At 44.6% G+C, this 288,358-nt stretch overlaps 3 protein-coding genes and 1 long non-coding RNA gene across 8 annotated transcripts; 3 read left to right on the top strand and 1 right to left on the bottom strand.

Moving 5' to 3' along the window:
- The first annotated feature begins 90,644 nt into the window (after nt 1-90,644).
- LOC113028943 (uncharacterized) lies at nt 90,645-92,430 on the top strand. Its single transcript, XR_003273312.1, has 3 exons — nt 90,645-91,071; nt 91,269-91,421; nt 91,823-92,430. It is a non-coding gene; the product is annotated as an uncharacterized LOC113028943 (long non-coding RNA).
- Nucleotides 92,431-155,263: 62,833 nt separating this feature from the next.
- On the top strand, nt 155,264-214,273 carry ppargc1b (peroxisome proliferator-activated receptor gamma, coactivator 1 beta). Of its 4 annotated transcripts, none has more exons than XM_026185389.1 (12): nt 155,264-155,610; nt 196,062-196,247; nt 200,938-201,132; nt 205,368-205,493; nt 206,758-207,721; nt 207,850-207,895; nt 208,617-208,681; nt 208,777-209,380; nt 209,574-209,631; nt 209,801-209,919; nt 210,246-210,373; nt 210,569-214,273. In XM_026185389.1, exons 1-12 carry the CDS (start codon nt 155,530-155,532, stop codon nt 210,658-210,660), a joined length of 2,664 nt encoding a protein of 887 aa, XP_026041174.1. In that variant the 5' UTR covers nt 155,264-155,529; the 3' UTR covers nt 210,661-214,273. The 4 variants fall into 4 exon arrangements, with proteins under 4 accessions (XP_026041174.1, XP_026041182.1, XP_026041165.1 ...); XM_026185397.1 differs by lacking the exon at nt 155,264-155,610 and adding an exon at nt 177,061-177,145; XM_026185380.1 differs by lacking the exon at nt 155,264-155,610 and adding an exon at nt 181,052-181,427.
- Nucleotides 214,274-237,510: 23,237 nt separating this feature from the next.
- Nucleotides 237,511-262,864, bottom strand: pde6a (phosphodiesterase 6A, cGMP-specific, rod, alpha). Its single transcript, XM_026185361.1, has 24 exons — nt 262,779-262,864; nt 262,115-262,485; nt 261,714-261,855; nt 257,117-257,269; nt 254,341-254,430; nt 254,060-254,200; nt 253,336-253,410; nt 252,894-252,958; nt 251,947-252,013; nt 250,060-250,107; nt 249,139-249,288; nt 248,550-248,693; nt 248,022-248,087; nt 247,701-247,847; nt 245,939-246,046; nt 245,450-245,559; nt 243,700-243,787; nt 243,377-243,477; nt 242,559-242,666; nt 242,389-242,452; nt 240,701-240,775; nt 238,585-238,668; nt 238,243-238,411; nt 237,511-238,165 (listed from the first exon to the last, which is right to left on the bottom strand). The coding sequence occupies exons 2-24, from the start codon at nt 262,441-262,443 to the stop codon at nt 238,122-238,124; spliced, it is 2,568 nt and encodes an 855-aa protein (XP_026041146.1). The 5' UTR covers nt 262,444-262,485; nt 262,779-262,864; the 3' UTR covers nt 237,511-238,121.
- A 706-nt stretch (nt 262,865-263,570) lies between these two features.
- slc26a2 (solute carrier family 26 member 2) lies at nt 263,571-277,674 on the top strand. Of its 2 annotated transcripts, none has more exons than XM_026185345.1 (5): nt 263,571-264,850; nt 272,262-272,878; nt 272,958-273,248; nt 273,537-273,985; nt 274,246-277,674. In XM_026185345.1, the coding sequence occupies exons 1-5, from the start codon at nt 264,817-264,819 to the stop codon at nt 275,048-275,050; spliced, it is 2,196 nt and encodes a 731-aa protein (XP_026041130.1). In that variant the 5' UTR covers nt 263,571-264,816; the 3' UTR covers nt 275,051-277,674. The 2 variants fall into 2 exon arrangements, with proteins under 2 accessions (XP_026041130.1, XP_026041136.1); XM_026185351.1 differs by lacking the exon at nt 263,571-264,850 and adding an exon at nt 264,863-265,456.
- The last annotated feature ends 10,684 nt before the right edge of the window (nt 277,675-288,358 follow it).

The following is a 288,358-nucleotide window of genomic DNA, read 5'->3' as shown; positions in this document are numbered from 1 at the left end:
TTTCCAAAATAAAAGCTATACTATACGCTTCTTCTGGGGTATATTCTCAGCAGCATATTAAACATATCAGGGCCCCATGAGGAGAATCATGTGCTAACGGCTGTCTAAATGACTCGGGTAAAGTTTGTAGCATGCGTGCTTGTTGTTTTTTGTCTGCTTCCACTTGTCTTTGCACTAGGATGATGTCGGCGTAAATGTGCAGTAACATTCGTTGTGTTCCCACTAGTGCTGTCAGCGTTAATCTCGTTGAAATGACGTTAACGCCACAACACGGCAAATCTCCGTTAACGAGCTACCGCGGATCGCCCCGTGCGTGGTGCTGGACGGCGTCAACACGTTAACGAGCAAACTGCGCTAACGCACTAGTTCCCACCCATGTAATTGAGCATTGCGTGGCACATCCGACATACTGTTTTACTTTTGTCCATGATGCCTTACCTTCAGGGTCATACGTCACATGAAAACCAAAATAGTTCCAAAGGCCAGATCTGAATGAGGGTGGGGGAGGTTCAATTTGCCATGTTTACAACGAGCTTAGCTTCTGTCTTGCGCTGCGCTCAGTGGATCTGCGCTCGACAGTGCAGCCTAGGCGGAGTAGCTGAACGCAGATCCACTGAGCTCTCAACACAGACAGCATGGTCAGAAGAAAAGTTGATAAAATAAATTAAAAATTTTGTATCGTTCGAATCGAAAGCACTGTATCGAACGGTTCAATATTGATACGGGTATCGTTGCACCCCTAATACATATATATATATATATATATATATATATATATATATATATATATTTATATATATTTATATATATATATATATATATATATATATATATATATTTATATATAGTGGCTTGCAAAAGTATTTGGCCCCCATAAACTTTCCCACATTTTGTCACATTACAGCCACAAACATGAATCAATTTTATATATTGGAATTCCACGTGAAAGACCAATACAAAGTGGTGTACACTTGAGAAGTGGAACGAAAATCATACATGATTCCAAACATTTTTTACAAATAAATAACTGCAAATGGAAGGAGTATGGCACAACTGTAAACCTACCAAGACAAGGCCGTCCACCTAAACTCACATGCCGAACAAGGAGAGCACTGATCAGAAATGTAGCAAAGAGGCCCATGGTGACTCTGGATGAGCTGCAGAGATCTACAGCTCAGGTGGGGGAATCTGTGCATAGGACAACTATGAGTCGCACACTGCACAAAGTTGGCCTTTATGGAAGAGTGGCAAGAAGAAAGCCATTGTTAACAGAAAACCATAAGAAGTCCCGTTTGCAGTTTGCCACAAGCCATGTGGGGGACACAGCAAACATGTGTCCAAAATGAAACCTTTTGGACAAAATGCAAAAAGCTATGTGTGGCAGAAAACTAACACTGCACATCACTCTGAACACACCATCCCCACTGTCGAATATGGTGGTGGCAGCATCATGCTCTGGGGGTGCTTCTCTTCAGCAGGGACAGGGAAGCTGGTCAGAGCTGATGGGGAGATAGATGGAGCCAAATACAGGGCAATCTTGGAAGAAAACCTCTTGGAGTCTGCAAAAGACTTGAGATTGGGGCGGAGGTTCACATTCCAGCAGGACAACAACCCTAAACATAAAGCCAGGGCAACAATGGAATGGATTAAAACAAAACATATCCATGTGTTAGAATGGCCCAGTCAAAGTCCAGATCTAAATCCAATCGAGAATCTGTGGCAAGATCTGAAAACTGCTGTTCACAAATGCTGTCCATCTAATCTGACTGAGCTGGAGTTGTTTTACAAAGAAGAATGGGCAAGGATTTCAGTCTCTAGATGTGCAGAGCTGGTAGAGACATACCCTAAAAGACTGGCAGCTGTAATTGCAGCAAAAGGTGGTTCTACAAAATATTGACTCAGGGGGCTGAATAATTACACACACCCCACTTTTCAGTTATTTATTTGTAAAAAAATGTTTGGAATCATGTATGATCTTCGTTCCACTTCTCATATTTGTGTGACCTGCTCCATATCACCACTGTTTCCCGCCCTCTCAGATCATCATCTGCTATTCATTTTACAGTTCCGTCCTCACACCTTATTACGATGGGGAACAGAGCTTTCAGTTGCTCTGCTCCCCCGGCTCTGGAACTCTCTTCCTCCTGCACTAAGAGATATTGACTCCCTCTCCGTATTTAAGACACAGCTCAAAACACATCTGTTTAAACTGGCTTATTCGCTTTAATGCTGATTTTATCTGTTGTCACGCTCTGTTTTGTAATTTTAACTTATTTTATGTATTTTATGACTACTGTTCCTTTTATTAATTGTGTTTTTTGTAAGGTGACCTTGGGTTTCTGAAAGGCGCCCTCAAATAAAATGTATTATTATTATTATTATTATTATTATTATTTAAGTATGATAAACATATAAAAAAACATAGGCAATGAGGAAGTGGTAAACACTTTTCACACTACTATATGGTAATGTACAGCTGCACACATAAGTAATAAATGTGGCCTACCTCAGCTGTTGTATATAGCCAGCAATTACTCACTGTCAACGATGTAAGTCAAGGTCCATCTCATATGATGCAGGGGATCCGCATGACCTGACATTTGGATCTCATTAGTTGTACAAAATATCTGCTGCAACAAGTCCACCTGATGAGTAACTGAGAAGTAAGTGTCAAAAGTAGCATGGATTAGGCCCAAATGTCTCTATCACATGTGTGAATAACCATATATTTATACATTATTTGCGTTCATCTTTTAGCAATTTCATACTAGCAAAATGGAGAGGATGTTATTTGTAACATATGCTTTTGTAACTTATACATAATGACTGAGGACTTTACAGTTATAAGCTATGAGAAGCTGTTTTATTCTTTTTTTCAGTTATTTTCTTGTGAAATGTTTCTTGCGAGGCAAAGGCACAGTGATAGTCAAGTAGAGAAGACAATGCAATGATTTTTTTCTAGAAGTTTTGGACAGCTTTGCAGTGCAAAAAAGTGCAAATATGGTTGTCTAATGTATCTAGAATGAATTACTATTGAAATCGGTGTCAAAATTAATAATTCTTGTATTAGAATCTATCGCTCATATGAAAATTACTATTATTCTTGTTTTGTGGATAATGAGATTAAAATATCAAATTGGTTTATTATTTTCTACATATTGTTAATTTGCGATTTATTATATCCGTAATTTGAGGGTTGAGGGTTGAGTTCAAGAATGATAGTTTTAAAATTGTAAATATTCAAAAAAGTGATTGTTGTCTGTGCCATATTTCAAACAGTCATTCATCAAAAGCAAGATCAAAGTAGCAATAATAGGGTATTATTGGATGTGATATGAGACAGGTGATTCTTTTTGATATCCAAGACCTGAAGTGTAGTGGTTCCCTGTCAAGTAAGAAGTCAGGATAATTGCAGATGAGAAATGCTGAACCAACATTTCTCATCTGCAATTAACTATCTAGACATCCAGATCTGAACCCGAGCTGTGTTTTGTTTTTGGACTTCTGTACTAACCACAGTTTGGCCATAACGACCACCATGTTCGAACATAAGAGTGTCCATAAGTGCACGTGGCACCAGGACACTCTAGGCTGCAGGTCGATGATCGATTTTGTATTCGTATCACCAGACCTGCGGCCATATGTTCTGGACACCGGGGTAAAGAAAGGGGCTGAGCTATCGACTGATCACCACCTGGTGGTGAATTGGATCAGATGGCAGGGGAGGATGCTGGACAGACCTGGCGTGCTCAAACGTATAGTGAGGGTGTGCTGGGAACATCTAGCAGAGGCCCCAGTCCACAAGATCTTCAATGCACACCTTCAGCAGAGCTTCAACAGCATTCCGAGGGAGACTGGGGACATTGAGTCAGAATGGACCATGTTCAGCATCTCCATTGCACTGAGCTGCGGCTGCAAGGTGGTTGGTGCCTGTCCTGGTGGTAACCCCTGAACCAAATGGTGGACACCAGAGGTGAGGGGAACCACCAAGCTGAAGGAGGAGTCCTGTTGGGCTTGGTTAGTCTGTGGGACTTTGGAGGCAGCTGATAGGTACCAACAGGCCAAGCGGAACGCGGCGCAGGCAGTGGCTGAAACTCGGGGGTGTTAGGAGTTCGGAGAGGCCATGGAAAAAGACTTTTGGACTGCCTCAAAGAGATTCTGGCAAATCGTCAGGTGACTCAGGAGGGGAAAGCAGCGTTCTACCTGCACTGTGTATAGTGCGAGTGGAGCACTGCTGACTTCAACTGAGAAAATTGTCGGGCGATGGAAGGAATACTTTGAGGACCTCCTTAATCCCACTGGCACGTCTTCCGTGGAGGAAGCAGGGTCTGGGACGAAGGGGATGACCCGACAATCTCCGGGGGCGAGGTCACTGAGGCAGTTAAACGACTCCTTGGTGGCAGAGCTCTCTTAGTTATGCTGCAATAGGTGTAGGTTCCTGAAGGCTCTGGATGTTGTAGGGCTGTCTTTGTTGACACGCCGTGGAGATCAGGAGTAGTATCTCTGGATTGGCTTTGAGTGCTCAGACAGAGTAGAAAAGCGCTATATAAGAACCAGTCCATTTACCATTTACCATTGGCAGACCGGGCTGGTGGATCCCATCTGTAAGAAAGGGGACCGGAGGGTGAGTTCCACCTATAGGGGGATTGCACTCCTCAGACTCCCTGGAAAAGTCTACGCCAGGGTGCTGGAAAGGAGAGGCCGTCTGTTAGTCGACCCTCGGATACAGGACGAACAATGCGGTTTTTGTCCACATCTTGGAACACTGGACCAGCTCTTCATCCTCTCAAGGATACTTGAGGGTGCATGGGAGTTTCCCCAACTAGTCTACATGTGTTTTGTGGAGTTGGAGTAAGCATTTGACCGTGTTCCTCAGGGTGTCCTGTCAGGGATGCTCCAGGAGTATGGGGTGTCTGGCCAATTGCTACGGGCCATTCGATCCCTACACAACCGTTGCAAGCGCTTGTTCTGCATAGCCGGCAATGCGGCTATGGGCTCCGCTAGGGCTATCTCTATTTTTAAGATTAGGTTTCAAACTTTCCTTTTTGATAAAGCATCTAATTAAGGCTGCATCAGGTGACCCTGAATCCTCCATTAGGTTCAAGGTTCAAGGTTCAAGGTTCTTTATTATTTGTGTGTTATACAAGTATAACACACAGTGAAATGTAGCCTGACACGCTCCTCGATGTGCAAAAAATATATATATATAAGCAGGTGAATTCTGTACATTAATATGAATAGACATCTGACTATTTTACAGGATAGACAATATAAACATATTTAAAATTAAAGGAATTGAAATGTACATTGTGCCTTGGTTTAGTATCTGGAAGAGTCCTGTCTCAGTCAATTATAGATGATGTGAGAGGGCGGGTGTGTGTGTTTAGGGCACGGATGGCTTGGGGATAGAAGCTCCTCTTGAGTCGCTCTCTGTCCTTGCCCGGAAGATGCGGAACCTTCTACCAGATTGCAGAAGTTGGAACAGTTTGTTGCCAGGATGGAACGGGTCCTTCAGTATCTGCGCTGCTCTAGTCCGGCATCTCCTGGTGTAGGTGTCCTGAAGCGGGGGGAGAGCAATCCTGCAGCAGCGTTCTGCTGTACGGATCACTCTCTGGAGAGCTTTTTGGTCCTTCACACAGTTGTTCCCGAACCACGATGTCATGTTCTGTGTGAGGATGCTCTCCACAGCGCCTGTATAGAAAATCCTGAGGATCTTTGGAGAGACCCTGAACTTCCTCAGTTGTCGTAGGTGATACAGGCGCTGCCTAGCCTTTTTGGTCTGGACCTGAATGTGGGCAGCCCATGTCAGGTCTGAGGAGATGTGGACACCAAGATACTTGAAGGACTGCACCCTCTCCACTGGAGCTCCATTGATGATAATGGGCTTGTAGTCTCTGTGCTGACCCCTTCTGAAGTCCACCACCAGCTCCTTGGTCTTGCTGACGTTCAGCTGGAGGTGGTTGTCCTGGCACTACGATGCCAGATTCTTCACTTCATCCATTTAGGCCGCCTCATCGTTGTTGGAGATGGCACCCAACACCACTGTGTCGTCAGCAAACTTCACAATGGTGTTGGAGCCATGGGTGGCCACACAGTCTGAAGTGTAGAGGGAGTAGAGCAGTGGCGAGAGGACACATCCCTGAGGTGCTCCTGTGTTGATGGTGATGCTGTTGGAGAAGCACCTGCCCACCCTCACCACCTGAGTTCTGCCAGTGAGGAAGTCCAACACCCATGCACACAGACGGCTGTTAAGTCCCAGATCCCTGAGCTTTGTGAACAGTCTGCAGGGCACTATTGTGTTAAACGCTGAACTGTAATCAACAAACAGCATTCGCACATAGTTACCCTGTTTCTTGTCCACGTGGCTGAGAGTGGTGTGTAGGACGTGGGCGATGGCATCCTCTGTGGATCTGTTGGATCTGTAGGCGAACTGCAGCGGATCTGTGGTGTCTGGGATGGAGGAGGAGATGATGTTCTTCAGCAGCCTCTCAAACACCTTCATTACTACCAAGGTCAGTGCAACTGGCCGGTAATCGTTCAGGGATGAGGGTTTGCTGTTCTTGGGCACAGGGATGATGGTGGATCTTTTGAAGCATGTGGGGACCACAGACTTCGCCAGGGACTCGTTGAAGATGTAAGTGAACACACCTGCTAGCTGGTCAGCACAGCAGCGCAGCAGACGGCCAGTGATGCCGTCTGGCCCCGCCGCTTTCCTTGTGTTCACTCTCCTCAGTGCCGCTCGGACGTCATGCTCCGCGATGCTGGTCACCGGTCTCTCGCTGATGACGTCACTGTCCTCGGTAGTCAGGCGGTAGATAGCATTAGCCGCCTGGCTAACCTCGAAACGGGCGTAGAACCGATTCAGCTCGTTGGTGAATGCAGAGTCGGCGTTGATCGGCGCAGTGTCCCTGGCTTTGTAGTCCGTAATGGTGCGTAGTCCATGCCACATACTCCGTGTGTCGCCCTGGTGGAAGCGGGACTCCACACGTTCCCGGTACCAGCGTTTGGCATCTCTCACCGCGCGCTGCACGCCGTATGAGGCCGCTTTGTAGGCGCTCATATCGCCAGTGGCGAGACCCGCGTTGTAGGAGGCGTTCCTGGCGTTTAGTTAGTTATTAGTTATGCTCCAATAGGTGTAGGCTGCTGGGGGATTCCCATGATACATTGAGTATTTCTTCTTCAGTCACTTTTCTTACTTACTATGTAATGTCTCTGCATACTTGTTATAAATTTCAGAACAAAAGATATGATGTGGAAGAGAGCCAGTCCCCCTCCCCTCCCCTCAAGCCAGATGGTGGCCCCTCCCTGAGCCTGGTTCTGCCGGAGGTTTCTTCCTGTTAAAAGGGAGTTTTTCCTTCACACTGTCACCAAAATGCTTGTTCATAGGGGGTCATATGATTGATTGGTTTCTCTGCGTATTTATTATTGTAGAGTCTACCATACCAATATAAAGCACCTTGAGGCGACTATTGTTGTGATTTGGCACTGTATAAATAAAACTGAATTAATTAGAATTGAATAGTTGGTTCAACAGAGCTTTGACTCTTGGTCAGCCTGGCTACAGTGCTGAAAAGAAAACCGGGTGTTTTTTCTCAATCATTGGCAGATGGTATGTCCTAGCTTTATGTTTTTTTTTCCTTTTTTAATAAAGGAAAAAGCTATTTTTCCAGGCTGAAGAGCTTCTAAATTAGCGCAATGTCGTTTCATCCCCATCTTACAAGTTATCTGCTAGAACTGCCTAGGGAATCATTTTGACTCTTTGGTATTTTAAAAATCATGTCAATTCAATCAAATAAAACCCCATAATCTCATATTTTATTACTTTTCCTAAAATGCAAAAACAGCAGCCCTAGTGACAAAAAAATCAACAACTCATCTGATGTCGACATCAACAAAAAGTGAACTGATGATGCTAATGTTTCAACCCGCATCGGCCTTTTTTGAAAATCTCAACTCATTGTTAAGTTTTAAGTGATACTATCCATATACATTAAAATATCATTTGTATAAAAAAATATAGATACAATAGTAGAAACTTGCCAGCTGGCCAGAGTTACCACGGGGTATGAATGATTGATAAATAAGCTAGTGATTCATTACAACTGTTGTATATAATTTTATAGCTTTCATTTAATTATTTATATATATATGCAAATTGGCAGTTAATGTAAATGATATCCCTGACATTTTCCAGTGTGATGAATTTACATATCTCTCAAACGTGAACTTTTCTAGCTCAACACACAATACCAAAATATTTTTGTTAAATTGGAACCTCCTGGTTAGAAAACCTGGTATGGACAGGGACAGGCTTAGGGCGTCGGGGGGTTCCCCGGAGGCATATTCCTTGGGGGGCTCAACCCGGGGTAGCGGTCATGTCCGGTTAGGGGCTCTGTTGGCTCTCAGGTGACTGTTTCCTCGCGGCTGCGTGCAGCGGGACTAGGGGAGGGTCTGTGCTGACGGACGTGGGTTACTGACCTGGTAGCCTGGCTGCCCCTGGGTGGGTCCGGGATGGGCGTGAGGTTCTGGGGGCGCTCCGTCTCTGGGCTGGGGCCCAGGCCTCGGGGGCTTGGGTCCTGGTTGGTGTGTTGCCGGGGTTGTGGGCGGGTGGGTGCATGGGGGCCCAGCCCTGGAGCAGGGTGCCGCCGGTGCATCGAGCCACCTGGGGGGCTCTTCAACTGGTGGGGAAGATTGTCACATCTTGCAGGAGCTTTCCTCTCCTCAGGGGCTCTCTCTACAGGAGGGGGAGATACAGGAGAGGTGGAGGAAGATCTCAGCCTGGGTGTTTATTGTCTTATGTAGTCTGGAAGAAGAGTGGATGGTGGGGTGGGTGCAGTTTTCTCTGTGGTGGGGTTGGGTGGACTGTCCTGGGCTCTGTGGGGCCGGGAGGCGCTGCTGCGCTGGGCCCCGGTCTGGATGGGCCTGGGCCCCCTTTCCCTGGTGGGTCGCGGAGTATGGGCGTGCCTACCGGGGTTAGCGGGGGGAGCTGGCCCCAGGGAGGGGTCACTTGCCCCTCCCTTCCTTCCCTCCCCATCTCCAGCTGCCTCCCTCTTCCCGCTCCATCACAACCACCCACACATGCAGGACCTTGGAGTAGGGGTATGTCACCAGGGTGCAGAGGAGGCCACCCCCCCCCCCCCCGTCCCCTTCTGGCTGCCCCTGCCTCAATTTTATCCCACAACTTAGACATTCACATTACTCACACTCTCATTACACATACAGTGGGGCAAAAAAGTATTTAGTCAGCCACCGATTGTGCAAGTTCCCCCACCTAAAATGATGACAGAGGTCAGTAATTTGCACCAGAGGTACACTTCAACTGTGAGAGACAGAATGTGAAAAAAAAAATCCATGAATCCACATGGTAGGATTTGTAAAGAATTTATTCGTAAATCAGGGTGGAAAATAAGTATTTGGTCAATAACAAAAATACAACTCAATACTTTGTAACATAACCTTTGTTGGCAATAACAGAGGTCAAATGTTTACTATAGGTCTTTACCAGGTTTGCACACACAGTAGCTGGTATTTTGGCCCATTCCTCCATGCAGATCTTCTCGAGAGCAGTGATGTTTTGGGGCTGTCGCCGAGCAACACGGACTTTCAACTCCCGCCACAGATTTTCTATGGGGTTGAGGTCTGGAGACTGGCTAGGCCACTCCAGGACTTTCAAATGCTTCTTACGGAGCCACTCCTTTGTTGCCCGGGCGGTGTGTTTTGGATCATTGTCATGTTGGAAGACCCAGCCTCGTTTCATCTTCTCACTGATGGAAGGAGGTTTTGGCTCAAAATCTCACGATACATGGCCCCATTCATTCTGTCCTTAACACGGATCAGTCGTCCTGTCCCCTTGGCAGAAAAACAGCCCCATAGCATGATGTTTCCACCCCCATGCTACACAGTAGGTATGGTGTTCTTGGGATGCAACTCAGTATTCTTCTTCCTCCAAACACGACGAGTTGAGTTTATACCAAAAAGTTCTACTTTGGTTTCATCTGACCACATGACATTCTCCCAATCCTCTGCTGTATCATCCATGTGCTCTCTGGCAAACTTCAGACGGGCCTGGACATGCACTGGCTTCAGCAGCGAAACACGTCTGGCACTGCGGGATTTGATTCCCTGCCGTTGTAGTGTGTTACTGATGGTGACCTTTGTTACTTTGGTCCCAGCTCTCTGCAGGTCATTCACCAGGTCCCCCCGTGTGGTTCTGGGATCTTTGCTCACCGTTCTCATGATCATTTTGACCCCACGGGATGAGATCTTGCGTGGAGCCCCAGATCGAGGGAGATTATCAGTGGTCTTGTATGTCTTCCATTTTCTGATGATTGCTCCCACAGTTGATTTTTTCACACCAAGCTGCTTGCCTATTGTAGATTCACTCTTCCCAGTCTGGTGCAGGTCTACAATACTTTTCCTGGTGTCCTTCGAAAGCTCTTTGGTCTTGGCCATGGCGGAGTTTGGAGTCTGACTGTTTGAGGCTGTGGACAGGTGTCTTTTATACAGATGATGAGTTCAAACAGGTGCCATTCATACAGGTAACGAGTGGGGGACAGAAAAGCGTCTTACAGAAGACGTTACAGGTCTGTGAGAGCCAGAAATTTTCCTTGTTTGAGGTGACCAAATACTTATTTTCCACCCTGATTTACGAATAAATTCTTTACAAATCCTACCATGTGAATTCATGGATTTTTTTTTCACATTCTGTCTCTCACAGTTGAAGTGTACCTCTGGTGCAAATTACTGACCTCTGTCATCATTTTAAGTGGGGGAACTTGCACAATCGGTGGCTGACTAAATACTTTTTTGCCCCACTGTACATATAGGATCTTGGGGGTGGGCACGATACACGGAATCCAAAGTACCACCATCAGGGTGTACACCCCACCCCTGGCGTCGTTGCCCACCTCTCAAGGTTAAATACACGTAGACATTGAGGGCCAGCAGGAGGGACCATGCGCTTACCTGCTGCTCTCTGGCAGGTAGCTCCATGCCCTCCTGGGTTTTAAATGCACCTTAGAACACACATGCATCAACACTACAATGAGCGGGTGGAGGGAGGTTTGGAGTCTTCTCTCACCCCCATTCTCTGCGACCTGCTGGAGCGGGGGGGCTAGGAGGAGGAGTTGGCCATCCAACTGCGGTCTGGAGTGTGGGGCCTCCCTGCTGCTGCGGAGTCGGGGCGGTCTGCCTCCCCCCACCGCAGGGAAAAGGGTAACACCACCTGGGTCTGGGTGCAGTTCCCCCCCCTCCAGGGGCAAGGGTACCTAGACCCGGGGCTTAGAGTACGCTTGGGGAGTGTGATCGTGTGTGCAGCGTCTCTTTATGTCTGTCTCCATGTTGGTTGAGTGTGGAGTAAGTGTATATGAGAGCATGAGGGTTGGAATGGATGTTTGTATATGTGTGTGCCTGTATTTCTGTGTCTATATGTCAGGTTGGGTGTCAGGCGCCACCTCTCTGGGGACATCTTAGGCCCTCCAAGGTATGGAGGCCTATCTCCCCCTACCACCACTTCCCCTGCCAGTGGCGGACTCCCTCAGACGTCGGTGCGTTGGTGGTTCTTTGTGTCCGGGGATGGGCGTCCAGGTACACACCGGCTCACTCCTTGGCGGCCGCTTATCGGGGCCTGGAGCCTGGGGCTTGCTCGGGCCACTTCGGAGGTGGGGTGCCCCCGGCCTCTCGGCCTGGGGCTCGGTCACTCAGGCACGGCTGGCTGCCGGCGGAGCTCACGGGCGCGTCACTGCAACTCCCCCTGGCTTCTGCTCCGCGGCTGCTGAGTGAGCCCTCATCTGGGACTGTCCCAGAAAGAGCTGAGGAGAGTCCCATCTTTCTTTGCCTTTAGACAACAATTCTGATGGCAAAAGAGTCAAACGGGACAGGCAAAAAAAAAAAAAAAAAAAAAAAAAAAAAAAAGAAAACCTGGTTTGGTAATTGCTACAAACTTAGCTTGAACACAAAACAACAAATTAATGGTCATTCAAGAAAAATGTGTCCATTTTTTGTTTTCCTAAAGCCATGTATGGGAACATCCCTCATTTTAATCAAAGAAAGAAGACAGTTTTGCTGTTTTCCCCTGTGTGCACTTCTGTAGTCTGCAATGGTTTGAGGCAAAGTTATTTGAGTTTGTGTGTCCCTAATCATTCAATGCAATGTGTGTACGTGACTGTGTGTGTGTGTGTGTGTGTGTGTGTGTGTGTGTGTGTGTGTGTGTGTGTGTGTAAAACTGCAAAAGCTCTGTTGACTTGGTGTACTGAATGTGGGTTTTGATGATTAGAGACACAAAACAGTTTTGTTGTCTCTGTGGCGCAGGTATTTTGCCTGCTAGATGTAGCTCTAATATGCCCAATGGGTAGCAAAGGCTTATCATTGTAAATACTGGCCTTTCACAGAAACACACTCTCACACACACACAGACACATTCACATGTGTATACTATATATGCAACCAGAAAACATGACTTTATCAGATAGGCGTCCCACAACAGCTTTGGAAGTTCACACACATGCTGTTATTGCGATGAAATTTAGAGTAAGTTCTGAAAGTACCTGAGGTCAAATAGATGTACAATTAAGCTGATGGGATGTCAGAAGCTGCATTTGTCAAACTAAAGAAGCACGCGCTCATCTTATCATCAGTATGCATTTAACAGTGAGAGGACAGCACTGCGAGGAAACCACCACCAGCTCTGAAGAACGCTTTTTGACAGGGGACTGTCACCAGGCACCATGGCAGACATGACTTATTTTACTTATTTTAATATTGAAGAATATCTACTTCTTTTCTACTTCTATAAGAAGTTGGAAATATTTTGCATTTATATTTTAAAGGAGTGTCTGCTTTTTCAAATGTATAAAAGTGAAAATCTTTGCACTTGGTGTTGGGTCGGCGCTTCCACGGGCCCCGCTGATTTAGAGACTTATTCCCGTTAACGAAGCAAGACGAACAGCTCAACCGGTTTTTCACATGCTAGCACAGGAAGCATCTCAGAGCAGCCCTTCTGCCCTCAGTCTCAGACCACTTCGAAGAAAGAGCTTCCCCTGCAGCCTTTTATACTGTGACACAGTTTACACAAACACCTATTGTAAAAAAAAACCCTATGGTGCATCATAAACCCTAAGGCATCGAGTGTGTATGTGTATTCATGTGCAAGCATGTGTGTGTGTGTGTATTCATGTGCGAGCATGTGTGTGTGTGTGTGTGTGTGTGTGTGTGTGTGTGTGTGTGTGTGTGTGTGTGTGTGTGTGTATGCATGTGCACTCAGATTAGTGTCAAGCCATGTTTTGGCCATTTTTCACTCACAGCAAATGGGAAAATATAAAGACTTTTTCATTGTAACAGGGAACCAGTACTCATTATTTTAATAGCTTTATGGAAATAAGTGTGTGTCAGCCTTGAAAGTGGATAGTGGAAAATATGCTCCAAAAGAATGAGAGACTATCATGGTTCTAGGTGTTTGACAGTTTTTACTTTGTTTGGGACTTTTGGTTCACTTGGATTTGAGTTTAAGGTTTGTATTAGTTAATCATAAATTCAGTATTTCATTAGCGTTCTTGTTGTATGTGTTTGTTCCCCTTTGTGTCTAGACTAACTGTCTTGTGTCCATGTCCTGTAATCAGTGTCCCCATGTTTGTTTACCTTCGGGCTCCCTTGTGTCCCCATGTGTGTGTTAATTCCTGTTTTATTTTTATAGTCCCCTGTCTCATGTGAATGTTCTTGAGTTTGACTTCCTTTGTCTCGTTAGTTATGATTCACTTGAGCTGTGCTTCCATGTGTCTCCACTCACTTTAATTCCCCTTATGGGTATACAATGTCTGCATCTTTCTCTGTTGTTCATCGCAACCGCCCTCATGGTGTGTGTAATCTCCTTCTGTCTGGCCATTCCTGCAATGTTTAGTTTTGTATTTGCCAAAAAACTAACACCATTTCATAAAAAGAACAAACCAAGAATCAAACATGGAGGTTGTAGTGTGATGGTCTGGGGCCCCTTTGCTCCTTCAGGACCTAGATGACTTGATTGAAATGATGGAACCATGAATTCTGCTCTTTACCAAAAGTCTACAAGGAGAATGTCCAGCCAACAGTTCCTTCCCTGAAGCTCAAGCACACTTGAGTTATGCAGCAGGGTAATGATCTGAAACACACCAGCAAGTCCACTTCTGAATGGCTAAAAGAAAAAAGCAAAACAAAATGAAGGTTTGGGAGTGGCCTGGTCAAGGTGTAGACTCAAATCAGACAGGTATTGTTTGGTATGACCTTAATCCGACTGTTAATGCTGGAAAACATGGCTAAATTCTGCAACAATTCTGCAGAGAAGAGTGGGCCAAAATTCCTCCACAGGGATATGAAAGACTCATTACCCATTATCACAAACGCTTGACTGCAGTTCTTGCTGCCAAGGGTGGCACAACCAGTTATTACGTTTAGGAGGCAATTACTTTTTCACATAGTACATTGCAACATCAGTTTTATTCTTATTAACAAATAGCACATTATGTGATATCCTTCCAATGCTATCAATCTGGATTTAGCTGTGTTTTGTAATCTTGTGCTAAGCCCACGTAAGCAATTTCTTTTTAACCCTTGTATGGTGTTCGGGTCTGTGAGACCCGTTTTCAGTTTTTCTCAAAAGAAAAATTAAACAATTAATTATTTTTTCAACCTGAAATTCATTGGCTTTGGCTTATTTTCTGTGAAGAACATGAATCCGAACTAATTTTCAATGACCTCATACTGTACCTGGTGTTTTCTTCCCCTCCTGCTCCCGCACAAAGTTGCAACATTGTTGAAAATTCAACTATCAACACCGTCTGCTCTTACATTCCCACACATTTTACCCTCTTTCTTGAGGGATCCAAATTTTCTCATCCCCTGTCCCACCTGCAAATTAGGGGCATAATACTATAAATAAGACTTTGCCAGTGTGGTTCTTTATCACAACTGATCAAGATGGCAAAAGATTATCTGCTGCGAGGGCCATCCAATTGATTTTGGAAGAGAGAGTGGCTTCGGATGATGATGTTGATAAAGAGGTTTCAGAATATTTCACATTTCTGAAAATTTAGAGTCTGACAGTGACTTTGAAGAAGAGGATGAGGTTGAGCACCATTTAGTAACAAAACGAAGACGAGCACCCCATCTGCAGCCAGCTCCAGGACCAGAACAAGCCCACCAGACAGCAAGTGAAGAAATATGGATGTCAATAACTGGTGAAATTGAATGGTCTTCTTGCCCAAGAAATGAGCCACCCTGCAGAGCTGTTACTGTGATAAGCCAGGGCCAACACGGCTGACAGTTACTCATGTGCAGGACATCAAGTCTTCATTTGAGCTTTTCATCCCAGATTACATCCAGAAAATTATTCTGGATTGCAGTAATCTAGAAGGAAGGTGTGTTTTTGGAGAGAGGTGGAAGGAGATGGACCAAATTGATCTCCAGGCCTACTTTGGGGTTCTTATCCTTGCAGGAGTTTTCAGGTCCAAAGGGGAATCCACAGAATCCTGTGGGATGCAGAAACTGGCAAGAACCTTTCCGTGCATCAATGTCTCTGGAAAACTTCCACAAAATTTCCAGGATTATCCGTTTTGATAGCCGAGACGACAGACCAGCTCGACGGCAGAGAGACAAGCTAGCTGCCATCAGGACAGTGTGGGATAAGTGTGTGCACCACCTACCCCTGTTTTACAACCCTGGGCCTAATGTCACCATTGATGAGCAGCTGATCCCATTTAGTTGTGAAACATATTGCTTCACGTGTAAATGTGTTGTCTTTCCACTCACTCCACTTGATTATAACTGATTTATGTTTTTATAACATTTTATAAAAAAAAAACAAAAAAAAAAAAAACGAGAAGCACATTAATTCATAAATGTGATCTAACAAAGGTAAAGGGAAAAAAATTAACCATGTTTGCTGTTCATATGGCTTGTAATTGGGATGAAGTAAACATCTGTTGAGTAATTTAACATAAAATTGTTTGATAGTGTTAATTTGGAAAGCCAAAACTCTAGCGGGTCCACCAGACCCATGAACACTGGCTGAGTAACAAAAATATGAACACCACACAAGGGTTAAGGCAGACGTTTAATGTCTTTTTAATTACTTTGTGATGAATAACCTGGCTTCAAGAAGGGAAAAAAACAACATTCTGCGGTAATAATGGTTTAGATTTTGACATCCATGTGCTTTTCCCCAACAGCCACTAAATAGCCAGATATCTTAGTTCACTTATTTTGTCCTCTTCTTTGAGTGAAATGCAGAGTTAAAGTTGGTTAAGATGATTAGGAAAGTAAAAAAAATTGGCCGGCTAATTTGCAGCAGTCAAGGTGAGAAAAGTTGTGAAATGAGAGAAAGTTTACTCTACAGAGACACACAAAGAACAGAAGGGCAGGAAGGAAACCAAAGATGCCACTAAAGAAGCAAAATCTAAAGCAGACAGAGAGAAAGTTCAAAAACAACAACACAGAAAAAAGCAGACAGGGGAGCAGGCAGTGACAAAGATGAAAACAACAACCAGAAAACAAGACAAGGCACTTTGACATCTGCCAGCTGTCCTCACTTCCACCTCCCAAAACTCAACTTGAGCTGAGAAACATGTAGTTAAATGCTAAGGTCTCAGCTGGATAGGTAACCTTGATGCGCAATATATTTATCACCAAGGCCTATGTAAGTCAGCATCACATCAGGGATCAAAGTAGTATAAATTAATGGCTGCCAACTTTGTGATGTAGAGGTTATGTGGCCTTAGTTTCACTGACTTTCTATAGCTACTTGTTGCAATGTAGCAACAAGTGGCTGTAGAAAACCATTTACTTAGACTCATTGAAAATGAATTCAACATTGGCTAGTAATGGTTCTTCTTTTAGAATGAGACCCTGTATTAGGAAGTAGCTGTGAAGTGGTTATACATTTTTATAATTTTCAACAAATGGCTTGCTCTCAGCCCACCTTTTGACACGTCTTAAGGGTAAAAAAAAAATAAGCATCATTCTTCACATGGATTCTTTGGATCAATAAACTGCATTTTCATGCTTTTCCATTAATAACTTATTTTATTTTTACAGGAGCCAACTTGAGAGTAATCACGGCTCATCAGAGGTTTCACCTGAAAAGTAGACAATATCTGGTAAACAACAGAGGATTAGAAATCTTGTTGCTCTGAATAAGGTCACAGGAATGCCACCCAAATTCAAGGAGTCCCCGATTGATGTCACTGCCAACATGACTCTGAAAAAGTTTTGCAGAGAAATCACTGGCTGTATTCTTCCATTGCATCAACCTCCTGTCTCCGTGAAGCTGGTTTATGAACTATTCAGCTGAGACTAAAATACTTCTTGCATTTTTGTCCTCCCAGCACCTGCAAGTACAACTGAATGAGATGTGATGTTTTAGAAAAATATATTCTATTCTTTTTATGTAACTTGTTTGTCTTCTATCATCAAGCTTCTTATTTTTATAAAACTTGAACTTTCTTGGAGGTTAAAATTACATCTGGTGATACTACATCACATACAGCATAAGTCTTCTGTTACATATAAGTTATATATATATATATATAAACTTCCCTCCATCCTTATCATTATCCTGGGGCTTGAATCTGCCCTTTCATCTCGGAACAATTGTTCTGTTTTGACAGACTGGAAAGAGCTGAAGGCTCAGACCTCCAGCTTAAATTAGTTTCCTCTGACATCCAAGATGAGGGGAGGAAGACAGAGAGAGAGCATCTTAGCAAGGAGACTGTTGAAACTAAGGGAGAAAGATCACGGCTTCAGATTGGTGCTCTCTGAGATCTACTTTTGTGGGCAGGAGGGAGAAATAAGAAAAATGAGTGAAGAGGATGGTATGCATGTGGGACAAAGTAAGGAAGGATAGGCATATATATTGATTGAAAGAGCAAAATGAAAGAAAGGAAATGAAGAAGAAAAGAGGATAAGTCTAACTACTGATGTGTACACCTAAATAGCAAATGTGGAGAAGGAGACAGAGGATAGTGGGATAACTTTGATCTGAATGACCTTGCTCAACATGAACATTGTGCTCATGGGGAAGGATCCTAAGAAAAAAGGTTTTAAATGATTGCTGTACCTGAAAATAGGTTATGTTTTGCTCACTATCTTCAGTGTTGCAACTTCTCCCAAAGATAGGAGATTTCTACCTGTGATGACCTCAAGACCGTTCTTCTGCCCTCAGCTGAATGTCTCTATCCAGCTTATGCAGTGAGCTAAACATAAAATGGCTTCAGTAAACACTCAGGAGACCGCATGCCATTCTTCGGAGCTTTACTGATCCTTATTTTCCTTTTTTGTAAAACTGTAATAACAGAAACAGAATACAGTGTATTCACTCTCCATACAAATACACAAAGATTACATTAAATATTGTTGACTTATGTAAACAGTCACTACACAATCAAGAGATACAGAGATGGTAAGAGATACGGCTAACACCACATGCTGGTATGCTTCATGTTAGCAGGCTAAACAAAGGGCTAACAGCTAGCTTGTGCTAGTAATGTAACAAACTCGCTAAACACACAAGAAGCTCATTACTTTGCTGAACAAGGTACTAATAAGTGGGAACAATAAACCGTTTTGCCACACTTACAGATTATGCCTTTTCAAGGGCGTCAGACGCAGGAATTTACAGAGACACAGCCAAATGGACCTTCCCTGTCGAGCGCTGGGAGAAAACCACTGCTTGCGCTCTAACATGGTGCTACCCTGTCAACCCACTAGATGGCAGGCTTTGCCCAGACAAGATCAGGAATAAACATATTTTCTGACATGTTGCAACAGTTAATTACAGAACGAATGATTATGACCCGCCATATAACAAACTTATAAAAAACATGCCTTAGAAATAACAGGAGGGACAGAATACTCCCCGCCTGACGTCTGCAGGACGTCACACCAACTAAAGCTGAATCCCACTATTACAAAGGATATTAAGAGTCTTTCAGACTTAGCTCTTAGGTACCAACAAGATGACTTCACTGATGGGTCTCAGGTACACTCTACATTCGCCACTGCGGATGATCTTGACTTCAATCTTCCTTACTCTGCCATCTTGACTGGGGAAGGTCTTTGTGACTAGCCCTAGTGGCCAGTCAATCCTGTTTTCTTGTCCCTCTTTGAGCAGGACCACATCTCCAATTTGTAGATTGGGCTTTGATGCCCTCCACTTGCGACGACCCTGTAGTCCGCTGAGGTACTCTCTCCTCCATCGTCCCCAGAAGATGTTGGCTAGGTACTGTACACGTCTCCATTGCGCTCTAAACAGGTCCTGATCGTGGAACTGACCTGGTGGTACTGGGGGCGCACCAACCTTTTGTGTGAGTAGCATGGCAGGAGTGAGAATCTCAGGATGCTCTGAGTCAGCAGAAACTGTGGTAAGTGGCCTTGAGTTGACTATTGCAGTGACCTCCGACATGAATGTCACTAACACCTCATGTGTGAGCTTTGCATTTCCGTGCTGCAGCAGCATTACGTCAAGGATCCGCCGACTGACGCCAATCATGCGCTCCCAAGATCCAGCCATGTGCGATGCATGTGGAGGGTTAAATTGCCACTCACAGCTTCTGTCTCCAAGATACTTGTTGATTTTGTCATTATGACAACCCTTCTTGTCGATTTGGAGTTCTCTGCAAGCACTCACAAAGTTTGTGCCGCAGTCGGATCTGAGTAGTTTAACAGCACCTCGCATGGCAACGAAACGGCGCAGAGCATTAATGAAAGATGAAGTGTCCATTGCTTCTATCACTTCGATATGTATGGCACGAGTGCTCATACACGTAAAGATCACTGCCCATCTCTTGGCCTCTGCTTGACCTCCTCGTGTCTTTCTGACTGTAACAGGCCACGGACCAAAAACATCTAGGCCCACACACGTGAAAGGAGGGTCTGTACACATTCTGTCTTCTGGTAGATCTGACATGATCTGCTCTTGTTGCTTGCCCCTTAATCTGCGGCATATGACACAGTTGAAGATGACACTACTGACGGCTCTTTTCCCACCCACAATCCAAAAACCTGCAGCTCTGATTGCACCTTCGGTGAAGTGTCTGCCCTGATGACATACTTGTGCGTGAAAGTGTCTGATTATGAGCTGGGTTATGTGGTGTTTACTGGGAATGAGCATGGGGTGTGTCTCATCTGTTGACAGTTGAGCTCTTGCGAGCCGGCCACCGACCCTAAGGACTGCATCAGCGTCTATGTAAGGACTCAGCTTGCTAAGTGGACTTTGTGTGCGAATGGACTCACTCTGCTCCATGCGCTTGATGTCATCCGCATACACCTCTTTTTGAACTGCACGAATGATAGTAACCTTGGCCTGCTGGAGCTGTTCTTCTGTAGCATAGTTGTTGCACTTGTGCCATCCACGACATGTGCTCTCTGTTTCACCTTTAAACGACTCGGCAATGTGCAGCAGTCTGGCAATAGTTTTTAGCAGACGACTCCAATTTGAGAATCTCTCGAACCTTGTGGTCCCGAGCTCTTTTTTTGACAGAAAGGTGGCACAGGATACGATATCTGGGCGCAGCTCAGTGTCGTTTTCAGGGCAAACAAGGTCAAAAGGTTCTTTCTGTATTTGTCGTTGGCCTGAATCTGTAAGGAAGGCAGGTCCGCTAAGCCATGTAGAGTGAGACAGATGCTCAGCGGGCAGTGCTCGTGTGGCATGGTCAGCTGGGTTTAGCTGTGTGGGTACGTAATGCCATTGGTGGGTCTGGGTAGAACGCCTAATGCGCTCCACACGGTTATGCACATACACATAAAAGCGTCTTTTTTCATTGAAAATATATCCAAGGACCACCTTCGAGTCGGTGTAGAAGTTCACCTCATCGATAGTAGTGTGAAGCTCCTGCTGGACCATTTCCGCCACTTCTACAGCCAGCACAGCAGCACAAAGTTCCAGTCTTGGAATTGTGATGTCTGGTTTTGGAGCCAGCCTGGCCTTTCCAAGAAGAAACCCAACTTCACTGAGCCCATTGCCTGCTGTGAGTTTCAGGTAAGCGACGGCTCCAACAGCTTTTGTGGATGCATCACAAAAAACATGCATTTCTTTTCTCTGAGATTCAGATAGTGAGATGGATGTATACATGCGGGAGATCTTGAGCTGTTGTAAGTGCTTTAGGGAATCTTTCCATTGTTGCCACTTGTCCTGTTTCTCCCTCGGCAGCGGTGCATCCCATTCGCTAATGTCCATAGAGATCTCTCTCAGAATGGAGCGGCCTTCGATGCTGACTGGCACAGCAAAGCCGAGTGGGTCATACAAACTGTTGATGACTGACAATACACCACGTTTGGTGAAAGGCCTGTCATTGATTTCAACTTGAAATGACAATTGGTCTGTCGACAGGTCCCAGCCTAACCCAAGGCTGCGTTGCATGAGTGGGGCGTGTTGTCCACGTTGGAGTTCCTGCGGGCCTGTGGCTAGATCTTCACTTGGGAAGGCACTGACGACTACAGGGCTGTTGGATGAGATCTTGTGAAGGCGGATGTTAGACTGAGCCAGCATCCTTTGTGTTCTGTGAAGGACGTCAATCGCCTGGGTCTCAGAGGGAAATGACTTTAGCCCATCATCTACATAAAAATGGCGCTCAATAAATTCCCTTACATCACTGCCATATTCTTTCTCTCCTTCCACAGCAGTCTTCTTGAGTCCATAGATGGCAACTGAGGGGGACGGGCAATTCCCAAAAACATGGACTGTCATGTGAAACTCGTCCACTTCTCCATCGAGGTCGTGATCGCGGAACCACAGGAAACGCAGATAATCACGATGGTCCTCTCTGACCGTGAAGTTGTGAAACATCTGCTCCACGTCAGCCATCACAGCATGTGGGTCACCTCGGAATCTGAGAAGCACGCCCACAAGGCTGTTATTGAGATCTGGGCCTTTACACAGTACTTGATTCAGAGACACATTTTCGAACTGGGCGCTTGAATCGAAGACTATTCTGATTTTTGCTGGCTTTTGGGGGTGGTAAACACCAAAGTGTGGGAGATACCAGCATTCTTGGTGGGGTTTGAGAGGGGGTGCCCTTTCTGCATGACCTTTGTCGAAGATCCTTTTCATAAACTCCATATAATGATCTTTCATCTCCGTCTTTCTCTTTAATGTCTTCCGTAGGGACATGAGGCGGTTGAGAGCCTGCTCTCTGTTGTTGGGTAAGCGACGTCGGGGATGACGAAAGGGCAGGGGGGCGACCCAGTTATTTGCATCATCTTTAGCAAACTCTTTGTGCATAATGTTCAGAAACGTCTTATCTTCTGCAGAGAGTGCCATTTTGTCATCATCAGTAGTTTGTTGAAAGATGTGTTTGCCCAGTTCATCTTTGACCTGTGTGCTCTCAAAAAGGGGGCATTCTTCTGTGATCTTCACTTTTGTGTAGATTCTGTTGCCACAGGGAGAGAGAAAACTGGGGCGGCCATTATCCAGTATGTTAGTCTTGTAGGAGTTCAATGTGGGTCTGTGAGCTCCCGAGAGGCAAACATCCCCAACAATTACCCATCCAAGATCAAGCTTTTGGGCATAAGGTGCTTCATTGGGCCCATTTGCCTGGCGTCGAACCTTGTGAGCCTGAATTACATCACGGCCTAAGAGGAGGAGAATATCTGCCTCTGGATCAAGAGGGGGTATTTGTGCAGCTATGTGAGCTAGGTGATGATGAGCAGCTGCAGCTTCTGGGGTGGGTATCTCACTCCTGTTGTCAGGAATCTGATTACACTCTGTCAGTGTTGGTAGTGGTATGGACACTTTTCCGTCCACACCCTCAATGACAAAGCCGTGAGCTCTACGGCCTGTTTTGTTCGTTGTGCCAGAGCATGTTTTCATTGTGTATGGAAAGGCTTCACCATGTACATTAAACATGTCAAAAAAGGGAGAACGAGCCAGTGACACATTACTTTGGTCGTCTAAAATTGCGTACATTTTCGTTTTCATTTGAGGGGCTGTGCTGTGATATACTTTCACCATGCAAATTTTAGAACAAGACCGTCCTTGTTGTCCCTGTCCACATACCTCAGTGCAGTTAGATGTAGTCACTGTGGAGCTCGGGATGTCTGGCTCCCCGCCGTGTGCCTCTGGTGTAGAATCAAAGCTCCCACTTCTCCAAGGGGGTGGCCCGGCATGCATGGCGGAGATGTGGGTATCGCTTTTGCACTCCAGACAACGAATATCAGCTTTACAGTCTTTGGCCCTGTGTTCTGTTGATGAGAGACACTTGTAACAGATCGAAAGCCCTTTGAGCAGACTTTTCCGCTCATCCAGTGTTTTCATCCTAAACCCTCTACATTTTGCAAGTGAATGGGGCTTCATGTGTACTGGACACCGTTTGTCGGGATCAAGAGAGTGAGTGTTAGATTTGTTGCTGGGTGTGCCAACCTGTGTTTTGTTTGCTGTTAGCGGGGCTCTAAAATGTGATTGTCTCACCAGCGGCCTTTCTATCCTCATGTGCCCAGTGCTGTAATTTTGTAGGATAAAGCTGGGGTCAGTTTTCATTTCAGCATTGCTATTTACGAACTGGACAAAGTAGGAGAAAGGCGGATAGTGCACTCTGTGTTCTTTCTTATACTTGGACCCCTGTTTGATCCATGACTCTTGCAGGGTATGTGGGAGTTTTTCCACAATTGGGTTTATGCCTCTTGGAGTGTCAAGAAAGCTGAGGCCTGGCAGATATCCTTCGTTTTTTGCTGCTTCAAGTTCCAGGAGGAGATCTGCAAGTTCCTGTAGAAGGTGATTGTCTCTCGGAGTAACTCTGGGAAAGCTCTCTAGGCGTTTGAACAGAGAAGCTTCAATAACTTCTGATGAGCCATAAATCCTGTCTAGCCTTTGCCATAAACGCTGAAGACCTGTTTCTGGATTGTTAACATGGACAGCCCTGATTCTCAGAGCATGCTGGAGAGACTCCCCACTAAGCCACTTAGTGAGCAGATCGAGTTCTTCACTGCACTTTAGGTTTAAATCTTCAGTGGCATTGTGAAACGTAGATCTCCATGCTAGATAAGTCTCTGGCTTGTTATCAAACACTGTCAGTCCTGCTGTCAGTAGGTCACGACGCGAGAGGAGGGCAGCGAGGTCTGATACATCTGCTTGTCGTTGTGGTTTGGCTGCTCCAACATAGTTGGACCAATGGGGAGGTGGAAGTTTGGGCTGCCAAACAGGTGGAGAACTGGGGGGGTACCCACGCGCAGCTGCTGCTGATATGTCCGGCCCTGTAGTGTGGGTGTTGTCTAAGTCACATTTTTGCTCTCTACTGTGTTTTGACTCACCTTCCATATTAGTGTTATTGTGGAAGTGGGTATCTACATACTCTTGAGTGCGGCTGACAGCCGCAGCTATTGTGGCAGGAATGTCTGGTGGCTTCACAGACTCTGCTTGGTCCAGAACTGCAGCCTCTAGGACCCTTGCAGCTGCAAGTGCTGCTTCTGCTTCTCCCTCCTGCTTCAGAGCATTTAGCGCTGCCTCCATCCGGGCCTTTTCGACCTCCATGTCTATTTGGCGTTTGGCATATTCTGCTCTTGCTCGAGCAGCTTCGGCTTCAGCTCGTGCTCGTGCTGCAGCAAGGCTTGCTGCTGAGCTGTTTGACCGGCGTGAAGCTGCTGAGCTGTTTGACCGGCGTGAAGCTGCTGATCTGCATTCCGACCTGACTTCCAGCTGTGAAAGCTGCGAGGTGTCCCCGTGGTTGGACATGATTGCTGTCGCTGGAGTGTCTCAGGATCCTGGCAGTGCACTTGATGCGTGGACAATCTTTTTACTCTTCTGCCCTCAGCTGAATGTCTCTATCCAGCTTATGCAGTGAGCTAAACATAAAATGGCTTCAGTAAACACTCAGGAGACCGCATGCCATTCTTCGGAGCTTTACTGATCCTTATTTTCCTTTTTTGTAAAACTGTAATAACAGAAACAGAATACAGTGTATTCACTCTCCATACAAATACACAAAGATTACATTAAATATTGTTGACTTATGTAAACAGTCACTACACAATCAAGAGATACAGAGATGGTAAGAGATACGGCTAACACCACATGCTGGTATGCTTCATGTTAGCAGGCTAAACAAAGGGCTAACAGCTAGCTTGTGCTAGTAATGTAACAAACTCGCTAAACACACAAGAAGCTCATTACTTTGCTGAACAAGGTACTAATAAGTGGGAACAATAAACCGTTTTGCCACACTTACAGATTATGCCTTTTCAAGGGCGTCAGACGCAGGAATTTACAGAGACACAGCCAAATGGACCTTCCCTGTCGAGCGCTGGGAGAAAACCACTGCTTGCGCTCTAACATGGTGCTACCCTGTCAACCCACTAGATGGCAGGCTTTGCCCAGACAAGATCAGGAATAAACATATTTTCTGACATGTTGCAACAGTTAATTACAGAACGAATGATTATGACCCGCCATATAACAAACTTATAAAAAACATGCCTTAGAAATAACAGGAGGGACAGAATAACCGTTTTGCAGTGAGGCAACAGCACTAACCCCTCAGCCACCACCTCTATAATGATTATAAAGGCCAAAAACAAATCAAAACTCCATCAGGGAGACACCAGAGATGATTGGCAATAGAAGCTGCAGGACTAAAGGATTTCCTTGAAAACTCAGAAACCCCAAAAAAATGATTTAAAAAGAGTTATTGAAAAAACTTCTATTGAAGGTTTTTTGTGTGAGGTAAGTTTTAAATGAACTGGTTCTTATACAGCGCTTTTTTACTCTAACTGAGCACTCAACGTGCTTTATGCAACCTGCATCATTCACCCACTCAGTGGGTGCTTTTTTATGCTTAAGTGTTTTTTAACATTCACACTCCAATGGATGTATTTTACCCAATGATATTTGGCATGATATCTGGCAAACCACCAACCTTCCAATAAGTAGATATCCTGCTCTACTACTTGAGCTACAGACACTCAGGACATTTTTGAGAGTTCTCCTTCTGGATCAATCCAAGATTTTCTCACCAGTGATGGAACTGGATTTTTGTACTGTACATGGCTACAGAATGTCCTTTTATCACCTATCCGATCTCTGTTTAAGATATTATTTCCACCTAACAGAAAGTTGGCAGTTTGAAAACAAACTTTCTACAAATCTTGTAGGTTAGGTACCTCACCAGCCTAGACCTCTAAAGATGTGTTTACTATAAGCAGCTTTAGCTTTATATGAATTTAAACTTTCATTTAGCACACAGGTATGACCAAAATTCCAGAAAAGTCTCATAAAATCAGGACAGCGGCCATCATGAGAAAAGTTTATAACATAGCTTAAATGGGAAAGCTGGTTTACATTAATTTTAATAGGTGATGTGTGTATTGTTTTGTGCTTGTAGAGCTGTCTGACTAGAAAACCAGGAAAGTATGAACACAATAAAATCTGTGAGAGAAAGTCCAATCTTGCAGGATCAATGCAACTTTTCTCTTTGTTCTTTTCAGTTTTTTATGTGATATTGTGGCGGACCACCAGGTGGCTCCACTCACACCCAAGTTGAACGGAAGTGTTGGGGTGGAGATTTTGGCGCTCAATATATGTGAAGTTCTGAGAGTCAGTTAATAAAGTTGGAGTGAGACACAGAGACCTCTCCTGTCGTTATTACATACCTCCACAATATCGGTTTTTATATTCACAAAAGCGTTATTGTATTCGCAAACACAGGGATCATGGATATGTTGCTTTAACCATGAGAAATGCATAGGGGTCATTAAAAAACTTTAGTGTATGTTGTCTGTTGGTGTTAGACCTGCAATAAAATAACAACCTGCAGGGTGTACTCTCCCTCTCAACCTATGAAAACTGGGATAGGCTCCAGCCCCCTGTGACTGTGGTTGTGCTGAATTGGGTTGGATGGATGGATGGAATTCAATCAGCAATAGGCTAAGGCATATGCAGACTAAGCACCTGATTAGGGCCCTCACGAGCCCGGGGATTCCTCAAGAGCACTTGAAAGTTCCACAAGGCAGGCTAACAGATAAGCTTTAGACTTGTTGTGCTACATCAGTAACAGCCACAGAGACCAAAGCAAAATATTTTGCTACATTTTAACAGTCTGACAACCTAATTCTACTGACTTAATTATTTCTGTCGCTTGTGTCACAGAAGGGTCATGTTCATCGACACTGTAATACTGTAAGTAGATCCAGATAAGTATGCTCCAGGAAATGATGTATTCCTCTGGGGAGGAAAGGGAAAAAAAATAAAGATCCCAGCTGCCATAGGACAAGAGGCAGGGTAGACCCTGGACAGGTCGCCAATCTATCACAGACAGACAATCATTTACACCTACGGGCAATTTAGAATCACAAATGAAGCTAACCCCACTTTTTTTCCTTTGGACTGTGGGGGAAAGTCGGAGAGCCCACTGACAGTTTATTAATATTTATCACTCCTTTTTCTGAAACACAGTGAGCAAGTAAGTGAGAAAGTAAACTCAGCTTTGATAATCGTATTAATAAGGTAACCACTACTATTTTCTGTCACTTAAACAATATATCAAATGTTAGAAAATTCTTATCTCAAACTGTCTCTGAGAAACTGGTCCACACGATCATATGAAGCGGATTAGAAAATGGCAAGGCTGTATTTGCATGATTATACAGTCTATTACAACTTCACCTCAAGAATCCCTACATGTGCTTGGAGATTTGGCCATATTACTCCAGTGCTGAAGCCATTCATTCATTGGATCCTAGTTCAATACAGAATCACCTTTAAAATGATTTTATTAGTTCATAAAGCTTTCAGTGGTTTGACGGCTACATACATCTTTGACTTGCTTAGTGTCTAATCAAGCAAGACCTCTCGGGACCTAAGTATACCAAAAGTGTTTTCAGTTACTGCGGCAGGACTTGGTGAGAATGGGACAATCTGGTTGTTACATCCTGGGAGGCTGTGGGAGTGTGTGGGCGTGGTGTTGTCTTCTCTCTCTCCTCCTCCTTCGTTCTGGCCCCTCCCCTTGTCTCTCTCTGCCCCTGCCCTCTCCTTTAGGTCACACCTGCTGCTCATCTGCTCTCGTTACAACCAATTACCCTCAGGGGTGATATAAGCTGGAGAAGAGCAGTGTGGAAGAGGAAGGGAGAGGTTTCTGGTGGTTTTCCTCTGTGCTGGTCAGAGTGTGCTACTGACTTAGGTGTGGAACAGCCTGCTGCGTGTGACCAGCCTTCTGGTGTGTGGCTCTGGTGTGTGGCTCTGGTGTGTGGCTCTGGTGTGTGGCTCTGGTGTGTGGCTCTGGTGTGTGGCTCTGGTGTGTGGCTCTGGTGTGTGGCTCTGGTGTGGCTGGTGTGTGGCTCTGGTGTGTGGCTCTGGTGTGTGGCTCTGGTGTGTGGCTCTGGTGTGTGGCTCTGGTGTGTGAGTAGTGCTTAACTGAGCAGTGATTGCCCATGAGTGACAGCGGCCTTCCTTAGTTTGTGTGGCCTGCCTGGATATTGTTTGTTAGCAGCGTTGCTGTCTCTTTCTGTTGAAACCTTATTGTTGTTTTCTTTGTTGAAGTGGTCATTACCACTTTGGGTTGACCTCCCTGATTTCTTATTAAAGCAGCGGTGCTGTCTCCTTTTGTTGTTGCCATTTATAGTTATTGAGGTGTTTGACTACAATAAAGATCTATTTTATATTAAATACCTCTGCCTGGCGTTCTTTTCATTCCACCTGGATCTAACTGTTACTGTCCCCCACCCTCATCGCCTAGCATTTAAGAGGGGACGTAACAAAGTGGGGGCTCGTCCGGGATCGGAATGAAAGGAATTGGGTTGATTACAAGTGTGAACAGGTGTTTGTGTGTTGTGTGAAGGTCATTTGGCTAGCTGCTGCTCTCCCCGGCTAGCACAGGGGAGTGTCTAGCTGAGCATTTGCTCTTCCTTCGGACACTCGTTTTTTGTTTTGCCTTTTTTATTTTCGGAGCAAACCCGGGTGGGGATTAATTCTCTGTTGGGGGTAGGCTTGTCGGTGCCTGTGGCACTTGATGATTTGCCTTTAAAGTGGCCTCGAGCCTGGTACGCTCCAGAAGCTAGGACAGGCTAGAGTCTGAGTAGGCAGGACTGGGGGGAGTGTGGGTAGAATTTTTAATTAATGGTTGACTTGACACAACACATTTCTCTTTCGCCTGTGTGTGTAGTTCTATAGTGAAGGCGTTGTGTGTGGCCCTTTAGTGGTTTGCTTGTGTTTTGCAGGCCGTTTTGAGTTTTCATGGCTACTTTTGATATTGCTGGGTTTACGGCAGAGCCGTCGCTTGCCCTGCTGGATGTTTGTAGGAAGAGGGATCTGCATGAGCTGGCTACATATTACGGGATCAGTGTCTCCACTGGTCTACGCAAAGCCGAGCTGAAAGCCGCTCTGGTGTCCGGGTTGTTGGAGAAGAGGGTGGTTGTAATGCAGGAACCCCCGAGCACACCCGGTCCGGCTGGACCAAGTGCGGCGCCTCACGTTCCAGGCCAGGTTGTAGAACCATCAGTGTTTACACCTATGGACCAGGGGTTGCCCGAGGGGGGGCTAGTGACGCTGCCCCGTTTTGATCCACTCTCCACCCAGTCATCAGAGGGTTCTAAGCAGGATGCTAGGCTCAAAATCCGTCTGGCTCGTCTCCAGCTGGAGAAGGAGCAGCGTGAGAGAGAGTTCCAGCTGAAAAGGGAGATAGAGCTTAGGCATTTGGACGCGGAACTGGCTAGGGCTAGGGAGGTTGAGCTGATGAAGGTGGAGGCAGAGACGAAGGTCAAGCTGCGACAGCTAGAACTCCAGCAGGCCTCCTCCCCTCCTGTGGTGGCTTCGCTGTCACAGACAGACGTACAGTTTGATGTAGGACGGAATAGTCGTCTGGTCCCTGCATTTCGTGACACTGAGGTGGAGATTTATTTTGAATCATTTGAGCGGATAGCGACAGCCTTGCGTTGGCCGCGAGATGCGTGGGCCATCCTGCTACAGTGCAAGCTGGTGGGCAAGGCACAGGAAGTTTGTTCCTCGTTGTCCGCTGAATGCAGCTTGGACTACGACAAACTGAAAAGTGCAATCCTGTTGGCCTATGAGCTAGTCCCCGAGGCTTACAGGCAGCGATTTCGGGGGCTGAAAAAGGTGCAGGGTCAATCCTTCCTGGATTTCGCAAGAGAAAAGAGTGTCCTCTTTGATCGGTGGTGTATGGCCTGTTAAGCTGCAGACCTAGCTTCGGTACGGGAATTAATTCTCATTGAGGAATTCAAAAACTGCGTCACAGAGTGGATGGCGGTATATCTGAACGAGCAGAAGGTCTCTACGTTGCAGCAGACCGCGACCCTGGCTGACGAGTTCGCACTCGTCCATAAAACCAGTGTTGTTAAGTATGAGAGACGCGATACACTAGAAAAGGCTAGCGGTGCTAGTGGTGAGCAAGACACAAGGAGAGAGGTGCCTGTGCCTCGTCGCAGGTCAGACCGGAAATGTTTCTACTGTTTTAAATCCGGCCATTTAATAGCGGACTGCGAGGCCTACAGGCGGAGACAGCCAGTTTCAACACCACGTAAACCAAAAGGGATAGGGCTGATTAAAAACGCTTCTCCTGGTAGCAGACCACTTAGCACTGAAACGCCTGACGAATGTTTTAAACCTTTCATTTTCAAAGGAGCGGTGTCACTCTCTGGTAAGCCTGGAGATGGGCGTACTGTGACCATTCTACGCGACACAGGTGGTTCACAGTCCCTCATACTGGCTAGTGCACTTGCCTTTGATGAAAAGACTGCCAGCGGCACTGACGTTATTGTTAGGGGCGTTGGAATGACTTATGTGCCAGCCCCCCTCCATCGAATTTGGGTGCAGAGTGACCTAATAAGTGGTGCTTTTCCTGTAGCTGTGTGTCCTTGCTTCCCGATTGATGGTGTAGACTTCATAATGGGCAATGACATTGCAGGCGGGAAGGTTTATCCTACCCCAGAGGTCATAAAGACCCCTGACCCAAGCCCCTTGCCAGATGTTTTAAACCGGCAGCACCCGGATGTATTTCCCGTAGGTGTTCTTACCCGGTCACAGGCCCATCGGCAGGGAGAAGTGGTTGACTTGTCAGGGTCAGTGGTCGGCTCTATGCTGGGGATGGATGTGATGCCCTCGGAGGGGGAGGTGGGTCCTGATGCCAAGGAACTGGCTCAAGAAGTGGCTGAGCCTAATCCTGAACCCGCAGCCCCCCCTCTCCTCACACGGGAGGCCCTTATTATCACTCAGAAAGCAGACCCATCGTTAACCAAATGTTTTGCTGCCGTAGATGAGAGTGATCATCTGACAGGAGACAGGAAGCAGACATTTGTTGTATGTGATGGATTGCTAATGCGCAGGTGGACTTCAAAGCCAGGGGAGGACTGGAGTGTAGTCCAACAGATAGTGGTCCCGGCTAGTTTACGTCAGCACGTGCTACAGTTAGCCCATGACCATTCATGGTCAGGACATTTGGGGATAACTAAAACATATGACCGTATTCTGCAGCACTTCTTCTGGCCGGCAATGAAGACAGATGTTGCGAAGTACTGTAATACTTGTCATACGTGTCAACTGGTGGGCAAACCAAACCAAACTGTGCCCCCCGCCCCACTATGTCCAATACCTGCTGTTGGTGAGCCATTCGAGCATGTTTTGGTCGATTGTGTTGGTCCGTTGCCAAGAACACGAGCAGGCAATCAGTTTTTGTTGACCATAATGTGTTTGTCCACGCGGTTCCCTGAAGCAATTCCTCTGCGGAGGGTCACCACTGCAAACATTACTAAGGCGCTAATCAAGTTTTTCACCACCTTTGGTCTTCCAAAAACAGTGCAAACAGACCAGGGAACTAATTTCTTATCTCGAGCATTTAAACAGACTTTAGCCTCCCTGGGCGTCTCTCATTCTGTGTCTAGTGCTTATCACCCAGAGTCGCAAGGTGCACTTGAGCGTTGGCACCAAACACTTAAGGCCATGCTAAAAAAGTACTGCCATGACACGGGCAGAAGCTGGGATGAGGGTGTCCCCTTTGTACTGTTTGCAATACGCAATGTTAAGCAAGAGTCCTTAGGATTCAGCCCAGCTACACTTGTGTTTGGCCGCGAGGTGCGGGGCCCGCTAAAGATGTTGAAAGAGAGGTTCCTTAGTGGGGGTGTTCCAAAAACTAACGTGGCAGATTTTGTGAAGACATGTAAGGATCGTTGGCAACGTGCTACCTCATTAGCGAAAGAGGCCCTGTGTACTGCCCAGGCGTGCATGAAGACGTGGCATGACAGAAAGGCTGTGAAAAGGCATTTTCAGGCTGGGGACAAGGTCTTAGTGTTGCTACCGGTGCCTGGTTCTGCTCTTACAGTCCGTTTTGCGGGACCGTACGTCATAGTGAGGAAAGTGTCTGAGACGGATTATGTTCTCAGTACCCCAGAGCGCAGGAGGAAAACACTCCTGTGCCACATCAACATGTTAAAACCCTACAATGATAGGGAAACCCATGAGACTGTTGCCAGTGCGGCAACCTCCGGCTCTGTCTCTGCCACCGTGCTGAGTGTAGAGACCAGTGCTGATGACGGTCTGCATATACTTTCTGAGGGACAACAGTGTGGACGGTTGGCGAATTCAGCTTACTTAGCCGAAGTAACAGCCCACTTGTCTCATCTGTCCCCTTCACAATGCGAAGATGTGCTTAATCTACTGCACTCCTACCCCTCTCTCTTTGGTGATGTGCCCTCGCGTACAAATGTTTGTGAACATGATATCGATGTTGGTGACGCAACCCCAATCAATGGTTTGGTGAAACCGAGTCACAGCCCTTGGAGCTCTCCATGTTTACTTACGCCCCAATCTGGTGGCTGATGCACTCTCACGCAGTGCATAGTGATGAGTTTCTTCTGTGTTTTGTATAGTGTGGATATAGGGTGGGGGGGATGTTACATCCTGGGAGGCTGTGGGAGTGTGTGGGCGTGGTGTTGTCTTCTCTCTCTCCTCCTCCTTCGTTCTGGCCCCTCCCCTTGTCTCTCTTTGCCCCTGCCCTCTCCTTTAGGTCACACCTGCTGCTCATCTGCTCTCGTTACAACCAATTACCCTCAGGGGTGATATAAGCTGGAGAAGAGCAGTGTGGAAGAGGAAGGGAGAGGTTTCTGGTGGTTTTCCTCTGTGCTGGTCAGAGTGTGCTACTGACTTAGGTGTGGAACAGCCTGCTGCGTGTGACCAGCCTTCTGGTGTGTGGCTCTGGTGTGTGAGTAGTGCTTAACTGAGCAGTGATTGCCCATGAGTGACAGCGGCCTTCCTTAGTTTGTGTGGCCTGCCTGGATATTGTTTGTTAGCAGCGTTGCTGTCTCTTTCTGTTGAAGCCTTATTGTTGTTTTCTTTGTTGAAGTGGTCATTACCACTTTGGGTTGACCTCCCTGATTTCTTATTAAAGCAGCGGTGCTGTCTCCTTTTGTTGTTGCCATTTATAATTATTGAGGTGCTTGCCTACAATAAAGATCTATTTTATATTAAATACCTCTGCCTGGCGTTCTTTTCATTCCACCTGGATCTAACTGTTACTGTCCCCCACCCTCATCGCCTAGCATTTAAGAGGGGACGTAACACTGGTTGTTCAGTGATCCTACTTCCGGGCCTAAAGTAGTCTGCGTTTAATATGGCTTTTGTCTTGTTAACATGTTTAATGTTATGTATTTTCTTATATTTGATCTCAAAAAGCTCCTAAAACAGTCAGTGATCATTTATTTAAGCTCAGTTTTTAAAACCTTAGGATGTAACTACAGCCCAGCCCATGCAGCAGTATATGAATGACTAACCTCGTATTGTGGATGGATTATCTCAGTTGTTCTCCTGGCTGAAGTTTGGTCCTTTTACAGCATCTTGCCATGCGATTACATTTGTTCCTGACCACCGAGAACACTCACGCTAAATTTATTGAGTGGGAAAAAAAGTTAGCTTGTTTATATCATGCTAACATAGCTGTGTCACTAGCGGTCACGTAGCACATCATTATATACCAGCTAGCTCAACTTCAGTAACCCTACAAACGTCACTGCTGTTTAGTTTTCTGTCTTCATTTATGCTGGAAGTGATAACAGAGCTGTACGTTTTAATTTGTTTCCAAAACCCCGCAGTCAGGACATGCTATATTGTATTTAGATAGAAGCTAGCGAGCTAACTCCCAACTCCGTTAAATGTCATAAATTCCGTTTTCATGGATGCCTGGATGTTAAACTCAATTGTTACACCTGGTAGAGCAGAACTCTGATAATTTTATTAAAGATGAAAGACTTTAGACAGTTTTTCAACTCTCAGTAATGCCATAGTGATCGTTTGATATATGGACCTGCAGCGGAGTTCAGGTCCAGACACGGCTAGTGACGTCAGACTGAACAATCGGATAAGCACTATGACTGCTAAGGGGAAAGAGCTGACTGATATGATAGAAAGAAGGAAGGTAGACGATAAGTACATTGTATGAGTAGAGGAGGATGAGCAGGAGGCCAAATGGAAGGAAAGTAAGGATGAAAGGATGGAAATGGTGAACACATAATTCAAAAACAGGAAGGAATATAGGGTGATGTAAAGGAATGGAGGTACATGCAAACATGCAAAAGGTGCAATCTGAAAGAGATAGGAAACTAGAAGGTAATGTCTGGGGAGAGTCAGGTAGGTTTCGCTTGCTGTTTTGCCCTTAATAACTAAAATAATTATTAAAAAAATAATTCATCAAATAAGAAGTGAAAGAAATAACTTTAAGTCATAATGTCTTGGAGCAATGCACAGTAAGTCTATTCACCACCATGCTCCAAGAATCACCCATTATCATAAATTTCCCCTGACGCTTAATGTTCTGTTATCAAAATATAAATAACTAAATAAATAAATACATTTTTGGGTTTCATACAAACGGTAATTGGTTTCATCTAGTACAACATACAATGTTTAAAAGTAATCATCCATACATTTTGTTCCACGTTTTCAGTTCAGGGTCGCAGGAGCATACCTCAGCTATCTTAGGGCAAGAGGCAGAGTACACCACGGTAAACTGTCCAGAGATACAAAGAGCCATTCATGCTCACACTGATTGGTGATGATCATTTTCAAGCTACTTTCAGCTTCAGCTTCTGTTATGGGATGGCTTATTTTAGAATTATGTGCAGTACCTGGATTAGAGGATTAATACAGAGAAGTATTCTTGAGAAGTAGTGGTACACAGAGGGTTGTGAACAGCTCTGAAAATGAAAAAGAAAGTACCTAAAGCTGCTGCCAGTGAGGAATTCAAGTCACACAGCACTTTATTTTACATAGGTTTTAGTACTGAAACTACTTGTCAAGGCTAAAATATGCACTTCCAGCCCATCAGTTTTTTTTGCCATAACACAGTACATAACAGACTGCCAAAGGACACCTTGTGTATACATGTGACATGCCAGCAGCTTTGACAAAACAGCATTATCTTGGGAATGAGAACAGCACCAGAGCTTCTGATTATTGGATGACTCGCATTACCTCCTGAGCCAGAGCCACAGCCACCCCAGAGCAATGCCAGCATGAATATGGGATAAAAGCTCCAATTAGTGTCCCTGGAGAAGTTAGTGCAGCTAATGGAATCTCAGTCGCTGCAACTTGATCTTAAAAATGCAAAACTAGCTTTCCAGGTCAGATATCCGCCTTGGGAAAACAGAACAGCTCACAAATGTTTAGCCTCATGGAAAACATTGGCCCTCATCTGCAGTGGACATGGCGTGAGGAAAGGTAAGTGATGCAACAACTTCCAATAACCGTTGGGGGCTTAAAAAATTCTCAGAAATGTACAACATCAGCTAAAAGTGGTTGAGATACCTCATCTATCCATCTATTATTATGACTATGATGAGTTTGTGATATGGACTACTTTGGGTTTCATATGTTAGACTGGTTTTGATTGTTGTGACTTGATGGACGGATTTTTTTTTTATATATTACATTATTATTATTATTATTATTATTATTATTATAAGCCCAAAAGATTCCCTCCTGCTACTTGTCTCCAGGTGCAATTTATTACCTCTTTACCTACTGCCTGACAATACTTGAGGCCCACACATTTAAAGCGTTAGAATTACTGTCACAGGTAGAACTCTGCTGGGTGCACTTGCTCCACCCGAAGGCCATCTGCTGATCAGCACCTTCACCAGACCCATGACTGCCCACCCACAAAGCCATTATGGGTTTTTCCAGTGAGTAACAACCCCATTGGGGAATACTGACACAGGCCCCTACACAGCAAGCAACACCCTGACCCATTGTTCAGATGTCTTTTTTATTCTCTCTTTTCTTTCCTCAGAGAAGGTGTTATAAAGCCAATTTTCTCCTTTCCCAGGTCCCTCACAGATCATAAAAGCCAAGCACAACTCAATCCCATTGTGCCACTTTACAACAGCTACAGTAAAAAAGAAATGGAAAGACCACATAACTACCATTTATCAGACCCACTGATAAGAAAGTACAGTTGTTAGCAAATGCTCTAAGGAGTCCAGCAGAGGGGAAATTAGGTTCTACTGTATCGAGCACATACAATGAAAGGCAGACACTGGAAAACAAGGCTCCCTAGAGAAACTGTGACTCCTGACCAGTGTGAGACGATCAAAATGTACCTTAACCTCGAGATAAATTTGTATATGGGGCTGAAAGCTTACGCAACAAGTTTCAAGAACTTCTCAGTGGGAGACAGCAGGGGAAGATACTGGCAGCCTGTCAGAATTTGAGCAGCGTATTATGACAGGCCCAAACCGCAAGTGCCTGTCAATCAATGTCACTTCCCTTGTTAGTAAGTCATTATTTCATGATAGCACTGACGTTATTCTATAATATCATAATCACCGAAGTGAAATATTGCAAACATACTCTGCAGTGGCCTCTTTTGTTAGCAGAAATTATTTCCAATAATCTCCAATAAATTTAGGAAGGACTAATGCTCCTTTTAGAGGTCACCACAGCAGATCATCTGCCTACAGCTAACCCTTTTTCCAGCATCTTCTTCTGTCACACTGACCTTCTTCATGCCCTCCTTCACTGTATCCATCAATTTATTTTCTTTCTCTTTTTCTCCTGCTTGTCGTGTCGTGTTCCTTGCCTCTCTAACTTTGCCTAAAAAACCAAATAACCTGAGCTGTGCCTCTGATGTACTAATTTCTAATCGTATCAATCCTGGTCACTCCTGATGGAAATCTTAATATATTTAACTCTGCCTCCACTTGATTTTTTATTATTGCTACTGTCTCCAAAATATACATTGCAGCGCGGCTTGCTATTATCTCATAAACCTTCCCTTTAACTCTTGTGCCATCTTTTTTTGTCACAAATCACAGCTGACACTTGTCTCGAAACACTCTAGCATGCCTATAATCTCTTCTTCACCTCTCTTCTCAGCCTAGCTTCAGTCCGTCTGCATATCACCCTCATTCTTCTCTATTGCTCAGGGTTCTTCTCACTCTCTAAGATTCCTTTAAACAAAAGTCTACTTCCCTGTGTCCTACACATGTACTTTCGTGTACTTCCTTATTCCACTTTGAAGTGTCCTTGTTCTTCGTCCTCTGTCCAGATGCTGCACCAAACACCTTATTGGCAGTTTGCCTTGGTACTACAGCTGTAGTGCTGTTTTTTAGTCATTTTATAATTCTTCCCTACCACCCAGAGCCTGTCTCAACTTCTCCCTCAGTAAAAGAATTCTTCCTTTTTCAATTTCTACCATTTAATCCTTGCCTTTGACTTCACTCACTTCCTCATCTTAATCTTCAAAGTCATCCTACAGACTACCATCCAATGCTGCCTAGCTACATTTTCCACTACCACCCATGCCTTGCATGCCTCTCTTAACCCCAACAACACTATTCATATACTTCCTTCAAGATTACACCCACTCCCTTTCTCATCCTATCTAAACCATCTAAACTGTGGTAGAACATTTAGAATCCACCTCCAATGCTCCTGGCCTTGATTCGTTTCTACCTGGTCCCTACCTTGCCCTTATCAGCCAACCAGCTAATACAAAAAACAGAAAAACAAGGCGAGGTGAAACAAGGGAAAAACTAAACTGAAACCTAAACTGGGAAAAATTACGACTAACTATGAAAACAATGACGAGAGACAAGAACATAAAACTGAACAGGAACATGCAACAACGCAACTCTGAAATACAGTGGTCCCTCACTATAATGCAGTTCAAAGTGGCTCAAATGTCTGTGTCTCAATCTCGCGTCTCATAATGACGTGAAGAAATAGTTTTAAAAATTATTGAATATGAAAACAATAAGAGAGTGTTACAGACATCGCCCTAAAGAATGTAGCCTCATGGGCAGTGTAGTCCGTGCTGCAGAGAGAATGGACCGCCATACCCGTGATGTGTCTGTGAGCGCGAGGAGGGAGAAAAAGGAGAGTGGAAAAGTAGGCGTTGTCATTGAGCAGAAACGGGAGCTGGAAGCATGTAAATATAATAATAACCACTGCAGCCAAGAAGAGTGCCTGACGAGCCCAGTTGTAAGTAAGCTATTAAGACTCGACTGTACACTGTGTTCTTGTTTTCCTCCGAAACAATAAGTTCTGTTGGAGCAGTCTTTCAACGCCTCTCTCTGTCTCTCGCTAGCAAAGTTGACCCAGACAACAAAGTAAAGCTAGTTTTCGGCTTCCAACACAGAACCTGACGTATTAGCCAGAGGTCCCTTTACTGGCTCGGAGCCACGGACCTGTTTTATATACGCGCAGAATAGTTTTCTATACGAGATCGCTGCAAAAAGTGCAGCCTTACTAATGTCCACCCTACTGTTCCTCATTTTATATTAAGATTGAAAAATCTAGTCGGTATTGGTAGGGTGAGTAACCTTCAGTAATAGTAATAAATCACATTCATGTAGTTGTAAAAAGCTTGATAATATATTAAGTAATCCAAAGTATTCAGAATACGTTACTCTCATTGAGTAACGTAACGGAATACGTTACCAAATACATTTTGGGGCATGTATTCTGTAATGTGTAGTGGAATACATTTTAAAAGTAACCTTCCCAACACTGACCAAAAAGTTGGAAAAGTGTGAAAATGTTCATGCTTGTTTGAGAAAAGTGTATAAAGTGTGTAGTGAGGGGTTTTACAGCCTTAAAACATCTATAATAATTGTAAAAAAGAAATAAATGAGCGACCACTGTAATCCAAACATGAACCTGAACAGTGAAAAGCAAAAACTCTGTGACTTGACATACATGCATACAGACAACCCGACAAAGAACAGGAGACAGAGGACTTAAATACATAGGAGGGAACAGACTGATTACAGACTTACTCTTTTTGGCATTCAGTGCAGTCTTTTCCCATCTACAGCAAATTATTTTCTTTGGCTTGGCTTTGGTGTGGGACCAAAATTTCAAACAATTTCAAGCCATTATTAGTGACTGAGGCTTGGGATTTGTGAATTGAGCTTTTTACTTGGGATTCTTTTACCAAATAGTTTGTTCTTTTAGAAGGACATCAAGTCCAGATCGTTTTTCAAAATGGAAAACCTGGATCAGACTGATTGCTCTTAAGTTTGGCATGCAGTTGAAACCAGCCTCAAATATGTTGTGTATGTTTCTGTTCTGTGTCCTGTTCTGTTTGTATATGTGCTTTTATTCTGCTGCTGTTACAACCAAATTTCCCCTTGTGGGACAATTAAAGGATTATTCTATGCTTCTGTTGTAAATAACCAATAGAGGAACTGCAGTTTTTTAAATGCAATGTTCTAATTCAGCTGGCAAATATTGGTGCTTGTCCAGTCTCTTACAAAACACTAAGCATATATTTCCTGTGACTGGTCATCGACATCCAGCAGGGCCAGATTTATTTGACTAATGAACACAGTATATTATCGAATCATTTTTGTGGTTCGTGTTTTCGTTTTTTTTTTTTTCAATATTCATATTTGAAAAGTCCAAAAATAGCTGCTCACTTCTTCATAATTGGTCACCATAGTAGATAGATTTCTTTATTAGCAGCCTAGGCTCCACAGTTTTCAAGATATGTTCAAATGTTGTGTGATGGTAGATACCACTGATAATGTCTGATAAGAGGAGATGAGCAGATGTGAACACTGCTCTAGAATCCATTACCACAACCAGTAACACTGAAACCAGTCAGCTGATGTAGGTTATTATGACTGTATTCCTGGAGGCGCTTGGTTATAAGATCTAGGATACATGTAGAGGAACCCATGCAGAAGAAATTCAGGGAAGCCTGGATAATATTAGTCGGTTAACTTTTTTTTTTATGCTATTGTTCACGTGCTATTGTAAGGTAACCTTGAGGGTCTGAAAGGTCCCTATAAATAAAATGTATTATTATTATTATTATTATTATTATTATTATTAACTGAGAAGCAGAAGAGTTTCGTGAGTCGTTGATGGTACAATAAAATGTTCTGGAGTTTCTAGACCTTCAGTTACAGACAACGGCTCACAGCTGTAGCTACCAGGACTTCTTGAATCATGTTTGGCATCATTCTTGGGTGTGGTCCAGTTAATTTCAGTTAATTCATGATTTAACATATGATAAATATGCAGTTGATCTCAGTAAATCACATGATAACATGGGGCTAGGTTTCACAATGGGTTCACCTGAAATCTTGGCTGATTGTGACCCACATCCGTTTTCACACCTTGACTCGTGTGATTAGGTAGAGGATCAATAGGGGGTCCATGACCCTCTTGGGGACACTCCACCAATTGCTCATAGAACTGAAGAAGCTTCTTGGATGAGAGGTGAAATGTTTTACATTAAACTTAAAGAAGTCCAGACGCTTTTCTTTCAAAGCCCCTTAGACTACGTGGATGACTGAGAACCTTCACAGACATAAATATGAAAAAGCAAATGACAAATCAGGAAGGGGCAAATACTTTCTGATCAGACTATACATGTACCTATTCTACAACGTACTTGGTTCACTTATTATATCCTGCAAATCTTTCTTATATGTCCCATAAATCATGCACTTCCTTCTCACATGTGGCTGCAATAGCAGGTTAATTAGCATTTCTGAAAGCAGTCCATCTGGTCTGTCAGAGAGTATCATCACCAAAGGATGTAATAGAGGAATGGTGTCCCTAAGCATACCATATGTTCTCGTTTCCCAGTGTGAACAACCAGGGAACCAGTCACTAAAAACACTTACTGTTTATTAAAATCGGCATTTATAGATATTTAGAGTCTATTAACAGCGGTTTTTCATGCCAAACCGGTAGAAAACAAACCCATCTGTTGGTCTATTGCCATCAATAACCACCTGAGAAAAGAGTGGAGAGTGTTTGTTGGTTTCATAACCCTCCAGAGTATCTCTGGTCAGTCACACTTTATGGTTCCTAGTATCACAGGCTCCAGAGAAAAGTAAATGGGCAATAGTCGACAGCCTCTTTTTTAGGGGCGTAAAGGTTGATTATTTTATGTTAGGTTGCTTTTCCTTTCCTTTCCTTTTATTATGGATTAAGGGCTTAAAATCTATACAGAACAACTCTAACATAAACATTAGAGATTAGCGACTGCTGTTTCCAGGATGAGTGATACACCTGCTGCTGTCAGACCTGCAGTTATCAGGCTGTGATGTTCTCCTTCATAGTGGACAGAAATTATTTTTTTGGAGTGGCACAATTAATTTGTGTGGCATCTTATTGAATGCAGAACAGCTGACTGTTATGTAAATAGTTTGAAATGGTTATTTAAAAAAGGAAAAAGTCAAATGGCTGCAAATAACTTTCTTATTTGCCAGTTTGTGCATAGGATTTTAAAATTGACAATTTATATTTGCATTTAAAGTTATTAAAGTTATGAAATATGATTCAATAAACATGTTTGTGGTTGTTACAGTAGAAAATATAACTTTTTCTACTCGGATTTTATGTTTTCTGTCTGACTTTAGATCAATTGTGTTAATACAGTATGTCAAAATGAAAACATAACTGTAAATTCAGGCGCATGAGGTTGTGCTGAAAAGAATGATACGAAACAAGGCAAAGTAAATAGTTTTTAAAGGTGAAATGTAGAGGAAACATCAAAAGTAGTAAAAAATGGCCAATTATACCCTGGACCCCAGAGGGTTAAACTTTTTTTTAAAGTAACGCAATAGTTACTTTTCAAGTAATTAATTACTTTTAGAATCTTGTAACTCAGTTCCTAACTCAGTTACTTTTGGAAGAAGTAACTAGTAACTATAATTAATTACTTTTTCAAAGTAACTTGCCCAATACTGGTCATTTGCAAACATCATAGTCCACAGAGACTCTTGCACCACTTCATTTGTCAACCTATTCATCACTAATGGGCTCAGAAGCAAGGGCTCAGAACTGGTCTGTGATGTAATCCAGTCCCTATTTTACTCATCTGCCACTCCTACTGAACACCTCACCACTATCTCACTGTCCCTATACATGTCCTGCACCACCCTCACATACTTGTCTGCCACTCCCGACTTCCTCATGCAGTACCAATGTTCCTTCCCTATACTTCTCCATCAGCACTCCCACAGCAAACATTGTAGTGCTGTTTCTCGGCCATAAGCCATACTGCTGCTCACTGATTGTTGCCTCTCTTTTCAGTCTGTGTTAAATATCTCTTTTCTATGGCTTGATGGTATGGTTCATCTTTATCCCTCTGTCATTACTACAGCTCTGTTAATCATTTTGTTCTTTAAAATTGGTAGAATTACACTTCTCCATTCCTCAGGCATTCTCTCAGTCTCTAAGACTTTGTTAAAAAGTGTGGTTAGAAAGTCCACTGCACTCTCAGGCATGTCAATACCTCCAATGGTATGTCATCTGGACCAAGCACCCTTCCACGAACCTTCCTCCATTTGTCCTCCTCCCTCTTATTTTCTTCATTCATTAGCTCCTCAGAGCACTGTTTCCACCACCTTAGCACACTCTCTTCAGTCATTAGTACATTGGTGTCAGTATCCTTAATTACCTGTATCCTTAATTAAAATTTTCCTTTACCAGCTCTCTCTTTGCTGTGAGCCTTGTGTCATGACTTCTGTCCATTTTCTCCATATCCCTGCCTATCCCATTTTTCTTTTATTAGTCTCTTCCTTTGAATGCTTTCCTGTACTTCCTCATTCCACCTTATCCCCTTACCTCTGTACAGAGCACCCCCCAGGCACCTTCTTGGCAGTTTTCCTCATCGCTTCAGCTATAAACAGCACCACATTAACATGCAGCTGCAAAATCAGATCTCATATTTACAATAGGGTTTATTACACCAGGGCTAGAAGTGCCAGAAGTGGCAGGTAAATTATACCTTTCATATTTTCATTACTTCCTTCTTTCTCTATCTCGGATTAGGAACATACAGCATTGTGCACACTAATGAGAGATAATGTAATGGATGGGGTAAACCCTCTATTTGGCAAGGTTTCAGTATATGGGGAGGCTTGAACCAAGGTTAGTCTCAGTTGAGCCTTTTAAAATTATGGTGAACTACTGATGTTTGGTGTTTTGGCTCTACAGTAGGGCCCAAGGACAGCCCACCTCTTTGCTGATGATGTAGAGGTGACATAAGAGAGCATTTATGAAACTGAAATTAGAACTTCCAAAGTGGATTATCTTGCCTGCTGTAATGTTTTATTTACCATACCAAAAAAAAATAAAAAATCCATGTATCTATTGTTTTGTACTATTTGTCTGCATCTCATGAACAAGTTTCTGCATGAAAACAAACAGGGATAGCTCAGTAGGTAGAGTGTTTGTCCCATGATCGGAAGATCGGGGGTTCCACTGAACGGCTACCCTGAGGTACCCCTGAGCAAGGTACCGTCCCTACACACTGCTCCCCGGGCGCTGCATTGGTGGCTGCCCACTGGTTGAATGGGTTAAATGCAGATCCACGTAATTTCCCTACGTAGACTAACACATACACATTATTTATTATTATTACATGGTCTCTTCCCCTCTACAATAATGGAGAGAAACCCCAACAATCAAATGACTCCCTTTAAGAAGCACTTGGGGAAAGTAGGAAGAAAAAAATTCCCTTTAAACAGCAAGAAACCTCCAGTGGAACCAGGCTCATCTCCTGAGACAGGTTTAGGGCTGAGGGGAGGAAGGCAAGACAAAAGTCACACTGTGGAAGAGACCAAGAGATTAATAATAACTAATGAGGAGCCTGAAACCTGAAGGCTCTGCTTCCCATTCTACTTTTAAATATGGAACTTGCAGGAACTACAAGCAAGCAAGCAGTCTGAGAGCAAAGTGCTCTATTGGGTGATATGGTACTATGAGGTCTTTAAGATGAGATGGCGCTTGATTATTCTTGTATGTGAGGAGGAGGATTTTAAGTTTGATTCTGAATTTAACAGGGAGCTAGTGAGGAGAAGCAAATGTAGGAGAATGCTCTATTTTTCTAGCCCCTGTCAATACTGTCGCATCTAGCATTTTAATCAACAAAACGGGTACCTAGCACATGCAAAAATAAAGTTTACAAAGCTTGGATTTTGGGGGTTGTTAAACCATAAAAGTTATCTAAAATATATTGAATTTTGTACATAAGAAATTAAATAAATAATTTAATTTTTTCTGACAAGAACAAAGCTTAGAAGCATTTTTCGATGTGATGTCCCAACTCATTAGTTCATGCCTTCCAAATTCAAAGCACATTTTCAAGTCATTCATGTAATCTTATATCTGTTTGCTGAAAGTTTAAAAAAATATGCAAACTCTCCTAGCATAAATTACTAAAGATGGCTAGTTAGAACAATTTATTCATTGTAAGCAAACAGTACTAAGAAAAGCTTGATTGAGTGAGCAATACTAAATGTTTATCCACCGATATTAACATTTTAAGTCCAACTACAGAAAAAAAATAGTGGTACCTTACTATTTTTAATTTTGCTTAATTTTTCTTGCTTAAATTGAATGCAGCTAAATCACAGTATGGATTATCATCCTTGAAGAAATTCCTAGTACAACAACATTTATATAAACACTGTATGTAAGTACGATTTAAAAGTAAGAATTTAAAAAACTTCTTGTGCTGGAGTGAAGATCAATCAAAACTTTTAAAAAAAAGAATTAATAAAAGTATACTTGCCAAAATATTGCACATTGTTCTGCTGAACAACTAAGAAGTATATTGCCACTATTACCACTAATTTAAGAAAAATTTATAACTTACTAATAACCTTACAATGAAACAAAGTATCAGATTTAATTATTGTGTTACTAAGGTTTTTTTTGTTTGTCTGTGAAGGTTCTCAGTCATCCAGGTCATCGTAGTCAAAGGAGCTTTTTTTTGTTTGTTTGGGGGTTTTTTTGTTTTTGTTTGTTTTTTCTTTCTTTTCTTTTTTTTACTTTTTCTTTTTTTCTAAAAAAAAGTAAATAAAACAGTCCAGGTGTTGCGATGTGAATTATGGGAACATTTGTCCATTGAGGTGCACCTCTACAACAGCTCGTGAGGAGAGAATTGTTCATTTGACTCTTATAAATGCTAGATCTCTAATAAACAATACTTTTCAGTTAAATTAATCCTTCACTTTATGTTTCTGACAGAGACTTTGTGTTGGTGATTTCACCCCATTCTCAGAACTTTTTCCCCTTGACTGTATGTTTTCCAGTTCCCCTCGAACTACAGGCAGAGGTCTGGGCCTAACAACTGTATTAAAATCCAGTTGTGTTACTAAGTTTAAGTTTTCCATAACTTTGTATTTCAAATTAATATGATATAATTAAAATAATATGTATTTATTGTACAGCCACAACTGCAGTCTGAGGCTCAAACAACATATTTGTTTTGCATTCAAACACAGAAGCTTAGTATGTTGTTATGTTTTAAGGATGTTTTGCTTCCCATTGAAAATTACAACATCTTTAACATTGTCTCAACTTACCTTTATTACACTGGCAGTGATGTGAGTTGGAAATGCAATGACCTTGAACCTGGAAGTGAATCTGCAAATCTTCACCGACCACACCATCTGTGACGGAGTCCTCATCTCTCCTGGTGTCCTGCAAGGAAACAATAATTTTCTTTAGAATAATTGAAATATTTGCTCTTCTTAAAACATTTTTTTCTGCATTTGCTACAGAACAGACTTTAAGATAGACAATTAAGCTGCATTATTACACTGTTACCAAAAAATACTGTAAATGTGATATAAACAATTATCCCATCCATCCACCAACCACCTTGGGGCCGCAGCTCCTAGCAGCAGTCTCAGCTATGGCAGTGCAGAACATTGTCCATTCTGACTCATAGTTCCCAGCCTCCTTTGTTTGTTTACGTTTTGACAGAGATGGAAGCGGAAGCCCTCCCCCACTGAAGCCTTCCACACCTAATCGGACCTGACCGGCTGCCAGTAATTATCTGCCATCCTAGTGCTGTCTATTTAACAGTGTGCTCGGGCGTCAGCCAGCGCTGGAGCATTAAGCAAAGCTTGGTAATACAGTCGTGGCAGTATTTTGGATAGACGTGTTTTCTCGGGATTGCCTAGTCATCGCTCTGTGTGCTTGTGTCACTAGAGATCAGGATGGAGAGGAGTTCACGGGAGCTGTACTACTGACCACAGATAACATTTTGGAGTCGCTGTATATTCACTTCACCTTTTATTGTGTACAGAACTGTTGTTGTTTTACTTCACTGTAAATAAACTCACTGTTCTTCCCGAAGGAGCTCTGTTCAAGTATTGTATCATCTGGGATAAGACCAAACCATGAACAATGTGTCATAAACAACAAATTATTATTTTAATCTAAAAGGGTGAGCTATTTTACACATGTAGATTAAAACAGCGGTCCCCAAGCCCCGGGCCTCAGACCGGTACCGGTCCGCGGGAGTTGAGGCTCAGGTGTGAAATGTATGGTTTTCAGGGTTTTTAATCGGTTTTCAGCGTTCTTTTGTTATCATTTTTATCGTTAGCTCGGTTTTCCTGGGTCTTTTCACCTGTGTTATGAATAAATCTTACTAGTTTTATTTTGTTGTATTTATCCAGGACACCTTAAAGGCCGGTTTGTGAAAATAATGTCGGGCATAAACCGGTCCGTGGTGCAAAAAAGGTTGGGGACCGCTGGATTAAAACACAGTGAAGGAGTTAGCTCAAATTAGGTAGGCATCTTTCAGAGGCCCTGGTCTATGAGATCTTCGATTCCTACCTTCAACAGTACTTTGACAGCATTCTGAGGGAGGCTGGGGACACTGAGTCTGAGTGTTCTGCAAGTCAATTGCCAAAGCTGCTGCATAGAGCTGTGGGGGCAAGTTGATTGGTCCCTATCTTGGCAGTGACCCCAAAACCAGATGCCTATCATCTGGTTTTGGGGAAGTGATGGTAGCTGTCAAGGTGAAGAAGGAATCCTATCATGCTTGTTTGACTTATGGGGCTCTGGAGACAGCTGACGGGTACCAACAGGCTAAATGGACTGCAGTCCTAGCAGTAGCTGAAGCAAACATTTGGGTGTGGATAGAATTCAGTGAGGCCATGGATCAAGCGTGTTGGAGGACCTTGAGACAATACTGTCAAACTGTCTGGTGATTCAGGTTTCATAATGCGGAAAATACTGGACCCAAAGAGGAGACTGTCAATAAACATCTTAAACATGCCAAATATTTACTCCAAACGGTGAACTGTGAAAAACTAGTAAGTTGGAGGTGCCAACAGTGTCTTCCCTGCCACAGAAGAGATAGGAAGCGATAAGAAGTCCAGAAGAGGAATATTGTTTACAGAGAGGAGTTTGATAAAGTGTGTCAGTGTTGCAGCAGAATGGAGTCATAGAGAGGGTCTGTGGGTGGGTGGTGGCAAACTAGAAGTAAGAGCAACATGCACAGAGTGGGCAGGCTGGTGCAGATGAGTCTTTCCTTTGACAGGCTCCAGTGAACGGGGATGAAGTGGGAAAGCTTTGCTGGAGGTTTCCACAGCCAGAAGGTGATTGTGTTTCAAAGGCAGCAAAGTTTCCAAGAGAGGTGGAAGCAGGCAACTAGTGTGTAAAAACAGGCAGCAAAAGTAGCTTAACATTCATAATGGTGATGATGATTTGGCAAAGAACTCCTGCGACCTTGATATACCCATCGCTGGATTACTAAATGTGAAGCACATGCAGGAAGGAAGGAACTGTGGGGAAACTCCTCTCAAGGATGGATCCAGCAAGAGGAGCCCAGCAACTCTACCTGACGCCTACAAAAAAAAGGTTAGAGGAACAAAGAAAAACAGGCAACACTTAACACCTAACCAGCCACACTACAACATCAGTAAGGGGAACCAGCATGCTGCTCACACTGTATACAGGTGGGGACAGAGTGCTGCTGCCTACAGCTGAGGAAATAATTCCACCATGTGGTAGAAGTAATACTTCAAGGAACTACTCAACCCCAATGACACACCTTCTACAGTGAAAACAGAGTCTGGCAATTAATTGCCCACTGTGACTGATGTCAGTGAAGTAGTGAAAAAGCCACTCTCCACTGGCCAGGCCCTTGGGGTGTATGAGATTCTCATTGAGTTCCATAAGACTGGTTGCTGTAGTGTTGTCTTCTCAAAGAAAATATATGTCTTAAAAATGTAAAGGCATCCTAAATTCAGACAAAACTCAGATCTCTGTATATTGTTCCCTAAAGATCTTACATTAAATCTGGATGTCTAAAGTAACGGGATGGCATTTCTTTGGTCCCCAGTGAGGAACCTGGGAGTTATTTGTTGTTTTCATACATTAAAGGACATATCTTGATCAAAAATATGCAGGAATGCTGTTTTCATCTGTACAATATCACTGAAATTAGAAACATTCTGTCTCAGAGTTCATGCATTCATTTCTTCTGAGCTGGACTGTTCCATGATATTCTGCTACTCAGATGTTCTCAGAGGTGTAGAACAGCCACTGATTTAAACAAGTACTGCACCCCACTTAGACACAGTTGATAAAACAGAAAGGACTTTAATACACTATTAAAATAACTTTCTGTATAATGTGAGTTGTGAATGGCAGAATCCTTAACCCCAAGCTGTTGCAGGTAAAGTCCTTGACACTGATCAATAATTCAGACCTGTGAAAACGCTGTATATTATTGACATTTTGTGCTACGGGGCAGCAGAACTCTTTCTTTCAGTCTTCTAACTTTCCATTAGAAAGGGTGTCTTGTTGTTACAGATCATTTCTGGAAAGCTCTGACTCAGTGTCCTCTATTTTGGTCTAATTGAATGATGTGTCAGCATAAATGAATTCAACTCTGTGGTGTGCAAATAGGCAGACAGGTTTGTGTGTAGGTCTGTGTGTGTGTTGGGGGGGGGGGGGGGCATTTGGGGGCGATTTTGGAAAAGTGGTAGCTACACTAAAAGGTGATTATTGCTGATTGGCATCAAACACCTGCATGCTCACATCATCAGCAGCTTAATTTGTGATTGTTGAACTTTCCCATGAGTCATTCTGGTTGTAAAAACTTTAAAAGTGGCACAAATGTCACCTTTGAAAAGAATGAATTATAGTGAAAAGATATTATTGTCTGAAACATATTACAAGTATATATATATATATATATATATATATATATATATATATATATATATATATATATATATATATATATATATAAGTATAATCTGTTTGATGCCTGAATGATTATCAAAATCAACACAACACTCAGAAATAAATTCTACTTTCTTTTGGTCTTAAAGTCTTTCAACTGAGCAACACTGGATAAGAGAAGTGGAACAATAAAACTAGAGCACAATACATCATAAAAATTTACCAACTTTTCAAAGAATGGAAAACAAAGACTTACTGTTAACATGCTCATATCTTATACTGGATTACGTCCAGTAACTCTTTTTGAATTAGGTGAATGAAATTAGTTTTTGAGAAACAGGATTACTGTGTGTTAGGTCTTCCACTACTGTGACGAGCAAATGCATTGTCTTTATTTCAATGCCAGTTTTTTTGCAACTTGTAACTGAAGGCCCTGCCTCCCATTGTCTTTAAACTATGTACATGTAAAACTGTAGCTGAGGCCTCTCAAGTGCTAGTGTTTATAGCAGTGACTATAAATGAATATTATGTCCTTGCATCATGTTTAAAAGTACTTGTAAAGTACTTGTAACTGAACCTTGCCAATTTTAACAATACATAAAATACATAAACGGCACATTGTTTCACTGCACCATCTTGTGGAATATTCATATTACAGGAAAGTACAGCCAGGCCCTGTTTTAATATTGGGGGGTACTGTCTCTCTTTAACACAATGTGTAGATGTTTTGGACAATGTCATAGAACTTGTTTCTTCATAATTGTGATAGCATTGGTCAATTTGGGGAACTTTGAATCTCTTTTTTTAATTAACAACATTTTACACTAATGTATGTTTAGTACTGCAGAGTGTACTTTGGGTAAATTGATTCCCTTTCCCATGATTGTTTTAGTAAAGTCTTCATATAGCATGAGGTTGTAAAGCTGCTTGCTAACAGATGGTCTTTATACTCTACTTTAGTAGATTCTGCTTCTTGTAAAAAGGATGTAGACATAATATATGGGTACAGACACAGTTGGAAATGCTGTCTAAGTAGTGGGGAAAGGGAACGAATGGGTGGGTGTGAAACTGCACACATTGTGCTGGCATCATGCAGCATACGCTGTGCTGCTAAGCACTGCCCTGACTGTTTACTTAATAGAGTATACAGTGGGGCAAAAAAGTATTTAGTCAGCCACCGATTGTGCAAGTTCGCCCACTTAAAATGATGACAGAGGTCAGTAATTTGCACCAGAGGTACACTTCAACTGTGAGAGACAGAATGTGAAAAAAAATCCATGAATTCACATGGTAGGATTTGTAAAGAATTTATTCGTAAATTAGGGTGGAAAATAAGTATTTGGTCACCTCAAACATGGAAAATCTCTGGCTCTCACAGACCTGTAACGTCTTCTGTAAGAAGCTTTTCTGTCCCCCACTCGTTACCTGTATGAATGGCACCTGTTTGAACTCATCATCTGTATAAAAGACACCTGTCCACAGCCTCAAACAGTCAGACTCCAAACTCCGCCATGGCCAAGACCAAAGAGCTTTCGAAGGACACCAGGAAAAGTATTGTAGACCTGCACCAGACTGGGAAGAGTGAATCTACAATAGGCAAGCAGCTTGGTGTGAAAAAATCAACTGTGGGAGCAATCATCAGAAAATGGAAGACATACAAGACCACTGATAATCTCGCTCGATCTGGGGCTCCACGCAAGATCTCATCCCGTGGGGTCAAAATGATCATGAGAACGGTGAGCAAAGATCCCAGAACCACACGGGGGGACCTGGTGAATGACCTGCAGAGAGCTGGGACCAAAGTAACAAAGGTCACCATCAGTAACACACTACAACGGCAGGGAATCAAATCCCGCAGTGCCAGAAGTGTTCCGCTGCTGAACGCCAGTGCATGTCCAGGCCCGTCTGAAGTTTGCCAGAGAGCACATGGATGATACAGCAGAGGATTGGGAGAATGTCATGTGGTCAGATGAAACCAAAGTAGAACTTTTTGGTATAAACTCAACTCGTCGTGTTTGGAGGAAGAAGAATACTGAGTTGCATCCCAAGAACACCATACCTACTGTGAAGCATGGGGGTGGAAACATCATGCTATGGGGCTGTTTTTCTGCCAAGGGGACAGGACGACTGATCCGTGTTAAGGACAGAATGAATGGGGCCATGTATCGTGGGATTTTGAGCCAAAACCTCCTTCCATCAGTGAGAACTTTGAAGATGAAACGAGGCTGGGTCTTCCAACATGACAATGATCCAAAACACACCGCCCGGGCAACAAAGGAGTGGCTCCGTAAGAAGCATTTGAAAGTCCTGGAGTGGCCTAGCCAGTCTCCAGACCTCAACCCCATAGAAAATCTGTGGCGGGAGTTGAAAGTCCGTGTTGCTCGGCGACAGCCCCAAAACATCACTGCTCTCGAGAAGATCTGCATGGAGGAATGGGCCAAAATACCAGCTACTGTGTGTGCAAACCTGGTAAAGACCTATAGTAAACGTTTGACCTCTGTTATTGCCAACAAAGGTTATGTTACAAAGTATTGAGTTGTATTTTTGTTACTGACCAAATACTTATTTTCCACCCTGATTTACGAATAAATTCTTTACAAATCCTACCATGTGGATTCATGGATTTTTTTTTTTTTTTCACATTCTGTCTCTCACAGTTGAAGTGTACCTCTGGTGCAAATTACTGACCTCTGTCATCATTTTAAGTGGGGGAACTTGCACAATCGGTGGCTGACTAAATACTTTTTTGCCCCACTGTAGATACTGCAATGGCTAGGAGCCAGGCTGGACATGATATATGACAAGGAGGAAACTGCAGCAGGAAGAGTGAGATAGAGCATGTTACAACACACACACACACACACACACACACACACACACACACACACACACACACACACAGTCATACAGTACACGCCATCTATATTCAAATGCCACTCCATATTAAAGTTGCAGACTACTGTGGCATCTAAGTGCTGGTGACCAGATAGCTATGTTGTATATAAAGTGGTTTGCTCCAGAGAGGAAGATGTATTGTATGTGGTCAACATGAGAAACAAGTAAGAAGAAAGTAGCAAAGACACAAAGAGGGAGAGAGAAGAGAGACTGGGAGAGGGCGCGAATGCAGGTTAGACTGCAATGCTGCAAAATGTATTGGAGATGGTTTTATAGCTTTACTTCATGTTTAGACAATTTAACAAACCTCTACTGCCACTCTGTGGTCTGAAAAGGTAGTAAAGTGTGAGAAATAAATAAAGCAAACTGAGTGAAAAAATTGGCTTCTCCTCCAACCCTTTGCCCAGTATATGGCAATAATGTACCTTTAGACTAGAAGAGAAGAAATCTTTGCTCACCTACACTTATGGATCAAATGATCCAAAAGGTTGGCATTGATACGTAATTCAGAAAAGAATATGTATAGGAAGGTTTCGGAGAAGCAATAGCATCTTCACATCAATCAGGTGACCAATCAGGTGTCCATTGGTGACCATGGATAGGATAAAATATGTCCTGTTACGCAACCTTGAGCGGAGCATTTTCAGTTGCACCTGACTGTGAAACTGGATGCTCTTTGGCTAATGATTCTTCAAGCCTGAGTCAATGCCCTGGGTAGTCTCTCCTCCTGACTCTGAGTTTGATATCATTTAAGATAAATGGACTTAACGTGCTTTTCAGTGTGACCTGAATCTAGTGACTGAGCCCTGAAACTGAAGAAACAAATCACGTCATTTTGGCATTCCACTTTTTCTGTAAAGCATTTCCATTTGCAAGTTTGATATAGGCAAAAAGCAGATGTTAACCAAAACCTGAGCATATGCCTAACCATGGATAAGTCACAGTTAACCTGACATTTGCTGCCAACGATGTCTTTCTAAGGAAATTAGATTTTTAATCTCAATGAGATTTTTACATACATATATATATATATATATATATATATATATATATATATATATATATAGATAGATAGATAGATAGATATATATATATATATATATATATATATATATATATATATATATATATATATATATATATATAAAGGACTGCTAATAATAATAATAATTTTAAAAAAGTATAACCTAGTGGTTGACTATACCTGAGACATCCACCTCAATCACCCATCTAGGCTAAGCCTAAGCTAGATACTGTAGGTTCCTAATCAGCTTTAATATGTTAAGAAGGTAAAAATAAGGAAGGTGTCATGAAACTGTTAAGAATAAGTCACAGCAGTGTGAACATTCCTCTCCTTATGATCAAAAAATCCCACTTGGTGTATGTGATTTTTGACACCACAATGAAACAGTGCATGTCCTCATTATTTGTAGAAAACATGTAGCAGAAAGATGACATAATGCCAGGGCTGCAGCGAAAAGGACTAACAGGAGAGTGACTCGAAAAGTGCACTGAAAACTGGAAAATGTCACCCAGGCGAAAACATCAATGTGATTTTCTTGTAAGATCTACTCTGTTAAGGAAATATGTGAAGACTCATGTCATTTTTTATTTTTTTGCACGATTTTGTGTTTTTTCTAAAGAGTTTCAATGTACCTCAGCAATAACAATGAACCTGATCGTGACACTTTGATCTAAAATGTGCATATGTTCAAAAAAAAGTTTTTTATAGTGTACTCACTCAAAAAGTGAGACAGTTTAAATTGTGTAACAGAATTAAACAAATCAAGAAAATCTGCTGACTGTGACATCAAATAAAACACTAACACAAAGCTCACAGGCACGATAATATGATTTTAGAGTGCTGGAGCAGCACTTTGTTTCAGTGACAGTAAAAGTATAAATGAAGATATGCCTGAGGCATACATGTGCAGGGTTTCCCTAGGAAATTGGTTTGCTGCTTCCTTCAGACTCTATTGGCTAAAATATTGTGATTCTCTTACATCAGCCAGATATTCGAGCTGCACTGCAGAAAGTTGTTCTTCTCAACTGAGCCTGCAATGTGATCAATCAAACAATCTCCAGCTTCACCTGCTGAGTTGAATCTGATCCTGGTGCTTCTTGTGTCATAACATCCTCTGATATTGTGTATTTCAGGTTAGGAAATTCAGCAGGAAACCTCAGTATAACAATAGCAGCTATGTGTGTAGTGCACTAAAACCCTTAATGAACCATTGATCTACAGTATAATTACAAGATTCTACTGTAATTAGAATTTGCCGAATGAGTCTGCAATGATGTTAGAGAAAAAAAAACGATTATGCCAAAGGAGATTGCAAAATATTTTTATTTTTGGGCACTGCTAGTACAATTTTGTTATCCTATTTTACTTGAGAGCCATTAAATTCCAATAACTGATATTAGGGCATGTATAAAAATAATATCTTTTATTTTGTCAGTCATCACTAATTACATCCATTATTGGATTTTTCAACAATATAAAATTAGAGTATGTTATATGTTAATCACAGGCTTTGTGCAATCCATAATGGCTTTTTGCAAATTATAGAGTGTAGAGTTGATGGGCTGTGGTAAGAAATGGTAACCACAATAGTTAATAACAAGTGAGTACAAAACTATCACAATAAAAATAATAAAAACAAAAATCTCCATTACTCTTAAGTAACAAAACAATAACCATGCCTGCATAAGTAGCATAACCTTTTTATGTAGTGTACACCCTGGACAAGTTGACAGCCTTTATCAATCCAGAATATGACAAATGAAGGGAAAAAGCATAGCAAGGGTCCAACATAAACTTGGGTGGACTCATCACTGAAATAGCTAAGCTGGATAAACATTAAACAATAAATCATAATGATCTTAATGAGAGGACACAAAGTGTTTTGTCTTACAGTTTTTCCAAAGGTCCCTTCCAAATAAATTAAATACAACTGAGCTATGAGTTGATCAAAATTTCACAGGGCTCTCTCAAAAAACAAATATTTTCTGTCGCAAAACATAATTTCTAATAAAAACACTAAAGATAAAACAGTCTGAAAGCCATAAAATTAATTTTCCACAATAGTACGCAGTGTGCCCTTAAAAAAATAAGAAGTAGAACATACGAAGAACTAAAAACTATCTACACCAGATGAACAGTATCCTTAAGTAATTCCCTTAAGATAAGAAAAGACCTGATATAGGACTTCACTTCCATCTACTGTTGAAAATCATTGGTTTTGGTTCAAATCATCCTCAGTATATATGCAGAAAATCATAAAAAGAGGTACATTGCGTTTTACTGTGTCTACAACATGACAGAACATGACAGTAGAAGTATACCTGGATACTGAAACACACAATGGTACAGTATTGGTCATAGATTGGAGTCCCCAAAACATAAACTTCGGTATTATTGTAGAAGTGCGAGACCATATTGACAGAGAAGAGAACAAAAGACAGGTTATTGAAATGTCCTTTAAGAAGCTCTGGGATCTATTTCTGAAGACTAGCTTAAAAACATACAAGAAACCCTGCCTGAGAGAGGCTACATTGTTGAAAGTGTCTCTTCATTGTCAGCTTTCCCTCCACTTTGGCTAAAGCCCCAGTTCCAGTTCCAGAACAGTTCACCTTGCCCGTGATAGGGTTACCAGTAACACTGTGAGGAACCTTGGTGTGATTTTTGACCAGGACATGTCCTTCAACACACATATTAAACAAATACGTAAGACTGCTTTCTTCCGTTTGAGCAACATCTCTAAAATTAGAAATATCCTGTCTCAGAGTGACGCTGAAAAACTAGTTCATGCATTTATTACTTCCAGGCTGGACTACTGCAATTCATTATTATCAGGAAGTCCAAAAAACTCGCTGGAAAGCCTTCAGCTAATCCAAAATGCTGCAGCAAGAGTACTGACAGGTAGGGCTGCTCAATTAATCGAATTTTAATCATGATTACGATCTGGGCTTTCAACGATCATTAAAAATGACTGAGCCGATTATTAGCCCCTCCCTCGTGCTTTACTCTCGCGCTGCTCCGTGTGGCAAATCGAGCGCACCTCTCTGCATTTCGAACACGTGTCACAACGATTAAGAGGACCCGAGGGAAGCTCGGAAAGCTCAGCAGAAGTTATTTGGAGAGGAGAGTGACTGCCGTTGGTTGAAAAGAGAGGTAAAAAAAAAAACTTCAGTGGTGTGGAAACATTATGGGTTCGCGGAGTCAGACGTGGATCAAGTAGACATAGTGTGTAAACTTTGCTACGGTGTCATAGCTGCACCACAGAGCAACACTGCAAAGTTCACTAAACATAGATGTTTACATTTTTCATTTATTTTTTATATTGCAAACATTTGCACTGTTATCAGTATTTGCACACTATTTTATATTATTTTTTAAAGTCATTATTCAATACATTGTTATTGTTAACCCTTTAAATCCCCGTAGAACCGGAACCACGTAAGCTAGCGCAATAATTTGTTTTGCATATGAAACCGGAGGAGTTGTGCTTACTTCTTATGCCACCAGCTTGTCCTCGGTCACGGTTTCCTTCCACATATAGCTTTGCAAAAATTGCATAAAAAGCGCTTGCAGGAACAAAAACATAATATTCCAGAAACACGCTTTGCCGATCCGATCAGCTGTTTGTAACACTTCCCACAGTGAAACAGACAGACGTTTCACTGTGGGAAAACAACAGTTCAAAAAAGCGCCCCTCCGACAGCCAAACCCATCTGTTCTCTGATTGGATTGTTACATTTGTGATTGACATGACATTGACCAATCAGATGAAAGGAAGAAAAATAGGGTCAAAATTCGTACTTGTAACTTGCAGGGTTTTTTTTGGCTAAGTCCACACACAAATCTTTTTTACGCACACACACATTTTTTTACACATACAAATCTTTTTTACGTACACACACATTTTTTCTACACATACAAATCTTTTTTACGCACACACAAATTTTTTTTACACATACAAATCCTGATTTACAAGTACAAAACCGATTTACAAGTACAAAATATTTATGACCACATTTTGAGCCCATAGTCCCGGATCAAAATGCGGTACAATCGTCGTCGTCGTCGTTTTTTTTTTGTTTTTTTTTAATCGTTGTCATTTGGAAATGAGATCGCACATAAGTATGAATCGAGATCGCGATTTTCTAACGATTAATCGTGCAGCCCTACAATCATGTGTGAAAAAGATTTTTTCTTCTTATCTCAGAAGCTGTAAAAGTGTCAGGATTGTCCAGATTAATGCTAGTCAAGTCAAATGGTCATTGATACAATCAAATGTTTAAGTAAATAAATAAATAATAATAATAAAAACAAGTTATTATTTTATTTAATCTGGCATTTTTACAAATTTGTGAAAATTATAAAGTGGAGTGAAATGTATCCTAACAGAAAAGGTAACATTCAGACAAACAGGTAAATAAAACACAGATCTCATGGCCATCATTAAACAGAGTATCAGCCGAGTTATTAGTAGGCAGAGCTAGCTAACAAAAAAGATTGTATGCCATATTATGGTCCAAGTAAAAATTTACTTAACTATAACTTTGGATGTACATTTTGGAAGGTTAATGAAATCAGGCTGGGTGAAACCCTCTGCCTAGAATATATCCGGAAGTATCAGAATATTTGAATAATTGATGCAGCTTCATGTAGACTGAAGCACGTTTTAAATTAACTGCTGTACACATGGGTTTACATATTCTCTGTAATGGCTATAGGTATCTAATAACTAAACAGCAACTAAATATAAACTTCGAGTGAGGTAGTGGTGTTTTCTGTTCCTCGTTTACTTCTACCTCAAAGTAGATGTGGGACCTGGTTTAGATCGGGTTTATTTTTTAGAGTTTTCTGTTTCACAAAGAACACTTACTTATAATGTGTCACTTAACAGGGTAACATACATTGTGATCCTATCCTGCTTGCTAGTAGGTTTTTAGCATAGTGGGTGCACATGTACAAAGGACAGAGGAGTGGTATAGCCTGGGCTAAGGCAGACCTTATTGTGCAGATGACTGTCTAAATCCATAACATAGTCAGCAGGGGTCAAAGGACACATGGCTTCTCAGGAAGTTAAGGGAACACTTGATCATGGCTTATTTTTTCCCTAGTTTAGCTTTTTAGATTCAGAATGGTTTATGCTTCCTACCTGGACAGACTAATCCATGAAATTTACAGTGTTGTGTTACAGTGTGATGATAGAGAGAACCCTTTATTTTTCTGACAAGCTTTCTTCTGCTGCCAGCCATTTGTTTTTACCCTTCAATTCTTCATTCTCAATCGTACCCTACTGTCAGTGGAATATCACTTAAACTGGAATTTAGTGAGAAGTTCTAAGTTTCTTAGAAGTTACCTTAGTGAATCTAAGGTAACTTCTAAGAAACTTTTCTCACTCAAAAACAAAGATGTACACATCAGGGCATCAGGGAGAAAGCTTTGCTCTTCAAAAGGAAAATTACTGTCCACAGTCTGCAGTTTGCTAAAGATCACAATGACAACCAGGATGAAAACAAATTACAGCTTTGTTGCTTTATATGAGAAGCATTATAGGGCAGCAAAATGCTGCTTTCTAGGGTAACAATCTTATACAATCTGTGGAACACGGTGGTGGTGATATAATTGCAGCACAGATAGGTCAAAATATGAACAAAGGATACAATCACACAAGGTGTAGCAGACACACAAGGAGGATCATCTGTCTTGCTCTTTTGATCTGTCTCTTACTTATTCTGTTTTATCCTCATCCTTGTACCTTTCATTTATTTTTTCTTTGCTCATTTTCCCATCTCTTCCTCCATTTTATTTGCACTGCAGGGCAGTCCAGTTACAAATCTTAACAGTATTAGATGTGAATGTATTTAATTCAATTCAATTTTATTTGTATAGTGCCCTACAATAAAACAGAAATAAACTCAACAATCTGACAGTACCCTATGACCAAGCACTTGGTGACAATGGGAAGAAACCTGCAGCAGAACCAGGGTCACCTGATCCAGCCCTAATTAAATGATTCATCAAAATGAACATTGTCTGTGAAGGTTCCCAGTCATCCAGGTCATCGTAGTCAAAGGAGCTTGCAAAGAAAAGCGTCTGAACTTCTTTGAGTTACTTGAAGACGTTTCACCTCTCATCCGAGAAGCTTCTTCAGTTCTAAGGTCAAATGGTGGAGAGTCCCAGATATAAACCTAGTGGGAGTAACCCCCCAAAATGAACATTGTTAAGCTTAATCTTAAACACAGAGAGGGTGTCATCTCCCAAATCCAAACTGAGAGCTGGTTCCAGAAGAAGAGCTTCAGATTTGAAGGCTCTGACCCCAGTTCTATATCTTATGACAAAAAGTAAACTAGCAGTCTATGGTTTACTTTTACCAGCAGTCAAAGACTACGAAGTCTTTAAGATAAGATGGGGCCTGATTATTCAAGATCTTGTATGTGAAGAGAAGGATTTTAAATTTGATTCTGGGTTTAACAGGGAGCCAATGAACAGAAGTTAATATGGAAGAATTATGCACTCTAGTGCCTGTCAGTACTTACGCTGCTGCAATGTCATTCAACTGAAGGCTTTTCAATATTTTTTTAGGGTAGCCTGATAATAATGAATTAGAATTGTCCAGCCTAGAAATTATGAATGCATGAACTAGTTTTTCAGCATCATTCTGAGACAGGATGCTTCTAATTTTAGAGATATTGTGCAAATGTAAGAAAGCAGTCCCATATATTTCATTAACATATCATATCCTGGTCAAATACAGCTAACCTCAGTTTTATCTGAATTTAGAACCAGGAAATTAAAGGTCATCCAGGTCTTAATGTCTATAAGAAATTCCTGAATGTATGAAGAAAGTATTAAGTGACATTTTCTTTACTTTTTAAATGTTATGACATATATAATTAAAAGAATGCTAAAAAAAAATCGAGCAAAACCTGGGATACCTAACATGAGGGCTTTTGACAGTAGAAGCAAGCTTCAGTTTCAGAGATATTCTTGATACACCACTTGAGACACATGATGGCACTGCTGCACTACTGCTAAAACACTAAAGCACACTGCAGCAAGAGTGAGCAAGATGTAATACCCCACCACCCGTCACCCAGGTTGTCCATCATCTCCTGAATCCTAAACCCTGCCCCCACTCTCCTTTTCATTCTCCGTATCCTTCCATTATCATATTCTCTCTGTTTCACACTGTCACCTCTCACCTTGGCCCTTTTGCCCTCTATCCTTTAAGCCACCAGAGTCATGCATAGATATGATCGCAACAGTGACACATGAATAACAAACAGTGTTTTCTCATGGGAACTAAGGAAGGTAGAAGGGATAGATGGACTTTTCATCACTTTTGATCACATCCAGACAGTGATTCAGGATGAATTCTCATCAGGACATGAGTAAAAAAGGGGGTAAAAGTTCAAGGGGAAAAGTAGGAAGGAGAGGTCTTAAGGAATGGAGCACTTGAATGTCAATTCTTGGACAGAAAAGTGTCATTCGAGATGGAATGCTTGGGTGAGGGTGTTGAGGCTGTATAGGAGGAGTGGCTGTTGCACTTTGCAGAATGTCACAGCTCCAGTAAGTATTAATCTTTCATTGCTCTCTTTTCCTAATGTTTGAAGCTTTCATCTTTGTCCCTACGTTTTCCATGGCACGCTCTCTCTTCTTTTCGTTTGACAGACTGCAGTTTGACAGCTTTAGCTACAGATAATATTCTGCCTCAGACTGCACATAGAATTTGCTCGCCAGGATAAACCACATTACAACACATTGCAGGCTCAAGATCATTAATTTTCAGGCTACTTTTAGGAAAGTAACACAGATGGCATAATAAAATGTCAAATACATTTAGTGGAGATTTGTGCTAACCAATATCATCTAAGAGTGTGAAGAAGTTTGTTCGGCTTATGGTAAATAAAAGTACACCTCTGAGCAGAGATGGGCAGTAACGCGTTACTTACTTTTTTCAGGTAACGAGTAAAGTAAGGGATTACTATTGCAAAAACGGTAATTAGATTACCGTTAGTTTCCCGTAGGAACACTGCGTTACTGCGTTACTAAAACCGTGATTTTTTTGCCAGAATGTCTCATGACAGTGACGTAAGCAAGTGCGACGTTCGTGACAACAGCTGTGTGCAGATCAACAATGGATCATATATCGAATGCAGGAGAGAGTATGAGCATGCAGCATTTAAAGCGTGGAACTACTGACCTTATTTTCAGTTTAATTCCATAAAAAGTGACAAAAACATTAGCGTCCGTTGTGCGTGGGAAGAAAACTTCTCTTTACAGTGAAAAAAACCCCTAAACTTCCAAGCAAGCCCGCGGATTCTTCAACTGACCGCCGCGGCACACCTGCACCAGGGCAAACCTCCGCCTATGCTACTCCTGCTTTACAGGTGAAAATAGAGCAACAGGACCGCTAGTCTTTGATGTTATTTATTTTCTGCTGTGTTTTACTTGCATCTATTTGAAAGAGTGAGTGTAAACACAAAAAATAAATATTTTATGTGCTGGAATGTGCAGAAAATAAGTTTAAATGTTAAGCAAATTTCTTCCAGTCAGAGAATGTTGCATATAATAAAATTTTTGCTTGATGCATAAAATTAAAAGATTAAAACTAATAAAACAAGTTTTAAAAAGGGACTTTTCCATTTGATTACATTTTGTATGATGGATTATGCAGAAAAAGTAGAATTGGGCTGAAAGATCTATCGCTTCATCACCTATTCAGGTTGTAAGTTGTGTTTTTAAAATGTAACTAAGTAATTAATTACTTTTGAAAATCAGTTATCAGTAAAGTAACGAGATTACTTTTTGGGGAAGTAATCAGTAATTAGCTACTGATTACTTTTTTCAAGTAACTTGACCAACACTGATCAGCACCATAAATCAAAAGGGAGGCAGGGATGAACTGAGCCTCCACCAGCCTGGGGACTGAAGCAGGGACCAGCTGGGCCCCAGCCACCCTCACCAGAGGAACTGTAACAGGTGCAGGAGAGGGCTGGACCCGAGCCGCCCTGGGCCCAGGAACGGGAAGAGGAGAGAGAAGCTCAGGAGCAGTCACAGATGCAGGAGTGTTAACACTGGCCATGTCTGAATAAACTGGCTGTGGAGCCACACAGTCTAGGGGTGAAACAACACTAAAAACAGTCTCAAAATTCACAGGCTGAGGAGTGATACAGTCCAGGGGGGAAACAAAGCCAGGCGCCGCCTGAAGATAGAAAAACTGCTCGGAGACTCTCGTCTCAGGACAGTTTCCCAGAGGAGAGCATGTTTATCACGTGGCCATCCAGAAATTCGTGGAGTCTGAGAAGAGCTAGCTGCGCCTGCTGCAACTCAGCATTGTAAGCATTGTAAGCTAAAGACCTCACAATAATACAGGAAAAACCTGCTTGTTCATAGAGGTCATCCAACTGTGGAGGAAGAAGAGAAGGAAAAACTCCCTTTTAACAGGAAGAAAGGCTGGGCGGGGAGGGGACAGAGACACGCTGGGGCAGAGAGCCAGACATTAATAATAAGCAGTGTAGGGGTAGGGACAGGCTTGGGGCGTCGGGGGATTCCCCAGGAGCATCTTGCTTGGAGAGCTCAACCCGGTAGTGATGGGTCGTTCGCGAACGAAATGGCTCTTAGAGCCAGATCTTTGACGTGAACGACGCGAGCCGGCTCCTTATCGCGAGCCGTCACGTGGGTTTTTTTTTTTTTTCTTTCTCTCAGCCTCTCTCTCGCACTTTTTTTCCACTTCACTCCGCATGCGAGCCTTGTGCTTTACGCTGGGCAGAGGGGGGAGGGGCGGTAGTTACACTCAGTAGTAGGGGTGGGTTTTTATAATCGATTTATCTATTAAAATCGATTCTGGCTTGGATAACATAAAATCGATTCATTAAAATCCTGAATCGATTTTTTAATATTAATTTATTTTTCCTGAAATGCCAGAATCTCTGGCGAAATCTCACAAAATTTCAACAACCACCAAACAGCTAAGACAGTAAATGAGAGCAGGAACACGGATTCTGCACATAGACTTAAACACACAGCGCAACCCGCGGATCAGAATCAGTTAGATGTCGCCTTTCTCACGGTCGGGGCTGAAAGTCGACAGCTCGCTGATTCTGATCTGTCGGCGGGTCCACGCTTTGTGTTCACGCCCTTTATGCGCCGATTCTAAAGCTGCTAGTTTTATCTCTCTCCAACCAATATTGACAGAACCAGCAGCAAAAGAAGATCCAAACTACCCTTCACATGGTAAATGGCCTGCATTTGTATAGCGCTTTTCTAGTCCTTAAGTAGGCAGCACGGTGGCACAGTGGTTAGCACTGTTGCCGCATAGCAAGAAGGTCCTGAGTTCAATTCCACCATCATGCCAGGGTCTTTCTGTGTGGAGTTTGCGTGTTCTCCCCGTGTTTGCGTGGGTTCTCTCCGGGTACTCTGGCTTCCTCCCACCGTCCAAAGATATGCAGCTTGTGGGGATAGGTTAATTGGATAATCCTAATTGCCACTAGGTGTGAATGTGCAAGTGAATGTGAGTCCGAATGGTTGTTTGTCCCTGTGTGTTGGCCCTGCGACAGACTGGCGACCTGTCCAGGGTGTACCCCGCCTCTCGCCCTATGACAGCTGGGATAGGCTCCAGCGCCCCCTGCGACCCTGAAAAGGAGAAGCGGAAGCGAATGGATGGATGGATAGTCCTTAAGCGCTTTACACATTCAGTCATTCAGTCATCCACCCATTCACACACACATTCACACACTGGCGATGGCAAGCTACATTGTAGCCACAGCTGCCCTAGGGCGCACTGACAGAGGCGAGGCTGCCGGACACTGGCGCCACCGGGCCCTCTCTCTCTCTGTACTTCAAGAACAGTTTCACGTCTAAAAATCAATTTTCTGCATTATTCGCTTGCTTGTTACGCACAAGTCTACCGTTGTTTACAGCGCTGTCGGCCGCTGTTTTTTTTCCCTTTTACATTCTTCCGAAAAGAAAACCTCATTTCTGCTGTTTAATACTGAACAAATTTAAACTTTTTAAAATTATTCAAAAGGCAAAATGCTTAACCGTGTCTCTAATAAAACCGCTGTAACGTCAGACGTAATGTTCATATGTTGATTAATGATTTTCTTTCGTTTTTGATGTACTGCAGAATATTTTTTTATAAAATCCCAGGCCAGGAAAATCACCTTTATGTTTTTCTGTGTTTTATCTTCAGCTACTTTGACACAAAGGCATCTGATGTGACGCTTACACCTGTGATAAAGTCTTGCGTGTGTCAGCTTCCTTTTTATTGATACAAAAATATGTAAATGTACTGATCTGATTTATAATATTTCTGACTGTCAAAATTTCCCAGATTTAAATCGAATCGAATTAAATCGAATCGTTGATCGAATCGATTCGGGACCTTGTGAATCGGAATTGAATCAATTCTAGAAATCAGTGACGATACCCAGCCCTACTCAGTAGCACAGGAACAGAGCCAGAGGAAGAGAGAGAGAAAGAGAGCCAGGGATAACAATGTGACATTAGAAAGGTATAGTAATCATCCACAACTATTTTCGGTTGCAGATGATAAAGGATTCAGAAAGTTTATTCATGCGGGCCCATATGACAGAGAATATGCATCTTCTTTTTGTTTTCATATTTTAATTTATATTTAATTGTGTTGTGGTTTGCAGTGTTTTGTGTTGTTTCACTTTAAATTTGTAAAAGGAAAAAGCTGAAAATTTAAATAGTTAAAAGTTGAAATGTGAATAGTTGATTTTTGTATTATATGATTTATTTATTACATTTTATGTGGAGTGAATAAATAAAAGTATATTTACGGTGGCCCCTACAGACAAAGCACATACAAACTTCAAATCATGTACGAACTCTGAAGCATGTACAAACTCCAAAACACATAAAAACACATACTAACTCCAAAACACGTAAAAACACGTACAAACTCAGAAGCACATAAAAACTCAAAACACGTAAAAAAGACAACAGAAGTGCTCCAGGATGCTAGGCGCAGTGTTGAGCCTTTGTTACCTACACAAGCCAGCAAGTACCAATGACCGGATTTGGTGTGTGGTAGTAACAGGTAAATGAACTTTTTTTAAAATTATTTGAATATATATGAGTGCGTGTGTATAAATACACAAACAATACACACATGCTTTCAATTGTGTAATTTAAGTGATCTAGTAGCTCTGCTTTGGAAGTTCAGTTAAAACTAGAAATGTGTTTTGGAGTTTGTACGTGTTTTGTCTCTAGGGGCCACCGCATATATTTATATATAAACATATATAAATAAAACCACTTTTTTTTACATTAGTAATTCCTTTTGTGCATAATTTTATATTATTGTTAATAATAAATTTATTAAAGCAACAAAACAACCCGAAGAGCCGGTTCGGAGCTGAAAGAGCCGGCTCTTTTTAGTGAGCCGAACCGAAAGAGCCGGATCTCTAAAAAGAGACGGAAATCCAATCACTACAACCCGGGGTAGCGGTCATGGCCTATTAAGGGCTCTGTTGGCTCTTAGGTGATGGTTTCCTCGTGGCTGCGTGCAGCGGGGCTAGGGGAGGGACTGTGCTGACGGACGTGGGTTACTGACCTGGTAGCCTGGCTGCCCCTGGGTGCTCCGTCTCTGGGCTGGGTCCCTGGCTGGGCCTTGGGGGCTTGGGACCTGGTTGGTGTGTCGCCGGGGTTGTGGGCGGGTGGGTGTATGGGGGCCCAGCCCTGGCACAGGGTGCCGCCAGTGCATCGAGCCACCTGGGGGACTCTTCAACTGGTGGGGGAGGCTGTTATATCTTGCAGGAGGGGGAGATATAGGAGAGGTGGAGGAAGATCTCAGCCTGGGCGTCTATTGTCTTGTGTAGTCTAGAAGATGAGTGGATGATGGGGTGGGTGGAGTTTTCTCTGTGGTGGGGTCGGGTGGGCTGTCCTGGGCTCTTTGGGGCTGGGCGGCTCTGCTGAACTGGGCTCCAGTCCGGATGGGCCTGGGCCCCCTTTCCCTGGTGGGTTGCAGAGTATGGGGGTGCCTACTGGGGTCAGCTGGCTCCAGGGAGGGGTCACTTGCCCCTCCCTTCCTTCCCTTCCCATCTCCAGCTGCCTCCCTCTTCCCGCTCCACCACAATCACCCACACATGGAGGGCCTTGGGGTAAAGGTGTGTCACCAGGGTGCAGGGGAGGCATCCCCTTCCTCTGTCCCTTTCTGGCTGCCTGTGCCTCAATTTTATATATCCGACATTCACATTACTCACACTCTCATAACACATTCATATAGGACCTTGGGGGTGGGCACGCTACACGGAATCCAAAAGACCATCAGGGTGTACAACCTCACACCTGGCATCGTTGCCCACCTCTCAATTTTAAATACACGTATACATTGAGGGCTATCAGGAGGGGCTATGCGCTTACCTGCTGCTCTCTGGCAGGTAGCTCCATGCCCTCCTGGGTTTTAAATGCACCTTAGAACACACATGCATCAACACTACATATGAGCGGGCGGGGGGAGGTTTGGAGTCTTCACACACACCCCCGTTTGTATATGTGCGTGCCTGAATGTCTGTGTCTATATGTCAGGTTGGGTGTCAGATGCCACCTCTCTGGGGACATCTAAGGCCCTCCAAGGTTTGGAGGCCTATCTCCCCCCACCACCACTTCCCCTGCCAGTGGCGGACTCCCTCAGACATTGGTGCATTAGTGGTTCTTTGTGTCCGGGGATGGGCGTCCAGGTACACACCGGCTCACTCCTGGTGGCTGCTTGTCGGGCCTGGAGCCTGGGGTTCGCTCGGGGCACTTTGGGGGTTGGGTGCCCCCAGTCTCTCGGCCTGGGGCTCGGTCACCCTGGCACAGCTGGCTGCCGGCGAAGCTCATGGGCACGTCACTGCAATCCTCCCTGACTTCTGCCCCGCGTTTGCTGAGTGACCCCTCATCTGGGGCTCTCCTCAGCTCTTTCTGGGATAGTGGCGCGACTGCCCCTCTGTTGGTCTTCATTGGTCTCTTGTGCTCTGAGGGCCTCTAGATGTCTGGAGTCTTGATCTCCTCCATGCCTGCTTCATGCCCTGGAGGACGGGGCTGTGGCACCCCACACCCTCTAGCAGATCATTACATGAAGGAACCTTTTAAATACAAGCGCGCTCATGCTACAGTGAGGCGGGAGGAGGTAGATTGTCTGGCTGAGTGGTGCGACACAAACAACCTGCTGCTTAACACCGAGAAGACAAAGGAGCTCATCATGGACTACAGGAGGAATGCTGACCCACATCCACCCATCTACATTAAGGGGACAGCTGTGGAGCATGTGAGTAGCTTCAAGTTCCTGGGAGTCCACATCTCCGAGGATCTCATCTGGACGACGAACTGCTCCAAGCTGGTCAAGGAGGCTCACCAGCGCCTCTTCTTCTTGAGGACTGTGAGGAAGAATCACCTGTCCTCAGACATCCTGGTGAGCATCCTGACCAACTGTATAACAGTCTGGTACGGGAACTGCTCTGCCTTGGACCGGAAGGCGTTACAGAGGGTCGTGAAAACTGCCCAGCGCATCGCCGGAGCACCACTTCCTGCCATAAAGGACATCTACAGGAAGCGGTGTCTGAAAAGGGCTGGGAAAATCATCAAAGACCCCAGTCACCCATCACATGGACTCTTCACCCTCCTGCCCTCTGGGAGGCGCTACAGGAGCCTCCGGACTAAGACCACCTGGTACCGGAACAGCTTTTTCCCCACAGCTGTCAGACTCCTGAACTCTGCCTTCTGACATCTGACCCACGTTAACACATGGACTGGACATACACACACCCACAACCACCTACACACACAGACAATGGACAACTGTACCCTCAAACACACAATAATAACATGGACTGAACCACCACTCACAACCACTAGCACTTAATAAAGGCTCTTAACTGCACTACTGTATAGTTCTGTGTAAATAATCATACGATAATTTTTAATTCTACAACTGTTTACAACTTGCATAGTTCCCATTTCTGTATAGCTGTATATCTCATATTTCTGTATAGTTCTTTCTTTCTTTCATATTCTGTACAGATTTTTTCTTATTTATATCCTGTTCATAGCCTGTACATAGCTTGTACTCACTACAGCCTGTACATACTTATAGTTATAGCATATTCATAACATACTTCATACCGTGTACATATTACATACCATAATAGACCCATTTCTGTAATATACTTACATATCTATATTATTGCTAATATATATTTTGTAATATATCTATATCATGGCTAAAGCACTTCTGGATGGATGCAAACTGCATTTCGTTGCCCTGTACCTGTGATATGTGCAATGACAATAAAGTTGAATTCTATTCTATTCTATGCTCACAGGTGTACACACGGGTGCTCACACACACAAACTACACCCTTTTTGGCTGCTACCTCAAAGCACACTGTGCGCTGTCGATCTTACGTGCTGCACAATAATGTTTAATATTTAGTATTTACTGTTATATTCCCATAGATCATCGTGATGTTGTTTATTAAATTGCTCTTTTTTCTTCTTCTGCTTGATTCCCCTTTTTTCTTTCTCAACAGGTGATCCAGGTAATTGATACATGTATTTTTTGTCTGCTTATTTTGTTGTTGTGTTGTTTTGGGGTTGTCTTTTTTTTTATACCCGTCCCTCTTCCCCGCTGTTTTTCTTTCTCCCCTTTCTTTTCCCCAGTCAAGTCTGTCCCGTATTTAGCAAGTGAAAAAAAATAATATAAACAATAAAAGGTGTATCAAATAGACCATTACGGCAAGGCTGGGATGGTCCATTTGGTAAAGTAAATCCGTTGGGCATCTTTCTTCACCTTTAGACAATAATTCTGATGGCAAAAGAGCCGAACAGGACAGGAAAAAAATAAAATATATAAATTAATAATAACAATAATAATAATAATGATAAGCAGTGAATAAATGCAGAGAGGTGTATACAGTCACAGTGACAACACAAAGAAGCAAAAAGAAAAAGGCTGAACGTAAAGCTGCAGCAGGTACTGTAAGTGTTTTAGCATCCTGCACCCTCTCAGTGGCTTCTTATCACCTGCTTTTCATTATGCCTGTTCTGTTGCTTAGAACTGCTAAATAACGGCTTATTGTCACTGTCCTAATGAAATGAGGGCTCATAAAACATAATGAAATCAGGCTTTATGGGCGAGCAGAGCTGAGCTGTGGAACCACAACAAGGGAGCAGGAGAGATATGAACTGTGTTCCATAAGAGATGAATGTAGAGCATGCAAAAGGGGAGGTGAAACACGACACGGGGAGGAGGAGGAGCAGGGTGAAGGCATGGGTGAATGGTGGCTCTGTGAGGCCGATGAGCTGCTGGATTGTGCATTGTTCAGCCTCCCAGCAACCAGCGCAACCACTGCTCAGTCATTCAGCACGAGCGCAGATCCACCTTTATAATCAGAGGTCAGAAGTCAGCCATGCCCTGATGCTGCTGCAGCACATCACTATCACTTTTTCAGCGTTCCTCCCGCTCTGATGTTTTTATATACTCAAAATAAATGAAAACAATGCGTTATAATGGGAGTATGTGTGTTATAATGGGAGTATATGGGTTATAATGGGAGTATGTGTGTTATAATGGGAGTATATGGGTTATAATGGGAGTACATGGTTTATAATGGGAGCATATGGGTTTTAATGGGGAACCAGGAGAACCCTCAGACTTTGCGGTTAAAGAAACATCTGATAGCAGGTGTAAAACCCTAATTTAATGTCTTCCCTCCACCTGTTCTGACCGAAGCCGTCTCCAGCCGGCCTGGACAGCATGTTTCTGCACATCGAAGAGGTGATTGACGTATCGAGCCGTCTCCTGTGCCTGCCGGACCAGAAGCAGCTTCAGCCTGGAAAACCTGACTTCCTGCAGAGTCTCTGTAAGTGACCTGAAACCAGACCTTTACTTTGACGTGTCACCCTCACAGTTTCAGTCTTTCTGTCGTTCTAAACAGGAAGTCAAACAGGAAGTGGTTGTTGTTTGTTCTATTTGTTTAAAGCGCATTTATAAATTCATAAATTTACAGATGAAGTAGTGTGATTAAGCTCAGGTGAGCTCCTGAATCACACAGGTATCACTTCCTTGTTCCTGGGAAGCTCCAGACTCTTCTTCACAGACCAGCTCAGCATGTAAAGTCTACCTTAAAAAATCTCATCTGTCATGAGATGGTCAGAATAAATGATCGACTTTCAATCATCGATTTTTCTCTGATCCTCACAGTGTCAACTGTGTCAAACAAGTCCACCAACATTTGGGTTGATGTCTCGCAGCAAGTTACTTTCACATTTGCTGGCGTTGAACTCTGAACTGTGTTATCAAACAAGTGGGTTTATTTACAACACCGCTGATTTCTACATACAGTGAATCAGGAAGAAGAGGGGTCCAGGGCTGGGAAAAAGGGGAGCGTATGCTCAGTCCAAATCCAGAGTCCACACCGTGCTCAATCTCACTCACACTCAACACTCAACGCTCAGAACATTATCATAGGTCAGAAACAGGCCGCCACGTCTCTGAGCGCATGTAGAGGTGGACATGCATATTTTGCCCCCCGTGAAAGGATGATGCAGTGGACGACGGTCTGCTGATGTCGGTCTGTTCTTTATTCCTTCTTCCAGAAGAAGAGGATGAGGTGATCCACCAGTTGCCCTGTGCTCTCTGGGACCTCTGGATGGGCCCGAGGAATCTGATCAGAAAGAGACTCGACAAGCTTCTCAGCTACAAAGTGATCGAAGGAAAACCCAACCTGAGCTACAAGGAGCAGGCTGTGGCCAATGCGTACAGGTGGGAGCTGGTTTCTGATGGTTGGAGCTGTGACTGGTGTGACCTCCTTTACTCCCCCTCTCCTCCTGACAGGATGTTGAACACGCTGCTCCTGAAAGAGCTCCTTCATTTTAATGGGCTGGCTCTGCAGATCAGGAGCATGTTCGGGTCGTTCAGCTGTCTGCACAGAGATCTCGCCGCAGACATGGAGCAGCTGTTTCACTGCTTCGCTCAGCAGGTGACGTCCTTACAGATAGGCTAATGAACAAAAACATGTTGGCTATCTGTGCTCATCTTCCACATGTCTCCCTGCAGCTTACTCACAGCAGCCTCTCTCCTGGTGCATTCTGGGAGTGGGCAGAGTCTTCAGTGCTGGAAGGAGCAAGAAGGCTGAGAGAATTTATGTGATTTACAGAATCACCTCAGGGCGCTTTATACTGTAAGCTACAGACCACTATGGGCAAGTACTTGGCGACAGTGGAAAGGAAAAACTCCCTTTGAACAGCGAGAAACCTCGAGGTTCAGGGAGGGGCAGCAAACTCTGTGACATGTTGGAGGTGAGGAAGACAGGACAAAAATACGCTGTGGGAGAGAGTCAGAGATTATCAACTAATGATGTGATGCAGAGAGGTCTATTAATATATTTAGCTTTAGCAAAAAGGAAAGTTTGAAGCCTAATCTTAAAAGTACAGGGTGGGCCATTTATATGGATACACCGTAATAACATGGGAATGGTTGGTGATATTAAAGTCCTGTTTGTGGCACATTAGTATATGTGAGGGGGCAAACTCCTCAAGATGGGTGGTGACCATGGTGGCCATTTAGAAGTCAGCCAACTTGGATACAACTTTTGTTTTTTCAATAGGAAGAGGGCCATGTGACACATCAAACCTATTGGTAAAGTCACAAGAAAATCAATGGTGTGCTTGGTTTCAACGTAACTTTATTCTTTCATGAGTTATTTACAAGTTTCTGACCACTTATAAAATGTGTTCAATGTGCTGCGCATTGTGTTGGATTGTCAATGCAACCCTCTTCTCCCACTCTTCACACACTGATAGCAACACCGCAGGAGAAATGCCAGCACAGGCATCCAGTATCTGTAGTTTCAGGTGCTGCACATCTCTTATCCTCACACCATAGACAATTGCCTTCAGATGACCCCAAAGATAAAAGTCTAAGGGGGTCAGATCGGGAGACCTTGGGGGCCATTTAACTGGCCCACGACGACCAATCCACTTTCCAGGAAACTGTTCATCTAGGAATGCTCGGACCTAGCACCCATAATGTGGTGGTGCACCATCTTGCTGGAAAAACTCAGGGAACGTGCCAGCTTCAGTGTATACAGAGGGAAACACATCATCATGTAGCAATTTCAAATATCCAGTGGCCTTGAGGTTTCCATTGATGAAGAATGGACCCACTATCGTTGTACCCCATATACCACACCAAACCATCACTTTTGTTGTTCCAACAGTCTTGGAGGGATCCATCCAATGTGGGTTAGTAAATGGTAAATGGACTGGTTCTTATATAGCGCTTTTCTACTCTGTCCGAGCACTCAAAGCGCTTTATACATCTAATTCATTCACCCAATCACATCCATTCACACAAGCACTTCTAAGCTTAAGTGCTAAGTATCTAACATTCATACGCATTCACACTCCGATGGATGCATCGGAGAGCAACATAGGGTTAGTATCTTGCCCAAGGATATTTGGCATGCAGACTGGAGCAGCCTGGGATCAAACCACCGACCTTCTGGTTAGTGGCTGATCCGCTCTGCCACCTGAGCTACAGCCACCCCGTTAGTGTCAGACCAATAGCGGTGGTTTTGTTTGTTAACTTCACCATTCACATAAAAGTTTGCCACATCACTGAACAAATTCTTCTGTGTGAACTGAGGGTCCTGCTCCAATTTTTGTTTTGCCCATTCTGCAAATTCTGTGCGCTGATCTGGGTCATCCTCGTTGAGATGCTGCAGCAGCTGGAGTTTGTAAGGGTGCCATTTGTGAGTAGCTAATATCCGCCGAAGGGATGTTCGACTAATGCCACTCTCCAGTGATATGCGACGAGTGCTACGCTGTGGGCTCTTGCTGAATGAAGCTAGGACAGCCACTGATGTTTCTTCATTAGTGACAGTTTTCTTACGTCCACATTTTGGCAAATCCAACACTGAACAAGTTTCACGAAACTTAGCAAGCAGTTTGCTAACTGTAGCATGGGAGATGGGTGGTCTCGTAGGGTGTCTTGCATTGAAATCTGCTGCAATGACACCAGATATCAACACAATTTCTATCCGCTCCTCACGTGTTAACCTCTTCGAACATGTCAATGGCTGTGAACAAAGAGAAACTTGTAAATAACTCATGAAAGAATAAAGTTACGTTGAAACCAAGCACACCATTGTTTTTCTTGTGACATTACCAATAAGTTTGATGTGTCACATGGCCCTCTTCCTATTGAAAAAAACAAAAGTTGTATCCAAGATGGCCGACTTCTAAATGGCCACCATGGTCACCACCCATCTTGAGGAGTTTGCCCCCTCACATATACTAATGTGCCACAAACAGGACTTTAATATCACCAACCATTCCCATTTTATTACGGTGTATCCATATAAATGGCCCACCCTGTAGAGATAGTGTCTGTCTCCTGAATCCAAACTGGAAGCCTCAGGCCCCGCAGAAGAGGGGCCTTAAAACTGAAGGCTCTGCCTCCCATTCTACTTTTAAATACTCTAGGAATAACAAGTAAGTCTGCAGTGTGAGAGCAAAGTGCTCTAATTGGGTGATATGCAGAGATGGGCAGTTACTTGTAACGCGTTACTGTAATCTGATTACTTTTTTCAAGTAACGAGTAAAGTAAGGGATTACTATTGCAAAAACGGTAATTAGATTACCGTTACTTTCCCGTAGGAACGCTGCGTTACTGCGTTACTAAAACCGTGATTTCTTGCGAGAATGTCTCACGACAGTGACGTAAGCGAGTGCGCCGTTCATGACAACAGCTGTGTGCAGATCAACAATGGATCACATATCGACTGTGGGAGAGAGTATGAGCGTGCAGCGTTTAAAGCGTGGAAGTACTGACCTTACTTTGAGTTTGATTCCATAAAAAGTGACAAAAACATTAGCGTCCATCGTGCGTGGGAAGAAAACTTCTTTTTACAGCGAAAAAAACACCTAAACTTCCAAGCAAGCACCGAGTGCGCTACAACGTAATTGGAAATTCACAGAGAAACTCGCGGATTCTTCAACTGACCGCGGCACACCTGCACCAGGGTAAACCTCCGCCTACGGCAGTCCTGCTTTCCAGGTGAAAATAGAGCAACAGGACCGCTGAGTCTTTGACTTTATTTATTTTCTGCTGTGTTTTACTTGCATCTATTTGAAAGAGTGAGTGTAAACATAAAAAATATTTTATTTTATGTGCTGGAATGTGCAGAAAATAGGTTTAAATGTTAAACAAATTTCTTCCAGTCAGAGAATGTTGCATATAATAAAATTTTTGCTTGATGCATAAAGTTAAAAGATTAAAACTAATAAAACAAGTTTTAAAAAGGGACCTTTCAATTTGATTACATTTTGTATGATGGATTATGTAGAAAAAGTAGAATTGGGCTGAAAGATCTATCGCTTCATCACCTATTCAGGTTGTAAATCGTGTTTTTAAAAAGTACACAGCAAAATCTCCAGTGTTAAATTAACACTAGAGAGTGTCTATATGGGTCCACACCTCTGAGTGTTAAATACAACACTGTTGAGTGTTAAATTAACACTTTTGACAGTGTTATATGTTTAAAAGTAACCTAGTCAGTTTTGAAGATTAACAATGGCTAACACTGAGCAGTGCTGATTTTCTAACACTGGAAAATAACTCAAAATGTTAGAAATATTCCAGACGACTCACAAAGCGGTACCGGTCCGTGGCCCAGGGGTTGGGAACCGCTGTTGTAAGGCATAAAACTGAAGACCCCAAACAAAAGACTGTAAATTAACAGCATCGTGAGGACAACTCTGCTAACCTGAGGTGACTAAGGTCAGAATAATAAATATAACAGTGATTATATTATCCAGCAAACATCTTTCTCTGAATATCAAACAACACAGATGCCGATGATGTCACATCGACTTTCCCAGTCTGAACTTCAATTTCCTGAGATTGTAGGTGTTCGGGTCCCATTATATACTCTGCAGCTGCAGAACCAGAAGTGGCCCTTTCTGAGTCATTGTTTTCATTTCTGAACACCTTCCAGGTAAATTTGACCGTGTGTGAGTAATTCAGCAGCCCGGGCCCTAGTTAGCAGCTGTTTCATTGTGTTCTGCCTGCTCTGAGATTTGACATCTGCTCGTGTGTTTCAGTCTCTTAGCCTGTCCTCTCAGCGCCGTCTGAAGCAGCTAACGGATAAGCATGTCATCTTCCATCATCTTCCAGGTGATAATCTTCCAGGCGACAGCCATGGAAACAGAAGGAGGTGGCTGGTCGAAGCAGGAGGTGAGACTAAGGTTTTATGAAGTCTACACTGAAACATTTAGAGGAAGAACAATGGTGCCATCTGCTGGCGAAACACTGTTATTGAAACAGAAACAGACGTGCAGCCAATGGGATCGCTCTGTGAGGGAGTAACGGGCTGGTCTGACACTGAACAAATGAATGTTAAACTATTTAAATGTTATGTCTTCACGCAGGGAAGCGAGGCTATGACGCTGCCTTGAAACTCATTCGCTATCACAAGCCAACAGAAGACCCGCCCACTTCACCACACCTGACCCTGACAGAAGGTGTGACCGCAGGCAAAAGACAGTCCTACAGCCCAGCAGGCCACACCCCACTGCCCATGAGCTGCTTCTAGGTAACTGAATTCCTCTCGATTAGACTGTCCAGGAGAAGGAGACTGCGTGCTGTCCACCAGAGCAGGACTGCAGGTGTTCACTAACGATTATCCAGCTGCTATCAGAATACGTTTTCTTAAATCCCTGAGGACATTATGTGCTGACAGTTGCTCCAAGACAATAAGAACAGAGTGAACCTATTAAATAATACAACATTTACAAAGTTCGCTCTGATATGGAATCGCACAGAGATGTCCACGAACAGAAATGACTTCCTGTGTCGTTCAGTGGTGCATTATGGGTAATCTCAGTCTCTGACTAAGGCTGTGTCCCAATTCAGGGTCTGCACGCTTGAAGTACACATTTTAAGTGCGATTACATCACCGCCACGCGACGACGGCTGTCCCAGTTCAAAGTGTGCTTCAAATGCATACTCCAAATGCGCCGTCGATTTCCCCAAATATCAAGCGTGGTCCGGTGCACGCTTCATGGTCCTATATATCCCACAATTCATAGCGCGGCGGTGGGTGTGGATAATTTTGCCGCAAAATACGGCAGAAGGGAGTGGCCGAAGAGTGAACTGTCAAAAGTAAGTACTGGATATGACGTCACTTATTTATGTGCGAATGTTTAATAACGAAGAACATTAAAACACTAGAAAGTGCATTTTCTGAAGAAACTGCAGTGTGAATGCTTGAATCTGAATGTATGCATTGAAATGAAATAATTACTGAATTTAAGTTAAAAATTTTGAATGAGATTAAAAAAAAAAACCCGAATTTAACCTGAAAACAAAAGTGCTGAACTGCTAAAAGCTGAAGGTTACACAGAAGAAGAAGTTGGAAAAAAGCTGAAAATGTTTTAATTGTAAATTAGAAAAACCTAAGAAATGAGAAAAGAACATTTAGAGTCAGAAAACATCTGAAAGAATATTAAAAGGTCATATTCTTTGAATCACTGAATGACTAAAATGTGATCCCTCCACTTGGACCCACACAGTTTAAAAAGTTTACATCTCTGAGCTTTGAAAGACACGGTGTTGGAAAGAGAACAACGATGGTGACGTTTTGAGGGTAAAATGATGGCTTTAACACTGTGGACACAGCAGCAGTTGAAAGAGAAGTGCTTAAGCTGAATCTTGGTACAGTGGCAGGCAGAGCTCGTTAAGCAGGCAGGTGTGAGCCTGGTTGCTATAGTGACCGCACCCAATGGCTCCATACACACGTACACAGACATGCGCCTCACTTTTGCTGCTTAAAATGAACAGAAAAGTCAGGCCGAAACAAATCGTTCCCAAATGAAAAGTAAAAGTCGTATTGACAAAATTATTTCACTGTGAGCGACAGCAATGTCTAGTCTACCAAATTCTCAGTTTTCATGTCTGTGGAGTTTATTATATGGACGTGGTGACAGTGGAAAGACACCATGCTCTTCTGATTTTCAAACGAACCTTCTGAGCCATTTTAACATTAGAGTCTATGGAAGAGTTGGAGGGAGGAGGCTGTGCATTGGTGACATTTATGAAAGAACCATAACACCTAGTACAATAGTAAACACATTGGATGAAAGAGGACAGCCATGGCTACGTTTTGAGGGTAAAATCATACCTGTAGAGCAAACGCTGCGGACACAGCAGCAGTTTTAAAAAAGATTTTAAGATTAATTTTTTTGCTCCTCTCACTCTAGCAGTTGAGCTCTCTCACTCTAGCCCCAACATTCCGTCCCATACACACCCATTATAAACTCTGAAACGGGTGAAAAAACATCATGAAACTTAAACTGGAACTGAAGAAAAAGTATAATAGATATTGAAAAGATAAATACAAGTTGAATAGTTGAATGTCTTGTCTTCGTTTTAAAGTTTGAATGGTGGCTCTATGTCAATATATGTGGAAGTAGTAAGAGTTTAAAAATGAGTAAGTTGAATGAGGATTTGAAGGGTCTCCCCATTGAAATACATTATAAATTTTTGTTGAATAAAGTTGAATAAAATTAAAAATATAAATGTTAAAAATATGAAAAATAGAAGCAGTGTTGTCCAAAAGAATAGGAATCTAACGGTGTTTGAATGGTTTTTCTAAGTTGAACGGTTTTGAAGGAGTAGGCTTTCAAAAAACGTACGGAATAGATAATAATAATAAAATAGAACTAGAAAGTGCATTTTCTGAAGAAACTGCAGTGTGAATGCTTGAATCTGAATGTATGCACTGAAATGAAATAATTACTGAATTTAAGTTAAAAATCTTGAATGAGATAAAAAAAAAACGAATTTAACCTGAAAACAAAAGTGCTGAACTGCTAAAAGCTGAAGGTTACACAGAAGAAGAAGTTGGAAAAAAGCTGAAAATGTTTTAATTGTAAATTAGAAAAACCTAAGAAATGAGAAAAGAACATTTAGAGTCAGAAAACATCTGAAAGAATATTAAAAGGTCATATTCTTTGAATCACTGAATGACTAAAATGTGATCCCTCCACTTGGATCCACACAGTTTAAAAAGTTTAAATGTCTGAGCTTTGAAAGACAAGATGTTGGAAAGAGAACAACGATGGCGACGTTTTGAGGGTAAAATGATGGCTTTAACACTGTGGAGATAGCAGCAGTTGAAAGAGAAGTGTTTAAGATGAATCTTGGCAGAGGGAGAGAGAGAGCTCGTTAAGCAGGCAGGTGTGAGCCTGGTTGCTATAGTGACCGCACCCAAGGGCTCCATACACACGTACACAGACATGCACCTCACTTTTGCTGCTTAAAATGAACAGAAAAGTCAGGCCGAAACAAATCGCTCCCAAATGAAAAGTAAAAGTCGTATTGACAAAATTCTTTCACCGTGAGCGACAGCAATGTCTAGTCTACCTAATTCTCAGTTTTCATGCCTGTGGAGCTTATTATATGGACGTGGTGACAGTGGAAAGACACCATGCTCTTCTGATTTTCAAACGAACCTTCTGAGCCATTTTAACATTAGAGTCTATGGAAGAGTTGGAGGGAGGAGGCTGTGCATTGGTGACATTTATGAAAGAACCATAACACCTAGTACAATAGTAAGCACATTGGATGAAAGAGGACAGCCATGGCTACGTTTTGAGGGTAAAATCATACCTGTAGAGCAAACGCTGTGGACACAGCAGCAGTTTTAAAAAAGATTTTAAGATTAATTTTTTTGCTCCTCTCACTCTAGCAGTTGAGCTGCCTCACTCTAGCCCCAACATTCCGTCCCATACACACCCATTATAAACTCTGAAACGGGTGAAAAAACATCATGAAACTTAAACTGGAACTGAAGAAAAAGTATAATAGATATTGAAAAGATAAATACAAGTTGAATAGCTGAATGTCTTGTCTTCGTTTTAAAGTTTGAATGGTGGCTCTATGTCAATGTATGTGGAAGTAGTAAGAGTTTAAAAATGAGTAAGTTGAATGAGGATTTGAAGGGTCTCCCCATTGAAATACATTATAAATTTTTGTTGAATAAAGTTGAATAAAATTAAAAATATAAATGTTAAAAATGAGAAAAATAGAAGCAATGTTGTCCAAAATAATAGGAATCTAACGGTGTTTGAATGGTTTTTCTAAGTTGAACGGTTTTGAAGGAGTAGGCTTTCAAAAAACGTACGGAAAAATAAAATATAATAATAATAAAGATTAGAATAACAATACTGTGAATGCTTTTCAAGCATTCACACTAACTAGAAAGTGCATTTTCTGAAGAAACTGCAGTGTGAATGCTTGAATCTGAATGTATGGACTGAAATGAATTAATTGCTGAATTTTGAGTTAAAAATATTGAATGAGATTTAAAAAAAACAACAACAAAAAAACGAATTTAACCTGAAAACAAAGGTGCTGAACTGCTAAAAGCTGAAGGTTACACAGAAGAAGAAGTTGGAAAAAAGCTGAAAATGTTTTAATTGTAAATTAGAAAAACCTAAGAAATGAGAAAAGAACATTTAGAGTCAGAAAACATCTGAAAGAATATTAAAAGGTCATATTCTTTGAATCACTGAATGACTAAAATGTGATCCCTCCACTTGGATCCACACAGTTTAAAAAGTTTACATCTCTGAGCTTTGAAAGACAAGATGTTGGAAAGAGAACAACGATGGCGACGTTTTGAGGGTAAAATGATGGCTGTAACACTGTGGACACAGCAGCAGTTGAAAGAGAAGTGTTTCAGATGAATCTTGGCAGAGTGAGAGAGAGAGCTCGTTAAGCAGGCAGGTGTGAGCCTGGTTGCTATAGTGACCGCACCCAATGGCTCCATACACACGTACACAGACATGCGCCTCACTTTTGCTGCTTAAAATGAACAGAAAAGTCAGGCCGAAACAAATCGTTCCCAAATGAAAAGTAAAAGTCGTATTGACAAAATTCTTTCACTGTGAGCGACAGCAATGTCTAGTCTACCAAATTCTCAGTTTTCATGTCTGTGGAGTTTATTATATGGACGTGGTGACAGTGGAAAGACACCATGCTCTTCTGATTTTCAAACGAACCTTCTGAGCCATTTTAACATTAGAGTCTATGGAAGAGTTGGAGGGAGGAGACTGTGCATTGGTGACATTTATGAAAGAACCATAACACCTAGTACAATAGTAAACACATTGGATGAAAGAGGACAGCGATGGCTACGTTTTGAGGGTAAAATCATACATGTAGAGCAAACGCTGCGGACACAGCAGCAGTTTTAAAAAAGATTTTAAGATTAATTTTTTTGCTCCTCTCACTCTAGCAGTTGAGCTGTCTCACTCTAGCCCCAACATTCCGTCCCATACACACCCATTATAAATTTTGAAACGGGTGAAAAAACATCATGAAACTTAAACTGGAACTGAAGAAAAAGTATAATAGATATTGAAAAGATAAATACAAGTTGAATAGTTGAATGTCTTGTCTTCGTTTTAAAGTTTGAATGGTGGCTCTATGTCAATGTATGTGGAAGTACTAAGAGTTTAAAAATGAATAAGTTGAATGAGAATTTGAAGGGTCTCCCCATTGAAATACATGGGAAATTTTGGGAAATTTTTGTTGAATAAAGTTGAATAAAATTAAAAATATAAATGTTAAAAATGAGAAAAATAGAAGCAGTCATGTCCAAAAGAAGAGGAATCTAATGGTGTTTGAATGGTTTTTCTAAGTTGAACGGTTTTGAAGGAGTAGGAGTACAAAAAACGTACGGAATACAGAATAAAATAGAACTAGAAAGTGCATTTTCTGAAGAAACTGCAGTGTGAATGCTTGAATCTGAATGTATGCACTGAAATGAATTAATTGCTGAATTTTGAGTTAAAAATTATGAATGAGATAAAAAAAAAAAATCCGAATTTAACGTGAAAACAAAAGTGCTGAACTGCTAAAAGCTGAAGGTTACACAGAAGAAGAAGTTGGAAAAAAGCTGAAAATGTTTTAATTGTAAATTAGAAAAACCTCAGAACTGAGAAAAGAAAATTCAGAGTCAGAAAACATCTGAAAGAGCATTAAAAGTTCATATTCTTTGAATCACTGAATGACTAAAATGTGATCCCTCCACTTGGATCCACACAGTTTAAAAAGTTTACATCTCTGAGCTTTGAAAGACAAGATGTTGGAAAAAGAACAACGATGGCGACGTTTTGAGGGTAAAATGATGGCTGTAACACTGTGGACACAGCAGCAGTTGAAAGAGAAGTGCTTAAGATGAATCTTGGCAGAGTGAGAGAGAGAGCTCGTTAAGCAGGCAGGTGTGAGCCTGGTTGCTATAGTGACCGCACCCAATGGCTCCATACACACGTACACAGACATGCACCTCACTTTTGCTGCTTAAAATGAACAGAAACGTCAGCCCTAAACAAATCGCTCCCAAATGAAAAGTATAGGTCGTATTGACAAAATTCTTTCACCGTGAGCGGCAGCAATGTCCAGTCTACCAAATTCTCAGTTTTCATGCCTGTGGAGTTTATTATATGGACGTGGTGACAGTGGAAAGACACCATGCTCTTCTGATTTTCAAACGAACCTTCTGAGCCATTTTAACATTAGAGTCTATGGAAGAGTTGGAGGGAGGAGGCTGTGCATTGGTGACATTTATGAAAGAACCATAACACCTAGTACAATAGTAAACACATTGGATGAAAGAGGACAGCGATGGCTACGTTTTGAGGGTAAAATCATACCTGTAGAGCAAACGCTGCGGACACAGCAGCAGTTTTAAAAAAGATTTTAAGATTAATTTTTTTGCTCCTCTCACTCTAGCAGTTGAGCTGTCTCACTCTAGCCCCAACATTCCGTCCCATACACACCCATTATAAACTCTGAAACGGGTGAAAAAACATCATGAAACTTAAACTGGAACTGAAGAAAAAGTATAATAGATATTGAAAAGATAAATACAAGTTGAATAGTTGAATGTCTTGTCTTCGTTTTAAAGTTTGAATGGAGGCTCTATGTGAACGTATGTTGAAGTAGATACAGTTTAAAGAGGAGGAATTTGAATGAGAATTTGAAGGGTCTCTCCATTGAAATACATTATAAATTTTTGTTAAATAAAGTTGAATAAAATTAAAAATATAAATGTTAGAAATGAGAAAAATAGAAGCAGTCATGTCCAAAAGAATAGGAATCTAACGGTGTTTGAATGGTTTTTCTAAGTTGAACGGTTTTGAAGGAGATAGATTACAAAAAACGTACGGAATACAGAATAATAAATAAAATAGAATAAAGACTAGAAAGTGCATTTTCTGAAGAAACTGCAGTGTGAATGCTTGAATCTGAATGTATGCACTGAAATGAATTAATTGCTGAATTTTGAGTTAAAAATTTTGAATGAGATAAAAAAAAATCCGAATTTAACGTGAAAACAAAAGTGCTGAACTGCTAAAAGCTGAAGGTTACACAGAAGAAGAAGTTGGAAAAAAGCTGAAAATGTTTTAATTGTAAATTAGAAAAACCTCAGAACTGAGAAAAGAAAATTCAGAGTCAGAAAACATCTGAAAGAACATTAAAAGTTCATATTCTTTGAATCACTGAATGACTAAAATGTGATCCCTCCGCTTGGATCCACACAGTTTAAAAAATGTAAAAGTCTGAGCTTTGAAAGACAATGTTGGAAAGAGAACAACGATGGTGACGTTTTGAGGGTAAAATGATGGCTGTAACACTGTGGACACAGCAGCAGTTGAAAGAGAAGTGCTTAAGATGAATCTTGGCAGAGTGAGAGAGAGAGCTCGTTAAGCAGGCAGGTGTGAGCCTGGTTGCTATAGTGACTGCACCCAATGGCTCCATACACACGTACACAGACATGCACCTCACTTTTGCTGCTTAAAATGAACAGAAAAGTCAGGCCGAAACAAATCGCTCCCAAATGAAAAGTAAAAGTCGTATTGACAAAATTCTTTCACCGTGAGCGACAGCAATGTCTAGTCTACCTAATTCTCAGTTTTCATGCCTGTGGAGTTTATTATATGGACGTGGTGACAGTGGAAAGACACCATGCTCTTCTGATTTTCAAACAAACCTTCTGAGCCATTTTAACATTAGAGTCTATGGAAGAGTTGGAGGGAGGAGGCTGTGCATTGGTGACATTTATGAAAGAACCATAACACCTAGGACAATAGTAAACACATTGGATGAAAGAGGACAGCGATGGCTACGTTTTGAGGGTAAAATCATACCTGTAGAGCAAACGCTGCGGACACAGCAGCAGTTTTAAAAAAGATTTTAAGATTAATTTTTTTGCTCCTCTCACTCTAGCAGTTGAGCTGTCTCACTCTAGCCCCAACATTCCGTCCCATACACACCCATTATAAATTTTGAAACGGGTGAAAAAACATCATGAAACTTAAACTGGAACTGAAGAAAAAGTATAATAGATATTGAAAAGATATATACAAGTTGAATAGTTGAATGTCTTGTCTTCGTTTTAAAGTTTGAATGGTGGCTCTATGTCAATGTATGTGGAAGTAGTAAGAGTTTAAAAATGAGTAAGTTGAATGAGAATTTGAAGGGTCTCCCCATTGAAATACATGGGAAATTTTTGTTGAATAAAGTTGAATAAAATTAAAAATATAAATGTTAAAAATGAGAAAAATACAAGCAATGTTGTCCAAAATAATAGGAATCTAACGGTGTTTGAATGGTTTTTCTAAGTTGAACGGTTTTGAAGGAGTAGGCTTTCAAAAAACGTACGGAAAAATAAAATATAATAATAATAAAGATTAGAATAACAATACTGTGAATGCTTTTCAAGCATTCACACTAATTAGAAGAACAATACTGTGAATGCTTTTCAAGCATTCACACTAACTAGAAAGTGCATTTTCTGAAGAAACTGCAGTGTGAATGCTTGAATCTGAATGTATGCACTGAAATGAATTAATTACTGAATTTTGAGTTAAAAATATTGAATGAGATAAAAAAAAAAAAAACCGAATTTAACCTGAAAACAAAAGTGCTGAACTGCTAAAAGCTGAAGGTTACACAGAAGAAGAAGTTGGAAAAAAGCTGAAAATGTTTTAATTGTAAATTAGAAAACCCTAAGAAATGAGAAAAGAACATTTAGAGTCAGAAAACATCTGAATGAATATTAAAAGGTCATATTCTTTGAATCACTGAATGACTCAAATGTGATCCCTCCACTTTGATCCACACAGTTTAAAAAGTTTAAATGCCTGAGCTTTGAAAGACACGGTGTTGGAAAGAGAACAATAATGGCGACAATTTGAGGGTAAAATGATGGCTGTAACACTGTGGACACAGCAGCAGTTGAAAGAGAAGTGCTTAAGATGAATCTTGGCACAGTGGCAGGCAGAGCTCGTTAAGCAGGCAGGTGTGAGCCTGGTTGCTATAGTGACCGCACCCAATGGCTCCATACACACGTACACAGACATGCGCCTCACTTTTGCTGCTTAAAATGAACAGAAAAGTCAGGCCCAAACAAATTCTTCCCAAATGAAAAGTACATGTCGTATTGACAAAATTCTTTCACCGTGAGCGACAGCCATGTCTAGTCTACCTAATTCTCAGTTTTCATGCCTGTGGAGTTTATTATATGGACGTGGTGACAGTGTAAAGACACCATGCTCTTCTGATTTTCAAACGAACCTTCTGAGCCATTTTAACATTAGAGTCTATGGAAGAGTTGGAGGGAGGAGGCTGTGCATTGGTGACATTTATGAAAGAACCATAACACCTAGTACAATAGTAAACACATTGGATGAAAGAGGACAGCCATGGCTACGTTTTGAGGGTAAAATCATACCTGTAGAGCAAACGCTGTGGACACAGCAGCAGTTTTAAAAAAGATTTTAAGATTAATTTTTTTGCTCCTCTCACTCTAGCAGTTGAGCTGTCTCACTCTAGCCCCAACATTCCGTCCCATACACACCCATTATAAACTCTGAAACGGGTGAAAAAACCTCATGAAACTTAAACTGGAACTGAAGAAAAAGTATAATAGATATTGAAAAGATAAATACAAGTTGAATAGTTGAATGTCTTGTCTTCGTTTTAAAGTTTGAATGGTGGCTCTATGTCAATGTATGTGGAAGTAGTAAGAGTTTAAAAATGAGTAAGTTGAATGAGGATTTGAAGGGTCTCCCCATTGAAATACATTATAAATTTTTGTTGAATAAAGTTGAATAAAATTAAAAATATAAATGTTAAAAATATGAAAAATAGAAGCAGTGTTGTCCAAAAGAATAGGAATCTAACGGTGTTTGAATGGTTTTTCTAAGTTGAACGGTTTTGAAGTTATAGGATTACAAAAAACGTACGGAATACAGAATAAAATATAATAATAATAATAATAAAGATTCGAATAACAATACTGTGAATGCTTTTCAAGCATTCACACTAATAAAGATTAGAATAACAATACTGTGAATGCTTTTCAAGCATTCACACTAATAATAATAAAGATTCGAATAACAATACTGTGAATGCTTTTCAAGCATTCACACTAATTACTGTTGGCCACATGTCGGCACAGTTATGTAACATTAGTGATGTTTGTACTTTCAGCGTTATATAAATGTGTGTGTATATATATAAAAAAAAAAACACCCAGCACGCCCCTGCGGGCGGTTTATCCTTCAAGCTCGGGTCCTCTACCAGAGGCCTGGGAGCTTGAGGGTCCTGCGCAGTATCCTAGCTGTTCCCAGGACTGCGCTCTTTTGGACACACACATATATATATATATATATATATAAATCATAATAATCTGACAATACTATAATATTGGTCATATTATATTTACATTACCACAGTGAGATGACTTTAGTCTCATGAACAACATTAGCTAATTGTTATTTACTAACTAATCTTAAATGACTGTTCAGCACAGAAACGAAGCCCAACAATCATGTTTGACAGTCTCGTGGTTTCAGCCTCAGATACTCAGCTAATCAGAGTGATGTCATGACAAAAATGAATGACCAGCAAAACATTTTTTCTCCTCCATTTCTGTCACACAATGCTGTATGTAACGTTTCTCGCGGTTAGTATCATGGTTGCTAGGCAACCTGAACAGCGCAACGAAGGCTAGACCGTCCCATTTCACAAGCCTCTCACTTCCGCACTTCTCATACTTATAGTACGCACCGTACGTAGTACGCGTAGTGCGCGTACTTCAAGCATGCAGACCCTGAATTGGGACACAGCCTAAGTGTGCTCCTGTGACTGGCCAGCACGTCGTGGCGTGGGTGGGAGGTGTTGTCCTTATCCTGCACAACATCCACCTCTCCACCTTAACAGAGTTCAGCTCTGTCCGTTACTGGCCATCCCAGCATGCAACAGCACAGAGGATGGCCCTGGCCACAACAGTACGACTGAATTTGTTGTTGTGCACACTAACTGTGACGTTGTCACATCCTCGTAACCGTTGATACACTGCTTGATGGAGCACCGGCGGTCTTCTCCTGAACAGTAATGTGAAATGGAGCGGCTCTGCCTGAGCAGGTGATTTAAAGGCCGGCAGGATGTACTCTCAGCTTGTTGGTGATGCTGGATACTGTTTAAGCTGTCAGTGTTTACAGTGTTTAGACCACCCTGTAACAGCCGTCATGTGGATCTGACTCGGTCACGTGCAGCAGCAGCAGGCCTGTGTCTGCCCGTCCTCACACACTGTCCTTCAGTACCTCAGAGGGACAGTCCACACCAGCCTCTCAAACCTAGTTTTTATACCATCATCAGCTGACTGTTTCTTAAACGGTAGAAGAAGACGTGTTGTATCCTACCCTCGTCTCATACATGACGACATGTGTGCTTGGAGTACTTCTTCTTGTCTTCGTGTTGATGCGCTGAACTTCTCTGAGCTTAATTCAGTGCAGAATAAGAGCTGAGCTGCAGTCTGTACAGCAGAAGCAGTCTCTGCCTTCAACTCCTCAGCATCTCTGGTGTGTGCTGTAGAGGCGAGCACTCCTCGTCCTCGTGCTGAAGCTGTGTCGTCTGCAGATGCTGTCGTGGTCATTGATGTTACAGTCACAGCGCCGTTGCTGTTGAGCACAGTTTATTAGAAAGAGCCGGGTTAGGTGGTAATAACGACCCCACGCTGGTGTTTTTAGACGAGTTGGGATGTGTGTGTGTGTGTGTGAGCTGAGGACAGACTGATGTGTGTAATGCTGCTGTATCAGCCTCTGCAGCAGTAACAGCCTGCAGCTGGAAACATCTGCATCTCGCAGCGTCGTTCAGACCTTTATCTACGTCACCGTCAGGGAAGACGCTCTCGCTGAGCTCTGTCACTTCCTGCCTTTGTTTCCTGTATGTGGTCTGCAGTTATGAAAGGAGCGACTGAGTGGAGCTGAATCACAGATTAACTCTGGATCAGCTGAAGTTCAGAGCTGCCCAGGAAAACTCAGTAACGATGATGATGTGTGATCCTCCTGAGCTACAGCCAGGAGGTGCATGTATGTGATGGAGGAAGGATGTGTGGATACAAGTGACGGTGTGGAGGGAGAGACCTTTAATGCTCCCTTTTTTTTCATGTTTTCAGGTTGTGGGCACTTACAACTTCACAGCCAGATCCAAACACAAAGTTTGCTTCTGGGCCAGAGAACCCGTTCATGTCCTGGAGCCTCACAACAAACGAAGGAGCCCCGAGTGGAGCCTGATCAAGGTCAGAGGAGGTCAGAGAGGCTACATGCCCTCCCACAACCTGGCAATCATGCCCGTGGGAGCGGGGCTGCCCTCGGGCACTGGCTTCTTCCTTTAGGGGGTGGAAACTGCAGCTGGTGCAGATGAGAGGACTGATGGAAGAGCCTCCCGGGATCGGTTGCTTACAGTCTCAGTGTTAATCCTTCCACTGTAACCTGTTTACGACTGGAAGTGTAAAGTTTCTTCTTGTGACGTTTCCTTCCTACTGGTCTGCAGTGATCTGTGCACAAACATGAATGCATAATGTTCCAAGAACACTTTTCAAAGATGGCGCCTGTAACGTCATGAAGCTCTGAACGTGTAGATAATGTTTGATTAGCGGTTTTAAGATGAAGGACGATTTTCATGGCTGCTGTATGATAAAGTGCTCATTTCCCGTGATCCTCAGAGGCATGCTGCATGTTCTCATTACAGGGTCTGAGTGCTATCAAGTTAACTGTAACGTGTGTGTGTGTGTGTGTGTGTGTGTGTGTGTGTGTGTGTGTGTGTGTGTGTGTGTGTGTGTGTGTGTGTGTGTGTGTGTGTGTGTGTGTCCTCACCTGGAGCAGAGCTGACAGGTACATGGTGCTCTCATCATCTCAGACTGTGTAATGTGATGTAAATGTGAAAGGTCTCCGGGGCCGAGGAAGAACAAGACTCAGCAGGAGGAGGAGGAGGAGAAACTGGGAGAGGGGTGAAGGAGAACGCCAGTTTCCCGCTCTGCCTATGAGCTGATTTAAATTTCGTTGCACTTTGATTCCCGAATTTTATGTAGGAAGAGTGAAATGGGTCAGTCAGAACAGAATAAGGTCCTCTTGCAGTCACATTCACCCGACGATGCTTGTTGCTATGGATACAGCTCAGGCAGTGCAGGTCACGTCTGTGGAGTTTGCTCGGCTGCAGCATCATTTCTTGATTCCAGCACTTTAAACATTTTTGGCTCAGAATCATTTGAAAGCATCTCTGAGCGCATGCTGATTGGCTCTCAGGACATAAAATGAACCTGAGCTCCAGTAGTTTTGCAGATGACAGCAGTTTTAACCTTTGAGCACCACATACTCTGTCCTGGCCTCCTTCTGTGAGGTTGAGCAGCCTCAGCTGCTGTGAGCATGGAGCAGAGGGAGGGAGGCCGGGAGTCTAAGCTGCTCAGCTGTTCAGTTCAGCAGTCACTCAGCAGCATGATACAGTAGGAGAAAATATAATAAGATATAATAAAAATAATAATAATAATTAAAAAAAAAGAAAAATAGTAAGGAGCAAAATATTAGAGAGACATGGTAAAAGAGAAAAGATGACTAAATATATATGTATCTATAAATATAAATATATGTACACTAGTGATTAAATAAGAAAATCTTGAAAACAAATATGACGGGAGGGCAGATGGGATATTGCACAGGAATGAGCAGCAGAACTTCCCATCAGGAGAAGGAGGAGGAGGAGGATGCTTCTCTCCTAAAATACCATATGTCCTCAGGGTTAGTCAGATGGACTCAGAAATCTCAGCCTGATAACATTTACCTGATTTCCCCTCCTTGAAGGCCAGTTTAGGATGAGAGGAGCGGTTCATTCCTTAAATGCAGCCTCAGTTATTTTGGGAAGTTTTAATCCAAATAGACATGCAGATGAAGCTGCAGTGTTTCTTCTTGTGGATGAAGTAGATATTTGAACCCATACACACACGGAAACCACAGAGTGAACATTTCTGGCTTTTTCTGTCTGATCAGAAAACAGGTCAACATCTTCCTCGCATGCTGTTTGCATTTTCACCACCAGAGGGTGGCAGAGACTCAGAGCATGTTTGCATGATCAGATTAACTGTGTGTGTGTGTGTGTGTGTGTGTGTGTGTGTGTGTGTGTGTGTGTGTGTGTGTGTGTGTGTGTGTTTGGTAATCGCAGCCACAGTTTGTACTTCCTGTTTTGTTTCTGTGTGGTTTCATGAAACTGCTGCTCAGCCGGTCCTGCTGAGTCATTCTGATGATTTCCTCAATGCTGCAGGGCTGCGTGACCTCAGCCGAGCATGAAGCGCTGCCAGAGTTGTGATGTTGAACTCAGTCTTCACACAGCAGGTGGGAGATCTGAGCAGCAGCGGCAGCAGAGAACTGAGTGTGGCTTCAATAAAACTAAACTCAAACCTTTTTTGTGGCATTGCATCATTTCATAATCAGATGTTAGTCGTGAGAAGAAGCACCTGAATATTTGTGATGATTTACGAAGCTGTGAGGCCCACACCAACTCAGCCTCTTTTACAGTTAAACATCTGGAGACACGGCTGTTCTTCTTCATGCATCATCATCATCAGTGTGCACATGTTTTCACCTTCTACTGAATAACAAGCTAAAACATGAAGCTGCAGCTCCTCTGGCGTCCAGCAGAGGCAGCAGTGAGTCAGTCCCCATACACTCCAGTGTTAAAATAAACACATTTACCTGAAACAGAAACACTGAATTCAGAGAGAAATATAACAGCTGTTCAGGGGAGGATGTGTCTGTAACTCACCTGTTTAAATTATATTAAGGCTAAAAGTTTGCATTATTAGGGGTGTGGTCTCTCTGACTGACAGAAGGATGATGACACAGGTGGCTGTAGCTGCTAGTTGTCAGCTACAGCCACCTGTGGTCTCTCTGGACCTCTGGACCTTGTTTGTGCTGTTGGAGCCTTTTGGAGCATTTTAATGTCATCATGTGACCAGTAGCATGGCTGCTGTGAGGTCACTATACTAACAGACTGTGCAGGAAGGATGAGCTCCAGATTTGGTGCAGGGGACAATTCTAGGATTTTGATTGGATGTTACTGATTAGGTGGTGCAGCTGATACCTTAACACACCCTCGCGGTCACTTCAGTCTCCAAAAAACATGACTCCCTGCACTGGGACAGAGGCGGCCTTCCTGATGAGCTTATCCAACTGAAAGGCTGTCGGCCATGTTGTCTGTTGGAACACAACAGACAACATGGCCGACGCCACCTTCAGAAGCACCTCTTGCACTCCAAAGATCTCTGTCTCCTCAGCAGGTTGAGTCTGCTCTCAGCCTTCCTGTAAAGACCATCGGTGAACACTTATACTTCAGGTATGCCACATAGAGATGAAAGCTGTAATTTATACATCATTTAAAGCGCTTTACTCAGGGGTTGATGGCATTCATGGTCCTGATGTTAATAAAGTTGTGTTTGCGATAATTCAGGATCTAACTATCGCTACAGAAAAGGAGCAAACATAAAGGGAGTAGTTTCTATCACAAACTGTTGGTGTGTGTGTTTGTCTCAGTGTGTGTGACCTGAAGGTCCAGCTGCTGGATCACAGCATGAGAGAAGCTCACTCAGAGATGGAGAGAGGGGGAAGAAAGAGCACAGGGAGGAAGAAGAAAGTTGGATTTAAACATAAGGACCGTGCTGACTGTAACTCTGTGTTGTTGAACAGGTCAGCTGGTCGCAGCTTCACACTGTGCCACTACAGCCACTGAGAGCTCCTCCACCTTCTTACACCGTGCTGTAATGGCTGATTTCCGTTTACGGTGGAGGCAAAGCAAAAGAAAAAACTCCCGTGTTGTAATATTACTTTAGCAGGAGTTTCAGTTAGCTTTGCACTACCTGTACTTTGACTGTTACTTGAATCAGTACTTCAACTAACACAAGTCTGTGTACTGCTAGTTAAGAATGTGTGTACTTGCCTGTGCACCCTGCCTGTTTACAAGTAAAGTATTCATCTCACACCTGTGTGTGTGTGTGTGTGTGTGTGTGTGTGTGTGTGTGTGTGTGTGTGTGTGTGCCTCTTTCTGTCTCAGTGTTGAGTTTATTGTGTTGTTGTGTATTTTCTGACAGTTGAAGTGAAATCAGCCAGTGAGAGTGAAACAATCATCGTGTGGACGCTCTCCGTCGGGGACTTCCTGCTTTCACGCTGAGTATGAGCTGATGCAGAGCATCGTTTCCAGGTTCAGCAGCTAAAGTAAAGAGTGGTGATATAAAAGGAGTGCAGTGCTTTTCTTTCTTATCTGACACCAAAGAGTTCAGATGAACTGAATAAAAACAGCAGGGGGTCACATGTTTCGCCGACAGGGTGAGCCTTTCCACGCTGCTTTTGATGTGAGACATCAGTGCGGCTCACTGTAACACACTCTGTATACCGATGAACTCTGTGAGTCAGGCGTTCAGCAGAAACGAGGCGGCGAGCTGCTGCAGCGTTCAGCCTGCTTCACCAATATCATCAAAGGAGTTTTACCCGAGCTGATGATGGCTGCTTCGACCAGAGAGCTCCTCCGAAGAGCTGAAATGATGAAGATGAAGAGAGCTGCTTCGCTACATGTCTGACAAATATATATACAGATGCATTTCTTTATGATCTCTGCCTTTATTAAGAAACTCTATCAGAATCATGTTTCTGTCTGTAAGAGCATCACGTAAGCCCAGGTGTGTGTGTGTGTGTGTGTGTGTGTGTGTGTGTGTGTGTGTGTGTGTGTGTGTGTAGAGACGCATGGAAGGAGGGTACGCTGCAGAGGGTGGATGCTGGCTATATTTAGCTCTGTGTGTGTGAAAGCCTCAGCAGCTAACAGTAAACAGATCAGGAGCTATAAATATCTTTTCCTTCAGCTCAGCTGAGCTTAAAATAGATCCTCAGCTCACTCTGCCACCTACAGGACAATGCTGGAGCTGCACACAGCCTCCGTCTGGTGCCGGGGCCCCGTCGAGGTCATTGGAGTGTTCACTTTGTTTTTGGTTTTCACCTTTGCTGCCCAGCATGTTCTGAGCTCTGTTATTTTAGTTTATTTCTCTGCATGATTTTATTCTCAGTCTCAGTTCTGCCTCTTGGAGTTCGGTTTCCTCTGCTCTCTGTATAACGTCTGCATTACTGTTCCCCTTTTCTGTTACTTCTTGTTTTATTTTGGTAGTCTTTTGTGCTTTGCATTTATTTTTACTTCCTTTGTCTGTTTTTCTCAAAGGAGAAGAACAAGAACAGCTCACATTGATCACTAAATCTGTAAAAACCCTGCTGATATAAAGATGAAGGCACACAGAAACAAAAGAAGAAAGGAAAATGGTAATGGGCCTGAAGGAGGGGGGGCATAATCTCCTGACTCTCAGCAGCAGCAGCTACATGAGAGGGACGAGGCAGCAGCTCCACATCTGCAGCACACCAAGAACATAGGCTTCAATTATTCCTCATATCAGTTGCTTCAAACATGCACAATTAAATTAAAACTGCTCAACAATCATACTGATGTTTGATGCATTTAAATCCACAGAAATGCAAGTGTAAGCGTGCACGGCTCCCATCATGAAGAAAGGGATGGAACTGCTCAGTTTATACCTGACAGAGAGAAGCAATCAACTCCCTGATGCTACTGCAGAGACATGGAGCTTCAACCCTGCCTGCTCAGCGCTGCTGCTGTTACCTGATGTGTTAGCATGCCGTCTGTGCAGATGTGTTAGCATGCCGTCTGTGCAGATGTGTTAGCATGTGGTCTGTGCAAATTGGTTAGCATGCCCTCTGTGCAGATGTGTTAGCATGTAGTCTGTGCAGATTGGTTAGCATGCCCTCTGTGCAGATGTGTTAGCATGTAGTCTGTGCAGATTGGTTAGCATGCCATCTGTGCAGACGTTTCTGGAGTTTTTGTCCTTTAAAATGGAAAAAAAGTCATCTTCATATCTGCGCTTCTCCAGCCGCACTGCTCCATCATTCCCTCGCGCACACTGACTGAACTAAACTGACTGTAGGAAGAAAAAAATAATCAGGTTTTTTTTCCATTTCCATTCATGCAGATTACTGAAGGGCCTCTGTATCACATTGACCACATAAACGTAAGGCAGTAACGGAATGTGACTACAGTGGTCCCTCGCTATAACACGGTTCACCTTTCACGGCCTTGCTGTTTCGCTGATTTTTTTGTGCAATTTTGCATGCTTTTTTTTTTTATTACAGCGCATTGTGTTCTGTGTCTGTAGACCACCGTTAAACAATCTCCTCCGTGCCATATCTCCTGTACAGTACAGAATGCGTTCAGCTTATCAAATTTACATACATCTTCGATCGCTAGCAGTGTGACTCTGAAGTGCTGTACTGTATGTTTGTATGTTGTAAGTTTTCTCCTCAACAAACACAACAATGTCGACAAAACGTTTCACACCGTCAGAGGCACCTGTGGTAGCACCCAAAAGGCAGAGGAAGATGCTAACCATCGCACAAAAAGTTGGACTTCTGGACATGCTAAAGGAAGATAGAGATTACCGTATTTTTCAGATTATAATATAACACTGGACTTATTTTTCTACAAAGGTTTGAGGGTGTTTAAACAAGAGACAAAAGTGTGAAAATCTTCTTGCCTGTCTAAGAAACGTGTATAAAGTGTGTAGTAAGGGTTTTACAGCCTTAAAACATCTATAAGAATTGTAAAAAATAAAGTTGGCTACTTTGCGGATTTCACCTATCGTGGGTTATTTTTAGAACGTAACTTCCATGATAAACGAGGGACCACTGTATACACATTACATCCAGCACAGTCAAATACACAAGAAGGTACAGGTCTTCATGAGTCCATTTTTTTCTCTTTCGGTTACTTCCTGTTTTACTTTGAAGGTTGTTCTTGTCCTGCATTTTTCTTCCTGCTTTTCTTCCCCACTTTTGTGATTGTCCCGCCCTCACTGATTTCACTGTGTTTTTGTTGCTTCCTGTTTGGGTCCTGGGGCCTGTTCTTCGTACCTCGCTAAGTAAGTTAGCTGGATTAGATTGTTGACGATTTTGCGTGATCCTGGATCGTTCGGTTCCCCGAAGCTCATCCGGGACTTGCTGTCATAGCAACAGAGCCGTAAGTGTAAACCTGCTCGGGAGCAGGTTTACTTTATGTAAACAGGATTAGATCGCGGCCACGCAGGTATGTCCGCTTCATTTATACGAAAGCAACAGCGATATTCCACCACTGTTTCACCATAAATAAATAACATCAATGTAACTAAAGATAATGCAGCACTTGATCCTTTTATTGATGTCACACAGATACATACAGGTCATTTCCTAAAAAAGGGAAATGTACTATTAACATTCTATTACATGTATGTGATTATTACAGATGTAATTCATATTTCAGAGTAGTAATTGTAAATTACTTCGTGTAATCAAGATGAGAGACCACGGCTATAAAAGCGAAGGTGGATTTGGGAAGCCTGTCGCAGCCATGTCCTGTCCGTATACGCGACCAACCCATTGCGGAAGGTGCAAGATTGATAAGGAGAGTCCTCAGAATTCAGCGTATATTGCGGGATAGACAGGATCCTTTAGCTCAGCGCGACAGTGTGCTCATTGAGAGATATCGATATTCCCGTGAGGGTATTATTTACTTAACCAACTTGTTGACGAGGGGGTGCAGGACCACCACCTGTCTTTTTTTCCTCTGCCCTTTTCTTGGTTGCTGTTATGAACAAACTAACAGAGTATTACAGGCCAGTATTACCTTGCCAAGAGACGAAAAGCAATCTAAGAGATAAATATTACCATTCTGTAGAATACTCCTGTATTCCACTTTTACTTGTTCCCATGTTCTTGTGGGTCCTGTTGTGGCTCTAATGTGAAAGGGGATATAATATAACATATTATAATATAATATAATGCCATATGATATTGGACAATATAGTGTCATATGATAGATCTACCCTACCGCCTACTGGTGTTGGCCAGAGGGGCCGATGGCGCGATATGGCAGCCTGGCTACAACCGTAGCTGCCTCCACCAGTGTGTGAATGTGGGAGTGAATGAATAGTGGTATCGTACAGCGCTTTGGGTGCCTTGGAAAGCGCTATATAAACCCAATCCATTATTATTATTATTATTAAATTACCTACGAGTTTGATTTGTCAGCAACTTTCTGCCAGCCCCTCTCTCCTTGCTTTTGCAGCCTTTGCAGTGTTCTCTTGCATTTTCATTAAACTCTGAAACTCCTGAAATCCCTCACTCATGAGTTCTTGCTCTGCTGCCGGAAAATACCGAGCGCGCTCCTTCGACATTTTCGCCGACCAATCAGCGGGTTGCCGATCAATGTTTCTACTATCGATGCGTAGCCCCTTTTACGACACCCAGTGATGTCACATTACTGCGTCCAGCTGTACTAATCGTCAACAGCAGGTGTGTTCGGGGAGCCGGATTAGCGAGCTCATGGTTAGCGCGATGGTTTGGTCTTGGATGTGTCATTTGATCTTGGATGTAGTAAGCGACGTACGAAGAACAGGCCCCAGGTTACAGCGATGGAGCTGAACATAAAAAGCTGACATAGGCTGCAGGTGTTGATAAGAGGCATGACCAGGCCTTTTAACTCCCAGTGTGACTGAGCATGTGCAGGACCTGAGCGTGAATCACAGAGGCCACACCCTCGACCCTCAGGACGGGTGAGCAGGAGGTTTTATCGCGATGACTGATTTGTGTGCATTCCGTACTCGGAGGCTTGTGAGTGAAGGTTAAAGTGTGTGTGCATGTGTGTGATGACGCAGACAGTCTGCAGCATGCTGGATTAATGCACTGAGCCATCACAAACCTCCCCTCCCCCTATCTGAGTACTTATACTACCACATCTGTCCAGCTGCAGACATCAGGCTGACATCTGTGTAGGTGGGCTCAGTCACATGCTGCAGCCAGGCACAGGCTTTCCTCACACACCTGTAAAGATGAGTGTGTCACAGCACACTGGCTGTGCTTTTCTCTGCTGTTGTGTTTACAGATCTGACAGAAACTGACTTTGTGTGATTTCAGGACCCCTGCTGGGGTTAAGGCTTCTCCCGGTGTGGTGTTTATGCTGCCTCTGTGCGTCCCGGTGACCTGATAACAAAAGTCCTCATCATGGAGCCGCAGAGATCTGCTGACACGCCGCAGCACTCTGAGATATCGTTCTTTATCAGCAAACAGCAGCAGGCTCGTCTTCATGGGAACGCTCTCTGACTGTAAGATCGTTGGCTCGAATACCAAGGTCAGCAGCACTTCCTTACTGCCTCATAACGTATTGTCGAGGTGCCCTTGAACGTCACGTGAAGTCTCCAGCCCGGCTGTAAAGAGCCCGCTTTATTGTTCCAGCGCACAATCATAAAACTTTATTCTTAAGCAGAGAGCAGACAAAGGCAGGCCTGAGGAGAATGTTAGCAGCAGCTTCAACACGCCTGCGGGATCACACACACTCAGTCTGAAGCTCAGAAGCAGATCCACTCTGACCCGAGTGTGTGCGGAGCAGAAACAACACAAATATGGCCAATTGAAACAACTCAGAGCAGTAATACAGACACACCTGATGTACAGCATGGTTTAATATCGAGTGGGACGGACCGGCGAAAGAAGTTTAACTGTTCATTTAATCTCCGAGATATCAGAGTATTAGAAACAAGAGCTGCTGCCTCATATGTACTTTCTACTATCGGCAGGAAAAGCTGGAAAACTTCAAAATCCATCCCCTCTAAGAAACTTGCAGTGGGATGCAGTCTTGCTTCCTTTGTGACTATTGGTCCCGCCCTCATCAGCTTCACCTGTGTGAGTCCACCTGTCAGTCAGCAGCCCCTGTGTCGTCTCCTTCATACAGATACAGCAGGTGTGAGACATACTCTGAGACCTGAACGAGAGGTTTTCTTTTTCCATGACGGTGCTGCTTGTAGCTGCAGTGTGTAACAACCTTTATTTTGGCATAGCACCGCCAAGGGGTGTTGTCCTATTATTGTAGTATTTGGAGAGTCTCCCAATGGGTTAGGGTTAGGATGAAGGTTTGGGCCCTGCCTCCAGTTGGAGGTGGGTTAGGGGTTGATAAAGTTGATAAAGAACAAATCAGGGTAGAGTATAAAACACGCAGCTGCCGCACGTCATTCAAACTAACGCAGGAAGTCAGCTGACACGCCTTCAGCGCCGCCTCATTCCTTGGAGTGCGTTCACCTTCCCGTGGACGTGATGACACGCATCCTTCAGTCTGTTATGACAAGGATTACATGTCAACGGCGCCGCTGACTCGGCTCTGTCCCTAAACAGCCGAGTGTTTCAGTGTAAGCAGCCAGCAGAAAGCTTTCCCAGTGGAACCCAAACAGAGCTGAGCCTGTGGTGGAGATGCCATCTAATCAGAGCCATGGGAAGCGGCGCTGCACCGCAGACCCAACGATCCGCCCTCCACAGTCCCACGCGGATAAATCCAGGTAAATATCACATTCCCGGCTCACACTCAGCCTTCTTTCAGACCTCCATGATGAACTGCACATGTTCAGCGAGAGGAAGGATCGAGCATGTGATGCTGCACCTGCTGCGTGGCCACGCTTCATATTACACGTGTGTCTCAAGAACAACGAGGGAATTGTTTAATTGGTTGCATACCTGTGTGCTTCACCACACCTGCAGCTGCAGCCTTCCATCAAGAATTCTCCACCTGCTAATCACACGTCTGTCAAAGAGAAAGAGGCGGGGCCTAGCTGACGCTGTGATAGATTTCTGTCCACCTCATTTTTTACATTTATCAGTCAGATCTGGATGTTTGTGCACACCAATATAAGTGCTTTTACTCTTTTTACTACACATTAGTTTTGTTCACGAGAAACAGACCGACCTGGCGGGGCCACGTCTTCTGTGTCGGCTAACCTGAACTGACAGCCCGCTCGTACTTAACGGCGTTCCTGCTGTTTTACAGGGAAACCTGAAGAAGTTATAGCTAGCTCATGAACATGCTGCTAGCTCGGAGGTACAAACAGCTCCAGGTGTTTGATTTCTGGGTCCTGACCTACTTCCTTTTTTTTTTACCCTCTGCTCTCTTCTCTTTAACCCCTACCCCCAACCAGTCACGGTCTCTACCTGTTAAAAGGGAGTTCTTCCTTGCCACTGTTTCCAGGTGCTGCTCGTAGGCAATCATTTTTGGTTTTCTCTGGATTTCTGCAGGGCCTTTACCTGTAAATATAAAACTCTTTGAAAAGCATATTTGGATATGCCCTCACCTGTCGTGAGCAGACACCTATCTGCCGCTCTGCTACATCAAATGGTCATCAAACAAATGTTTCTTTTAGTCCAAGATCATGTGAGTAAATACCAAATGGACTGATTCTTATACAGTGGGGCAAAAAAGTATTTAGTCAGCCACCGATTGTGCAAGTTCCCCCACTTAAAATTATGACAGAGGTCAGTAATTTGCACCAGAGGTACACTTCAACTGTGAGAGACAGAATGTGAAAAAAAAATCCATGAATTCACATGGTAGGATTTGTAAAGAATTTATTCTTAAATTAGGGTGGAAAATAAGTATTTGGTCACCTCAAACAAGGAAAATCTCTGGCTCTCACAGACCTGTAACGTCGTCTGTAAGAAGCTTTTCTGTCCCCCACTCGTTACCTGTATGAATGACACCTGTTTGAACTCATCATCTGTATAAAAGACACCTGTCCACAGCCTCAAACAGTCAGACTCCAAACTCCGCCATGGCCAAGACCAAAGAGCTCTCGAAGGACACCAGGAAAAGTATTGTAGACCTGCACCAGACTGGGAAGAGTGAATCTACAATAGGCAAGCAGCTTGGTGTGAAAAAAATCAACTGTGGGAGCAATCATCAGAAAATGGAAGACATACAAGACCACTGATAATCTCCCTCGATCTGGGGCTCCACGCAAGATCTCATCCCGTGGGGTCAAAATGATCATGAGAACGGTGAGCAAAGATCCCAGAACCACACGGGGGGACCTGGTGAATGACCTGCAGAGAGCAGGGACCAAAGTAACAAAGGTCACCATCAGTAACACACTACAACGGCAGGGAATCAAATCCCGCAGTGCCAGACGTGTTCCGCTGCTGAAGCCAGTGCATGTCCAGGCCCGTCTGAAGTTTGCCAGAGAGCACATGGATGATACAGCAGAGGATTGGGAGAATGTCATGTGGTCAGATGAAACCAAAGTAGAACTTTTTGGTATAAACTCAACTCGTCGTGTTTGGAGGAAGAAGAATACTGAGTTGCATCCCAAGAACACCATACCTACTGTGAAGCATGGGGGTGGAAACATCATGCTATGGGGCTGTTTTTCTGCCAAGGGGACAGGACGACTGATCCGTGTTAAGGACAGAATGAATGGGGCCATGTATCGTGAGATTTTGAGCCAAAACCTCCTTCCATCAGTGAGAACTTTGAAGATGAAACGAGGCTGGGTCTTCCAACATGACAATGATCCAAAACACACCGCCCGGGCAACAAAGGAGTGGCTCCGTAAGAAGCATTTGAAAGTCCTGGAGTGGCCTAGCCAGTCTCCAGACCTCAACCCCATAGAAAATCTGTGGCGGGAGTTGAAAGTCCATGTTGCTCGGCGACAGCCCCAAAACATCACTGCTCTCGAGAAGATCTGCATGGAGGAATGGGCCAAAATACCAGCTACTGTGTGTGCAAACCTGGTAAAGACCTATAGTAAACGTTTGACCTCTGTTATTGCCAACAAAGGTTATGATACAAAGTATTGAGTTGTATTTTTGTTATTGACCAAATACTTATTTTCCACCCTGATTTACGAATAAATTCTTTACAAATCCTACCATGTGGATTCATGGATTTTTTTTTCACATTCTGTCTCTCACAGTTGAAGTGTACCTCTGGTGCAAATTACTGACCTCTGTCATCATTTTAAGTGGGGGAACTTGCACAATCGGTGGCTGACTAAATACTTTTTTGCCCCACTGTATAGCACTTTTCTACTCTCACTGAGCACCCAAAGCGCTTTGTACAACTTGTGCATTCACCCAATCATATCCATTCACCTTATCTAAAGTTTTTAGTGTTTCTATCTAACATTCACTCGGATTCACACTCCGATGGATGCATCAGACGGCAACATGGGGTTAGTATCTTGCCCAAGGGTATTTGGGATGTAGACTGGAGGAGCCTGGGATCGAACCACAAACCTTCGGGTGAGTAGGTGACCTGCTCTACTACGTGAGCTACACGATTAAATCACGATTACATTTTTTAGCATACAGAAGCTATCCTACCTGCCAAACAGCGAGCTCCACCACCTTAGAGGGTGTAGCTGTTAGCTGGCACGTGGCCTGACGTGTTGCACAAGAGTCATTATACGTGAGCATAACCAATAGTTAGGACTATTATTATTATTAATAAGCTGGTATTTGATGCAGTAAACAAATCTTACAGGTACACTTATTTTCCAAAATTTGATTTTGTCCTAAAGCAAGAAACCAGAAGATCAGCATTCCTGATCAGGAATCTGGAATATTCAAGTCAAGTCAAGTGGCTATATTGTCATTCCAACCATGTGCAGCGGTACAGTACACAGTGAAACAAACAACACAGTGTTCCTCCAAGACCACAGTGCTGCATGTGACACACAATCAATACGACTGCATTAAGAGCAAAAAAACAAAACAAAGACAGAACAGAATGATACAGACGCAACAGTGCAACAGAAAAGTGCACAAGGTGTGTGTGTGTGTGCGTGCGTGCGTGCGTGCGTGCGTGCGTGCGTGCGTGCGTGTGTGTGTGTGCGCGTGTGCGTGCCCACATAGGTCGGGCTGTGATGACATGGGTGACATCATGTGTTTGTTTTTACACCAGCTGCTGTGCTTGACCCTCCCCACCAGGGTAGTCGAGAAGGCATCCTCAACAGGTTGACTCAGTGTCACTCACACACACACACCCACAGATGGAATTTTAGGAAGCTGTGAGGATGAAGAGTGTGCTGCTGAGGTCAGAGGTCACTGGAGGTGTGTTGGGAGACACAAACAGATGTTTTCCAGCTGATGATGCATCATGTGGTCCATCAGCAGGTTGGCCCTCTGATTTTTATTCTGAGCCCAACAGGCGGGAGCAGTTCTAAGGTTGCATCCACCAATCATCCATGACTGACATTATCAGCCTCCACGTCTTCCTCACACCAGGTTAAGGTTAGTGAACAGGTGAGACAGTAACTTCCTGGTTTATGAATATTTATGATTTCGAAATATTTTCTTGCATGTTGCTCAGGGCATGCGTTCACATCACGAAGCATTCGACACACCTCAAATACCATGTGAGTCAGTGGTTTCCATGAATTTCAACTTCCCACACTGTGAATAAACTGAGGCTGGTGTTCCAGAGGAACCTCTGACCCTGCAGCTTCTCTGGTGTCCAGCAGAGGCAGCAGTGAGTCAGGCCCCATAGACTTCCATGTTAAAATAAACATGTTTACAGCCTGATACAGACCAAACTGGTTTGGTCTCTGCGGACCAAACCCTTCATAACAGCCACCTCCCACTGGGTGTACGTGTGAATGTGCACTCAGTCAAACTGTAAATGACGACAGCCTGCAGAACAGGAAGTCTCCACCTGGATATAATCCAGATATTTGTGGCTGCACCATCGACACTTGGAGGCTTGGCCTCGGGTTAGGCTGCTGTCTCAGCAGTAAGCAGGTAGTGGGATGCAACTGTTAGCTGTGTTCAGTCGCTGAAGTCGTTTGTTTCAGTTTATGGTCAAAGAGTCTGCGTCGGCGTCATGTTTGAGCTCAGATGAGTGGATTTACCGTCTTCATCCTTTGACTTTATTCAGGATCCATCACTTTCACTGAAGAGCTCTGCACTCTCCTGTGCTCTGGTTCCTTTGCAGAACAGCTGCAATTTAACAATACACCAAAACAACAATGGAAAGTTCAGAAGAGAAACTGAGCATGCCAGAGAGTTGCCATAGAAACACTGCTTTAATGAGGAAGTGATGATCTCTGTGACATCAGTGCTACAGTGCTGACATGTTTAAATCCAGTAAAGCTGGATCCTGTTTCCTCCCTCGTGCTCCTGTAGGTGGCGCTGTGGGGGTGATGCACGTCTTCCTGCAACCCTTCACAAGTCAACCTAAGAGGAGCATTAGTGGTGCTGAGTGTGTTCTCAGAGTTCTTCTGTCACACCCAAGATCATTCTCAGCTAACAAGACTAACTGAAGCACCATGTCAGACTACAGCCTCACCCCCCTGCTCCCTGACCCCTGCAGTCCTGTTGTAAGACGCTAAACTCCAAGCTGCTGCTGATGCATCCACCAGGGTGTGAGTGTGTTAGAGAGCGCTCAGGCATCAGTAACAGTGCTGCATATATGCCAGTCCATTCATTCTATCTGTGATGCACCTCAGTGTTCAGACGCAGCAGCAAGCAGACCCACAACAAGCAGAGAAGGACGATCACCTGCTGACGGAAAGAGCAGTGAGGATAAAGCTGATGAGGCCACGACTAAGGACAGGAAACAAAATGACAGCAGAGGAGAAAAGGTGTGAAAGCCGCATCCTGTTGTGTTACTCATCAACAAAAAGACTCCACAAAAACTCGACAATTGGTGACACGTTCAGGTCAAAGGTGACGGCGTCTGAAAGCTCGGGCCAGGAGTGCATGCAGCCTCCGGCCTGGCAGCCGTGATGGACGAGCGGGGATACGAGTGGACAGGCCAGTGGCAGGATGTCAGATCAGCAGCGTTCTGCTGGTGTGAGAGCGATGAAGAAGAGGATGAAGGAAGTCTCCCTGAGTCAGTAACTCCAGATGTGTCAGTGACATCGGGGGGTGGGGGGGCGTCTACCAGTCTCCATGGTAACAATCAGAGCAGCAGACGGGACCAACAGTTTTAGTGTAAGTTTAGTTTCATACAGACACAAAAAGGCCAGCTCACTGCTTCTAACCTGGTCACACGTTCTCCAGAATCAGAACCCTTCCATACCTGTGCTGCTGTCCTGGTACAAGAGCAGCTCTCTCTCTCTCTGTGTGCTGATTGGCTGAGAGCAGCGAGGCATCACACAGTGATGGGTAAAAGTGAGAAAACTTCCAAATCATTTTACAGGTAAATGCAGGTGAAAGACATGAAATCAGAGTTGATATTTCATCACATCATTCTTGTTTTTCATGCTGCAGCGCATCCAGCCGTCTGCACGTCTGTCCGAAAGATCTCTGTGAAAAAAAACAGAAGGAAATATTTAGAAATCATTAAAGTTCATGTTTAATTAAAATACATCACGTTCACAACGCGTGGTGTACGCGTCCATCAAACAGCGTTTGGAGCATGTTTGAAGCTGGACAGAACATTAACACAGATGTAGCCTGCGCAGTGAAGAGTGGCAACACACTGTGACACACTGGGCTCAGACACACACTCCATGCTGCATGCAGAAGAGTGTTCACAAGATTAATAGTCCCCCAAAGTGAAACATAAATAGCATGATTCAGCACTGCTGCCAGCACACACACGACACCGGAGACCGTCAAAGTCAGCGCTGTGCAAGTTTTCATTCTTCTCTCACTGAAAATGAATCCGTTTCCACATCAGTGTGGCTGAGATGGTCAGCACTGACCTTCATGCATCAGTGATAAGCTGGTCATTAACTGGCTGAGTTAACCCGGACTTGACCCGTGCATTCGCATGAAAGGGGTGGAGTTAGCACTGTGAAATTACATCTTGACTTACAGTCGTTGATGGAGCTGTGATAAAATCACGTTTAATGTTGGTTTTCACACAAACACACACCAACTGCTGTCGTCTCCTTCGTCTCATTTCGCTGTCTGTTTTCCAAGTCATCACCTCCTGCTCTCAGCACCTCCTTCCGTCTGCTCCTGGATGGGTATTGAAACAAAAATGAAGCAGAGCTCAGAGAACTTGGGATGTGTCCACTCAGAAAAGGAACAAAATCATCGTAGGTTGTCTGTCCCTCCCCACACGTTAGTTAATCGTCATGAAACTTCAAGTACTCAGAGTACCAGGGTCACCAACATCTGTGTAGCTTTTGGGAAGTATTTTATAAACCTCAAATCTTTCTAAATTAAATGTAGATTATGTGTAGAAGAAAACCAACGCTCCGTCGACTGTGGATTCCCATGTCTGTCAATTGTCCTGGTGTTTAACACACATGTGTTTCATTGGCTTTTGCAACAAGCCAGCACGGATGTTAAGCAACAAGACGGTGTGTTGGGTCAAAGGTGGTTGGTGCTGAAGTTGCTCTACATGTCAGTGAAATTCTTCCATGTAAAACGGGAAAAGGATTTTTTCCATACACAAACCATCCATCCATGCCGAGACTCTGAAACGCTGCAGGTTGGAGCTGTGATTCCTCTTTGGGGATGTTGCTGGTGCTGGATTTTCCATCATGTGACCAGCTCTGTGTGTGTGTGTGTGTGTGTGTGTGTGTGTGTGTGTGTGTGTGTGTGTGTGTGTGTGTGTGTGTGTGTGTGTGTGTGTGTGTGTCACTGTCTCATGGCTACCAGCAGGGTTATTGATGTCAGTAACCTTCAGGCCCTCAAATGATGGCTGACTGCTCAATAATAGATGGGAATGCTCTTATGGGGAAAATTGTGTGTGTGTGTGTGTGTGTGTGTGTGTGTGTGTGTGTGTGTGTGTGTGTGTGTGTGTGTGTGTGTGAGAAATGAAAATGACAGAGTTATTGCTGTATATGAGCAATGTGTGATATGTATGTGAATGTGTGTTTAACTGACCTGTGTTTTGTGCAGCATCCGCAGTGTGTGTGCAGGAGGGGAGATCAGCCAGAGGTGTTAAGATGCCCCAGGGGGCAGAAACAGGTAAAAGAGGGGGGTAAGTGTGAGCGGCAGGTAGAATGTGCTGACGTTTTAAAGCAAAACTCACCTTATCGCTAAGGCACATCCTCCTTTGTATTTAAGATCACCTTTTTAAATGTTCGACTTGACCATCATAGTTTTTGTAACTACAAGTTTAAACTGGAGCTCTGCCTTCCTGGACGCTCTGTTAGTACAGTGACCTCACAGCAGCCATGTTATTGGTCACATGAGGTGTCCAAATTCATAGGCTGCATCCTCCTGAGGACCTGTCCTTCGCAGTCTATGTAGGAAGTGAGCGGCTGTGAAATTGGGCGGTCTAGCCTTCAGATTTGCGTCATCGCTGTCTTGGTGGAGTTTAATAAACTCAGCCGTCTACTCCTTGCTGTCTAAAATATAACAGAACACTGGCGTAAATTCTCAACCATCTCACACTTTTGTTTAATCAGTTTTCTGTTTGACGTTTATTCAACTGTGTGAAAACCAAGGAGGAACCCACCTGAGGGATTAATAAAGTTTTATTTTATCTAATCTAGTCTAATAACTTTAATCTCAACCAAACCGATTTACTCACCAACAAATAAAACTTTGAAAAAAGCCAAACAATAAAATTTTTAGGTTGTCTAAGTGACAACCTAAAAGACCGCGGTGATCTGAAACTAATGTGCTGGGAGTTTGACGTTCTCACCGGCTCTAGTGACCCTCGAGCTCCCGGCTAGCTGTCGAGCTGGTGGGTAACAGACGTCTCTGAAAATGTCGGCACACTTGCAAATATGTGATGTCTTGATAATCGAGCAGATATTTGAAGTTTACACAGCTACATTCTCACCTGAAAATATGTTAAAAGTTTATTTTGTGACCCAAAAAGATTAATAAGAGTAATATTAAAACGTAGTAGCGGCCACCATTGTTGGAAACTGGAACTGGCTGGGCCGCGCTATGAATTCTGGGATATGGTGGGCCACGAAGGATACACCCAAACCCATCCTTCAAATTCGGGGAAAAGGAGGACGCATTTGTCGCGTCGCTGTGACGTAATCAGCCTACAAATGTGACCTCAGGAGGTTGCAGCCCATGAATTTGGACAGCCCCCGTGTCAGAGGACCAGCTCAGGTGAAGCTAGCAGACAGTTAGCAGCTACAGCCACCTGTGTCACCATCCACAGATCAGCCCGGCAGGCCCGTAAATACTTTGCGCCCCCAGCTGGCACACATATACTTTCTCCTTTGATGAGGAAAAGCTGCAGGGAAAACAACAAAAAGGTTTTAGAGCGTCTGAGAACGTTTAAATGAACAGAAATAAATATAATAAAAATCAAAAGTGATGCAGTTTCTACTTGAGCATGAATCCGGTCTGACCCCTTACACACATCTTCTACTGTCTGTGTGTGTGTGTGTGCGCTGTAACACGGGCACAGCTGTCTCCATCAGCCATGCACACAGACTCACAAACGTGGCTCACCATTAACAATGAAACATTTGTTTATGTTTGCAGGAGCGATCGCTCCGTTTCACTTTTAAACTCTATGATTATGATGACACATGTAAACAAGTGACTCATTAGAAACTGAATAAATGGCAGCTACGCTGACTCTGCTGCACAGAACAAACTTTAGCAGCATGTTACCGTGAAGCTGTGTGTGATTCTCCTGAGTACAGCCCTGCTGATTTCAAATCTCCTCTATAATCAGCCGCCCACAGGTCACTCCATGACCTGTGGGCGGCTGGAGTCTGACATGCACCCTCGTTTATTTTCATTAAGATCTTTTTGTTGGAAATTCACCTAAAAGCTTTTTTACTCATTTTTCATTTAAACCAGCAGCTGAAGTCTGGATGGGTGATGGAGGAGCTACACCTTCAGCCAAACCCCTCCAACCTCTTCACGGCACTGCATTATTACCTCCACTAAGCAGCATTAGCGTGTTGCTCTGTGTGCAAACGTGACAGCTGGAAACGTTTGAATGAACTCATGTTTTTTTTTCTTTTTTTCTTTTTTGTGTGTGTCCCGTTTGGATCTTTAGCCATCAGAATTGTTGTCTTAAGGCCAAGAAAGATGCCAAGCGGATTTATTTTACCAAGTGGATCATCATGGCCTTGCTATATTGGTCCATTTGATTGACCTTTATTATAATTATGTATTTATTTTATTTTCGGTTGCTACAAACGTGACTGGGGGATAGGACAGGGAGAAAGAATGAAAGAAAGAGAGGGAGAGAAAGAAAAACAGAGGGGAGAAGAGACGGTGGGAAAGGGGGGAAGAAAGAAAGAAAAACAAACAAAACACCTGGATCACCTGTATGGAGAAAAAAAACAGAAGAGAAAGCAAACAAAAAAAGAGCAACATAATAAAAAACAGCACCATCACAATAAACTAGCTAGCAGTAGATAACAGTAGATGCTAAATAATAAACGATATTGTGCAGCACGCAAGATAGACAGTGCACAATGTGCTTTGAGGCAGCAGCCAAGAAAGCTGTAGTCCGCGTCTGTGAACACCCGTGTGTACACCTGTGTGAATCAGCATGCTTGTTTTCCAAAGGTTTCTCCATGTAATGATCTGCTAGGGAGTGTGGGGAGCCATAGCCCCGTCCCCCAGGGCATGAAGCAGGTATGGAGGAGATCCAGGCCCCAGACATCCAGAGGCCCCAGAGTACGAGGACCCGAGGAGGACCACCAAAAGGGGGGAACCATGCCACCCTCCTGGGAAGAGCTGAGTAGAGCCCCAAACGAGAGGTCACCCAGCAGCTACGGAGCAGAGGCCAGAGGGGGTTGCAGTGGCATGCCCGCGGGCTCTGCCGGCAGCCAGCTGTGCCAGAGAGGACCGAGCTTCAGGCCCAGAGGCCAGTGGCCTGAGGGCGCCCCACCCCCCGGAAGGGGCCCAGCCAGGCCACAGGCGCTAGGCCCTGCCAATCGGCCACCAGGAGTGAGCCAGTACATACATGAGCGCCCAGCCCCAGTTGACAAGAACCACCAACACACCAACGTCTGAGGGCATCAGCCACCGGCAGGGAGTGTGGTGAGGGGAGATAGGCCTCCGTACTTAGGAGGGCCTGAGATGTACCCAGAGAGGTTGAGTCAAAGACCCAACCTGACATATAGACACAGACAAACAGGCACACGCGGACACAGACGTGCATTCCCACCCCATATGCACAACCAAATACTCGGCACTCACCCAACGTGTAGACAGACACACTACCCAAACATACTCTATATCCCAGGTCCAGGTATCCCCGCCCCCAGAGGGGCAAGCCACACCTAGACCCAGGAGATGTAACCCTTCTCTCTGAATGAACTCATGTTGACAGTATTTAAAATTTGGCTTCTGTCCTCCCCCGTCATCAAGGTGGGGGGAAAAAGGAACTATGACTCTTACAGGTGTGCTGTGTTGTCAGCACATACAAGGTACCAAATAAAGATATCATGTTTCAGACCTCACTTTTACAGGGAGTGCAGAATTATTAGGCAAGTTGTATTTTTGAGGAATAATTTTATTATTGAACAACAACCATGTTCTCAATGAACCCAAAAAACTCATTAATATCAAAGCTGAATGTTTTTGGAAGTAGTTTTTAGTTTGTTTTTAGTTTTAGCTATTTTAGGGGGATATCTGTGTGTGCAGGTGACTATTACTGTGCATAATTATTAGGCAACTTAACAAAAAACAAATATATACCCATTTCAATTATTTATTTTTACCAGTGAAACCAATATAACATCTCCACATTCACAAATATACATTTCTGACATTCAAAAACAAAACAAAAACAAATCAGCGACCAATATAGCCACCTTTCTTTGCAAGGACACTCAAAAGCCTGCCATCCATGGATTCTGTCAGTGTTTTGATCTGTTCACCATCAACATTGCGTGCAGCAGCAACCACAGCCTCCCAGACACTGTTCAGAGAGGTGTACCGTTTTCCCTCCTTGTAAATCTCACATTTGATGATGGACCACAGGTTCTCAATGGGGTTCAGATCAGGTGAACGAGGTGGCCATGTCATTAGTTTTTCTTCTTTTATACCCTTTCTTGCCAGCCACGCTGTGGAGTACTTGGACACATGTGATGGAACATTGTCCTGCATGAAAATCATATTTTTCTTGAAGGATGCAGACTTCTTCCTGTACCACTGCTTGAAGAAGGTGTCTTCCATAAACTGGCAGTAGGACTGGGAGTTGAGCTTGACTCCATCCTCAACCCGAAAAGGCCCCACAAGCTCATCTTTGATGATACCAGCCCAAACCAGTACTCCACCTCCACCTTGCTGGCGTCTGAGTCGGACTGGAGCTCTCTGCCCTTTACCAATCCAGCCACGGGCCCATCCATCTGGCCCATCAAGACTCACTCTCATTTCATCAGTCCATAAAACCTTAGAAAAATCAGTCTTGAGATATTTCTTGGCCCAGTCTTGACGTTTCAGCTTGTGTGTCTTGTTCAGTGGTGGTCGTCTTTCAGCCTTTCTTACCTTGGCCATGTCTCTGAGTATTGCACACCTTGTGCTTTTGGGCACTCCAGTGATGTTGCAGCTCTGAAATATGGCCAAACTGGTGGCAAGTGGCATCTTGGCAGCTGCACGCTTGACTTTTCTCAGTTCATGGGCAGTTATTTTGCGCCTTGGTTTTTCCCCACGCTTCTTGCGACCCTGTTGACTATTTTGAATGAAACGCTTGATTCTTCGATGATCACGCTTCAGAAGCTTTGCAATTTTGAGACTGCTGCATCCCTCTGCAAGATATCTCACTATTTTTGACTTTTCTGAGCCTGTCAAGTCCTTCTTTTGACCCATTTTGCCAAAGGAAAGGACGTTGCCTAATAATTATGCACACCTGATATAGGGTGTTGATGTCATTAGACCACACCCCTTCTCATTACAGAGATGCACATCACCTAATATGCTTAATTGGTAGTAGGCTTTCGAGCCTATACAGCTTGGAGTAAGACAACATGCATGAAGAGGATGATGTGGACAAAATACTCATTTGCCTAATAGTTCTGCACTCCCTGTACATGTCACATGTGCCTTTCTTTCCAGTTTACGTCACATGTATTATAACTTTAAAGTAAGAGAATGAGCTGTTAGAAATAGGCTGTAATAGAATATTAAATAATAATATACTGAGAAGGTATTCACAGATCACTAAACATTTAACAAATCAAACTCACAGTGAAGTGAATGGAAAACATGTACAAGGTGATATTATTGGTAAAACATACTGTATTATATATATTAGTGGTACAAAAGATATTTAATATATAATGTGAGTTTGTATGAATGACTTATTATAGTTGTTACCTTTTTAAAAAGAACAAAGAAAACAAAATGAATATGAAGAAAATACAAAACTGTTCCCTTAAAAGGAAATGTTGGTGAGCAAGTGGGCGAGGTTCGTACTCCACCTTCTGTCTGATTTTGTATGTTTTTGCTGACATCATCATTGGACAAACATCAAAGAGAGGTGGTGTAATTTACCATCCACTATGTAACAGGTAACTCTTACTGCTGTTACAAAGGCAGGATTGTATTCAGAGGAAGAACCTGTAAAACCTGACGCCGTGACTGTGCAGAAAACTGGCACAACCTTTACAAAACCAGAGAAGAAGAGTTCAGAGCCGTGGGCACATGGCCAGGAATTTACTGTCAGTGGGTGCGTGTGTGTGTTGTACTTGAAGGTCTTGAAGATCAGTGAGGGCCATCCGTCTATCTGTTCTTCCATCCACCTATCTATCCATCCAACTGCTCCTCTGGGGGGACACTGAGGGGTCTCCTGTTGGTCAAAAACACTTAAAACACCAAAAGTAGTCCAAGAAATGTCCTGATAGTTTCCAGCAGTGCAAAGCCAGCTCAGAGATCCTCCCGACATCCATCTAATCAGGCTAATGTGTGACAGAGCAGCTCATTTAAATGTCAGCGGGCGGACTGACACAGCTGAGGCAGAATCCACTTAAATGTGTGGTAAGAGCAGCGGTGATATCTGTGAGAGTAACGCCAAGCTGTTGAGAGTGTGCGGCGTTTCAGGCCTGCTGTAAACTGACAGAGGTCGCTTGCTCTAATATGACTGATAAATGATTCAAGGAGCAGATCTATTCTCATCCTCCACCCTGCTCCACCTGGGGGAACACAAAGTCTCCATCATCCTCCATCTTCCCCGCTTTTCTTTTATTCTTCACCTTTTACTCTACCCCCCCCCCCCCCCCATCCACAGCTGAGGAGTAACGACAGTGTGTGCATGTGTGTGTGTTGTATTTCTATCATACCGCAGGGAGCAGCGGCTGGTGTCCGTTCTGTTTTGAGACCCTCTGCTATTTACAGAATGTATCATATGAGCACAATCACACACACACACACACACACACACACACACACACACACACACACACACACACACACACACACACACAGTGACCTTCACACACATAACTCACACAGTAACACTGAAATTTGCTTCCACTTATTCAGACAAATACACACACACACACACGTGGTGCTTAAACCACAAACAAATGTCAGCAGCATACAGAGCAGCCTCCTATCGGGCTCTGCTCTGTTGGATTTTTATTCGTTACAGAAACAGCAGCTAAAGCTGGCGTCTTCGTGCTCTTGCTGTTTGCTTCTGCAGCTTGTGGGTAAATTGTGGGTTCAGTTGGGTTCTGTGCTCCATGACTGTAGAGTCTTCCTCATGACTGTGTGGATTGCTCTTCTTCCTCTTCTTTAGGGGTCCCCACAGCAGCTCCTCTGCCTCCATCCTATCCCAACATCCTTTTCTGTCACACCACCCCTCTGCATGTCTTCCTTCACTACATCTATGAACCTCCTCTGAGCTGTTCCTCTTCTCCTCCTGCCTGTAGCTCTATCTTCATCCTCCACCCTTCCTCCTCTGCACATGCTCAGACGCCCTCAGCCTCTCTGAGATGTCCCTGTGATGGACTCATGTCTGATCCTGTTCATTCTGCTCACTTCCGACGAACATCGGAACATCTTCAGCTCGGCCTCCACCCACTCCACCATGCCTGCATTCTCTTTTTCGCCACTCTTTGGATGGGTGACCTCAGGTATTTAAACTCATCCACCTTTACTACCTCCACTTGCCTCTCTCTCATTCACACACGTATTCTGTCTTGTTTCTGTTGACTTTCAATATCCTTCTCTCCAGAGCATCCCTCCACCTCTCCTGGGTCTCCTCCACCTCTACATATATTATAGTGTGGAATGGAGAAACATGTGGGTGAGGCTAATTAAAACTATGTTCACTAAAGAAAGACAAAAGACTGACTGTGAATGAGCAGTGGTGCAGCTGTGAGGTGGAGGAGCGAACAGACGTTCTAACCTTTATGTCCAGGTCCTATATGCCCCTCGCCCGAGGGCCAATCACCCCCCTTCACCCATACATCCACCCACAGCCCCTCCTTAATCCTGCCGGGGTTAAAGTAGGCGTTCTGACTTTTTGTTTTTGTCGTCTTCAGCACTGAAGCCTGAGAGTGTGTACATGTTAAACAAGCAGAGCGGGATGCAACCTTTATCCCAAGTTATGAAAACACAGGAGGTGGGGGCTGCTGCATGTGTGTGCACACCACTATCACCCTTACATGCATGTGTGTTTGTTACTGAGAGGACTGGAGGCGTTCTTGTTTTGAATTCCTCCAAACCAACTGTCATAATAGAGCAGTCTGAAAGGAGGAGGCGGAGCTACCATGTGTGTGGGTGAATGTGGTGATCTCTGAGGACAGACAGCATCTTAGCAGCACATCAGATCACTGCTGTAGATGCCCTTGTTGCAGGTGGATGTAGCTGTAATAGAATAATAACCATGCTGGCTGCTGTTTGGACAATTCAGGATATGAGATATTTGTCTGTGAAGTTTCCACCTCTGTGAGAGGAAGGAAGATTGAATTTCCTCTGGAGTGTTCAAAGCACTGGAAAAAGAGAATTAAATAATTCAGCAGCATTTCTAGACTGAAATAGCTGCAGACGTCCACCAAACTGGCTGTGAGCAAAGACACTCCAAATAACACAGAGGCTGTTTCTGGAAGCGTGTGCTTCATTTTTATTAACAAAGATCATTTCTGATGTGTGTGTGTGTGTGTGTGTGTGTGTGTGTGTGTGTGTGTGTGTGTGTGTGTGTGTGTGTGTGTGTGTGTGTGTGTGTGTGAGAGAGAGAGAGAGAGAGAGAGAGAGAGTGTGAGTGTGCATGTGCTCATATCTGACCCGTCCCAGCGTTCCTGAAACAACACAAGAGCATTTCTATGTTTAAGGACTCACAAACTGAGCGCTTTCTCATATGGGTACATATGAGCCGATGGGTCTGCATGACGATGGCCTCAAATTATTGTTACATATGTAAGAAAAACACAGCGAGAGGCACACGTGTAATTCCACTGGAACCGTTGCAGGGATCTTTGTATTCTATCGTCTGTAACAAGGGTCGGTGTGAGGCCATCGCCCCCTCTGAGGCTTACTCTGATGAGTATGTGTCATGGTCCTGGGTCGGTGACCCAGCGCTTTAAGTTTATTATTATCATTTTCTAGTTTATTATTATGATGATTATTATTGTTGTTTGAATTCTCTTCGGTCTGCCTCTGCGTCTGTATCTCTGTCTGTCTATGGCAGGGGTGCCCAATCCCGGTCCTCGAGAGCTACCGTCCTGCAGCTTTTAGATGCATCCCTACTCCAACACAGCTGAATCAAATGGTTTGATCTCTACAGCATGCCATCATGTTTGGCAAAGGCCTGATAACAAGCCATTCATTTGATTCAGGTGTGTGGGAACAAGGATGCATCTAAAAGCTGCAGGACGGTAGCTCTCGAGGACCGGGATTGGGCACCCCTGGTCTATGGTGTCACCCCGTCTATTTGTGAATCTGTCTGTTCAGTTCAGCGTCTTGTCTGGTTCCCTGTGTCTGAGTTTCCTGTTTTATTGTGAAGGTCTGTGTCTTATGTGAGTGTGCTCAGTTTACGTTTCCCCTGTCTCGTCAGCTGTGATTTCTCCCAGGTGTGTTCCCCTCCTGTCTCTCATCCCCTGATTACCGGTGTGTGTATTTAAGCCCTGTGTGTTCTCCTGCCTGTTGGATTGTCTGTGTTATGCTGAGTCAGTTTGTGTTTCATGGTGTCCTGGTCGTCGTCTGCATCTCTCTGCCTCTCATTCCTTCTTGTATCATCCCAGGGTTGTTTTTTAGTTTTCCCAGTTCAGGTTTCTTTAGTTTATTGTTCCCCCTCGTTGCCTGTTTTGCCACTTCCCCTCTTTGTAAATAAACTTCACTAGCATTTCATCCACTGCTTGCATCTTGGGTCCTTCTTCCTCCAACTCCACACGGCTCGCCTCGGCAGCCGTGACAGTATGAATATGAATACGCGTGTGCAGCCCATATGAAGAAGTGTGTTTAATGCATCAGCACCTTGACCATCTAAGTTTAAGAAAGTCACTGTTTACTCTGTTCACAAATGGGCCAAAGTCCAAGAGAAGCAGAGTATCTGATTCATTGTTTCAACACCACCGATAAACTGCTCTGTGGTTATCTGTCTAAGGAGACGGCTTGCTTTTAAAGCCGTCCACACAAAGACCAAAGTCAGCTCTTCTGCCCTATTTAGGCAAAAACCGTTAAAGCCTCAAGTCTTCATTTGTCTTTCTTACCATCAAAGTGAATCAGGAGCTGTAATCTGAGTACTGAGTGCACACTAATAACAATCATTTTCATGTTCAGATTTCATTGTGTGGAAAAAAGGCCTGAAATTAGGTCGATGAACGATTGTTCAAACAATCCTCCTTTTTTGGAGGCGGCCCTTGCTGGTTGGATCTGTGTGTTGGGTTCAGGATTGTGCATTGGGTTGGTCAGTGACGAGCAGCTAATACATGACTGTAGTCTGCTTGACTTGCTAAATGAACACATGAACTGTATTCAATTCAATTCAACTTTATTTATATAGCGCCAAATCACAACAAAAGTCACCTCAAGGCGCGTCATGTAACTGGAACTTGTTTCCTTATGTTCATGTTAAATGACATGAAACAAAATCAGTGGGTTTGAAGCTTTCTCTCATTTCCGGGTAAGCAAGCTGCTCCAGAGTGTGGCTGAGCACGCTGGTACTTAACCTCTTTCCTCTGAATTCATCCTGAACTCGTTTTCTTCTGTTTCACAAAGTCCAACTGATCATCATCGGCTGTCTGCAGGGTCATGACAATATTGCCACATGCAGCAGGAATTAACCAAAGCGCCCCAGGGAGTGGGACCCGTGGCCTCCATGTTACACGTAGAATATGCCAGTCATTAATTTGCCCATCAGTATCGTATCACACACGCATATGCATATTAAGTTATCAGAGTGAGCCTCTGAGGGGGTCGTGGCCTCACACCGACCCCATTACAGATGATAGACTCCGCAGCAGTGGAATTACGCGTGATGCAAGCCATGAAAGGTCGCCAAGAGGTCAAAGGAGGTGTTTCATAATGTTTGGAGGGAGGTCGGCGTCTGTGTAACACCTACGGTTCAAAATAAGCCCTGAGCTCAGATAGCTCATACACACTCAGCTTCTCATTTTAGTCACTGTGTCCAGCCCAGCGAGCTGAAAATATCTAAGAAATGCAGTAATGATTTACATGGTCACAGCCAAACGAACTGAAACACGCTGAGGTCGACCACACCTGCAATAACCTGCAGCTCAATACAGCTGCCCACAAAAGGATGGACTTTGTGCCGAGGCCTGTGCCACGAAGAAGGATTTGGGCTCATCCAGGTGACACCCGGGTGTTTCTGTACTACAAAGGTGGTTCACTTCTTCCTGGTTTAAATCGCTATGGTAACTTACGCTGCATGCTTTCAGACCTGCTGATTAGAGGTCAAGGCCTGTGAAAACGATGTGCCGGGAGTCCGCTGTTCTCGCCGGCTCTAATAATCCTCGACCTCGCTGTCTGCTATGGAGCTGGCAGGTCACAGATGTCTCCGAAAACGTCGGAGCGCGTTTGGAAATATATGATATCCTGATAAATCGAGCAGATATTTGAAGTTTACACAGCTACATTCTCGCTTGAAAATAACTTTTAAGTTTATTTTATGACCCAGAAAGAGTTTTTAGCCCCGCTCGTCCGCCATTGCCGCGTTTGAGTTTTGGACAAAATGCATTCTGGGATATTTAGCTGTACCAAGTCCACACAAGTCACCACCGATGCATGCTCGATAAAACGGGCAGAGTGAGAACACATCCGGGACTTTTTTGTGTTCTCGGCTTGATGCGTACTTCGAATTGGAATAGTACTTGGTCTCCGACTGATGACGTATCACGAGTACACAAGAACGCAAGTACGCACAAGTACGCATATTGAGAAAGGCCCCGATTCTCCACAGCCAACAGTTTTACAGCAGTTTTATTGTTCTGTAAGCATTAACATCTGATCCTCAAACACCTGCACTGTACCTGCCCTTCAACATCAGGCCCATGTGCGCTGGTGTCGGTAACGTGTGCACTGGAACCTGAACACGTTTGAACGTTATGTTCAGCAGGTCCAGGTTCTGTGTACGCCACGTGGATTGTAGCGTCTAAATGTGGAGAAGACGAAGACAATGCTGGGGCCATAGCAGCTTTTGGTCGAGGCAATGTGACGACGAGGGGCCAAAAACAAGGCGTGTCATCACTGGAGGTGAACTCAGCACGCTGGTAGAAGAGCGACTGTTAACTGTCAAACAAGCAGTTTGTCTTCTACAAAGTAACTTTATTTTTGAATGCTCCAATAATCTAAACATCCATGAATTACACCAATCAGAGCTCTCCTCCATGGTCGGGATCACAGCGTCACTCTTCCTCCTCCTCATCCTCTCTGAGCATCGATCCAGAAGAAAATCCTCCGGAGGAAGATGATGTGCTCTTGAGATGACTTTCATACTGCACAATTACAAAGAGGCTTATTACACGCACGCACGCACGCACGCACGCACGCACGCACACACACACACACACACAGGCACGCATACATGCTAATGCACAATCACACCATCTCAGGTAGACAGACACACACACACACACAGTCACGTGTATTACCAACACTAATCAATAGCAGCACTAATGGGAACAGCAGGATCAAAGCTGACACACACACACACACACACGCATAGACAAAAAATCCTGACATGTGGAAAGGTTAAGACGAACATACACTTTCAGTTTAACTGCAACTATAAATTGAGTGAGTCATGATCCTGCTGTACTAAAATGCAAATGTTGCACGGAGAGCACACAACCACACACACATGAACACACGCACGCACGCACGCACACAACCAAGTGGAATGCGGCGCTCATGTGGAGCTGGCTGACCTTCGGCCACTGACACTCGTCCTTGAGTCACATGATAGGGACTCTGACTCTGAGTGAGCATGTGTGAAAACTGCAGAGCTGCACATGTATGTGCCCCTACAAGATACTGTCTTCACACAGTGTATGTATGTGAGAGAGATACAGCCCTAACTAGATGCTTTAGCAAAAAGGAAAGTTTGAACTCTAATCTGAAAAGCAGAGATAGTGTCTGTCTCCTGGATCCAAACTGGAAGCTGGTTCCACAGAAGAGGGGCCTGGAAACTGAAGGCTCTGCCTCCCATTCTACTTTTAAAGTAATACCAAGTGTATCACATCTAATACACGAGTATCAGTGAGTATTTGAGAGTATCGGTGAGTATTTGAGAGTATCGGTGAGTACATGAGAGTATCGGTGAGTATATGAGAGTATCGGTGAGTATTTGAGAGTATCGGTGAGTATTTGAGAGTATCGGTGAGTATATGAGACCTCTACATCATTGGTGTGACTTTTTCCCACAATTCCTAAATGGCACAAAAATACAGAATGCAGCTGACACTAATATTGGCAGAGTAAAAACGAGAGTGCTGCAGCGATGAGCTATGAGCGTGCTGGATAAAATTCAGGCTCCGCCTCTTTCAGCCTTTCTGTACTCTCCATGTTTGAGGAGGAGCCTGTAATAACCTGTGAAGTCCAGCCATCCTATCACGGCCCGAGTCTGCTGTAATCTCAGAGTGTGCTCGTAGAGCAGCAAAGCTTTTACTTTTGCTGTGTGTGAGGACAAAGGTCAGAGCAGGTGTGACAGTGCAACCATAGCCTTTGTGCAGGTAACGGCCTCACGGTGACACAGCAGAGTGAACAGGGAGCACACCTTCGCTGAATGTGTTTCAGCCTGCAAAGAATCCACAGACGCTTCCTGCAGTCGGTTCAGGATGCAGCTCCGGGATCACCGCAGACCTGCAGACTCCAGAGAACAGAGCGAGCTCACAGCTTCACTTAAAAGTGTTCAGGTCCAAATGTTTACGGACAGCATTGTATGTTTCGCATATGTGTACAATGGCCGTAATCCCAGAACAGTTACTGCAATACTTTAGTTAAACAGCATGAAATAAAGCTGAGGGTCCTCCATCACATCAGGATCTGTATGGAGACAGAACCACGGCTGTAAGCAGGGGTCCGTTCATTTTATTTTAGTCCATTTTATTTCCAGGAAGTTTTTTTCACAGGCTGCAGTTCTCTGTTGGGGCTGAGCCTACTGTGATGCAGGTGAGCTCAGGTGAGCTGCTCTGAGAATGGACCCAGGCTGATCACCTCATTTTATTTCTTTTATGAGATTTTCAGAAATGTCTTATTTTACTTTGGTGTTTTGCCTCTTGGCTGACTAAAAGGAGCTAAAAGGCTCAAATCAAACTAAAATGATCTCAGTCTGGGAGAGAAGAGCATTCTGAGTCATTCTTGTCACTTTTGTGCAAAACAAAATTCACCAAAGAGCAACGACTAAAGCAGAGCGTCCTGTTATGTTGGGACTGAACTTCTGTCCACATCTGTCTGTGATCTCAACTGTGACGAACACATGACGCTGCTGTCCTTCATCTTCTTACAGTAAATGCGTTTGCTCATTCGTGTCCATGGTGAAGTTTGAACCCCAGCCTTGTTTCTCAGAGTGCAGACCCAGCCCGTGATCAAAGGTAAATCATTACAATATTAACTTCCTCATTCACCTCCATGGAATTTACTGGGATTTGATCCAGACACACGTGACTTACCAAGCTCTTTGTCACCTTCAGTATACATGGGTGAACCGCCGCAGCACAGAGAGCAAATATTCCCCCAACAGGGGCAACAAAGACAGGTCGAGGCGGAGGGTTTGGGTCAAGTATCTCCACAAACACTGTTAAAGACTGTTAAACACCGAGCTGATCAAAAACAGACGAGGGAAACATTTAGAAAAAATGTTTCCTCTCAACCAGTCAGACGGCTCCTCTGGACCCTGGCTTTCTGCTGTGACTGTGGGAGTGAGAGTAGAGATGTAAAATATTCCAGTGTATTCAGTGACTGAACGTGTTTCAGAGTAAATGACTGAGAGATTCAGGCTTCACATCATCACAGACCAGGATGTGTTCAGGCACCAGCTTCATGCTCTCTGGTCCACCATTGGACGCCACCTATATGTTAGTTATTATATTCAAGCTCAGCCTAATACATGTGTTTGGAAAACATGGGTCAGTGGGCGTCGGTCCATCTGCGAGGGTCCCTCCCTCTGCCAGAGTCACCTCACCCAGGTCCAGGAGGTGTCCTGCTCAGAGGCTGAAGCACTGCTCCTGGATCAGCCAGCTCCTCACTCAGCACGAGCCCTCAGAAGATTTCCACCGCTCGATCTCATTTTGTGGGTCACATGACCTGACGCCAACTTTATATTCCTGAAGCTGCTCTCAGCTCCTAATCATCAAGGAGCGATACAGTTCCTCAAGCTGTACCAGAACATGTGCAGGGTCCTTTGCAGAGCAAGGATTATGGGGACATGATGACAGCAGAGCAAATAGCGCCTGAGGGCTGACGGTGTTCCTGCTGCGATGGAGCCATGCCAGCAAGTGAGGATGATCAAACTGTTTCTGTGCTCTGCAAACACATCGTTCATGTCTGACTAATTATCACAGATGTTTATCAAACTGTCGGGAAGTATAAAAGATTTCAGAAGCTTATTCTGTTCCTGTTATTCACTCTCTGTGCTCCTGCAGCACTTCTATTTCTCTCTCAGCTTCATTTTGGTGGACAGAAATAATCCCAGAGTCACGTGGAGAGAGAGGCAGAGTATCACTGCACTAACACACACACATATAAAAGAGATTGTCAGCATGTGTGTTCAAAGACAGTGTGACACAGAAATGAACTGAGAGGGTGAGAGAGGCAGATGACAAGTGAGAGAGAGTTGGAGGGGGTAACAAACACGCACATACACATACTGGTTTCCAGCTGTTGTGGGGACCAACATTTTAATCATCACTTGTAGGGACTCTCAAGGCATTTATTTGGACTCTCCATCACAACCTGTAAACAAACAGATCCATATGTTACTATAAACTAGAGATGGACCGATCCGATATTACGTATCGGTATTGGTCCGATACTGACCTAAATTACTGGATCGGATATCGGAGAAAAATAAAAAATGTAATCCGATCCATTAAATATCACGAAAGCACCTCACAAAACTTGCAACACGCCGTAACTCGCCTCAGAACGTTAGCACTCGGAGCAGTATGCATCACGTGATAGAGTGGCTGTGGCATGCAGGACCTGTCGGTGGTCTGGATAGCATTTGGAGCTTCGCTAGCAACCCGGCATTTCATCTCCGACAAAGTTATCCCCGAGAGAAGTAAAAAAAGTGTGTAAGTCCATCTCTGAATGTTTGTAAAGCATTCCTGCGTTAAGCTTAACAAGCGACTGCCTCTTCTTGCTGCTACTTCAATCATGAAACTGGTTAATGATCAGCTGATCGGCTTTTCTGTCGCGAGTCCATCTCTCTGGTTTGTTTTTGGCCCACTTTGCACCAGAAAGAGGAAACCAGCGGCTGAACAACAGCAGCACGTTTAAGCTTGATAAGCTGTTGTTAGAATTTATTTAATATTACTTTCTACTCGAGGATCTTTTTCTACGTAGCTGACGTAACTGTGCAGGGGCGGATCTAGAAAAGTTTAGCCAGGGGGGCCGATAGGGCATGAACAGGGAAAAGGGGGCACAAAGACATACTTTTCTTTCTTATTCTCATTTTAAATGTCTAGCTTTTAATAAATAATTATCTGACACCCAAAGTTTTAATTTGATGTAAAATGAATAGAAGTCAATTACTGTATATAGTGACTATTAAGTCTAATATATATACCCTAGTAAGCTATAGTACTTTTTCCTTTGGGAAGGTACCATCTGTGCAGTCTGCAATTTTGTTGAAGAAAGATGTTGAATCTATTTAATATTTCTTGAAAAATAATTGATTTCTGTGCATTTTTTTTCACACTGCATCAAATTAAGGTTGATTACGTCGATTAAGCATCATGAGGTGGAGGGTGGTTCCCTATTTTTTATTTATTTATTTTTGTTGTTGCTGGGAGTTGGAACCCTATTAGTTAGGTTGCTTAATATTTACACTAAGTACTCTTTAAAATACCAGAATAGGGAGGATGGTGTAGGTTTAAGTTTATTAGATTGATCAGTATTGCTGAACTATGAAATATTTTCTTTTGCATACAGGTATAACAGAATAGCTTTAGTGTAGTTGTTGTTTTAAACTTGAGTATGAACTTATACAAAATGCAGCAAGATATTTAAAAAAAACAGTTGTTGATTAAAAAACACACTATATCGGATTCATATCGGTATTGGCAGATATCCAAATTTATGATATCGGTATCGGTATCGGACATAAAAAAGTGGTATCGTGCCATCTCTACTATAAACTAGGATGTTTGACTACGTCATGAGAGATGTGAGCTCATTTTCACTTTGATGTCAGCAACATGTCTCTAAAAGTTTGCAAAATGGTGAACAAGAGGCTGGCAAAGTACTAAAAACAAAGAGTTGGCAGCTACTCAGGTGACCTGTCAGCAGGTCGGTCACATGATCAGGGATAAAAACAGCATCTTAGAGAGGCAGAGCCTGAAAAAACCTGTGGAGCAGCTTCAGAATAGTGTTCCTTACTGTGAATCATCTACAGAACATCATACCATCAACATACTCAGAGAAGCTGGAGGATTCTCTGTACGCAGGCTGGCAACTGTGACCTTCAGCAGCGCTCTGCATTAACAACACGAGTGTGATAAATCAGTGCACTGCTCATGAACACTTCCACTTCCACAATGCAGGTTACAGCTCCATCATGATGACGCCACGTGTGGCCACAATGGAGAAATGTGCTCCTTTAAAACTGATCTGAGGTCAGACCTGTGCAAACACGGACCGCGTGAAGAGGAGAGGGAGCGTCCGGCTCGTTATCAGCGCTCAGGTCAAAGCCTGATCAGCCTGGGGGGGCATCAATCCTTCTGGAGCTGGAAGCAGGCACATCTGGAAAGGCTCCATCAGTGCTGAAAGGTGTGAACAGGTTTTAGAGAAACATCTGCTCCATCCAGATGTGTTTTTCAGGAAGGCCTTTATATTTGAGCAGGACAACGCTAAAGCATAGACTGCATCTTTTCCAGCAGCACAGCTTCACTGTGTTTTCACACTATGCTCCTTCTGATGAAGTCCTCTGCATTTATACCATTACCTGTTTGCTCACTCACCTGTAAATACTTTGTCATTCTATTTGAATTTAAAGTGATACTAATAAGTAATTAAGTAATGACTACTTTCACTGCTGTACTCTTAAATATTTGAGATTTAAACAACTCTCTATCTCCTACAGAGAAACACTAGAAAAAGGAGAAACACAAATATCATAATATATCAACTGGAAATCATGGTGTAATACTAAAGTGTCATTACAGGTTACAGCTCAGGTTTAGAGTTCATAGTAATAAAAAATATCACCACGTTTAAATCTAGTGAATGATTTACAGCCACACCCAGATTTATCATATCACAGGATAATTTTAATGTTGAAGAAATATTTTAAACATTTCTATTACTGTGCGGCGGCTCTTTATTTGTGTTATGAGGTACAGTATGTTTTTACAGAGCACCGCAAGGGACATTGGAGGAAAAAAAATGAAGATGAACTTTTGCGAGATCTCGCAAAAGTAACTCGGGAGCTATGTCCCAATTCCTAGGAGGCATCCTTCACAGGCCGCATTTGAAGGCCGATTACATCACAGCCAGGCGATGAAGGCTGTCCAAATTCTAAGGCTGCTTCAAATGCGGTCGACAAATGCGTCCTTCATTTCCCCAAATTTGAAGGATGGGTTGAGAGTATCTTTCATGGCCCAACCTATCCTAGAATTCACAGCGCAGCCCAGCCAATTCCAGTTTCCAACAATGGCAGCTGCTACATAGTTTTAATATTACTCTTTCTGGGTCACAAAATAAATTTTTAAGATACTTTCAGGCGAAAATGTAGGTGTGGAAAATTCAAATGTCTGCTCGATTATCAAGACATCACATAATTGCAAAAGTGCTCCGATGTTTTCGGAGACATCTGTTACCTACCAGCTCGATAGCTTGCCAGGGGTTCAAGGCTCACCAGAGCTGACGAGAACAGCCGACTCCCAGCAAATCGTTTTCAAACACCCCGCGATCTTTCACTACTCAGATTATGATAAATAAGTCACTTAGACAACTTAAAAATGTTATTGTTTGGCTTTTTTCAGTGTTTTATTTGTTCCTGAGTAAATCAGTTTGACTGAGATTAAAGTTATAGTTTTCACACTGCTGAATAAATGTCAAACAGAAACTGATTAAACAGAAGTGTGAGATGGTAGAGAATTTACTCCATTGTCCTGTTATATTTTAGATAACAAGGAGCAGATGGCTGAGTTTATTGACGTCCACCGAGACAGCTGTTAATGCAAATCTGAAGGTTCAACCGTTCCCTATTTCACAGCCTCGCACTTCCGGCCTTCTCAGTCTTTGGAGGAAGGACGTAGCTGGGATCTCGCTCCTGAGTTACTTTTGCAAAAGAAACTCGGGATCTCGGAAAAGTTTTGCAGGATCTCGCAAAAGTTTATCTTCATTTTTTTTTCTCCCGTCCCTTGCGGGGCCCCGTATTTTTTAACCCAGTTATAAAAAAATAAATAAATAAAGCAGGATTTGGACATTTTTTATGAACATATCAAGGTCATGACTGCCAACAGAAACCTGCTTGACCTCAGGCTAATGTCCAGTTAATTCTAACCTCAACATTACAGCAAGGCTCTGGGCTTGGCCCAATGTTATTCTCATTATATATGCTCCCCCTAGGCTTAATCTTTGAAAAATATAACATTTCTTATCACCTCTATGCCGATGATATATAAATATATTTTCAATTAGATGATGACGACATTGCTCCTTCGTTGCACGGCTTCCTCGAGTGCATGAGAGAAGTCAAAGAATGGCTTTCAGGCAATTCCCTTATCCTGAATGAAAAGAAAACGGAAATTGTGGTGTTTGGCAACCATATACCTTTGGTTCCTTTGCCACATCTCTCTCTGACTCAGTTAGTGACCTAGGGGTCCTGCTGGATAGCTCTTTCAAATTTAACAAACAAGTGTCCTCAGTAATCAAATCTTTTGCCAACTGCGCCTTATTGCTAAGGCTAAGCACTATGTCCCTCATAAAGATCTTGAAAAGCTCATTCATGCTTTTGTGACTTCTATATTGGATTACTGTAATTCTCTCTACTTTGGTCTTCACTCCGCTCTCCTTCATAGACTCCAGCTTGTCCAAAATGCTGCGGCTCGCCTCCTGACTGGCACTAGAAAGCATGCCTCTATCACCCCTGTTCTTATTGATTTGCATTGGTTACCCATAAAATATCGCATTGAATTTAAAATATTGTTGCTCACCTTTAAAATTATTAATAATTTAGCTGGTCTATATGTCCCTGGGCTAGCCCTCAGGTCTTCAGCCCAATTACTCTTGACTCAGCCTAGATCTAGACTTAAATCTAGGGGTGCCTTTTGCCTTATTCTCTTTTATTGCTGTATAATTAGTGCCCTCAACCTGATGACACATGTGGTAATTTGTTAATAGTCTTTTATTTAATCATGTCTTAATTTTCCTGTTTTTATTGTAAAGGAATTTGGTGTACGGCTGTTTTTTTTAAACGTGCTATACAAATAAAGTTGTATTGTATTGTAGGTTAGCTTAAGAATGTTTTAAGCTAACCTAGCTGTACACTGTTTACCTGGCCTGCTATAATTTATCCGTGTAGCAGCGTGGGTATAAACATTACTTTGTAACCCATGCAGCTCTGTTGAGATCATTTTGTTTCACAGACACACTGGACTCCCCCTAAACACTTGGAAACACTAGTGAAGCATTTCAGGGTTCTACACAGGCTCTTTAGCGATTTAGAACCAACTAGCTATCCTGCTAACCAGTTAAGCTCTTTTTTCTTAATGTAAGGGATGATCGCTAGTCCGAATCAAATCACCAAAAGAAAATGTTACCCTGTGTTTGCTCCTCTGCACAAATGATTAGCTCATTAGCTGCAGTGTCCTGTTGATGTTCTTCTTGTCCTTTTAACAGTAAATGTGAAAATCCCAAGTCTCAGTGAGGAACCCTGAGTGCGGTACCATTCAGAAACTATAAGGGGGCAGCACTGAGCATTCCTCACACAAATGCACACAGATAAAACAATGTGTGCTATGAGCCAATGCTAAAAAACATAGTAGTTTCCTTTGTGGGGACACTGCTTTTTGGTCCGTGCTGGCAGAGGTCCCTGTGATGTGACCGTGTAAACACTCTTTGTCCCCACAACATCATGGTTACCAGAACACACACAAACCCTCTGCTAACCAATAGAGCAGCTGTTGTTGGACAGACACCAAAACATCAGATTAATGTGACAGAAGGGGAGGAAAGACTGAAGGAGGAGAGAACGAGTAAGAGAGAGGAATTGCAAGCAAGGAGGAGAGAGGGAGGTGAGAAAAGAGGAGATGAGGAGGTGATGGGAAACAGTGGGATGAGTCATCTTTGAAGAGCCAGAACATAAAAAGAGAGAATAAAGACACAGCTTACACATTTAAGCATCTTCGTGGTGAAACAGCAGCCGGAGGAAAAATATAAATGTTCAGGTGTAGCTTCCGATACCACAGACTCACAAACAGAGCCCATCAGACACGTTTATTAGCTCAGTGTTGAAGCAGTTTCCTGTTATGTGTCTGAAATGAAAGAGTGGGTGTGTTTGTATGTACGACTATAAAAGAAGCTGAGGTTAGATGAGAGTAGCACAGTGAGAGTGGATGCACTTCAGAGTGAGTCAGTGCAGCCATGCGAATGTTAATGCAAGGCTGTTTGTCTTCAGCAGGGAGACTGCACTGCTGCCGGCCGGCATCCTTCTTTATGTTACAGTGCCATCACCCCAGATTATTACAGGATTAAAATATAATTTATGTCCCATGCTCAAAGTTTCTGACATGAGGTCAGTGCTAATCCCTGTGAACCTAAAGCTCAGGCCGTCTGGGATTTTCAAGAGGGAATTAGGCTCCACCTACCTGCTTTTCAAACCTTCTGTTTCAGAGGCTAAACGAATCAGAAGTGGAAGAAAGAACTCATCTGAAGCAGAAGAATCAAAGGAAAGCTCTAAGAGCTGCTCCTTGTTTGGCCTCTGTCCCAGATTATTCATAGTCATCAACTGGATTTAGGTTTATAAATTGCTAACCAGCTGTGTAATTTATTAACCTTTATTTAACCAGAAAGTGAAGCTCCAGAGCTTAAGAATCTCTTTGGTGAGGCTTTCCTGGGCACAGAGAGGCTGGGAGGAAGAAAGCTCAATAGAAAACACAAAAGACCCAGAGCTGCCCGGGTTCAAGCCCACAACCCTCTAACTGCCCGTGAGTCACATACACTGGAACCAGACACTGTTTATAGGGTAGTAAATGTGTAGTGAAGTGAAGTGGATTTAGTATTGACTGTTTAGTTTATGTGTATATGAGCATATAAAACGCTCAGCTGAGATTACACAAATGAATTCATATGATCTAATGACAAAAACCTCCATAACAAGGACAACATGAAGGGACAGAGAGGAGAAAAGACAGGAGGAGAGGAAGGAGAGAGGGAAGGAGAGAAGATGATAAAGACTGAGAGAAAAAGGAAAGGTGAAGCACAGAAAAGATTAGGAAAGAGTGAAAGTGAGAAAATTAGAATCCTTCCACGGAGGGCAAAATCATCTTCTATAATTACCTCAGAGCCCACAAGACCACACACGCACGCACCAGCGCACACACAGACACACAGACACACACACACACAGATAAGAGGAGGAAGGGAAATCCTCACCAAATCCATCCAAAATGTTGCCAGCCCTGAGCTCAGGATGTCGCTCTCTCTCACACACGGACAGGAACAGACTGATGGAACTGGGTTACAGACAGAGCGAGGTGGAAGCGTGATCAGACGATGAAGAGAGAAGAAAGTGAAACTGAAAAAAGGAAAAGAGAAAAAAGCAGACACTGAAATGACAGAAAAGAAATAAATCAGAGATAAGATGAAGGATTTTCCTTACCATGCAGATCTGAACAGATTATATAGAAGCTGTATGTGTGTGTGTGTGTGTGTGTGTGTGTGTGTGTGTGTGTGTGTGTGTGTGTGTGTGTGTGTGTGTGTGTGTTCTAAACACACTAAACAACAAGCCTTCGGATCTTCAAAATAAAACCAACGACTTTATTTTTGCCTGTAGGAGAAACTGATTCACACTACATTTTCATCCATCCATCTAACCCTCCATCCAACCATCCAACCAACGACCCATCCATCCATCCATCCATCTTCTTCAATTTATCTAATTTAGGGTGGGGTGTATGGGGCCTGTCCCTGCTTGGGAAAAGTCCTCAATGTACATTTAAAATGAAACCTCGTTTTAAAATCCACCTTTTTTTAAAATTCAAATTACATGTAGTGATTTTATTCTTTCATGTTTCATTTATGAATCATGAGAAACTCTGTCCTGTGAAAAAGAAGGCACTAAAAGTGTGAGCAGAGAGAGTTTGATTCCCTCCACTGTTTATTTACAGATTTTACAAAGAAAAAAAAAACTCTTTTCTACTTGAAGTGATTCTGTTTTTTTCCATTTACAGTGTGAACCAGAGAGGTGCAGCAGCTCTTATTGTGCTGCTTGTGTTCTGAGCTGACTCAGAGTGTTTAGACAGGGCTTAGTTACTGAGGAGAGAGCACACACTATACTTTTCTCTGGAAATTCAGAAACCAAACGGAGACTTATTACTTTTTTATCGACATTTTTACTTTGGGTTTACTGGCTTCAGTAACTCATTGTTTGTATGGGTGTCAAAGGTCACCATTCAGCACATAATGAATATTTAACAAAGTCAATTGGACATTATCTCTCCAGGAAAAACAAACCACGGTGGGAACAAAGGAAGAAATATTGATCATGTTACTTCAGTAAAAAAAAGCAAACTTGTGTCTGTATTAGAGATGGACCGATCCGATATTACGTATCGGTATCGGTCCGATACTGACCTAAATTACTGGATCGGATATCGGAGAAAAATAAAAAATGTAATCCGATCCATTAAATATCACGAAAGCACCTCACAAAACTTGCAACACGCCGTAACTCACCTCAGAACGTTAGCACTCGGAGCAGTATGCATCACGTGATAGAGCGGCTGTGGCATGCGGGACCTGTCGGTGGTCTGGATAGCATGTGGAGCTTCGCTAGCAACCCGGCATTTCATCTCCGACAAAGTTATCCCCGAGAGAAGTAAAGCAAGTGTGTAAGTCCATCTCTGAATGTTTGTAAAGCATTCCTGCGTTAAGCTTAACAAGCGATATATGGAGCGACTGCCTCTCCTGCTGCTACTTCAATCATGAAACTGCTTAACGATCAGCTGATCGGCTTTTCTGTCGCGAGTCCGTTTCTCTAGTTTGTTTTTGGCCCACTTTGCACCAGAAAGAGGAAACCAGCGGCTGAACAACAGCAGCACGTTTAAGCTTGATCAGCTGTTGTTAGAATGTATTTAATATTACTTTCTACTCGAGGATCTTTTTCTAGCTGACGGCTGGTAACTGTGCAGGGGCGGATCTAGCAAAGTTTAGCCAGGGGGGCCGATAGGGCATTAACAGGGAAAAGGGGGCACAAAGACATACTTTTCTTTCTTATTCTCATTTAAAATGTCGAGCTTTTAATAAATAATTATCTGACACCCAAAGTTTTAATCTGATGTAAAATGAATAGAAGTCCATTACTGTATATAGTGACTATTAAGTCTAATATATATACCCTAGTAAGCTATAGTACTTTTTCCTTTGGAAAGGTACCATCTGTGCAGTCTGCAATTTTGTTGAAGAAAGATGTTGAATCTATTTAATATTTCTTGAAAAATAATTGATTTCTGTGCTTTTTTTTCCCACACTGCATCAAATTAAGGTTGATTACGTCAATTAAGCATCATGAGGTGGAGGGTGGTTCCCTATTTTTTATTTATTTATTTTTGTTGTTGCTGGGAGTTGGAGCCCTATTAGTTAGGTTGCTTAATATTTCTGCTAAGTACTCTTTAAAATACCAGAATAGGGAGGATGGTGCAGGTTTAAGTTTATTAGATTGATCAGTATTGCTGAACTATGAAATATTTTTTTTGCATACAGGTATAACAGAATAGCTTTAGTGTAGTTGTTGTTTTAAACTTGAGTATGAACTTATACAAAATGCAGCAAGATATTAAAAAAAAAAAAAAAACAGTTTTGTTGATTAAAAAACACTATATCGGATTCATATCGGTATCGGCAGATATCCAAATTTATGATATCGGTATCGGTATCGGACATAAAAAAGTGGTATCGTGCCATCTCTAGTCTGTATTAATAATTAATAATGCAGTGACATGTGATTGGGAACTATTTTGGTAACTAAACAGTTGTGAATGTGCTGAAAGTGTGTGGACGGTCACAACCATCAGCTCTCTGCCCCCATGTCAATAACATGACCCCCAGATGAGAGATGGTGAAAACATTAAAATCCCCTTTAATGCTGATTATTCACAAGGTTACAAAAGATCCAAAACAATTCAGGAGTAGGAACCTGAATACCAGAAAGGAGAGACTCAGACAAACTCATCACGTAGTAGGGACAGCTGAATCTTATCAAGCAAATAAAAGGAAGTAAAACCTGAAACCTGAATAAAACAGGAAGAACGGCCTTGACACAAAGAGACAACGACAAGTCAGAAGGAACAGAATGGGAACACAGGAGGGAACTAACAACCCTGACATTGTTTCAACCTAAACTAAGAATTAAAGGCTCAGACAAGAAAAAATTCAGGTAACACTTTATAATACAGCCCACAACTGAAGGTGTAATTCCTCTCTAATTAAATGGATTAAATAGATACTCAAAGGTAGAATCCGAGGGACCGCTCCAGCCTTCGTTTGTCTTCGCTGGAGGGTCCGAGGGACCGCTCCAGCCTTCGCCTGCCTTCGCTGGAGGGTCCGAGGGACCGCTCCAGCCTTCGCCTGCCTTCGCTGGAGGGTCCAAGGGACCGCTCCAGCCTTCGTCGTCTTCGCTGGGGGGTCCGAGGGACCGCTCCAGCCTTCGTCCGCCTTTGCTGGAGGGTCCGAGGGACCGCTCCAGCCTTCCGTTTTCACTGGAAGATCCAAGGGGCCCGTCCAGCCATCAGCGTCGCCTGCAGAACAGCAGCCGGTGCCGTATGCGCTGGGCATGAATCAAACATTTTCTTTGGGGTTACATGTTTTAAATGTTTGATTTTTGGGTGGGGGGAACTGTTACGATTCGGTGTTGTCAGTGTTTTGTTTTAGGCGTGACGGTTGTGTTTCCTGCTTTACTTTGAAAGTCTGTCTTATCTCAGTGTGTTCAGTTTACGCTTCCTTGTCTCGTCAGTTCTGATTTGCCCCAGCTGTGTTTCCCTCCTGTTGTCCATTCCCTGAGTGCTCCCTCTATGTATTTAAGCCCTGTGTTTCAGTTTGTCATGTTCGCGATCTCTCCCCCCCCCGGTTGTAAATAGTTTGGTGTTTTGATGTAAATAAATGTCTTATTTTGCTTTGATAAAATAGTTGTCGATGCTTTCGTTTTGGGATTTTTTTGTGGAGACCCGTAGTAGTTTTTTTTGTTTTGTTTTTTTTTCCCTTATTTTTATTTTTTCTGTGTTGCATGCCGGTTGCCTAGGCCGGGGTGTAACAACAGACTGTCAAAGTAAAACAGGAAGCATAACACTGAGATGCAGACCTGACACTGAGATATAGAGACATGAAAAAGGCACGGAGTAGGCATAACACTGAAAACAGGGAAGGCATATAAACAAAACCTAACACTGGAAATCAGGAGATACTAAAGAACTTAGGGAGTTAGGAATACAGAAACAAAAACCAAGAGACTAGCAATGACACATCATAATGAAATCAAAGATTAATAATAACACAAAACACTAGGTCAGTGACCCAGGACCGTGACAGTAAACACTGCAGTGGTGGTTACTGTCTTCTTAGTCTGGATTACTGATAACCCACCTCAATCATTTTCTCTAACAAAAACGTTTGTGCAGAAGTTCATGTACCTCAGTGAAGGTTTGTGTAGTAGCAGCCAAACATCAGATATTTTGAAGAAATATCACTGTTCTGCTACTTTTCTTTTAAATATATAAATATACACACATTTAAAGTACATTTTGAATTGTAGCATGACGTTTTAGACTTTGTGAATGAATCCCCTTGAGTTTTAGGTTTTAGTTTTAATCTAAAGGCCGTCAGACTTGTCAAGCAACCTGCTGACTGGGTGCTGCTGGTATCAGATAGGAAGGTTATAAAGAACTGAGTGTTTGTATTCGGTGACCTCAAGATTTACTTGGAAGGTGTGATTCATACAGTAGAACAACGCAGGGCAATGCTGCTGTTTGTGCTACAAACTCTAAAATGTTTTTCTGTTGTGCCATCTCAGGTTTAGGACACGAATCAGTCACATGAAAACACTAAGGACTTGGATCACTGGCTTTATAACCCTGCAAGAGCAAAAATCAAACATTAAATAAGACAATAATTTGATAGTAAAATAATTACCTTCCATAAAATCTAAAAGCTTTTGGGTGGTTCAGCTTGGACCTCTTGCACTAATATACACATGCAGCTTTGATAAGAGCAGCATGTAGGTCACACCTAACCTTTTGTTTGACTGCTGGAACTGGAGATATAAAGCTGAGCTTGATTCTGTGATTGCATGGCTTAGTCCCATTCATAAAGTTCTTCTTAAACTCGTTGTTGTGGAAATGTCCTACCCCATCATATTCTGATGGTATCAGCCCATTATCAGCTGTTATTAGTCCCATATGGCAATAACAACCCAAGTGGTGAAGGAGACCACAATCCATGCAGCATAGGGTTGTGTTACAGAGAGTAAAATAAATATCTCACAGACTTGTGACGTGTTTAACACTGAGATACAAAGGTCGTCATTAGTTTTTTTGAAATTAGAGTGCTTTGGTGCCTAAATTTAGTCAAATAAGGTTCCTGTTCAACATTGCGAAACAACCACCAATAACTGCCTACTAGTAGAAGAATCAACGGCAGTATTTATGGAACTGATAAGAACTGATAATGGCCATTCAGTGTGCTGATAACATTCAATAATACTCAAACTTGTTTTCCCAAATTAATAATAGAAACCAAAGAACTTTGAAACGGGTAAGAGTCCGTTCTTCCAGTCAGCATTAAATTACTCGCAGCGCAAACTATGTGATAAACTATTGCTGTTAGCTAGGAAATGTATTCTCATTGACTGGGTTAAGGATAAGCCTCCCTCTGTGACTTTGTGGTACAGGGAATTATTTAAAGTTATTCCTCATGAAAGAACTGCTGCTGTTTTGGAGGAAATGAGGATCTGTTTCTCAATGCTTGGTTCCCTTTGCTTTTTTATTTGTTAAATGATCTGTCCAACTGTTGAGGGGGGGTGGTTGCTTTTAAGACGTCCTCAGGTAAATAGGAAGTGAGCGTAAAGGACAACAGTTCACTCTTGTAGTTTATCTTTTTTTCTAAATCTGTGGGTAAATGGATCAAAATCTATTTATTTTCTCTCTTTTTTTCTTCCTTCTTTTTTTGTTTCTTTCCTTCTTGTTTGTTTCTTTCTCCTTTTGGGTTTTTTTTCTTCTCTTTTTTCCACCATATGTGTGTTTGCACAGGTATATAATGACTTTAATTTAAGTGATTTGGAGGGGGGGGGGGGGTTCTCTTGTTTGTCTGCTTTGTTATGTTTTTATGCTTTCCCTGATAATGAATAAAAACTGTTAAAAGAAAAAAAAAGAAGAAAAAAACAGCATTCATTGTTCTGTATCGAGTGTACAGCTGATAGATGACATTTTTAAAAACTGATTAATGAGAGCTAGGGAGATGGAGGTGAAAATCAAATCAACGTTCTGGTGCTATAACTTCTGATGCACCAGTTTCTGTGTCACTGTTTGACTTCCGTAAGAACAGTTGCTTGATCCTGTATCAGAGGCCGATGTTGATACCGACTTTAGCCACTGTGCTACATTGGCCGCGCAGTATGTTTGGGGTATGATGCTCCAGTTAAAGCTGACAGGTAAGGCTCAGGAGATTTGTTCTGGCTCATCCATTAAGGACAGCCTCTCTTATAAAACTTGTGCTATCTGCCTATACGTAGCATTTTATGGGTCTCCGACAAACATCTGGCCAAATGTACACTGATCTTGCCAGAGAGAAGGGGAGCCTTTTTCGTCGGTGGTGCTCTGCATCCAGGCTACTGACATAGCCGCAATGCTAAGGCTAATGCGGGTAGAGGAGTTCAAAAAATTCAGTTCCAGAGTCTATTAGAGTCAACATAACAAGTAACCAGGCACAAGTAGGTCAAAGGTCATCACAACAGCACCCCAACAAAACTATGGTACTGACATTTAAGGTGGAATGTGTAAGGTCCATCTGGCCTTTAACCTTACTACTGTTGTTGCAGGTGGTGTTGAAGCAGAAGCACTCACTGCACATAACACTACTGACTGTCCAAGAAAAACACGACCGCCATGCGCTTTACTGGAGGTGAATACAGCGCAGCTGATGTATCTGAACTCTGACAGTCCTCTTTGGCCTCACCCATCAGCCCCTGTGCCCTTTGCACCTGTCAGAGCCTAAAAGCAAGTTCTGGTGAGAGGAAGAAGAACACTACGATCTCTCTGACAACATGACCAGTTCTCTCTTCATCAGAATGACCCAACAGCTGCTATGTTTCAGGCTGGAGGCTGCAGACCCCTCAGACAGCACGGCTTCCAGGGTTTTTCAGTAGTTGGATATGAAGTCACTGTGTCATTCAAGCCTTAAGAGCTTGAAAAGAAGGTGGCTGGACCTCTTTATTTTTTTAATTAAAATTTAAAAAGTCCAGTACTACATGTTTTGAGGTTCTTTTGAAGTTCTGGAGACTACCATGACCTGGATGACTGAGAACATATGCAGACAGACTGCCTCATCCAAATAAAGAAATTACATCACAGTAGAAGTTGTGCCTGGAGTCAACCCACCCAGCCTGAGACACATAAAGTCCAATCCCTCTCTGCACAGGTATTTCCAGATCCATGTTGAGTCCCATGGACACTCATCTGCAAGGTCTGGGAATGCCTAGTCATAAGGACTCCACCAGGAAAATACCTACTTACATTTTAGCCACGAAACCTAATTTTGGATACACAGAAGAAGATGGCTGGTTGGATGCTTTTTCATAGTGCACATGACAGAGTGTGGTAGCTTTTCACAATTACATTCCACATTCCAGATTTTTTGTGGTTGGCTGAAGCTCAATATGGCCATGCAGACTTTTTACAAACTATTTTTTTGTGGTAGCCTCCAGGCTGCCTTGGTGAGACGCTCACTCACAGTTTTAGGCTCTTGTCATGGTCTCGGTCTTTTGACCCATCTTTCTGAATTACTGTGACTTTTGTATTATTATGTTCTAGCTTACACCTGATAGAACACCGAGAGGTACAAAAACATGACTCATCTTTCAGAGTTGCAAAATTCTGCATGGAGCTGCTGTGTAGCATCTGATAAGCTTTAAAGATAAACTCCTTGGTTTGAATTAGATCACTTCATCTACAGTCTGTAGCAACAAGCCTGAACTACAACAGGTGAGGTGATTTTCAGTCTGAACGCTCACAGGTGTGGCCGTTAACTCATTCTTATGGTGAAATGAGAGAACTTGATGTGATTCCAGCGACTTAAAGGCTGAAATCGGTCCAGTATTTTACACTGCAGGGTTTTATTTTCCAGTAAAAACCTGACGGTAAGATCACTCTGCCCTATTCGCTCTCCAATTACAGCGCTTGTAGTGACATTTAGCTCGGTGTGTGCTTTAGCCCTTGAAAAGGCCACAAGTCCACTTCACCTAAGCAAACGACGTTTTTGTCATCACACCTGCTGATTGGATTATCAGGAGCACCTTCAGCTGCCATGTAAGACCTTGGCATCTGATAAGCTATCAGTCTCCTCTGGAAGGTGAATTACAACGACCTCAAGAAGTGCCCTTGAGCAAGGCATTTAGCATGCTTCCTATTGGCTGTGGGCACAGGGCTGTGTGCAGTCTGTAAATGGCACACGTTGGAGTGCCATATTGATTACACACTAGGCTGGGGTGTGTTTGCATTGATTTTTATATCTGAATCAAACAAAAGTTCGAACACTATAACAGCAGAGTGACGGCCATCAGACGGGATCCACGTGGACGCTACATCAGCTGGTTGGATTGGTGTAATCACGCTGTCAGACGACCGCTGTGGGAATCACTTCAGTTTTTACTGCACAGTTTATACTGCAGTTATTATTACTCTGTTACTCTACTTTATTAAACCTACATTTATTGTTACTATACATTCATTCAGCAAAAACATGTTCAGTTGTCACTGCTCAGTGTCTTTCTTTCTCTGTGCCACTTATATATCCCTTGAGCTTGTCTGTAACCTTATAACAGACCTAGTGAGTCTGGAATGGGTAAAACCATCACTGACACACATAGGAGATGTGGTCGCATCTGAAAAAGCTATAAAAAATGTTATTAATGTCTATTATCAACAAACTGCTGCAGAGCAAAGGTCATTCAAAGGCAGATGATAACAGAAATGAACCTGCTTTGTTTAATGGACTGATTCTTATATGGGGCTTTTCTGCTTCATGTCTCATTCACACACTCGGGCCCCGGTGATGTAGACATCAGGAGCAACGCAGGGTTCAGCATCATGTCAAAGATACTTTGGCATGTACACTGGAGCAGCCAAGGATCGAACCATCAACCTTCCAACCTGCAGATGAGCCACAGCCACTCCACCCAGTGTGAGAAATATATAAGTGTCAAAGGCAAAGTGAAAGCTCGAGTCTCATAAACATGCACGAGCCTAATAAAGAGCAGTACGAACTCATAGTGAAAGTACACGGTGGTCAGAGCTCCGTAATCAGCTCATGCAGCGTACAGCAGGCTGAAGTTCATTCACATTCACTCACATTACATCAGAGCTAGCTGAGTTAGCTAAACCTGCTGAGGCATGAGGAGGTGTTTGTGAAAATACCATCAGGACAGAATGATTAGTGACAAAGGAGGTGCAGGAGGAGACAGCAGAGGATGTGGGAGAAGAGAAAACGATGCAGTGTGAGGCGGGAGGATCAGGAGGACGTGTCAAGGGAAGGTCTTTATATTGCTCCCCCATTCCTCCATCAGCCTTTTATCTCTCTGGGTGGAGAGGATCAAGGGTCAGCCGTAGGACTGAGGGATGGGTGGGAGAAGCATCTGACACACACACACAAACACAGACACACACACACACACTTGACTTGACACTTTTGATCTCAGCAAGCACATCAAATTGACATAATGCTTTCCCTCACCCCTAACCCTGAAAATGACTGGTTACCCCTAACCCTAAGGTTATAGCACATTTTCAGTCTCAAACATGTGTTCAAACTGGGAATGGACATTTGGAACCCATAAACGCTGGTGGTTCCCACAAGTATAGTGACATGATAATTTTCTGTTCTCAAAATGATGTATAATCATGCACACCGATTTTTAAAGTCAGGAATTCTTAGCTGACGCACACACACACAAACACACACACTCCAACAACATCTGCAAATGTGAATTTCCTCTTACTGGATGTTCCCTGTTTCTGTGAGCTTTCACTGAAAATATGATGAAACTAATAAACTCTGGAATGTTTGATCATGTGACAGTTTCACAGTGACAGCGTGGGTCTGGTTTTACTTCCAGTGTGTGACCTCGATAATTACTGAAAACAGTCTTTAGACATTAATATCATCTGCGTCTTATTTATATCTTTCTGATATCTACAAAGGTAAAACAAATGCAGCAGCTCTGTGCACATGTAAAATGATCAGTTTTTAAATGTTGTGAGGAAAACGCTGTGACCGAGTCTGTCTGTGTGACCACTGTGGGAGTCTTCTTATTGTGCAATGACCATGTTTCCAGTCAAAGTGATGCATTCTTTGCATAGAAACTGTTTTGCAACATATGCAGCAATAAGGTCCTCTCACCAACACAGTGTCAGTCAGAGAGCATCTTCTTTCACTTCTTTCACTGCTCAGCTGAACGCGGCTGCTGCTGTGTGTGTGTCACCAACACGTTCCTGCTTCTTAAATGTGTTTGTGAGGGTCAAAGGTGGGTGTTAGCCCACCTGTGAGGTGCTTCAAACCTCTGTGACAGCTGAGCTACACTCAGCACCCCTTTAAACGTTATAATCAGAAGCAGTCACTCAAATGAAACAACATCTGGATCATGTGCAGAACGAACACAGCAGGTTCCAGGAGCGAGCCCACACCGAGGCTGAGCTTTGAATGTAGGCCTTTCTTCATCACTGCATCTTAACACAGACCTCTGTAAGGCGCTGTGAGAGTGAAGGCTGAGCCGGTTCTGGTGTTCACACATGTATGGACGCAGTTAAGAAGGATCCGGCTCAGTGTGCATGATTTCCACAGCCAGCAGTAAAACCAGCAACGAGTGGGAGCAGACGGGACTTCAGTGAAGGCAACTAAACTGCCCTCAAACTTCAGTGGATTCTTCTCAGCAGCAGACACATTTCACACATCTGAGCTTTAAACTCCCACAGATGTCAAAAGAGTTACTCCCGTCACATAATGAAAGTAATCAGAGTAAAATGATGTTGTAATGAAGCTGCTTTAATGGGTGTGGCCTCACAGCAGCACTACATTTACTAAAAAACGACTCCAGGATTTCATAAGATTTAAAAAGCCCGTGAACAGTTAATGAGAGCCGGTTTGAACCAGGAAAGTCTGCCTTTTCAAAGTAAAGAGAATTTTGTGAGTAAAAATCAGGAGACCCTTTCAAATGAAATGTCGAAGGTTTTTTTATTTAGATTTGAGGCACTTAAATTGTGGAATCGCTGCTTTTTCTGCTTCCAGATATAAAATTGCAGAATCCAGTGTTGTTCAGCAAGAATGAAGCTGATTTTTCTTCCTCATCTAACTTGTCTGTGTGCAGGTGAGACCTGGTGTGAACAGGTACATCAGTATTCCCTCCAGTCTGAACACAAGTGGTTCTATTCAGCTCACAGCAGGATATGGATCAGTCCCACCGCCATCCGTCACACTGACGCTGGTTCTGTGCAGGACAACAACAGCCCCATGCCTTCTGTCCTCAGGTTCTCCTCATGCATAAACACAGAACGGTTTATCACCAGATAAATATTTATCCACTTATGACCAACAGTCCATCTGTGTGGGGTTAATCACACAGGTTAATGTGTGGTTAGTGTCAGCCAACATGTCCTCGTGTCCTTTACTTATTAAACTGCAGCACTGACTCAAGGAACTGTTATTATGATCCTGAATCACTAAAATTATAAAATTACAGTTTAGCGGAGGCACAAACACGCACTGACACTTTAATGCTACAGTGACAAGAAATAAAATACCAGCTGACAGTCCGCAGAGAGGCTGCTGCAGTTGCCACAGCCTGATGGACGTCATCCATAAACGTGCTCTGAAACGGAGCAGGAGCCTGACCCTAAGGAACACCTCTGACTGCTTATCACTGATTCTGTTCTTCTGCAGCACTTTATTATTATTAAGTGGACCAGAACCTTCTGTGACTCCGCCCACCAAACCCAGTGTCACCTCCTCACGCTCCTCATGCACCTCTGGACCATCCAGCTGCAGAGACCAGGTTCAGTGGACACTTCAGACTCCAGCAGCAGGTGGTGCATCAGGAGCAGGTGACAGCACAGCAAGCTAGACACACACACACACACACACACACACACACACACACACACACACACACACACACACACACACACACACACACACACACACTCGCGGCTGATCTCTGTGCAGTCCGATGCTCTCAGAATCTATAGCTCATAAAGTGAATGTTGTGAAAACACAAAGACCTGCAGAGGGTCAGCCCGGCTCAGGGGAAACAAACTTTGTTGTGACTCATCTGCAGCAAACAGCTGAAAATATGCAGTCCAGTGTGACCCGATGAGCTCCCACATCCTGTCGTTACACCTCAGAGGGAAAAATATTTGAATTGGAAGAATAAGTGTTCTTCTTCACTGCACTACTGTCACTGAAATATCCACACATCAGGATGTTGGATGTCTGGAAACAGGAAAACTTTTGTGAACGCCGGCAGCTCCGGTACTGACCCGAAGGCCCGGCACAGCACCGACATTAAAGCACTCACACATTAATGAGTTGGACTGAAGGTGTGGCAGCAGACACACCTGAACACAACGTGGACGCCACCTGACAGGAGGCATCGGCCGGTAGATATGCTCCAGTGTTCATGTAAACACATGTGTAGAGTGGGGGGCGTGACCCGTGGACAAAGCCACGAGTTTTAGCTAAAATGAAATTTACAGCAGGCGGTTTGTGTCAGACCTACAGCAGCCTCCTTACTGTTACACGTGGATGTTTCGGCGTATGATGGCATCCATCAGCAGGTCCAAGATGTTTGATTGGCTCATGATGATGATGATGATGATGTCCTGAGCAGATATTTCTCCTGATAATTACAGACTGCTTCAGTCTTTGTAGATTTCCTCTTTCCATCTGCTGCTTTAATATCATGCAGGGTTATTAGTCGTGGATGGAGCACTGACACACACACACACACAACGGGACGACTGGGTTAAATGCAACTCATGCTATGCCCGTGTCAGCATGCAGCAGATGGAAGCAGAGAGAGAGGGAGGGCGAGAGACAGCCGCCTGAATGCAGGTGTTTGTGTTGGATCATCTGAGCATGTGTGACAGCACACACTGTACAGTACATGTACACACTCTGTGTGTGTGTGTGTGTGTGTGTGTGTGTGTGTGTGTGTGTGTGTGTGTGTGTGTGTGTGTGTGTGTGTACATCTTTTTGAGGACCAGAAATTTGACGCTTACTATACTTGTGGGGACCAACCATCCCAAATCTTCTTCCCCACAAGTTTTAAGGCATTTTTAAGGCTCAAAATGTGGTTTTAGTGTCAGGGTTACCGTTCGGGAAAGCATTATGTCAATGAGATGTCCTCACTAAGATATAAAACGTACGAGTGTGTGTGTGACGGCAGCCAGCTGTGACAGATGTAGCTGTGCAGCCTAATGATTATGCTGAATGTAAACACCATAAGCCCCGTCAGAGTCTTGCAGTCCTGCAGCTCAGACGCTTTTCTTTTACTTCTCTGTGATTTTTCTCTCCATCTTTCTGAAAATGTTGGTTTTAGATGATGAAGTATTTTATTCTTCACAGGAACGTCTCTTTAAACACAGTATAAGCTGGCATGGAGCAGATACATTATGTCACGCTCCAGCATGTCTCTGTTTGTGTGTAATATTCATATTTGCTGTATGTATTCTGCTTTCGTGTATTTAGTTTTGTTCTTGGTTGCTTTAGAGGTGAACTCTTCTGTGTGTGGCTTGTCCTCTTGTGTCTAACCTTGTGTATTCAGCTTGTATGTCTGCACGCTTCCCTGTGTCTCCTTCTCCCAGCTGTTTTCACTTCCCTGATTACTTTCTACGTATAAATACTCGCTGTCCTCCCGTTAGCTCTTGCCTCAGTGGGATTTTTTCTTTTCTTTTAGTCCTATACTTGAGCCAGTGTGTTCTCTATCGTTATGTTTCTCAGTTTCCCCTTTTGGACGTTGCGTATTTCCTTTCTGCATTTTCAGAAAGTTGTAGATGGCTCTCCTGTGTTTGGGTCCGCCACACAGCACTCAGGCTGCTTCTCCTGCAGAGGAGCTTTCCATAACTCACAGCCCCAATGAATACTCCTACTGATACGCAGTAGAGTTCATGGTGGATTCGATCCATCCCAAAGCATCCCAAACCATGTCACTTCCACTTCCTCCATGCTTCACAGCTGATGTGAGGATCTTTTCCTGCTGTATCTGTTTCATGCCAAGCATGTCGTCTGTTCTGGTGTCCAGATAATTCACTTTTATCTGCCAGAGAACTTTATTCTAGTCTCTGCTGTCATGTGCGTGGACAATCAGACCATGCTGACAGCAGACTATTGTCTGGACAGTGGAAAGTCTGATTTCTAATTCTGTTGAGATCTTTTTGAATCTGGTCTCAGACAGGTCTTTTGATCGTACCTCTGTGTTCACTCCGTCTTTAACCGTCAGAATCACACCAACCAAAATCCTCAGGTTTAAGCGGGAGAAGCCTCCTTCACAATGCTGAGTAACAAAGTTCTGATCACGTGCACCTGAAGATACACCTGTGTCAGTTTTTTCTTCACTTTCATTATTTAGTTATGTTATTTGAATCTCCCAGCATTGTTCAAACTGATGTAAAAATATCCATATCTCAGTGTATCCTAACTTTATCCTGCCTGTGAAACAGGAAGCTGGACATGCACGGATACAGAGTGTGTGTGAGTTTGCGGGTGTCCGAATGATGCAGGACTTGTTTTTAATTCAGTGTGGAGAAAATCAAAATCTGGGCTGGAGAAGGAGGAGATGCAAATGTAATAATTAGTTATTGATCGAGACAGCTCATTAAAGGAAGACAGCGGCGGCACTGGATGTATTTGCATCGGTGTAACTATAAGTCAGCGGCGACAATGCCACATTTACGTCCCCGCAGACAGACGCCTGATTTACAGCTCCAGGCTAAGTGTTAATCCATCTGCATGAAGCTAATGGAGCCACGGTGTTGATTTATTTCTTCATCATGTACTGCCATCACGCTGCTTCTACTGTGTTTCTACTGACGGGGGCAGACACAGCATGTCCTCCATTCACCTGAGCCTTCAAAGTCAGGCTCGGCCTGTTGGGTTCTGGACGAATCTGGTGATAATGAAATAAAACTCCTGAATTTAGTTGTGCTGTGTTTATTCCCACATGTGTGCAGCCTGGATCTAAAAGAACACACAAACTCTGTGAATCTTCTTGTAGACGCCAAACACGAGCTCTTTGGGCTGTTTGTATTTTCGGCTGCTTTTTGCACATCTGTTATTTCTGCATCATTTGCTGTTTCTCATCCCTCATCTACCTTACACATCTGTGACTCTGTATCCTCGTCACACAGAATATTTGTTGCTTTGGGGTTCTTCGCTCCTGATTCATGAGCGCTGCCATCGACTCACAGTCAACGTGTCACAGTGAATGCAGCCTTTCCTGAATGATGAGGCGTCATCTCAAATCATTTTTAATGAAAGCAGGACTCAGACCTCACAGAGAAGCCTGCTAAGATGCTGCAGGCACCTCTGCAGACACCTCATGACCAGCGTGGGTCCTTCTGACCACTGTGTTGCGTATGTAACGTTTCTACACGCACTGTAAATCCAAACTCTCAAAGTAATTAAATAAAGTAAAGAAAACAGTCCTAACTTAAGTTCATGTAACATTTTCTTCCATTTGAGTTAGTTCAACTTATTATTATTCAACTTCAACTATTTTGCACATCAGGTATCTACTACTTATAAAACAGAATTTGATTTTACTTGTTTCTTTCAGTTACATGGCTTTGGTTTTCAATTTGACCCTAAACATAAAAGATATGTCTTTAGTCTGATGTAAGAGCTGGGCTGCTTAGATTCTGAGAAAAGACAGTGGAGCAAAAGTAAAACGTGCTCATCTTGTATCAGTTGTTCATGTCACACAGTGGAAATTTGTATTTATCTTTTATATTGGTTTTATTCTGATTTTTAGTATTTATTTGAGTGTAGTTTTTATTTGCATGATTTTATTCTGTTTGAATAAATGCTGAGCACTGGGAGGAGAGAGGCCCCAGATATGAAGAGGAATGCAGTAAGGCCAGGTGGAAAACGAGGGACCCACTGCCTGATGGTGGGGGTACGACGCCTCATCTGGAGACAGACCTCTCAGCGTGACGTGGTGACCCAGTCCCGACAGCAGGAACTGCAACAGTAGGTGACAACGTGTGTGATTGATAGTGGGATTTTAGTGCATGAAGAGAATTGTATTTTTAACAGTTTTAGAATAATTTTATCTAGTCTTGGTGGGAATTTCAGCATATTGAGAACATTTTATTGTGAACTGTTTTCTTTGGTTTGTTTTATTCCTGCTGTCCGCCTTGGGGAATAAACTGTTTCTGATCATACCTGCATCATCTCTGCCTGGGTTCCTGTTGCTCGCTCTGCCCTTGTATTTAAAAGAACCTCTTTAGTAAGACATTCTGGCGCAACAGCTTTAGTGTCTTCATAGATTCTCTGACTTACATTGTGCAGAAAGTGTGTGTGTGTGTGTGTGGGGGGGTGGCCTAAATCAACATTTAAAAAACAACTTGAGACTTTAAAATAAGTTTACTACAGTGAATTTATTTGAGCATTACAAAAGTCTGTATCAAGTGCAGTACTTAAAAAGACTCAACCTTTTTATTATTTTATTTTCTAAATCTTATGTTCTTCTAATAAAGACTTCACTAGTGAGGTAATTTCCTGTCAACTACGGCGCTCCGCACATTTGTCTGCAGTTGTTTTATTTTGACCTGGGAGCGGCAGGATTTAGGACTCATTGAGAAGCCAGAAACACAGCCGGTAGGTGGCTCTATGTTCGTCACTGCGACCGTTACCAGCGCTGTTTGCGTCCTACGGTCCTTCAGATTTCTTTGTGTAGTACAACGTCAGCAAAGCACTTCTCATTCAGGGGCACTGTGTTAGCTAGCAGTTAATAAGCTAGCAGCCATGTCACTAAGTTAGCTGAGACACATTTAAACACATTAAGATAATTTGTTATTCTGACATATTTGATTTTTCTTTCCTTTTTCATACAATGCTTATCATGGTGTACAGACATTATAATAAAGTATAATCTTTCACATTTATGGGAATGGGGTTGAAGAAGGATTCAGAACTGATGAAAAAGAGTAAGTGTTAGTTAAGTGATATGAGTTGGTTAAAGCAAAGAGAAGTTAACCTTTAGGGTTTGCATGTAGAGAAACGGCAGATCCTTTTGGGAGGAATGTTTTGCTGCACGTCTGAGTTAAAACAAAAGTATTACAGAATTCGTCTCTTCCTTCCGAAAAATTCATGCGAATTTTTGTTCAGATATGTTTCAAGCAGGCCTTCGAACATTGGGATTCTTGTTTTGTACATCTTATGAAATCAGTCTAATATTACCAGAAACCAAATGTGCTCGCCACTTCACTCACTTTGATTTGAAATTAGATTCTTGTTCTCACCATAGTAAACATGCTGGCAGGTCGAGTAGCCTTACACCTGTATGGAAGAGCCATAGCTATCACATAATCATAGTTCAATTCATTTTGAACTAAGTAGTTTTCCTGTATTTCACTTTTTTCCTCCAGTGTAGGGTCAAAGCTCCCCCCTTCGAAGTGGTTCAAACAGAGCATGCCCAACACGGTCTACAGTCGTCTTATTCAACTAATGACTTTATTCAAACAGAGGGCTCATTGATACAGGTAAGGCAGCAAACGTTTTGGTGCAAATTTAAAACCTTCACAGTGGAAAGAGATTTATCATGAACTTCCAGTGGAGATTTTAGCATTAGCCCAGTTTCTTTTAATTTTTATGCTTTCCTCTTTTCCTCCTACCTAACAGCTCAAACTTCAACATCCACTATTGTTCACTATATCCACTATCCCTCCTCTGCACATATCCAGACCATCTCAGCCTTCCCTCTCCGTTTGTCACAGGTTCTGTGGCCTCAGAACTGATTACTGTCTACAACACAGATCATCAGTTTCTACCTACCGTTGTGTAGTTTGTTCTCAAAACAACTACAGGAATACAGAGTTGTAACTAAAATAATACATAGCTTTCAAACATAACTCCTACACACCAGAAGTTCCTGGGTGATGCTTAAACACAAAGATAAAGTGACAAGCAGCAGAATCCTCTGGGTTACAGCTGGTGTAAACCAGATTTCTGCTAAAAAGTGAATTGGAGAGATGATTTGTCATAAAATTATCTTGTGAATTTTATCACTCTCTCTCTTCATTCACCACGAGTCTGATGATCAGCAGTCTCCCAAGAACTGCCGATCAATTTGTTGGTAATGTTTGGAGTGATCTGTGCACTACAGTTGTCCCAAAGGACTGAACAACACCGTATTCATTCAGAGTTCAGCAGTTTGAGAACCTTTTTTCATTTTTTAGCAATAACTAAGAAATTTATAATGGTCATTGTTTTTGAATATGAATGTTAACCAAGCAGCTGTTGAAAAATAAGAGAACCAGGGCAGTGGTGTAGTATATGTAAATGTTACAATTTTTAGAGTGATCGTTAGTGATCCCATATGTGTCAGGAGTATCAGAAAGCTGAGACACATTTTTTTCTAAACACTGGGTCTCTGTGGCTTTTAAACCCTAAAACACACTGTGCCAAAAAATGGTCCACCCCAAGGATCAGGTCTCCCGACACAAACAGAGTAATATACTGTATGCTGTTAAGTGCCAGGAGAATTGTGATGATTTATACATCGGGGAAACCAAACAACCCACAGAAGAGCTACCTCGTCAGGCCACTCATCGAATGATAAGGATGTACACATCCTGTACAGGGAGGAATGCTGGTTTGAGTGGGGAGTCAAGGAGGCCATTTACGTGAAAAGGGAAAGACCATCTCTGAATCGAGGAGGGGGCCTAACGGTACATCTGTCACCTTCTTACAATGCTGTGATTGCAGCCATTCCCCAACTCTATGTAAATGGCACTCATAGCCATTGATCAGTTGTCTTCGATCAATGGTCATGAGAATTTGCATATTAATAATCAAGGAACTGACCTCACAGCCCATTGTTAGTGGTGCTAGTTTCAGTTATTGTGCAAATGTACTGTTTTTAAGGTTGGAAACCTGCAGTCAGCTGAGACTGAAGAAGTCACCTGATGATGATGAAACATTTCACTGAAAAGATGAACAGAGTCATCTTGTTGGGATTTCCTTACCTGGAAGATTGAGCGTGCATCAACACACATTACAGTGTTAAAGTTTCAGCAGTTTATGGTGTAGTTAATCAAATCTGCTATTCACAGATTCAAAAGTGTATATTGCCTTTAACATTTACTTTTTATAAAATGATTTATTGTAATATTTGTTGAACTTTAACAGTGCAGTGTGTTATTGGTGGAGGCCAAGGAAATACTGTTGAACTGCAGAAATGTACCGAAGCTGTTAAATTTACCAGGGCTCGATGTGACTCAGGCAGTCGGTCAGTGATGGGGGGGTTCTGATCTTCCTGGCTGATGTGAGGTGAGTATTACGGCATTAACTCATGACTGGAGTTACACGCTGCTGCTGCTGTGGGAATATCGTGTGTTTTGCTGTGAATTCAATTTTATTGTTATCACTTTTGTGTGGAGCGAGGGAACAACATCCAGTGGGAATAGAGAGAGAAATGTGGGATGAAGGAGAGCAGGAATTTAACTTGTGTTAGCGCAGACACACAGAGGTGTGGGCGGATTGTGACCTGCGTGTGTGCTGAAGCAGAAAGCTTTTCTATTTCTGTTCTTGTAAGCGCTGCTCAGGTTCTGGGCTCATTTCTGAACCTAGTCGATCCATTAGCTGCATTCATGCAGGTGCGATGATCTGACGAGAGAGCAGACCGAGGATGGAAGATCTGTGCAGCTCACTGCTGCTGTACGGACGTCTGTGCCGAGTCTAGAGAGAGGAAAGGCGGAGTCTAAACACCGACCACAGCCGTGCTCTTAGTGATGGCGCGGCCACGTGTGCACCAGTTAATGAAAGACACGTTTCCTACTTTATCTTCTGCTTGTCGTTCCATCCTGGCCATTTGAATCCAACCCTGACCTCCGAGGTCAGACAGGTTTTATGGATGATGTAACGATACCTGCTGACTACACACAAAAGACACTGTTACAGTGTCAGAACCTGCCGGCCTTTCAAAAAGCGAGCGTGGCAAAGAGGTCCTACGTGGAGCTGAAGCTCAGCCTGCTGCGCTGAAAGCTCAGAGGACTTCTGACTTTGTGAAAGTGGTAAACACTTTGAGGGTTTGCTGTGAGTGTGAACATGAGGCATCTTGTTATCTCGCTATGGTTCCCTCCTGCTTTCTCGCGTGTGTCATCGAAGGACTATGATATGATGATATGAGAGGAATGGTGTGTGATTGAAATGCAGGATGGTGGAGGGGAGTTGGCTGTGAGGAGATCACTCAGGTGGGTGCTGTGTGGCTTGTAGCTGACCCTGCAGTCCAACCTGGTTTCATGTTTTCTGCTTGTTGACTCGCTGTGAGATGATCTTATGTAATCCATGACTCTGTGGTTGTTTCCCTAAACACGAAGCCCTTCCTGTGTTTGCTTTGTGGCCATTTGGATGATGCTCTGGTATCACACACCTGTGATTTGCCCACAGGTGGGATGTGATGGCATTTAAAGCAAACCTCAGTGAGCTATAAGCAGCGCGTTTAGTAATAAGGCCTCTCTACCTGACCCACTTTCACTCTTGTGTAACCCTGTTGCATACTGACCACGCCCCCTGCTCAAATGGCAGCTTCCTGTTCAGTAGGTGTCTCCAGGAACATGTTTTGACACACACACACACACCTGGGATCATCTCAGGTGTTAACCTGTGGAGCTTGCAGAGTGACTAAAACATGAATGAATGAATTCAAACACCCCACTGCAGTGGAAACATGGCTCAGGTCCTGGTATTGATTGATTGGCTGAAATCCCATCTTCACACGGCCGCCATCTTTACTCCATGTTATTTCTCTCAGCATGGGGATATAGTGCTTTAAAAACACTGCAGAGGGGCTCGTGTCCACTCGCCGGTCGTATCAATGGCAGCGCTCGAAGGCCGCAGCACGCTCACGTCCTGCAGATGTGTCCTGATGCCACAGAACGGTGTGTATGTGTCTTTACCTTTGACAATGCAGCATCTCACACTGAACGAGTGGGCTGGTTTCCTGTCTGAAGCCACTCGTGCAGGACGCTCAGTGGAAACACGTTTCTGAACATTGCTTTGACAGCGTGTCGTCTGTTTGTGTTTTACCTGCTTGTCAGAGCACATCATGGCGACGCTGTGGGCCGAAAACAGAATGTCACCTTGGCCGTTGCTAATAATCTGCTGGCGTGGACTTACTGGCACTCACAGTTGGCTAAAGCAGGGCTGCTCTGAGCCGACTGTGGAATGACTTAGAGAGTCATAGAAAGACAAAGAACACACTGCTGCTGGATTGGAAGGTCAAAGGTCAAAGAGGGCTGTTGAGTGACCATAAGGAGGCAAAACATTAGACACACAGGTGTGACCAGCAGGCAGACCAGGGCGACTCCTCTGGCTGATTAAACTGGCTGATTGATTGAGCCTACTGATCAGCTGACCTCTAAGTCACTGCTCACTGGTCTGATGATGGTCCTGTTAGAGCCACGGAGGAGCGTTTCGGGAGGAGCTACCTGTGATTGTCTGGTAAATGGTAGCGTCTCGCTACGAGCCTCGTTCCAACTCAAGTTATACTGACTTCGACTTGCAGCTTGGAGTAGAGGGGAATTGAACCATCAGCCTTCTGACTGGTAGTTGATCCGCTCTTCCTCCAGAGCACGCTGCTCTGGAGGAAGAGCACACTGCCGAGTTTGACACAAACTCGGCATAAAATGATCTCACTGAGATGACATTGTGATGGCTCCGCCCATGTGGAAGCATCTACTGACACTAACATCCACAGCTGTGGAAATCTTGTCTCAATCACTTTATCCTTCACCTTTCATGACATAATGTCTCAAGTTGCATTTATTCTTTTCACACACTTGTTTTTGGGTGTTTGTGCGACGTTTGCAGTGATTGCAGAGCAGAAGCAGAACCACCAACCTTCCAACAGGTTGACAGCCCGCTCTTCCACCAGACCCACAGAGTTTAAATGATCTGCAGCTGTGTGTGAATACTTGTGGACAGGTTTGTTTCCTCAGCGATATATGATGCCAAAGGATCAATCCTAACTTTTCTTTAAATGTTCCTTAATTATCAAATCCACATTTAAATCAGAGTGATCTCTGAGCTATAACATTTCCTTGAGTGCTGGTGAGAAGGTTGTTGTCAGAAAATTATTAATGGTGTGCAGATGCATCAGTCCATTAAGAGTTTCTTTCCACGGAGGTGACACCAAGTTTCCACTCGGTAACGCTCGGCTCTCAGGCCTGTCTGACTCAGGGCTGCCTTTAAAGGAGCACCGAGCCTGGGCTGGATCCACACGCCAGCGTGACTGCGGTGCGTGATCCTGACATGCAGCATTGATGTGAGGCCTCAGCAGAAATAAGAAATGGTGACAGGTAACTCAGCGTTACCAGCATGCATGTTTTTACTTACTGTTCATGTACTGCATCTACACGATCAATCCATACTGATGATTGTAGTCTCTGATGGTTCTGCAGAGAGCCACAGAGATCTGCTCAGAACAGCAGCACAGTAACCTGCACTCTTTGTAACATGAATGGCTATGGAATAACTACAGAAACACAAAACCTTATATTCTCGGTTAATCTGATGAAAAAATCTGTAAATGAAAGTGGTGTCGGTGTGAAGCCATCTCCCTGATAGCCGAGGCTGTCACCGGGTGACATGCTGTACTTGTCCCTGAGGTCACCTGCCACAGCACAGACCCGCTGGTGACAGTTTGACCTTACAGATCAGCCTTTCTTTGGATCAGTGAGCGCTCCATGAGGAATACTCAAATGTGAACGCACACACACACACACGCACACGTCTCTGCTTACAGGATTGTGCTTAGTGCCTGTGCAGCTCACTGGGGCCCATTCGGGCCCTTACAGCCCCTCTGCCGTCCCGAGTCGTTGCCTGGCTCCACAGGCTTCTGTTTTCTAACCCTCAACAGCTCTTCCTTGTTTCTCTGGCTCCTTTTGTCTTATTCAGTCTTCACTGCTTGTACTCAAGGATAACAAAATCCGAAAGGAGCTGCGGGCTGTTTATGGTTGCGACATATTTCCCCAGAGAATCAGCACTTTTAAAAATGGTGTAGTTTGGAGCATACACTCTTGTTCTGTTATGATGTATCTCGGTCTGTTCACTGAGCTGGCTGAAGGCCTGAAATATGATTATAAAATTCACTAACATAAGAAGAGGACAGCAATGGAATGCAGCTTGGAAAGTTTGTTGGTATCTCAGTCACGCTGGCTGATTCTTCTGAGGACACCACCGACAGAAACAGTGTGCAGACATGGCAGCTCTGTAAATTATGGCAAACACTATTTTTACCAGTTGGCACAGCGGGTGCAATAACTAAAATAGTTTTACTCCTGCAGGAGGAAACAGGCCGGCCGTTCAGGACGCAGGGACAGAAACTGTTCGTCACCTGGGGTTGTGTTAGTCAGGCGTCACTTATCCTAACAGTATCATCAGGTGGTCGTCACCTCCCTCAGTCTGCCAATCAGAAACCTGCACAGGTCTTCTGGCAGCAGAGCGGCTGATGGACAGAGGAAGAAAGAAAAATCTGAGGAGGTTAAACAGATGAGAGCTGAGCTGTGCCCCACTCAGAGACAGAGCTTAACAGTGATCAGCATCAGAGCACAGGAGCTGACTCTGTCCTGCAGCCTGGGGAGGCTTTAAAGTTGTGTCTGAGTTTGGGCTCAGGGCTGAGTGAGGATCACAGAAAAATAGAGCAGAAATACGTTTCTATAAAATTTGCTATTTTTAATGATGCTCCTCACACAAAATCCAATCCTGTGACCCTCTGAGCAGCCCCAACCCATCCTCCAGGAAATGTGGCGCTACCGTCCAGAGATCTGATTGGTCTGCACCAGAGCAGGTTAGGTGTGTCTATTACCTTGGTAACAGATGCTCTGTGCCTGCTCAGTAATCATTACCTTTGAAAATGAAATGCTGGCGTAGCCTCACAGAGAGCAGCTCCATCAAACATGACCCGGCGCTATGAACTGTGGGTGTTTTACTCAGGTAAAGCCTGCAAGTGTTTGTAAAGCTGTGGAGACTGGACCAGAACCAAATGCAGGATATGAAATCGGAGCTTCAGGTGCTGCTACAGACTTTGGAAACGTTCCTTAAACATTGTCTGAGCATCACTCACGATTCTTTTTAGGCATTGGCCTCTTCTTCAGTGGATCAGACAGATGTTTAAACCAGTACTACTACCCGTCCCCCCTCACGGGGTGTGGGCCATTCTTTTCAGTTGGGCCCAGGTGTAGCCCATCGTTTTTGCTTCTGCTTCGAGGTCTTGTTGCCGGGTGTTTCTTGGGTGGCCTCTCTTTCACTTGCCTTCCACCTGAGAGCCTACCTGGTGATGTTGGTTGGCGGTTTGCTTAGAGCGTGCCCTACCTAGCACCATCTCCCTCTACTGGGAATTGACGGGTTATTTTCCGTAGTTTGATGTTTCTGATGGTGGGGTGTTTAAACCAGTGACCTGCTGGAAACACAGAACCAAAGAAACCTGCAGGCCTGGATGGATCAGTCTGTTTAATCCATCTTCACTGGTATTGGCTGAAGTGGCTCATGTGACACACACATAAATAAGATATGCAGAATTATTCAGACATGTTTCCCTTTTTGTTGCAGTCACTTCCTCTCTTTTATGACACTCGCTGTATGCATACTTTGCATACTTCTAACACTCGGTCTCTGCCTCGTGCTTGTGCACTCCTCACTGACATAATGCATAACTCGGCCCCGCGTTCATGCATTAAAGCACAGAAAAGACCAGAACTGTTGAGAAACATGAACATTCAGACCCTCAAACAGGTGGCGCGGATGCTTCCCACAGACGTGCTGCTGTCCCAAACATCATCAGTCACAACTACAAAATAAGACTTGGATCGAGGAGCACGTTTCTGTGACCGACAGCAAAATGAGAGCAAAAACTTGGCTCTGCAGTAATCACATTACAATCACTGTGTGCGTCTCCATTTTCCCGCTGCTTTCTATCTGGAACAGCTGCCATTACACAGACTCACAGCAGTCACAGCACATTCTGCAGTCTGCATGTCAATGAAGCTTTGGATTGCATCATACAGCAATAATGGATCGTTATGTAATATTATGGGCAACGTATCCTGGAATGCATTTTCACAATAATCTGATAATGTTACAGTACATGAAACACGCAGTCACATTAAAGTTGATTTATTCTGCTCATTTCCATCTCCACTCTTTGTTCCTGGGCTCTATCAGGGCAGCTTTGCATGATTCACAATTCAGAATAAGCCTTCTGTATCCTCCCCCGTCAGTCCTCGGTCTGAAACGAGCTGTTTCTGTTCACACCTGGTGCTGCGTTAGTGAGATCCTCAATTTGTGACATCACACAGATCCCAGAGGAGAAACGCTGTGATAAACGAGTGTTTGAAGCAGCCTCACAGGGTTACTGTTTATATACTGACTCATCATTAGAAACTTTGCACCGGAGCACGAGATACACTCACCAGACACTTTATTGTGTACACCTGCTAATACCAGTTTGGACCTGCTTTTTTTTACTGAAAATCCCACCAGTAGCAGCCTGAACATGGACACAGGCATGATGGATCCATGCTTTAAACTGTCAGACCAGGAAATGTTTCTCCAGCTTCTGTTGTCCAGGTTTGAGAGTCTGTGTTAGCCGTAGCCTCATTGTCCTGTTCTTACTGACAGCAGTGACACTGGTGTGGTCGTCTGCTGCTGGAGCCCATCTGCTTCAAGGTTCAGAGATGGTCTTCTGCAGACTTTGGTTGTAGCGAGTGGTTATTGGAGTTATTGCTGCCTTCCTATCTAAGCAGTCTGTCCATCTTCCTCTGACCTTAGCGAGTCATTTCCTCCCACAGAGCTGCTGCTGGCTGATTATTTCCTCTGAGCTCAGAGATGGTTGGAGATCAGTGTGTGAAATACTCAGACCAACAACCATGCCACATTCTTTCTTCATCATTCTGATGCTCAGTCTGAACTTCAGCTGCTCGTCTTGCCGTGTGATTGGCTGAGTAGGTATTTGTGTAATAATCAGATGAACAGGTATACCTAATAAAGTAGCCAGTGAGTGTATATGTTGGGGACGTTAAAGCATCTTTCTGGTATAACTTGGGGTAAAGTGAGTATGTGCTGACGTGGAGCTGACCCTGTGGGATGACTCAGGTCAGACACAGCCGGCTCTGTGTACAGCTCACACTTAATCCGCTGCTTCGATCTCACACAGAGAAATCAATCAATCAATCAATCAATCAATGAATCGAGGCTTTATTCGCCACATGCAGGTTGCCCTGCAGTGAAATTGGACCCGACCTCCCCCCCGACCTTACACGCACAACACCGACATCACATGGGGATACAGGTCGGAGATCGGTAGCGTTACAGAAAACAAACACTGAAATATACACTACAATTGGAAAGTACAAGAGGAAAAAAAGAGACCTCTACTCATGCTTGGCTCCTAGGAGGACAGCATGAGAACAGGAAACAAAAAAACTCCTCTGCACAAAAAAGCACATAAATGTCCACAGCACAACATTATGGAACACGTGACAAGCCACAGGGTCGGGTGGGGGGTGAGGAGTAATCCGAAGCAAACACAGCAGTCATCCTGCCCAGCGCTACCATTCCAGCGCGGGCTCAAACCCGCCGTGTTCCCAGGAATCATGAAGTCTGGCTGTATCCAGTGAGCTGGGAGCAAAGCAGGCTCACCTGCCCGGCCTGACTGACCGATGCTGAGCCCACCTGGCTGATTTACTCATTTAAGAATAATTAATCAACATAATCTCAATTACAACAAAGAAAGACTAAAGTAAATACTGCAGGCTGATATCGGCCCTGCTGATCAGTTTATCAGACAAAACATGAAGTTTCAGTATTTCACAGCACCTGCAAACCTGCCCCTCTTCTCCACCCAAAGATGGAGGTGGGATTGATCCAAATATCGATAGTACTGATACAGTTATTGGTATTGGATCGATATGTTGTTTCTGTCCGCTAAGCTGACCCAACAGGCACGTCTACATTCAGGAATGCTAAAAGCTGTTTTGTTATTGCTGCTCATTCAGATGTTTTCAGGATTTGTAAATTGATGGTAATTCATCCTGTAAAAGTGACGCCGCGGCTCAGAAGCTGGAATTATTAAAAGTGTCGGTAACACCAGCCTGCAGCATCACTGGCACCAGGGCACAGCGCCGAGGCCCTCACCTGAATGCCTTCGGCCAATGGCAGCAGGCTGACTCAGTGACTGACAGAAGTTGGCTTTACAGTTGCCTGGCAACCGCCACAGGATGCTGTCCACACCTGTGCTTTTCAAAACAAAGTTATGAAGAGTCCAGAGTGAGGAGCAGGTGTGTTACCGTATGTGTGAGAGAGAGAGTGTGTATGTGTGTGTGAGGGAAAAGGAGAGAGAGAGAGAGAAGAGAGAGAGAGTGTGTTACTGTGTGTGTGTGTGTGTGTGAGAGAGAGAGAGAGAGAGTGTTATTGTGTGTGTATGGGTGTGTGTGAGAGAGAGGGAGAGAGAGAGTGTTACTGTGTGTGTGTTTGTGTGTGTGTGAGGGAGAGAGAGAGAGCAGCGGGGTCCGGGCAAATGACGCCACACAAATTAAGCCCCCCGGGGGCCGCCTCTGGGTCCCGGGCCTCATGTTTGTCCCTGTGTGGGCGCTCAGGTACGCCGATCCTGACGCTCGCGGTCCGCGCACGTGTGGTGTGCGGGTGAGCAGAGGCGCCCCCTGCAGGCGCGCTCCCGCGCCGCTGCTCCTCCTCCCGCTATACTCTCCGCCCGGCTCCGCGGCTCCTCATTCAGTGGAAGATGGCGGACTGCGCGGCGCTGCTGGATGAGGAGCTGTCGTCCTTCGTCTTCAGTTACCTGACAGAGAGCTCGCGCAGCCAGGTGAGAGACCGTCCGTGCACATGCAGCTCTGCGGACCGGGGCGCGTGAAGGGAGCCAGCGGCGGCATCCCGACCCAGTCTGCATGCGCGTGGGTCCGGGTGTGTGTGTGTGTGTGACTTTGACGCAGTGTTGGAGGAAGTTTTCTTGTCGGCACGCAGACCGGGACACGTGTTGTGTCCTCACGCGTGAACTGTTCGTCATATTCGGGATTAAAACTGGTGTGTGTGTGCAAGATAGTGTCCGTGTTTGGGGACCTGTCTGTGTGCGTCCCGCTCCGGTCTGCCGGTCCCGGTGCCGAATCCGGTGCTGGTGCTGTGAGCGAGGAAGGGCGCGCGGCTCCGCTCAGGTGAACTCAGAGCGTTTTGTAAGGCTTTGCGTAACCGCGCGTTACAAAACGTTTGTTTGGGTCACGTGGTGTTTTTTTTCCCGTTAAACTGGTGTGTGTGTGTGAGGGGGAGAGGTCACCGGTGAATCGGGGTGAGGATGATGATGGTGATGCGTGGAGTGGACCTGCGTGTATCCGAGCAGCCTCGTGCTGTGCGCGGAGGGAACTCTGCTCGTGCACGCCCCTGAAATGAAAAATTCTCACGCGACACCGGAATTTATCGGCTCTGATCTCCATCTGCTGCGTGCGGGGCACACGCGCAAACTATTCCGTCTGTCCTTGTGCGTGTGCACGTGCGCGTGTGTGAGTGGAGATGATCAGGCTGAGGCTGGGGCGGTGGGGGGATTTGTCACAGCTGATTGGCAGCTTAAGCAGGTTACTGTGAGTGTGTGTGTGTATACAGGGGAGACTGTGGACTATTTATACACTTACATGTACTTTTACACACACTGTAACACACACACACACTGTTACACACACACACACAGTATAGTACGTTACAAACACACAGCCTGGGGCAACCCTCACACACATCATAGTAAATATAATCCCACACATGTGTGTACTGGTGTGTGAGTGTCCATGCTGTGTGTATGACATGTTTACGTGTGTGTCTCCAGCTGGTACACACACTCTGCAGTCTTGAGCCGTGTTGTTGTGAGCAGCCACACGTCTCTGGTGCTTCTGAGCGTGTGCGGCTGAACTGAGAGTGAAACGTGCGATCAGAACATGAACAAGTTTGCTCTGAAACAAAATGGAGTCGAAGCTTGGCGTGGAGCGGCGGGGACAGCGATGTGGACGTGTGTCCTGCGAGGCTGGGCTGCAGAGTCCTTGGAGATAAAGAGCAGACGAACCAATCGGGTGGTTGTTGCTATCCCTACGTGGGTCCTGTACAGAGTGATAAGGTGCCGGTGCTCTGAGGTGCATGAACATGTTAATATTCACTGAGGTTATTGGAGCAGGCTGCTCTCTCTCTCACTGTGTGTGGATGGCTCTCGCCCCTGCCGGCTGCTCATTGTAATACTACTCTCTCCTCGTGACCGGAGTTACAGAACAGGCCCGCTGCAGTCATGTGAGCTGTAGTGGAGGAAGGGAGGGGGGGAGGGGGCGTCACCGTGACGTAGGCGAGTGCCAGCACCGCCTCCTCCCCTCCTCCACCTCCTCGTGCTTCTCTTCTTCTCTTTTCATACTCAAGCTTGTCATTTCCTTTTCCTGTCGCCTGTCTTAGACCTGCTCCCTGCCTGCTGCAGCCTCTGTGTGTGCTGTTTCACTAACTTTGACTGCTCCACAGCATTTCCCCAGTTTGCTTTGAGTTCTTGATGAGCAAAGCAGCAGACGGCTCAGTGTTTGAAAGGTCAGGCTGATGCCGTCCTTCAGTGTTTCCTCCCAGCGAGCGGCGTGCAGACAGGTCGCTCTCAGCTGGAAAAACGTTCACTGCAAAATGTGATTTTCGATCAAACGGAGTCAGCTGACGTGTGCTGGGAGAGCGCAACAAGCAGCTTGTTCAGAGCTTAAATGAACTGTGGACGCCCGGGCCAGCCAGCCAACCCCAATTGCAGGGGCTGCGGGTGAGTCGGTGCTGAGCGCCATCAGGCTGCCGGCTGGATCAGGTGTGTAAAATGAGCAGCTGGCTGCAGCTGGACTCTGGGCAGGGCTGGCTCGAGGACACTCACCTTGTTTCACTGTAGCTGGTCAACGATTAGCTCGGCTTGGCGACTGTGACCTTGCAGCCACAGAGAGTCATGTGTGTCGACTGATGTCAGGAAACGGGGGGACACATAGGCAGACGTTCCCGTCTTCACTGCATGTGTCTTGAGGTCACGGGGCACTGAAGTGGCTGCACCTGTTTGTGGGCGTCGTAAAAACCGTTCTGTGCTCCTGAAATAAATCCTGAAGCATGCAGAAAAGTCTGAACGCGCTCAGTTTAGGGTTGGAGCAGACGTGCCCCACCAGCCTCACCGCTGTGTTTGCGCTGGGTGAGACGCTCCACTCAGACTCCAGATATTTGAAGCTCGAGGACGCGGAGCGTCAGGACGTCCTCTCAGGTATCCACTCCAACCAGCAGCACACTCGTGGCTGACCTGGTGCTGTGCAGGAAGCAGCTCAGACAGTCTCTCAGCTGAAGTTTGGACCATTCTTGGTGTGAAGGCTTTCAATTGTGTGGTTAACATCATGAAAAGGATCAGTGGCTGCTCACAGCTGAGTTTAAAAAGGCCCCACACACACTCTGTGAAGCACTCTGGGCCTCCTCTGGGCCCAAAGCCACATGAGAGCTGTGATGAAGCTGAAAATCGCTCTGTGCTGTTTATCGTGTTCATTTCATGGAGATTTAGCCCATTGCCACCATGCCTCTGAGTGCGTGTGTGGCGTCAGTGCACAAATAGCTGACAGGAGCAGTGATGAAGGGTGGAGATCATGAGAACCAGAGCAGGTGTGTTCCTCCTGTGATGCTCGGCCTACCTGACATAAACCACATCAGTCTGCAGGTGGACTCTGACAGAGGTGAGCTTTGAAGTTCCAGGGCAGCGATGGATGCAGGCATCACATCCAGAAGCAGACAGGATCTACATCTCTGAAGGTTTTCTCCATTTCTCCTGGCCATTCTCCTTCTTTTATCTGTCTGTGGGAGTCGTGATGTGCAGTGCTGCAGTGCAGTGTGTTCAGCTTGCAGCCCTGCAGTGACTCACCTGTCACACACACACACACACACACACACACACGCACAGACACACACACACACACACACACACACACACACACACAGCGGCAGTTTTAGATGCAACGTGTGTCCAGAAGCGATGTGTGTGTTTACCATGCTGCTAATATACACTGCAGTAACTCGGTGTGGCTATTGGAACACCTGCCAGACCGAGTTCAGGGCACAGGAAATGAGCGGTAAGTGGGCAGGTTCCGAGCCAATGAGAGCAGACCTGCTGATGGTGGTGTGGATCGTGTTTCCTGTTGTGTGTGTGTGTTGGGAATTTGGTTTCTTCCTCTCAAATCCCTCCGAGGTTCATCAGGAATCCGCCTCAGAGCCTGGCCACCTTCAACGACTGTGTGTGTGTGCATGTGTGTGTGCGCGCGCTCTGCAGGTGAGCGGTCTCTCTGTAATGAAGGATTCAGCATCACAGATGAGATTTTGGTGATTTTAATGCTGCGTAAGCCTCACCTGAGTGTTCAGGTGCTCTGATCCTCACGGTCATTCAGTGGTGTCACATATTCCTGCAGATAATCAGCACTGACCTCCAGATTCAGGCCGGGCGAGCGTACCTCCTCATAATGTGCCGTTTTGTGTTTCTGCGCTGGAGTAGCTGAGGCAGCGTCACCTTTAGCCCAGTTTCCATAAACGGGGCTAGCAGAGGCTTACTGACCTCACAGCTGCTCAGAGCTTCTTCTTTAACCACTTGAGTCCGCTGTCTTCGTGCGCATCGTTTTCCTCCTGAAGCTGTGGCTGAGAGCCGTTGGTCGTGCTGTGGGTTGCTTTGGTCACTTTGAGCTCTCCGGAGGATCTCGTAGTGGAATAAATGTGTCAGCAATCCTCTCTCACATGCACATGTTCAGCGTGTAAATCTGTTCATTGGGGCCAGGTTCCAGGTTGTTGCTTTAATGCAGATGATCTGCCTTACAGGCTGTGCCATAGCTCACACTTTTCTCAGCTTTTCTGTTTTTCTGGCTCCTTCAGAGCTTCAGCTCACATCACTCCATTTAAATCATCACAAGCCATCAAAACAGTAACCACGGGACTGCAGCAGGTCAAGCAGGGATGTCCTTTGGGACTGGAGCTTTGTTCTGACTTCTAGTTTGAACCAGTTTTGGCTTCACTCTGTCACTTCAGAGTCAGCTGATGCTGATGCTGAGTGTAACCGTGAATGAGGCGAGCTGAATTATGGGCACACAGGACCCTGGTGTCATTATGAGGTTTGAGCGGGGCAGGTTTGCAGGTCTTTGGCTGTGAAGTTGTGTGCTTGTGGTGGCGGCGGGGGTCCTGCGGCGTGCAGAGAGGAAGAAGATGCTCCGCAGCTGTTCGTTGGTTCTGTGAGCCGTGCGCTGTGCGGTCCACAATCAGCCTGATGAGGATCTGATTGTGGTGTTGTGGTCCTTACTTAATGCCAGGAACAGGACGTTTCCTGTGGTAAAGTAAGGCGTGCGTATGTCTTTCCTTGTAAAATCAGAGGTTTTTTCCTAAATTTTCCTGAGCGTGGATGCTTCCACATGAACGTCCTTATCTAACCTGTACAGGTGATTTGTATTCTTCCCACGGACTCTGTGTCGGGATTGATAGTGTCAACATGAGTGTGAGGCTGGTTTTCTTTGTGCACCTGCTCCTGCTGTGGCTTTGTGTAGCAGGCTGATAGGAAGGTGAAGCAGAGGGAATCCAGCCTCCAGCTCAGGGCTGCGGAGGGAAACATGGAGGACCGGAGGTCGCAGAGTTCACCGCCTGCCCTACTTCCTTCAACTTCTCTGTGTCTCTTACCTGATTTATCACGGCCAAGGCCTGTCTGTTTTTAAAATGAAGGCAGTTAGGTGACGAGAACAGTGTGAAGCCTGCCGTCTGTACAGGAGGAAGCATGTGACACATTTAGGAAACAGATTCTGCTGCCGGGCCGAGTGGACCTTCATGCAGCGTGAGCACTGCAGAGGCTTTGACGATGCTTGGGTTTGGGTTTGAGCTCAGACTTGTGGTGGGTGAGGCTCTGTCTGTGAAATGTGTCTGCTGCTGATCGGCGAGGCCTGGGCACCTCTCTCTCTCTCTCGTTGTCACGCTGCCAATGTTTTGGCTGGGCTGGCGTCGACTCGGAGGTATGGAGCTGTAAAGATGTCTGCGATGGGAGGACACAAACATCAGCTGCACCCTGGTACCCGAGTGTCGCGCCGTCCTGTAATCCAGCAGGATTACTGGCTGAGATTACAACAACAGGTCTTCTCCTTAGTTCAAGCATCACCGCGCTTGTACTTTCACACACATGTGCATCCGATTATAGGACGAGAAGGCCTTGCGAGCATCAGAGAAGAAGAGTAGAGGGCGAGCCGCTTTGTGTGATAAAAAGTACGTCTCTGTGAAACCCCGGGCTTCAAACACTGTATTCATACCTGAGCCAACGTGTCATCGGAAGCATGATCAGCGCTTCTTTAATTCTGAGCGTCTGGACCGAGTTAAAGCTGCACCTCCTCGCCGTCACTCGTGTCGTAGTGCTCGCAGTAATAACTTTCGGCACTTCTGGACTAGCCTCGGCACATCTTTTCCCAGCCGGCGGCAGCTGCGTATGATGGGAAGTTTCAAGTATTCTGTGCCGAGGCGTACCACAGGGCATGCCACAATCTCACCTGTACACACCTGTATTCATACCTGTGCGAGGCAGCCTGTCATACGCTCTCCTTGTAGCAGAGGACATTCAGGGCGCACGGCAGCGTTCAGCTCCGTTCAATCACACGTGTCTGCATCCAGTGCTCGCTCACTCCTCACTGAACCACGCTGTAGCACCGGCACCACCCAGCAGCTGCTCCACCTTACTGAACCTTCTCATGGGATAAAAGTCACCTCACTGCTGCTAACAAGTACCTACAAAATACTGCAGTAGTTCTGCAGCGGCATAGTATAAATATAATACTATACTGCAGCACACGAAGTACAACTGATACAAGTTGTGGCAACTGAAACAAGTACTGGCAACAGTATAGTAAACAGCAAGAGCAAGAGTACTCCACTGAGTAGTAGAAGCTTTAGAAGCTGCTTTCTAGTAGTAGTAAATGGTGAATGGCCTGTATTTGTATAGCGCTTTACTAGTCACTAAGGACCCCAAAGTGCTTTACACATCCAGTCATCCACCCATTCACACACTGGTGATGGCAAGCTACATTGTAGCCACAGCCACCCTGGGGCGCACTGACAGAGGCGAGGCTGCCGGACACTGGCACCACCGGGCCCTCTGACCAGCACCAGTAGGCAACGGGTGAAGTGTCTTGCCAAAAGACACAACGACCGACACTGTCCAAGCCGGGGCTCGAACTGGCAACCTTCCGATTACAAGGTGAACTCCCAACTCTTGAGCCGTGATTGTAATATAAGTACTTGTTTGATGTAGCTGTTGTAAAGTGTGAAGCACTGGTTTGTGTTGTTTTGGTCAGACACACAGCAGCAGGAGGCCGAGTACTTGTGTGCTTGTAGTAATTGTAAGCAGGAGGCTGATAGTACTGTGACTAGTAGTAGTATTTGTAGTAATAATCATCTGACTGATAAGCAGATTTGATGGTTTTATGAGCTAAGCACACACAGTTTATAGTATCAACAGAAGGACGGCTGGGCCCTCTATCGCCACGTAGGCTGTGTGTGTGTGTGTGTGTGTGTGTGTGTGACAACTCTCAAGGGCACTGGTGTAAACGAGAGAAAAGGTTAAAGGAAATTTCCATGCCATGGTGTAAACGAGCACGGAGAGAGAGCTCACACACAAACACACACACACGCTTGCATGGCATATAGCCGTAGTAACCATGTGCCAGGGGAAGGCGTGCTCAGGCTGATGTGAACATGCACACTGTTTATCAGCTCAGTTACTGAGGAACTCAAGCCATCACAGTCAGCACACAGATATGGTTCAGTACACACACACGCACTTTGGTGCCTTTTATCCAAGAAGGAAACAACAATTAAAAATAACTATAAAAGGACTAGGTTTTAAAGTAGAGTAATAGAGAGGAGTGTGTGTGTACGTGTGTGTGTGTGTTATAAATAGGTTTGGTGCGACAGATGCGTGTCCTTGCTGTCACCTCACAGGACAGATATCGGCCTCATTCAGAGCCGTCAGCTCGACTTCCTGTGAGTACGACCTCACAGATGCCGGCTAGCCGCCCGATGCAGGAACTCATCACGAACTAGAAACGCGGCGCTCTGGCAGTCCAGATGTGATGCAACTGTGACGCAGTCTCACCATAGTGTGATGTAACATAATAGGTCATAAACACCCACTGCTTTCACTGAAAGGCTCAGGACAGTGATGGAAACTTTAGGTGTGCGTGTGTGTGTGTGTGCGCGTGTGTGTGTGTGTGTGTGTGTGTGTGTGTGTGTGTGTGTGTGTGTGTGTGTGTGTGTGTGTGTGTGGGTTGTAAGTGAGCAGGCTCTTACCTGCATGCGGCAAGGAGAGAGAGAGTAGGGTGAGGCCTTCAGTGTTCTTTGGGATGCAAAGACACACACACACACACACACACACACACACACACACACACACACACACACACACACACACACACAACGTTAGCATGCGTGTGTAACGTGTGAGCACATGCTCCCAGTAAAACAGGATTGTTTTCCACAGGGAAACGTTCCAGTCTCTTCTCCTTCGTACTTCATGTTCTGCTCACATTTGTACCCCAACATGCTCCCTCCTTTCCTAACTAACCTCCTCACCACTCCTCCCTCCCTGCCTCTCTCACTGACCCACTTCCTGAACGCTGCTCAGGCTTGCGTGACCGCAGAGCTCAGTGCTCCAGTGCTATGTTACACACACACACACACACTGCAGTGAGGAGTGAGGAGCAGCTGACTCAGTAACAGCTGTCGCTGATCGTGATTAAAATCAATAAAGTATCGGTAACACGTGTAAGTGATTTTGTTACATGTTTATATTGAGAGTTTGTGGTGACATCATTACTGCTACAGTGTTACAGTTGGCACATACAAACCAGCACCACGCCAACGCTGTCTGTACCTGAAACCTTTGTGAGTCTTGCACAATCAGGCGGGCGTGCTATTGGCACAAGCCTGGTTATTGGTATGAAGCAATGGAGTAATGGGCCACATTCCTGTTTGTCCGAATATGTGTCGAAACACGCGTGAGCGAGTAGCTGTGCGTGTCTTCGTGTCCTGAGTTTACTCAGCTGGGTTTACCTGAGCCAGGCTATGATCAAGTGGTGATCAAAGTTTGGAGGCTGATTTTATTTTTGGATTTGTGCAGCCAGAAACTGAAACATGCACATTATTACTCCTGTGAGAACGCCGTTAGCCTCCTGATCTAAAAACACATAAATCAGTCACACTGGGCTAAATCTCATCCTCTTGTTTTGAATGAAATCATACATATATCACCATGGTGACCGTGGGAGTTGGACATAAAGCTGTGTGTGTGTGTGTGTGTGTGTGTGTGTGTGTGGGGGGTGATGGTGATCATTCGTCCTGATGCCGAATGGGGCGGGTCAGCCCATCGGACTCTCGGTGGTGATTGGCTGGTGCACGTGAATAAATGTGATCTGATTGACTAACTAATAATTTGAAGTTTAGCAGAAACGAAACGAAGCATCACGCAACTTCACAGTGAACGCTCGTCCTGACACTGACCACCTGGACTTCTGGAGCGCAAGTGGAGCAGGGCGGGCCGGGGCCTCCTGGGTGGAGCTGCCTTTCATTATTTCCTCTCTTTCCTGTATACCACTTCCACACACACTCTCTTACCATGACACATACGTGTGTGTGTGTGATGGATGTTTAGTCAATCAAATGTGGGCTTTAGCTTGACTATATGCGCTCAAAAGCACTCAAATTTATTGCACGCTCTGTCTGCTCGTTACTGGGACACCAGAGCTGTAGGAAGGCCTGCTGCCGAGCGGGTCCCATATTTAATCATTTGACCTGGTTAGTCCACAGGCTCTGCAGCACTTCTGTTTAACACGGATCGATGAGTGGGTGCTGGAGTACTGGTCTGGCCCAGTCTGGCTCTCTGCTGTTTTATACCGCGGTCAGAGCCGGCCTTCCTGCTCTCTTTGTGGCGTGTGTGTGTTTGGATGTTGTTATTCCCATACTGTGTGATAACGTAGCGCACTGCCTCCACCCTGTGTGTTTGTGTGTGTTCTGGTGCAATCAAAAAGCAGTGGCCGTGGTCCGGGTCTTTATTCAGTGTGTGAACTCCTCGGAAACCATCGAAGAAAAGCCTTCTGGAGTTTTCTGTGCTCGCCCTGCTCGCTGGCGGTGTGCCTCCTCGATTGTAGCCACCAGCGCACCAGAACCTCCACTCGTACAGATTTTAGCTTTCTTGGAAACTGCCCTCGCCTTCATTTAAGGTCTCCTGCAGAAGTCCTTTCAAATCCAGGGTCTGTTTCTGCATGGCTGCCTGCACGTTAGTATGCAGAGCATACAGCAGCAGCATACAGAGCTCTGAGGTGATGTAATGCTCTCTTTGGCAGCCATGTTGGAGCCGGTGAAGTGCTGGATGTGTCCGACTGAGGTCGAGGAAGCACTGTTGGGGGGGTATGCAATGACTCCAGGTGGCATAGATGTCGCTGAGCTGTAGCTTAGGTGGAACCTCAGTCGTTTCTCTGTTAAAAACTCTGTGATAGACTGCAGGGGGTCACAGTGTGGAGTGGGATGTTTAAACAGCTGCAGAGAAAAGTGCAGGTTTGCCGGATGATTCCAGATTCTGGGAAGTTAGCGACACGGCCCTGAAGTTCTCTCTGAACTCTGAGGTAACACAGCAACTCGCCAGCTGTCAATCAATCCCTGCATTAGTACTAGGAGTACCTACTGCAGTACTGCAGTAAGTACTCCTGCTGTGTATGATTGACTGGAGGCAGATCTGCTCCCGTACTCTGGTACAGAGACTGCAGGGATGACTAACGCTTGCATAAGAACATCCTACACACACTCACACACTGACACACAAACACACACTCACACATCAAACACCCACAAATGTGCAAATTCACAGAGTGACATGCCGCACAGCCACAGTCCATCCCACCGGGTCAAAGTGTGCGTTTCCGCAGGTGACGGTGAGATTTATGTGTGTGTGTGTATATAAAACAGAGGAATCAGGGTAGTGTAGTAATAGTGTGAGCTGGTGCCGTGAAGGTCGCTCTGACACTATGAACAACACATACACACACACACACACACAGAGGTAGCTCTGAAAGTGCTGCAGTAAATAAATTCATATTTAAATTCATATTTAAATATAATACACTTCTTCAACACACACACGCTGGACAGGTGTGTGTGTGTGTGTGTGTGTGTGAAGGCCAGGTGACGGGTGTCTGAAGACACTGACAGTCTGTTTTCCACAGTGTCTGTTTGAGTCATGAATAATTTTCCCGAATATGAACAATGCAATCTCTGTTTGTTGCACAAGCAGCTCATTAGTGATGTCAGTAACCATGACATCACCCTTTGGTTTGTGACGTCTCCTTTTGCAGCTTTGATTTGAGCTTTTTGGACACCATGATGTTTCTTTTTTAAGAGACCACATTTGAATGAGAGTTATCCGATAACACGAACACAGTCTTTAGGTCAGGTGAAGCCTGGCATGATAGCTAGCAGCTACAGCTGCCTGCATCGCCATCCGCCTGTCAGTCAAAGAGGCCATGCCCCTAATACTTGAAATGCATACAGCCGTTATAAATAGGGAAATTATCTATACAGGCTAAAACCCTCTGTGTCCGGCTGTAAACATGTTTATTTTAACGTGGTAGTCTGTGGGACTGACTCACTGCTGCCTCTGCTGGACACCCGAGGAACTGCAGTGGTTGGTGCTCCTGGTTTAGAAGGTTGTTGAAGAAGAGTATTATATTTAAATATGAATTTAATTCTGCAGTGAAAAGAAAAAATCTAATGATCATTTTAACGTCTCGGTGTATGCTGCTGTTGTGCATCCTGCTGGGATCATTAAAGCTTCATATTTATTCTCTCCTACTTTAATTGAATCTGTAGTTTACCTGTCGAAGGATTAAAAATACTTGTTTCATAACAGCAGAACCGGTAGAGGAGATGTGACAGGAACAGATGCAGAAAAAAAAAGATCTGTGTGTGTGTGTGTGTGTGTGTGTGTGTGTGTGTGTGTGTGTGTGTGTGTGTGTGTGTGTGTGTGTGTCAGACACAGAGAGGAAGCAGATCTTTTGATGGGACAGCTGGGAAGTTCAAAGCTCTGCAGCTTTACGCCTGATGATGAGCACACATGTACACACTAACACTTTCTGCTTTCTGTGCTTGGTACAGCTGCAGTGACACACACCCACCCACCCATGCGCGGGCACACACACACACACACACACACACACACACACACACACACACACACACACACACTTGTTGGGTCAGCCTCATAGAAGCAGGTTCACCTCTGCAGAGCCGAATTTAGAGATAAACCAGGTCAAAGGTCACAGAAAGTCTGTCTTTGGTTCTCTCTTTCTTTTCTACCTTATATGGCTTTGCTGCTGCTGCTGCTGTTGCATGAGACCCTCCGTCACGTGCACCGTGCAACACACCACACACACACAGGTCACAAACCAGCTTCTCTCACACACTCTGATTCTCGTTCATAACGGAAGTTACGGATGGAGGGAAGCTGTAGTGTTAGTATGGACACTGACTGATGTGCCCGTTAACAGCGTTAAACCTTCACCAGTGGCTGATGGGTCCATGGTTAGGGTTAGGCAGGAACAAGGTCAAAGGTCCAAGCCCTGTACCTTATGTGTGTGTGTGTGTGTGCTGAGTCAACATTAAAGCAGCGGTACGTTAATGCTTAGCTCTGTTTTTATTTTTCCTCTCTTTGCATTTCACCGTGCACGTGATGCTACATGTACACGCTCCTGACAGTGACGGATGGAGCTTGCTGCAGAGCCACATCTGCTGCTATGTTTTACACACACTGTTACGTTTCGGTGTGTCAGTGTTTTGTTTTTGCGTGACTGTTATGTATTTCCTGCTTTACTTTGAAAGTCTGTGTTATCTTAGTGTGTTCAGTTTACATTTTCCCTGTCTCGTCAGTTCTAATTTGCCCCAGCTGTGTTTCCCTCCTGTGGTCCATTTCCTGATTGCTCCCTCTATGTATTTAAGCCTTGTGTTTCAGTATGTCATGGTCGCGATCTCCCCCGTGTTGTAAATAGTTTGGTGTTTTTGTTGTAAATAAATAGTCTGTTGTAAATAGTTGTGAATGGGTTTGTTAATACTTTCGTCATGGGATATTTTCGTTTTGGGATTTTGGTGGAGAGCTTTAGTTTGTTTCCCGTGTGTTTTTTTTTTCCTTATCTTTGTTTTTCTACGTTGCACCCCGGTTGCCTAGGCCGGGGTGTAACATATGGGGGCTCGTCCGGGATCGCTGGAGGGTCCGAAGGAGGGACAGCTTCGGCCTTCTGTCTTCGCTGGAGGGTCCGAGGACCGCTTCAGCCTCCGTCTGTCTTCGCTGGAGGATCCGAGGGACCGCTCCAGCCTTCTGCAGCTGGTGGGCTGCGTGTCCGTGTGTGCAGCTGGTGGGCTGCGTGTCCGTGTGTGCAGCTGGTGGGCTGCGTGTCCGTGTGTGCAGCTGGTGGGCTGCGTGTCCGTGTGTGCAGCTGGTGGGCTGCTCATCCGCCTTCGCTGGAGCGTCCGAGGGACCGCTCCAGCCTTCATCCGCCTCTGCTGGAGGGTCCGGGGGACCGCACCAGCCTTCGTCGTCTGCTGGAGGGTCCGTGGGACCGCTCCAGCCTCCATCAGCTTCGTCTGCCTTCATCCGCCTTCGCTGGGGGGAGGGTCCGTGGGACCGCCCCAGCCTTTGTCGTCGCTGGAGGGTCCGTGGGACCGCTCCAGCCTTCATCCGCCTTCGCTGGAGGGTCCGAGGGACCGCTCCAGCCTTCGTCGTCTGCTGGAGGGTCAGTGGGACCGCTCCAGCCTCCATCAGCTTCGTCTGCCTTCGTTTTAGCCTTCGTTTGTCTGAATCAAACTTTTCACTTGGGGTTACATGTTTGATTTTTGGGTAGGGGGAAATGTTACGTTTCGGTGTGTCAGTGTTTTGTTTTTGCGTGACTGTTATGTATTTCCTGCTTTACTTTGAAAGTCTGTGTTATCTTAGTGTGTTCAGTTTACATTTTCCCTGTCTCGTCAGTTCTAATTTGCCCCAGCTGTGTTTCCCTCCTGTGGTCCATTTCCTGATTGCTCCCTCTATGTATTTAAGCCTTGTGTTTCAGTATGTCATGGTCGCGATCTCCCCCGTGTTGTAAATAGTTTGGTGTTTTTGTTGTAAATAAATAGTCTGTTGTAAATAGTTGTGAATGGGTTTGTTAATACTTTCGTCATGGGATATTTTCGTTTTGGGATTTTGGTGGAGAGCTTTAGTTTGTTTCCCGTGTGTTTTTTTTTCCTTATCTTTGTTTTTCTACGTTGCACCCCGGTTGCCTAGGCCGGGGTGTAACACACACACACACACACACACACACACACACACACACACACACACACACACACACAGGCTATTTATAGCTGAGCTCTTGCATGTGTGTGATTGTCTCTCTGTTCTATTTCAGTGTGGGAGCACTTGGCATGCACAAAAGACGTGCCTGAAAAGCGGTGGTTGTTTTCGTGCTTGCGAGGTCACTGTCTGACCTACGTGCGTGTGTGTGCAAGAGCGATCTTATGAAACCCGATCAAAGGTGAAAAAGGTAAAGCAGTAGCACCAGACAAATGGTCTTTCACTTTTGTGTTGCACAACAGCATCACCGTTGCACAGTGATTGTGTGAGCTGGAGGCAGAGCCAGAGGCTGTGATTGGCTGATGTGTAAATCCAGTCTGAATTTTCTGAAGTCAGTGTTTTAGTGTGGACGCAGTGAGCGCTGACCGTCATACACGTATTCATGTTGTTGCTGATCTCTGAGTGGAAGCTTGTTCCTGGCTGCTTGGTGCAGATGAGCTCTTGAAGGAGAATATGCCAGCAGCTCAACGGGCTTCAGCTCCGCAGTGGAAAGTAGAATTAAGCATTCATGAAGGTACAGTGGGTTAGGGTTAAGTGGACTGGCAGTCTGTAACCCCACAACCGCTCAGCATGAGAAGGACACGTAGAGCTGCTGCATCATCCACATCAGTGACTGTAAACACAGCTCCTCCATCACTCTGCACTTACAGTTTGGGTTGTCTGTGGGCGGAGCGATCTTCTTTTAATTAACTGTAATCACCTGCTCATGGACTCACAAACTTTTAAAGCTGCGCGGTCATGCAAGATGGCTTGGAGCCCCTCCCCCAAGGGGAGGCGTATACACCTGCTGCTCAGACGTATGTGAGGATGCAGAACACAAGTAAAGATTACACAGGAACAGATTTGAGCACCAGTCAGCTGAGTTCTCCCAACGGCACTCAGAAAAGGAGGCCGAGCTTTTTGTTGGCGCAACTGAGCATAGAATTTGAGAGTTTGGGGTGAGAGAAGTCATTGGACATATTATGATAAAAAGATTTTATTACCATTACTTTTTTGTGGGTGGCTTTAGCTCAGGAGGTCGAGGAGTCCAATTAGAAGGTCTGAGAGATACTGGACCATGATCCGAGTGTGAATGTTGGAAAGCACATCTGTGTTGGTCTGTGTTGGTCTGTGTGAGTCTGTGTTGGTCTGTGTGAGTCTGGCTGCAGTAACAGGGACTGTGTGGCTCTTTCTAATACTGTGTAGCGCTGTCTCAGTCTGGTCTGTGATTGGCTGAAGTATTAACTGAAAACTGAAGTAAATCGTTTCAAAACCAGCTGTCAGGACAGGTGAGGTCACGAGCTGCTTTGCTGTTGATGGCGGTCTATAAATAAAAGACGGGCACAGAGAGCCTTCAGCTGACTCCAGGCCCTCTGACATGCTCAGTGAAGTCTGCTACACCTGCGGGTGGTGCAGGGGAAGGCTGCATGCTGTATTTATAGCTGCACTGTTTCCATGCTAAGCTCTTACATGTTTTACTGCATAGCAGCACACGCTGCATCCACTGACAGCATGTCCTTCAGGCAAAGAGCTCACTGACCTTCATGACTGCTGCATATCAGCAGAATGGACAGCTGAGGGGTGGAGGTGGGGGTTACTCTGGGGAAAGGGCACCACAGCTGAAATGAGTGGGGAGAGGAGCGGGAGGAAGTAAGGCCACAGGAGAGGAAAGGAAGGTTAGAAGGAGAGAGACAGAGAGAAAGAGGAACTCTGCTTTTAATTCTGTAGAGAGCAGTGAAGGTCTGCCTCAGTGCACACACACACAGTAGTTTTTTGTTCGTCTTCATCACTTCGGCCGCTTCCTTGGAGACGATTCACAGATTTGAAAGCGAGGGGAGATAATTAATAGTGCTTATGCGTGTGTGTTTGTGTGTGTGTGTGGCAACCAACTCTGCAACACTGACCGTCTCCAAGGAGACGCAGAAGGCGAGAGAAGCAGCCAATATGGCGTAGTAAACCCAAGAAGTGTCCCCCTCTCTCTGTGTGTGTGTGTACCTGTACCTGCTCGTTTGTTTCCTAGCAGCTCTGTGTTTGACCCAGGTGCGTCTAATTCATCCTTCCTCCCTTCTTTGGTTCCTTCCCTGCTCACAGCTCATGTTGATGTTACCTTTGCTTCTCCAGTTTTCCTTCATTCCGCCTCTGATTATCTGCTGTTCTTCTCTTTCTTTCATCCGTCATTCTGTTGGCACCCTTTTTACTTACCTTTCCTTCTTCCTGTCCTTGCTTCCTTCTGTCCTCGACTGTATGTGGACAGAGTGAGCACAATGGTGTTACAGGCCGAGAATGACCCCATCCTCCCATCCTTCCTCTTCCACTTCAGGGGGTGGTTTGGTTGGAGCCTTTGTGAACTGTCATTGGCAGAGAGGCGGGGCACCTGGACAGGTTGCAGGTCTGTCACAAGGTTAACACATAGAGACACGATTCACACGGACTCCCACAGCCAATTAGAAGTCTCCATTTGACCTAATGAGCATGTGTTTGAAATCAGGACCTCTTTCCTGTGAGGTGACAGGGCCAGCCTCTGCATTAGGGCTGCCACAAACGATTATTTTGATAGTCGACTAGTCACCGATTATTTTTGTGATTAGTCGACTAATCAGATCATCATCCATTGGACGTAAAACGTACAGCTTATTGCACCAGCAGCATCTGCTCTTATATAACTATCATTAGCTTTTAGCTTTAAGTGTTTAAGGTCTGTACTAACTAAAAATAAAGACAAGATGATAGTTTATTAAATTTTAATGAAGTTTGCAGATTGTTTCGGTGGAGTTTAATAAACTCAGCCGTCTGCTCCTTGCTATCTAAAATATAACAGGACACCGGAGTATATTCTCGAGCATCTCACAGTTCTGATAATCAGTTGTCTGCTTGACGTTTGTTCAGCTGTGTAAAAACTATAACTTTAATCTCAGCCAAACCGATTTACTCAGGAACAAATAAAATACGGAAAAAAGCCAAACAATAACATTTTAAGTTATCTAAGTGACTTATATATCATGTTTAACCTGAGTAGTGAAAGACGGCGGTGGGTTTGAAAACGATTTGCCGGGAGTCCGGTGTTCTCACCGGCTCTAATGAGCCTGTAACCCCGGCTAGCTATCGAGCTAGTGGGTAACAGACGTCTCCGAAAACGTCGGAGCGCTTTTGAAAATATGTGGTGTCCTGATAAACTGAGCAGATGTTTGAAGTTTACACAGCTACATTCTCGTCTGAAAATATGTTAAACGTTTATTTTGCGATCCAGAAAGAATAATAAGAGTAACATTAAAACTAACTAACTGCCGCCATTGTTGGAAACTGAGCAGGGCCGCGCTATGAATTCTGGGACACAGTTTCTTCTTCTTCGGGGTTTAATGGCAGCTGGCATCCTTGTACATGCAGTGCTGCCATCTTCTGTTTCAGTGCGTTATACACTCTTAAATCCTACTACTTATTCCTGCGTCTTTTACGCTCTTACAAAGCTTCAAATGACGCGTCGACTATTAAATTAGTCGTTGACGATTTTGATAGTCGACGTAATCGTGACTAGTCGACTAATCGTGGCAGCCCCACTCTGCACCACCATGGCGCCAGCTTTCGTTCAGCTCAGCTTCACACATGAACTCAGTGATTCTCGGGTGGAGGCTGCTGCGGCACATGGCTGCCCCTCCCTTAGCCTGCTTCAGCTGGATGTTTCTTCCTGTTAAAAGGGAGTTTTTCCTTTCCAATGCCGCCAATTGCCTGGTGATATGATTATTAAGACTGCTGGGTCTGGGTCTAACCCTAACCCCTACAGTATGAAGAGGCTCGAGCCTGCAAGTGCTGAATAAATACACCTAGACAGGTGAGAATAATTAGCAGAACGCAACGATCGAGGATCGTTTCCTTTATATTTGTTGTGATGTGCCGAGACAAACGGTGTCTTCCCAGCCATCTGATTTGAGGCCGTGGTTTCAGACTTTATGGATTTCCTTTGAGCTTCACCTAAAGACGATTCCTTCCTGCTCTTTATGAAGCGTTCCAGACATTTTTCCCTCTTGGATCTTTGTGTGTTTTTGGTTAAACAAAAGCACAAAAGGCTCCAGACTCACAACAGCACACATTAGCTTTGCTGCCTCCAGGTAACCGGCCTGCTTTATCCTGAGAAATGCAGCAAATTACTCATCAAACAGCCGACTTCTGCTTTAGCTGTCACTGTGTGTGTGTGTGTGGTGTGGGGGGGGGGGTTGAATGAAGCTTTGTGTTGGCGGCCGGCCAGCGGTGGGAATTACAGGTTATTTGTCAGAATAATGTTGTTGGCTGACTGCAGGAGTGTGTGAAGCCCCGTGGCTTTGGATCGTATATTTGGAGCTTTGGTAATTATGAGTGTGAGTGTATGTGTGTGTGTGTTTACATGACAGTGGCAGAAAGATGGACGTGCATGATGAATGTTGTCAGCTCTGGGTTTGCAACAGATCGTCTGCTCCTGAAAGGTGAAAGGTCATCACTATGAAGCTCAGCGGACTGACCCTGTGTGTGCGTGCGTGTGTGTGAACATTACGTTACCACACACTTAGAGTCACCCCCCCCTCCACACATACACACACACTAGAGATGGACCGATCCGATATTACGTATCGGTATTGGTCCGATACTGACCTAAATTACTGGATCGGATATCGGAGAAAAATAAAAAATGTAATCCGATCCATTAAATATCACGAAAGCACCTCACAAAACTTGCAACACGCCGTAACTCATCTCAGAACGTTAGCACGTCGGAGCAGTATGCATCACGTGATAGAGCGGCTGTGGCATGCGGGACCTGTCGGTGGTCTGGATAGCATGTGGAGCTTCGCTAGCAACCCGGCATTTCATCTCCGACAAAGTTATCCCCGAGAGAAGTAAAGCAAGTGTGTAAGTCCATCTCTGAATGTTTGTAAAGCATTCCTGCGTTAAGCTTAACAAGCCATATATGGAGCGACTGCCTCTTCTTGCTGCTACTTCAATCATGAAACTGCTTAACGATCAGTTGATCGGCTTTTCTGTCGCGAGTCCGTCTCTCTGGTTTGTTTTTGGCCCACTTTGCACCAGAAAGAGGAAACCAGCGGCTGAACAACAGCAGCACGTTTAAGCTTGATAAGCTGTTGTTAGAATTTATTTATTATTACTTTCTACTCGAGGATCTTTTTCTACGTAGCTGACGGCTGGTAACTGTGCAGGGGCGGATCTAGCAAAGTTTAGCCAGGGGGGCCGATAGGGCATTAACAGGGAAAAGGGGGCACAAAGACATACTTTTCTTTCTTATTCTCATTTAAAATGTCTAGCTTTTAATAAATAATTATCCGAATCTTACACCCAAAGTTTTAATTTGATGTAAAATGAATAGAAGTCAATTACTGTATATAGTGACTATTAAGTCTAATATATATACCCTAGTAAGCTATAGTACTTTTTCCTTTGGGAAGGTACCATCTGTGCAGTCTGCAATTTTGTTGAAGAAAGATGTTGAATCTATTTAATATTTCTTGAAAAATAATTGATTTCTGTGCATTTTTTTTCACACTGCATCAAATTAAGGTTGATTACGTCGATTAAGCATCATGAGGTGGAGCGTGAGGGGTGGTTCCCTATTTTTTATTTATTTATTTTTGTTGTTGCTGGGAGTTGGAACCCTATTAGTTAGGTTGCTTAATATTTACGCTAAGTACTCTTTAAAATACCAGAATAGGGAGGATGGTGTAGGTCTAAGTTTATTAGATTGATCAGTATTGCTGAACTATGAAATTTTTTTTTTTTTGCATACAGGTATAACAGAATAGCTTTAGTGTAGTTGTTGTTTTAAACTTGAGTATGAACTTATACAAAATGCAGCAAGATATTTAAAAAACAGTTGTGTTGATTAAAAAACACACTATATCTGATTCATATCGGTATCGGCAAATATCCAAATTTATGATATCGGTATCGGTATCGGACATAAAAAAGTGGTATCGTGCCATCTCTAACACACACACACACACACACACACACACACACACACACACACACACACACACACACACACACACACACACACACTTTTTTGGTGTTAAAGCTGCAAATCTCTCACCTCACCCAAACAAGGTCTGGTCTGGGTATAATCCTGTCGTACTGACGGGTAGATGCATTCTGGGATATCGGTAAAGGACAGGGCCTTGGTCGTATTTGTTAAATCAGATTTGGAAGCCAGGCTGAGTTTAAACCTGATCTCAGTGGGTCATATGATGAGTGCGGAAGATCTTGTGGTGTTTGTGAGGCAGACTGAGAAAGGGAACTGGAATCCTTACATTACACTGGCTTCACTGGTCTGTAACCCAAGATATAAATTACCCAGATTCTGAGGAGGTTTGAGCCCTGACACTGCAGCTGCGACGCTCTAAGAATTAGGGCTGCACAATTAATCGTTAGAAAATTGCGATCTCAATTCCTACTTTTGTGTGATCTCATTTCCAAATGACAACGATTTTAAGAAAAAAGAAAAAAAGATGACGATTGTACGGCATTTTGATCGGGGACATAATCTGCATGAAAACAAGCGCTCAATCTTCCTGCTCAGCAAATGACAAGGGCGGAGCCTTATACCACGTGATACAGAAGCCGGCTGGCAGAGAAAAAACTACGGAGAGCACGTGAGAGATGACGAAGCTGTAAAGGCCAAGAAAGTGACACCGTCTTAATGATGCAGCGTGATTACTCTGGATTTCCTCTCTTGTGTAGTGCGAGTTGGTCCTGATTGGTCGGTGGCACCACATTTACAACATTTAAAGTCTGAATCCACCAAACAGAGTCTGAGTCAGTGATATTCAGGTCCAGCTTCTGCCAGCCAATCACGCGGCTTGCTGAGAGCAATGTTGCTGGGAAAAGTCACTGATTTGTTGTTGCCTTGTGAGCAGATGGCTCGGTCGTCTGTCTCCAAGTTAGCAGGATACAGATGATATGAGTCAGCTAACACACACACACACACACACACACACACACACACACACACACACACACACACACACACACACACACTCTCTCTCTCTGTGGGGACTTTAGTCTCTTTTTCCTGATAGAAAATCAAAGTGTTTTTGACTGAAAGTTTAATGTTTTCTGAGTGCCGAGTCAAAACCAATCAGAGTGTGCATGCTCGCTCGCTCAGGTCTTGAAAACACACCGTTCTCAGTAGAATGTGCTGCTGCTCTGACAGCAGCGTGTGTGTTACGGCCGATGAGGATGGATCTGGAGGATGTGTGAGGAATGAAGCACTGAAGACAGCCAATCAGAGCAGAGACAGGCGTTCCATGTGACCTGCAGCAGTGTGGGTCAGTGATCAGACTCAAATTATTCTCTTTACAGTTTGGGTTGTTTTCCATCTTCTGGCTGAGCTGCCTTAGTGCCGACCCACAGGAAATCTTTCCTCTGTGTGAGGTCACATGACACCATGTGATGGTCGGACTGCAGAACAGTGTTAGCTGCAGGCAATTAGCCATTGTTTTGCATTGCACTAGTGACCCTGAGCCGAAGCCTCCTGATCCTTGCACTGCTTCAGGTGTTTCATGTAAAACAGCTCTGAGGTATTTCTGTGCATTTAATCATGATGCTGCTTGGCCATCAGCTGAAATAACACACACAAACACACACACAGCTCTGCAGTGAGAGTCTGACATGTTTACTTCCGGGACTTTGTAGCCATTGGTTGCAAGTTTATTACAACTTTACATAATTCCATAATTGGCCGAGTGTGACTGGGCTGGCTCGTCGTTGCCCTCTATGCCGTGATATGGATGCGCGTAGAGGTGTGCGGGGAGGAAGGGGTCAGGTGAGCTTCAGTAGGGATCAAGTCACATGGTACATGGATGAGGTCACTGTCAACCTGTGTTTCTGTTTCTCCACATAGGGTTCCTGATTGGAGGGATCAGCTGGCTGATGGCTGAAGAACGCTGAGCTTTCCGTGATGCGTGCAAATATAACACACTTATTCTATGTGCGTGAAACCTGCTGGATCATCTTTACGGTGTGAGAAGCACACTGCAGAATCAGCAGCTGTGCAGCTTAGCATGTGTCACATCTGCACTGTTTTGAAATGGTGTGTGTGAAAGGCTGGAAGGCCTTTTGTTTTGCTCAGGGCATGTCCGCTGCTGGGATCGAACCTGCGACCTTTCTGTTAGACGTGGAGTGGGCTCAGAGGCAGTGGGAGGCGTGTGGAGCAGCCCCAGGCCTTTTTCTGTCTGTGTGTTTTTATTTACTGTCTAGTATGTGCCGCTCTTTGGCACAGCTGTTTCTCACTGTGCCCTTTTTAACCCCACAACACCAGCGCCCCAACACACACACACACACACACACACACACACACACACACACACACACACACACTAACAGTCCAGGATAAAGGTCAGAGTGCCCCCCGTCCAAGCTGCTAGAGTTACAAAACAAATTGTGGGGTGGCCTGGCGAGGAGGGGTGGAGGATACAGTGACAGCCCCATACTTCACACACGCCCACACATGCGCACAAACAGACACACACCAAGGATAAAGTGACACTGGAACATTGAACTTTGAACCTTTTCTCCCAAGAGCTGCTCACCTCCTCCTTTTCTTCCTTCAGTTTTATGTCTGTAGGTGTCTATGGGTGTGTGGGTGTCTATGGGTGTGTGGGTGTCTATGGGGGTGCATGGGTTTCTGTGATGGAGAAGGCAGGAGGCTCTGCTGATGTTTGCAGGTCTGCCTGCGTCTCTCTCACTGCATTAGAGCTGCTCCCTGGGGAGAGAGGGGAGAGATGGATGACGAGCGTGGCTGCAAAAATAACTTCCATATTTAGACTCGGAGAGGAGAGATCAGGAGCGGCGTGGGTTTCAGGGCTGCTCGGAGAGCTGAGGCATCCTCGGGAAAGCTGCTGGTCCTGATCCATCTGTAGTTTCAGGGATGTCAGTGGAATGAGCGCCTGCGAATCGGTCCTCTGTGGAACTGATGTTTGCACGTGAGCTCTGATAATTGATGCTTATGGCTGGTTTGGGACGATGCCGCTTTTTGCTCTTGGCTGCACTCTGACCTTTCAGCCACGTGCCCCGATCCTCCTAAGGTTTAAAAATCTTAGATGAAGTATTCAAATCATCGTCTTTTACAGCGTGTCTGTCTGCCACTTAACATGTTTATGGGTGACCCACAGCTCTGTGGGTTTTACTGTGTTGATGGTGAAACTCGGGGGTCACTGGGTGATTAAGCTTTCTTTAATGTGAGCGGATCGTTGGGTCTCAGGAGCAGGTGCGTCAACACATATTAGACAGAAACTGGCTTCATTAGTCAGCATCTGGAACGAGTTGAGAGTGGTAAAGGTGACTAGTGGCCGCGGTCTTGGAAAGAAGCTGATTGATTATTTGTTGTTGATCGATGGGATGTATTTGGCTCATGGGCAGCTGTTAGTCTGTTTGTGTCAGAGTGAAATGTACAGAAAGGTACTCCATCATATCTTAATTTTGCCGTCGCATTGTGATTCAGCCTGGGTAAAAAGGTCCCATTGTTGCATTCAGGTGCTTTCAGGAAAGCAGGAAAAAAGATTCATCAGCTGTTTCCTCCACGTTGCCATCTCCTCCGCCTCAGCTGCCCTTCTCGCACCATTAAGGAGTCGTGACTCTGTAGATGCAGGGAAGCATCGACTGAGAGGGAGGGGCGGGGTGTGTCGTGATGCTCGGCTTCACCTTTCTGCTCTGCTACAGCGAGACAAGGTGGAGGCAATGGAGGGGTGGGGATCTGTGGGTGGTTGAGGAGAAGTGAAAGAGCACAGAAACAGAGTGAGGGGAAAGGATGATGGAAAGAGAGAGGATGCGCACGCACACATACTGCACACACACAAACAGAAGGAGGAATTTAAAAGCTTGAATTCGTTTGACCCCTTAATGAGCTGGCTGCACTCACACCTGTGTGTGTGTGTGTGCGTGTGATTGAAGGGGAGGCAGAGGTGTTGTCTGTATGATCAGTGCTTGTGTGCCATGATGTTTCTGATGCTCCTGAAGCTTTCACTGCTGTCTGTCCTCCTGCAGATCACACACTCAAACACACACACTTCCTACGAGTATCAGAACGACCTTGAGAAAGCAGCCGTGTGTGTGTGTGTGTGTGCGTATGTGAGAGATGTCCAGCAGTGATAAGATTTTTCTATTAGTTACACACGACACGTTCCATTAGAAGAGAAGTGAGAGTGCCCTGCAGACGAACTCTGGATCACTGATGAGTGTGTGTGTGTGTGTGTGTGTGTGTGTGTGTGTGTGTGTGTGTGTGTGTGTGTGTGTGTGTGTGTGTGTGTGTGTGTGTGTGTGTACTGCGCGCACAGTAGGTGTTGTTAACTGACCAAGAACTGATGCAGCTCCACACTGTAACCTGCAGCCTGCAGAAACACACACACACACACACAGATTTGTTTATGTTTGTACGAGTGCAAACAGGATGTGATTAGGCGTGTAATTAGCTTTGAGTGTTCACGGTTTCATGAGGTTTACACGTCTGAGCTGCGCTACAGACACACACTACAGACGGGTGCAGGTTGAATTTGGTTCTGGACTCAGATGCATGTGCTGTGGCCGCTCCTGTTATTGACCGTGCCAGGAAGTAAAGGCTGATCGATTGGCTGTTGTGATTGATTGACAAGCAGATAAAGAAGTCCAGAGTGCGTGGATGTCACGGTAGCAGAGGGCAGCAGGGCCTGCAAGCCTCCAGCTCGTTACTTCACCTTCTCCGCCCTCAGCCCGCTCCGTGAGCTCGCCACCTTCCTGTCTGTGGTGTTTTAGGGTCAGGGAAGTGATGCCTTACACCTCTGTGAGTTTGAGTTCACCTGTAGGGGCTTTGTGTGCAATCAGGTGGTTCCACACGCTGAGCCATTATCTAATTTGACTCTTGATGATTGATTAAAGCCCACCGCTGCCGCTGCTGCTGCCGCTGCTGCTGCCACTGCTGCAACTCGCCATATCGTATTGCGAGGCAAAAGGATCGTATTTCCTCCCGGCGTCCTTGCTCTGTTTGTCTGAGGTGTTCCTGAGCCTCAGCAGTTCTTTAGTCACAATAAGTTGAAGGCGTGTGCTCTGCTGCGGCGTGCTGCAGTTTTGCTGACGGCGTGGTTATGAAGCAGGAAGGACGGCAGCGAGGCTGAGGAGGTGCAGACTCCGTTTGGTCCGGAGGCTGAAAATGAGATCTTTAAGTTTAGATTTGAAACAAGTTTGTGAACAAGTTTGACCAGCTGGGATTCACATATAGTTGGCCTCGATTAATGAAATCTGATCAGCTGACGGGTCAAAAAGGCGTGACCGTGAGTTTAAATGAAAGTGAAGTAATCTGATTGGCTGACCTGTCACACTTGAATTAAGGTCAGGGGGAAGTGCTGTAGTTTCAGAATGAGCGGGTGTGGCGCCATGCAGGCGTCTGAGATTTGGTGAAAACGGTTTCGATGCATTGGTCAAACGTAAGGCGAGGCTCCTGCTGCGCTCCTGCTTCTGTCTTGGAGAACCTGCCGCCGTCCTTCGGATGGTTTAGGCTGTCTGAGTCTTCCTCATTTAATCCCAGATCGACTCAATGATGTCAGGGCACTGTGGCGACCTCACCATCTGCTGCAGGACTCCTTCTTGTCACTGATGGTCAGGAAACCTCTGACCATCAGATTCCCACAGAATCCACCTGCTGGCGATGACGCCTTTATCCTTCTTTGTTAGTTTCATCCTCCTTTACACACACACACGCACTCATTATCCCCTGCCCTGCTGACCTGATGAGGTTCTCTCTGATTTTCTCAATCCTGTTAAGAGATTACAAACTGTGTCTGACTGAAAATATAGATTAACAGGGTGGAGGTGGAGGTGGGTGGAGCTGGGGGGGCTGTGATAGATGTGGATTACTGGAGGGTGGTTGGATGCACATTAGTGGGATCAGTGCGAGCGATGTGAGGTTGAAGTTCACAGGAATAATTTGGGGCAGTAATAAAATTCAGAACGTGTCACAGGATGAAGAGGAGGAGCAGAAAGGCATGATGGGTACTCCTGCTCCTTTAACAAGCACCTCAGTGCAAAAACAAGCATGTGGACTGCATGAAGTAAGAGGAGGAGGAGGGGTGGAGGCAATGCTGTAGGAGCACAGGGAGGTGGATGAGCTTGGGTCGGGTGTGTTTGTATGGCAGGGATCAGCTCCACTAATGGCTAGCACAGCTTTGAGGAGCCTGTCAGATCCTCTGATCCCTGAAGACCTCGCAGACATGATGGAAGCAGGTGCAGGTACAGCTTCACAGGTGAGAGGTTAAATAATGAGCTGTAGGAAACTAGGTGAGAGGAGACCGGGGCGGGGCTCAGAAACAGGGCAGGTAAAATATACAGCTGCTGTTGTGTATATTTCACAGTAAAACCCTGAGGTATAAGATTAAATAAAGTAATTTCATCTGGAAAACTGAATTCCAGTTTTCATCTTGAAAACTGGTTGGGCTGATGGATGGAGAGCAGCTAAAGGGCGAGCTACAGCGCTCTGGAATGAGATACTGGGATGGCCGGACACCTGAGACTAGAAGTGCGTAGACACTGAGGGATAAAGCGTGCTCAGTGGCACTTCAATCAGCACAGGTCTCTGAAAGGGAAACTGTGGAGGATACAGAGGACACTCGGTCTAAGCTTAACTTCATGTTTCTTTAATTTATCACGATGAGGCCTTCCTCTCCATGTTTAGCTGTGCCGACGGTCCATTGGAGCGTCTCTGTGTGTTCAACTGGAAGTGAAACCAGTTCAGTTCAGTGTGGCCGACTCTCCTCTTTCATCACCAATTTTTATATACACTGCAGGAAAAACGGAAAAACAATGCTATGATGCAAATTTGCAAAGAAAACAGCAGGTGCATCAAAATAAGCTATTTCCAGCAGTGCAATACGAGTTCTAAGTATCCCAGAAACTATTCAGAAAAGTCAAACATGACCAGTATAGGCTTTTAAGGCCTACAAGTAAAAAACTACATTTCCGCGAAAATGATGTCACTTCCGGTTTCGGGGAGGAAATGGCGGACATTTGATAGTTCGCGCTGACGTCTGTTTCACTGTGGGAAGTGTTACGAACAGCTGATCGGATCGGCAAAGCGTGTTTCTGGGATATTATGTTTTTGTTCCTGCAAGCGCTTTTTATGCAATTTTTGCAAAGCTTTATGTGGAAGGAAACCGTGACCGAGGACAAGCTGATGGCATAAGATGTAAGTACAACTCCTCCGGTTTCATATGCAAAACAAATTATTGCGCTAGCTTACGTGGTTCAGGTTCTACAGGGATTTAAAAATAGTTACACAAAACGGAGCGTGCTGCTCTGACCGGCTTCAATGACTTTAAAAAATAATATAAAATAGTGTGCAACACCACTGAAGTTTTTTTTTTTTTTAACCTCTCTTTTCAACCAATGGCAGTCACTCTCCTCTCCAAATAACTTCTGCTTAGCTTTCCGAGCTTCCCTCGGGTCCTCTTAATCAGCGGTCTCCAACCTTTTTTGCGCCACGGACCGGTTTATGCCCGACAATATTTTCACGGACCGGCCTTTAAGGTGTCGCGGATAAATGAGGGAGGGGCTAATAATCGGCTCAGTCATTTTTAATGATCGTTGAAAGCCCAGATCATAATCGTGATTAAAATTCGATTAATTGAGCAGCCCTACTCGGCCTCCATGCTATCTCAGCTGCCACCAACACTCTTATACCTGAGCTTTAAATCGGCCCTCCCCCTCAGATCCCATTACCCAGCAGCCCCGCAGAGCCAACTCCGCCAGCCGCTCGCCTTCGTTTTCCTCGCTCCATCACCGTTCTGCACCTCGCTGTCACTCCACACTGTCTGAATGTTCACACTTTGGGTCCAGGTGTTCTCTACTGTTGCAGGGCTTTGATTTTCTGTTTATGGGTGTAATTAAAAAACACCTGCCCCCCCCCCCCCCCCCCCGTCTCAGACTTGTACCCATCAGCCCCAAGAATAGTCGGATTTAGCCTTTACTGCTAATCTGAAGTCTTACTGGATCTGCCTACATCCCAGGAAGCCCAGTCAATAAGTCCAGCGACTGCCAGGCTGTGTCTCAAGGATGGCTCTTCAGCTCAGGTGGATATAATTTACCTGAGGGCAGGACGGGACAACAGGAAGAGTGTTAGCACAGCTCCGGCCTGTCGAGTCTGGTAAAGACTGGTCAGCTTAACGTGCGTATTTCCATCCTTGCATCATTAGCCTCTTATACTCAGGCTAGATTTAGCCCCACGCCTCTGCTGCTCTCCCTGCCTGAGAGGTGGAGGAGTCGTGAAGGCGGGGTGGTGTGGGGGGGTGGATGAAGCCAGATTAGGTTTCAGAGCGACAGAGGTTGGCTGGAGGTGAGATCAGTGTAACGGATCTGCCAGCAGGAAGAAAGAGAGACAGGTAGACGGGCCGGATTCCACGACGCACGAACCCAAAGAAACCCGGACTCTGTTTGTTAACCCTTGTGAGTCTGAGCCACAACGGACGGATGGACCCAAACCCTGCATACGGACAATGTTTGTCGCATTGTCAAGCTGGACAGGAAGTCTCTGACATGTGGCTCATTCAGCGAGCAGAAGAGACGCTCACAGAAATATTCCCATAAAAACCAAAAACAGAAGTTTTGTTTCTCAACATTGAAACTGAAATGAATCAAAATGTTCTGATTGGCTGACTCGTGCCTGGGCTTCTGGTTTTAGACTTAAAGAGGGGGATGAAATGAGGATTTGGAACGAAGGGGAGGAAAAGAAGAAAGAAACAGAATCTAGAAGCGTACTTTTGGCTATGTCAAAACAGAACAGCCTGAGGTCGAGCACTTCCCCACGTCGCGCTCTTGACCACAATTTGTCTGGTCCTCACTTCATCTCTGCTAAGGTAGGGTCATTGCTCACATTTGAAGCTTGTGGCAGTAACGAGGGAGGGCGGAGCTTCACAGACGCACCAGAGACATAAAAGTATGACAGTTTCATGAACGCTGAGTGGGACTGAGTGTAATTCGTCAGAGCGGATTCAGGAGTTTGTGGTGCCGAGCCTGCATGAACAATCTTAGAACCACAGCTAACAGATAGTTAGACGTGAGGTGGTGAGATGCTCACTCAGCTCAGCAGGAGGCTGTTATCAGTAGTGGTGCAACGGATCACGGTTGATCCGTAATCCGAACCGATCCCACTCCACGGTTCGGCACACACGTGAAAAGTATGTGTATGGTGGTCAGTCTGTCAAGCGGTAGTTATGGTCAGTGCTAGCGGTCCAAGTGGAGGAGCACTTTGCGGCATTTAAGCAGCCCTTTGCTGCCCAATCCAACTGGGCTAAAGCTATTACAAAAGCTACTGAGGTGTTTAGCTGCAGACGTGAGGCCGTACTCCGTTGTGCATAACAAGGGGTTAAACTATGATGAACGTGCTTGAGCCACGCTGAGTGTCCACTTCTGTGACAAGATCGTTCCAAGCATGTATAAGCAGGAAAAGTTTAAAGTTACAGCTGAACTGTCCCAGGCATCTTCTGTTGCCCTAACTACAAATGGGTGCAGCTCCAGGGCAACGGAAAGCCACATGACCGTGACCACTCATTATATCACAGCGGAGTGGTAGATACAAAGCCCTGTACTGCCCTATAGATTAGATTAGATTAGGTGAAACTTTATTAATCCCATGGGTTCCTCTGGGAAATTCAGTTTCCAGTAGCATAGCACAGACAGAAGTTGCAGAATGTGAGCAGAAATATACCACATATACACATACATAAATACAGAGTATACAAAAGGGATAAATAGGAATAAGAATACAAGGTAACGGCACATTTCAAGTATTGTGAGTCTATTACACCGTTGGATGTTAACAAAAACTATTGCACAGGGAAAAGGCACTACAGCTTACTTGTCCCCCCTCTCCTTTGTCCCCCTGTTTCCCCTCCCTCTCCCATCCAGCGAGGAGTTAAACAGTTTGATAGCGTGTGGGACAAAGGAGTTTTTAAGTCTGCTCATCCTTGACTTTGGGAGAAGCAACCTCTCGCTGAACAGACTCCTCTGGTTGTTTATGGCCGTGTGCAGAGGATGCCCAGTATTGTCCATAAAGTCCATATTGCACCTTAATTTATTTTTATATAAGTGCATGGAATGAGTCTTGAGCTGAATGTTTTTTAATAGGAAAAAATACTTAAATAAGTAAATGGTCTTTTTTTTCCTTTTTTTGCTGATCTGAAAATCCGATCCGTGACTTAAAACCGTTGATCCGATCCGAACCATGAGATATTTGATCCGTTGCACCACTAGTTATCAGTGTTCCTGACAGTTTCCTACAGCTGGGTTAGAACTCCAGTAACTCTGCAGCTGGATTAGATCATTAAACTGAGATTAATCACCTCTAGGGCTGAACGATTATGGAAAATAATCTAATTGCGATTTTTTTGCCCCAATATTGCGATGCGATATGCGATTATTTTTTAAGGTCTTTGTCTTCTGTATTATTAAACAAAGACAAGCAATACATCATATAGTATGGCCAATACTATATTACATTAATTTTAAACTGTTCTTTCCTGGAAGACAGACCTCTGTTATGATGACATGAGGTGATGCATGAATTGATGACTGACATTTTTATTTAACTTCTTCAATCACAACAGTATATTTGAACATACACAATAGTTTATTTTTAGCTTACAAACATCTGAGCATAAAGTGCTGACAAGGAACCCTGGTGTAAACATTAAAATGAAAGTCAGTGCAATGTGCAGATTGCAGAAATATACATTAAAAAAAAATCGGTGGCTTTACCACACTCAGTTTTTCGACATCTGTGAACTACTAGACAGTCATTAAATTAAAAAATAATATTAAATAAATAAAACTAATAAATAAAAAATGCACACATCTTACTGATCTCTGCAGTCAGTAACATTACACATAAAGTGCAAACATAATAGCAATTGTATAAACAATGAGTATGGCTCAGCTAGCCATAATCATCCTAGCTCACAGGTTTTTTGCTAGGAAGACCAGCATATCTACTTTTGCTGGCTTTAAGGATGAGCGAGTGCAGGTCACTATATTCCCTCCACTGCTGAACAGACGCTCTGAGGGGGCACTTGTGGCTGGCACACACAGATATTTGCGGGCCATCTTGCACAGTCGTGGAAAGTGAATGTTGTGCACCTTCCACCAGGCTAAGGGATCATCCTCTCCGTCAATGACAGGGGTCAACAGGTAACTATTCAACTCTGCCTCCACGACATCTTCAAGTGGCAGAGGCAAAGCTGAAGAGGCCGCACTGGTCCTCAGAAGGTCGGGTAGGCCGGAAGTAAACGGCCGTGAAATTGGACGGTCTAGCCTTCTGATTAGCGTCACCGCTGTCTCGGTGGAGCTTAATAAACTCGGCCGTCTGCTTCTTGCTATCTAAAATATAACCAGACACTGGTGTAAATTCTCGACTGTCTCATACTTCTGTTTAATAAGTTTTCTGTTTCACGTTTAGTCAGCTGTGTGAAAACCAAGGAGGAACCCACCCGGGGGATTAATAAAGTTTTATTTTATCTAATCTAATAACTTTAATCTCAGCCAAACCGATTTACTCACGAACAAACAAAACACTGAAAAAAGCCCAACAATAACATTTTTAGGTTGTCTAAGTGACTTATATATTACGTTTAACCCGAGCAGCGAAAGTCTGCGGTGATCTGAAAATGATGTGCCGGGAGTTGTGCCGTTCTCGGCCGCATCAGTAGCCCTCGAGCTCCCGGCTAGCTGTCGAGCTGGTGGGTAGCAGACGCCTCCGAAAACGTCGAAGCACTTTTGCAAATATGCGATATCTTGATAAACCGAGCAGATATTTGATGTTTACACAACTACTTTCTCGCCTCAAAAAAAATGTTAAAAGTTTATTTTGTGACCCAGAAAGATTAGTATGAGTAATTTTAAAGCTTAGTAGCGGCCGCCATTGTTGGAAACTGGAGTTTGGCTGGGCCGTGCTATGAATTCTGGGATATGGTAGGCCACGAAGGACACACCCGACCCATCCTTCAAATTCGGGGAAAAGGAGGACGCATTTGTCGGCTACATTCGGAGGAGTCTACGAATTTGGACAGCCTTCGGCGCGTCACTGTGACGTAATCGGTCTACAAATGCGGCCTCAGGAGGATGCAGCCCATGAATTTGGACATGTCCAGAGTATAATCGCAGCCTTTGCGGTTAGAAAATTGCACTTGATCATGTCGCGATATTATCGCAAATGCGATATATCGTTCAGCCCTAATCACCTCACAGGTGAAAGATGCTTCACCTGTGACGTCTTTGGGCAGAGCTCTCACACAGAGCATCCACCAGAGTTTTGGTCTGATCACACTGAAGGTCATGACCTTTGGTGCAGGCTGACACACAGACATAGTCTTGGCCGGCCGTGGCTCTTTATGACATCTCATCACCACCCAGAAATGAAAATCATGTTGAAGGACGGTTTCCCACTGCTGGAGGAGGTCCAGGGTTCCTACTGGGAGATTTAAGAACGGACACCTGTGTGAAGCCGGAGGAGAGGGTGGGGCTGTTCTCAGATCTGTGATCACACATTGTTTCAGTCCTGCTTTAAATATACAACATAAAAATGGCACCTCAGCAGGACAAGTCATTATACCCCACTACACACACACACACACACACACACACACACACACACACACACACACACACACACACACACACACACACACCCTGAAGCAGCAGCAGTGATGGGAACAGCCAGTACTTCACAGCACTCTGGTTTAGCAGCATCTCACTTCCTCCTTCAGTTGGCCTCAGTTTTACTCATCACTATACACACACACGCGCACACACACAGACACACACTCCTGTTTGTCTGGCAGCAGCTCCTCGAGTCAGCAGCACTCTGTGGAAGAACTGGTCATGAGACCAGGATAAGAGCTAAAGATAGTAACAAACACACTATGACAGGACACACACATATACACCTATTACAAGTGTGTGTGGTTTACACACACACACACACTGTAATAGCACATTTACGTTGTGTAAAGTTTCTTCTTTCTTCTCTCAGACAGAAAAGAGTAAGTCCAGAATCCAGACCCTGTTCCAGCTCTGAGCTGTTTGTCTTTGTAAGGAAACAGAGATCTGGGGGCGGGGCTTTCTCTTGTGCACAGACACACCTGTGACCCCTGTCCCATCAGTGCCTTGGAAATTCTGATGGACAAACGTCCCGTGGCTCTGTCTGAATGAGTGTGAAGAGCTCGGTGTGGTAGAGCAGGTCGTTTCCCTCCTGCTGCTGCTGCTGCTGAGCTCAGGCTCCACCATCCTGCTGTTAGCGAAGGGCAGCCAATCAACAAGGATGAACTGAAGTTCTGCACGGAGGCTCGGTATCAGAGAAAGGAGGATTATTTTGAGCTGTGAGTCATGCAGAGCTGCTCTGGGAGTCCCCATGCAGCAGAATGGATGGATCAGAGATCTCAGCAACCAAGCTATGTTACAGCAGCCTGACAGAACCATGTTTGCATGTTTGTGGCATCATCTGCATGTTATTGGTCAATCAGCAGATTAAAGTTGAGTTTACACGGTGAGCTGTCGCAGGAGGAGGCGAGGGAAAAACGCTGTGGCGCTCAGTCAAGCTTCTCGGGACAAATGGACTAAACGCTCAGCCTTGGCATATACCCCTGTGAGCTTTCACTATCTCACTTTGTGCCTCAATAATCAAACGGCAGGTAATTGGCTCTTTGTGGGGGGAGGAGGGAGGGGCACTTTTTTGTCTGCTGTGATTAAGCTCATCCTTTCTTTACCGGCTGCGTGGAAGTTGAAATCCTTCCACCGCTCGCAGGTGTGTCGCAGTGAACCTTCAAACAGACCCTGTGACTGCGATCAGCTGCAGGTATCACTGCGTCAGCTTGTGTTCTCCTGCTGTGGTTCTGTGGGCCGTCAGATTCCTGCACCAAGCACTTCCTGTCAAAGTGACTTACAACAAAGTGGGCATTAAAGGCCTTATCTCCTCCATGTCAGTTCTTTATGCGGAGCTTGGATGTGATTACACCTTCTTCATCCGCCGCCTCTCATCACCATTTTTCAGCTCTATGGGAGCGTCCGTCACCTCACCTTCACGTCTGTGCCACGCCTCCTTTTCCTTATTACTGAGCTTGGGTCATTTCAAGTCCCGATAAAATATGTTCATGATCGCACTAAAGCCACGGGGAGCAGACTAATCGTGGATTCGCTGCTCAGAGGATCAGGAGTTTGGGAAAGGTGTCGATCGAAGCATCGATTACTTCCTTTTGTGTTCCGGGATTATTTCAGTGATTCTGCAGTGAGTGCTGTTGCAACATCAGCTGTTTGGTAATCTCAGCTGATCTGGAGCTGCAGGCCCTGAGGGCAGCCCGGTCTCTGAAACTCGCTAACCTGGAAACACCACCCAGTGCTCCGCTCTCAGCCTCCTGCGGTGTGCAGTCTAGAGAGCCTGACCTTGTATGGTGTTGCTTGTGTGTGTGTGTGTGTGTGTGTGTGTGTGTGTGTGTGTGTGTGTGTGTGTGTGTGTGTGTGTGTGTGTGTGTGTTTGAGGGAAGTTGGGACAGCTCTCACATGACCGGACTTGTGACTGACCTTGCGCAACATTACAACAGGCCTGCGTCCAGCTGCCAGGACAGCAGCCGAGCTTTGATTCCTGCGTGTGGATCAATAAAGTTACACGTTATTATCAACGCTCCGCTATTTTTATTGTCGTGATTTTTGGCACAAAGTTTGGAGGAGGTGTGATGCATGTACAAAAACATGACAGCCTAATTTCACTCAAGTTATGAATCACCAGAGAAGCTAATGTTTGTACCAGTTGTGTGTGGCCTCCTTGCTCCTCGTGATTGGCTTGTGTCCTTTCTGGACCCGTCTGCAGATAGTTGTGTGTTCTTTGAGATTTTTCTTGCTTCATATTTTTCTTAAAGAGTTAAAAAAGCGTTCACCTTTGAAGGGTGACCTCAGCTAACGAGATGATTTCAGCTTGTGTAACTCTGAGTCCAGTGGAAAGACGCGGCGCTCGCGCTTAGCCAACCCAGAGATAAGCTTTGAGGAATCTGAGTGTTTAAAGATAGAAACGAAGGATGCTGGAGCTCCACCGCAGAGCCTCGCTGGCCTTTCCACATCCACTCTCTCCTTTTAGCCCAGATAGCTCTCCCACGTGCAGGCGTGCTATAAATAGCCCAGGTTTAATGCACGATTGTCCCGGCGGACTCTTCGTGTTGGTAGCGTCTCGCTGCTTTCGCTCAGGCACACATTAACCACAAATGGGTCCCACCACACCTCCACCCCCCAAAACAGCAGAATTACACAGTGAGGGCCTTCTGAAGGAGCTGATAGTGAGCAGATCTCAGAGGTCAGGCTCATTCATTTGCACATTACCTCTGCTGTTCCAGCACGAGGCGGAGGCTCAGCGCAGAGCCTTCGTCTCTTGTCTGTCAGTAACTTCAAAGATGTGAGTATTCTGCATTAATTTCATGCTCATTTGTTTAATCTGCCCGTTCGAGCAGTAACGGCTTCAGAGACACTCTGAGTGATGCTGACGGGCCGTGGTGTCAGGGAGGAATAAACCCGCCTCTGCTGCCGTTTGCTTTCAGAGAGGGGATGACGGAGCGCCGTGCGGTCACTCAGCAAAACCTCTCATTTAAAGTCACATCTCAGGCTCTTTGGCACAAGTCAGGACCTGCTTTGTGCAAAAGCGGGCACGTACGTGCTGCTCTCACCTTCTGGTCGCTTCCACTTCTCCCTCAACTGATGCTTGATGACTGCAAAAATTTGAGCCCTGACTTCGATCGGCAGGAGTCAAAGCTCCGCCTCCTCGCGCTCACCTGAACTCGACCCGATATGGGGTCAGAGTGTCAGAGCCGGTGTACATTCGCAGCAGTTGGAATAAACGTGGGGAGCGACAGAAAGGCTTCAATGAAACACGAGCAAACATCTGCTCTCAATCACACGCAGGTCAGCAGTAAATCACTGCATCAATGCCTTAAATGGGCGTCTGGAGGCTCTGAGAGCCTTCCTGTAAATGCTCTGACGCAGTTTGACTTTTGGACCTGCAGTGAATCCCCTCACCTGATTGGATGCTGCACACGTGTTTATGTTTGGTTTGTATCTTTGCAGAGACGGTTAACACAATCCTTCCTGGAAACAGGAGCAGAATTGCTCCTCGCCGAGCTGCTTCCTCCTCCCGGCGTCTGATTCATGTCGAGAAGCTTACAGTCTTTGTCGCTATTCAGAGTCAGTGCAGCACTACAAGCACGCCGCAGCCTCGTATCGCCTTCCGCTGCTGCAGCGTCACGTGTGCACTGATGTTCTGGGACATGTTCTACATACGTGGGATGTCCTCATGTGTGTGCCTGTGCATGCGTGTCATGTTCAGGGATGGTTTTATTGATTTATGGCTGTGGTGGAGGGAAGGGAGGATGATGGAGGGAGGAGTGGTAACATTCAATCAGACTGTCCTCTGATGGACGAGGGTAAAAAGAGTATACGAGGAAACTGTAAGTGGAGAAAAGGGCAGAGTGGCCAACGAGGGAAGGCTGCATGATGGTAGGAATGAAGAAAGGATGGGGATGAGTCAGAGCCACGTGAGGAGGATGTGAGCTGCATGCTGAGGGAGGTTCACACTCAGTTAGGTGAAACACACCTGCATCAGCAGCGGGGGGAGGGTCTTACCAAGGGCGCCCTCTCCTCTGTCACTCCACCTTTCCTCCTCCTCCTCCTCCTCCTCCTGCTCAGTGAAGTCATGACCGCTCTCCCCCCCTTTTCCCTTCGCTGACGTTATTCTGACCTACATCTTCCTTCCTGTGTCCTTCTTCTTCTTCTCTCCTTCAGCGCGTCTTCTGTTTCCGGCTCCGTTCATCAGCTTGTCCACCGCTCAGGTTCCTATGCTCTCTGCTGATTGGCTCTTTGATCATGTCTCATGAGTCGTTTATGAAACCGTAAACGCTATCAGCTGATCTTATCTCTTCCATGACCCAAATAAACACGCTGAATAAACACTCATAAACCGAGACGCACAGTGAGGCGGTGAGCTGAGGTTGGAGATCACTGAAGGTGTGTTTGTGTGTGTGTGATGTAACTATGCTTTGATTTAAAAGTGGGATAAAACACGCAGTCCAAAAACAGCCAAATATTAAAATGATGGGGCAGCGGGATGGGGAGAGGAGCGATGAGGCTTTTATCATTTCTGTGTTCTGGCTGTCGATCGAACAGCTGATTGGGAGAAATATACGAATACTGTTAATTGCTTTTATGAAAAATGTGTTGATTCATGGTGACCGTGTGGAAGCAAGCTACGGTTGTAGCCACAGCTGCCCTGGGGCAGACTGACAGAGGCGAGGCTCTGTCAGTCTGGTAAAGTGTCTTGCCCAAGGACACAAAGCGACCAAGAGCCAGGACAGAGAGCCCGGGGATCGAACCGGCGACCTTCCGGTTACAGATACGCTTCCCAACCCCCTGAGCCACGGTCGCCCCAAGTGTGCTATATATACTTGATGTATTGCGAGTTTTTCCACATACGGTGGTTAAAATATCTTCTAGAAGAAGTTGCCGTGGAAATATAAATATAAATATTTCTGAAACATGCCGTAAAGCTGTTGCTGCAGTGCCATGAATTTATTCCAGCAGCTGAAAAGTCGTCCTCTGCAAAACAAACAAAGACTGTTTTAAACTTTGCATGTGAGCATCTCCATGTTATAAGCACAAAAGAGAACCTTTGCAAGTAAAGTCTCATTAATTCTTGTTTGTGATCGTTTGTTTGTCGAGTGTTGACCACAGAGACAGTCGTACTGTCACTGGTGAAAAAGCCTCTGTGTGCAGATGATGCTTCAAATAAAACATTTAAATTGAACGAGTGCAATTTTAGGCCATATGTGGTTAAATATAACATTAAAACATGTAACATAGTCTGACAGTGGGTCCAAGGGTTTCACCCTGATACCTAATGACAGGATACGCCTCCTCAGAGATGGTGGGTCTCTGAACTCGGAATAAAAAGTGTTCCTTTCATTGTGTGAGCAGAGAGCACTGCTTGTGTTGAACGTGTTAATTTGGTTAATTTCATCATCACATCAGTGGTCTCAGCTATGCTAGCTGAAACCTGATAGAAACGTGACAGTTGCTGCTGGGACAGAGTGTTCTGCACGCTCAGACACAAACGGCAGAGGACGAGTCGGCTACAAGCTGAGCTGCTTTGTGTTTGAGGAAAGCTGATCTGTTTGAATCAGTTAAATACGTTTAACTGGTCGACCCAGTGTGTGTGTTGTCGTTTCCTCATCATTCATAAAACAGGACATTGATTCTGTGTGTCGTCTTCATGCAGACGTTAAGGAAGGAATGTTTCCTCCTCCCTTCAGAGACCACGCAGTCATTTCCCATCACGGCGAGTCACGCACACACACTTCCTGCTCTTCGCAGTGACGTGGCTCAGTGTGTGTGAGAGGCTCGGCCTGCTGTGACTGTGAGCCACATGGTAAAGAATTTAGAGATGTGATCTTGAGGGTAAAACACAAACTGAGCACAGTTTCCCTTTTCACATGTTCCTGAGAGCATTTCAGGAATTGTTGATTAGGAAGCGGGATCTGAAATCGTCTTGTATGGGCAACGGACATTTTCAGGGAGTGAGTTTTTCAGAGTTGGGCAAGCCATCGTTGAGGTTTTAGAGAAGTGTTTGGCAGTTCCTGACTTTATGAAGGGTGAAGGCTCTTGTTCCTTCAGGCAGAGGCTTCGTGTAGGTGTCGAGTGATTTGGTAATGGGAAATGATTCTTGAGGTCTTGTTACCTCAGATGTTGCGAGGGGTCAGAGGGTGCCTGCTGAGGTCCTTTATGTCCATAAGAGTTCATGTGGAGGTTCCTGTGATTTCATGTGATCGTAGGAGATCCTCGTTGTTGATTACTGCCTGGAAATAATCTCCATTCCTCTGCTGTGTGTCTAAGCCTAGGTCTCCTTTTTTTTTCTCTTTCGGTGTTTGCAGTGAGTGACGCGCAGAGCTCGAACAACTTTGAGATATTTGTCACTAAAGAACATCAGAAAACAAAGTTATAAGCACTCTCAGCACTGGAGCCCCCCAGGGGTGTGTTCTGAGCCCCCTGCTGTACTCTTTGTACACATATGACTGTGTGGCCACTACCAGCTCCACCACCATCATCAAGTTTGCTGACGACACCGTCGTGGTGGGCCTGATCTCTGATAACAACGAGACGGCCTACCTGAAGGAGATTAGGAATCTGGAGAACTGGTGCCAGAGGAACAACCTCCTTCTAAACGTCAGTAAGACAAAGGAGCTGATAGTGGACTTCAGCACTAAGCAGGAGAGGAACTACCAGACCCCCGTCATCAACGAGTGCCCAGTGGAGAGAGTGGACAGCTTCAAATACCTCGGAGTTCACATCACGCAGGACCTGTCATGGTCCTGTCACATCAACACCGTGGTGAAAAAGGCCCGACAGCGTCTCTACCACCTCAGACGCTTGAGAGACTTCCAACTGCCCTCCAAGGTGCTCAGGAACTTTTACTCGTGCACCATAGAGAGCATCCTGGCGGGAAACATCTTAACCTGGTTCGGGAACAGCACCATGCAGGACAGACGAGCTCTACAGAGGGTTGTGCGGTCAGCTGAGCGCACCATCCGCTCCGAGCTCCCTGACCTGCACTCAATCTACAGCAGGCGGTGCTGGACCAAGGCCAGGAAGATCGTGAAGGACCTCAGCCATCCCAACAACAGACTGTTCTCTCTGTTGAGGTCAGGAAAGCGATTCCGCTCCCTGAAGACCAACACAGAGAGACTGAGGAGGAGCTTCTTCCCGCAGGCGATACGGTCTCTCAATCACACCACCACACAGTACTGACCCACACATACAGTTCTTACACACACACTGGACTTTCTGGACTTTGGTTTTGCACAACACTGGTCACTATATTCTTCATTTCCGGTTAATACTTGTATAGCTGCTGTTATTGTGTATATATTTATTTATATTTAGATTTCTTCATACATTCTTATATAGTTCTATATTGTGTATTTTGTTGTACAGTTATTTTATTTTCAACTTTAATTTATATATTTATCTTTATCTTATTCTTCCCAGTTAAATTTACCCTTCATTCTAATTTGTGTTGTACAGTTATTTCATTTTTAACCTTAATTTATATTTTATTCCTTCCTAGTTAAATTTACCCTTTTTAATTTTTCATATTTATTTCCTTTCTTATTCATAGCCTTTTCCTTTTTTGTTTTCTTTAGGTCACGAGCAGTTGTCCAAGCATTTCACTACATATCGTACTGTGTATGACTGTGTACGTGACAAATAAAATTTGAATTTGAATTTTTATATCAACCATCCACCTCCTCGGTCAGAATACACATGCAGCTCAGTAAAACCAGCACTCATCACATGTGTCACTGTGACCACAGTGAGACGTGCATTAATAGATGATGACCGTCCACACTGGGCGACTGTACATGTGACAGACAGTCTGTGCGATCCTGGTGTTGAACCTCCTCTAATGTGGAAGCCTTATTACATCTAATGAGCAGCTGTTGATGAGAGCTCCTTGTGATGCTGACAGCGAACAGTGATTTACAGTGCAGACTTTTATCCAAAGTGCCTCTCACTTTGAGAAAGGGCGGCTTGATTGGAACTGAAGCTCTGACAGTACAACCACACAGAAACATTCAGACTCATCGGAGTCGTGGAAGGAGAACCATCTCCACGTTTGTGTTTCAGAGAGCACAGATAGCATCATCCACTGCTTAAGGCAAAGCAGAACAAAAACACTTTTACCCAGCTGTGATCTTTGTGACTTGTGCTATTTTTTTGTATCCCGAAAGAACCCAGGCTCCTGGGAATGCTGCTTTGATCTCAATGTTTAACTAACGTGACCTCTCCTTCTCTTTTTCCGTCCTCAGTATGGGGAGGAGGAGGTGTGTTCGGACCGTCTGGACACCGACTTCCCGGACATTGACCTCTCCCAGCTGGACACCAGCGACTTTGACAGCGTCAACTGCCTCAGCGAGCTGCAGTGGTGCAACGATCAGTCGGCCAACGCGTCGCCGGCCTCCATTCACTACAGCACAGCAGACGAGCTGTTCGAGGTGAGGTTTCTGTCCTGAAGCCGGCGCCTCTTCTCGAAAATACGTCTCCTTTTTCGGCGTCTTTCTTTCTCATACCTATGCTCGTTATCTTTCTATTCTTGGAAGAGCTGGTGGTCAGAGGGAAATGAATCTTCGTCTGTTGTTTAGTGTTGAGACAAAGTTGGTGTTGTGTGAAGGACTTCCCAAATACTCCCTGCTGACTCCTTTAGCTGCACAGTGTACAAAATATATGCTCTGATATTATTTTAGTGAACTGAGGCGAGCACGAGGTGTTAGGCCGGAATCAGCTGGCAAACATGTCCACGCGCTGCAGGCTTGTCTCAGCACTTCACACCAAACAGAGGCTGAATCTGTGCTTTTTGTTTTGGCACCTTCTTGTTTTTTCAGACCTTTTGACCAAAGCTGTTGTTTTATGAATTAATTCAGCTGTTAATTGAATCTCACACGTGCCTTTCGTGGAATTGGGTCTCAGAAGCATGTTGTTAGAGAGCCAAAGTTTCCTATGCTGAAGTGGGTGTAAAACCCAAACCCCTGTCTTGACCCTTGTGCTTAGATGTGGACATGTGTGGGCCCAGCCAAGAAAGTAGTTCCCAGTTATGCTGCGTGTAACACGATGATGCAAGCAGCACATCTGCTGGGCCGCTGAAAGCCCGAGGCTCCGGTGTCTGGTGCCCTTCCGGGATGAATTCAAGGAATACCCTTCTAATCTTTCTTTATCTGCGAGCCGGCCCTGGATCATTGATCGTCCATAGGTTTGCAGTCCCTGCAAAGTCTTGCAGTCCCATTATGGAGGCTAAATTGAGAGCACCTCGAGAATAAAAAGACAATAACGGAGAGATAAAGTAGCATTTAGGTCCACATCATCTGCTGTGTAATGCAAGTCTGCTGATGGAAATTGCTTTGATGCTGCAATGTGCCACAGAGAGTATTGGTTAAATGAAGACAGGCAAAGCATTATGGGAATTCAGGTAAATAAACACCCACAGCCCCTGTCTGCACTCTGAGCGCCTCAGTTTTATTCTTACTTCGATCCACATTAGCTGCCGCCTGAGCGACTCTTTGACTTCCTGTTGCTGACACGAAACTAAACTTCACAAGATCACAGACGCACAACACAGACAGTTACAGACGCAATCATACAGCACAAACACAATCACAGACACACAACAGACACAGTTACAGACACAATCATACAGCACAGACAAAATCACACACACAGTCGCATAGACACAATCATGGACACAGGTGTATTCATACTGAGAAGTTACAGCAGTGAGATTCTTCATGTCTAACAGCAGCCGACTAATAAGAAAATACACGAAGAGGAAACGGGCGCGTTAATCTCACCGTTTTTCTGGTTCTTTGTCTCGATCAAACACTGCAGCTGCTTTACTTCCCGGCCTTTGTGGTATCGGGAGCTCTTTGATGGCTTCATGGCACTTTTTCCTTTCTGTGTTTGTCACCAGTAACTGCTCCTCCTGATGCGTTCTGGTCTGTGTTCACTCATTTTTCTGTTTCTGCAAACTCACTCTGCACATGTACAGCTTTGAAAAACACAGCACCCCCCTTCATTCCTCTGATATGTTATATTTCAGTCAATACTATATTGATCAGATTAAAACAGCAGTGTAGATGGTCAGACCGCGTTTGATTATGAATACGAGTAATGAATAGAGTGATAAGCAGGCACATGAAGCCCTCCCAGTGTCTCTGCCCCTCTGCTATCAGTCAATATGGTGCTTATTTACGGTCGCGTGTCGCAATCTCATCCCCAGCTGGAGGTTATCGATCGTGTTTGTGTGACTTAATTTAACCTCAGAGTGCAGAGATCAGGAAAGGAAAGAGCAAATTGATTTAGAATTATGATTTTAGCAATAAAAGCCCACACATGCTCAGTGGACATCTATTTAGCTGTTCGTGTGTCAGCCAATCACACGGCAAGACAAGCTGCTGAAGCTCAGACCGAGCATCAGAATGATGAAGAAAGAATGTGGCATGGTTGTTGGTCTGAGTGTTTCACACACTGATCTCCAACCATCTCTGAGCTCAGAGGAAATAACCAGCCAGCAGCAGCTCTGTGGGAGGAAATGACTCGCTAAGGTCAGAGGAGGATGGACAGTCTACTTAGAGCTGATAGGAAGGCAGCAATAACTCCAGTAAGCACTCGCTACAACCAAAGGTCGTGTCCAAATTCATGGGCTGCATCCTCCTGAGGCCGCATTTGTAGACCGATTACGTCACAGCGACGCGCCGAAGGCTGTCCAAATTCGTAGACTCCTCCGAATGCAGCCGACAAATGCGTCCTCCTTTTCTCCGAATTTGAAGGATGGGTCGGATGTGTCCTTCGTGGCCTACCATATCCCAGAATTCATAGCGCGGCCCAGCCAAACTCCAGTTTCCAACAATGGCGGCCGCTACTAAGTTTTAAAATTACTCTTACTAATCTTTCTGGGTCACAAAATAAACTTTTAACATATTTTCAGGCGAGAAAGTAGCTGTGTAAACATCAAATATCTGCTCGGTTTATCAAGATATCGCATATTTGCAAAAGTGCTTCGACATTTTCGGAGACGTCTGCTACCCACCAGCTCGACAGCTAGCCGGGAGCTCGAGGGTTACTGATGCGGCCGAGAACGGCACAACTCCCGGCACATCATTTTCAGATCACCGCGGACTTTCGCTGCTCAGGTTAAACGTAATATATAAGTCACTTAGACAACCTAAAAATGTTATTGTTGGGCTTTTTTCAGTGTTTTGTTTGTTCGTGAGTAAATCGGTTTGGCTGAGATTAAAGTTATTAGATTAGATTAGATAAAATAAAACTTTATTAATCCCCCGGGTGGGTTCCTCCTTGGTTTTCACACAGCTGACTAAACGTCAAACAGAAACCTGATTAAACAGAAGTATGAGACAGTCGAGAATTTACGCCAGTGTCCTGTTATATTTTAGATAGCAAAGAGCAGACGGCTGAGTTTATTAAACTCCACCGAGACAGCGGTGACGCTAATCAGAAGGCTAGACCGTCCAATTTCACGGCCGTTTACTTCCGGCCTACCCAACCTTCTGAGGACCTGGCCCACGTAGACTGCGAAGGCCGGGTCCTCAGGAGGATGCAGCCCATGAATTTGGACACGACCAAAGTCTGCAGAAGAGCGTCTCTGAACCTTGAAGCAGATGGGCTCCAGAAGCAGACGACCACACCAGTGTCACTGCTGTCAGTAAGAACAGGAAACTGAGTCTATGGCTAACACAGACTCTCAAACCTGGACAACAGAAGCTGGAGAAACGTCTCCTGGTCTGACGAGTTTAAAGCATGGATCCATCCTGCCTGTGTCCGTGTTCAGGCTGCTGCTGGTGTGACTCTCAGTACCAGCTGAGCATCGTTTAAACTCCGTAGCCTGGCCGAGTGCTGCCGCTGACCACGCCTATCCTTTATGACCTCATTCCACCGTCTTTAGCAGGATAACAAAGCTCCGTGTCTCAAAGCTCAGATCATGTCAGACTGGTTTCTAGAACATGACTGTGAGTTCACTGCACTCAGGCAGCCTCCACAGACACAGATCTCAGTCCTGCAGAGCAGCTTTGAGATGCAGGAGACACATCTGCATCAGCTGTGTGATGATGTCATAATGATGTCAGTCTCTGAGCAGCTTGTTGAATCTGAGCCATGAAGAGTTAAACTCAGTACTAGCAGATGTACCTAACAAAGTGTAAGTAAGTAAGTGTCTGTATTTTGATTGTCAGGTAAATGTAAATCTGTTTTTCTGTGACTGTTAAATTAAGTATTGCTTTTAGCCAATCAAAGGCTTTCCTCTGCTGATGTAGCTCTGTGTAGATTCCCGCAGAGAAGACGTGAGCTGGCCTGAAGATGGAGAATAAATGTAGGAATAAATAGTTTTGGCAGCTGGGGACAGATGGATCTGGATGATAAAAGAGAGAGACAGATGAATGAAGCTCGCTGGCTTCCCGTAGGCCAGCCGTGCTATCGCCTCTCCACCAGACTCTGCTCTCAGCAAGATGGCAGCTCATCAACAGTAAACAACTCCTGTGTGGATGTCACAGGAGGGCCAGCGGTGGAAAGAGAGCTGAGCTTGGACTGAAATTACACATAAACATTATTTTCTTCAAACGAGACAATGTTCATGCTGAAACATTACAGAAGTGCACATGCAGCATTGCAGAGAACTCAGTGTCGTACTGACGGAGATAACAAGGTCAAAGGTCAGAGTGGAGTCACCTGACCTGTGATGTTATTGTGATAAATGACACAAACAAGAAGAAAGAGTGATCAGAATGTATGGGGCATTGTTTGAGGAGTGATTCAGCTCCCGAAGAGTCCTTCAGTCTGAGAACCAAGACATCTGTCTATACATCCAAGCATCCATCCATCCACCCATGTATACATCCATCCATCCATCCATCCAAACATACATCTATACATCCATCCATCCACCCATGTATACATCCATCCATCCATCCATCCAAACATACATCTATACATCCATCCATCCACCCATGTATACATCCATCCATCCATCCAAACATACATCTATACATCCATGCATCCATCCAAACATCCATCCATTCATATGAATGTGGTGATGGTGATAGATCTGGTGTGGTGGATTAATAGTGGGTCTCTGAGGTTTGTATCGGTGTTCCTGATCCCGCCCATGTTCTCTTCCTGCAGATAGAAGAGGAGAACGCGGCTCTGCTCGCCGCTCTCACCGACAGTTTGGATGGGATTGTGGATGCCGAGGTGGGTGGACTCTCTGTGTTCCCCGCCCTGGGGGAGGAGCCCAGCCAAGAAGAGGAAGATGGTCTTTCTCTCAGCGCCGAGGACTTCAGCCAGCCTCTGGGGTCCGAGACCGAGGACCCGTCTCTGGTAAGAACACAGAGCGGCGTGAAGCAGCATCAGAACGGTTTCTTTTGTCTCTATTCTGGGTCTGGACCTCAATTTTCCACATCTCCCTCTGTTATGTTTGGTATACAAAAGAGAAACAGGAGATGAATATACCAAACATAACAGAGGGCTGTTATGTTTGGTATTCATCTCCTGTTTCTCTTTTGTCATTGGTCTGCAAATCAAACGTCTCTCACAGCCCAACAGACAGAGATCCTTTAATGCGAGCTTCAAACCCTATCCAGCCCTCGTCACCCCGACGTGCTGAGCCTCTCCTTTCCCATGCTCTCCCTGCAGCTTTCTCCCCCGTATCTCCATCTCACTAACCTTCATGATCCCCTCATCGGCCTGCGAGGTTCAAAGTCTGCCTTTAACTGCAGGAAAACAGAGCAGCACAAAGTAACCTTTCATCCTGTGTGTGTGTGTGGGGGTGGGGGTCCCGTTTCTGGGAACCAGGCATTATTTCAGTCACACAAATAGGGTGAAATGCTTCAGAGAGAGCGCCTTGTAGAGGTTTGTGTGACAATGAGATCTGGTCATAAATGATGAAATCCTGAAAAAGAATAAAGTCTGAGATGTGTTGAGAACGGCGATACAACAGTTTCTTACAGCGAGCTGCTGACTTCAGACTTTTAGGAAACTTTCAAAGTTGTGTGAGTGATTTGATGATTCTGCAGACCTACACAGTCTCAGGACCATGAGTGAGGTGGTCTGTGTTGGTCTTTGTGCTGAAGTGTGTGTGTGTCTGTTCTCCCCCCCCGGGCCTCTTCCTTGTTCCCTGAATCACTCTTCCTGGAACAAATCCTGTTCTCTCCCCACTTGCCCCTTCCCCCGTTATCAGCCCTTGTGTGCACCTGAGCCCGTCGCCTCCTTACCAAAAACTCTGAAACCTGTTGAGCCCCCCCTGCTGGGCTCAGCCTGGAGGTAATTGAAGCAGGAAGTTATTTGACTGCTCATGCGATTACCTCCAATGCGGTCTTGTTGCTCTCGTCACAAACACAAATCCACCCGCTTCCTCAGCGCACAGTGCTCGCAGGCTTTACTTGTGTGCTCTGATTTAGCGGCAGCTGACAAAGATGCTATTGTTTGGCAGTCGTGAGTCATGGCGGATGTCTGAATACCTGCAGTGTAAATGTTTACCAGCATGCTCTGACTTCTTTTTGTACTGACACGATGAGGCCATCTATAAAACCACCCTGTTGAGCCACATTTGCTGGGCTCTAAAATGAATGCAGTGATAGACTGTGAGATAAGAACGGGTCAATATCCTTTATGGAACAATAAAATATGTTCTTACAGTGAAAGAAGACACCATTGAGTCTCCTTGGATTGAACTGCTCCGCAGAATTATACCAGCAAATGAATGATGGAGCCTTACAGTGAATGCAGCTGTGCTGCAGTGTGTAAGCCGTGAGGAAGCAGACTGAGCGATGGCAGCATATCAGCCGTTGCTCTTCTCTGGTACAGGTGCACTGTAGTAACTGCTTTGGCCTCAAGCCGCTTTATACTTTATACTGGAGTAATAGAGAGAAAACCCCAACAATGAGACAACCCCCTAGGAGCAAGCACTTGGTAACAGTGGAAAGGAAAAACTGTTTGAACAAAAAGAAACCTCCAACAGAACCAGGCTCAGGGTGGGAGCCTGCCTGCTGTTACCTCTTCAAACCGCTTTGCAACCCACCCCACCCCAGCACCTCCACTTCATGCTTTTACTAACTTAATGTAACTGACACCTGCTCATATCTGTGCTGGGGTCAGAGGTTGGAGCTGGGGTCAGAGGTCGGTGCGGTGCAGTATAAAAGAAGGAATCTGTGCATTTTTATGCCTCATGCTTCTCACGTATGTATACAAAAGGACCAAGAGGTCAAGGAGCGCCAAATATAAATGATGAGAGGTTCTGTTCCCCACCTAAATAATATCTGAACACGAAGACTACAGAACCACAGACACTAACAGACACGTAGGTGGAGCCTTGACAGTGTTGGTGTAATCATGTCCAGTGTCCAGGGCCCCATCATCGTTATCCCTGTTCATTTAAAGCTACACTGTAAAGTGTGTGCACCCACTGCGAGCTGTTTTAGTGACACCACTGGGATTGAGTGTTCAGTTTGACAACATGCAGAACACATCACCAACGACACGTTTAGGAATAATACTTATATACAAGGTAGTAAGACAGAGGTTTTACTGTATGACTGGAGTACTCTAGTGTACTAACAGTAGTGGGGACGGATCTGAGAGGCATTAGCAGGAAAATAGGGCATTCCTTCCAAATTGGTGGAAATTGCAGTGACGGTAAATGTTTCAGTAATCAGGACAGTTTGGCTGTTGAGGAAGCCAAAAAAGAAGCAGTCAAGCCTGTGAGCGCTAATGGTGAGTGTGTGCCGGCAGGAAGTCTGGCATCGCTGCAGGCGGTTAAATGCAATGAAGCTTTTGTTTGGTGCAAAACAGGCCAAAGATAGTGAGCTGTCACGCCACGACATGCCGTCGTCTCTGCTGTCTCACACGTTTGTCCTTGAAGCTTCGGCGGTCATCAGTCAGCCAGAACTCAGGTTGTAAGTACGAGACCCCGAAGGTCACAGAAACGCCAGCTCAGACTTCATGACTGTCGCCGTCGTTTATTCTTGAAGTTTTGGTGCACTTTTGATAATATTGATCCCAAAGGTCCACATGTAGAAAACTCCAGAGCAGTTTGATTGTGACAGATGCAACTCTGAGACTCTTTAAATAGCTTTAAATTATTACACTGCACAGGGCTGCGTTTGACTTGAGAAACAATTTTAAAAAGTGAAGGTGTTCTCACAGGTGCAGCAGCCGGACATCCATGCAGGCAGAGCAGCCTCCTAACAACATTATTCTCTTTACTCTGCGTGCTGTCACATGACTGCTGTCACTGTGTTCAGGCTTAAATGAGGTGGCGGCCTCTACTGATAAATCCTAGAATCCTAAATTTTGTTCCAAAGTCTTCTAAAAGTCGTGTCGGTGTGGCGTGATTATAATTACATGACATATACGTATAAAGCTGCATAAACAGTGACAAGTTCAGTTTCCTCAGAGCTAAAAGAGCCGTGCAGAAGCTTTTAACATGTGTTTTCTCTGCACCGTGTCCCCCTCTTTCGGTGCTTGTGCACACTCTTGCAGTTTGTTCACATGTGATTGGCCCTTGGCTCTTTCTTCATGACTATTTGTCCCAGTGTAGAACAAGGCCTCCATTGATGAGGCCACTGAAGCTGTGGGAGGTGTCCAGAGTAGAGTAGAGCGAAGAAGAGTAAACTGTGTGTTTGAGGGCCCCGGATGCTTTCAGTGGTCCAAACAGACACAAACCTTCAGTTGCCACTTTCACGCCCCTCAATGGGACTCTGAGCGGAGCATCAGCACGCGCTCAGAGCCAAGTTGGCTCGCCCACAAAGAGCCGCTGTGGCCCATTAACGATGTGGGCGACCGGCCCACTCACCCCGACCCAGATAGTATCTGTGCTTGCAGCCAGTGCTGACGGCTGGTGATGATGTGCAGCGTCGCTCACAGGTACACAGCTTCTAATGCTGACCTCCAGAGAGTCAGCCGCAGCATCACGCCATCATAAACGCTCTGCACGCCCTGCAGTAGGTCTTCATATAATGTTGCTTACCTGTGACGGCCCCAATCAGAAACAGAGTTTTTATAAAGCGGCAACATCCGTGAGTTTCTACCAGCGATTCAGAGAGACTGAAAAAGGAGCTGATGGAGCTGACATGAAGCTCAGACCTGCACTGAATGGGCGACGAGGACAGTGGGCGGGGCTTGGGGGGTGCTAGTGTTAATATTCAGCTGAAGGGTAATACTGGGGGATGATGAAGGACAGGTTGGCTTCATGCCTGTAAGAAGACTGTGATGGAGGGATGAAGGAGCAGTCGTGCTCGGTTATTATAGAAAGAGAGAGTTTTTAATGGGAACGTGAGCGTGCCGTGTCGCTGTCAGCTTTAGTCGAGTGATAAATGTACAGTATGTTGACCCGGCCTGCATGTTACTCTTGTACAAACATCCATCAGCGAAGTGTTAACAGCTGACAGAACGTAGATTAAAAACTGGCGCATTCATCTCTCTGTGAGCCCTCTCCCGTGTTTGTGTTTTTACTACATTTGTACATCCGCCTCGCCGTCGTGCACGCGCACAAAGCGGCGCTCTATGTCTACGTCATGAAGACACTTCTGAAACCTTTTGATTTTCTTCCTCCTCAGCTGAAGAAGCTGCTGCTGACGCCTCCCAACATGCCTGCAGGCATGGACGTGCACAAAGAGGGCGTGAATGGCCATCGCTACTGCAACAGAAGCTTGCGCCTTCGTCCGGTCAGGCCTCTGCTGAAGGTGAGACACTTCCTGTCAGTACGTGCTGTTTAAAAGTTCACTACTTGTTGAATTAGGTTTTCAACAGAGCAACGAATTATCAAAATTAAATTCTCCAGTCTCTGGATTTTTACAATGAGTCGACGCAGTACTCGTGGCTGCGTAGGTAGTAGTACATCAGCAGTAAATGGTACAGTACGAAGCAGTTTTTACAGATTGTTAAGCTGTAGAATAAAAGCTTGCCGAGACCTTCCCGAGGAGAGGATGCTGTTGATGCTGGACGGAGTTCACAGAGCTGTGGCTTTAGCTTTAGAGCCGCGTAGCTGTGCTGTGGCAGATGGTGTGAGGGCAGCAGTGAGTTATGTGGATAATCCACAGCTGCACGCAGCACAGACATTAAACGTGAGCCTCTGTGCAGGGCAGGAAACCGCTTCCATGTTTTGTTGTGTGGGGCTTCATTTTTCATTTCCAGGAACAGCTGCAGACAGGAGAATGAAACAAAACAGTTCATCTGAAGCATCAGGATGTAGTGGAAGACTACAGGCTGCTGTAGTTGCATCCTTCATTACTGCATAGCAGGCCTGAACTGTGTTAGCTCACAGCACCGATGCTACAAGGGCTGCAGACCAAAAAGTTGTTCCACAAGCTTTTAAATATCTAGGCACAGAAAGGCCTTTTGACTTTTCCTTTCTTGTCCTTCAGATCGTGTTTTTGTTTCGTCCCGATGGCTTGTTTTCTTTAAAATCCAGCTTCCAAATTCCATCAGATTCTCTGAGCCACCTGAACATGCCGTCTACCAGCACACTGGCGTCAAACACAAAGCAATTCTGAGAATTGTTGTAGAATTTGAGTCTAATTACACTGATCCTTATCATCTGTTGTGATAACAATCACAACAGACTACAGCTACTCAGTAGCATTGTGAGGTAGTATGGCTTCAAAATCATTTATGGCACTGATACTGCCTCCTGCAGAGGGAAACAACATCTATTGCCATGGATACTTAATAAAGTTACGTTATAGTACATTTTTACAGTGAGCCGAGCTGTTTTTGCTCAGCGGTGCACACACAGAGCTGAGCATCATCATATTTCCCTCGCATGTTATTTTTTCCTACATGCTCACCTTGTTTCTCACCCTCTGGTTTATGCTCTTGGTAGACTGTGGTGCTCATTTGGGCAGTGCTTTTTGCAGGTTGTTGGTAGACACGCCCCCACTGCCATGTTTTTTATCCTGTAATGCAGAGCACTTCCTGTTCTAACCGCTTGTTTGTCTCCATCTTCAGAGTGACGTCCCTCAGGAGAGGAAGCCCCGGGCGGTGCGTCCCGCTGGGCGTCTGTGCACAGAGCTTCACCGCCACCTCACCACCACGGAGGACACTGTGGCTCCTGACACGGAGGAGGAGGACGAGGAAGAGGAGGACGAGGACAGTGAGTCTGAGGAGGAAGAAGAGGAGGAGGAGTCCTCCAGCAGTGAAGCAGAGGGAGCGGCAAGCGTGGCCGCTGCCCCCGTTGAGGCACCGAAGCCTCAGTTCAGCTCAGAGAAGGAGCTGCAGTCTGTGGTGGAGTTGATCAGGTACATGCACACCTACTGCCTGCCCTCGCGCAAGCAGCAGGGCTGGGATCGTAAGGACCGTGACCTGCTGCGGTCCCGGGCCCGACCTGAGGCCCCCCGCTCACCTGCCACAACCTCTCACAGTAGAGTGGTACTGGTGGCTGGTCCCGGGACCGGCGGGGGCTCGACTGGGTCAGCCAGCACCGCCACCAGGAAGCTCCCCTTCGCTCGGCGAAGGGAGATGAAGGCAGACTCCCTTCTCCGCACGCTCTTGCAGCAGAGCAGCTCTTTTGACGTGAGCAAGCCTTACAGACTGCACCGCCCACCCTACTCTCTCAGCCCCGACCGAACGGGAGAACCCGCTCCCTCAGGCCCGGCCCAAATCCCCACCTCCGCCAACCCCAAGCCAGACCTTGAGACCCCTGAGAGGAGAAGCCACTCCTCTGAGCCACCACGAAGCCCGGAGAAGACTGCAGACTGCAGCGGCTCCTTCTCAGTTCGGCGCTCACGCCGGCTGGCATCGTTTCCCAGCCGCTTTGCCAAAAGGCTGCGGCCTGAACGGGCCAGGGAAGAAGACAGGAAGGAGGGACGGGTGGGGCTCAAACTGCCGCCCACCCAAGCTGGAGGGGAAAGCGCGACGGAGACGTTGAGGGGAAAGCTAACGTCCAGTGAGCTGAGTCACCCCTGCTGCCACGGTACGTCACGCACGTCCTCCTTCGTTCGTGAAGGCGGGGCCTGCGAGTGTGACCTCGTCACAGCAATACTGACCTACATGCTGATGAGTTTGTACATGGCAGTGAGAGGATTTTTGTTGTGGTTGCAGAAAAGCCAGCCTGCCTGTGTCTGCCTCTCAACACAAAGTCTGCAGGGTGAGTATTCACAGCTCAGAGTACCTGTAGGTTTCATCATGCAGGTGCACCATAGTTATTTAGGCCGGAAACTTCACTTTAGGTTTACTAACGTTGAGCTGACAGCAGTGCAGAGGTGACTCAGCAGGCGCTCCACGCTGAACATACTTCAGATTATGATGCTGAGAGGATTGTTTCAGCTGTGCTAATCTAAAGCCTGTAAACATGCAAATGACTGTTAATCACTTGGAAACCATAAAAACCTCCATTCATTCGTTTCTTCCTGTTTGGGTATTTGCTTAATGATCTTAATTATAAAAATTTAAATGGTTGGCAGTTTGTCAGTGTGTGCACTGTTTGGGCTGACACTAAATTTAAGGCTCCGTGCAGGAACACAGGGACATCACTTACCCTGCAGTGAAACGGTCTCTCTCCAGTTGAGCTCACTTTTACTTCAGTATAAAAGACGCTCATGTTCATCAGAAGTTCTAGCATAAGGTAACCAAAACAGGAAGAACCATCACATTCCGGCTGCTCACCTGTGGGTCTGATGAGATTTCAGGATAAAAGGCTTCAGCACCATCCATGGGGCCATTTCTGAACTTTTAAGCCAGACCCAGATTCATCAGGACCCTGGCTGGTTTCTCAGAATTTAATTTGGGCAGACAGAGTACTTTTTTGAACATTATTGAATGGTGATTGTGTTCAGGGCTCTAACGTGTCCTCTGCTTTGATCCGGCAGAGAGTCCCAGTACAGCACCAAGGCCTTTGAGCAGACGCTCAGCGTGGACCTGTGCGGAACGGCGGGTAAGCCTCTTGCTGCTGGGGCCCCACGCGATGACATCATAGCTGCACATGCTGTTTCTCGCTCATGTACTCAAGCCTTTGTCGTCCCCACTCAGGTCTCACCCCTCCCACGACTCCGCCTCACAAGCCCGTGGAAGACGAGCTGTTCAAGCCGGCAGACGGAGGAAAAGGTGGAGGTGGCGGAAGCGAGCCCGCCCACCTGGCTTCAAACAGCAGTGCTGCCGTAAAGACCTCGTCCTGGGCGAGCCGGGCTCACCACCAGCGGAAGCTGCCAGAGCAGACGGAGCTATACGCTCAGCTGAGGCGCATGGGCCAGGCCAGCGAGACTGACGCCCACCGTGGCTTTGGTGACCATGACTACTGTCTGCTGAGCCTCGGCGAGAGCCGCAAGCGTAGCGCTGCCATCTTTGGCGCCATGTTACAGGGACGAGCAGAGAGCGAGAGAGTCAGTGCTCCAACTCCCAGAGTGGCCGAGGAGGAGCGGGAAGGGAAGGAGAGCGAAGACGGGCTGGTGCACCCGGAGGCTGCAGAGCCGCGGGAGCAGCTGACATCGTCATCGTCACCCCGATCAGACCGCCAGTCGGACGCTGCCACGCCGCCAGCTTCTGAAGAAGAGGCAGAGGGCTCGTCGGTGTCTCGCTCGCCCTCGCCCATCCCCCACCTGTGCCCCAACTCCCCCTCCAGCAAGAAAGACTCCAGGTAAGATGGACACTTGGGGGGGGGGGGGGTAGAAGCAGAATCCCAGTGAGTCTTACATTGTCAAAGATCAGAGGTCATTATTTCTGGAACACAGGTTTTTTTCTTTGCCGCAGTCACCTGTTACCTGCTCGTGTCTTTCATTTTCACCTCGTGTTTGTCCTAATCTCGCATTCAACCACCCCTGCTCTTTCAGTGAGAACTCGGAGATTTGTCCTGACGACACGCAGGGGATCAAAGCCAATCCTGACGAGGTACGTTCGTCGTTCCAGAGCCTGAGTGCTGATGTAGCCACAGTCAGGTGTGCCTCTGCGTACCTGAGAGCAGCTCTGCGCTCGGCCTCCCCTCGCTTTAGTTCACACATCTTTCAGTATTCTGTATTGTCCTTTGTCCTGACTGTTGCCATGGTTTCCCTGTTGCCAGGACAACTGCCAGGTGTTTTACATCCACAACCTGCCGAGCAGCGTGACCCAGAACATGCTGAGGAAACGCTTTCAGATTTTCGGCAAAGCAGAGGACTGCAAAGTCATCATCTGCAACGAGTAAGTGTGTGTGTGTGTGTGTGTGTGTGTGTGTGTGTGTGTGTGTGTCATTGAGTCTGTCTCGTGATTGGCCACAGCCCCTAAAGGTCAGAGAGGGTCACTTCCTGAGGGGCTCATTAAATGTGACTTTGAAATTTTAATTTAATGATGGCGCCCACTCCTGTTGTTGCAGACAAACCCAAACATTTGGTGGTGTTGATGTAATAGTTTTGTTTTGGGGTCAGAGGCGAAGTCACTGCTTCATTGTATCCAGGATGTCACGTGTCTGCACCACGCCTTAAAGCACCAGTAAGCTAATGCACCGCCTGTCCTCTGCCGGCCTGTAGGGAGCGTTGCGGGGTGATAAAGATCCGCTCATCGGGCGTTCAGAAGCACTGGAGAGAGCGGGAAGGTGTTTTCCAGAACGGACCGGTGAGCCCGCGGAGGCTGACGAGGAAGCGCTACATAGACCTCGGTAATGAACGCACACAGCAGCACTCACAGGTGCACTCAGTAACCTGGACAGGTGTGTCAGTCATTAGTGCTGCAGAGGAAGAGCACTTCAGCTACCGCAGAGCATCCTCCCGCCTGTAGAGGCGGGGCACGCACCCAGCTGTGGTTTGTTTCCCAGCAGCACGCCTGACCTGAAGCTTTGCTCTGTGTGTTTCAGATGAGGCAGGTCCCGGCCCGGTCAAGAGCAAGTACGACGCAATGGACTTTGACACTTTGCTGAAGGAGGCCCAAAAGTCCCTGCACCGCTGACAGTAGAGGTCCACCGTCTGGCCAGCCTTAGTAAAGAGCATCAGCCCTGCAGCGACGCGGCTCTGCCCTCAGACTGACTCCTGGTTCCTCCTCACAAGACGACCTCGCGAAATGTTTACATTTTTACCGTTGGAATAAACAATGAGGACCTTGTTTTTTTAAGTTCTTTCACCGGAGGACACTGCTCATAAACGAGGCGCCGCTGGGACCGCAGAGCGGTGCAGGGTCACTTCAGAGAGATCGCTTCTGTGCTGCTTTCTTGTCTGCACTGGGATGCCGTCGCCTCGCTGTGGACAAGCGGGCGTGAGAGACCCAGTAGCAGATCCTTGCTATCCCTGCGTGGCGTTGGTTGTTGTGGTGTGTGTCCCCATGTGTTCGTTGTTCTGTTTGTTTTGTAAAAAAAGAGAAATGCCCCTCTGAGGTCACGACAGGCGACTACGAGCTGCATTTGCTCGTGCAGTCGCATAACCCCAAAAAAGAACCTGCTTTGTTTCAGCGACAAATTGTGGATGTTATTAATTTTAAAATTACTGTGTGTGTGTGTTATGGACAAAGAATATAAGAAAACGTTTAATGTAATTATTTTATGACTGAGAAAGTTTACAAATCTAATATGAAGAAAAAAAAATCATGTTTTTTCCTTTTTGTAATTGTAGTGCTTCCTTGATTTGATCTATGCACTGTAAGGACGCACCTGTTTCTGCTGTCCCTCCCTCCGATCTCCGCCATGCTGACGTTACGGCTGCTGCTGCTGCTGCTTCACACACGAAGGCTTTCGTGATTTGGGAAAAGTGTTCCCGCACTCGTTCACACGCACTGAAATAAGATGTGAGTTTACTTGAACGCCTGGAGGCGTGGCCTGAGATGGAGGCATAGGCACAGATTAGTTTGCCCACATCCATCAGAACCAGGACGAAAGTTGGAAACACTTTTCCCAGATCTTAGAGCCTCCCTGTCTCCCTGATGGGAGCCCCCCAACCGCCAATGCAACCGTTACTGTTTACATCTGGACAGCAGCAAGCGTGAGGAAAATGGAGAGCGCTCTGTACAAATCCAGCACTTTGTCCAGTATTCACCCCTTGAAGCTGCTCATCAGCCCTGTGGGGCCAAGAGCTGCCCGCGGGTCACGTGTGTGGGCCGGCCGCGGCGCGAGCCTTGCCCTCGACAGCACGCAGAAGGATCGGCTGGTCTCGTGGAATGTATTCGAGGACCTGAATGTAATCGTGGCGTTTTCCCCGTTTCTGCTCGCCCAAAGATTGTGGAGCTCTCCGGTGCTTTAAAAGGCTACACTGGCAGGGCTGCGTGAGCCGCTCCGGCCTCAGCGGTCGTCCGCTTGCGGCCGATTTACATTCCCTGCGCAGCTAGCAGCAGCAGCACCCCGTCAAAGGGAGAGAGCCTCCACAGCTGACGGCGAGGTGGCATGATATGGCCCGAGGACGAGCAAGGGGCCGGCCGAAAGGGAAGGAACAGAGCGGGGGTTTCCCGCCTGCTTCAGATGAGCATCTCTACCTCACATCCATCCGCCCCCGCCCTTTGTCTGTGTACGCTCTCCCCCTCCTCTTTTATAAGTGTCTGTCACTGGTTTCTTTGCTCTGTGTTTTCGGTGTGGGGCTTTTCTTTGCTGATGGGCAGTGTGGGTGGGTTTCTTTTAATACTGCGACTCCTACCACTACTAGCCACGATGGGGGGCTACTCTCTGTGTCCGGGGCCGCCTCACGGCGGTCCTCGGCGTGTCTGTTTCTTCGAGTCTCGACCGTGTCCTCGTGTAGCTGAGTGTTTCGTCTTCGTCTCGTGTTTAAGTTGGACACTACTGATGCTAACCCTAACCTGTGCCGGGCCAGGGGGGCGGAGCAGGTCAGGTTACCCGTCTTTCCCTCGTTCTTCCTCGGGAATGCGCCCAATCCTGATCTGCTCATCCTCGCTCCCGGCCCGACTCTCTCTCTCTCTCTTTGGGTTTGAGGGTTCCGGGTCTTCCCCAGACTCCTCCCACTTCTTTCCCCTTCCTCTTCCTTTCTCTATCTAATCGACTTGTTGGTAACACACAAAAAATTGAATGTTTACATCACTTGATTCTTGTCTGACTTTATTAGGAACGCACACTAAGTACAAAGGCGCCTTATTCAGTGTTTCAAACTAAAACAACAGCAAGCAAAGTGTCCCGGGGGGGCCGCACCCCTCCCCCAAGGCTCACTGATGTCCAAAACGTATACATACTGATGGAGGAACAAGAACCCCTGAATGAGTATTTGTGCTTAGTATGTATACTACTCAAAAGTGAGAGAATGTGCTGGTTTACATGTTAAAAAGAAATATATGAGTATATAATGTGTACATAGCACTATGCCTCATTGTAAACATAAAATGTATTGTGTGTTTTTGTAAAGGTGGTGGGTCACTGTTGATTCTGAATCAGGCGGGAGGTGCTGGTTTGGGTCGGGGAGGAAATCCAACACTGTAGTTCCCTTTAGTCCGTCACACTAGCACGTCCCATTTCTTTGCTGTTTATGAAACGATTCGTTTTGTTTTCAGTTTTCTGAAAAAGCAATTTAAGATGCAATACGTAATAATCTTCTGATTACAGCCATCCTCACATCCTGAGGAAATAATGTGTGTGGGTGGTGCTGAGGTGTACTGCCGGATGCTCTGTGCGCAGACCGCAGCGGGAGGAAAGCGGTGCGTCGTGAATGGCCATCTGAATTTACTCTTGCACAAAATTGTCACAAACGGTGAAACGGCGTTTCCCATCAAAGAGCCAATGGGAAGGAGTTTCTGTCGTGTGTCAGCAGCAGCCGATCCACACCGCGACCAGAACACGGGATGTGAGAGGGGGGAAACAAAAGGAAGCTGTCGCCGGTTTGACCCTGTTAAATATCTGCACCCCCCCCCCCCCCCCCGCAGAGGCACAGGTGTGTGGGCGGAGTTTCTGGCTGAGGTTTCCGCCCTGCTTTTAATTTGAAAATCTGAGACCGAGAGGGGTTTCTGCAGTCAGTCCTCCAGGTGAACGACATCAGCTACCCCCGTCTCCAAACGGCAAGCCTTAAAAACCAGCCGGGGGAACCACTAGCTTTTATTATTACTGTTTAACCTCCTTTCCAATCCAATGTGGTTTATTATTAAATAATTACTGACGTAATTACAACTTTTTTCAATAGCCATATTATAAAAAATATATACATATATATGAATATATATTTGTGTGTTTGTGTAGATATCTAGATGATTATATACTTTCTTATAGAAAACTTTGATGTTGATCATTCTCCTGAGTGTTTTGAGAACACATTTCAGCATACATACATATATATATATATATAAAAGTGCTGTCTGCCTGGTCTAGGTCCTAGGTCAGCAGGCAGCAAATCCAAATAATTAAAAAAAAAAACCTTCCAAAGGGAATACCCTCGTCACAATGCAATACCTTTCTTTCCACTCTTCCTTTCAGAAAAATGGGAAATGGCAAGAAAATCATTTGTTAGGCAGGTTAACCAAAAAAATTTTAAAAAATCTTCAGTAATAAAGAGCTTGGCTCGCAGCTCGTGGAAAAACACGTAACGTCTTGGGTTTTCTACGTTGGCGACGCCGTGGCCATTTAAAAAAAAAAAAAAAAAAAAAGCGCGTCCGATCACGCCTCGTTTCACATCTTGTCGGGTTTTTGGTTTGAGAATGGAGCCCAGCATCGACGCGTCTTTATCTGCTAAATGTGAGTTTGGAAACTCGACAAAGGGCATACTCGTTTCATCGTTTCTCATTTCTATTGATTTCCTGTCTATTTACATCTAATGACTATCAGATTCACAAATTCTTATTTTTTCTTTTTTAACTTAGTTTTTGGTAAAAGACAAAAAGGTAAATACTGCTAGTGAGATTTTATATTTTTACATATGTTGGTTTTATTTTGCGTGTCTTCTTTTTTATTTATATGCCACTTAGTTTGGACGTCTTTGGTTTTGTGTGAATTCATATGTCTGCAGAATGTGGAGACAAAGGCATTTCAGTATTTTTGAATTGTTAAAATCTAGTTTCATAGAAGCGGAGTATCTGATGTTATAAATTATATTTTAATTCATGTAAATAGTTTAAAACAGAAGATTATGGCTTCCTTTTAAACTGAATACATTTCTCTTCAGAGATTGTTTACATTATTAAACTGTAGAGATGTGCTCCTCATATACTGTATAAAGTACATATATTCATTGATTTGCCTCCAAAAATAAAATCCTAATGAACAAACCTTCAGTGCACGTGCTGCTTTTTGGCACAAACGGGCGAAGCCACCGGAAGACCACCCAGGTCTCCAGCCGTTTGTCAAGGCCGAAAATTGAAGCCACTGACTCTGTCCCACGTAAACAAGCTTTTTCTGCTGTTTTAATGCAGCAGTCTGTGGTTCACCAGCTTCAGCCCACAGTATGTTCAGTTTTCATGCTGTCACCACCTGTCATACAGCACCAATCGCAGTAGTAGTCGTCTAAAGGTGCTTTACACAATCAGACCTCCCCTGTAAACAACGTTTGGCGATGGTGGGAATGAAGAACTCCCTTTTAACCGGGAGAAATCTCCAACCAAACTGGGGTAAGGGAGGCCTCCTGGCTCTGTACAAATCCATCACTTCTGCACTTTGTCCAGTATTCACCCCTCGAAGCTGCTCATCAGACCTGCAGGGCCAAGAGCTGCCCACAGGTCACGAGTGCAGGCCGGAGGCGAGTGTGGAGGGAATGGCTGGTTTCTGATACAGGGACGTTGTTAGCAGAGTGGAAGTGCTTTCTTTATAGGCGGATTTTCAGAATAATACTCATGTTGTGTTGAAGTACGAAGGAGAACTGCAATACTGCATCCAATACTTCCACTGCTAGAGACGGCCAGTTTCCTGTAAATAGGATCAAATAAGAACTCAGTGTTGCTGGATCCAGTCCTGAGAGTAAATGTCACTTCTGAAAAATTACTGCATCTCATATTTCCAAAATCGTCTCCGGAGCCAAAAGTGTTTAAGACTAAACTCTGTGACTTGGTACGTCGTGCACGGGGATGTTGAGTGCATGTCACAGTAAACTACGCTGACGCAAATAAATTTTAGTCACTGTGCCGTCTGTTTGACTGACGAGACACGGTGTCTGTCTCCTGAATGGAAGATTGAACTGAACTGGAAGCTGGTTCCACACAAGAGGGGCCTGAAAACTGAAGGCTCTCCCTCCCATTCTACTTTTAAATACTCTAGGAACAACAAATAAGCCTGCAGTGTGAGAGTGAAGCGCTCTAATGGAGTGATTTGGTACTATAAAGTCATTAAGATAAGATGGGGCCTGATTATTTATGTGAGGAGCAGGATTTTGAATTTCAGAGCTGAAAAATGAGGTTGGCTTTAAACCACCAACCACTGCAGTTCCTCTAGCATCCAGCAGAGGCAGTAGTGAGTCACTCCCATAGAGTCCCATGTTAAAATAAACATGTTTCCAGCCTGATACACAGCCTGTTCTGATCTCTATAGATAATTTCCCCCTTCACAACGGCAGGGGGCGGGGGTTCTGTAAGTCACATTACGTGTTAAAGTTTGCACATTTAGGGCGTGTGTCCTCTTTAACTGACAGGCTGATGGTGACAGGTCACTGTAACTGGATTGTTGTCACTTTGGTTTCATTTTGAGGATGGGGCGGAGTCACACCGGTCCAGATCTGGAGGATGGTGCATGCTGAGTGGGATTCGATGCAGATGAGCTGCCTGTGGGGGTGTGTTTGTGCTGCAGCCCTGCGAGTGCAGGAAAAACGGTAAAACCTTAATGAGCGTGTGCCTGGCCACGGCCTGACCTGCTCTCTCATACAGAGGAGGACATGCCCTCTCTCCAGTCTTCCCCTGGTTAAACAGCATACTATTAACAGGCCGCTGGCGAGTTTCCGGCTGGCTGGGCCGTGATTCGCACGTCACTGAGTGCACTGATGATTGTGCACGAGGCAGCACTACACCAGCACTGCTGCACTCGTGCTCTTGACTCTGCTGCAATTCCCACGCCAGCAAAAACACAGAAGAACATCCCAGAACCTGATCCTGAAGCGTGGGGAGCGTGGAGGCAAGAAAGGAAGGACTAAAGATACGAATATCTTCAGTTTGATGTTCTGATTGTCCAATTCCACAGAGGTGTCATCGATCCTCTTGGTTGAGATCGCAGTCTGTCTGTGAGCGCTATGGTGAGCCAAAGTTCAGAATTACATTCTAATTTCAAATCAAATATATTGAATATTGAAGTTGGAAATTACGTAGTGTTACCCAACAAACCACGACCACAGGTTTACGCTCCAAGCAGTGTTGGGAAGGTTACTTTTAAAATGTATTCCAGTACAGATTACAGAATGCATGCCTCAAAATGTATTTTGTAATGTATTCCGTTAAGTTACTCAATGTGAGTAACATATTCTGAATACTTTGGATTACTTAATATATTGTCATGCTTTTTACAACTACACAAATGTCGCTATCACATCCTGCAAATCCTTGTTTGTTTTTCTTTACCAATTAACTGTTAAGCCCAACTTAAGAAAATATATGTAATGTAGAGGAGCAAAGACTTGGGTATGTTTGTATAAGCTGTTTTGTCTTCTTAAAGATAATAAAAAAGCACAGTCTTTCCTTAACATTTTTTTTATATATAAACCTGACAAGTGGAAGACAAAAAATATGCCATTGAAAAGTATTTACTGTTATGGTCACCAACATCACTTAGTTCAAATAAAAAGTAGCCTTGCAGAAGGAGAAAAAATATCAGCATTTTCAATGACTGTTTTCTTATTAGGACAAGAAAGGATATATATAAAATTATACTCAAAAATTAAAAATATCTTATTTTGGCATTTACTGTCAATATTATTCTTCCACCAATAATTTTAAATTACAAAAGATTTTTCAATACAACTCAGATATTCAAACTCAATGTAACAATGAGAAATTACATTTTAAACCTTACCCCTATAATTTTTAAAACAAGACAATATATGTTTTATGCAACTCAGCAACATTACCTTATGGCCATTTAACAAAGGCATGCAACAAAGAACTGTCCAAGGTGTCAGTGCTGAACTGCTTGGTTGAAAACCTTAATTGGCCCCAAAAATCAAATAATTGGCGAACAATTGCAGTAAACATATGAGGTGCTGCTTTTTGAATGCATGCCAAAAACAAATACTAAAGACTACAAAATACTGAGGTTGCAAGCCCTATCTGTGAACAATACCAAGATAGTTTCAGCAGACTACCTACATCTGTTTCGCCTAGTCTACAGTCCAGTAAAGGCGGTTGTAACGCAGCAAGAGCACCTGTTCAAAGTGTTTGTCTGTCATGCAGTTACGGTGTGGGGTGAAAACAAGTCCTCCGTGGCTAAAGAGACGCTCGACAGGAGCACTTGATGGCAGAGTTGTATTGTACTTTAAGAAGAGGGCTCTGATCAATGGATATCTCTTTAATGAGGTCAGTGTCTTATCTGAATCTTGAAGATACCTCTGTACCTCATCCTCCGCTGTAGAACAGGTCACCTGTGTACTCTGAAAACTGAAGAAGCTGTCATCATCATCTTCTGGCTCATTTCCCACTGAGGCATGTCCAGTGGTGCTGGTGTCATTAGAAGGTTCTGTGTTGAGGAGACCATTGGACCATTGTTCTTCTCATGGATTCTCTTTCATCATCAGCAAGCCACCAGAGTCGAAATTTTGGGATGGTGGATGCTGCCATCCTTGCTTCATGGGAGGCTAATACAGCTGCAAATCGAGTGTCAATTGCTTTGATGATCGCTAAGAGGATGTGAGTTGAAAATTGCACTTGTGTCAACTTTTCAGATAACTTAGCTTTCAGACTGAGAAGGGTGGGAATCACATATCCGAAATAGCAGTTCTTTTCCCCCTGGAACAGGTTGACTGAGTAGGCAAGTGGTTTCAGAATGGCTGCTACTCTTTGAGAAACACTGTCTCTTGAGGATGCAGTTTTGCCACCTTCAGTTGTTCACAGATTTCATTGAGCTGACTTTCAGCTAGATTCATTAGCTTCTCGATTGCATGGTACTCTGAGCTCCACACCTGTGGGGATGGCGCCCAGGCCCAGAGCAGCGCCGCCATCCCCAATCCTTTCCAGGTGGCGCTCGGACCGGTCCTGCAGCTCTTCCTGCTGGCGACACACCTCCGCCGCCTGCTCCCGCTGGGCGGCCGCCATTTCGGCCACCCTCTTGGCCAGCTCCTCCATTCCCTGGCTCCGATATGGACCCGCCGTGCTGCCTCCTGGGTTTCGGCACCAATGTGGCGTGAATAAGGCACGGCGGGACCACGGAGCAACGTTCAGAGCCATCTTTATTTAATTCACGTCACACCACAACATACCCAAACCCCTGAGTCCCCGTGTTTTTAACTAGGCGGGCGTGATTAAGGATGCCGTGCAGGTGCGTCCGCCCTCCCTGCACGGCACCGCAGACCACGCCCCACCACAACACATTTTGAGTATGTAGAAAAATTTCAGTTATTGCTTCCTTCATTTTTGGAAAAGTTTTCTCAATGTGAGTCATCAATGTTTTTCTGCAAACAGGACTCCTGCCCCCACTTAGTCCTTCAACCATCTTACGGAATGAGGTGTTCTCAACGGTAGAAAAGGGCTGCACTTCATTGACTATGAAGTCAGATACCAAGGAATTTACTCTCCTTTGGGTGATGGCTGGAGTGCTAAGGATAGCTTGTTTGAGAGGAGGAGGGGCTGTGTCTTTGCCACTTTGTTCATCACCATGATACGATGTATTTGCTTTGGGTAAACTGTGTATAACCCTGGGATGCATCCTCTGAAAAAAAAAAAAAGAGAGAGACCGACCAAAAGATAAAATATTACTGATGAAGAAATAGTTTTGTATTCAAGATCACTGCAAAAAAGTTGGGCAATTGGACGAATATCTCGACTATCAACAATAAGTTGAGCCTTTCACCGATTGTTTTTACAAGAGGAATTTTTTTTTTTTGCCAATGAGTAATTATAATAATAATGTTGGTTGAAGGTAAGAGAAGCAGTCAATGGAAAATATAATAGTGGTGTTTTAACGCCATGAACAAATGCAGCGATTCATTTACTCAAACTCATAACAGAATGAAAGAAAAGCAGTAGTCTATGTTCAAGAAAAAACAAAACATTTAATTTAAATAAACAAACCACAATGGTGGGGAGGGATAGAAGAAACTGACTTCTTTTTCCACTTTAACTGTGTTCCAGTGTTTATGTCTTAGATACTCGACCAAAAAACAAATAAGTTAAAAGCCAAAATGTCACTTCCAGCAACCATAAAAAATATCAGAGGTAAATTTACGTTTTTTGTGCACTTTGGTGCAACTCGAATAAATAAATGAATAATCCAAAGAGTAGATATGTTAATATAGAAACTTCAACAAGAAAAGAAGATAAAATATCCCCCCCAAACTAAACTTTCTATTTATGTTCTAAATGCGCAAATCAGTCCGTGCATTATTACATTGCTCCGCCCATTAACAAGTCACCTCCGCGATTATGTGTGAATGGGTTGACTGCGTGTGTGTGTAAATGGGTGGATGACTGATTGTGTAAAGCGCTTTTGGATCCTTAGGGACTAGAAAAGCGCTATACAAATACAGGCCATTTACCATTTACCATTATGTTGGTTATCGTTTGACTGACGATTGTCGGTTGGAAAAATTTTTAATCTCGCCCAACCTTAATGTCCACCCTACTGTTAATCATTTTGGGATTGCTTTCACAACTGCACACGATAATTTACAGCTCGTTAATGCTATCTATCAAGTTTAACAGTCTATGAACTAACGTTAACGCCAGCTAACAATGTTAGCTAAAATCACAGCAATATTATATTGAAGCTACTGAAGTGGCATATAGCCTAGGTAGCTACCACAACTAAAATAAGATATTTGCAGTATGTTAATGTTAGTTTTTTAAAAATAACTTACTTTCAGATGTTTTGTTAGATTGGAGGTGGAGTCTTTTGACACAGAGAGCATCTTCTTTGCTAGCAAGCAGAGTTTGCATTGCACTGTGAAATTCCGCCCACCCCTTTCTTCTTTGAATATAAAATGGTGTTGGAACTTCCAACTCTGAAACGCATTCCTGACTCTGTTGTGCTGGCTCCGGCTCCATTGTTTGACTGACGCTATACCAACAGGACGATTTTTTATTTTTTTTAATTTTTAAACAGCCTCTTCTCGCGTGTTTTGTTTGGGTTTCCAGCCGCAATGTGCGGCATGGAATGACCAGAATTACAGAGGACCGCCATGTAATCCATTTATTTCAACAAAGTAATTGTATTCTAAATACCACCTTTTTAAACGGTAACTGTAACGGAATACAGTTACTCATATTTTGTATTTTAAATACGTAACGGCAGTACATGTATTCCGTTACTCCCCAACTCTGGCTCCAAGCTACGTACTCTGCATACTCTACAACCTACCAGAGACACTTGGGCTGACCAAGCAACTAAGTTACACAGCTTTGCATGCTTTTATTGATTAATTTGTTTGCATGCACTCTCTCTCGTGTGACGCAAATTCATCCGAAGGTCTATAACTGGTGATGACATCATTACTTCACTAGCACTGAGGCCGTACTGTGTGAGAAATAAAGAAATCCAACTTTTCCAACTAAAAAGCAATACAGTTTTTAAAAGTTAGAGCCTGGAGCCTCGGACACGAGGTGCAAACACAAGCAATCATCCCAATGTCGGTGATCTGGCCACGAGAAGAGGAACCTTGTGCCGTTCTCTCACCGTTACCAGCTCCTCTCTCTCTTGAGCTCAGGTCTGAGCTTCGTCACCCTGCGCTCAGGCTCACAGACCGATGTAGTGACTTGGGAAACTCTAACAGCAGAGTGTTAGAGCACAAATAGTATTTCTATAATTAATGAGGCCAAATATCAACCTGTCAATACAACAATTAAATCCAGCAGCAGCTTGTCCTCAGTGTATAAGAGTCCAAATACAGCTGATATATACATTAATGCGTGATTAAACAGTTAATACAGATGTTTGTTAAGCATCTGCCTGTTTAAAACGTTGGCGATTAATTGCACAGCCCAAAGCCAGAGGAGAAAGCATGCGACTGGAAATCATCCTGTCAGCCATTTCCTGTCACGCTGTCCTCTCTGTGGCTGTTTCTGTGGGGCAGTCGTGACTGCAGCAAACAGAGCTCTGCACTGCAGTTATCAGACACACGCTGTCATCCCCGAGCTTCAGCTACGCTCTGACGGGGACACCAGGACGGAGACGCTGCTGCTGAACCAAACCTCAGGACCATCCAACAGCCTCCCACGCTGATACACCTGGGTATGTTTATCCATTTGGGCCCAGCAGAGCTATGTGTTGGTACGTAAAGGAGGAGAAAGAACTCCTTTGTGTGGGCAGGAACGGGAACTCCATCAGGCTGCTCATGCATGTTTCCAAACTGTGATGACACACCAGCCTCATGTGGCTTGTAGGCGGATCATAGAAACCACTGACTGGACCTCATGTCAAATAGGTGATATAAATATAAACCATAGAAGTCTGAATACATCTATGAAAGACCCGACAGCCTTTATGCTTGTCTTTCGACACTTCACACTTTCTTTTGATGTCTTGGCCCCTACCCTGGTTAAATGAAGGTTTCATTACAGTTAATTATCCATCCTCTGTTCTTAAGTAATGTTGGACAGTGTCCTCTAACCTTGGCCCTACAAAAGACTGGAATCCTGTGCAGACTGGATCCTACCCCGAAGTCAGCTGTGATAGGCTCCACCCCCTGCGACCCTGAATGAGGTAAGTGGAAGAAGCTGGATGGATGATGTCTCAGAATATCCAGAGAACTACTGTAACATGGTGCAACATGAATGAAGAGATGCAGGAAAATTCGCTGAGTTGGATGTTATGTAGAGAGGTGGGACGAGTCTCCTTCCTGTTTGAATTCAATTCAATTCAGTTTTATTTATACAGCACCAAATCACAATAACAGTCATCTCAAGGTGTTTTATACTGTAAGGTAGACCCTACTATAATACATACAGAGAAAAACCCAACAATCCACATCTGCACCAAAGAGTAAAACGGTGAAATGTGGAATATTAAACATTAGGTCTCTCTCTTCTAAGCTTCTGTTAGTACATGAGTTAATAACTGATCAACAAATCGATTTACTCTGCCTTACAGAAACCTGGTTACAGGATGATTATGTTAGCTTAAATGAATCAACACCCCCGAGTCGATCAGAATCCTCGAAGCACAGATCGAGGGGGTGGCGTGGCACACCAGCCTATTAATCAACCAAATTTTTTTTCATTTTAAAAGTTTGATCTAAGCTCTGCTAATTCCTTTTTTTCTTCTTTTTTTTTGCCTGTCCCATTTGGTTCTTTAGCCGTCAGAATTGTTGTCTGAAGACCAACAAGGATACCCAATGGATTTATTTTGCCAAATGGATCATCATGGCATTGCCGTATTGGTCCATTTGATCGACCTTTGTTTTCATTATTTATTTTATATTATTTTCAGTTGTTACAGACGGGACAGACATGAGTGAGGGTTAGGAAAGGGAGAAAGAAAGAGGAAGGAAAAGAAAAACAGAAGGGGAGAGGGAAAGTAAGAAAGGGAAAAAAAATCTCCTGGATCACCTGTTGGGAGAAAAAGAATAGAAAACAAGCAAAAAAAACAAAACAAAGCAACATACTAAACACAACACCATCGCATTAATCTAGCTAAGTGTAAACAGCAGTAAATACTAAATATTCAATGTTGTTGTGCAGCACGCAGGACAGACAGCGCACAATGTGCTTTGAAGTAGCAGCCAAGAAAGGTGTGATTTAAGTCTATGAGCAGTGAACACCCGTGTGCATACCTGTGTGGATCAGCGCGCTTGTATTCAAATGGTTTCCCCACGTAATGGTCTGCAAGAGGATGTAGAGAGCCATAGCCCCGTCCCCCAGGGCATGAAGCAGGCATGGAGGAGATCCAGGCCCCAGACATCCAGAGGCCCCAGAGTGCGAGACCCCAAGGAGGACCACCGGAGGGGCATCCGTGCCACCCTCATGGGAAGGGCTGAGGATCCCCAGACGAGGGGTCACCCAGTAGCCACCGAGCAGAAGCTAAAGGGGGCTGCACCGGCGTGCCCGCCAGCTCCGCCGGCAGCCAGCTGTGCCAGAGTGAACCGAGCCGCAGGCCCAGAGGCCCGAGGGCCCCCCGCGCCCCGGAAGAGGCCTGACCGAGCAACAGGCGCCAGGCCCCGCCAAGTAGCCACTGAGAGTGAGCTGGTACATACCTGTGCGCCCAGCCCCGGACACCAAGAACCACCAATGCACCGACCCCTGAGGGCATCAGTCACCGGCAGGGAGTGTGGTGAGGGGAGATAGGCCTCCACACTTTGGAGGGCCTGGGAGTTCCCAGAGAGGTGGAGTCTAAGACCCGACCTGACACACAGACACAGACAAACAGGCACACACAGACACAAACATGCATTCCCACCCTCATGCACACATATACAAACACTCAGCACTCACCCAATGTAAGGATTGAGCTCTGCTAATTCCTGATGTCATTCCAAATTCTTGTGCAGGACAAGCATTTGTTAATTGGCCACAGCCGCCAGCATGTTTCTGCTGCTGTTTGTGTAAAACATGTTTTTGAATCAAAAAGAATCATCTGATGTCAAAGTGCTTTAAATCTGCAGCCGCTTACCACATGAACCGTGAGACAGAGGGGATTTGTGATTATCTCATTGTTGCTGGGATGGACTGGTAAACGGACTGGTTCTTATGTAAAAACCCAACCTGCGCGCGAGCCTCCTACACCACGGACTCTGGGTGGTATTGGATTGGGCTCACAGTAGAAAGATGAGTCGGACAGAGGTGTTCAATTTGGCTGCGACGGCCGTTTATTCAGACACCCTGACGTAAACTACCACATCTCTGCTACTGGCCCTTGCAAAGCAATCACAGTAACCACTTTGCTTAATTATTAAAAGTACAACAAAGAAAACCAAATGTATAAAACATAGTCACGTAAACGAGGCCAGTTCCTGGGTCAAAGCTACCGGTATTAGCAAAGTGTAGCTTAACAGCTAATGCTTTGTCATGCATTACTTTGCATGAACACACGAGAACACAAACTCTTCGCATTCCATCAGCTGCCACATAAACATCTCATTAAACTCATTATCATTAGACTAAACTTAAAAAAAACACTGAGCGGCAGCACAAACTATAAACAGGGGCCTGTTAACAGGGCATGCACAGCTCAACAGTAACACCCTCTGATTTATCCAAGTAACTACCCTAAACTTACTCCTGCACTCCTCCACGATTAGGTGGAGTGCAGTCTCTGTCACTACCCGATCCGTACCGGAAACCCGATCGGTACCCCACATGCGCGAAAGGTGTCTACTTTTTTTTACGATAGTTACAGGTCAGAGTATCTGTTAAGATGTTAAGAATAATAAGTATCTCTTAAAATGTTTCCAATAATGAAACATTTCAAAATAATGTAGACAAAAACGAAAAATAAAAAGATAGTTACGGATCAGGACTCACCGATCCTTACTGCGCATGTGCAAAGTTGGACCATACAAATCGGGTCTACCCGATCCGTACTGTGCATGTGCAGGGGTTTTCTTCTTCTGTTCGTTTAATGGCAGTTTACTCCCCAGTGTACGAGGATACTGCCACCTGCTGACAGAGTGAATGAACCCTATTGTAAACTGAATTAGCGTCATTACAAACGTGTGTTAAATTTTATTTAGTGATAGTCGAGTGTGTTTATGCTTGTCTGTGTGGAGAGGATTGATTAGAATAGTGATGATGATGTGCGCTATCACTGTCAATTGTCAGTAAACACTTCATCTGGCTGCTTAATCTACACGTGACATATTACAAAGTCTGTGTTATTAACTCTGTAATTAGGCGCCATTCTTCTTATTTTACGGCGCTGTTGTTCAATCGGGGAACGCTCTCTGTTGAGGAGAAAAGCGTGAATTTGTTTGTATACGGATTATCCATTGTTTACATGTCCCGGTAGTCGAAAAGGAGGCAGAGCTGTTGAGAAATGCTAGGAGCTAACTGGGCGCTAACCGTATCATTCAAATATATTGAATGTCGCAATGTTGGCAAAGAGAGGAAGTGACGTATGATTTGCGCATGCGGAGTACCGATCGGGTTTCCGGTACGGATCGGGTAGCGTCAATCTCTGCTATTGAATTCAAGATGGTGGGGGAACATGGTGGCATCCACAAACCGGCGCCCACACGCATTTTAATAGATTCATTCCAAGTTTGTGAGAATACATCAGTTTGCTGGAAGATTATTATAATTACACTATTGTGTACTATGATGTTCTCTATGAAATATGCTCACAGAAGCGACCGATGCAGATTTAAATGCACTTATTAATAAACAGAAGCGTGAGATCACCAGCATCCACTGTGGAAATGAAAACAGTGACAGCAAAGAGAGAACCACTGTGATCACAGCACAGGCTGCAGGCAACACTGCTGCTATAAATAGAGCCGGCTCCCTGCAGCTCTGCAGTCACCACGGCCCCCTAAGCCCCTCCCTCCGCCTGCGTCACAGCCCAGCGCTGCACGCTCTGCTGATCACCATCACCGTATACGGCAATCCTGCCAGCTCCCAGCATGCCTTTACGTCACAGCAGCTTACGTCATACACAAGTGACGCCATCCTTCAGATTGTGCATCGATGCTATTATTAGAAGACTACAGCAAGCATGCGAGGAAGGCAGGGAGGGGCGCATGATGAATACAGCTCCTGCTTCACCCCCCCCCGCCCGACGGAGGCTCCAGCAGCTCTCAGCTTCCATTCTGCTGCTCACACACCAACACACACACACACACACACACACACACACACACACACACACACACACACACACATTCATATCTTAGTGAGGACATCTAATTGACATAATGCTAAGTCTTGTTTTAACATATGGCATAGAAACTGAACATTTGACAAAAACCCTCTCCTGTCTGATCATTTCCTGATAACATTCAAATTTACAATAATTGATTACACAGCAGTGGGGAGTAGACTTTATCAAAGTAGATGTCTTTCTGAAAGCGCTGTAACTAAGTTTAAGAATATAATCCACCCACTGTTATCATCTTCAATGCCCTGTACCAACATAGAGCAGAGCAGCTATCTGAACGCTACTCCAACAGAGGTCGATCATCTTGTTAATAATTTCACCTCCTCACTACGTACGACTCTGGATACTGTAGCTCCTGTGAAAACTAAGGTCTCAAATCAGAAGTACCTGACTCCGTGGTATAATTCTCAAACACGTATCTTAAAGCAGATGACTCGTAAGCTGGAGAGGAAATGGCGTGTCACAAATTTAGAGGATCATCATTTAGCCTGGAGAAATAGTTTGTTGCTTTATAAGAAAGCCCTCCGCAAAGCCAGAACATCTTACTATTCATCACTGATTGAAGTAAATAAGAACAACACCAGGTTTCTCTTCAGCACTGTAGCCAGGCTGACAAAAAGTCAGAGCTCTGTTGAGCCAACCATCCCTTTAACGTTAACTAGTAATGATTTCATGAACTTCTTTACAAATAACATTTTAACCTTTAGAGAAAAAAATGACTTATAATCATCTCACAGATGTAATATTATCTACAGCTACTTTCAGTACCATTGATATTCATTTAGACTTAGGTAATCTGATCAAGATGGCGGCGCGCACAGACGCAGCGGCCCGGAGCTCCTACACTTTTGCACTTTTGGTGGTACTGTGTATCATTTCACACAGTCTGGGGTTACTTCAATATAATAGAGATGATCTACTACAACTAAGCCGTGGAGATCTTCAATTAACATCCGAGTATCTCATCCCCCCGGAGATCGTCAAGCAACCCCCGGGGCTACCCGCAACAGCAAGCCGCAGGAGGAGACGCTGCGAGCGGAGGCAGAAGAGAGGCAGGCGGGGAGGCCTGTGGGCACGGCTAAAGGCTAGTCCGTTTAAACCACCACTCCCGACCATATTCCTCTCCAATGCCCGTTCAATCCGTTACAAACTGGATGAAATACGACTGCAGATCGCCACTCGACGGACTTTCAACAACTGTTCGTGCATGATTTTTACTGAAACCTGGCTGGACAGCGCCATTCCCGATGCGGCTATTGATCTAGCAGGCCGCACCGCCTATCGAGCCGACAGGTCTGCGGACTCTACCCGAGTCCGCAGACCTGTCGGCTCGATAGAAGACCGGCGGGGGGCTGTGCATCTATATTAACAACTTCTGGTGCACGAACGTCACGGTAACGGAAAGACTGTGCAGTACAGAGGTAGAACTGTTGGTGTTAAAGTGCCGTCCATTCTATCTCCCTCGGGAATTTTCTGCCGTTTACATCTGCGCTGTTTACATTCCACCAGATGCTAATGCTAAGCTAGCGTTAGCACAACTGAGCAGCAGCATCAATAACAGCCTGGTAGCACACCCGGACAGTGTCTTTATTGCGGCTGGGGATTTTAATCACGCGGATCTGAAATCTGTACTTCACAATTTCCACCGAAATGTGAAGTGTGCTACCAGAGGAGATAGAACTTTGGACCAGGTGTACACCAACATGGCGAACGCATACAGAGCCCAGGCCTATCCCCACCTGGGTCTGTCAGACCATCTCTCCCTTCTGCTACACCCAATATACACACAAAAGATCAAGAGCACTGGGATTACAACCAAAACCGTGAGAACATGGCCGCAGGATGCTATTCCGATGCTTCAGGACTGTTTCCACTGCACAGACTGGGAGGTATTCAAGGTGCAGGACACTGACAATCGTGTCGCATTGGACAGTTACACCTCCACTGTCTTGGATTACATCTGTTTCTGTGTGGACAATGTAACAACTTGGAAACGACTCCGTGTGTTCCCTAATAATCCACCCTGGATGACACACAGAGTTCAACAACTTATTCGAACAAGGAACAACGCTTTCAACTCCGGGGACCAGGAGGCATACAGTGCTGCCAGGGCTAACCTGAGAAGAGGCATCAAGACTGCCAAGCAGCAGCACAGGAGGCGTATCGAGGCTAGGTTTGAGAACATCACAAACCCAAAGCAGGTCTGGGAAGGCATCAGGGCTATCACGGACTACAAAAGGAGAACACCATCACCCTCAGCCGATAGTCCTACTCTGGCTGAGGACCTAAACCTCTTTTATGCCCGCTTTGATAGGGAGAACACCGACCCTGTCCTGTCCCCTCTCCCCTCAACCGACCCTGCTCCGGTCCTGAGCACTCATGAGCTGAGGCGTGTGTTCCGGAGCATTAACACCAGGAAGGCGGCCGGGCCGGATGGAGTGCTGGGCCGGGTGCTAAAAGACTGTGCTGCGGACCTGGCGGACGTCTTCACCTCTATATATAACACCTCGCTGTCCTGTTCACTGGTACCATCCTGTTTCAAAGCAGCAACCATCATTCCCATCCCAAAACAGTCAAATGTCACATGTCTGAACGATTTCAGACCTGTGGCACTCACCCTCATTCCCGCCAAATGCCTGGAGAGACTGGTCATTAAACACATTAGAGCTGCTTTTCCACCATCTCTGGACCCGCACCAGTTTGCATACAGGGAGAACCGGTCAACTGAGGATGCGATCGCCATAGTGCTGCACACATTATTGAAGCACTTGGAACACAGGAACACCTATGCACGGCTCCTCTTTGTAGACTACAGCTCGGCTTTTAATACCATCCGGCCATATAAACTCCGTCCCAAACTCCACCAACTGGGACTCAACTCCTCTCTGTGCAACTGGATTGTGGACTTCCTCACTAACCGCAGACAGAGTGTCAGAGTGGGTAAGAACACCTCTTCCACCCTTGTGGTCAACACCGGTGCCCCTCAGGGGTGTGTTCTGAGCCCTCTGCTATACACTCTCTTCACCCATGACTGTATTTCCTCCTGCGCATCCAATCTCATTGTTAAGTTTGCCGATGACACCACAGTGCTCGGCCTTATATCCAACAACGATGAGACAAACTACAGGACAGAGGTGCAACAACTAGAGTCATGGTGCCACGACAATAACTTGGTCTTAAACACCAAAAAGACCAAGGAGATCATTGTAGATTTCCGGAGGAAGGGTCATAACAACCATCTGCCTCTCTTCATTGGCAGTGAGGCGGTGGAGAGGGTGAGCAGTTTTAAATTCTTGGGGGTAACTGTGACCGAGGACCTGTTCTGGGGCAACCATATCACCTTAGTTGCACGGAAGGCCCAACAGCGCCTCTACTACCTGAGGAGACTGCGGAGCGCACACATTCCCAGACCTCTGATGTTGAACTTCTATAACTGTGCCATCAGCAGCGTCCTGACGCATGGATTTCTAGTGTGGTTCCCCAGCTGCACCAAGGCCGACCAGCAAGCACTCCAGCGGGTGGTGAAAGAAGCTGGCAGAATTATTGGAACAATTCTGCCAGAGATTAGTAATATCTTCCCCACTCGCTGTCTGAGGAGGGTGCACAGTATCCTGCGGGACCAACATCACCCTGCGCGCCACCTTTTCCACCTGCTGCCCTCAGGGAGAAGGTACAGGTCTATACAGGCCAGAACATCCAGACTGGCCAACAGCCTGTATCCACAGGCTGTGAGGCTCCTGAATTCTGCCCCCCTCCCCTCTCTGCCCCCCTCTCACGGACAATAACCATATCCAACTTCTTAATAGCACTGAACTGGTTTGCATTGGTGCATTATATCTTTATTCTCTCTTCCCCCCCCCCCCCCCCCCCCCTTTCTTAAATAGACAACCATCATATCTCACAGTACAATAATATTGAACGGGTTGCATTGTTGCATTTTGTCATGTTTCTCAGGTCTTTGTCTGAATGTCCTATGAACATTACCTGTCTTGTTCTCATGTTGTTGCTAAGGATTGTCTCATTGCACTGAAGTCACACTGGGTTAAATATTTACACTTGGGTTTTAAGGGGTATTTGTTGTTGTTTTTTACGGGTTGTACGGAAGCCCCAAACGCAATTTCATTGTTCTTTGACAATGACAATAAATAAATACTTGACTTGACTTACTACTTGACTGTTTTACTCCAATTGATCTTTCTGAGTTAACTTCAATAATTACTTCCTCCAAACCATCAACATGTCTTTTAGACCCCATTCCTACAAAACTGCTCAAAGAAGTCCTGCCATTAATTAATGCTTCTTAAATATGATCAACCTATCTCTAATAATCAGCTGTGTACCACAGGCCTTCAAGCTGGCTGTAGTTAAACCTTTACTTAAAAAGCCATCTCTAGACCCAGCAGTCTTAGCTAATTATAGGCCAATCTCCAACCTTCCTTTCATATCAAAAATCCTTGAAAGAGTAGTTGTCAAACAGCTAACAGATCATCTGCAGAGGAATGGCTTATTTGAAGAGTTTCAGTCAGGTTTCAGAGCTCATCACAGCACAGAAATAGCTTTAGTGAAGGTTACAAATGATCTTCTTATGGCCTCTGACAGTTGTCCTGACTCCAATTTGTTCATGTAAATGGAGAGTCCTCTTCACACGCTGAGGTTAATTATGGTGTTCCACAGGGTTCAGTGCTAGGACCAATTCTGTCTAACATAAGTTAAGTTACTCAATGAGTAATGTATTCTGAATACATTGGATTACTTAATGTATTGTCATGCTTTTTACAACTACATGAATGTAGCAATCACATCCTGCAAATTCGTGTTTATTCTTTTCTAACAATTGGCTGTTAAGCCCAGATCTCCCTGAATAGGCAGTATATTTACTGTAATAATAATAATAATAATAATAATAATAATAATAATAATGGATTGGATTTATATAGCGCTTTTCAAGGCACCCAAAGCGCTTTACAATGCCACTATTCACTCACTGTCACATTCACACACTGGTGGAGGCAAGCTACAGTTGTAGCCACAGCTGCCCTGGGGCAGACCAGTCAGTGGGGCAGACTGACAGAAGCGAGGCTGCCATATCGCGCCATCGGCCCCTCTGTAGAGGAGCAAAGACTTATGTTAACACGAGATGTTAGCTTGGTGGTGAGTAGCCTTCAGTAATAGTAATAAATCACACAGCATTAGTACATTGAAGATACTGAAGTGGCAACCCAGGTAGCTACCACAACTAAAACAAGGTAGCTGCTGTAAGCTAACATTAGTTTTTTTTAAAAAGAACTTACTTCCAGATGTTTCTTTAGGTTGGAGACTTGACGCTGAGAGCACCTTGTAAAGCACTTTGTGACACATGTCTGTGAAAGGTGCTATATAAATAAACTCTACTTACTTACATACTTACAACTTGGTTGCTGGCAAACAGAGTTTGCATTGTCAAAGGAGCTTGCAAAGAAAAGCGTCTGGAGTTCTTTAAGTTGCTTGAAGACGTTTCACCTCTCATCCGAGAAGCTTCTTCAGTTCTAAGGTCAAATGGTGGAGAGTCCCAGATATAAACCTAGTGGGAGTAACCCCCCACAGAGGGACAAAAGGACCCCCTGATGATCCTCTAATCGCCTGAGCCAAGGTGTGAAACTGGGTGTGGGTCCCAATCAGCCAGAGTTTCGGGTGTGTTCATTGTGAAACCTGGCCCCACCTTATCATGCGAATTCCTGAGGTCAGATGGCCCAGGATGTGAGTGGGCGTTAAGGCGTCTGGGAAGGGATCTCAAAACTGGATTATAGATGGCAGAGAGGTGGTGTCGTAAACCCCCGCCTCTGTTCAAAGATGGTCACTCACAGTGGACATAGATGGCTTCTTTCACTCCTCTTTCAAACCATCTGTCCTCTCTGTCCAAAATGTGAACATTGGCATCCTCGAAAGAGTGTCCTTTATCCTTAAGATGCAGATGGACTGCTGAGTCTTGTCCTGTGGAGGTGGCTCTTCTGTGTTGTGCCATGCGCTTGTGAAGTGGCTGTTTGGTCTCTCCAATGTAGAGGTCTGAGCATTCCTCGCTGCACTGTACAGCATACACCGCATTGTTAAGTTTGTGTTTTGGCGTTTTGTCTTTTGGGTGAACCAGTTTCTGTCTGAGTATGTTGCTGGGTCTGAAATACACCGGGATGTCGTGCTTGGAGAAAACTCTCCTGAGTTTTTCTGATACACCGGCTACATAGGGGATGACAATGTTGTTGCGTCTGTCCTTCTTATCCTCCCTCGCTGGTGTCTGGTCTTCTTTTCTGTGCCTCTTTGCTGACTTTAAGAACGCCCATTTAGGATAGCCGCACGTTTTGAGTGCTTCCTTTACATGTGTGTGTTCCTTCTTTTTTCCTTCAGGCTTAGAGGGAACATGTTCTGTCCGGTGGTGTAGGGTCCTAATTACTCCAAGTTTGTGTTCCAAAGGGTGATGGGAGTCAAAGAGGAGGTACTGGTCCGTGTGTGTGGGCTTCTGGTAAACTTCGATGTTGAGTTTGCCGTTCTCTTCAATGTGCACGGCGCAGTCCAGGAAAGGCAAACAGTCGTCCTTTGTGTCTTCCCTGCTGAACTTGATGTTTTTATCCACAGCGTTAATGTGCGCAGTGAAGGATTCCACTTCTTGTGTCTTGATTTTGACCCAGGTGTCGTCCACATATCTGTACCAGTGGCTGGGTACTCTTCCTTTGAAAGAGCCAAGAGCCTTCCTTTCCACTTCCTCCATGTAAAGGTTGGCTACAATAGGTGACACGGGGGAGCCCATGGCACAGCCATGTAAAAGCCTTCGTTGTACTTGAAATATGTAGTGGTGAGGCAGAGGTCTAACAGTGTGTAAATATGATCGGGTGTGAAGTTGGTCCTGTCCTCCAAGGAGCTGTCTTCTTGTAGTCGTTTTCTGACAGTCTCCACGGCCTCCGTGGTGGGTATGCAAGTGAAGAGAGAGACTACATCAAAGGACACCATGGTTTCATCTGGATCCAGGGTAAGTTTCTGGACCTTGTCGGTGAAGTCGGTGGAGTTCTTGATGCGGTGTGGGGTGTTCCCCACAAGAGGAGCAAGGATGGTAGCAAGGTGTTTAGCAATGTTGTAAGTGGCTGAATTTATGCTACTGACTATGGGTCTGAGTGGGACAGCTTCCTTGTGGATCTTAGGAAGTCCATAGATGCAGGGTATGGCATCCCCTGGGTAAAGGCGGTGATATGTAAGGCGGTCAATAATTTTGTCCTTTTCAAAGTCTTGAAGGCAAGCTATAACTTTCTTTTTGTAGCTGCTTGTGGGGTCTCGCTTTAGGGCTTCTTAGGTATTGTTGTCACTGAGGAGAGTAGTGATCTTTGTATGGTAATCTGTAGTGTTTACGACCACGGTGCATCTTCCCTTATCAGCTGGTAAAACAGTGATGTTGTGGTCATTGCTCAGGGAAGCGACGGCCTTCTTTTCCTGTATTGTGAGGTTGGATGGAGGGACTTTGGCACTGGAGAGCGTGGCTGAGACTTTCATCCTGATTTGCTCTGCTTCTGTCTGTGATAATTTATTAATCCGTATGGCAGATTCTGTGGCTGTGATGAGGTCCACTATGGGCAACTGTTGTGGAGAAATGGCAAAATTGAGTCCTTTGGCTAATACTCTCTTTTCAGGTTCAGTGAGAATCCTGTCTGAAAAGTTCTTAACCCATTTCTCCTGACTGACTTCAGGTGTGTTTTCTTCTCTGGGTTGTGTAGGTTCAGGATGAGGAGTGTGTGTTTTTGAAAGCAAGGTGTAAAATTTCCTGCGTTGTCTTTCTTTTCCTTTAGAGTGTTGGGCCCGCTGAGCCTTGTCCACAAACTTGTAAACCTCTTCTAAGATTGGAGAGGGTAGAAGGATTTCCAGTTCCTGCAGGGTCTGGCTGATCTTGATCTGGAGGGCATCTATGGTGAAATGGACCTGTCTTATCTTTTCACTTAAAAGGTGATTTTGTGCTCTCTGTAGAATCAAGTCTGCTCTGTATCCCCTGACAGTGGATCCAAGGCGCAGCCTCTTAGGAACAACTCTGCTTTGTCTACATCTTAGGTTGAAACGGAGATGGTTCCTATAATCCGCTAGTTTCCTTGATTCCCTTTCATACTCCCGCACCAGTTGAAGGGTGTTCCTCCCAAAATGTACGGCAATATGTCTGTGAAGGTTCTCAGTCATCCAGGTCATCGTAGTCAAAGAGTTTGCATTGCACACCCAGATTTGGCCCATCCCTTTCTTCTTTAAATGTGAAGTGGTGTGGGAATTTCCAAGTAAGAAATGCATTGCTGCCCGTGCACTGCTAGCTCTGTTGTGCTGGCTCAGTGTAATCCATTTATTTCAACAAAGTAACTGTATTCTAATTATCACCTTTTTAAACGATAACTGTAATGGAATACAGTTACTTATATTTTGTATTTTTAGTACATAACACCAGTACATGTATTCCGTTACTCCCCAACACTGGTTATAGCGGTTTTACCTGCTACCATCTCACCTATTGCATGGTTCACTCAAACATACGTTCAATTTTAAAACCGTTTTCTCTTGGTTTTGAAGCTACTTCCTGCCTCTGTAATGGTGAGTGCTGTGAGTGAAGCTCGGGTTTTCCAGCTGTTTGTAGGAGTCTCTCTGTGAGCGTCCTCATGCGAGGCCTGAGAGCTCTGCACAGTTCTCACATGCACAGCTGTAACGTCACTGATTAGTTGTAGTGAATCTGAAATCCAATCCTTACTCAGAGAGAGCATGTTCCTACACCTCAGACAGTTAAATAATTTCTCAGCTTTAGAGCAGCTGAGGCCATTACTGTGAAAGTGCATCGCTGCTGTAGTATCCACGAATAGGTATGATGTAGAACACAGCGCGTCCCTGTCCTGTCTGCCATACCTCCACCAAGTCACAGCAGATGGCTGTCCCTCCCTGAACCTGGTCCTGCTGGAGGTTTCTTCCTGTTAAAAGGGAGTTTTTCCTCTCCAAGATCACCAGCTGCTCACAGATACAGAGTTGTCTGAATGATTGGGTTTCTCTGTACCTCTGTGGGGGTCTTTACTTTTATAATATAAACATCCTGAGGCGACTGTTTTTGTGATGTGGTGCTATCAACACCATCCTTCCAGACCATCTAGGAGGCAAGCTTTCCCAGATGAATGTGCCTGATCCCATCTGCCGGTGGATCACTGACTTCCTGACGAACAGGAAGCAGCATGTGAGGCTGGGAAAGAATGTCTCGGACTCTCGGACCATCAGCCCCTCAGGGCTGTGTTCTTTCTCCTCTGCTCTTCTCCCTGTACACCAACTGCTGCACCTCCACCCACCAGTCTGTCAAGCTAATCAAGTTTGCAGATGACACCACCGTTATTGGGCTCATCTCGGACGGGGATGAGTCTGCCTACAGGAGGGAGGTTGAACGTCTGGTGTCTTGGTGCAGCCACAACAACCTGGTGCTGAATGCCCAGAAGACAGTGGAGATTATTGTGGACTTCAGGAAGCACACAGCCCCACTCCCCCCCATCATCCTGACTGACACCCCCATCACCTCTGTGGACTCATTCCGCTTCCTGGGTACCACCATCACCCAGGACCTGAAGTGGGAGCCCACCATCACCTCCGTCATCAAGAAAGCCCAGCAGAGGATGTACTTCCTGAGGCAGCTGAAGAAATTCAACCTGCCAACACGGACGATGATGCAATTCTACACTGCAATCATCGAGTCCATCCTCACCTCCTCCATCACCGTGTGGTACGCTGGAGCCACTATCAGGGACAAACAGAGACTGCAGCATGTTGTGCGCTCTGCTGAGAAGGTGATTGGCTGTAGACTCCCATCTCTGCAGGACCTGTACACCTCCAGGACACTGCGGCGTGCAGCTCGGATCTCAGCTGACCCTTCTCACCCTGGACACAGTCTGTTTGACCTGCTCCCCTCAGGCAGGAGGCTCCGGTCCATTCGCACCAGAACCTCTCGCCATAAGAACAGTTTCTTCCCCTCTGCGGTCGGACACATGAACAATAACCGTATGACTGTTCCCACCACTAACACATGACCCTACGCTGTGTTCACTGCATCATTCCATGTTTGGCACTGATCACCACCTGCACTCATGTATATATCTTTCAACGTAGCACTCTTAATTCTTATTCTCATGTATATATCTCATGTATATCTCATGCATATATCTTTCTACATAGCACTTTTAATTCTTATTCTTACTTTTATTTTTTCATGTCTATTTAAGCGCAATTTATGACAGTATGTTCGCACTGAAGCACCGCAGCAATTTCCTAATGTTGTAAACCTGCTCAACATTTGGCAATAAAACCCTTTCTGATTCTGATTCTATTTAAATAACACTGAATTGAGTTTGCAGGTAAAATACATTTTACCAAAAGATTCTCTACAATAGTGAGGAAAAATGCCGTTACGCAATAAGAGATGGGATTTAGTGGAGTATGCCAACAAACATCTGAAAACTTCTTGTGGTGGAGAATAAACCGGGTTTGAAGCATTTGTAAATCTCCTTGCTAAATTCTTTCCAGCCCACTAGAACAGTTCCTCTGTTGTTGAGGCTGGCTTCAAACTGATGTATAAAAGCAGCAGGATGTTGGATTTTGTGGCGGACGTATGTTAGTCAGATGCTTGTTAGATCACAATCCTTTAAGCTTGAAACGATGTAAAACATTTCCACTGATTCTCCTGGAAATGAAAAGAAAGTGTGCTCGAGGCCCAAGAAAGAAACTAGTGAGCAGGCAGACATCCGACAGATACTTTCTAGTACAAAGTCATCTACACACACACCCTGAAACACACACACATGCACAAACACGCTGACACAGCTGTCATTCAGTAGGGAAATAGTCAGAAATCTTTACTAATGTCTGCAAACAAGCTGTTTCTCTTTTCTTCATTACAAAGTGAGCGTCGTTGGTGTGTGTGTGTGTGTGTGTGTGTGTGTGTGTGTGTGTGTGTGTGTGTGTGTGTGTGTGTGTGTGTGTGTGTGTGTGAGCAGTCAGTGTGCTGACACAGAAGTGATGCATGTTACATCCTGAACATGAATGCGACACAGGTGAGTGAGGGACGACTGAAAGGCTCCCATCACTGGGTCAGCTACAGGAAATGATGCAAAGAAAAGGCAGCAGCTTCTATTTTACAGCCTTCTAATGAATCACAGAGTTCTTATTGTGACTCTCTGACAGTGTGCACATGACCCGGGACACATTGTCAAAGCAAAATAATACAGAAATAGTTTCTGACATTTGATTCACAGGCTGGAAATATTGTTGTCACAGTCTTCAAGAGTATCCTGCGATGTTGGGCTCAGCTTAAGGGCCTTGCACTGTGATCCTGCACTAAACTGGCGGTAAATGTAAAAAACTGTGATTCCCACAAACAAATGAATGCAACAGGAAGCACAGAAGAGCGAATGAGACACATTTACAGCAGACCAAGGACATTTATGAAGCGACAGCTGCAGGAAACAAGTGTCCAAAGCAGGAAACGACCTCCCAGCGAAGTGGGTTCCTCAGGTGCGGCATGTCGAGCCAGCCCGGCAGGGTACCGCGAGCAGCTCTAGCTGAGAATGCACGTCTTTGACTGAGACTGGGCCGCGCTCGCTGCAGCAGGAAGGAAAGGAGAGAAGTTCAGTGTTCAGTCAGAGTTTGGAAAGCTGTGACGCCTGACCGCCTCCTACCTTGTCTGGCTGCCGCAGCTTTCTCAGCCTCCTCCTCCTTGGCTTTCTTAGCCGCCTCGATGGCAGCGACCTTGGCATCGTGCTCCTCCTTCAGGGCGTTCCACTCCTTCCTGTTGTTCATCAGCCGGTCCAGCATTGGGGTGATCTCCACGTGGAAGCGACTGAACTCCTGGGACGACACAAATCAGACACATCAGCGTTGCTCAATCCAAACCGCTAACGCTGCTTAAATGACACAGAGAGCCAGAGCAGCTCATGGGCCATATGCCGCTGCTCCACGCTTGCAGATGTTTATCTGGGTGGAAGCAGCAGCTGTGGGTGTCTGAGTGGGTGAGCTCTCACCTTGTACACAAAGGCGCAGACAAAGTCGATGAAGCCACACTGCAGCTTTGGAAGTTCCTCCGCTTTGTTCCTGTCCATCATGGGCTGAAGGAGAGAGAGAGAGAGAGAGACAGCTGATGGCCTCATCATCACTGTGGCCTCACACACCTGTGAGACTCCTACAGTGTCCAGCTCTGCTTCTGCAAATGACGTTTATCCACCTGCTGAACTCTCAGCGGTCAGCTCCTCACGTTTTCCTCCTTAATGACTGCCGAGTTACTGCACAGTCCTCAAACCATGTACAAAGCCCTGACTGTGGGCTGAAATGGAGACCAAGGTCTTGGATGCTTAGTATTTAAAAATACATTTAACCCTTTAAGACCTACCATAGAACCAAGTCCGCCAGAGCTTATATTATATTTTTACATGCTGTGGAGCCATTTTTGGGAGCATTTCAAGTTGCTATACATCAATACAACCATTATAGCCCAAACTTTAATAATATGTCTGCATTAGGTGCATAGTAATTACATAAATTGCAAAAAAGTGCAATAAACTACAAAAAAATTGAAAATCGTTTTTGTTTTTTTAACATATATTTCTAGTTAGAGAAATTTAAGAGGCTCATCCCTCAAAACTGTAAATACAAAAAAGTTGCACAAACTAGTTTCCCACCACAGGAAATTTATTTTGAGTGTCTTCATAGTTTTATTTTTGAAATACACCAATTTTTATACACTGCAGGAAAAACGAAAATAAATATTATAGTGCAAATTTGCAAAATAACAGCATATGCATCAAAATAAACTATTTCCAGCAGTGAAATATGAGTCCTAAGCATCCCAGAAACGACACAGAAAGTCATAAACTCAAACATAACTTTTTAAAACACAAGTATAGGCTCATAAGGCCCCGATCGTAAAAAAACTACATTTCCGCAAAATGACGTCACTTCCGGTTTCGGGCAGGTCATGCGGTCATGTGATAGTTCGCGCTGATGGACGTAGGAAGTGTTACAAACAGCTGATCGGATCGGCGAAGCGTGTTTCTGGAATATCATGTTTTTGTTGCTGCAAGTGATTTTTATGCAGTTTTTGCAAAGCTATATGTGGAAGGAAACTGTGACCTAGGACAAGCTGATGGCATAAGATGTAAGTACAACTCCTCCGGTTTCATATGCAAAAAAAATTATTGCGCTAGCTCACGTGGTTGCAGAGCTACCGGGATTTAAAAATAGTTACGCAAAATGGAGCGTGCCCGCTCCGATCGGCTGTAAAGGGTTAATAAAGGGCTAATTATACAAACATGAAATGATGCAAGCTTCTTTCAAACAGGCATCACCTTTAAAACAGAAGCTGCTACATTCAAACGTCATCTTTCGGGGAAATGCTGAGGCGAGCCCTGAAAAGGTCACGATGGCTGCTGGAAAAGCCTCTGCAGAGTCCTGTCAGACCACAGTGAGTCACATGACCTCTGTGGCACAGGAAGCTCTCCCAGCTGACACTGCTTAAGATTAACTCAGAGCACCGCCAGGTAAGCGTGGAGGGCGGTGCTTCAGGTGTCTGAAGGGCACGAGAGAGCAAGGCAGGGAAGAACAGGAAGGTCGGAAAGGATTTGGTCAGACACAGTCACGGCTCTCTCTGTATCAGCGCTCCACACGATGGCTCAGCACCGCCTGCTCAGCAGCGCCACAGGGATGCCAGTCTGTCCTTTCATATTTGCTCCCCATCACTAATGAAACCCCGTGGATTCGGTCCACCAAGTCCTCCCCAACTCCAACTTCAGAATAAACACATGGAAATAACTGAGTGGAAATGTGTTTGGAACGTTTCACTGTTCCTCCAAATGAGTCTTATTTTAAACTCCAGAAGAATCGAGTGAAGGTGGAGTGGTCCCATGCCCTGATGTGAGAGGAGATCCAATCCCTCCACTGGAGCCTTCAGGCACCATGTTTGCCGTACATTTGAGGAACCGCGTACCTTCTTTCCTTTTATTCTAAATATTATTTTTTCTCACATTTCTGACAGGGAACAACAAAAACCCAACAGCTGTTTCTGTCTGTGACTGTGTCCATGTCTGTGGGCTGTGGTTAGTTTAGAGTGAGGACAGCAGAAGCTGCAAACATCTGAGCTCTTACGATAGGCTGCTGCTCGAGGACCGTCCTCTCCAAGTCTCCCTGCTCCCAGAACTCTGCAGCGACAGACAGCGCCACCTGGAGGAGGAACCACACAGGTCGGGTCAGAGCTGCTGCTTTGAAGGAGAACACACACACACACACACACACACACACACACACACACACACACACACACACACACACACGCTGGGACTGGAGGAAGGACAGCTGCTGCAGTTTACCACGGAGCTGATAGGAGGAAACATTTGATGGAGCAGGAAATGATCCTTTGTGTTTCACATCGGCCGCTAAATCTGAATCAGACTGCTACAGTGTCAGGCTGTGTCTCAGAGAGATGGAGGAGCGCTGATGAATAATATGGAAATTTTGTATTCAGCAGCGAGTTAGTCATCGAGCCAGTTTTGGGGAACAATTGTGGCAAAGCGAGCAAAGCCTGTAGACACAATCTGTGTGCGTGGGAAGCAGAGTGGAGTGAAACGTGGGAATTATCAGCCATAAAAATGTCAGCAGAATTTCACAGAGAATCAAGAAGCTATTGTCTGTGAAACATCTGAGCGAGAAGGCGTCCATCACTATCTATCTGCACCGGATTATCTGTTTAAATCACAAAGCAGGCTAAGAGAGTAACCAGGGTTAAATTACAGCGGGGTATCGAGCGTCTGCATGCCTCTGCTCACGATCGTCACGGATGTTTCCGTATGACAGCTGCTCAGCTCTGAGGGTAGATTCAGGTGATGAAGGAGCATCAGAATACACTGGGAACATCCTCAGTGCCAGCTCTCACTGTGTCCGTTACAGGATTTTTAAATAGCAGAAGGCTCTCAGGATCAGCGGGATGTTCCCCTCTAAAGGTCAGACGCTTGGTAAAAAGGGACACACCAGAGAGTGTCTGCTGATCCCGAGACCTCTGAGATCTGGACCCTGATTCTGATACGATCGGTTCGGTCTGCTGCACAGAACATGAACACCGCCCACGAGCACGTTTCGCAACACGAGCTGCATTAAGAATGTGACAGAAGAATCGAACCTGTTCTGAGCAGACGCCACATGGGCCTTTACCCAGAATGCACTTCTACTGCTCCTCCAAGTCACAGACATCAAACTGCTGCAGTTCATTCAGACCCCATCACTGATGCTCACAGAAACCAAGTTTAGTCTTTAGACTGTGCAGTACTTAGAAAGTTTGGCCCCGCCCCCTGCACGTCCACCTGAGCAGGAACGTTTCAATTAAAGTGTGTTTGTTTGGATTAGCTGATCTAAATAATTAATACACCTCATCCATGCAGTAAATCACCTGGAGGAGAGCCTGACAGCGTAAACACTACTCCACCTGCCACCTCAGAGGTGTTCGGCGAATCCTGGGGGGTCCCGGCTGGGAGCCACCGTCCCAGAAACTAAATGCATTATTAGTCCTGCTTTCTGTCAGTTCGTGCTGATATTACATACTTTACAGAAATGCTGAGCCTGCCAGGCGTGCCAAGCGAGCGAGAAGCAGCAGGTTGCTTTTGATGCACGAGGCCGTCAGGAACCGACGCCGAACGCTGCCTGGAAAAATGGCAGCACTGACAAAACGTCTCTCTGCATCTACTTCATCATGGCTCGCCTCTCGCAGAGTGTGTGTGAGTGTGTGTCGAGTTACAGCAGAGGGCCCGTTTTACAACCAGAACTGAGACACTAGGGGGGCCTACCTTACTCTGGATCTCCCATGGTTTGGCGATGGCGGACAGGTCACAGGCTGTCATCATCATCGCCCTGCAAGCATAGCACGTGGATGGGTCAGAGCTGCGCGTCTGGGTCTCCTTGCTTGCCTGAGAGTGAGTGTGTGTGTGTGTGCGTGTGTGTGTGCGCTTCTGCATACATGACAATCTCTTTGCGCGTAGTCTCCAGCATCATGTATTTGGTCCAGTCATTCCAGTTCTCGTAGGTCTTGGACTGGTCTACAATCTTCTGGAACATGGTCCTCTTCCTGCACAGAGACAGACATTCCAATCAGCTCACAGGAACCATTCCGCTGTTACTGTAGTTATTCCAAAGCCTGGAGAAAGTGAATTAAGTCATTCTGTGGTCCCCTGCTGAATGTGGAAGTTTGCTCACTAACAAAGAAATAATCAGTCTCTAATTTTTATGGTAGTTTCATTTTAAATGAGAGCGACAGGGCATCAACCAAAAACCCAGAAAAGTCATTATATAAACTGATTTTCATAAGAATTTGGTCCAAGCAATTCTGGCTCCCACAGACAGGCTCTGTACCCGTGTCACATGCACTACATGATTATAATCAATCAGTTGAGTACTCCTGATCTCAGCTCATTGTGTGAACAAAGCACAGCTGAAAGCTGAAGCCAAGCTCCATGCAGGATCTCGCTTCATGGGGTGAGGATCATGAGAAAGGAGGTGGGTGGAGCTAGTTAATGATCTGAAGGCAGGCGGTTCCACAGGTATGTCTGAGATCTGCAGGGAACATCATAGAAGGCTTGGTGCTGATCAGATGAAGCCAAAATTTAGCTCCTTGGCATCAACTCAACCCACTGTGGTTGGAGGAAGAGACTTCATAAACATTAGAGACTGTTTGAATTCAGCAGGGATCAGGTAACTATCCCCCTGCTGTAGGTCAGGTTACTGAAGCCTTCACATTCCAAAGGTAACGTTGTGGAATGATGCTGCTAGCGTACTGACTTGAAGTACAGAGCCAGATCAGTGGCGATGATGGCGATGTCCATAAGGTGGATGACGAGGTCGTGCTGACGGCGGTTCAGATTCTGATAAATGTTCAGCGCCTGAAGCAGAAGAAAAAAAAAAGACACTTCAAACAACAAGAAAGGATCCAAAGGTTGAGGTTCCTGCACCTGAGACTCAAAGAGCTCAAAGACGCCTCCTCTGATGAAGCAGAGGTAACGCTCAAACATCTCAGCCCCACTGCTGAAGATGTGATGGCAATCAAATCATCACTGCACACAAACAAAGCTTCACATCTTCATATTTAACGTGTGTGTATATACCTCATCTCTCAGCAAAGTCTTCCCAAACTCCAGATGGTGTCTTTCCAAGATGGAGGAGCCGTGAAGCTTCGCCAGAGGATTACCAGACCTGCACACAAAAACACACACACACGCACAATGGGAGGCTAGACTGTGATAAATCATGCATGTTGAGCCCAGGGTGGGCCTGGCTGCCTGTGTCCACTGCTAATGGTGGCTTTCATTAGCTCATCCATCAGCGGGAGGAGCAGAGCAGCTGGAGGCGTAGCTCGTCAATATCGACTCATTGATATTCTCTGTGTGTGACGTTGACTTCACTTAAAGAGCTGAGGTCAGCTCGGCAGCTCACGGGACAAGCGACTGTCGCTCGGAGTCGATAAACGCTCCTCAGAGTAAACAAAGGTCTGATTTCCAGAAAGTTTCAAAGAACGTGACTGATGCTCTTCAGCAAATCAGGACATGCCGCTCACAAAGGTGACACCTGCTCACTATTCAGGGTTCCCACTGCTGCCCCTGCACTTTGGCATCCTTACATGAGCAATGTGCAAGTACAGAGGGTCGCAGCAGTCTCACCTGCTCACCAAGACACAGATAAGTTGTAGCCACATGTATCAGCGTGGTGTTTGTTCTTAAACAGGCAAACTTTGATTTAGCTGTAAGTTTATATGTGCAGTGTTTTTCAATGTTAGGGTCTGCGTGTGACACCAGCCTTCAAAAACCTGTGGAGCAGCTTCAGAAGAATGTTCCTCACTGTGAATCATCTACAGAACATCATACCATCCACATACTCAACAGCTGGAGGAATCTCTGTGCGCAGGCTGATAAGGATAGATCAGGAACACTTCCAGCATCTATGAGTGGCTTGGCTACAGCTCAGTCATGGAGGGAAGACGGCACGTGTGACTACGATGGAGAAATGTGCTCCTTTAAAACTGATCTCAGGTCAGACCCAAACACGGATCCGCATGAAGAGGAACGGGAGCTTCCGGCTCGTTATCTGCAGTTTTCAGGCTCGCAGACCATCACAGACTCATGAACTGTCCAACTTTTACAGACACGTCACTACCTCCAAATCTTTCTGTTAAAAGGGAGTTTTTCCTTCCCACTGTCGCCAAAGTGCTTGCTCATTGGAGTCATATGATTGTTGGGTTTTTCTCTGTATGTATTATTGTAGGGTCTACCTTACAATATAAAGCGCCTTGATCTGGCGCTGTATAAATAAAACTGAACTGAATCAAATTCATAATGATGTCGTCATGTTTTTCTTATAGTGTTTGATTTGAACATTTGATTGTTTTCTACGTCACAGCAACCTGACTTTTTGTAATTGTGGTTGTAGTTTTCTTTTAGTGGCTTATGTTTCATTAAGATTTGTTAATAAATGCCATATTTTCTGCACATGCTCCTGTCAGGAGATCTGCTTCTTAAACCAAACAGTAAAAGCTGCCTTCGTGCAGGGCCTCGAGTAGAAATCAGTGTTTGATTTGATCAAATCGAGCCAACAGACTGTACAGAAAATATGGATGTAATTTTAAGCCCAAAACATTGTTTCTTTGTAATGACCAGCAGAGGGAGACTCCTCTGTGAGAAAATAAGGCTCCTGATTGGCTGCTCTCTGAGCTCAGGAAACAGTCTCAGATGTTTTTAAGTCTTCTTTAATATAACGTGATTTTTTTCTGCAAATGACGGAAAACAAGCTAAATGCTCCACTGGTGACTACACCCATCTCATATATGCAGCATGCCAAACACCCCCACCCCTGCCTTCTTACTTCATCTGGTAGAGGTTGTTGGTTCCTCTGTGGTCGATATCGTGACAGAAGCCGGCGGTTACCATGGCCATGCACTCCAGGTCTGTGTAGTAACGCTTCAGATCACCTGTCTGAGAGTGTCAGCCACACAGAGCACATGTTTATTCATGGAGTCGGCGTGCAGGTGTGCACTTGCACACAGACACACACACACAGATATGTACACACAGGGATTAACACCGATCCACACCCAGAATCATTGCATGTGTCTGCGCTATATGAATATAAACTATGACTCTGAGTGGTTTTCTTAATAACGACCCCTTCAGGCACACTCCATTATATCTGCCACAAACACACAACCTTGACTGAGAGAATGAAGAAGAAGAAGAACAGGGTGAGCAGAGGGGTGGGGCTGAGGGATACTGAGTGTGTGTGTGTGTGTGTGTGTGTGTGTGTGTGTGTGTGTGTGTGTGTGTGTGTGTGTGTGTGTGTGTGTGTGAGAGAGACCATCAGCAGGGTGAACATTGTCTGTCCAACGTTGAATCCGTGCCTCCAGTTGTGGTAGGTGATCTTCCTGTAGCCTTTACTCAGGGAGTACATGAATCTCACCAGGACCTGCAGAGGAAGCACAGCATGAGGTCCAGAGGTATTAATAACAATCCTTACATTTGAAATGATGCTAGTTTATCTAGTAGTCAGTCACTTTTAACCAATAAAAAGTGTAAGTGTGTGCATGGAAATGTCTGTTCTTAAACAGATCATGCTAAACTTAAAGCCCCTGAATTGACGTGCTGTGTGAACATTAGCCATCCAATTTTTCGTCATCTCTTATAATTTGATATCCCAAAACGCTCCTGTGGCGAGTATTGTGGTGATGACTTTAAACCATGTGCACGTCCAGCTGTTGCTGAGACAGAGTTCACATCACGTCTGTGGTCATGAAATCCTTTGAAGGACATTACAGACCACCAGTTGGATCCCCTGCAGTTTGCCTAACAGGTCGGTGGATGATGCAGTGAACATGGGACTTTATTACATCCTGCAACATCTCGACCGCCCGGGAACTTATGCCAGGGTCCTGTTTGTGGACTTTAGTTCGGCTTTTAATACCATTGTGCCTGAACTTCTCTCCTCCAAACTTTCCCAGCTCAGCGTGTAACCAGCTACCTGTCAGTGGATCACCAGCTTCCTGACAGACAGGAAGCAGCAATTGAGGTTGGGGGAGATCACCTCTAAAACTCGGTCCCTCAGTATTGGTGCCCCTCAAAGATCTGTCCTCTCACCACTATTGTTCTCTCTCTATACTAATGACTGCACCTCCAAGAACTCGGCCGGTAAACTCCTAAAGTTTGCAGATGACACCTCCATCATTGGCCTCATTCAGGATGGTGATGAGTCTGCATACTGGCAGGAAGTTAGCAGCTGGTACTCTGGTGCAGTCAGCACAATCTGGAGCTGAACAAGCTTAAGACTGTAGAGATGACAGTGGACTTCAGGAGATATCCCTCAACACTGCTCCCCCTCACCATGTCAGACAGCCCGGTGTTGACTGTGAAGATCTTCAAGTTCCTGGGTACCACCACCTCCCAGGACTTGAAGTGGGAGACCAACATCTCCTCCATCCTCAAAAAGACCCAGCAGAGGATGTACTTGTTGACACAACTGGGGAAGTACAGTCTTCCACAGGAGCTGCTGATCTAGTTCTACACTGCAGTCACTAAGTCTGTCCTGTGCTCCTCCATCACAGTCTGGTATTGTGCAGCCACTAAACAGGACAGGAGCAGACTGCAGCGGACTGTACGGGCAGTAGAAAAGATCACTGGCGCCCCCCTGCCCTCCATCCAGGACCTGCACCTCTCAAGAACCAGGAAACGGGCAGGGAAAATCATCACAGACCCCTCACACCCTGGACACAGACTTTTTGACCTGCTGCCCTCTGGCAGACGGTATAGAAGCCTGCAGACCAGGATGGGGCTTGCCAGCATGACCTCAGAGCTAACAGCTGTAACTGCACTGTGTTGAGAGCAGGTGACTGCTGTTTCATCACAACCAGCGCTCTGTTTCCTTTGTGCAGGTGTACGTAGACCCCTCCACCGATTGATGGAGGTCAGCTGCAAACTTTTCTCTTCCCTAAATGACACTTTACCGTATTCTTAGTTATATGTAACCACTAACATGATTATTGTGTTACAAGTAACATTGAAACCATCATAGCTGCTGCTGCTCCTGTGTGCATCGCACTTAAAGCCATGGATGGGGGCACACGGACCTCTCTGGGAATGTGAAACTTGTCCACCACTTTGAGTTCGTAGTACATCTTGACGCCACACTTCACCAGGTCCAGTTCGCTGTGTTCAAAGTCACAGAAGTGAAACTCGAAGATCTCGGCTTTCTTGGAGTTCGGCAGCACCTCGGACTGTCGAGGAAAACAAGAACAATGCATCAGATCAATGTGGGAATATTTTATTTGGTCATGACCCGGAGCTCCGCGTGGATTAGGAATAATAAAAATCATCAGAACAAACAGCTCCCTTCTCATCCTGCCCTGTTTTTCTTTTTGTGTGCTGATGGGAGCGTTTGGCATTTTTACCAGGATCTCCTGAAGCTCCTCCTCCTCGCACTCGTCCGGTTCCTTCCCCCACCTCTCTCTGGTGTTCTGCGGACAAACACACATCGTCAACAGTCACCTTGGATAAAATGGTTTGGCATCCATCAACTGACACCTGATCTGAGGTCAGAGCAAGTTGTCTCTCTGACAAATCACCTCATAGAAAACCTGACAGCTTATTCCAGCTTACAGATGATGCTCAGCTCCTGCTCCTGTCATCCACATCCACCAACAAAGCTTCAGAGAGACAGCTTTTAGCACGAATACTCAAACAATAAAAGACAGACATAAAAGAGAGCGCTTCATCTCCATCTGATTAGAATCACATTTATCCAAAACAATGCTGTAATTCAACGACTCTTCAAGTCTTCCACTAAAGATGTTCACTTACTGAAAGTTTCATTAATCAGAGCCAAAGAGATTAGTTTTAGAGGCCATCCTCATCTCTGAGGTGCTCCTGCCTGAAACAGGAGGAACAAAACTTGAGTGGGGAGACACAGACTCACTCACCAGGACGTTTTGGATTTCATCTTTGCGACACTTGACGTGGTAGAGCACCATGTCCTGGTAGATGTCCTTCCTGTTCTCCAGTTTGTTCATCTTATCGTAGGTGTCGGTGTTGAGCACCGACCAGCCCAGGAACTGAGTCAGAGACTGGGAGAGAAAACACTGGAGCTTCATTCACCTCACAATCCGCGTACAATTAAACAGTATGTGTTATTGCGATATAGTCTAGTGGGTAAAGGTTTGTTGTGTGCCGTGTGTTGTCCTGTATATATCTGCAGCCTCAGTCAGCTTTAAATGTACAGCAGCCGGCACCACAGGGCGCTCCCTACTGTAGGGTACAGTTCATTTAGTGATAAAATCAGGGCAACAATATTAAGAGCAGAGGTTTGTTGATGAGCTGAGGGTGTTTTGTGTTGCAGTGAGGTGGCCACAGAGACATCAGTAAAAGCCTCCAGGCCTGATTATAAATAATGCAGACGCTCTGAATGGCCTGCAGTGTATTTATAGTAAACCAGTGACACACACACACACACACACACACACACACACACACACACACACACACACACACACACACACACACACAGTGTACCTCCATCAGGGTTTCATCCATCTCATCAAAAGGTTTCCCATCCTTCCTGTTATAGAACGTGGCCACACCCACAATCTCTTCCTTCTTGTTGACGATGGGCATGGACAGAACGTTCTTAATGGTCCAACCAGAGTCATCCAGCGGCTCCGTCTGAACATGAAAACACCCTGAGTTTAATTAGCGATGACAGGACGGCCTGCGTGCCCACTCTGAGCTGGTCTTATAAAGGAAAGAGTTATTTATTTTCTGTAATAATCTTTTTGTCCTACAGACCGTCTCAGAGTCAGGCGGTCTGCCTCCATCAGTCAGCAGACATCTGAGATGTTCAAATGACTGACTGCAGCTTTAAGCCAGGGTAACAGGCCCCACACTGTCAGCAGACCTGAAGCACGATCCGTGTGTGAGCTCGGACAACAGTACCCACCGCAGTAGAACGATTAGAATAAATGCACTCGGAGCTTAACAGCCCCCAGGAACATCATTTAAAGTAAGGAGAGCAGAGAATGTTGGAAATGTCACCGATTTATATGTTCATGATTAGTCTCTGGTGTACTGTTATAGTACAGGACAGACCACTGTAGTGCCAAGGCAATTTTTTTGCATACTTTATACCTACACGTCCTTCGAGCTGGCTCGCACAGTGCAATCAAATTCCAGCATCTTCTTCTACTGAACATCTGATTACAGATGACAAGCCAAAGCGGTCTCACTGAGCCCTCAAACAGGAAGCTAAAACTACTTTGTCCTTACTGAAAGACTTCAAACATCATTATCGTCATGTTGTAATCTAAGATAATACTGAGGATGATCACTTTAGTCTGGAGTCTGTGATAACTGACAGCAGGTCAGTCCTGAAGTCGTTCAGTAACATCTTTGTGTTTTATGAAGCATCCTTGGAATGAAAGATGGCGTACAGCTTACCTGAAAGCTGAAAAACTCGTCCTCAGCTGCGTTCATTATGTTACAAATCTGTGGGAAAAGGAAGTAAAAAGATGAGCACGTGAGGGGAAGAAGCTTCACATGTTAGCAAAAGACTTCTGAATCATCTGGAAGCTTCAGAAGCAGAAATATCGATGAGAATGAGGAGAAATGAGCAGAAGGTGGGATGAACGTGCTCTAGCTCTGTGGAAGAAAGAACCACATGTTCAAAATCATCACCGTCAAGCTCTCAGCTTTTTCTCTCAATCATGGAAACGTAACTCTGCATAGGAATAAAGTTTTCACCTTGTACATAAAGCAGAAGGGGAAATATGAAGCGGGAGAGATGATGTAGGCGTGACAGATGATGAGGAGCAAAGACGACGGGAGGACGGGACAGGAGGACAGACGAGGAGGAGGATTAGACAGACGAGCGGCGGCAGCGGGCTCGGCGGTTTGGGAAACACTTGCCGTGATTAATTACAACGGTTGCAGAAATTACAATTATACATCACCGCAGCGTGTGGCTGAGCACTTTTCATTTCCACAGCGGCATGCACGCTGACAACTGTGTAATAACTCTGAAGGCACTCTGCTCATCGACCCACCCGCACACTGCAGCGAACATGAGTGGAAATCAGATTTTTAAAGGACAATGATCTAAAGTTTTCACTGTCTCCACATCAGTGGCAATGATTTAAGACTTTATTGTTTAAGAAGTTATTAACGTGGTTCTGACAAAGAACACAAAGTACAGTAAAATTACAAGATGGACGTAATGTTAACGACCAACATTAGAGACTTTAAAAAATTTTTTATTCAGTTCCATTCAGTCCCCTTGGGGTGCTTTATATGATAAAGAACCTACAATAATACAGAGAAAACCCAATAACCCATCATGACTCTGTATAAGCATTTGGCGACAGTGGGAAGGAAAAACTCCCCTTTAAAAGGAGGAAACCTCTGGCAGAACCAGGCTCCGAGGGGGACAGGAATAATAACTAATAAATAACAAATAAATGTCCTCACTCAGGAATGGCTAAAGACAGTCTGAGTTTGTGGGGAAGTGCAACTTTTCAAACACTGAATCTTTTCTTCAGCTCAAACAAGTTTTTACTGCCTTTAATTAAACCTTTAATGAACCGAGCTGGCACCGTTTGTACTCATCCGGCTCTCTAAACACTCATTCATTCTCACATTTGTGACCTCCAGGGTGTCCAAGCTCCAGCCGTCATCACGTGTCCACATGACCTGACAAACTGTCCCAACTCATCGTGAGGCACAAATGCAAAAGCCTCAAATTTAAATCTCAGTACAGTCCTTGCCTATACATGGTCCCCTCGAGGCCCTCTGGGAGCTGACATTTCTCACAAGAGACAAAGGAAGAAGGGCATGTTTGTTTCTTTAGACAGAAAAGCTGATCAGGAATATTTTATGCAGTAATATGACACAAACTTTAAACACAAGTATTGCCAAAAATATTTAGATGGTTCACTTCAGGCTCCAGATCATTAACCTGCGTTTTTTCTAATGACCAGCAGGGGGCAGCAATTCAGGCTGTAAAAAACAGTCTATGAGAAGCTAAACTTGCTGCACACTTGATTTACAGCTTTGCTGATCAGTGTATGGGCTCCATTCGTGTCTTAGTTAAGAAGATCTGATGCTTACTTTGTAAACGGGAGTAAAATAGACGTAAAGTAGAAAAGCTTTAGGGTTGAGATGACAGCAACCTCAGTTTCTCGGTCAGATCATCACTTCTGGTTTTAAAAGTATTAAAATGCTAACTTGGAGCTTCTGAATGAGTTCTCGTGGGGTAAGAACAGCAGAAACGTTGGAAATTGATTATCTTGTGACAGTTAATGTGAGCTCGTAGGAACAACAGATACTGACCAGCCCAGTTTCTGCTACATAGGTGGGTAAACCGCTGACCAGGGCCCAGTGATCTGCTGGAGGACCCCTGGAAATGAAGACATGCCACACAGAAGGTTAAAATGCCACAATCACCTTTAATAAAAGCGAACAAAGTGTACATTTCAGTGGTAATACTCAGTTTACTGTATCATTGTTAAGCAAATGTCATGTAAAACGAGCTCAGGTCAAATAACGTCTGTTCAGCCTTCGGTTTGCACTGTGGTGAAGTTACTGTGAGCTGGATTGTTTGCACAGCGGTTATTAATGTTTACAGAGCAGGGTGGGATCACGGAAATCACAGCCTTATATGGCTGAAGGGAAAATATATCAGTGGCGCTGTGAGGCTTGGCTGTGAGGCTTCGCAGAGCTCCCGAATCCGTTTTTTACCCTCAGGTAAAATCTTTATTTTTCTCCCACATAGAATGTTATTACTATTAAAATCAGCCTTCTCAAATGTATTCTTGCTTCATTTAATTTAGTGCGTTTAACTTCACTTGTTTTATATATTAACTTACTTGTATTGAGTCACCTGTGCTCTCTCAGAGGACCGCTGCTCATGCTAGTAAGGACAGACTCGCCAGGCTGTTCATGTTTATCATTATACTGTCGTCACTCTTCCACGTGTTGTGTTCAGATTGTGATTCCTGTGGATGTGTTTTTTAGGACTCCAAGTATTCACGTTTGAATTAAGCCACTCTTCCTTCCTTCCTTCCTTCCTTCCTTCCATGAGAGCAGTGCAAGGGTCACAATCACGTGACCCCTGCACTGCTCTCATACACAACCATATCATCTATGTTAAGAGATCGCTGCATCCGTGCTCAGATTTCCTTCCTTGCAGACACATAAGTGTGACCCGACGTAATGCTAGTGGTCAAATCTCTGCAGCGGCACTAATATCTGCTAATGTCACATCTGCTGAGACTTACGGTATGACTTTGATGTCCTCTTTGCCATGGAGGATGTAGTCAATCACTTTGTAGAAGATGATTTCCTTGAGAGGTCAAATAAGATCACAGTTAGTTTGCTGAAACTCTCTGCACAGACTCAGGTGTGAAATCAGGTGTAAACTCCACACACAGATAGAAAAAAACCAACAACACTTTAAAGCCCACTGTGTGTGAATTCTGATAAACTAGAGCCAGATAGAGGAAAAAGATTAGAGGAGAAAGACTTTGATAGGGCTGGAAGCATTACTTCACTCAGCGTGTGTCACAGAAATGAGCTTCTGATTGGCCTGCTGATGGAGATACAAGAAGCTGGCACGTTTTAACCTGCTGGAGGTGCTACAGTCACTGTAATTGGAAGCACTGAGTAACAGATGAATGCCACATGGACTTGGATCTCAGAGTTTGGTCAGGACCTCCTCACCCTGCCATCAGGAGTTTTGGGTCCATCATAAGGAGGAACCTCTCCCATCAAAACAGGCCACAAGTCAAAGAACTCCTGCACACATAACAGAGACACAGAGAGAAAAAGGCAGATTTAGAGGAGAGAAACATTAACGTTATTTAATGTTATTCTGGGAAGATGTGGTGCTTTTGTTCAGTCTTCAGAACATGCCCAATTTCACAGATCACAGCGCAGCTTCTACTGCTGTTTGTTATTAAGTGTGTTATTCATGAAATCCAGTATTGTAAGCAGACGGCCATCTGTACAGACACACAACATGTGTTTGTTCTCTGAGAGCAGGTGCTGGGAATCAACTGGCAGCTGCTTGTAATTAGGTGACAGCCACAGCCAGTATTTATGGCACCATGTTAGTTATTACAAATACATGGAGAAGCTAAGAAGATACTTTAAATATACTTTTGTCAGCAGAAGAAAAAAATCAAGCAGATCAGATAAAGAAAGCCCAAGGAGTCTGAAAATATGCATTCCCAAAAGATGAAGATAAAAAACACAATGGATTCCATAAAAACAAAGACTGGATGGACGCAGCATAGAAACAGAGATGATACTCTTAAACATGTTGGTTCAGCAGGTCCTGGTCCTGAACCCAGACCATTCACATTACAAATAGCAGGATGCTGGACAGCTTGCTAAAGATTTCTGGCTCCTCTGTGACTCTGGCTGTGAGTGTGTTGTTGCCTACCTTGGTCTTGGTCATGTCCAGCAAACCCACAGAGTAGCGGTCACAGTTGAGGAAAGCTCGGACTGTGTACAAGGCTTTGTGGAACTGCCTCTCGATGTCTGTCATCTCCTCAAACACCTTGCTGGCTGACCACAGCAACACCTGGACAGCAAAATCAAACAGAAACCTGAACCAAGGACAACCACGCACTCATCTCTGCTGCTTCTCTTCCTTCTAATGTCTGGTGCTTTTTTTTGTTCATCACCACTAAAGAAAGTGGCTTTGCATAGATCTATCCTTACCTGTCCTCTCCTGGTCTCACAGTTGTGTAGGTAGCTCAGGTGGAAAACTCTCAGTGCCAGGTTAGCAAAGTTCAGATATTTGTTCAGGGTCTGGGAGAGAGTAGAACATGAGTGGTGAGGATTTTGAACTGCACGCTCTTACATTTCTTATTACACCAGCAATCCTAAAAAAAACCCTCTCCTCCAGCTGATCATCTCAAGGAATTAATTTGCAGACTTGGAGCTTGTGTCCATGTTTTAATGAAGAGCTATAATAATCCTAACCCAGAACACACAGTTCTGATGAGTTGCTGTCAAGAAACTTGCAGAAACGCCTCATTTTTATCTTCAAATGCAATGTTTAAACGGTCCCTGTTAGTTATGACAAAAAGATGCCTCATTATGTCTCTCCTGACATTCATCATGTTTGGAGCAGCAAAAAAACCCCAAAATTAAGCAAAAATCGACTTAAGAATAAAAAAAATCACAAAGACTGCACCAAAGAGTAAAACAGTGAAATGTGCATTATTAAGTCTCTCTGTTAGTAAATGGTTTTGTAATTGATCAACAAACGGATTTACTGTGCCTTACAGAAACCTGGTTACAGCAGGATGATTGTTAGTTTAAATGAATCAACACCCCTGAGTAATAGTAACTATCAGAATCCTCGAAGGTCGAGGAGGAGGAGTGGCAGCAATCTTTCACTCCAGCTTATCAATCAACCAAAGACCCAGACAGACTTTTAATTAATTTGACAGCCTGATGCTTAGCCTCATACACACTAGCTGCAAAATTCAAAAAACATTTTTACTTGTTGTTGTTTCTGTTTCTAATTTCTACTTCTTTGACTTTTTATCTTAATGAAGTGCATGCAAACCTTCGGTCCAACTTGGTCACCTTACAGATCTTACAGCTCTTCATGATGCAAAATTAGTCCTGAATGCTAACAAAACCAAAGTAATGTTGTTTTCCCATAAGTGAAGCTCCGAACATCAACTCAGGAAAGTGATACCATAGAGCTTGTTGACTCAAACAAATGTCTTTGTATTTGATAAGGATCTCAAATTACATACTTGATAAAAAACCTCAAATTTACTTTACAGTTTTTTTATAGATTAAAATCGTGTTTCTCTATTGCAACTTGCGTTAAGCTTGTTTTTATCGCTGTTGGATTAAGCGATGCTGTCTATCGATTTGCCTGTCCCATTACCTTAGCTCAATTAGACCCCATTACCGTGCTGCCCTAAGATATAGAACAGGCTCACACTTCATGACTCATCACTGCACTTTGTATAGCCTTGCTGGATTTACTTCACTCAATAGTTGAATAATGAAGCATTGGTATATTTTTATATACACAGTCATTCTAAGAAAATTGCCATCATATATCTACACCAAGTTCATTGCCCTCCAGAACACCTACAATCTCAGAGCCAGGAGCTGGCTGCGGTTTAAAGTAGAACTTGTGAGCACAGAGCCAGGAATGTCAAGTCTGTCTTATTTCGGCATGTGGTCTTGGAATTATCTGCAGCTCAGGATGAGGTTGGAATTTCTTGTCCCTTTATCTAGTTTTAAACAAAAAACTGACAGAGGTCCTAGTCACCAACTGTACCTGTAAAATTTAAATGGCTTGAATTTGGAACTGTTTTAAATGTTGTAATGAATTTGATATATTTTACTGCTTCATATTTAGTGGTCAATGTGATCATTTCATACATTGTTGCAGTTGTATATAAACTGGCTTGTTTTGCACTTTACACACTGCTGCTTCTTACTTAGTCATACACCACCACAAAAACAGCCACCTCATGAGCTTTCTGTCACTTTATTATTCAGTTACACACAGTTTTTCAGTCTGTTGATGGTTTTCTGATAAATCTGCTGTGTCACAGTTAAACTACATGACGTATTGTTCACATCGATGGCACCACAAGAACGCGATTAGATCCGAGTGGAGCGTGGTTTGGGGTTAGGGGGACGCAGCTGGCTCAACAGCCACCGTGAATTGTTCCTGGTGTGTTTGAATGTCTGTGTGATCCAGAGTTTTGAATTTTCTAATTAGTTTTTATTTTTATTTCATTTTGACTCTTGACTCTAAACTGTTTTACTTCAGTTTAGAGTCAAGAGTCAATGTTCTTGTGTCAGTTTAGTCTTTATCTGTCAGAGGCAGGGTTTATGAAAATCAGTGCTGCTGTTACAATAAAAACACTTTTTGAAAACAGCAACTCTCTGTCTCGTACCAAAACTGAGCATATTAACTCTATATGCTTATTTTCATTCTTTTTAGTTTTAGTGAACTATAATAAGTTTGGTCTCGAATGCTGCAGCTGACCATGCTTCTCTGATTGAGCCAATGGACAGTGAGGAGGACACATCATCAAAAGCAGGTGGAGTATGTCCATCCAACAATAACCATACCTGATGGAGTCAGGACCTCTGGAGTTCATGTGAGTCAAAGTTTCATGTTTTTCTGGTCACATCTGTAACATCTGTAACTTCGACTCCTTGTGTTTGTGATTGGTCTTAAATGAAGATCATTTTATTGGGGATTATTCTGGAGGTACGCTCGATAGTGTTCTTTATCAGTTCTGTCTGGTTTCCTCCACATTAACACTCAGTCTAGTCCTGCTGCCAGGTTTTCTTTTAGTCCGGGTCTATCTGGCTCCAGGTCTGAGAAACTGACCCTACATGTTACTTGTTAAGACAAAAGGGGATGCAGCTACCTAAATATCACTGACAGAATGAGACAAAGCGGAAGAAGAAAGTCTGCTGAGGGACAGGCGCTGTTACAGGTTACCTCTTCATCCTTGGCAGTGAAGCACGGGCCATCCAGCTTGTTAACAGCCATCATGACAGCCACCATGTCTTTACCGTTCATGATCGGGACGGCGAGGACATTCTTCGTCACGTACTCGGTCAGCTCATCCACAAAGCTGCTGAAGTGTGTGCTCTAGGAGTAGAGAGAAGAGGCAGAGTGGATATTTCACTGTATCTAATTATCATTGCTTTCTCGCTGCACTTTTCAAAACTCCCAGAGCTGCTTTGATGAACGCTCTGATGATATCCATAAATGCTGTAAGTGAAGCCTCTCCCTTATCCTCAGATGCCACGCGCTCTCAGCTGCGCTCCATCTATGCTTCATCTATGCTTCCTCCTGAGCAGCAGGGGTCATCAATTGTTCCTCTGGGGGTGTAACACAGGAAAAGCAGCTCATTAGCTGCCAAGCTAATCATATGATTGTTTGGTTTTTCTCTGTATCTATGAAGCGCCTTGAGGTGACTTTTGTTGTGATTTGGCGCTATATAAATAAACTTGAATTGAATTGAATTGAATTGAAGAAGGAACAAAGACCTGCACAGGGACCCATTTGGCTATGACGAGGTCTCTGTCTTTTTCTGGATGTTACCTGAGTGAGGCAGGAAAGGGATCAGAGCGCATGCAATTGTTTAAGAGGAAATATAGAGAAAGTTTGATACTTGTCTGCTTTCTGCTGAAAATACACTTGAAATCCACCCATCTATCTTCTAGAACAGGGGTGGTCAACTCCCGTCCTCGAGGGCCGGTGTCCTGCAGGTTTTAGATCTCACCCTGGGTCAGCACACCTGAATCAAACAATTAGTTCATCTGGAGAACTTCAAGACATGCTGAGGAGGTCATTTAGCCATTTAAATCAGCTGACATGTCTAAAATCTGCAGGACCCTAGAGGCCTGGAGTTGCCCACCCCTGCTCTCGACCAACCAAGTGCAGTAGGATATAAAATCAGGTGTGACAGTTAAAACTGAATAGATGCTGAAGCTGAAAACCATGTGAAACCCTTCTTCTCCCCTAAAAACACAGCGTGGAGTTTTCTTATCCAAACACTTCCACCGCAAACTGAAACGTCTTCAGGTGCATTCGCTGTTTAGATTCTAAAAGAAGGGCACAGAAACCCTGCTGTGGCTGATCCTGGATCAGCTGCTTCATCTGCTGCCTGACAAACAAACCCACTGCACAGATAGGGCACTTTGCCAGCTTGTTATTAGGTGACCTTTGACCCTCTTAAGCTCGCAGAGCTCATCACCCTGCACATGGATCATTTACCCATTTTTAGATGGAGACACAGTATCGTTTATGCAGCTCTTACGCGGTTGCTCTTCCAGTTTGGCTCTTCATCCCAGAGCACACACACCTGTAAGTACAGCTCTGCAGGTGTGATAAAAGGTGTGCAATAGTGCTGAGTCTGTGGAAGCAGCGGCCTGTGTGACCTCTGCGACTAATCTGGGATTGCTATTATTCAGGACAGATTAACCTGTTTATGTGGAGCCTGTCCACCTCCCTCACACACACTGATAAATAACAGGGTACCACTCTGAATATAATTGCATTATTCTCGGTCTCACTTTGAAGGAAGAAGAAGATGAATCGAGAGTCTTGCCTGATTGGCTGATCTGCAGTTAACTGGGTCAGGATGGAACCAGTGAGCACAAAGGCAGCAATGCCAGTCCCTGCATTTCATACAGAGCCACCCCGTGCGCATTAACATCACAAAGCCAACCTGTTATCTGGAAACACTCGTCGGTCGTTGGCTGGGGGGAGAAACTGAGGCTCTGATTGTTCCTGTCAAACTGTCACGTGTTTGTGTGAAGCTGAACACCGTTTCACAATGAAGAGCCAACAGGCTGCTGGGAGCACAACTGCTGCAAATAAACCGGGCACAATGAGCTTGAGCCCACTTTGTTCCTCCGTCAGCAGCACGGCCTTCTGAGGTCAGTGAAAGGATGCGGTGGAAGTGATACAGAGGAGCGCCTGTGTAATGTGGGCCGCTGCCCTACGTGGCGTGAATGTCTCAAAAAGAGCTGCCAGAGGCGGCTCCTGCAGGCGGACCTGCAGGAGCATGATGCAGACACGAGAAAATGCTGGCCAGCTATTTTTAAATGTCAGAGGTATTGGCTGTAATGAGATTGAGAGGAATTAGCAGCATAAACCGCATGGAGTCATGTCACCCTCTGGTGGACACACCGAAGCCGAACGGCTCTGATAGAAAATGAAACAGGTCATAAAAGCATCAGAAACACAGATGATTGCAAACATTCAGGGAACCTCGAGGCTCCTGTCTGTTAGTGATGTGTCGGTCGCGAACAAAATGGCTCTTAGAGCCGGATCTTTGACGTGAATGACGGGAGCCGGCTCCTTATTGCGAGCTGTGGGTTTTTTTTTCTTTCTCTCACCCTCTCTCTCACACTTTTTTCCACACAAGGCTCACATGCGGATGAGGGGGGAGGGGCGGAAGTTACACTCTCAGTAGCACAGGAGCGGGGGGGGGGAATGTCACATTAGAAAGGTATCCGGTTGTTCAGTCTGACATCACTAGCCGTGTCTGGGTCTAAACTCCGCTGCAGGTCCATATATCAAACGATCACTATGGCATTACTGAGAGTTGAAAAACTGTCTAAAGTCTTTCATCTTTAATAAAATGATCAGCGTTCTGCTCTACCAGGTGTAACAATTGAGTTTAGCATCCAGGCATCCATGAAAACGGAATTTATGACATTTAACGGAGTTAGAAGTTAGCAGGAAGTTAGCTCGCTAGCTTCTATCTAAATACAATATAGCATGTCCTGACTGCGGGATTTTGGAAACAAATTCAAACATACAGCTCTGTTATCACTTCCAGCATAAATGAAGACAGAAAACTAAACAGCAGTGACGTTTGTAGGGTTACTGAAGTTGGGCTAGCTGGTATATAATGATGTCCTACGTTACCGCTAGCGACACAGCTATGTTAGCATAATATGAACAAGCTAACTTTTTTTCCACTCGATAAAAGTTAACGTGAGTGTTCTCGGTGGTCAGGAACAAATGTAATCGCATGGCAGGATGCTGTAAAAGGACAAAACTTCAGCCAGGAGAACAACTGAGATAATCCATCCACAATACGAGGTTAGTCATTCATATACTGCTGCATGGGCTGGGCTGTAGTTACACCCTAAGGTTTTAAAAACTGAGCTTAAATAAATGATTAGCGGTAATAAAAGCCGAGGGAGGTCAACAGTGATCGCTGACTGTTTTAGGAGCTTTTTGAGATCAAATATAAGAAAATACAAAACATTAAACATGTTAACACAAAAGCCATATTAAACGCAGACTACTTTAGACCCGGAAGTAGGATTCGTCGCGTCATCACTGAACAACCGGATAGTAATCAGCCACAACTATTTGCGGATGATAAAGGATTCAGAAAGTTTATTCATGCAGGTCCATATGACAGAGAATATGCATCTTCTTTTTGTTTTCATATTTTAATTTATATTTAATTGTGTTGTGGTTTGCAGTGTTTTGTGTTGTTTCACTTTAAATTTGTTAAAGGAAAAAGCTGAAAATTTAAATAGTTAAAAATTGAAATGTGAATAGTTGGTTTTTGTATTATATGATTTATTTATTACATTTTATATGGAGTGAAAAAATAAAAGTATATTTACGGTGGCCCCTACAGACAAAAGACAAAAACTCCAAAACATGTAAAAACTCAGAAGCACGTAAAACCTCAAAACACGTACAAAACACAACAGAAGTGTTCCAGGATGTTAGGCGCAGTGTTGAGCTTTTGTTACCTAGTGGCTACACAAGCCAGCAAGTACCAACAACCGGATTTGGTGTGTGGTAGTAACAGGCAAATGAACATTTTTTTAAATTATTTGAATATATATGAGTGCTTGTGTATAAATACACAAACAATACACATATGCTTTCAATTATGTAATTTAAGTGATCTAGGTAGCTCTGTTTTGGAAGTTCAGTTCATGCTAGAAATGTGTTTTGGAGTTTGTACGTGTTTTGTCTCTAGGGGCCACCGTAAATATTTATATATAAACATATAATAAACTTTATTTATAAAGCACACTTAAAAAAAATATATATATATAAATAAAACCACTTTTTTTACATTAGTAATTCCTTTTGTGCATAATTTTATATTATTGTTAATAATAAATTAATTACAGCAACAAAACAACCTGAAGAGCCGGTTCGGAGCTGAAAGAGCCGGCTCTTTTTAGTGAGCCGAACCGAAAGAGCCGGTACTCTAAAAAGAGCCGGAAATCGCATCACTACTGTCTGTGCTACTGACTGTCCACGCTGTAGTTTGCTGCTAAATTAACTGCTATTACTACAAATAACTGGAGTCATAACTGCATTAATTCCCTCTGTTTAAACCAGTCGTGAGTTCTTTTACATGCTTTCATAAAGTGAACGTGTATCTGAGAGGATTTCCTCTTAGCTAAACAGCCACATGCTGCTTTTAGGCTCTAGATGTTTTTGGGGACTTTACTTCATATGTGATGGCACAAAGATGAAGGTTTCCAATCGACCAATCAATCCCCCATAAAGAGTACTTTGGGGGGGGGGGGGTTATTACCTGTGACACATCAGAAATGTTGACCATCTTCTTGCTGGTGGCCACGTGGCCCACGATGCCCATATCCAGCGGGTACACGATTTCACTGTCGGGTTGCACGAGGCACTCGTCAAAAATGGCGTCTTTATGAACGTTGAACAACCTGAAGGTAAATATGGAGACAGAAACGTGACCCAGGGTGACCAGGCCCTCTCTGACCTCACTAAGTGCTGGAAAGAAGGAAATCCCAGTGTGCTCCGTCACTGGTTCCTGAGGAGGAAGCTTGACCTCCGAGATAATAAACATGTCCAAGCTTCATGCTTACATTTAAAATCTTTCAATTGCCCCAGGGGGACAAATAAAGCTATCAGCATCGCTGCTACCTGCACTGCTTTCAGACACTGAAGTGGGTCTGCAATCACCTGGTGGCGAGCTCAGCGACGCCGTTCCTCTGCCGGTACATAAAGAGACTCATGCGATCCACCCGCAGCATGAAGCTGAGGTGCTTCATCAGCCTGAAAACGGACTTCTCCATGTTCAGGTTATCCTGGATGTCACGCACCAGATCGATGAGGATCTCGCTCTCATCCACCATCGTCAGCTCATGAAACGTGCTAATGTTTACTGCCGTCTTGCGGTTGGGATCCAGCAAGTCCGAGATGATCTTAGGCCGGAAGTTCATGTCAAAGTACTGCTTGGCAAACTGCGGGTTGGCATCGAGGAACTGCTCTGCTGCTGCTGCATCCACCATGATTACTGCTGACAGGGGGCAAAGCTGATTGGAGGAGTGCTTCTACGAAAGACAACAAGTAGCAGATGAGTTTAATACTGAGAGAAATATAATTTCGTGCAACAGAAGAAGAAGAGAAACTGGATTTGTTTCTGGGCTGAAGCCAAAACAATGAGCTAAAAGATGCTGAAGGGCCTTTGGCTTTTCTCAGCATTTTACTCTCAGATATGACAAGAATACAGAATGTGGTGTGAAAAGCTGGCATCACCATCCTTGCTCTGCACATACTTTTATCAATCAAACCATAAAATAACATAACAATGTAAAAACAGTTAGCAAGAATAAGGCGGCTGTACCTGTGAAAGTCCTCCTGCTGTCTCCGGCTAATCCGTCTGTGCTGCAGATGTCTGAGAGGAGAGAAAGGATTACAGGGATGGTTTTAAATGGTCATGTGTGGACATAAGCCTGTGTCCAATTACATCTTGGGGATTATATGCCTTCCAGTGTTCAACTTCTTTCTGTGTCTCAACAAAACTCTGCTAACACTCGCTGATCTTCTTCAGGACCAAGAAAATTAATATTTCTCCAGTTTTCCGTTTACTGGACGGTTTTTGGTTCATGCATCCAACCAAAGGCCTCATAACACACTTCATGAGTCAGCCACACGCACATTTAAACTACCACTCAGCATCGACTGACCAACGCACATCATTTCAGAATAACTTTGCAAGGTTCAGTTTTCAGTTTGAGCCTTGAAGGACTGAATGTTCTCAAGTATTTTAGTGGAAAAAAAACTCTCAATCGTCTCTTTCAGTGTAACCACATTCCTCTGAAACGCACTCAGACGTCAGTGTGTCTCAGCATAAAGAAGCAGTGTACGTATGACCTGACACACCAGCAGCACACGTGCTGTGCCGGCACACGGAGTCCTCGGTGTGCTGCAGGACAGTTTAAGGTTAATGGGGACGCGAGACCAACGAAGACAGGCCGGACACAAACTATGTGAGTAAGTCTGAGCGTGCTCAGATACACAGATCACATGACCCGTGTGACATGCAGTGAGTGGAAAAGCTGGACAGTCAGGGACGTGTCTATCTTTCCATTTCTCTGATTTCTTATCAAATGTTCAAATTCACACGCGGTGTGCTGGAAAGGAGAAACAGGTCCCTGAATCACCTGCGTGTACTGCAGGGCGTGTATGCACGTGTGCCACTCGTTCTGTCTGAGAGCACGTCAGCGAGCTGACGGCGGACGTGTGAGCTCTCTGAATGCTTTGTGTTGGGTATCATGTTTCCTCTCTGACCTCTGACTCTGGGGTGAGAATTTTGGGGGACATCATTTGTCTCCCCAAATTCTGCAGCTTTCACAGACAGCGAGTTTGAACTCTGAGTCTGCTTTAACTTTGCGATGCCCACCCAGTGTGGTCACGACACAACCCCCGTCAGCCTTACACAACTGAGGACAAAATGAAAAGAAAGAGCTGAACCAGGTTTGCTGTGAGTACAGTCATGATGACTGACAGATATCCGTGTGTTTGTAATAAAAGCATCCAGCTCTTCTGGCCTGACGACTGTAGGGTGATATTTTTCACTTATCCTTGGACTCCAGGCGATTAGCGCATGCCTCACACCCACAGACTGTAAATAACAATGCAAACTTCTTGAACTCATGCCAGATCAAATAGCTGTAAGAACCTGTAACAGGAGCTGTACTGCCCATCCCCACTTCTAGTGGGTTGAACCTGAGATTCTGCCGTGTTTGAATCCAGGAGGACACGACTGTAAGAAAGAGGAACAAATTTTTAGGAGCTTCAGTTCACAGACCAACGAGACAAACGAGGTGGATCAGAATACTTTAATATCAAAGGAAATTCATTTGTCATTATTAGGTAACAAAAAAACAAAAACTAAAAAAAACTTCCACTAGAAAACAGGGAAAAGGGGCGGAGTCTAGTGATGTGTCAGAACAGTCAATGGTCAGAACAGTAGGAACCTGTAGATGAGTGCAGGTGAAGAGGCACAAACATCATTTCTACATGTTTCTGAGGGAGTGAAGAACGTCCACACACAAGTGTTTCCAGGGTTCATTGTCCTGCTGGAGCTCCATCTCAGCCTTTGGTCGCTGACAGTTCACCTGGCCGTGCTTCGCCAGTATCCTGGCAAACACAGGTGTGAGTTTTGACCTTTTCTTTAAGAAAAGGTGAAGCTATTAGATCTGCTGCCCCCTCCTGATCGGGTCTCGGGACAGTCAGGCTCATCAGTAACTTTGCGCATGTACGCAGCTCGTGTGACGTAACACGCTCCGTTCCACGCCATCACGCACGGAGTTGCGGCGGGGCGGAAAACAGATCCGCTGCGGGATTGGAGCGGACGGTGAGCGGCAGGGACGGCTCATATGGACTCGGTACCGGCACCGGGATCCAGCTCAGGTGAGTCCCCGCGCGAGTGAACGCCGCCTTGCTCCCGGTGTGCTGCGGGTTCGCGTGCGTGCGGCAGCTCGCGCTCAGGTTTGTTCCTGTCCACGTTTACACTGTTTACAAAGGAGCCATTCACGCCGGTGTTCACACCGGCTCCCCTGAGCCCCCACGGGAAGTGACAAGCCTTTGAAAACGGCGTCCTCGTTTCACCGTGACGCTCAGTAACGTTCTGCTCATCACACAACACAGCGCGCCGCCGTACTTCGTGACGTCACCGCAGTAGTCCGCTCGTGCCACGCTCTCACACCGGCTGTCCAGGTGAGGCAGAGGCACGCGCGCACCTGGATCAGTCAGCGCAGGGAACACCGGGACCCTACGTGCCTGCGCGTGCACACCGGCAGCGTGCACCACCTGTAACCCGTTTAGCACATCACACCGTCAGATTCCGCTGCTGCTCACGGAGGGTGGAGGTGCTCAAAAGGCCTTCATCATGATGATGTTGGTGTTTTGTGTGAGTGAGTGAGTGAGAGAGAGTGTGAGAAGGAGTGTACTACGTTTACAAATCTTTGTGGGGACCAACATCCTGGGGACAAAGTGTCCGTCCTCACGAGTTTGAAGGTATTTTTGACACTCAACATGTGGTTTTAGTGTCATTGCTACAGTTGTTGTTACGGTTATAGTTAGGTTCAGACTCAGGGTTAGAGTAAGCGGCTGGGGAAAGCATTATGTCAACTAGATGTCCCCGCAAAGATACGAAAACACGAATGTGTGTGTGTGAGAGCGAGAGTGAGCATGTGTGTGGTGGGAAGCGGAGTAAGTTACCTCCATCATCACCAGTCAGAGGGCGATGGTTAATCATCGTGGTTCAATAATGTCACAAGATACCGATAACATTAAAAATAAGAGACAGATAACGATAAAAAAAGATAGTTAACCATTAAAAATAAAAGGGAGATAACGACTTAAAAAAAGAGAGATAACGACTAAAAAAATTAAATGGAGAGATAACAATTCAAAATAAAAGACAGATAACGACTAAAAAAATAATGATAAAAAAGAGCTAACGGTGAGAAATAAAAGAGAGATAATGATTACAAGTAAAAGGGAGATAATGATTATAAAAATAAATGAGAGATAACGCAAAATTTAGAGCAGCAGTGTCTGTAACATGCAGGAGGAATGGTCAACAGCCTGAAGGAGAGAATTCTTCAAATTGCAGATGAATATCCAACTGTCACAAACATTGTTCTGCATACAGGGTCAAATGATGTGTCCAAACAACAGTCGGAGGTTCTGAAACGGGACTTTACTAGATTACTAAATACTGTAAACTCTCTGAATGCAGCTGTATTCATCAGTGGACCTGTACCGCCCGTCAGAGGAGGAGACGAGAGATTCAGCAGGTTGTTTACACTGAATAAATGGCTTATATCAGCATGTGCTGACCACTCAGTGCATTTTATCAACAACTTTAATATTTTTTGGGAATGCAGGCATCTGTTTAACCCTTTAAGACCTACCATAGAACCAAGTCCGCCAGAGCTTATATTATATTTTTACATGCTGTGGAGCCATTTTTGGGAGCATTTCAAGTTGCTATACATCAATACAACAATTATAGCCCAGATTTTAGTAATATGTATTCATTAAGTGCATAGTAATCACATAAATTGCAAAAAAGTGCAATAAACTACAAAAAAATTTAAAATCGTTTTTATTTTTTTAACATATATTTCTAGTTAGAGAAATTTAAGAGGCTTATCCCTCAAAACTGTAAATACAAAAAAGTTGCACAAAATAGTTTCCCACCACAGGAAATTTATTTTGAGTGTCTTCATAGTTTTATTTTTGAAATACACCAATTTTTATACACTGCAGGAAAAATGAAAATAAATATTATACTGCAAATTTGCAAAAAAGCAGCATATGCATCAAAATAAACTATTTCCAGCAGTGCAATATGAGTCCTAAGCATCCCAGAAACGACACAGAAAGTCATGAAGTCAAAGATAACTTTTAAAAAATCCTGATGGACGCCCTGATGGTAAAAAAAAACTACATTTCCGCGAAAATGACATCACTTCCGGTTTCGGCCAGGTAATGGCGGACATGCAAAAGTTCGTGCTGACGTCTATTCCAACGTAGGAAGTGTTATGAACAGCTGATCGGATCGGCAAAGCCTGTTTCTGGAATATTATTTTTTGTTGCTGTAAGCGCTTTTTATGCAGTTTTTGCAAAGCTTTATGTGGAAGGAAACTGTGACCGAGGACAAGCTGATGGCATAAGATGTAAGTACAACTCCTCCGGTTTCATATGCAAAAAAAATTATTGCGCTAGCTTATGTGGTTGCAGAGCTACCGGGATTTAAAAATAGTTATGCAAAACAGAGCGTGCCCGCTCCGACCGGCTCTAAAGGGTTAAAGCAAATGGATTTAATTTTAACAAGTCAGGGGTGAAACTGTTCACCTCCAACTTGTTTTATTCCATACGTCATCCATCTGTGCTTGGTGCCAAGGCTGAGATAAACGAGGAGTTATCTCATAAAGAGGAACAAACAGTACTCCAAGAACAGACAAAGCCCAGCAGAAACCTTGAGGAGGAGCTCCATTTGCCCCCACCCGGGAAGAGCCTCAGAAAGGAGAGACATCTGAGGGAAGAAGAGGGGTCCCTATTTGCCTCCAACTCTCTCAACAACACCAACGACCAGGACCAGGGACCACGATCTTCCCCAGTCCCCCAAACCCCTGACAGACCATCACCCCCATCACCCTCCTCCCCCTCCCTTTCTCCCTCCTCCCCACACATAAAATTCACTGAGGAGATGATGGAGCGGGTCAATGCTGGGCTCAGATCTACCCCCCGGCCCAATCCCTTTTTGTCCCCCATAAACCCCCCACCAGAGCGGCCAAAGGTTCGCCATCGAGCCCCACCCTCAACAGAGCAATCGAAGTCACATTGCCCAGCCTCGCCCCCCTTAGTTCCTCCTTACCACCTTCATGCCCTGTCTCCACAGTCTGATGTGTGATGTGTGGAGGGTCCGGGCTGTGAGGATTATGGCAGTGGTGACTTTTCCCAGGAGAAGCTGGGACCCTGTTTACTAGAAGGTTTTAAAATTTCTGTACTTTTAGGTGACAGGAGACATGTGGCCTGGTCAAAACACAGAGAGCTGCACTCTAAAAGATCTTTAAATATAGTAAACATACCTTGTGTGCCACAGACTACTCCCAAACACAAGGGGACAAGTAATACCTCTAAAACACTTAAGTTGGCTTTATTAAACGTTAGATCTTTAGCTGGGAAAACATTTTTAATTAATGATTTAATCACTGAGCACAGCCTTGATTTTATGTTTTTAACTGAAACTTGGTTGGACCAAAGTAACAGTGGAGCTATTCTCATCGAGACGACCCCTCCTAACTACAGTTTTATCAGTGAGGCCAGGGTGAGCAGGAGAGGAGGAGGGGTTGCTGTCTTATTTAATGAATCATTTCAATGTAAGCAGCTATCTCCTGGAAGTTTTCAGTCTTTTGAATATGTGGCTTTACAGCTGAAGGCCCCATCCAAAGTTGTGTTTCTTAATGTTTACAGGCCTCCCAAATACTGCACAGACTTTTTTAATGACCTCAGTGAACTGCTGTCTGTGATCTGTGTTGATTTTGACTGTGTAATTATTGTTGGGGATTTTAACATCCATGTGGACAACCCTCAGGACAAAGGGACTAAAGACCTGAGTAACACTCTGGGCAACTTTGGGCTGACTCAGCATGTAACAGAGGCCACACATAATAGAGGACACACTCTTGACCTACTGATCTCCAAGGGCCTGAGCATTTCAGAGGTTACTGTGTCTGATGTGGGCCTGTCTGATCATTACTGTGTTTTCTTTGAAAGTAAAATCTCAGCCCACATAAATATATCAACAGCAGTGATCACAAAACGGTGTATAACTGAACACAGTAGTGCAATTTTTAACCAGGTCTTCCCATTAACACCTGACCTGTCCAGAGGGTCAGTCAATGAGCTCGTCAATAGCTTCAATGCTAAAATGTTAAATGTAATGGACACTATTGCTCCCATTAAGGTGAAGGTTATCTCTGGAAGGAAAAAGTCTCCATGGAGAAACTCCACACTAGTGAAAAATGAAAAAAGAGAGTGTAGGAAAGCTGAGCGCAGATGGAGAAAAACAAACCTCCAGGTCCATTATGACATCTATAAAGAGAAACTTCACAATTATAATTTACAACTCAGGAGTGCAAGGAGGTCCTACTTCTCTGATATCATCACTAAAAACAGCCATAATGCTCGGGTCTTATTTTCTACAGTTGACAGGCTAACAAACCCTCCTGTGTCAGTTGCAGCTGAACTTCATTCGACCATGGCCTGCAATGACTTTGCCAAATTCTTCACAGAAAAAATCCAAAAAATTAGACAAGCAATTGGTACATCAACAGCAGATCCAGAATATGTACTGTGCCCACCGAAAAACTGTTTAAACACCATGAAACAGTTTCACCCTATTAACAGCAAAGACCTGGAGGACATCTTAGGTCAACTGAACTCCTCCTCCTGCTGTTTATATGTCCTGCCAACAAGTTTTTTCAAAAAGGTCTCAAAGACTTTGGAGTCAGACCTGTTACAGATCGTCAACTTTTCTTTAATATCAGGCATGTTTCCAGAACCACTAAAAACTGCTGTAATAAAACCTATACTGAAAATGGACAATCTTGACAAGACACAAATGAACAACTACAGGCCCATCTCAAATTTCCCACTCTTAAGTAAGATCATTGAAAAAGCAGTTTCTCAACAGCTCAATTACTTCTTAACCCTTGTATGGTGTTCGGGTCTGTGAGACCCGTGTTCAGTTTTTTTCAAAAGAAAAATTAAACAATTAATTATTTTTTCACGTGTAAATGTGTTGTGTCTTTCCACTCACTCCACTTGATTATAACTGATTTATTTATAACATTTTATATAAAAGAAAAACGAGAAGCACATTAATTCATAAATGTGATCTAACAAAGGTAAAGGGAAAAAATTAACCATGTTTGCTGTTCATATGTCTTGTAATTGGGATGAAGTAAACATCTGTTGAGTAATTTAACATAAAATTGTTTGATAGTGTTAATTTGGAAAGCCAAAACTCTAGCGGGTCCACCAGACCCATGAACACTGGCTGAGTAACAAAAATACGAACACCACACAAGGGTTAACACAGAATAACTGCTATGATGCCTTCCAGTCAGGTTTTAGACAGAACCACAGCACTGAAACCGCTCTGACCAAAGTGTTCAATGACATATGTCTGAATACAGACAGTGGAAAAATGTCAGTCTTAGTTTTACTGGATCTCAGTGCAGCATTTGATACAGTTGACCACAACATATTACTCAAACGACTGGAGAACTGGGCAGGTCTTTCAGGAACTGTACAAAACATACTTAGAAAACAGGAAATACTTTGTATCAATAGGTAACTTCACATCTGAGCAGACAAGTATGACATGTGGAGTTCCCCAAGGTTCCATCTTGGGACCCTTTCTGTTTAACATTTACATGCTCCCACTGGCACAGATTATAAAGAACAACAAAATAAACTACCACAGCTATGCAGATGACACACAAATATATATCACAATGTCACCAGGAGACCAGGCTCTTGGTAAATGCATTGAGGAAATTAATTACTGGCTGTGCCACAATTTTCTCCAGCCAAACAAAAACAAAACTGAGGTAATAGTCTTTGGCGCCAAAGAAAAATGATTACAGGTCACCAGAGAACTTCAATCTATACACCTAAAAACCACAAACCAGGCCAGAAATTTGGGTGTAGTGATGGATGCAGACCTAAACTTAGAAAAACACATTAAGACAATAACAAAGTCAGCTTACTATCACCTCAAGAATATTTCAAGGATAAAAGATCTGATGTCTCAACAGGACCTGGAAAAACTAGTCCATGCATTCATCTTTAGTAGGCTTGACTACTATAACAGCATCTTTACAGGTCTACCTAAAAAATCAGTCAGACAACTACAGCTCATTCAGAACTCTGCTGCTCGAGTCCTCACTAAGACCAAAAAAGTGGACCACATCAGTCCAGCTCTGAGGTCTTTACACTGGCTGCCTGTCCGTCAGATGATAGACTTTAAAGTTCTGATGCTGGTCTATAAAGCTCTGAATGGCTTAGGACCAAAATACATCAGTGACCTCCTGACCCAGTATGAACCTTCCAGATCCCTCAGGTCATCTGGATCTGGTCTTTTATCAGTTCCCAGAGTCAGAACCAGACACGGAGAAGCTGCATTCAGCTTTTATGCTCCTTATATCTGGAACAAACTCCCAGAAAGCCTCAGATCAGCTGAAACACTCAGTTCATTTAAATCCAGGTTGAAGACTCACCTATTCTCAGCTGCATTTGAATAAAGCACCAAATCCACACTTTTAAGCTTAAATTTCAAAACTTACATTTAACTACTGATTTTATCTATTGTTCTGATTTTATCTGTTTTGATTTTATATACTGTTTTGTTTGTTAATTAGTTTGTTTGTTTGCTTGTTTTAATCAATTTTAAATCATGCTTTTTATTTGTTTTTGTTTCTAATGTCTCTGTAAAGCACTTTGAATCACATTGTTGTTGAATTGTGCTATACAAATAAACTTGCCTTGCCTTGCCTTGCTTCTGGGTTCGGGTGGCGTTTGGGTGGTGACCCTAAACTCTGCAGCTTTTACTTGGAGCTGTTGAACGTTGACCAGAGGCAGATGTATTGGGGCGTGGTGTTCAGTTTGAAGAAGGGCTGCGACTCACAAGGACTGAAAATGCAGAAGTGTTTTATCTGTGCTGTGATGCAACATCAGAGGCAGGAAATCAGCAGAAAGTCATAAACGCACACACACTGAGCTGATCTCAGTAACCTCTGACCTCACAGCTTGAACTGTGACCACATTCAGCACACACACATTATTAGAATAAGACATACTCTCAGGTAAAGGTACCGGTCGTATCTCAGGGATGTTGAAGTGTGCTTACACGGTGGGCTGGACCGGTGAAGCAGTCCTTCCTGTCTCAGTAATGACTGCACGTCTCATCCCTGACGCTTTCTTTTGGTAGCTCATTCGCCAAACTGTCCTAGATTAGCCCAAGGTTTCAATAAATCAGAAAATGTTTACCTATAACTGGCAGGCGGTGCTAGTTGCATGCTCTCTTTACACAGAATGCATCTTTAAAATCCTTGATGCTGGTTTCACCAACTGGTATTCCAGGAAAGTGCAGTCCAGCGTTTAGCTAACGTCAGTGGCTCACAGCTCCTGTGGCTTTTTAACAAGTCCATCAAATTCCCTGACCACTTCGGGGGGCTGTTACAGTCAGTGGTTTGAGGTGAAGCTGAGAAGAATAATGGCTTTTTTCTCAACCTGAACACAGATAAAGGCTCAGCCATGCTTCACGGGGAGGACAGCTGTACGGCAGTAGAAGATGGTGGTGAGGAGGACCAGCACCGGCCTCTTATCCTGGAAAGAATTGAGAAGGAAACGGGAAGAACCTGGAGAACGGTTTTGTCTCAGCGGCTCAGGAAGCACTGCTCCTGCACGCCAGAGAAGGCCAAATCCAGAATCCTCAGCTTCTTCCCGGTTCTCCAGTGGCTGCCGCGCTACAAGCTCAGGGACTGGATCCTGGGGGATGTTATGTCAGGAGTGATTGTTGGAATCCTATTGGTTCCCCAGTCCATAGCCTACTCCTTATTGGCCAACCAGGATCCCATATACGGCCTGTACACATCTTTCTTCGCTTCCATCATCTACGCCCTCCTGGGCACTTCCAGGCACATCTCGGTGGGGATTTTTGGAGTGCTCTGTCTGCTCATTGGCCAGGTGGTGGACAGGGAGTTGGCCCTGGCGGGATACCTCCCGGAGAGCAGCCTGAGTGGGAATGACAGCAGTGTCCCGTTGGCTGGAAATGACAGTGGTGTGGTGGGATGTGACCGGAGCTGCTACGCGATTGCCGTGGGGGCCACAGTTACCTTTACTGCTGGGATTTACCAGGTAAGTGTGCAGGGGCACATGTGGGCTTTAATGACTGAGCATAGAATGACACTACCTTACTTCTGCTCATCTCTTTCAGGTGCTAATGGGCCTTCTGCAGGTGGGCTTTGTGTCTGTCTACCTGTCGGACTCCCTCCTCAGCGGGTTTGCTACAGGAGCCTCCTTGACCATCCTGACGTCTCAGATCAAGTACCTGCTGGGCCTGAAGATCCCCCGTCCTCAGGGCTGGTTCACTCTGTTTAAGACATGGTACGGCCTGCTGAGCAACCTCGGGAACACCAATGTGTGTGACCTCATCACCAGTCTGGTGTGTTTGGCAGTACTCATACCTACGAAGGAGCTCAATGACCGCTTCAAGTCCAAGCTAAAGGTAAAAGTGTGGCGATATAACACTCCAGTAAAACTAAAATTAAACCTCCTTTTGGCACCGTCGGCCCTAAGGATGCTGTTGGTGGCTCACCTGGTCATTTTGTGAAATAAACTCAACTGTTGGTTTGTTTCCTTACCGAACACATTTCCCTTTGTAAATTTATTATTTATTTATTATTATTTGTATAATTTTCCTTATTATACAAATATTCATTCTATGAAAACAAAAAGCACCCTGTTTCTACCTGTGTGGTTTACTCTGTCCTCGCCCTCACCTGTCCTTCTCTAGGCTCCGATCCCATTCGAGCTCTTTGTGGTGATAATTGCCACCCTCGCATCTCACTTTGGCCATTTCAACACCGAATATGGGTCAGGTGTGGCTGGGGCCATCCCCACAGGCTTCCTCCCTCCTCAAATGCCCATGTGGTCTCTGATCCCCAACGTGGCCGTCGACGCCTTCTCCATCGCCATCGTGGGATTCGCCATCACCATCTCACTGTCGGAGATGTTCGCCAAGAAGCACGGCTACACGGTGGATGCCAACCAGGAGATGTATGCCATCGGGTTCTGCAATATCCTGCCATCGTTCTTCCACTGCTTCACCACCAGCGCCGCACTGACCAAAACCCTCGTCAAGGAGTCGACCGGGTGCCAGACGCAGCTGTCAGGGCTGATCAGTGCTCTCCTCCTGCTGCTGGTTCTTCTGGTGATCGCGCCGCTCTTCTATTCCCTCCAGAAGTAAGAAAAGCAGGACGTCAGTCTAACCTCTAAATGATTGCTAACTAGTCTTCTTGCAGACTGACCTCCTGATGAGGTCGTTCGAGTCTCGATCTTAAGTTTTAATCGGAGCAGCTTTTATGGCTTGTGCCGTCTTTACCCCATCACTCCTTCAGCTCTTCCATGCTGAGGACGTTGATGCAGGTAGAGGCCACAGCTGTGTGTAAGCTTCTGATAGGCTGCGGTGATCCTCACCTCTCTCCTCTCCTGTTTCTGCTCAGGTGTGTTCTTGCTGCCATCATCGTGGTGAACCTCCGCGGTGCTCTTCGAAAATTCACCGATATTCCCTGCATGTGGCATGCCAACCGCATCGACGCCTTCATCTGGCTGATCACCATGGCAACCTCAGCGCTGGTCAACACGGAGATGGGGCTTCTTGTGGGGGTTTTGGTGTCGGCTTTCTGTGTCCTGGGCCGAACTCAGCGGGTCCAGGTCCTGAAGCTCGGCCGGGCTATGACCAGGGAGCATTACGAAGATCTGGCGTCTTACAAAGGCCTCCAAACGCACCCCGACGTGGCCATCTTTAGATACGAAGCGCCAATCTACTATGCCAACCAGAGCCTGTTTAAAAAGTCTCTGTACAGGTGTGTAGGACTTGACCCTGTGAAGGAGAAGAGCCGCCGTGTCAAGTTCCAGAACAGCAAACTGCAGGAAGAGGCTGCCGGAGTCCCAACTAGCAAAACGGACGAGAAAGAGGCCGAAGCTCCTGCAGCCGTCACCCTGATGATGGACACAGCCTCCCGTTACTTACGCAGGATAGTGATCGACTGCAGCGCCGTCTTGTTCCTGGACACTGCCGGAGTGAATGCTCTAAAGGAGGTCCGCAAGGATTACGGAGAGCTGGGGGTGGCGGTGGAGTTGGCTCAGTGTAAGACCTCTGTGCTGGACACGTTGGAACGAGGAGGATACTACTGCAACCAAAAAGGAGGCGACGCAGGAGAGAACCGCACGATCTTCTTCACTATCGAAGACGCCGTCCGCCACGTCGAAAGCCGCAGCACTCCTAACGGAGACTATAAGTCCTAAAGAGACAACACGTCTATGTTTACATGTCTGCAGCGTGTGGCTGCACAGATGTGCCTTTGTAACAGTTTTCTGAAGTCCTACCTTCATCTCAGGTTTCTGCATCCAGACAGGTGATCAATCACCACAGTGTGAACGTCCATGTACCGATAACTCACCTGTGGACTGTATAAGAAGAACCAGCCACCCACGAGGAAAGAATACCCAGACCCTACCTGACAGCTTGAGTCTGTGTCTAAGGCAGACTCAGCAAGTTTACATCTGCATAGTACAAGTGCTGCACAGTGTAAAATATGTGTTTTATACTGCACGTGGGAAATATGTGTTTCATAATGCACAGTACTGCACAGTGAGTACAAGTACTGCACAGTGTGAAGTTCAATTCAATTCAACTGCGCAGTTGGAAGTGTTCCCAACTGCACAGTACAAGTACTGCACTCTGTGTACAAGTACTGTACAGTGTGAAATATGTGTTTCATAATGCACAGTACTGCACAGTGTGTACAGCACAATGTGATATGTGTTTTATACTGCAGAGTACAAGTACTGCACTCTGTGTACAAGTACTGTACAGTATGACACTGGTCATGCCCTAGTGTTGTTTATAGAAACCAGAGCCGTATTCTGACTTAATTTTTAGATACTGAGTTGGAACGATGCACGTGCACATGTTCAGGATGACGACTGGGGTTACGATTTAAAACAGGTGTAAATGATTTAGTATTTTTTTTTGTTGGTTTTTTTTATAAGGTATAAACTGGATTTTTTGCCACAATCAAAAACGATCGTAATCGTCTGCTGTTTCGTGTTTGGGTCCATCAGTCCAATCATGACTGACGCCTCAGGGCAGGAAGTTTGAAACACATGTAGAAAAAAGCAGCAGCTCTGCTGCTCTGAGGAGAGACATTGGAGGTATCTAAATGCTTTAGATTTTTAGATCAGAACCCTGCTGGATAAAAACATAGATTCTTCATATGTGCTTAATAAGAAGCAGCCATCCTGTGCCTGAACATGAATGTACGTGCAATGACCCGAGGAAGCATTTGTCTGTTAGCACTGATCACAGGTGTATGCATGTGCTTCCAGATCCTCTGACAGACGAATATTCCTCCGGTGAGGATGAGAGACTCTTCCTGTTTAACTGTTAGCTGCAGTCACATGACCTTGGCCTGTGCCTTCTTTCTGTGAATCGGGTAATGAATTAGGCAAAGTTCGAGTTGAAGAAAAACAAAAGTGCAGTGTGAGATTTCGAGGTTGCTGTGATGTTGATTCGTGGGGGTCAGAGATCATGGGTTGTGCCTTAGTTAACCTGACCCCCCCCCCCCACACACACACACACACACACACACACGATGAACATAGCCTCCCGTTACTTACGCAGAGTAGTGATCGACTGCAGCGCCATCTTGTTCCTTGACACTGCCGGAGTGAATGCTCTAAAGGGGGTCCACAAGGATTACGGAGAGCTGGAGGTGGCGGTGGAGTTGGCTCAGTCTCCGTGCTGGACACGCTGGAACGAGGAGGATACTATTGCAACCAAAAAGGAGGCGACAACACACACACACACACACACACACACACACACACACACACACACACACACACACACACACACACACACACACAGCAGAGAGGGGTTTTGATGTACTTTCTGTAGCTTTAATGAAACCTGCCTCAATAAACTTGGTAGCATTATTATTCATAGAGCACTTAATTATTAGAAAGGCTGAAGTTAGTTCTTAAGCAGATGTATTCTACAGTTTTTTATTATGAGAAAATTTTTTATGTATACGTGTTTCTGAGTATGTGCCTAAAGCTTATGCACTAAAATTTTGTACATGAGTTTTACTGTAAAGCAGCACAATCCTGGCAGCAGTTTTACTCTTTGCGCTTTTCAAAGCTGTTTTATTAACTTAAATATCCAAACTCTCCATCCTGCTTCCATCTCAAAGGGTTTAATCATGATAATCAGATAACTGAGCGGCTTATCTCAGCTGAGACCAGAAAAGTTTTTTTGCTCTTGACCTTTCAACCCTGCTTTGTTTAATGTATGTTCACAGCACCAACGTTAAGTTTTAATGCTTGAACCTTTTAACTAGCTGATCAGGGTAAGAACAGAAGTTTGTTCTCAATGCAAAAGTGTTGCTGAAATGGAGCGTGCTGATATGCAGTGATGGAAGATTTTAAACTGAGAAAATCTTTGTAGAGTTGTTTTTATACTGGGTGTATGTGACAGGACGTGGCGTTTCCAGCCTCTGTCCTTGCTAATTTAAAGCAGTAGTGGTATATATTTTATAGCTGTTTTTACAGAGAAAATCAAAAAGAATTATGGATTAGTTTTGCTGCAGAGTTGTAAAAGTTGATCACACAGCTGTTGATGGAGGTGAATATGCTTGGTGACGCGAGAGTTTCATGTCGTTCTCCCTGAATGCTTGCCCGAGCAGCTAAACACACACGCGGTGCTTTTAGAGAACAAAGTCCTCGCTTCTGTATCTAAATGTTAAACAGAAAAACATGACGTAAGCTCCCATTTATTCCAATCAGCTTATTTAAGTTTATTGTGTATCCTGGTATCAGAATGAAGCTGTGTTTTACTGGAAAATAAAATCCTGTCTGATTCCTCTCTTGTTTTTCTTCATTACTGCATTTACATAGCCAGCTCTTATTCTGTAACAGTGGTTTTCTGTGTGACGATTTCCTTCATTAAACCAAAGTTAATGCACTTGATGAGTCCAGATGAGAAAACAGAAGACCTGCAGTATAAAAAGCAGTTTTAAAGTGGAGGGAAAGTAAAGAGAGACTCGTTTGGTCTGTGGGGAGTTTCATGGTACTGAACAATAATTGTAGAAAAGATGGACGATGCCACAGCACTTCCTCCCATTGCACAAAAATGAAGCCAAAATACCCCTCTTGTGGGAGCTGCCGTGTTGCGCTTTTGGAGCTGGAGTCTGGCTGGTAGAGACTTGAAGTGAAGTATCTGTGTGACCCTCCCGCCCACACACCCACTGGACGTGACCGCAAACACACCTATGGGCTCAAATTGTGGTCATAAATATTTTTTACTTGTAAATCAGGATTTGTATGTGTTTTACACACACAAATTTGTATTTGGTTTACACATACAAATTTGTGTGTGTGTAAAAAATATTTGTGTGTGCACATAGCAAAAAGATACATGTGAAACTCTGCACTCAAGTTTCAACTTACAAGTACGAATTTTGACCCTATTTTTCTTCCTTTCAGCTGATTGGTCAATGTCATGTCAAACTGACACAAACTGAACTATCCAATCAGAGAACAGATGGGTTTGGCTGTCGAAGGGATGCTTTACTGAGTTCCAGGTCCTTGAAGGGTAATACAGTTTGAAGCTGGAGGATCTTTATATAAATATAAGCTAGGTCCTTTAACTTTTGGTAGCTGTTGAAAGGATACAGTTGTAGTATACCAGTGTTCAGAAATACCATTATTACTTTAGTATTACTATAACACAAAATCACAGTTCACCCAGGACCACTGCTATGAGTCATACTACTAAGCATCGGACGCGGCATGATCTGTGCTCACCGCTAACTAAGAGTGAAGGATCCTGAATTTGTTGCGCTGGCTGTTGAGCTCTGCTCGTATATTGTTTTTTGTGGTCTAGGTGTACTAGATGCACCTGATCCTTGTCGTTTCAAAACGTATCTCTCTGACTTTATGTCCTCTACGAGAGTTTGTGTTGTATTATGTTCAAATGTTTAATAAAAACGTATCGCTCATTCATAACAAGGAAAGCTTTGTAACTCTCCCGATTAGAGAAGAGTGTGTCATTTCCACATGCTTTTCCTCCGAGGTCGACCTCCCTTGAAAACGCTCTGGAGGTCCCTGTGTAAGCACGTCAACCTGTGAGAAAAAGTTTACTTGGACACCCAGATGTTTTCCTTCATGGTGTGGCGAGAAGAGACGTGAAAGGGCATTTATCCTTCAAGGACCTGCAGTTCAAAAAAGCGCCCCTTCGACAGCCAAAACCATCTGTTCTCTGATTGGATAGATCACTTTGGTCAATGTCATGTCAATCACAATCAGCTGAAAGGAAGAAAAATGGGGTCAAAATTCATACTTGTAAGTTGAAACTTAAGATAAGATAAGATAAAACTTTATTAATCCCTCGGGTGGGTTCCTCTGGGAAATTCGGTTTCCAAAAAGCACAGCACTGACAGAAGTTACAGAGTTACAGAATATTTTATACACACACACACACACACACACACACACACAAATACAGAGACAAATATAAATAAAATATACGAAGGGGATGAATAGAATAAATAGGAATAAAAATAAAAATACAAGTGAATTGCACATTTCAAGTATTGAGGTCTATTGCACCATTGACTATTAACAAAAGTATTGCACAAAGGTATTGCACAGTGAAGTGAAGAGGCACTACAGCTTAGTTGTTCCCCCCTCCTTTGTCCTCCTGTTTCCCCTCCAGAGAGGAGTTAAACAGTCTGATGGCGTGTGGGACAAAGGAGTTTTTAAGTCTGTTGGTTCTTGTCTTGGGGAGAAGCAACCTGTCACTGAACAGACTCTTCTGGTTGTTAATGGCCATGTGCAGAGGATGCCCAGCATTGTTCATAATGTCCAGCAGTTTTTTTAGTGTCCTTTTCTCTGCCACTGTCACCAGAGTGTCCAGCTTCATGCCGACCACAGAGCTAGCCTTCCTGATCAGTTTCTCCAGCCTGGATGAGTCCTTCTTTGCAGCGCTGCTCCCCCAGCACACCACAGCATAGAAAAGTACTCCAGCAACCACCGACTGGTAAAACATCCTCAGGAGCTTCCTGCAGATGTTAAAAGACCTCAGCCTCCTGAGGAAGTACAGTCGGCTTTGGGCTTTTTTATACAGGTGCTCTGTGTTGCATGACCAGTCCAGTTTATTGTCCACCCACAGCCCGAGGTACTTGTACTTGTTGACCACCTCCACCTCCTCCCCCTCTATCTGAACCGGCAGTGGACCTTCTCTGGACCTCCCGAAGTCCACAACCAGTTCCTTTGTCTTTGAGGTGTTGAGTTGAAGGTGGTTTGTGTGACTCCATGCGACAAAGTTCCTCACCAGACTTCTGTACTCCTCTTCCTGATCATCCCAGATACAGCCCATGATGGCCGTGTCATCTGCAAACTTCTGAATATGGCATAATTCAGAGTTGTAGCAGAAGTCAGAGGTGTACAGGCAGGCCCGGCCCTAACCAATCTGGCGCCCTAGGCAAGATTTTAGGTGGCGCCCCCCTAAATCGGCAGTGTAGTATGTACTCACAAGAAACCGAATAGCTTTGTCTTTGACCTTTTTTTTTTTTTAATTAAAGAAAGCAAATTCACAATCAGAATAATTAACAAGATAAAAAAATATATGAATAAATAAATGAATACAAAAAATAAAAAATGAATATATGAAATACAATAAATTTTACATACATAAACACAATAAAACGTGTCAACAAGTTGGATAAAATAAATTAAAAATACAATATAAATAAGGCAACAGGAACACCGCTTTATGCTGCTGCAAAACTGGTGGGTTGTGCTGCTGAGGTGGAGGCAACAGGAAGACCGCTTGATGCTGCTGCATCATGGCTGGGTTGTGCTGCTGATGCTGCATCACTGGTGGGTTGTGCTGCTGAAGTGGAGGCAGCAGTGGTAGATGTGGTAGATGGCCCAGGGGTGGGATTTAGAAACTTCAACAGTGCATCTGAAGAGAGGAGTATGTGACACCACTGAGTATTAAAGTCTAATAATAAAAGCATATGATTCCAGGAATAAAATGAAATGATATAATATAAATGAAAAACCAAAGAGATATATGTATGATGTTAACTGATATGCAAATTAGATTAGATTCAATTTATTGTCATCATTACAGTGAAATGCTGAATAGCAGAATGCAAAGTAACAGTATAATATCATATGAGAATGTTATGTTATGATTATCTTTGACCGAATCACAGCAGTGCTCATATTAAAAAACAGCATTCCCTCTCATGTGATATTGCTTAATTAACATTAATGATGTGCACTTTAACAACTAGGCTTACAACTATAATATATACAGGGGTGGAAAAGTGACTATTACCTGCAGGGTAAACGTTAGCTAACAATGTAAACAAAAAACACCTGCTTAAAAGATGAATACAAATGAGGAATGGTGGGAAAGGTGGGAGTACTGTAATTACCTAACGTTACATTATTATTTTCCATAAAAATTTAGCCCCCCCCACAATATTAACTGACGTTAAAACAGTTAACTAGCTATTTATTGATTAGCAATTAGCGAATCATGTAACATTAGCTTAATGCTAAAAATTTAGGTTACTATCACATTCAGACAAATAATTTCATGTAGGCTAACGTTACCTACCTCTGTCTTTTTCTCGTTTCTCCTCCTCTTCTTTTCTCTTTTTTCTTCCCTGGGCACCTGACAGTTTTGGCCGTTTTGACATCTTGTGTTGATTTTTTGATGTGGTGACGTCCAAAAGGAACCATGATACGGGAAGGGAGGGGGCGCACCATGCGGGGAGGGGGAGGGGGGGCGTAATGTTGTAACAAATAATATTTCTATTAAATAAGCTTTACTTTGCATTTTAATTAACGTGGGATTATTTTTTGTATTTAGAAATAATAGTACCAACTTTTTTTTTTTTTTTTTTTTTTTTCAACATTTGTGGCACTGGCGTGGCGCCCCCTGATGGACGGCGCCCTTAGCATTTGCCTATACGGCCTATGCCACGGGCCGGCCCTGTGTACAGGGTGAAGAGAAGAGGGGACAGCACAGTTCCCTGTGGTGCTCCTGTGCTGCTGACCACAGTGTCAGACGTGATGTCCTTCAGCCTGACGTACTGTGGTCTGTCGGTGAGGTAGTCGGAGAGTTTCACACATATTTTTTGGCTATGTCCACACAAAAATCGTTTTACACACACAAATTCTTTTTACAAATTGTTGAAATCTCCCAATTCTTTTAATCTTTGGGCTGAAGGAAGGACAATACTCGGTGTATAAATGCTCAATCAACAATTCTTTATTTCCATACAATTCAGCACTTATGAGCATAAGCCATCATGATGGGGAGACATGCATGAAGAGGGTCACAGCAAATCTCAAAATGGTGGCAGATTTCACGGCCTCTTATAGCTTCTGGCGACCCCCACCTAGTCATAAAAGCTACATCTTCACATGTTTTTCTAATTCTTAGCGAGACTGGCTCCTGACCTTGGCTCCCTGTTTTTCTGCTCTACAGAAGGTGGGGGTATGGAATGTGGTCTATCTCCCCTGTCCTAGACACAGAGTCTCCTGCATACAACCTTTCTCTTCATGATTCAGCAGTAAAACATGTCAAGAACACAGTGTGAGACATTCACAGCAGATCAAGGATACAGAGTGATGCACACTTATCTAATGAACTACTAAATGAATATGTTCTTTTAACCCAAAAGTATAATGAGACCTAAACTACATACACAGCACACCATCTAAACTAAAGGATAATATATGTCCTACAGCTGTTATCATAATTCAACTACCTTGACTACGGGCATAAAATAGCATATGTTTTACTAATAATCTTCACAAAATACAAATCCTGATTTACAAGTAAAAAATATTTATGACCACAATTTGAGCCCATACATGCCACCCTACACTTTTTACGTGGCCCGGCTGCTCCTGTTTATCTGCCAATGGGTTTATGGCAGAGGTGGGACCAAGTCATTGTTTTGCAAGTCTCAAGTAAGTCTCAAGTCTTTATCCTCAAGTCTCAAGTCAAGTCTCAAGTAATGTCAGGCAAGTCAGAGTCGAGTCTCAAGTCACTGGTGTAAAAGTCCGAGTCAAGTCACAAGTCTGAAACTTTGAATTTCAAGTCCTTTCGAGTCTTTAAAAAAAACCCGAAAAAAAGCATGTTGCAGTTATGCTAAATGTAAATATTAGACCATGTAATTTTAAAATCTGTGTTTTTCTCAACACATGACAAAATAGTGAACTTAGAAAATATACACAAATTGTGAAATTGCACCTCTTTAAAATGCAGCTCAATTAAACTTAGCTCCAAGAATAATTTTCACCGACAGTTCTGAGATAAGCTGCATGTTATTCTTGGATGCGGTTGTAGGACCGGCTTTAAAATCGCATGACAAAAATATCATACACATTAAAAAAAACTGTATCACCAACGTAGCCTGGACAACATTTGCTAGTTAGATGAAGTCAGCTATCTCATCTTAGCATATTTATATGCATATTTATAATTATACGGTTCTTGGAGTGAGTGCATACACTCATGAAGTTTAGTAACTTCAGGTCACTGCAACAAGCCCAGGTACAGTTTACCGACGGATGGGTACAGGACCTTGAAATGCACCGTGTAGAACGAAAGACCATCGTACGTATCATAAGTTTACCAGTCTCACAAATTGTCGTCATAAATACACATTCCTTAACCGTTTATTAATAGGACCTTTGAGCTCAACGGTAATTAATTAGTAGTGGAAATAATTTCTGGTAGCGTTACAGAAATGTAGCAGTGACAACAATATTGTATGCTGTAATCACCGCACGGATAGGAGGCGGCTGGCTTGACCGCGGCTCACAAATGACGGCTCACTTTACCGCAGTCTGTAATCGCACTGGGCAATTAGTGATACAAAAAACCTGTTTTATCCTGTGAATAAAAGTATATGTTTTTGTCAATGTACCATAATAACAGAAGCGAAACGCAATATTGTGTCAGGACAATTCACTATTTATGCACAATAAAAAAAGGAGCATAGCGCGACAATTTCTGTTCAGCGCCAGACTTGCTTGTACCCTATATCACTAATTATGTTATGAAAATGACGTATTAACTACTAAAAAACACTGACCTTCGTGTAAATGCTTGGAGCAGACTAACCTGTGAGCTGGAGTGTTCTGGGACGTTATATTTGATCTTTGAATGGCTGCAATCCAGGCCACCCGTTGCGTCTTTGTTACTTCGGAAACATGGCTCGAACAATTTCTCTTCAACGACGTAATCCGATAACAACCGATCTCTTTACCCGTCGGCTTCCCGTGGCTGTCATGCGACCGGCTATTGCAGTTAATAATACAACGGCTTCTTGACATTTTTGTGTTTCTTTTTATCGCTGTGTGACTGATTTTAATTGAAAGCCTGCGTGCCGCTTGCCACGAGTTCCCAGAATCCTTTGCGGTTCTACCCGTGAATGACGTCACATTTTCAATCTCTATATAATATGCATGTTAAATTTTATATTTGGGGTAAAATATCAAGTCTTTTCAAGTAAACCGGTTCAAGTCCAATTCAAGTCCCAAGTCATTGGTGTAAAAGTCCAAGTCAAGTCACAAGTCTTGCAACATTTTTTCAAGTCAAGTCTAAAGTCATAAAATTAATGACTCGAGTCTGACTCGAGTCCAAGTCATGTGACTCGAGTCCACACCTCTGGTTTATGGCGACTTATCACTCGTTAAATTAGGGTAAATATAACCACGTCACTATTATGAAAAAGACACACCTTATCATCTTATAGTTCTACAACATCTAAAATCACTCTGTTAATTACTTAGCTAGATTAGCCCCTAGAATATGCACTGTGTTGGCTTGGTGCTAGCTAGTTAGTGATGCTACACACCTGTTTTTGAATGATTCAGCACTCCTTAGTTTTTGTTATCCATTTTTAGACAGAGATGAGATCAGCTGCACACCCCATAGAATATATAAAAATATAATGCTGTCCTGATTTTAACATAAATGGCTTGTATTTGTATAGCGCTTTACTAGTCCCTAAGGACCCCAAAGCGCTTTACACATTCAGTCATCCACCCATTCACACACTGGTGATGGCAAGCTACGTTGTAGCCACAGCTGCCCTAGGGCGCACTGACAGAGGCGAGGCTGCCGGACACTGGTGCCGGGGTGGGGGTGGGGGGCTAGTGAGGGAGACCATCAGGACCAAGCTGGGTTTCCTGGGTCCGGAGGTTTGGAGAATCTTCCTCCCTTTCTTTCATCACAGCTGTCCTGTGCCAGATGTTCTGAGAGAAGCATCATTTCAGAAACATCAGGAAGACTGACGCTCATCCCAAGGATCATGGAGGACTCATTATCTTCACCACCAGCTCCCTCTGGAAATATTCAGAGCCCACCCCAAAAGATGTATGTTGGATGAACATGTTGGATGATCTGTGTGCTGTCATTGGATGGTGCTGAGATTTGAATCTGAGCGCAGCTCCTGTAATCACAAACATCACAAACTGTAAAATATAAAGTTTATCTCTCAAATCTTAAAGGATGTAAGCTGTACGGAGTACTGCAGTGCAGTAACTGCACATGTAACTTTGTGAACATACAGGGGCGGAGCGTGGGGGTGGCTTACTGGGCTTAAGCCCGGGTTGTTTTGTCAGAAGCCCGGGGTATTTTGGAGTGTAATTTTTTCATAGTTAGATGCCTGGCTGACAACTGTATAAAACAAAAAGTACACACAATATTCGAAGCACATAGTGCACACTGTGGGAATTTACGACTGTGCGTGAATCCCCCCTGATATTGGTATGATCCGAGCTCAGGCACTAAGGAACTGAGCGAGAGGGCGGGGCAGCTGCTGCCTGTGAGTGCGCTGTTGGAGAAACGGAGCCAGCCATACTAAGGAGAGCTTAAGTTTGACCAGGTACCAAAGCAAATCATTCCTACTGTACAAATAATGTAAATATGACGGTGCATCACGAAAGATTGATATCAAACTGATCACTTGACCAATATTACGTTACTTGCTGTTCAAGTGAATCAACAAATGGCGAAATGAAAAGCCGAACAAATGCTATTTTTTTTAGAGAATCTTAGCTTAGGTGTGTTTATTTTATATTTTCAGTTCTTACCCTCCCCGACTAAATCGGTTTCAGTTATGTACTGAAATATAAGAATGGACATTAGAGGGTTCTTTCAAAGAAAAAACTCAGGTAAATGTTATTTTATATATTATGCTTTGTATGTTGTTCAGTATATTTCTATGCAAAACAAGAGGGATTTGAGTACACAGCAGGATATTCACATTTGTAACCAGATATTTACATACACTTTAGGGAGAAAACATAAAACATTTTTACTGTACAGCATCAATTTAGAGTAAACTTTTGTTTTAGATAAATATTGAAATATATTTTGAATTAGTTAAATGTCAGAATAAAGAGAGACAGAGCTATCTATTTTTATCACTTTCATTAAATGTAGGAGTACATATACACTAAGTTTATTGTTAATTAATAAGAAACTCCAGACGATTCCATTCTGAGCTGAAGAAGCTTCTGATAGGTTAGTAGAGTCCATGTGAGAAACCATGGATGGACAGATCGATCCGCACTGCAGTAAACGCCAGGACCGCCTCCTACAACGCGGGTCTCGCCACTGGCGATATGAGCGCCTACAAAGCGGCCTCATACGGCGTGTGGCGCGCGGTGAGAGATGCCAAACGCCGGTACCGGGAACGTGTAGAGTCCCGCTTCCACCAGGGCGACACACGGAGTATGTGGCACGGACTACGCACCATTACGGACTACAAAGCCAGGGACACTGCGCCGATCAACGCCGACTCTGCATTCACCAACGAGCTGAATCGGTTCTACGCCCGTTTCGAGGTTAGCTAGGTGGCTAATGCTATCTACCGCCTGACTACCGAGGACAGTGACGTCATCAGCGAGAGACCGGTGACCAGCATCGCGGAGCATGACGTCCGAGCGGCACTGAGGAGAGTGAACACAAGGAAAGCGGCGGGGCCAGACGGCATCACCGGCCGTCTGCTGCGCTGCTGTGCTGACCAGCTAGCAGGTGTGTTCACTTACATCTTCAACGAGTCCCTGGCGAAGTCTGTGGTCCCCACATGCTTCAAAAGATCCACCATCATCCCTGTGCCCAAGAACAGCAAACCCTCATCCCTGAATGATTACCGGCCAGTTGCACTGACCTCGGTAGTAATGAAGGTGTTTGAGAGGCTGCTGAAGAACATCATCTCCTCCTCCATCCCAGACACCACAGATCCGCTGCAGTTCGCCTACAGATCCAACAGATCCACAGAGGATGCCATCGCCCACGTCCTACACACCACTCTCAGCCACGTGGACAAGAAACAGGGTAACTATGTGCGAATGCTGTTTGTTGATTACAGTTCAGCGTTTAACACAATAGTGCCCTGCAGACTGTTCACAAAGCTCAGGGATCTGGGACTTAACAGTCGTCTGTGTGCATGGGTGTTGGACTTCCTCACTGGCAGAACTCAGGTGGTGAGGGTGGGCAGGTGCTTCTCCAACAGCATCACCATCAACACAGGAGCACCTCAGGGATGTGTCCTCTCGCCACTGCTCTACTCCCTCTACACTTCAGACTGTGTGGCCACCCATGGCTCCAACACCATTGTGAAGTTTGCTGACGACACAGTGGTGTTGGGTGCCATCTCCAACAACGATGAGGCGGCCTACATGGATGAAGTGAAGAATCTGGCATTGTAGTGCCAGGACAACCACCTCCAGCTGAACGTCAGCAAGACCAAGGAGCTGGTGGTGGACTTCAGAAGGGGTCAGCACAGAGACTACAAGCCCATTATCATCAATGGAGCTCCAGTGGAGAGGGTGCAGTCCTTCAAGTATCTTGGTGTCCACATCTCCTCAGACCTGACATGGGCTGCCCACATTCAGGTCCAGACCAAAAAGGCTAGGCAGCGCCTGTATCACCTACGACAACTGAGGAAGTTCAGGGTCTCTCCAAAGATCCTCAGGATTTTCTATACAGGCGCTGTGGAGAGCATCCTCACACAGAACATGACATCGTGGTTCGGGAACAGCTGTGTGAAGGACCAAAAAGCTCTCCAGAGAGTGATCCGTACAGCAGAACGCTGCTGCAGGATTGCTCTCCCCCCGCTTCAGGACACCTACACCAGGAGATGCCGGACTAGAGCAGCGCAGATACTGAAGGACCCGTCCCATCCTGGCAACAAACTGTTCCAACTTCTGCGATCTGGTAGAAGGTTCCGCATCTTCCGGGCAAGGACAGAGAGACTCAAGAGGAGCTTCTATCCCCAAGCCATCCGTGCCCTAAACACACACACCCGCCCTCTCACATCATCTATAATTGACTGAGACAGGACTCTCTTCCAGACACTCTAAACCAAGGCACAATGTACATTTCAAATTCCTTTAATTTTAAATATGTTTATATTGTCTATCCTGTAAATTAGTCAAATGTCTATTCATATTAATGTACAGAATTCACCTGCTTGCTGCTACTACTGCACATTCACCCAGTGCATG

This window comes from Astatotilapia calliptera, chromosome 2 (genome assembly GCF_900246225.1).
Source record: "Astatotilapia calliptera chromosome 2, fAstCal1.2, whole genome shotgun sequence".
Classification (NCBI taxonomy): Eukaryota; Metazoa; Chordata; class Actinopteri; order Cichliformes; family Cichlidae; genus Astatotilapia; species Astatotilapia calliptera.
This window is presented reverse-complemented; position numbering and strand designations above follow the sequence as displayed.

Excerpts from the sequence above, each read along its gene's own strand:
- ppargc1b (XM_026185372.1), top strand. The coding sequence starts at position 183,876 with ATGAGGATTTGGAACGAAGGGGAGGAAAAGAAGAAAGAAACAGAATCT. Across the intron at positions 207,896-208,616 it reads CTCAACACAAAGTCTGCAGG|AGAGTCCCAGTACAGCACCA; the intron begins GTGAGTATTCAC and ends TTGATCCGGCAG. Across the intron at positions 209,920-210,245 it reads AAAGTCATCATCTGCAACGA|GGAGCGTTGCGGGGTGATAA; the intron begins GTAAGTGTGTGT and ends GCCGGCCTGTAG.
- pde6a (XM_026185361.1), bottom strand. The coding sequence starts at position 262,443 with ATGGTGGATGCAGCAGCAGCAGAGCAGTTCCTCGATGCCAACCCGCAG. Across the intron at positions 246,047-247,700 it reads AGTTTCACATTCCCAGAGAG|GTCCTGGTGAGATTCATGTA; the intron begins GTCCGTGTGCCC and ends CTTCCTCTGCAG. Across the intron at positions 240,776-242,388 it reads CATGGGAGATCCAGAGTAAG|GTGGCGCTGTCTGTCGCTGC; the intron begins GTAGGCCCCCCT and ends TTCCTCCTCCAG.
- slc26a2 (XM_026185345.1), top strand. The coding sequence starts at position 264,817 with ATGGACTCGGTACCGGCACCGGGATCCAGCTCAG. Across the intron at positions 264,851-272,261 it reads GGCACCGGGATCCAGCTCAG|ATAAAGGCTCAGCCATGCTT; the intron begins GTGAGTCCCCGC and ends ACCTGAACACAG. Across the intron at positions 272,879-272,957 it reads TTACTGCTGGGATTTACCAG|GTGCTAATGGGCCTTCTGCA; the intron begins GTAAGTGTGCAG and ends CATCTCTTTCAG.